This window comes from Lontra canadensis, unplaced genomic scaffold, assembly GCF_010015895.1.
Source record: "Lontra canadensis isolate GAN:19392208 unplaced genomic scaffold, GSC_riverotter_1.0 scaffold111, whole genome shotgun sequence".
NCBI lineage: Eukaryota > Metazoa > Chordata > Mammalia > Carnivora > Mustelidae > Lontra > Lontra canadensis.
In genome coordinates, this window is record NW_022631105.1 from 3,722,656 (window position 1) to 4,011,013 (window position 288,358).

Genomic DNA, 288,358 nt, shown 5'->3' on the forward strand with positions numbered 1-288,358 from the left:
GCCTGGGTGGCTCAGTGGGTTAAGCCCCCACCTTCGGCTCAGGTCAAGATCTCTGGGTCCTGGGATCGAGCCCTGCATTGGGCTCTGTGCTCAGCGGAGAGCCTGCTTCCCCCTCTCTCTCTGCCTGCCTCTCTGCCCGCTTGTGATCTCTCACTCCCTCTAATAAATAAATAAAAATCTTAAAAAAAAAAAAAAAGGATCCAGAAGAAGGAAAGAAGCCAAGAGTATAAGGGGAAAAATTTGGCTTAAAATAGGAAGCTTCTCCACTGTCATATTAGTTTCAGATAATAATTTTATGAGAAAATTAGATGAAGGCATATCTGAAGATGGCTTTGGTGATCAGAACTTCTCTCCCAACATTGGCTCATGGGTTCAGTCTCTGTCATTTATTTCCTGCTTCCTTTCCAGTCTGCAAGACAAGCATGTTTATCCCATTTTCCTCATCTATTTCTGTTAGGTTACGGCACACAGACCTGCCGCATTTCATAGTGCCCGCATCATTCAGCTTTGCTTACTGCTCATTCATGGACCTCTGTTTCATTCTGAAAGGCTCTTTCCAAACCTGCTATGTGTGGCCACAGGGTTACTCCATCTTTCTGGTTCATTCTTAATTTTCGTATTCTTTTCATTAGTGACTGCTTTGATCAAAGTAGCTTTAAGCTGAGACTTTTGCAAAATACACAGTTTCGCAATTGACATCAGGCAAAATTTACAAAAGAAGAATAGATTCACCCTATCATCATTTGGTCAGTGTTCCTTTCTTGTTACTTCTTACAAGAGGTTTGACTTTACCCAGGTGAATTCTACCATCAGGAAACCCAACATGTGAAACCCCAGTGTCTGAAAGTGGTGGCTTTATTAGTCTGGGTTCTCCAGAAAAAAAGAGAACCAATAGGATGTGTACATGCATGTATGTAAATTTAGCTTAAGAAACTGACTCACATGAATTGATCCATGCCAAGATCTGCAGTCAGCAAGCTGGAGATCCAGGAGAAGAAATGGTTTAAGTTCCAGTCCACAAGACAGCAGACTCAAGACTGAAGAAGAGCTTCTCCATTTGAGTCCAAAGACAGGAAAAAACTGATGTCCCAGCTCAAAGCAGTCAGGAAAAGGGACTGCCCACTTAATAAGCTTTTGTTGTTCTACTCAAGTCTTCAGCTGATTGGGGGAGGTCCACCCACATCAAGGAATGTAATCTGCTTTACTCAGTCTACGATTCCAATGGTATTCTTATCCAGAAACACCCAGAATCACGTTTGACCGATAAACCCGACACCCCATGGCCCAGTTGACTTAAAAAATTAACCAGCACAGTCCATGGGGAAAGAGAGTGATTACTCTTATCACAAGCTAATCTTTTTCTCACAGATTAAGTCATTGCTGACATTCATTAAAATATGAGCTTTCTTACTGCATTAAAAATATTATTCATTCTATATAACTTGATTTCCCCTTAAATATTTGGGAAGGCATATTATGGAAAGAAATGAGAGCTGTCAGTATTAATTTTACAAAATATACAGGTGTCACAATGAATTTGAGAAAGCATTTAGGAATTAAATTAACTGAAGACATGTAGCAACACTAATGATATACCAAGCACATTGATTTTATTATGGAAAAAAGTCCTTGTCCTCAATATCTTCACAGAATCTGGTGGGAGACACCAAAATTAACAATATTGACGACAACAACAGTAAGAATACATAGAGGATACAAGAATATAATGGCTTGTGGATGTTTGGGCAAATATCAGAGAAAACTAAAACAAGAGGGGACGGCTGAAATACATCCCAAAGTCATCATGTAAAGGTAGACAGCAGGGACCTGGAGGCAAGGAAGGGAGAGCCGGCAGAAGCACCCCACGAGTAGCTGGGAAAGCTAATGCAGGGGAGCAGGGGTGGATAATGGGGGGGGTGGTGGAGAGACACTTCAAGACCCAGCAGTGAGGGCCACGTGAGCCACCACTTATGGGAAAGGCAGTGCTGAGGTCCGGGCGCTCAGCTGGAGACTAACACAGTCGGAGCCACGATGAACCTCCTCGAATGTACCCTACAAAGGCAAGTGGCAAGGCAACACAGAAATCCTGCAGGAAGTTTGAGCAGGAACAGTAGGGATGTGGACGTTGTGGCAAGCGGTTTGGATGAGAGAAGTGTCATTTGTGGATCATCCGTATAAAACCACAAGTCCGAGGTCACCGCATCCTGCACCTGACACACTTCCCACCTGCTCCTTCACAGCGTGACCAAGACGTGGAAACCACATTTAGTATCAGCTCAGTGAAAACATAACATTAAATTGCTATGTTGGCCACTTAAACACTGACCTTGCTTACATCGAGAATAGCACCTAGAACTCATCACACATACTCATTTCTATGTCTGCCTGCCTGTACCACATTCAGGGTATCAAATGCCACGCTTCTCTTTGCCCCCTCGTGCTCTCAAACTGTGACTGATAGAGACGAGGTGTCCAAGGGGCACCTGGATGTCTCAGTTGAGCGTCTGACTCTCGGTCTCGGCTCAGGTCATCATCTCAGGGTCATGAGATGGACCCCTGCCTTGACCCACACGCAACAGCTCTCCACTCGGAGGGGAGTCTGCTTCCCCTCTCCCTCTCCCTCTGCCCCTCCCTGTCGCTTGTGAGTGCTCTCTCGTGCTCTCTCTCTCTCTCAAATAAATAAGTCTTATAAGAAAAAAAAGTAGGTGTTCAATACATGTTTCTGGAACAAATGGACCGAGTAATGAAGGGACATCTGTACCACGGTCTCTCTTCCACGGCGCTCTCAATGAAGAACTGACATCACACAATATTTAAATAAATCTCATTTTTAAATTTTATTTTATTTTATTTTATTTTTAAGATTTTATTTATTTATCTGACAGAGATCACAAGTAGGCAGAGAGGCAGGCAGAGAGAGAGGAGGAAGCAGGCTCCCTGCCTAGCAGAGAGCCCGACACGGGGCTCCATCCCAGGACCCTGAGATCATGACCTGAGCTGAAGGCAGAGGCTTTAACCCACTAAGCCCCCCAACTGCCCCAAATCTCTCTTTCTTTAAACCTGGTGACATTGCTCTATTGACAGAAAAGTTATCTGAGAAACCCCAAGTATGTATGTAAACAACCCTCCAGATTTAATTAGAAGACCTTTCTCTCTGGCAATGTTTCACTTTGCCAAAACAGACCAAGAGTCAAGGAAATTATCTGAGTTGATCTCTATCTCTGGCCTTAATCCAGCAGGGTTATTTACTGGATCCATGGAAATCACCAACGTCTCAGGGAAAAAAGAATAATTCTGACCCAATCCTTTCCATGAGATAGGCATGGTGGTCCACTATGTCGGATCATAGACTCGAATGGAGCAAAATACAGAGTTCAGAGTCTTTTTCTCCCCACACTTGTCTCTGAACAGTACTGCTTGTGTTCTACCGCATACCCCCCATGGGCCACTGGCGGTACAGAGGATGCAGAAGCTGGGCTCCATATCCGTGGTCATGCTACACTTCTCAACATTCTAGGTTCCCCCCACCCCGACCACTTCAACCACTCAGCTAATCCTGAGTCCTTACTCAATGTTCGTTAACACCTCTTGACCCGCGCGGTATCTTGCTGCTATGAAATACCTTATGAAGAAAGGGCAAGAAGCTTTAAACTATTGATAGCTCTTTTATACATTAAGAATAGCTGTATAAAGCAGCTTTGTAGATGAGCAAATTATTAGAAAATAAAAGCAGCTAAATGTAGGTGAATCCTATTATCCTTAAGCGATGTGAAATTCCTTTATATAACATCTATTTCATGGAACCAGTAGAGCAGAATATATATTTTAGGATTCCTGCGGAATCTCTTATAGAAGAGAAATGACCCAACACTTATAAACCAAAAGTAATGGACAGAAAGTATATTTAGGCAGAGGGGGATTTTAATTTACTTGTAAGATGTTGCAGCCAGTTATAGAGCTGGAAACACAGAGACCTCTTGACTTCTGCTGGGATTCTTTTCACTGAGCCCAAGATTATGTGTGCCCAAAAAGAAATGAAACCCCAGTAAACTGACACCTGTCTCAGTAATCAAGAAAAGCCCATCCTATGTGTTCTGGAGTTTCGAGTCCCATTGAGAATCTGTAGCTGCAGCATATACACAACGCCTATTATTTCCTCCCTGCTAAAACTGCCACAGGCATATCATCTAAAAACAAGGTTGACTGTTTCATTTTTCAACAAAAATAATTAATATTAACTCAAAGCCACAATGAACTGCCACTTCATACCCACTAAAGCTGCTATAATAAAAATGTCAGATAGTAAGTGTTGGTGAGGATGTAGAAAAATTTGAAACTCTGTGTGTTACTGGTGGAAGCGTGAAATGGTACTGTGCAGAACAATCTGGCCATTCCTCAAAGGGTCGGACATAAAGTTACCATTTGACCCTGCAGTTCCAACCTGGGTATATATACTCAAGAGAAGTAAAAACATATGCTCACCAAAACTTGTACCGAGACGTGCATGGGGCAAAACACAAATGTTCAGAGCAGCATTATTTACAATAGGCAAAAGGGGGAAAACCCCGAAAGTCCATCAACTAATGAATAATAAGTTAAAAGGCATATTTCTATACAGTGGTATTATTCAGACATAAAAGGAATTAAGTACTGATTCATGTTACAGCATAAAGGAATCTTATGAACATTTTATGTTACGTGAAAGAAGCCAGTCACAAAAGACCACAGAGTGTATGATTCCATTCGCATGAAATGTCCAGAATAGGAAAATCTACACAGAGAGAGAGGCAGTTACTGGACTAGATAGGAAGGGGCGGTTGTGTTTACCGTGGATCTGAAGTAACCACAAAAGGATACAAAGACATTCTTTTTGGGGTGATGAAACACTCTAAGATTGACAGCTGCACAATTCTGTACACATGCTAAAAAATACTGAGTTGTACACTTAAAAGGGGTGGGCTTCCTTGTGCAAAAGTCATCTCATTGAAACTATTTTTTAAAAGACTATGAGTGAAAAAAATGAATGAAAATAAGTAAAAAGACTATAAGTGAAGAAAAGGAAAAGCTTAAGAGGATTTTGCACTTAGGTTTTAAAATTTTAACTTAGAGACTTGAAATAAAAGGCTACTGCATATGGGAACAGCTATATAATAAAATATGAAATGCAAATTGTGTCAAAAGACTAACAAAGCCTTATTTTAAGTAGAAATAAAACATTTAAGGTAGAATATCTTATTTAACTATCATTATTTAAGATAAACCCATGTTCTTATACATGTATTTTTCTATAAATTGTTTACTCATAATATTTGCTCATCCCCCCCCCGTTGGTCTTTTCTCATATTAATTTGTATTTTTTAGCACAAGAAATCTGACTCTTGAGGTTATGTATTTTAAGGAGCATGTTACTCATTTGTTGTTTAGTTTTAAACTACTTTAATTGTATAAGTATTATGAATATGTCCAGATAGTTTTAATGCATTAAGATTCACTTTTGACTTGCTAAGATATTTGAAGAAATCTAAAATATAAAAAAAAATGTTGAGACCACCAAAGCTAGCTTGTTCCCCTTTGCAAGTGCAAACACAGCCTGAGTTTGTGTCCGTAATTTCACTTAGGAAAACAAAAATTCCAGGAGAAAATATTTTAGGCATTATGTAGGCGGATCTTCTAAATCCAAAACAAAAGACAAAACCCCAGACTCTAAGTTAAGAATTAGCTGGGTCTCTTTTGGGAGGTCAGCCCTGAGTGAAGTGAAGCCAACAATAAAAATGGCATCAGATGTTGTTAGATGACAGACATACAACCAGAAACGTAGAATTGAGATGTCAGAGTAGAGCCTGTATCAGATCTGACTTTGATGTTAATGGGCCAATGGCTGTGGGCAAATGACCACAGTTCTCCCAGCTTTGGTAGGTCAGCAAGAGTTATTAAAGGAAAGGCCCTTCCTACCAACCAACCTACCAACCTACCTTCCTTCCTTCTTTCCTTTTCTCCCTCCCTTCCTTCCTTCTTTCTTTTGTCTTTTAAAATCTTATTCCATATTTTCTAACTGCATCTATAATAACGCCCTCCTGTTTTTTTAAATAATTTTTCTTCCCCTCCTTTTCATCTTTCTCCTCCCCTTTATTTCTCAAGTCCAAAGGAAGACTCAACAAAGTAGTAATGGAGATGAGGTACCTCTACACAGTAAAGGCCACATATGACAGCCCAGAGCTGACATCATACTCAATGGTGAAAAACTGAAAGCTTTCCTATAAGATCAGAAATGAGACAAAGATGCCCACTCTTGCCACTTTTACTCAGCATAGTATTGAAAGTTGTAGCCACAGCAATTAGGCAGGAAAAAGAAATAAAAGTCATCCAAATTGAAAAGGAGGAGGTAAAACCATCACTATTTGCAGATGACATCATACTCTCTCTCTCTCTCTCTATATATATATATATAACCTAAAGATTCCACCAAAAAAACTGTTAACACTAAAAACTAAATCATTAAATTTGCACAATGCAAAATTAATATACAGAAATCTGTTGCATTTCTATACATCAATAATGAACTAACAGAAAGAGAAATTAAAAATATAATCCCATTTACAATCACATCAGAAAGAATAAAACAGGAATAAATCTAACCAAGGAGGTAAAAAAGTTATACACTGAAAATTATGACAATGATAGAAGAAATTGAAGAAGACACAAAGAAATGGAAAGCTATTCCATACTCATGGATTCCACTAATAGAATTAATATTCTTAAAATGTCTATAGTCCCCAAAGCAACATGCAATCCCTATCAAAACCCCAATGGCATTTTTCCACAGAATGATAACAAAGAATTTTTAAATTTCTGTGGAACTACAAAAGACCCAAATAGCCAAAGCAATCTTTTTTTTTTTAAACAATCTTATTTATTTATTTGAGAGAGAGCACAAGCAGGGGGAGGGGCAAAGGGAGAGGGAGAAGCCGACTCCCTGCTGAACAGGGAGCCTGACACGGGATCGATCCCAGGACCCTGGGATCATGACCTGAGCCAAAGGCAGATGCTTAACCAACTGAACTATCCAGAAGGCCCTAGCCTTGAGAAAAAACAGTCTTGAGAAAAAACAAAAGTGGAGGTATCACACACCCTGATTTCAAACTATACTACAAAACTACAGTACTTAGAACAGTTTGGTGCTGGCATAAAAACAGACACACAGACTAATGGAGAAGAATAGAAAACCCAGAAATAAACCCATGATTATATGGTCAATTAATTATGGCCAAGGAACCAAGAATATAAAATAAAGACAGTCTGTTCAATAACGATGCTGCGAAAACTGGACAGCAACGTGTGAAAAATGAAACTGGCCCACTTTCTTAAACCATACAAAACACTAAGTCAAAATGGATTAAAGACTTGTTTTAAGACCCGAAACCATAAGCTCTTAGAAGAAAATAGAGGTGATAAACTCCTTAACATCAGTCTTGGTGATCATTGGCTTTGGATGTGACACCAAAAGAAAAGATAGCAACAGGTGGGAGCACATCAAATTAAAAAGCTTTTTGCACAGCAAAGGAAACCATCGACAGAATGAAAAGGCAATTGACTAAATGTGAGACAGTATTGGCAAATCATATCTACTAAGGGGTAGATCCAAAATACTTAAAGAACTCATATAACTCAACAGCAAAAATAAACAATTTGATTTAAAAAATGGGTAGAGGATCTGAATTGACATTTTCCCAAGAAGATGTATAGATGGCCTGCAGCTACATGAAAAGATGTTCAACATGCCTAATGGCCAGGGAAATGCAAATCAAAACCACAAGGAGATATTATCTTACACCTGCTACAAAGACATTATCGAAAAGATAAGAAGTAGCGAGTGCTGCGAGGAGGTGGAGGAATGTTGGTGGGAATGTAAACTGGTGCCAGCTGCTATGGAGAATAGTATGACGGTTCCTCAAAGAACTAAAGACAGAACTACCATATGATCCAGCAATTCCACTTCCAGGTACTCATCCGAAGAAAGCGGAAACACTGACTTGGAATGATAACTGCATCCCCATGTTCACTGGGACATTATTCACAACAGCCAAGATAGAGACACAATCTCAATGTCCACTGACGGCTACACGGGTAAAGAATGACATTCTGGGAGGACGACGCTAACGGAAATAAACCAAACAGAGAAAGACAAATACCATATGATCGAATCTGTGGGAATGTAAAAAGATAAAAATATAAGATCAAGGATACAGAGAACAGACTGGAGAGTTGCCAAAGGCAGGGGTCAGAGATGCACAAAGTGGGTGAAGGCAGTCAAAAGGTGCAAACTTCCAGGTACGAGATAACTAAGTCCCGGAAAGGTAATGCAAAGCATGGCAGCTATAATTAATAATACTGAATCGCGTAATTGAAAGTTGCTAAGAGAATAAATCTTTAAAGTTCTCAACGTAAGAAAAAGATTATGTAACTGTATATGGAGCTGGATGTTAAGTGAACTTACTGTGGTGATCACTTCGCAATATCTACAAATATTTGTCATTATGTTGCATGTCTGAAACGTAACGCTGTATGTCAATTATGCCACAATTAAAAAATAATAATCATTATAATTAGACTCCATAAAAAACTCTAAGCAAACGGGTTTGGAGAGCCTCCAGGCTGATGAACACACGGAAGTCCAGGGAGAGCAGCAAGCCTGGGGGGAGCAGGGACACTGGGTGTCCTTTCCCCATCCCCTGCCCTACGTACCTCTTCATCTAACCCTCCATCTGTACCCTTTATAAGGAAGGAATAAATCTAAGTAAAATATTACACTGAGTTCTTTGAGGCATTATATTCAATCACTGAACCTGAGAAGGGGGTCATGGACCCTCAATTTGTAGTCAAGTGGGAGAGAAATAGTGCTAGCCTGGGGATTTGCAACTGGTATACTGCAGGGAGAGCAAGGTCTCATGGGACCGAGTCCTTCATGTGTGGGCTCTGGGCTAAGTCCAGCTAGTTAGTAGAGGGACTGATTTCAGGTGTAGGACACCTTGCTGGTATCCAGACATTTGAAGAATCGGTTGCTGTGGGTAGTACCCCCTCCTCTACATTTGGTGTTGAGAACTGTTCCGTGTGTAGAAAAAAAAATGGTTCCTTTTAGGGTTTCTTCTCTAAAGAATTGTTACCACCAAATTTTCCTTTGAGTTATGCCATCTATCTACATTGAAAAATCCAATAAAAAATGTAGTCCTATCACACGGCATCACGTGAAGCCCACTGCCTTTAATTTATATAAAGTCTTTTCTTCTAATAGAGAAAATTAATTAACCTAAAAGTTTCTAATTGTCTACATATGATTTTAAAAGAAGCATTTATCTGTGATAACCGACGAGGAACATTTAGCAAGTGGTGAAATTGCGGGAGAGACCATAATTTCCATGTCTGATACAGGGAAGGATAATAAAAATGTAATTCTGTAACACCTGCTACTTTACTAAGCATCTCAGTGATGTTTTTAAGCATTAACATATTCTCCATAATTAAACAGGGGTACGTAGGCAGAGAGCATTAATTTCTCTCCCCCTGCTTTGCCTGTTAGGGGTGTGTCTGAGTGTCCACATGCCAAAGGTTAAACCGTCAGCCATCTCAGGTGGTGAGGAAAGAAGACGAGTTGGAATATTCCTTTAATGGCTCTGAAGCCAGCGAAACAATGTCAGGAGGTGGTTTCAAGGACCACGGAAGCACCTACTGTGGGAGTAGCAGGGAAGGCTAATAAAGAGGGTTCTTAAAGGTGAAGGCAAGATTGGGGAAACCACCGAACACAGTGCAGTACCAGGGGCTCGTAACTGGGGAGCAGAGGCCACCGGATCCCGGAAAGGGAGGCTGGGAGACAAGGATGCCCAACAGAAGCCATGGTCTTCAGGAAACTGGGCGTTGGGGGGAAGGTCCAGGAAAAGTGCTCTGCCCTTGCTCCCCTGCCCTCCCCCTCCTGCCAGCGCCTCCCTTCAGCCCAACCCTGGGAGAAGCCACACGGCAAGGATGCCATTCATGCAAGTCAGCTTCCCAGGGCACTGAGAGGGCAGAGGAGAGCAAAGAGGCACCAGGAGAAGAAGGGGTCCTTGGAGAGCCCCACATCCCCCCATGTGGTGGACATTCCCCCCAATGCCAAAGGACTGGAAATTGGATTTTTTGCGAGTCAGCCCTTTAGACCAAGACCGAATATGCTGGGAAATGGTGCGATCTTCCTCAGTCATCGCGGGATCACAACGCTGATTCAGACGACGAAAAGGACAGTAGCATCGGCAAGCCCGTTTCGCGACAGCGATGTAACAGACAGGCCCCGCGCGCTCGCATGCCCAGCCAGCTTAGCCCTAGCAACAGCCCCATCAGCAGGTGCCTGTGTGTCCCCGGTGGGGACGGGAACTGGAAGGACACCACCTGTCCACGGCACAGCCAGAGCCCCAGTGGCATATGTGTGTCCTGGAATTTCTACCCCACGTGGCTTAGGATGCCAGTTTCGGCCCTCCCGTCTCCCGCTCTCCTGCCTGCTGTCCCCGAGAAGGCCACCTGTCCTGGAGCCCCTCGTGCTTCACCGTCTTCACTGACATCTGATCACTGGCCTCACCCAGATCCCACTGGGGACGCTAGCCGCCCTGACTTCTTGGAGTCAAGGCTGGAAGATGTGTCCCGAGTCTGAGCCGGATGAGGGGTCAGGTCACGTCTTGGTCCACTTGGGCTGCTTTGACAACGTCCCACAGGCGCAGTCACGCTGGAGGCTGAAGTCCAAGAAGAAGGATCGGCGGATTTGGCTTCCCAGCCGCAGACGTGGGGCTTGTCCACCTTGTTGTGTCTCCCAGGGCAGGCGGCGAGCTCTCCGGGGCTCCTGTTAGAAGGGCACCAGAGCCCCCGAACAGTCCCCACATTGGGGACCTCCTCTGACCCTACTCGCCTCCCAAAGGATGCACCCTTGGGGGCAGGGTTTCCACCTATGAATTCTGAGCGGACAGACATTTGGCGCATGAGAGCCGGAGCCGCCTTCCCGAACGTGCCTGCCCCCTCTCTTCCCACCCAGCCCGCGGCACGGGGAGACCACCCGCCGCCGCGCCGCTTTCCACCTTCTGACGCAGCCTATGGATTCATTCTCTCTCCGTGGGCCGCACTCCCGCTGTAAAGACGCAGCCTCCCCGGGAAACACTGACCACCTCCGCGCTGAACCCCGAATGCGCGTACACAGCCGTGACATTCTGAACCGCAGAGCGTAAGCATCGCTTCCCCGCAGCGGCGCGCCCCGCAGCAACCGTCACACGGCGGGATGCTGCCTGGATCGTCGCGGATCAGGATAATCACACACGCTCCCCGGCAACGCCACCGAATCGAGCCACGTTCTTTCCCACCCGTGTTCGGCGACTCCCGCGTCGGGAAGGGAGAGAGCGATCGCGTCTGCATTACACATCTCTGCTTAAAGCGGGAGGAAAGAGACCCAGGTCTCCAAGCAGCGTGTGGAGAATTATTGTGAATGGGAGCAGAGGGCTGGTGTCCTCAACACAGCAGGCTGGAAACGTCCTCAGGGACAGGGCTCTTGGGGCCCGCCCACGGTTCTTGGAAATACCCACGCATGACTCACCCTGTCATTTGGAGCCTTTTGTGCAAGCTGCAGGCAGTGGCGGGTGGGGCGGGGGGTAGCAATCATAGAAGAAAGGCGGGAAGGAGGAGACGGAGAGCACACGTCAGGCCTTGGGCACCCCCCACCCTGCCCTTCAGAAATCCTTGCTGTCACCAGCACCTCTGTGCTCCCCCTACACGCAGATTGTCCCCCACACCTGGCTGCGGCAGGGCCACCTCCCGGGCATGGCATCGCTGGATGGTCATCTGGGCCCTGTCTTCCTCCCAAACCCCCAGACCACACGTCTACAGGTAAAGAGTTCACCCCCATTCAGATGAGTCTCTCTCACAACTGATCACAGAGAAAAAGATCTTGTGCCTTTGAAGCAAGAAGGGGGAAGGGAAAAAGAAGAGGCAACAGGAGGGGGAAAACCTACAGCAGGAGCGAGGCTGGCGGAGCACCTCCCACGCTGTCCTTAGTAGACACATGTAAATGACTAATTAGAATGAGGAGGGACACACACATCAGTATGTAAATGGCACTTGAACAAAATTCACGTCACCACAATTTTAGAGCTGGAGAGAACCCTGGACTCAACTGGGAACCAATTCAGAATACTTTCATACAATTAATTTAGTTCATGAACCGGTTTGCCATTTGTACAAAGGACAATCTATCTGGACCACATCCAGATGATCCCAGGTTGCACATACGTGGTATTGTCCTCGGGAGGCTTTAGTCCCCTGCGGATCTGACGGGAATCAGAGCAGGCAAACCCAACATGGGCAAAATCTTCACAGCCACATCTTATAAGGAAGTATTCTAGAGATGTGCTTATGTGCTAAGCTCCAGAATTAGTCTAGATATAATATCTACTTTGCATTTGCTTTAGTCTAACTGATGTCTTCATACTGCACAAACAGTGGATGCTAGCATCCACTGAAAAAAAAACATCATCCCAAATGACTTAACATTCAAGGTCTATCCCCAAACATTTTCTGGTAGAAGAATCATGGCTTTGTTCCAAAGCCACAGCTAGAAAGCTGTGAGCAGGGGCTGGTCAGATAGGACATTTTTCAAGTGGTAGAAATAGCTCCTTTCTGATAGGATTTTAGATTTTGTGTTGAGCTTAGCACTTTAAATATTGACTATAGCAACTGGTGCCAACAATTTTAGACACACACACACACACAAGCAAAGAAATAGGGAGTTCCTAAGTTCTAAGGACACACATACTAATAGGCATAAATTGGAATTATGTACAATGTCTTCCAAAAAAACTACACATTAAGGATTTTGCTTAACCAGTTTGAAAAGAGAAACAGTTACAATTTTTAATGAAAGCTTCAGTGGAGTTTGTAACCTAAACATGTGGTCTTGTAAGGAGACAAATCATTTCCATTTTTGCCAATCTAACTTGCAATGGAAAAGGAGTTAATTTGGAGCGTGTGTTATAATTTTCACCACAATTTTCTATCCTTGCGAAGTAAATGGTGAGAGGCAATGATTTAGGTGATAGAAGGTCCAAAATAGGTTAGATGTTTTGAAGACAATTGTGCGTTGGCATTTTCGGCTAAAGAAGATCCAATGCTATGTATCAGGATGTGTCTGGGGCCAGTTACCTTGCTTACAACACCTTCTATGTGTGGCAGATCGATCCTCTCAAGAAGTCAATAAGCCTCGCATCACTCGCTCCCTTGGCTTAAGGCACAGAGGCCTCAGTCATTTTGAAAATGCGGTTAGGATGATTATATAGAATGCCATTATTAGTCATTAATACTTGAACCTCAATTAATTACTGCAATTGTTAGCAAACAGAAGTCCTTTGAGAATGGGACAGAGGGCAGGTAGATTTATATACGGACTCAGAAGTAAGTGATAAAAGATACAGTGTGTTGCTCCTAGGGTAGGATCAGATGTGGGTCCACAGAGAGTCATTCTTCTTCAATCAGAATTATGTTAAGCCTGGTGCATCTCTTGGTCATATTTAATACCCCAGATCTGCACTAATATTTTTTTCATATGTAATATTATGCATTAAATAACCTTGACTTCTTTGGGAAAATAATATATAATCTGATCAACTCTATAGATACTGTTGGGGAAGTATGGGTCTCAGTAGGAATGCATAATATAAATAATGCAAAGTATTAAAAAAAAAGTGACAAAGAAAATGATCTCAATCCAAAAAAGGGCCCAGGGAACATTGTGGACAGATGTTACAGTGGTCGCCATGATGGGTGGCTCCTGGTGTTCATACCCTTGCATGATTCCTTCTCCTTGAGTGCAGAGGACAGTGGGATTTTCTTCTAACACTCGGATGAGTTACAGGCAGTGGGATGCATGTGACTACATGTCTGTGAATACATCACGTGAGGTGGTGCCGCCAGACCTCCTCAGAGACCTGCTCCCCTCTGGCTTCGAAGAAGCAAGCTGCCGTGTTGTGGGCTGTCACATGGAGAGGCCCACCCAGCAAGGAAGGTGGTTTCCAGCTGACCACCAGCAAGAAACAACCCATCAGTCCAACACCCTACCAGGAACTCAGTGTTGCCAGTGACCACGTGAGCTTGGGGGTGGGTCCTGCTTCCGTGGAGCCTCAGATGAGACCGGCGGCCACACTGGACCACTGGATTGAGGGCTTGTGAGAGCCTGAGCACAGGAGCCAGTGAGCTGTGTGGACCCCTGAGCCACGAAAACTGGGAAGAAAAATGTGGGCTGTTTAAACCAACAAATATGGTGCTATGGTTATACAGCAAGAGATAATAATACAAAGAGGGAAAAAATAAGCAACTGGGAAGCATTAAAAGGAGGAAACACAAAACAATAGAAGGGGCATGTATCCAAAATATTAATAATCCCAGTAATTACTAATGGGTCTAAATTTACCCATCAAGTAACAGAGGAATTCCTATAAATAGAAAACAAATTAACTTTGATTTTTCACTCAATATAATTGGCAGTTTAACAGGTATAGGAGAGATGAAAATAAAGGTCTGTAAAGAAGACCCCAGCAGATGCAAACAAGGAGAGGAGGGGCGAGGCAATTTTGCCACGAGACAAAGCAGAAGACAAAGTGAGCAGCAGAGCAGGGCACAAGGAAGCATGTTTCATGCTGGTGATGAGAACAGCTCTCTAAGCACGTGGAAAAAGAAGTCAGAGCCCTTACATACCCCAAATCATAGTTGGAAATGCCTGAAATGAAAACTGATAGGAAAGCTCCCATGTCCAGCAAAACTGGGAACAGACCTCTGGAAGAATCTTTACTCTCATGGTATTCATTCCAAAAAAGGAAAAAATGTGAATCTCCACTAATTATTCCTATCAACTTCTGGGTTTAGAGCTTCCATTCGTATTAACTGTGTGTCCCACAAACATCAAGCCAGACCCAAACTTAAGGCAATCTAATTTTGGATATGCCCCCATATTTTGACAGATAACTACAAATTCCACATTTCAGGAAATGTACTTTGATGTCCATGCTCAAAGCATTCCTATAGATAAAAGTTCCAAAGGGAGGAAAAACTTACGATTAAAAACTCAAAAAAAAAACATAAAAAAATAAGCCACCATAAATTAAAATGAAAAGAAACAACCCTCCCCTTATATACCAGATCCCAAGATATGGAAGAGAATGGAATTAGCAAATGAAATGACTAGGCTTAATGTGTTTTAATAGATAATTGAAAGCATGACAAGAGTATAAGATGACTGTCAAAACTGAAAAGCCATGTTAGAAAAATATCCAAAGAGAAGGTATAGGAATAAAAACATAAGAAGCAAAAATAGAATTTTAAAGGATAGATATTACAACACTATGAAACACAGCTCAAGAGAGAGTTCATGAACCAAAATACTGAAGTGGGTAATTCTGATTCCAATAATGGTAAGGTAACATATCAGACTAACCTTGTTAACTCTGAGAAAAATTTAAAATACAATTTCATGGTTCTCAAGATTACTTAAAAGTAGGGATAAGCTGATAACCCTTGAAGGAAAGAACTTCACTAAGTTAGAGTCAAGGTTCATACAGCTTTCCCCTACTGATGCTCTCCCATACATGGGATGCAGCATGATTGATTAGGAAAACAAACCAACTAACCAACGAAAAACAGGCTTACTGGCTTTAGGTGTCAGAGTGGAGAGTTTGAGGCTGCCAGGGTAGCTGAAAATTGAGGTGGGAAAATGTCACAAATGAAAGAGCCACAGTGGGAAAAGGCAAAAGTCTACATATAAATCCCCACAAATATTAACTGAATTGTGAATTACAGATGTCTGCAAAAGATGTCATACAACCCTGTAGAAAGCAGCACTAGGAAGGCTGAAAAAACTGAATTTAGATTTCTATTATTGTCCACCAGAAGGAAAACAGAACATTTATATATTTATTTATTTATTTAGAGATTTTATTTATTCTTTTGACAGAGAGAGACACAGTGAGAGAGCGAACACAAGCAGGGGGAGTGGGAAAGGGAGAAGCAGGCTTCCCACTGAGCAGGGAGACCAATGCGGGGCTCAATCCCAGGACCCTGAGATCATGGCCTGAGCTGAAAGCAGACGGTTAACAACTGAGCCACCCAGGCGCCCTGAAAACAGAATTTAGATTTATACTCCTACCCCATTAGAGGCTTGGTAAACATTTCAAGATATCTACTGCAATCCCCAAAGGTCCACACCTACAGCCCTGCCCTAATAAAGTGCAAACCAAGCTCCTGTAAGTTCAAGGTAATCAACCTTGCATGCAACTGCCTGCTATAGCAAAATTCAATAATCATCAGGACCAGCTACAGTATCCAAATGCATCATGTCTGATGTCTAGTATACAATAAAGAATTACTAGACACACAACACAATAGTAAGATATCATGCATATTCAAAAGAATAGGAGTCAACAGAAACATGCCTTAAAGTCACTGACATCTTAGAATGTGGAATGAATCAAACCCAGCTGTCATAAACATGGTCAAGGGCTTAAAGGGAAAAACAGTTCTAAGGAGTGAAAAGATGAGTAATCTCAGGAGAGAAATATGCAGTATAAAAAAAAAATGAAAAGTCAAAAACTGAAAAATATCTGAGATTTTTAAAAATTGCTGAATGTTCTTTATACCAGAGTGGAGTTGGCTGGAAGGATATAGTCTATGGACTTAAAGACACATCAGTAGCAACTGTCCAATCTGAAGGAGAGAGAAAAAAATATATAGAAAGGAGACCAAAGTCTTGTTGAACTCTGGGACCACATCAAATGGTAAAATGCATATGTAACTGGAGTTCTGGAAGGAGAGAAGAGGTAGAATGAGGCAGATGAAATTCTGCTGAAGTAGGGTATATGGTACACCATAAAACAGATCTAAATATACTTCTCAGAAAAGACACATAAAGAAGCACAAAGAAGCACAAAAATATGACTATATTGAAATTCATCAATGTTAACCACTTTGGTTCATCAAAACATACCACAAAGAGAATGAAAGGCTGACTGAGAGAATACATTTGCATATACCTGGCAAAGGACTAGTATCCAGAATATATAAAGAATCCCCATAAATCAAGAGCAAAAATATATATATATAAATAAACCACTCCAATAAAATGGTAAAAGGACTTGAACAAACACTACAGAAAAGAACTACTCTGAGACATCAGTAAGCACAGGACAAAAAGAAGGTGTCCCATATCATAAGTTATCAGGGGGAAAAAATTAAAACCCAACAGAATGGCAAAAGTCAAAACTGACAATGCCAAGCATTGATGAAGATGCGAAGCATCTGAAACTCTCCTACATCCCTGAGTTGGAGGGGCTAAGACCCAAGGACAGGTCACCTGGGAAACTTTTAAGAAGACTATTATAAAGTTAAACATGCATCTGTTGTGAGAGCAAGGATTCTACTCTTATTTCTACAAGAGAAAGAAAAGAGTAAATAATTGGATAATAATGTAATTAGTTGAAATTATTAAAGTCGATTAAAATGGCCAAAATAGAATTAAAACCGGGGCAGTAACAGCAGTACAGTCACCAAAGGCAGGGTGCCAGTGATTAGAGTTAAAATAATCAAAAGTCCTTGTTTGTCTGGGATAAGAATCGAGAAATTGATCAAATTTTGACTTACTATGTTAAATGCACTTGTTACAATGTGATAACCGCCAACGAACAGAAATAGAATATTTTACTTTCAAACCAGTAGAGGAAAGAAAATAAATTAGTTTATCGAATTCAGAAGAAAGCAAGCCAAGAGAAGGAAAGCTTAGTCAACTATGACAAATAGATGGAAAGCAGGAAAACAGAGTAGAATTCCAATGTACTAGTCATTACAGCCATTGTTGAATCAAAAATTAAAAGCTACCAATTGTTAGAGTAAACGCAAAACTAAAATCTTGATTTATTCTGTTTAGGAGAGGCATATTTAAAATATAACCACATGGAAAGACTAAAAGTATAGAATAAAACATTATATAATACATTGGTCATAAGAAATCTGTAGGCACGTGAAGTATCTGAGAAAAGTTATTAAGACAATAAGCTTTTTTTTTTTTAAAGATTCCATCCATCCATTTGACAGACAGAGATCACAAGTAGGCAGAGAGGCAGGCAGAGAGAGAGAGGAGGAAGCAGGCTCCCTGCTGAGCAGAAAGCCCTAGGCGTGCTCCATCCCAGGACCCTGGGATCATGACCTGGGCTGAAGACAGAGGCTTCAACCCACTGAGCCACCCAGGCACCCCAAGACAATGAGCCTTTTTAACAATACAGAGAGTTACATATGGTAAAAGGAATTCACTTTTACTCTTAATAACATAACTTAAAATGTGTTCATCAAAAGAAGAATGGAAAAAATACTGTAATTATTTAAGTATGGATTTCAGCTAAAAAGAAGACTAATCTAAAAGATCTCCTAATATAAGACATCTAATATAGCATATTTTAAGGAAAAAAACAAGTTGTACAATAAACACATTCCTAATACACTATTACATTGATAAGCTTCCTCCCCCAGAAGAATCCATGTGTCAAAACTAAATTCTTATAATTTTCCTGGTACTAAACTTTCTTCTGATAAATTGCCTACTTAAATTAAAAAAAAAAAATGAGTTGAACACCTCATTCTATTGCTCTTTATACCCTGACCATGGAAAACTTCGGGCCAGAATGGAATGATATGTTACACATAAATACTCAAACGTCTTTGTTGAGTTCTACCATACTCATGAACTTCTATTTTTATTTATAGTTTAGTTGCTTATGTAACTGTATGGTAAGTCACCTCAACTAACTGATACCCCTGCCAATTCAAAACATTATATTTAAAAATGATATTGATTGTCAACTGGAAATGGTAGAGAGTCAGTTACAACTGTCCCCAAAGTTGTGTAGTGCCATCACACAGATCAAAGCTCAGGAGATGACGGCCCATGGACCGAAGCTGGTCCACCCCTTTTTTTAGTAGGACTCATGAGCTAAGAATGTTTTTTACACTTTTAAATTGTTGAAAAAAAATCAGAAGAAGCATATGTTCTCCTTTGTGAAAATTATTCACAATTCAGATTGCAGTGTCCATCAATAAAGGTTGTTATGCAGAATCGTGTCATTCATTCAGGCATAGTTGGTGGCAGCAGTGGTTAATAAGTCCTTGCCCCCGAGATCACGTGGCCCCAAAGCCTAAAATACTCACAAAAGAAGTTTGATGACCCCTGATTTAGAGAAGGAAGGATTGTGGGGGTTGGGACATCAATTTTGATTCAAGAAAAGGCACTTTCTATGAAAATCTTGAAAGTAGTTGAACTAATGGTTCAAAAATTCTGTCAGGCATTTTAGGAGAGGTTGGAATATGACAAGAATACCTTATGTGTCCTAAAATTTCTTCCAATATCTGGAACTAAATTTCTTTTTATGAGCCAAAATTCATCTCTGAATGATAGCTCTATAAACATAAATAATAATTTACTGTATGATTAACACGGATTTCCAATCAAAGAAGGAAAGTATTACTTCAAAAGCTTTTGTGACAACTGGTAATCATCTGGTACCCTCCCTCTGTACCGACAGGTACAATCCAGATGATTTAAATATCTAAGTGTGAAATATGAAGTCCTAAAAGGACTACAAGAAAATTAAGAGTAAGAATTTATAGATTTTTACAATAGGGAGATAGTTCTAAACATGATAAAAAACTATAGGCCACAAAGGAAAAGACTGAATGGAAAATACAATTTTTTTTCAACATACTTCTGTATTTCAATTAAAAAAGAGGCAAACAATAAGATTATCCACAAGAATACCAACTTATAAGAGCTGATATATTAATTATGATCAAATAGCTCAGTCAAAATGATTGGCAAAGAATAAGAATGGTAATTTAGAAGGAAGAAACACAAACCAGATACTGCACAATGAAAATAATGCAAATTAAACCACTAATAGAATATTCCCTGCAGCCATACTAACTTGTTTTGGTATGGGTCAAGATTAGTAGCATTTCCATATACTGCTTTTCGGAGTAACCTTTCTGGAGGGCAAATTTGCGGTAGTGACCAAAAGGCTTAGATGTGTGTATGACGTGCATTAGCAGGCACCCCTGCTTACGCTCTAAGCTCTTGTTTTCACCTGGCTGCATGTCACCGTTAACTGCCTCTGCCCGGCTCCTTTGTTGGGCACCTCCAATGGGCCATCAATGGGAAGCCAGCAAGAACACGGGCACAGAGGAAATCAGTGAATCATACAGGAGCAGATACAATTAAATCATACAGTGACAGCTACTTTGTACTTGGAAGTTTCTTTAGCAAGGTAAGTATTTTCCCTAGAAAAGAAAAAACATGGGCCAAGTGATTGCTAGTCCACTCCTTTCTCGAAGTGTGTTAAATCAGCTCATCAGCTACGGCAAGTCATTTCAGTTTCTCCCCCGTCTTCCTCAACCTACTTTCTCAAGAATCTTTGATTCACAGGAAATGCTTAGAACATTTCTTTTTTCAGCTGACTCTAGTTGCTTTAAGAGTTATGCATTTGGGTGGAATATATAAGCGAAATGTGAAAAGATTTTAAAATATGGGCAAAACCAATCTGGGTTGGGGAGCTCCGGCAAACTCGCTGGACTCAGACCATTACATTGTCTAACAAGACACAAATCTTCCTGGTAATACAGAGATACTCTTTAATTTGTATTTAGGAAATTTAATTCAGTGCCTCATTCGGCACAAGAAAAAAGAGTTTGAGCAGTGTGAACTTGGCGTTCGAATGGGGATGAGAAAGCGGAGTGGGCAGTCAACAAGACACGGAGTTCAAAGCTGGAAGAAGAGCCCCTCAATTATTCAAACCCTTTGTCACGTGTGAATCGAGGCTTTCACGGTGAAACTTTCTGGTTACTCGTGTAATTAAGTGGCAAATTAAGTGATATTCTGACTTTCAAAATAATAATGCATCTTCGTGTATACGCAATGTCACATAAAGTGTTTCACGACTGGGAATTCATCTCTCCGAAATCTCTTGCACCTTGTGTCAGTCATCTCAATCTCTAAGCCAACTCACTGGACTCAAACCAATGACAACGTTGGGTTTTATCAGTGATCTGATGGTTGGTGGGGCTGGTATTTTATTTCAGGATACTGCAGGCGTCTTCTACCTTCCTTGTGGCTCAAGCCACAGCCCACTGAGCAGGTGCTGGAGCAAGACTCGCCTGTCTTACAGAAAAAGGGCTTTTAACCTCCCCGGGCATCATTTCCCCAGTGGATCAGAGCACGCAGCGCGGACTGGCCCTCGCGCACACCTTTTGCCTCTGGTTTCACAGGCTGGGCTCAAAGGAGAAAAGCCCTTTCGAACATCTTGTTTTGGCGCCTGGCTGCTGTGATTGGGAGCTCTGATCTCGGAGGCTCGATTCAGCAGTCTAGTCTGTATCGTAGATGAACCCCACTGAGATGCCTGGTCCTTGTTCATCTGGGATTGGGATACCCCCAGTTCTGTTGTTCTTTTCCCAGTTTGCTTTGGTTGTTCTGGGTCTTTTGTGGGTCTACACACTGATCCTGTGTGTGTCACCCTGCAGGATTACCCTTGCCTTTCTCCTCCCACGTAGCTCCCTTTCAAAGCTGGCTTCTTTAATACCCACCAGGAATGCAGCTAGTGGAATCTGATGAGAATTTGAAAGAGCTATAAAGGTGCATGTTACTTGGAAACATTATCATTGGCTTTTTATACATTGAATAAGACAGCAGAAAACTGGTTCTGTATTGGTGTTGGAATTTATTTATTCTGGGTAGAAAAGGTCTTAATTAATCAATTTCCTGGAGGTATAGCAGGGCACAAATGTGAGCCTGGGTATTAGAAAAACGTGAGTCCAAATCCCACATCTTCTTCTTCTTTTTTTTTTTTTTTTTTGGCCAAGTAAATGTGGCCAAGCTGCTTAAGGAGTCCGAGCCTCCTTTTTCAAAAAATAAACCTTGAGGTAATAATCTACTTTGCATGTTTGTAGCAATACTAAATTAACCTTTGTAACGCACAGGCCACCGAGCTGACAGTCAACAACTGATAGTTACTGTGAACGTCTGGATTAAAAGAAATCTTTTTTGTAGTATAAAATTATGTACCATCTATTAATGATGGACAGCTTCCATATTTGGGGAAAGAAAATACCTCAAACATTCTCATTTTCTGTGAGGTAGAATCCTGTTTAATCTCCCAATGTTTAGAAGTGATTATGCTCTAAAAAGAAACCCTGTCTTCGACCCCACTGTGTATCAGCAGAGTCTTTCCTGGTGGTCTGGAATAATAACTACGAGGCCCACACGCCGGCTCTCCAACTGGCTGCATTGGCTTGTCCATGGCCATGACTGAGGCAGGGCAAGGCTAGACCTCTTGGTGGATCGGAGACTACCCACCAGCACCAAGACAGAGGAAAAGCCAGACGCTGTTTCTTCTCTCATCCTACTGGAACCCCGAGAATAACTCAAACTAGAATTTAGATGGACTCTAAGATGCATCCAGCCGGCAGAGCTCTGGCATTTCATGACCAGATAAAAAACACTGATTAACTTAGAACATCTAGATGGAGGCTTGCACTTGGCCTCACTGCGACTATGATACACGACATTCTGGTAGGGGTGAGTCCTGGCACGCGCCCAAGGAGGGGTGAGCACCAAAGTTTTAGGAAAAGAATTGAAAGAAAAACTGAAAAACTTATCGAATTTAATTCCCTGTGTTGCTAGAAACTGAGAAAGATGCCATTATTCTAATTTTTTGCAATAAAACACCTTGATGCAAAGATTAGGAGTCAATTTCTACTATGAAAGAAAACCAGAAAAGGCTCAGTTACATAATGCCCTTTATGGAGGAGCATGTACCTTCGAAACCCACTTTGCTCTGTTGCTTTAAAATCAGAGCAAACTACTATTTTAGATCCTGAAGTCTAAGCAGCAGGCTGCTGTACAGGTCTGGGATGTGCTATTCCTCACCCCCCACCCCCAAGCACACTCTAGCTCTGATAACCTTGCTCGTATTTTCTCTCTAAACCTTTGGCCAAATGCAATACATAGGGAATAGCCTTGAGCCAGGAGCATACATGCAAATTTTGATCTGTTGACTTGTATTAGCCGCCAGCATGGCAGACCTCTATTTTCCAGTTTCGGATATCTGTGTGCTGCTGAGGGTGGAGACATAAATGATCAGAGGGCAACAGAATGTAGTCGTCAGCTGGTGGCTGCCGGAGACTGTAGAGAAAGGGGAGGGTAGGACGGTGCTGAGCTGGAAGGAGAGGACATATAAGACGCATGCTTGCCCACACCCAAAGTCAATGGCCAGCACCTTGCCTTGAGCCCCTCCACACTGCTGACCTCTACCTCCCTGGGGTCTTCCAGCCGGCAGTCCTCACTGGCAGTGGCCCAGCCTCAGGTGCCGGGGAAATACCACCTTCCCAATGGCTGTATCAGGGATGCTCAGAATCAACAAACTGGGAGAGCAGCATCTCCCAAAGGCGAGTGGCCACCATCTTGCCCCCTCACAACTCCCCGCCCTTTCTGGGCTGTCAGTGCTACCCTCACAGCAACGGTTTGCTGCTGTTTGAGTTTTCTGGCATGATTGTATTCCTGAGGTTCTATTAAGCACCTCACACCAATCCAAAACTACTAGGACTCCTAATTGTGCGTTAGCTGATTACTCCTATTTTGCAAAACAAGTAAGGGGCAGAAGTCTCTGCGGTGGTGACTTCGCAGGCCACCTGATCTCGTACTATCCAGGGCTGCTTCCGTGGGAATTGAAATGCTACCTTGAAAGCGTCTGGCTCGTATATTTGGATCAATGTATAGAATATGTATTAAAGTGAATTAACCAAGCTGGTAAAAGGAGGCTTGCATTCAAAATGTGCAAGGCAAAAATATATAGGTCCTTTCCCCCACGCTCAAAAAACTGCCAGTGGTGTAATTCTGAATTCCAGCAGAGGGCAAGCTTAGTCTTGCAGTTTTCTAGGTATCTGCATTACACCAGGAAGACAGCTGTTATATTTAAAACAATGTTTCCTGTGCTGCCCACCACTCCTTAAAAGCCACATCACCATTAATCATACTCGCCACTAAATTACTCGTCAGGCATTGTGTTAAAAATTATATTAAAAAGGAAGGAAAATGACAAGGAACGGTATGTTAGAAATAAATTCGGTTTCCTTCCAAGAGTTCACCTCTGCATTCATTAACACCCTAACTGCTCGCAGTCTGTTTTCTGCAGACATAATAAGGAGGGGGGGAGGGGAACACCTTCACCTCACTTTAGCCAAGGGAAGGAAGTCCCCGTCCTTACCAAGTGCTCTTGATCCCCAAGTCGTTACCCAACAGGGACACTGCACTGCATGGGATTGCTAGGGAATTCTGTAGAGCATTTCTAACAGGTTTTGTAGGATGAACATACAGATGTTCCACCTTTCCTATCTGAATAATCAAAACTGAAATTCAGCAATAAAATGCTGCCACTTCGTTTCCTGATTTATTTGCCACATCTTCTCTCTGTATGAAAAGATGCACTTTTGTCCGTGCTCCGCATTGTTTAATTATCCAACAGTTATTCAAGGCAAAGGTACCAGCGTGTGGCTAAAATTCTGAAGTTCTAGTAAATACCGGTAGCTCACAAGTCACTCTAAAGATAGCCCTTAACATTGTTGACCTTCTGTTTACTCCACGGACAGAGCAGGCAGGACACACCTGTTCTGGCCACTTCGTGACAGTGTCTTCAGAATCCCACAGGATGAGGTTTGTGAAACACTACGTTAACCAAAAGGCGATGTAATTTCCTCTAAGGGACATGCTGCCACGCTCTTTATTTAATCACTTGATCTTCAGGATAACTGAGTAGAGCGGTGTTCTCACTGCCATTTAATGTACCAAGAGACGGTGACTCAGGAAACCCAGGCTCAGGACTGTGAACTCAGTTTCTGGAGAGCTGTTGACATTGCCCTCACAGAAGGAAATGAACCGACCATCGTCTTCTTCAATATCCTCCTCCTGTTTCTGAGATGGGAGATACATTGCTAACCAACAAACAGAGCTGAAAACACAAGGTGAGAGTACAGGAGGCATCTTAAGACAACTTGTGGCTTGGGAGTGTCTGGGGTCAAAGGAGGTCCCCTGGGTCTTGAAGGACACGGTCCAGGCGGTCGAAGACACGCGGGTCTGGACATCAGATGTGCTGCTGCAGGCATAGTCTGGTGATCAGGAATGTCAGTGAGCATTTCGGTCTTACAGCAGACTTACTAATCCGACAGATGAACAGCACAGAAAAAACTCCCAGACTGTTGTACGGATTCCAATGCCAGACTGGAGAGTGTGAATCCTCTCTTCCTCTTGGATGTATTCCAGGTTTAATGTTAAGCATACATAAATATTGTGCTCACGCCTCTACAAAAGGAATGCTAACTTTTAGGTAGTGTGGGACATGCGCAGGGTCAGGGATGAGGGATTGGAGGCAGGATCCAATCAGGAGATCACTGCCATGGACAGCTCTGGTGAACTCAGGTGAACCCCATTTTGCAATATGGATGCCCTCCACTAAAGCATTTGTGAGAGAGGAATACTTTAAAAAATCAATTTTTTAATATTTCTTTTAGAGAGGCCAAGCTTCAACCAGAAAACCCATATAGCTCATATCTTAGCCAAAGGTGGAAGAGGAATTCTAAGGTTTCCATACAAAGCAAGGAGATATTAAATGCTCCTAAGCTGTGACACGTTGATAATTAAGCCAACACATCCCTCTGATGCCATCCCATATCTACCATGGGGCTGCAGGGCATGTGGAGGAAGGGCTTTGGGACTGTGACCATTCTATGGTGACCACCTCCTTTGCTCCAATATATGTGTCTCCTGGAAACAGAAAATAAAAATTATTCAAAAAGACTGGAGAATGAAATGAAGTCATTTATGCTTATAAGTATATATTATCTTTGGAATAACGATGATGCATCTATTAGGAAAAAAATCACTGCTAAATACAGGACACTCCATCCTCCATCTTGTCCCACATATGCCATATTTCTGCCGCATCTTATTGGTCAAATTTAATCCTTCACTCTGGGTCACTCATTCACAGCTTATTTCTGCTCAATGTTATGTTTCTGTGGCCAGATCATTTCCAGGTTAAGTTAATGCATTCCATAAAAATTTTCCATTACTCGAATGGGGTTTGCAAAAATGCAGAAAAAATGTTAAATCTCCATCAGCTAAATTTATGGACACTAAGTGAATCAAATGAATGCAGAAGAGCTTACTTAAAAAATGCTAATCAATTCTTCATTTCATGGAAGTAAAACAGTCAGTATTTAATGAAATGACTTATATTTTCTCTTTTGCCTAAAGCTTGTTGGCCAAAACATGCAAAATGTATCCGAAGCTATTGCTCTAACCTCGTGCATAACAGTCTCTTAAGTCATAAGGACGCTAACTTAGGACTAAGATAAAATGTTACCTATGATGGACATGTTTAACACCACGCATTCCGGATCTCCGAAACCACCGTGCCCAAGCATACGCACAAGAACCACCAAGTGCCGCCCAACTTGGAAATCAGCACGAGGACGGCAGGTGCTCCTGCCAACCCCAGGCCCCGCACTTCTGTCCTCCTTCTGCACCTTTGCTGCCTTCTCCCTGAATTTGGTGGCAGACTTGCCGGGCAGAGAGCATACCAAAGGTTGGACTTTTATGAGTCAAACTGCTCTTGGAAATTCAAGAAAACTTGTAAACTTCTCAAGAACATTAATCAAAGCCCAGGATTAGCTCATGCCACTCACTGTTTTGTTACAAACAGAATGTTGCACACACACATTTGATTCCTAAGAGAGAAGAAGGATGCAGCATGAGACTCTGGTAGCAGATTGTGCTTAAGTAAAAAAACAAAAATCCAACGACGAAGCTTTGAAATCCTTCCAGGCTCACCTCAGAGAAGAGTCTGATATTTCTTTCTAAGTTGTTTACTTCACCGGGGGTTCTTGGCTAATAGCTAAAACTGAAAAAGTTCCTGACATCAATCCATCGCCATTGATGGCGAGCTAAATTAATATAATTGAAAAGGATTCATACAATTTAATAGACGATTAAAGCTGTAACCAGGAGACAAGCGCGCGATCACTGAGCCCCCAACCTGTTTCCCTGGTTCTATATCAGCTCACCATAAACGCATAATAAAATGGAGCACAAGTTCCAAACCAGTTCTGTGCTGAAATTACCCTCTTGGATGAAACCACGGCCTCCCCTCTAGGGGACTGTCGCACAGATAGAGCATTTGCTTATGCCCTTGGAATTCTAATTATGCGCTCTTGGAAGCTGTAGGAAGCGGTTCCACTCGATATTTTGGGTTGCCTGGAAGCAACGGCCCAAGCAAATGGTCAGCACGTTGGATCCGCCCAGTTCTGGCTCCCCCTCCATCCCAGGCTGGGATGAAGGCCCAGCTCACACACCGACATGACGCCCCCTTCCAACAGAGACCCTCTTCTCCCACGGCTATGATTTCCATGCCCAGAACACTACCGTCCCATGGGAGACACTCAGTAAATGCTCTGTGGAATGAACGTGTTGTAGCATGAACTGGGACAGAAACCTGGAGATAGCAAGTATCAAAAGGAGGAGAAGGGAAATCTGGGAAAGAAAATGAAACAGGAGGAGAAGTGCCTGCATCCATGGAAACACCAGAACACAGCCTGGGGAGAGGCTTGGGTTCTTACAGTGTTTTCTTTGAGGTTCTCCTGCCTCCCCAGGTGTGAAATACAGTTTACAGTCATGCCCACAGACCCGCATTTCTGTTGAACTAATCACTCGGTCATGGAAATAACAAAGATAAAGGTAAATACACACCGTAATGTAACTGCTTCAGTGCGCCGCGCTCTGGGCAGGATTTGAAAAAAAAAAATCCAAGGAACGGTAAATTTTGGAATAAATATATTTAAGTGTTCCATACCCCTGATGTTAGAATTATCCCCAACTGTAGATTTCTATGGTTTCAATTCAATTTAGTTTTAGTATTATTTCCAACCAGGTCTTTTAAATATTATACGTTTTCAAGATCATTTCTTCTTTTATAGCCTTTAGGTAATACATTTCAATTACGAAAGTAATCGATTCACACGGGAAAATTTCAACTTGTACAGAAAGGCAGAAATAAAGAGCAGATTCCCAGCCTCTCCCCAATGATCAGCCCCAATATTCAGAGTTTCTGTGCATCCTTCTAGAAATTTCCAGTGCATGCACATGTGCTCATATGTATATATATATATATATATCTATAATCCCATTTTTGTACAAGATATTCTCAAATTGGATATAATTCTTCTCCTAACTGGAAATTCTTACCCTAATCACATTAAGTGATATAGTAACAATGTGATCACAACAATGATATAATAACAACAATAATATGCCATCTCTGTTTTTTAAAATTTTCTGTTTATGTATATACAGCAAGTACTTTTTAAAAGCTTTTGTTTTAAAATAACTATAGGTTCACAGGAAATCGCAATGGTCGTCCAGAGCGGTCCTATGTACCCTTCGCTCACTTTCTCCCAGGGACTGGACATTGGGACGTGCGTGTGTGGTTGGCTCTGCGTCCCTTCCTCCCGCCTGCAGATCTCCGTAACCGCCACCGGGTCAAGATGGGGACGACTCCGTCTCTCCCTCTGCCTTGACGGTCATTCCCCTCCCCCGCCATCCCTCACCCCCGGGTGTGATGCTCCAAGACTCCGCATCTTACTCAACGCTGTGCCTTGGGGGGCAGAGGCTGTGGCTCTCTCCCGTCATGGCGGCCGCAGGGAGAGCGCAGGTCATGTGTGCGGCCCCGTGGCACCGTGTTACAGCTGCTGGAGAGACGTAGGAATCCTGCTGTCCACCACGCCTGCCCTGAAACACCCCGCCAGCTCCTCACATGGTCATCCCGACACTTTGGGTGCGGTCCTCCTGTCCCTGCATGGACGAGAGTCCTGCCCACCCCCACAAGGCCTCTCCTTTCCCCATGGGGAGCATGAGAGGCACCTTGTCTCACTAGGCAGAGGTGGCAGTGGTCTCCATGGCAGCAGGGAAGGTCCCGTCTCCCCAGCAGGCCTCCTCTGACACCCCTGCAGTGCGACTTGGGGTGCCTCACCGCAGTCTGGCCAAGCGCCCCACCTGGCCTTTACTCGTGGGGTTGAGAGTGGGATGCAGGTCTGTGTGGTGTTTGCTGGAGCACAGTAGCCCTCACACACCACGTGTATTCTGCCCAGCTGGGCTGCCCCTTGTCCCCTGGGGTCTCTAGGGCTGGCTCCACTAGAGACAACAGGCCAGCAGGCTTTTGCTGGGGACATTCTGAGTTGAACCACTGCTGTTTCCTGGTCGCCAACCTCTCCAGGCCCTCAGCTGGTCACCTTCTCCTCTGCTCCTTTCAGTCTCTCCACGTTTGCTTTACCCAAATGTCCAGGATTCCTGGCTGGACCTCATGGCAGAATCCAGAAAAGTATGCCCACACGTTTCCAGAAGCAGGAATCAAAAGGGGGACCCACAATTTTAGATGCTTTTTGTTGTGTGTGTTTCTTTCTGGGACTTTGGATATGTTCATACTGTTAGAGGTTCTTCTGAATTGTTAAAATTATAAATCCGCATGACCTTAACGTCTGTGTTTCTTCTCCGTCAGACAACAGAGACTTTCAGGGAAAGTCACCACACTTACATTCTGTCCCTTGCCTTGGGAGACTTCCTCATGGTGTTGTATCATTTGACGATGTTTTCCTTTGTTTCTGCTCAACACTCGGCCTTCAGCACTAGGTGGTCACAAATTGCCCAGTAAACATCATAAAAGTTGCTCATTTTAATTCTTTTTCAGTATTCTATTTATTTTCCCAAATACCTCTGATCTATACACTTGAAAAATGGATGAGCTGTCTTCTCCCTTTAACATACAAATAGATGTCAAAATTCCCATTTTGTACTAGTATTTGTGTACATATATTATAAGCACGTGCTTATACATGCTGAATCCAATTTTTTAAACAAAGCTCACCAGAAACCATCAATCATATGTCTGTAGTTAACATATTGGCTTTCTGAACCTATTTTCTCTATTTTATGTGGCAAATGGAAATTGTTTTTATATGCAGAACAGATACACAGGAGCTTTTAGATAAACTTTTAATGAAGGTGATAATACTTAGACCCTTTCTAGACAAACACAAGAAACAAATGAATCCCACAGCAGGTGACGTATATTAGCAGAAACGTTTTATATCTGATCTTTAATGGCAATGTAGTTTTCAGAATTTGTACACAAGCAACAAGAAATTAAAATTTCTTAAAAGTCTGAGACCAAACTGAGCAAGTAAAAGAAGCCCAAGGTCATAGGGAGACCATGTCTCAACAGACACAGGTTCAGCTGGAGTGAGGAGGTCAGGAGGAATCATAGAAAGGACAGCCTCATGTTCCATACCTAGAAAAATGTAGAGCCATTCGGGTAAGCTAAATTCCATCCCCAAATGCATGTCCACGTTGGGCGGGCAGTCTGCTTTACTCTCCCCCAGACTGCTGGGCTCGTTTGCAAATCTGATTCTTCTCTGTTGTTTTTTTTTCCCCCCCTTTAGCTTGAAATGGTTGAAATCCAGTTCCCTGTGCACCTGAGTCCCACACACGTTCTGAGCCTTTGTTCTTCCCTGAAGGTGCGCCACAGTTAATTTTCCCAGTGATGTTACCGTTTTCATCTGGGCAGTCAGATGCGTATACTACAGCACGTGACCTATGACGGTCTTCTGTTTGCTGCCTTTCAATGCACACATCTTCCTGGACAGACTCTAGAAGGCTAGTCTGTATTTCTTTGCAGTACTAACCATGCATGCTTAACAATTTACACCACTGTCAAAGTTGTATTTTTTTTAAAAAATGAAGACAATTTCATCCAGCAAACATTGACTATGTGCCTGATACAGTCCTGGCAGCAAATGAGTCACAGGGGATTAAAAAAAGAGGTGGGGAGGCTAATGTGGGAGTTCTTAAGGGCATCGTCGGACAGAATCGTAGGAGCCCACCTGTCACAAGCAGACGTGGTGCATCTGTGCACAGATTCCGTGCGAATTATCCTGTCAGCCTGCCTTACTGAGCGGCCCTGCAGAAGCCAGACGAGACCCCAGAGGATGCGGAGTCGGAAGGGAGGGGGAAGCAGTACTTCATCCAAAGAAGAGCTTTCTGACATCGCTCCTGAGCCGGACCCTAAAATGTGTGCTCCCTCTGATACGGGAAAGCAGCATCTTTTTTCTACTGCAAAACACTGTGAATTAACACAGGATGTAGATGAGTACAGGAAAGAGTTTGCAAATAAAATTAAGAGAAGGTAAGAGTATCAAGACATTTGAAACCATAAGGTTTGGAAAGGCCACCTGTATCTTGAACCCAGCAGGGACAGATGAGTTTCCAAAAGGCATCACACAACAAAGGCCTGATAAAGCCATCCGGTTGACTGACATGACTTGGCCCAAAGGTCTCATTCAAGGTACTAACGTTCGACACTGTCCTCAGCCAAATGCCACAGACTGAGGGAAAGCCAGGGCCACGTAAGGAAATAAGGCAGGCTGTGGAAGATAAAGACAGAACCTTGGGTATGGAAACAAGCGTACAGGACTGACGGGAAACAAAGACATCAGGCGTCTGTATTTTTGAGGAACTATATTGCCAAAGACATCGCAAGCCTTCAGCTAGTTGAGCCTCCGGACAGAGACTTCCTGGGTAGGAATGTGGTCCCGAGAGCCCTGCGGCTGGCATGCGTCCCAGCACCTGCTACAGACGCGAGCAAGGACGACACTCAGGAAGGAAAACCCACGCGGAGACTGGACAATGTCGTGGAACACACGGGTGTGAGAGTTCCTCCTTGATCACATTCCGTTCGCTATCTCCTTGCATAATCAAAATAACGGCATGAAGTTATTCCGCCTCTAAATGCTAATGACGGTCACAAACCTGCACAACAGAGCAGGGACGTGGTGGCAGCTCCTCAAAGTCATTCTGTCTGTGCCGGGGACTTACTACAGTGACAAAACACGTGGTTATTACTTAAGTCACTTCTCACCATTCCAGAGTTGGCCTCGTCAAAGCATCCCTTACATATGGAAAGATCTGCCCGAGCAAGGTTTCAGGAGTGTCAGCAATCGTGCGTGATCGTCAGCACGACCCCGCTCAAGATACCGCTCCCTGAGTTTCCCGCCTGCGCAGCCAACCCTCTTCCCCACCCCTCGATGGCTGTATTTCTCCAGATCCCATTCATATGACCTTCTAGGAAAGACAAGCTACAACAACAGGAAGTAGATCAGTGGTTGCCAGGGCCTGGGGGACCCTGTTGTATGCTTGTCCTCCGCCAGCTGCAGCAGAAGGCTGCCTCCCTCACCCCCATGTTCCCCGACCTGCCCACTCCCCACCTGTGGGACCCGACCTGACCCACTCCCACCCATGGGGCCCGACCTGCCCCACTCCCCACCTACAGGACCGCGCCTTTCTGTCCACCTTCCACTGGCTCAACTCAACCAGGAACCTGGAAGGAAACCACCCCATGGAGCATTAGGGGAGCTGGAATCTCAGAAAGTTGCAGAAGAGAAATAAAGCAAATCAGTCTTCAGGCAAGACTTCTTAAGGCCACTGTCTGGCTTCTTAGCTTCATCAAGAATTCCACAGAGCATAGCAAAGACCAGAGTCTCCAAATTAAATCTATCCCTGAAATCTGAGTTGTCACGTCTGCAAAGGTGCTCAGTAGGCTTTTGTCGTGAAGAAATCTCAGCTATGACACAGACGGGGGACAGGAGCCTGGCATCAGAGAGGATGGGCTCCAGTGCTACTGCTGAGAATTACTCAAAATTCAACAGCAATGCAGGAAGCCCTCTCAGAAGATTTCAGTTTCAAAAGCCTTTGAAAAAGCACTTGAATGAAGCTTTCCTAAAGATTAGAAAAAATATGGTGTTGAACATACATTTTAACTCAGTCCAGCTAAGATGGTGGGGAGCCCCTCAGAAAGCCTGGTATTAAAGATACACATAAAAGGTAATTTTTCTGAATGTTAAGAGGGCAAAAATATGTGAACCATAAAGGAACGCTATAATTTATGTTTTATTATTAGGCAATATTTCTGACAGGGATCTTACAAACCTATTTTCGTTACACTGGCTAAAGAGATACAAACAAGTGAATAATCTTCCTTTCTGTCCACCACGGTAGATGGCGGAACCCCCCTCATCACACTGTGGGTATTTGTATACCGGTTATATTTCTGGAATGCGTCCTAACTGTGAACTGTTTAAGAATCACACCAGCCCTATGGGTACAGGCAATGTGCCACCTGCTTCTCAGCAATACTGGGGAGAACTGCATGTAGTTCTACAGTTTGGAGAAGGTTCTGGGTGGCCCATTAAGGCTGGGAGGACAGAATACTGAAGACCGGGAGTAGCTTGTAACAATATAGGTTAAGGGGTACCCGGATGGCTCAGTCAGTTAAGTGTCTGCCTTGGGCTCAGGTCCAGATCCCAGGGTCCTGGAATCGAGCCCTGCATCCTGTTGCCTGTTCAGTGGGGCGTCAGCTTCTCCCTCTGCCTGCTGTTCCCCTTGCTTTTGATCTCTCTCTCTCTCTGACAAGTAAATAAAATCTAAAATCTTTAAAAACCAAAACAAAAAAAACCAACACAGGTTGATTTCCCAGCTCTAGAGAGCGGGAATATGAGATCAGGGCCCCAGCACTGGGGGGTCCCGGTGAGCGAGGACTCTCACTGTTCACTGTTTCCTGAAGTGGTGGAAAAAGGCTGAGTGAGCTCTCTGGGGTCCCTTTTATATGGGCAAAAATCCATTCATGGAGGCTCCAGCCTCATGAACTAAGCCCCTCCCGAAGGCTGTCCCCTTGGGGGTTAGGATTTCAACACATGGATCGTGGGGAGACACATTCAGTCCTCACGGAATACTACGTTATAGCTGAGATGTCTTCACCTCAAAAATGATCTTTCCCTACACAAATCACAGAACAGGGTCCGGGGACAAACGATAAGGGATAGAACGACTACATTCATGGGGCCGCAAACCAACCTGGGGGGAGTGGTGAGAAAGCGGGTGACATCTGACAAGGAGTTGGGGTGTTTAGCTGGAGACTACATGGACAGCAAAGCATCCCCCTACAGAGGTGACTTTCACAGGGACCTCCAGCTGTGGACCCGCGGCCGAGGGATCAAAGTCGTAGGAAGCCCACCGCTGCTGCATTAGAGCAGGACTTGTCTCCTCTTGTGGGCACCTTGTCATTGCCGGTGGAAACAGCTGCTTGCTTCCCCTCCCAGGGCTTCCTGGTCTTCAGACCAATTGACACTGACAAGCAGCACTGGTGTTATGGTTCCATGAATATGTGCAGGTTGTAGGCAGTGCAATCTGCCAAATGGGGAGCTGCGTTCCCGTTCAAGTGGCTCACGGGGTCACACAGTTAGCCTTGCATGGGGGCTCCTCGTTCTAATGACGGTTCTGTCTTTAGACCAAGCCAGCTAGAGTTCGAAGCAGCCTGCAGAGAGCTCCACATTTCCATTAGTGTAGTTTCTTTTAAGGTTCATCTATGTTTTGAGAATGAAATATACTCAACTTTAATTTTCTAGACACGAAAGTTTGTGTGATATACAGACAAAATACAGATAAGGGCCAAGACACTAATTTATCATAAATAAAAACACGAAAACAATGGCAGTTTCCTTCTAGTTTTTCCTATGCGTATTATTTATGTAAAAAAGATTATATCTACCCATAATTTTGTATCCTATATGTCCCTACCTTAATATTTTGAAGATTTCTTAAGGTAGTAATAAGAGTCATGAAAAAAAATTCTTTCTTAATCCTTGTCTGTAGTTGCTTATAATTCAGGTGGATTTCTGCCCTTGGTTTTAAGTTTCTAGATTGTATTTTTACCACTGTTGCTACGATTAATTATATAACTACAAAAGTGATCTGTGTCCCTGCAAATAAAAATTCAAAGAAGTACTGAAAATTAACGATAAAGGGCAAGCTATCTGTCATGACCAGAATCACCACCAAAGCCCACATCAACACTACCGTCCGTCCAAGCTCTCACAGAGACTTGTTGCTGATGACATCCCTGATGGTGTCCCTGGCGTCCTCGTCCTGAGCCTGGGGGACGAGCCTGTGCCTACTGGTGCCCCAGCACCCCTTCCCTGAGCCTGGGGACAGGCGCATACATCCGTTTCTAGATTTATCCATGTCACACGGAATCTCTCAACCACCAGCTAGAGACGGTGGAGAATTCCTCTTCTCCTCAGTGGTTCTCTTTCCCTCTTCTTACCAACTCTTCATATATTTTCCGATTATTTTTATCATCATTATCATTTTAATAATAAATTCAAATCATGGTTTTGTATCCATCTTGGAGGAAACTCACATTTGAGTCACCAAACTGATTTTCCTTTACCTGCTGGTCACAAGGCCACGTGGCCTTTCTCAGCCTCCCTTCCTGTGGGGCTCAGTTCGAGCTGGAAGAGGGCAGAAGTCGAAGCCACACTTGGGCCTAGCCCAGGAGAGCAGCCTGGGGCACAATTAAAATATTCTAAAACATTAGGAGATGGCAAATCCACAAGGCGGGAGGACCTAGGTCCTTCACTTGTCATCTCGAAGGCCTCGCGTTAAATAAATAATTTAACACTTAGTGGCTGGAAAAGCAACCGTACTTCATTAAATGATGAGGATTTTAGGGATTATTTGCTACAGCAGCTGGAATCACCTGACGTTGTGTGCCTGTCAATTCTAGACAGCATCTCTTGACTACCGGCCTGTAAGACAGGAGCAGAACCCTCTTCCATTTACTGTACGAAACCCACCGCCCCTCCCAGCATCTCCTCACACTGATGACATCCTGCTCTGAAATCACAAATAGACCTTTTCTGGTATACTCGTGAATTTCAAAATCAATTAAAAACATTTAAGGTATTAGGATGATGGGACTGATTCCCTGGTAACAAGCAGGACAATAAAACCACAAAGATGGAATTTTAAATCATCAAACTCCCAGCACTCGAACAACATTCCCAGCTTTAAGATCAAATGGATTCTCTTTTTATATAAACAATGGGGTGGGGGAGGAACAGGAAGAACAGAAGGGCCAAAAATAATAAGCAAAAGTGAACAAAAAGCTGACTATTCCCGAAGCCAACAGGAATCCAAGGACATTCATTTCAGTGATTTTTAAGATGCATTTTCTTCTTCTTCTTTTTTTTTTTTTTTACATTTTGACATCCCTGATATGAGGCCCTGGGCCAGTGGGGGGATTGGCCCTGCAACCCCAGCTCCCCAGAATTCAGCCAGGTCATAAGACAGCTGGCTCAGGAAGGAATAGGCTACCGGGCATTACTGGGAATATTTCTACGGACACTTTCTGGGTGACAAAGTGAGAATCCGGAAAACTCTCCAACATGCAGTCATGTAGCATCGTTCCTTAATACCGCACGGTCTCTCCTACTCCCAGCAGAGGACTATGCGCAGAAAGCCCCAGCGCGAACCCCTCTAGGATGACAAGTTACCCGAACGTGACAGGTCTCGGAGCACCCAGCCAGGGCACTCCACTCTCCTGTCGATGCTGAACTCTGGAGCTATGATTTTTTTTCTCTAATGCTAATCATTCCAAATCAGCCCGTTGAGTACATATAAAATTAAAATTAATTTAAGTGTACTTAGAATTGGCAACACTTTTTTTTTTTTTCTTCCCAGACACAGAATGTAAGGTGGGCCTTACAGCCAACCGCGTGTCAGAGTCTGGGAAAGAGTAAAGTGAGACACAAGGTTGCATGACTGACAAAGTGAACGCATCCTCTCATCTTTTGAAACCTAAGGAATAGGTGTTGGCATCAGCCCCCAAGATTGCACGTGTGGGTTCTTCATGTTAAGTTTTGTTAAAAGCTGTGATTTACTTCCCAGGTTGCCCATCTGTCTCTCTGGGTTATCATCCCGGGTGATTTTTTTTTTTTTTTTAACTATATTCCCCTGGTTTACTCTCTTTCCAAATATCTTTCTCTCTCTTCTCAGGCTCCCATGTTGTTTTGCTAGAGTAGGGTCATAGCCACTTTTTCTTGAATCCGTTCGTGTGAGATCAAAGCTGAAAATGTGTGCATGTCTCCTTCACAGGAATGGGAAGTTGGCTTAGGTTTTAACTCTGAACTTGTGAAGTCTGGATTTTCCCTCACAACCTTGAACACATCTATCCACTACCTTCCAGTTGGAGTCTTTTAATAAGCAAAACACCACGTTTTAGTTTCTGTAGAGATAACCTGGTTTCTCATGGAACGTTTCTCTCCCCTCAGTGTCCTCCCAGCCCCCCATTCTCTCCCCAACCTGGCCCTCTCCCCTTCCTCCTTACTTGGGCTTTTAAGACCACATCCTCATATTTTTCTATAATTTTACATTAAATATGAATATTATAGACAGTATGAATCTTATTTAATTCTTTGTGTTTTGTTGACCCTTCTAATGTCAAAACAGGTGTCATTTCTAGCTCTGGGAAATACTCTAATTTCTTTGACTATTCTTTTATCCTCTGTTCTAGTTTTCTTTTTGAAGTATGAACTATTTCAGAGAAGCAGAAAAGATCACATGACCCTTGAGCCCATCACCCACATTAAAAAATAAGGTATTACATACAAGGGCGCATGAGTATCCTGCTCGTACCCCAAGCAGAGCCAGCACAATTCCAAACTCCCTGCTTATTTCGCCCACACACTGGGGGAGAAAATGCTTTAACAGCCTTAATCTATATCTGGCTGGGTCAGTGCATACCACTGTTTCACATTTTACTCTACAAAGGGCCCCAGGCAGTGTGAGCCTTGCCACGTGACTTTCCCCAGTATTGTGCTGGTGAGCTCCCCCACATTGATCTATGAAGCTTTCCCTCTTGCTCAAGAATTCCTCTGGATTCTAACACAGTTCTGGTATCCATTCCTTTACTAACACATTTAGAAATTACTCCCCAATATTTGCTTTTACAAAACAACGCTACCATAGACATGTTCCGCAGATCTCCGTTTTGGCATCCCCCGGTCCTGGCACCACAGGACACCTGCTCTAGGGCTGTCCCATCACTGGCTTGGGCAGGGCTCGGCCCTCTGCACCTGTCGCCTGTGACTGCTGCCACACCACTCTCTCCAGCACGTCACATGCCAGAGCAGAAGCTATCACGTTGGCCATTTAGCTTTTATTTTCCTGACAGTGAATAAAATTTGAGGTCATTCAGATATATTTATTAGCCATTTAGCTTTTCTCTCTTTGAGCGCCTACCTTAGGCCATCTGTCCATTTTTATACTCAGCTGTTTATCTTTCACTGACTGGTCTGCAGAAGTATTTCAGATAGCCTGGGTTGGCAAACCTTGTCATTGGGGCTCTGAGTACCTTCTCCAGGGCGCAGCTTCCCCCACCAACATTTATTTTAATTTTTAACTTTATTTTTTCAGTGTTCCAAGATTCATTGTTTATGCACCCAGTGCCTCATGCAATCCATACCCTCCTGAATACCCACCACCAGGCTCACCCATCCCGCTACCCCCCTCCCCTCCCTCAGATTGTTTTTCAGAATCCACAGTCTCTCATGCTTCGTCTCCCCCTCCGATTTCCCCCAACTCCCTTCTCCTCTCCATCTCCCCATGTCCTCCGTGTTATTCCTTATGTTCCACAAGTAAGTGAAACCATATGATAATTGACTCTCTCTGCTTGACTTATTTCACTCAGCATAATCTCCTCCAGTCCCGTCCATGTTGCTACAAAAGTTGGGTGTTCATCCTTTCTGATGGAGACATCATACTCCATAGTGTATATGGACCACATCTTCCTTATCCATTCGTTTGCTGAAGGGCATCTTGGTTCTTTCCACAGTTTGTGCCCCACCCACATTAAAAAAAAAAAAAACATGATTTCTTAGGACACACTGATGTCTTTGGGTGCAATGCAGTGACGTCTACCTTCTGTGATGTGTGCGGTTTGTAATGCTGTGTCTTGCTTATGAAGCCCCCTCCTCCCCCATGGGGTCGTAAAGACGTTGTCTACGTATTTTCAGAACCTTTCACTTTTGTCTTGCGTGTTCGCCCCTTTAATTCGCCTGGACTCCACGGACGCAGGAGCACGGAGGGAAGATGCCGAGCCAACCTCGTCCTGGTGGGAGCCGCTGGTTCGCGTCACTTACGATCACTTGTTGAGGGGCTCTCCCCTCCCTGCCCCTCCCTTCTCCGAGGGACAATATCCTCAGCCCTGCAGGTGGGAGATGGGGGGTGCGGGGGAGGGAGGTTGACCGTCCAAGTCAGTCACTTAGCACGCACAAGGTTTCTCTCTGCAGAGGCTGTGCCATCAGGGTGTTAGGGAAAAGCGCCTGTTCTCCCAGCAGCGGGTCTGGCCTGCTGAAAGCCTTCCTTCCACTTGCTCTGGCCACGACTCCCTTCACTAAAGTACATTTGCTAATCCGATCCCACCTTCCTTCGTCTCATAGAAATCCGCGAAGATCTGTGTCTGCCGGCCCCCTCTTGTTTTCCCAGGGTCTTATAAACGTGGTCCCTTTTGTATTTCTTTACTATTGTTCCAAGCTTTGGGGGAAGAGAAGGGATTTCATTATGTAAGCTGTGTCCACCCTCTTGAAGCAGGACTGTAAATACTTCATGAATGCGCTGTAATTTCCATACTGTTGTCAATACTAATTCTTTGGAGAAAGGGTTATTTCCAATTCTTCAGTATTTCAAGTAACACACAGTAACTGATAATGATCTCCAACTTGTTTCTATTTTTGAACATCTTGACTCCTTTACTAATGAATGTAGCCGATCTCTTTGTATATTAAGTATATTAGCACATTGAATTTTTTGGATTTTACCAGATTTTTGTTTTCCTTTTACTTCTGCTAGGCATTTTAAATGTATGTTTATTAGATAAAATTCTAAGACTATTTATTCTTATGATCATTTTATTGCTTTTTATTCTGAGAATGTCGTTCTTTATTGAGAAAACAGGTCGTTATTTATCCCCATTTTTCTTAATTTCATGGTGTAATCTTATTTTCTATTTTTACATTGAGCCACTGAAATCTATCTAGAATTAAGGTTGGGGGTTGATATGTAATGAGAATTAATTCATATAATAAGTAACGTTGAAGAAATTAGATAGGTCCGTGAAAAAAAATGGGCCATTTCTTATTCTAAGAATCTGTGATGTTTTCTTAATATATATTAATTCCCCTCCACAAATGCCTTTGGGTAAAACACGTTCAACAACAAGTAATAATGTGGAATTCCCATTAGTGGTGACGAGCTCTATGGCAAGTGGGCCACAGAGCACGCGCGATACACACACGATCCTTCTGCTGATGTCGAAACGGGAGCTGGGACTCGCCTCTGGTCTCCTTTGCCTTGGGGATGTTCTGCAAGTGACCTCATGTTTCCCTTGTTCTGACTGAAGAGTCATGCCCTGTCACTTCTGCTGAGTGTCACAGGGGTGCTTTGGGATTTTTATGTCAAAAAGGCTTACTATGGTAGCAGGAGCAATGACAGTTTTGATTCAAAATAGACCTTTGTTAGGCTCTGGTCCAGGATCCTGGCGTCTTACAACCTCTGATGACTCATCTTCATTACCATTAGTGATTCACATGAGGACTTTTTTCCCTATTTTTAAAACATCTTTTTTTTGCAATATCCTATATATTTCTGCGTGTGTGAGGCTTTCTCGAAACTCACTGCAGGCTGGTAATATGAGGTGAGCGGTCGGTCTAGAAAGAGGGGACACAACCCGCATCCCCTTTGAGTGAGGCCGCGTGGATGCCAAGAACCCCAGTCCCATACCAGCCACTCTCTCGGTGGAGTCAGGCTTCCGGGTTTGGCGTCCAGCAAAGAATAACAGAGCCATGACTCACTCAATCCAAAAAACTAATTTTCAAGGGGCTCTTCTGGTTCTTTCCAGAGCTTGAGACTAGAAACCTCAGTTTCCCAAATCTCCACTGGAAAGACTCACCCTGGGGACCTCTCCCATGAGTCACGCAGCCCCACCTGGTGTCAGCTTACGGTCTGCTTGGGCTCCCACACACACTCACGACCTTGCTGAAAGTCAAGGGTATCCTGAGTTGGCTGGCCAGGGACGGGGACAGAGATCATCCTAACGGAATCTGCAGAAACCCATGTGAACTTCCTCAGACATGAAAACAGGGAGAGTATGCTCAAGATCCTCTCCCTTCCCTGGCCCAATTTTTAAGAGGCGAACACAGCCCTAGGAAGAATCGACCTGGCTGGAAAGGCAAATCGAATTAGGAGAGGAGATGGCAGAAACCAGTTTCCTTCTGGAAGACAAATAGAATCAATACCATGGCTGCTCTCTTATGAGCGTTATGCTGAGGACGAGAAGAGATGGGCAGAGAGGAGAGAAATCAGTGTCTTCGCAGAGCACGGAGGAAGATGAAGAGAGAGGGAGGAGCCCGGGCTGGGGCTGCGCACAGGAGGGGGCAGGGAAGCCCCAGGGAGCTGGAGGATGTCTGCGCGCCCCCGCTGCTCCTAGAGCCGGCCACGTCCACTGTCAGCGCGTGCCACAGACCACTGGCTGCAAGGGGCACAGGCTCCACAGTCATTGCGAAGTGCCTGGCCCTGGGGACCTGGGGCAGGAGTCCCCGAGGGGCTGGAGAACCAGCCAGCAAACAGGACAGTGACACAGGCACCGCCGTGGCCGTCACCCAGCTCAGCAGAAAGCCTGAAATGTGCAGTTTCTGGACCTCTAGTTTCTATGCCTGGGAAATGGGGGCTTGAACGGCTCATCTCCGTGTCTCTGGGCTCACTTCAGACATCCCAGGCCCCCGTGGCCCCACTTCCAAGGAGGAGGAACCCGCGCCCCCTCCTCACTCTGGGAGGGTGTCTTCGGGGTGTCTTCGGGGGCAAGGGGGGGCGCAGAGCGCCATGGTTCATAAGGAAATCTCACATGTTGGGAGGAAAACCGTGGACGCCCCCTCTCCCTCAGCCTTGCATGGGGTCACTGGGTCAGCTCGGGTCCCGGCAATCTGCCTTCTTCTCGGGGTAACTGTGTGCCATTCTAGACGAGTCGCAGCTGGGCATCCCCACTCCCCAGGAGGAACAACTCGCCCTGGGTTCTTTTTATTCGGGAGGCTATCCTTGCTGGAGGACAGAGAGTGGCCCTGAGTCCCAGCTGAGGGCAAGTTGAAGGAGACCCCGTCTGGAGCTATGTGTTGACGGCCCGTACCGGTAAGGCCCAGGCCCACCATGTTCCCACCACGTTCTGGGGGGCAGTTCATCCAAAAAGGGGCATCCTGGGTATGACAGGCACGTTCACATTGTGGGATCTGTCCTGAGACCACGAGCCCACCTTCCCACCGTTCTAGATTGTCACTAGTGATGTGACACATTAAATTAAAACCCTCAATAGAATAAAAACAAGGGTTGATCAGGACTGAGTTCTTCTCTGTCCCAGTCAGAGACACCAAGAATGCGCCCAGGACAGACGTCCTACTGCCTCCCGGAGAGACAGAGACGTCGGGATTACTCTGCAGAGAGGACAGGAGAAAGGCTGCTGGTGAGGAAAGTCAGACTGCTCCTTTAGCTTCCGCTGCTTCTGGAAGAGGCTCTGGTCGACTGGCTCATCCCCCCCCCCCCCGACCCCAGGGCCTGCACGAAGAACTTTCCACGCTTTCCTCCCTGTCACCCCTCACGCCAACAGCATCAGTCTCTCTGGCCCGGCTGGTCCCCTGCTCCTCTACCCTGTATCGGCCTCATTCTCAGGGGCTGAGATAGAAGTACGTGTAGGAAAATGGACTCATCCAGGTCTAGATGTGATTTATTAAACCTCGCGGGGCTCATGGAGGCATCGGTCCATTGTGTGCGCTGCTGCCTTGCCATCTCTGAGTGGTCCTGCGACGCCAGCACCCTGGAGTCACTGTCATGCGTGGCTGGTGGCCCCAATGTCGTACGCAATGATGGCACTTCAGTCATTCTCTGGTGGAAGCGTAGCAGGCAGGCCGGGTCTCACAGCCTAAAGGGGACAAGCGTGGCACCTATCTGGCTCCTGTCGTGCATCAAGTCAGGCACGAGGCGGCTGAAGGAGTGAGCCGGGGCCCTCAGGGGACAGCAATCCGGCTCCTGCTACTCCTCCTGGGATGCCCTCTAAGGCAGCTCCTCCTAGACCCTGGAGGTTTCCACTGAGACGCAGACATGTTCCCTGGGACAGAAGGGCCCGCACAGGATGAAACCCCAGCCTGGGAAGAGCACCTATATCCCAGATGCCTTATATGAAAGCGCTCACCTCACTGAACTCATTCCATCCCTACAAGAGCCCTGAGAACTAGGGGGAGGGGAGCGAGCCCACAACGGCAGGCCAGGGATGAGAAAGTGTGGCTCCCGGGGGCGACCCTGCTCAGCAAAGTTCATGGCCTCCAAGGAGGCCCCAGATCCCAACCTGGAACACAGGTCCGTGGTGCTGCTCCCACATCCAGCCCCCTCACTGTCTCACAGCCCTTCCTTACACGTAGGTTTATCACTTCAGGAGCCATGACTCCCCGAGCAGGAAAGCTAACCACCACCCGCACGTCTTCAGCAGGACTCAATAGCAGATGCACAGAAGTGGACACAGCTGAAGGAGCAGCACATTGCGCGTTCACAAGGTTGCACACTGCTCCAGGGCAGGCCCCAGTTGCTCACCATCCATTGGCAAACCTCCGCCCCATGCCAGGCGTTCATGAGGCTGGAGGGTGTCCAGACATCAGGGAGAGCTACATAAAGGCCAAAATGTGGTGGCGGTGGTGGGTGGGGTAGGCAAGGGGCACCGTGAGCCCCCAGAGAGCAGAGAACTGAAACTCAGAGGAGAGGAGAAGGTAGCAGATGGGGGGTTTAAAAACACGTTTTCTCTTTCGCAGGTGGTGGCTAGTCTCACCTCCATGTCAGGCCACCTCACTGCGGCCTGGTTACCTGATGTTTCCCTTGCCCTTCCCCTTCCCCCGCTGCTTCCAGGCAGAGGCTTCTTTCCAGCCCGAGATCGATCTGAGTCGGGGAAGGAATCAATAAGGGTATTTGGAAATGAAAAGTGGCCAGAAGCTGAAAATGGCGAGCTTGGGCACACGGCAGCGGGGCCCAGCTCCCCTCCCTCCTGCCGCCAAGCTGGAGACCTCCAGACGAGAAGCCGCCCCAACCTGGAGCGTTTACGGAGTCATTCACCGCAGACGGTCCCCCCGAATCAGCCAAAACCTCAAATAAGGAACATTTCCTCTCGTCCACACTTTGAGGAAAACGTGGCTCATCTCCAGAGAGCAAGCTGATTTAGGACTGAAGTTGGGCACTTTGTTTTTTATGGGATGACTTGTATCCGTGCATGTTCTAGACCTTGAAGCTGTACTTCTATTGTCTGCGAAGATAAGAAATATTGGTACATTCCAATCTCTAACAGAACTTTCAATTTCCTGAATGTTACACGTGACATCAATTCTAACTTACTGAGGCACAAGCAAGAAGATTGCACAATTGGACGAAGATTTTGGAGGAAAAAAAAAAGATGGAAATGAAAAGCCCATAGGAATTCTCAGCTAAATCACATTTAATCAGGACAAGTCTAATTCCCAGCACATTGGGATAAATCGTATTTCCATGGTGGTATTTATTCGTAATCAAAGGAAACTTGCTCTCATCTCTGTCCGTTTTTATCCATTTTTTAGTCTTGCTTTCCCCCACATCTGTCCCAAAACTAGAGCACTCGACACCCACATTACACCACTGTGATAAAGAAAAATACTCAATTTCATTCCTAAAAGGCCTTGAGAGCAAAACTCACAGCAGTTCAAAAATGACCAGAAGTAGAAAGCAGATTTTATGAGGAAAAGAGGATTAAGGCAGAAAAAAAAGAAGAAAGCTCACAAATGGAGAGCAGACCAGTGGTTGCCACATGTGGGCTGTGGGGGGCAGGGGAATGGGTACAGGGGTCTGAAGGTACAAGCTCCCAGCTGTAGGATAAAGGAGTCCTGCAGACGTCACGTCCAGCACAGGGACAGTGTATATTTGCAAATTGCTGAGAATAGATCTTAAAAGTCCTCATCATAAGAAAAAAAAATTGTATCGAGGTGTAGTTATGAGAATTAGCTAGATTTATAGTAGTTATCATTTTGTAATATGTACAGATATCGAATCATGACATTGTACACCTGAAACTAATACGATGTAATGTGTCAATTACATCTCAGTAATAAAAAAACGTGTGAGGGGCACGGCAGTGGCTCAATCAGTTAAGCGGCTGCCTTCGTCTCAGGTCATGATCTCAGGGTCATGGGATCAAGCCCCGAAATGGGCTCCCTGCTCAGGGGGTCCTTTCTCCCTGCTGGTGCCCTGCTTGTGCTCTCTCACTCACGCATGCTCTCTCTCTCTCTCTCAAGTAAAATAAATAAAATCTTTAAAAAAATGTGTGATAGTACAAGGGATTCTAAAAATAAGTAAAACAAAACCCCCTAAAAAGGAAAAGAACTTAGAGGCACTTTGATTTTTATGTTCGTTACAGTTGGGAAATGATGACAGAGGTAATGAAGAAACACCGGCCATCACCCTTTACAAGCTCTCCCTCGTATGGAGGGCATTAATGTAGGAATTAAAAAAAGCATATGTAAGGCTGCATCCCTAACTTGGAGAAACTCAGAACCCAGCTGGAACATGAGTCCTGCAAACACTCGGCCTCATTTGCCCTACCCTCCCACTGCCTGGACCAGTCCCTGGCCCAAACAGCGCACCCAACATATAACTTGCCAAAGAAGAAAACCACCAATGAATGAATGCACGATCTCCATTTTGTTACAGGGGTAAGAGCCTGGAATTCAGAGGACAGGGAAGGTAGGTCTCCCCAGGGCACTTCTAGGAGAGTCTGATGGTGGAAGTGGCACTGGAGATGAGGGGCACAGAGTCCACAGGCCTTCAAAGGGCAAACCAGGTGGGCATGGCACTGGGGCCAGCGCCCTATTCTAGTGGGATGGACTGGAATCAGGAAAGGCAAGGAGGGGCTATCTCCCCCATCCAGGAACGTTATTGTTCCCATCGTCAAAACGTCTGCAAGGAATCAAACACGGGCTCTCGCCTGAGCTAAAGGAAAGGTGGGGTGGGGACATTCCAAAAAACCCTACAGCTCTCACAAAACCCCAGGTAGGAATCCCCTTTCTCTGGAAGTCCGATGTGAACATCCACCCTCCGGGTTCCCACAGCAACAGCAGCCGGCCGCCCTTCTTGCCTGAGGCTTACTAGTACTCGAGGCTCTTGACTGACGATGATCGAGCCGATAGATTACAATCCCGAAAATCGGCAAAGTCTATCTTCTATGACATCTAAAACCTCACTGAGGCAGACCAGGACTTTATAAAACACTGAGAAAGGAACCACACTGTGACATCTAAGTCTGAGACACAAATTTCCACTTGTGTCTTCATTGTATTTAAAATAATACTTCAGGTCAAGATGGCGGAGAAGTAGCAGCTGAGACGACTTCAGGTAGCCGGAGATCAGCTCGATAGCTTATCTAAAGATCGCAAACACCTACGAATCCAACGGGAGATTGAAGAAGAACAACAATTCTAGAAACAGAAAATCAACCCCTTTCTGAAAGGTAGGACTGGCGGAGAAGTGAATCCAAAGCGATGGGAAGATAGACGGCAGGGGGAGGGGCCGGCTCCCGGCAAGCAGCGGAGCCACGGACACAAAATCGGGACTTTTAAAAGTCTGTTCCGCCGAGGGACATCGCTCCAGAGGCTAAACCGGGGTGAAGCCCGCGCGGGGTCAGTGTGGCCTCAGGTCCCGCAGGGTCACAGAAGGACCGGGGTGTCTGAGTGTCGCAGAGCTCGCAGGTATTAGAACGGGGAAGCCGGCTACAGAGACGGAGCCGAGGAGTGACTCTCAGCTCGGGCTTACCTTGAACCGGTCGCAGGGTCGGTGAGCTCGGAGCGCAGCCGGAGACCAGGGTGACGGGAGTAATTGGACGCTGTTCCCTGAGGGCGCACTGAGGAGTGGGGCCCCGGGCTCTGGGCTCCTCCAGGCCGGAGACTGGGCAGCCGCCATCTTCGTTCCCGTCCTCCGGACTCTACGGAAAGCGCTCAGGGAACAAAAGCTCCCGAAAGCGAACCCGAGCGGATTACTCAGCCCGGCCCCTGGTAAGGGCAGTGCGACTCCGCCTGGGGCAAAGACGCTTGAGAATCACTACAACAGGCCCCTCCCCCAGAAGATCAATAAGAAACCCAGCCAGGACCAAGTTCACCGACCAAGGTAAGTAGTTTCAACACCAAGGAGAGAGGCGGAATTCCGGAGGAGGAGAAAGCAAAGCACGGAGCTCATGGCTTTCTCCCCATGATTCTTTAGCCTTGCAGTTAATTTAATTTTTTTTTCTTTTTCAATTTTTTTTCACTTCTTCAGCCAAATTTTTTTTAACTTTTACCCTTTTCTTTTTTAATGTTTTTTTAACTAGTTTATCCAATATATATATATATTTTTTTCCTTTTATATTTTTTCTTTATGTGTTTTCTTTTTTTGTTTCTTTTTTTTTTCTTTCTGAACCTCTTTTTATCCTCTTTCTCCCCCCCTCACGATTTGGGATCTCTTCTGATTTGGCTAAAGCATATTTTCCTGGGGTTGTTGCCACCCTTTTAGTATTTTACTTGCTCCTTCATACACTCTTATCTGGACAAAATGACAAGGAGGAAAAATTCACCACAAAAAAAAAGAACAAGAGGCAGTACCAAAGCCTAGGGACCTAATCAATACAGATATTGGTAATATGTCAGATCTAGAGTTCAGAATGACGATTCTCAAGGTTCTAGCCGGGCTCGAAAAAGGCATGGAAGATATTAGAGAAACCCTCTCGGGAGATATAAAGGCCCTTTCTGGAGAAATAAAAGAACTAAAATCTAACCAAGTTGAAATCAAAAAAGCTATTAATGAGGTGCAATCAAAAATGGAGGCTCTCACGGCTAGGATAAATGAGGCAGAAGAAAGAATTAGTGACATAGAAGACCAAATGATGGAGAATAAAGAAGCTGAGCAAAAGAGGGACAAACAGCTACTGGACCATGAGGGGAGAATTCGAGAGATAAGTGACACCATAAGAAGAAACAACATTAGAATAATTGGGATTCCAGAAGAAGAAGAAAGAGAGAGGGGAGCAGAAGGTATATTGGAGAGAATTATTGGAGAGGATTTCCCCAATATAGCAAAGAGAACAAGCATCAAAACCTAGGAGGTGCAGAGAACCCCCCTCAAAATCAATAAGAATAGGTCCACACCCCGTCACCTAATAGTAAAATTTACAAGTCTTAGTGACAAAGAGAAAATCCTGAAAGCAGCCCGGGACAAGAAGTCTGTAACATACAATGCTAAAAATATTAGATTGGCAGCAGACTTATCCACAGAGACCTGGCAGGCCAGAAAGAGCTGGCATGATATATTCAGAGTACTAAACGAGAAAAACATGCAGCCAAGAATACTATACCCACCTAGGCTATCATTGAAAATAGAAGGAGAGATTAAAAGCTTCCAGGACAAACAAAAACTGAGAGAATTTGCAAACACCAAAGCAGCTCTACAGGAAATATTGAAAGGGGTCCTCTAAGCAAAGAGAGACCCTAAAAGTAGTAGATCAAAAAGGAACAGAGACAATATACAATAACAGTCACCTTACAGGCAATACAATGGCACTAAATTCATATCTCTCAATAGTTACCCTGAATGTTAATGGGCTAAATGCCCCAATCAAAAGACACAGGGTATCAGAATGGATAAAAAAACAAATCCATCTATATGTTGCCTACAAGAAACTCATTTGAAACCCGAAGACACCTCCAGATTTAAAGAGAGGGGGTGGGAAAAAATTTACCATGCTAATGGACATCAGAAGAAAGCAGGAGTGGCAATCCTAATATCAGATCAATTAGGTTTTAAGCCAAAGACTATAATAAGAGATGAGGAAGGACACTATATCATACTCAAAGGATCTGTCCAACAAGAAGATCTAACAATTGTAAATATCTATGCCCCTAACGTGGGAGCAGCCAACTACATAAACCAATTAATAACAAAATCAAAGAAACACAACAACAATAATACACTAATAGTAGGGGACTTTAACACTCCCCTCACTGAAATGGACAGATCATCCAAGCAAAAGATCAACAAGGAAATAATGGCCTTAAATGACACACTGGACCAGATGGACATCACAGATCTATTCAGAACATTTCATCCCAAAGCAACAGAATACACATTCTTCTCTAGTGCACATGGAACATTCTCCAGAATAGATCACATCCTTGGTCCTAAATCAGGTCTCAACTGGTATCAAAAGATTGGGATCATTCCCTGCATATTTTCAGACCACAATGCTCTGAAGCTAGAACTCAATCACAAGAGGAAATTTGGAAAGAACCCAAACACATGGAGACTAAACAACATCCTTCTAAAGAATGAATGGGTCAACCAGGAAATTAAAGAAAAATTGAAAAACTTCATGGAAACAAATGATAATGAAAACACAACGGTTCAAAATCTGTGGGACACAACAAAGGTAGTCCTGAGAGGAAAATATATAGCGGTACAAGCCTTTCTCAAGAAACAAGAAAGGTCTCAGGTACACAACCTAACCCTACACCTAAAGGAGCTGGAGAAAGAACAAGAAAGAAACCCTAAACCCAGCAGGAGAAGAGAAATCATAAAGATCAGAGCAGAAATCAATGAAATAGAAACCAAAAAAACAATAGAACAAATCAACGAAACTAGGAGCTGGTTCTTTGAAAGAATTAATAAGATTGATAAACCCCTGGCCAGACTTATCAAAAAGAAAAGAGAAAGGACCCAAATAAATAAAATCATGAATGAAAGAGGAGAGATCACAACGAACACCAAAGAAATACAGACAATTATAAGAACATACTATGAGCAACTCTATGCCAACAAATTTGACAATCTGGAAGAAACGGATGCATTCCTAGAGACATATAAACTACCACAACTGAACCAGGAAGAAATAGAAAGCCTGAACAGACCCATAACCAGTAAGGAGATTGAAACAGTCATCAAAAATCTCCAAACAAACAAAAGCCCAGGGCCAGACGGCTTCCTGGGGGAATTCTACCAAACATTTAAAGAAGAACTAATTCCTATTCTCCTGAAACTGTTCCAAAAAATAGAAATGGAAGGAAAACTTCCAAACTCATTTTATGAGGCCAGCATCACCTTGATCCCAAAACCAGACAAGGATCCCATCAAAAAAGAGAACTACAGATCAATATCCTTGATGAACACAGATGCAAAAATTCTCACCAAAATACTAGCCAATTGGATTCAACAGTACATTAAAAGGATTATTCACCATGACCAAGTGGGATTTATTCCAGGGCTGCAAGGTTGATTCAACATCCACAAATCAATCAATGTGATATAACACATTAATAAAAGAAAGAACAAGAACTATATGATACTCTCCATAGATGCTGAAAAAGCATTTGACAAAGTACAGCATCCCTTCCTGATCAAAACTCTTCAAAGTGTAGGGACAGAGGGCATATACCTCAATATTATCCAAGCCATCTATGAAAAACCCACCGCAGATATCATTCTCAATGGAGAAAAACTGAAAGCTTTTCCGCTAAGGTCAGGAACACGGCAGGGATGTCCATTATCACCACTGCTATTCAACACAGTACTAGAAGTCCTAGCCTCAGCAATCAGACAACCAAAGGAAATTAAAGACATCCAAATCGGCAAAGAAGAAGTCAAACTATCACTCTTTGCAGATGATATGATACTATATGTGGAAAACCCAAACTATCACTCTTTGCAGATGATCTGATACTATATGTGGAAAACCCAAAAATCCAAAACTGCTAGAACTTGTACAGGAATTCAGTAAAGTGTCAGGATATAAAATCAATACACAGAAATCAGTCGCATTTCTCTACACCAACAACAAGACAGAAGAAAGAGAAATTAAGGAGTCAATCCCATTTACAATTGCACCCAAAACTATAAGATACCTAGGAATAAACCTAACCAAAGAGGCTAAGAATCTATACACAGAAAACTATAAAGTACTCATGAAAGAAATTGAGGAAGACACAAAGAAATGGAAAAATGTTCCATGCTCCTGGATTGGAAGAATAAATATTGTGAAAATGTCTATGCTACCTAAAGCAATCTACACATTTAATGCAATTCCTATCTAAGTACCATCCATTTTTTTCAAAGAAATGGAACAAATAATCCTAAAATTTATATGGAACCAGAAAAGACCGCGAATAGCCAAAGGAATATTGAAAAAGAAAGCCCAAGTCGGTGGCATCACAATTCCGGACTTCAAGCTCTATTACAAAGCTGTCATCATCAAGACAGCATGGTACTGGCACAAAAACAGACACATAGATCAATGGAACAGAATAGAGAGCCCAGAAATAGAGCCTCAGCTCTATGGTCAACTAATCTTCGACAAAGCAGGAAAGAATGTCCAATGGAAAAAAGACAGCCTCTTCAATAAATGGTGTTGGGAAAATTGGACCGCCACATGCAGAAGAATGAAATTGGATCATTTCCTTATACCACACATGAAAATAGATTCAAAATGGATGAAGGACCTCAATGTGAGAAAAGAATCCATCAAAATCCTTGAGGAGAACACAGGCAGCAACGTCTTCGACCTCAGCTGCAGCAACATCTTCCTAGGAACATCGCCAAAGGCAAGGGAAGCAAGGGCAAAAATGAACTATCGGGATTTTATCAAGATCAAAAGCTTTTGCACAGCAAAGGAAACAGTTAACAAAACCAAAAGACAACTGACAGAATGGGAGAAGATATTTGCAAATGACATATCAGATAAAGGGCTAGTGTCCAAAATCTATAAAGAACTTAGCAAACTCAACACCCAAAGAACAAATAATCCAATCAAGAAATGGGCAGAAGACATGAACAGACATTTCTGCAAAGAAGACATCCAGATGGCCAACAGACACATGAAAAAGTGCTCCACGTCACTCGGCATCAGGGAAATACAAATCAAAACCGCAATGAGATATCACCTCACACCAGTCAGAATGGCTAAAATTAACAAGTCAGGAAATGACAAATGCTGGCGAGGATGCAGAGAAAGGGGAACCCTCCTACACTGTTGGTGGGAATGCAAGCTCTGGAAAACAGCATGGAGTTTCCTCAAAATGTTGAAAATAGAACTACCTTACGACCCAGCAATTGCACTACTGGGTATTTACCCTAAAGATACAAACATAGTGATCCGAAGGGGCACGTGCACCCGAATGTTTATAGCAGCAATGTCTACAATAGCCAAACTATGGAAAGAACCTAGATGTCCATCAACAGATGAACGGATAAAGAAGATGTAGTATATATATACACAATGGAATACTATGCAGCCATCAAAAGAAATGAAATCTTGCCATTTGCGACGACGTGGATGGAACTAGAGGGTATCATGCTTAGCCAAATAAGTCAATCGGAGAAAGACAACTATCATATGATCTCCCTGATATGAGGGAGAGGAGATGCAACATGGGGGTTAAGGGGTTAGGAGAAGAGTAAATGAAACAAGATGGGATTGGGAGGCAGACAAACCATAAGTGACTCTTAATCTCACAAAACAAACTGAGGGTTGATGGGGGGAGGGGGGTTGGGAGAAGGGGGATGGGGTTATGGACATTGGGGAGGGTTTGTGCTATGGTGAGTGCTATGAAGTGTGTAAACCTGGCGATTCACAGACCTGTACCGCTGGGGATAAAAATATATTATATGTTTATAAAAAATAAAATAAAATTTTAAAAAATAATAAATAAATAAATAAAATAAAATAATACTTCAGATTTATTTATACATTATCTTCTGTTCTTGCCAGTGATTCAAAAGGAAAATGCCAGTGAAATGAATGGGTCCAGGCATTCCTGAACCGTCTGCACATTCGACAGTGGTGCTTCTAAATTACTTTTCAATGCAAACCGCACTGATGTCCCTTGAATCCCCACCTAGTTACCATCCTTGGTGCCATCAGGAATGTTCCGTTATTGTCCGTGGGATGTTCTCAAAAGCTTCTGACGTCCTCACTGTAAGTTTTATTTTTAGTTAAGGCAGAGTCGGTGCATGATGTGGACACGGGCTTCAAGAGTATGACGTAGTGATTGGACAAGTCTCTACCTCCCATGATGCTCCCCACACGTGTAACTCCCGTCCGCCACCATGCAACGCTAGCATGTCACGGCTGACTGTGTTCCCTCTGCTGTGCCTTTCGCCCCGGAAGCCCAGCCAGCCCAGCCAGCCCAGCCCTGCAAGCCTGCGTCTCCCCTCACCCCGATTCTGCCTGTCCCCCCAGCTCTCGCTCCCTCCTTGCTATAAATTTTGTTGCCAATGGATAAGCAATGACAGCGCCGCCACCCGCTTTCCCTGACAGCAGAAGTGGTTCAGGTGGACTCCACTTTCTGAGACAGGCAGTTTGGGACAGAATCTCTGCATTAGAATTGGGAAGAAAATATGGTTTTATGAAAAAGACGACAAGAGGAGCTGGACAAGAGGGAACAGGAATGCCAGCAAACTCCGAGTGCGGTTTCCAGCCAAGGGGACAGAGAGAGACAGAAGGCCTCCTTGAGAAGGAGCCTCTGAGCAAAGACATGACACTGCGCAGACGTCTGGACCCAGAGCCTGCCTCTGGCGGGATCGAGCAGACGGATATCCTCGGCTGGGGCGTGCCAGCTTCGTAGAGCGAACATCATGGAGCCGAAGCGTCTGGGATGAAGAAGCCAGTGGGGCGAGGGGAGAGGCAAAGGCCAAGTGGTGGGAGGCTCATGGGCTGCTGCTGGGACTGGATTCCCCTGAGCGGGAGACCTGGTTCCCTGTCCTCGCAGGATCTGGAGCAGACAAGGGATCAGACCCAAACTCTGCTCCACCAGGACCGCTCTGCCTGCCGCGCTGAGCGTGATGGAGGGATGGGAGAAAGGCAGAGGACAGTCATGGCACCATCGCCGTGATCAAAGTGACAGGTGTTGGTGGCTCTAATCTGGACAAGAGCGATCCTCATGATGAGAGAGGTCAGACCCGCAGCGTCCCGGACGGAGAGCCAGTGGGGTCTCCTGCCGCGTAGAAATACCTCTTTCCAGATTACTTAGTCATTCAGTGATTAGCACAATTTTTGGACTTCAAAACCTGGTTTCATCTTCAGAAATAGGAGTGAGGATTTCTTCTCCCTGCGCGTGCTCTGAACGGGCAAGGAAACTGCAGGCCTCGCCATCAGAGCACATTTGAGCGCATTTTCCAGCATCAATAATTGAGTAAAGCACTGTAATAACTTGAGCTGAAAGAGAGATAATCAGATGTCATGCTCTAGGCCAGGATGTAAGCTGATTTCAGAGATCAGCCCGAAGCCAATGTTTCTGTTTGCTTGTCTTTCCTTTCTTCCTTTCTGTCAAATTTCTGGACTACAGCTAGAATTCTGACTTGGAAATATTACCTGTATCAGAGCCTCGATACCAGTTGGACATTTCAACAATGAAACTCATTCAATAAAGCCCGAGATGACCCATTGCACAAAGAATTCCCCACCAGGAGGCCCTGGGGAGCCCTGAACTTGGACCTGGGGCTTCCGACTGTTCCTTTTCGCCTCACTAACCCATCACTGTGACCTCTGTGTGGGGGATCCTGCTGCCTGTCACAGGCGAGGAAGGAGAGGTGCTGGTGGGTGAGCTGGCGTGCAGAGGTGGCATTTGGGTTTGGCAGGCCCCGCTCCAAAACCCGGCCTCCGGCGGCCCTAGCAAGCTGCCTGCGATGGCTCAAAGCCTTCCGAACCCCAGCTCCGGGCGAGCCAGCATCTCAGCATCGCCGCCACGAAACTACGTGACCTCAGCAGGTGGCTTCAGTCTTCCATGGCTTTCCCCTCTGTTTTAGAGACAGGGAGATCAATACCTGCCCTTCCTCCCCAACAGATTTTTTTTTCTTTTAAAGAAGGTGACATGCCAGATGTGTGAGAGCTTCAGAAAGTGAGGAAAAAGTACTGGAGAAAAGGAGTCAGGAGAACCTTCAATGAACCATGGCAGCCTGAGACCAGAAGCTGACCCAAGCGTCCTCTGAATTTCAATGCATGCTTTTTTGTTCATGTACCTGCCTTTTATAGAAACTTATGGAACAGGTAACGCTTTCTATCTCCTTTCATCCACTTGGTCTACGTTCTTCTGAGCGAACCCCTCATTGTTGCCTGTATATCCCATCTCCGCAAGACCACAGAGCTCCAGGCAGGCCTGGCACACATCAGTGCACACTCAGCAAACAGCAGGCATTAAGCATTTGTTGGTCTAAGGTTTTTTTTTTTTAAGGATTTATTTACGTATTTGAGAGAGAGAGAGTCCATGCACACACGAATCAGGGGAGGGGCAGAGTGTGAGAGGGAGAAAGAACCTGAAGCAGACTCCCCACTGAGAGGGGAACCAGACAAAGAGATTCAGCCCATTACCCTGAGATCATGACCTGAGCCAAAACTAAGAGTCGGACGCTTAACCAGGCGTTCCTTGTTGGCCTAAGGTTTACTGAGGTTCTCAAGGTGTTTGTGCAGAAACCCCCACCTAACACCATTCACTCTTCACCTTCTTGTGACCGTGAGACCACAGACTTAGACCACAGACCTCAAGTTCGGAAGATTCTATATTAAATTTACCATGACAGAATCCCACACGGTGCAAAAGTAAGAGAATATCTCCCATCATTGCAACAGCAAAGGTCATCTCCCAAAAGCTATGATGAATGAACACAGCATAATTTGATGGTCATCACGACTCTGGACTTTGAGGAGAGTTACAATGATAAAAAAAAACACAAAAATCAATTTCAAAACATTAACTAATAAAAGATCTCAAATAAAATCAGATCTGGGCACAAATACAGCAAATGACATCAAATGAAGTTCAGAAATAATCATAAATGTTTCAGAGGTTTTATGATTTTCTAATCACTAGGAAGACAGGTCCACATCTGTGTCTATTTCTATATCTGTACAGAGGGACGTAGGTTCTAGATCTGTACAGAGGGACGTAGGTACACGCACACAGAAGAAGGTCCTTATGACCATCCTCAGGGAGGCAGCAATTCCCAATGTCTTTGCAAAAGGTCGTCCGTGTATGTTGCTAATTCTGCCCCTGCATTCTCCAAGGGACACGGTCCCCCACCGGCTGAGTGCAGATGGTACTGTGTCTTTCACACCTCAAGAAGAACGAAAAGAGAGTTGGAGAAAATACTCCTTATAATTTTTGTCGTGTGTATAAATGGTACGTGCATTATATATCCCTCACAATAAATAATATTTCAAACTTTTGTTCACCTAATATACATTCACTTACAAACTTGTGTATTTTGTCATACATATGTATACAGGTAAATGCTGTATAGTATTTATAGTAAATATTATGCCTGTACATATACTCCTGTAGCCAGATAGATACTCAACGCCACCAGCACTGATTGTCCTCATTTCAGTAATTTTGGTCAAACTGGCATCAATTGAAACTTCATTTCTTTAGTCATCAGTTTGATGAAATTTCTGCTATATTTCTCTATGTATTTTTCATGCTCTGTTTTTGGTTCTGTTTTGTGGATTTAAAAAAAATTATGAATTGAAAGCTCTCAGTGCTCTTTGAGACATTTTTCTTTACTTTTCAAGCCTAGGATATATTTTTTATTCACTATTATAATGCTGTGTGACTTTTTTCCTCTTATCTGTGGAACCTAATATTCTGTGTATATGTTACACAGCTTTTAAATGGATTTTCCTCCAGAGAGCTAATTGTCCCAGCCTCACTTGCTGAATAATGCTTGCTTTCTCTGCTTAAAGCAAATGAAGCATTCCTAAACATGACAAAGCTAAATTAGGTAAGTTAAATGTGTACATCATTTTATAGTTTTTTGTACTAATAATTCTAGTGTTTCAAATTTATCTCAGTTTAAAAAAAAAAGGAGCTAACACAGTGCTTTTGCCTTAACATCGGTAATAAATCATTTTTGTGTTAGACCCAGTAAGACCAATAAAAAATGACTTAAAAACAAGGCTTCTAACTTAGGAAAATAGTGTGGAAGTTCCTCAAAGAATTAAAAATAGAGCTTCCCTATGACCCTGCAATTGCACTACTGGGTATTTACCCCAAAGATACAGATGGAGTGAAAAGAAGGGCCATCTGTACCCCAATGTTCATAGCAGCAATGGCCACAATAGCCAAACTGTGGAAAGAGCCGAGATGCCCTTCAGCAGATGAATGGATAAAGAAGATATGGTCCATATACACAATGGAATATTACTCAGCCACAGAAAGGATGATTACCCAACTTTTGTATCAACATGGACAGGACTGGAGGAGATTATGCTGAGTGAAATAAGTCAAGCAGAGAAAGTCAATTATATATGGTTTCACTTACTTGTGGAGCGTAAGGAATAACACAGAGGACGTGGGGAGATGGAGAGGAGAAGGGAGTTGGGGGAAATTGGAGGGGGAGATGAATCATGAGAGACTCAGGACTCTGAGAAACAAACAGGGTTTTAGTGGGGAGAGGGGTGGGGGAATGGGAGGCCTGGTGGTGGGTATTGTGGAGGGCATGGATTGCATGGAGCACTGGGTGTGGTGCATAAACAATGAATCATGGAACACTGCATCAAAAACATGACATGGGGCGCCTGGGTGGCTCAGTGGGTGAAGCCTCTGCCTTCGGCTCAGGTCATGATCTCAGTGTCATGGGATCGAGCCCCATATCGGGCTCTCTGCTCAGCGGGGAGCCTGCTACCCTCCTCTCCCTGCCTGCCTCTCTGCCTACTTGTGATCTCTGTCAAATAAATAAATAAAATCTTTAAAAAAAAAACTAATGACGTGCTGTATGGTGACTAACATAAAATAATAAAAATAATAACTTAAAAAAGCAAGCCCTCTACCATCTTTCTAACATATGTCTGTCTACCACATGTTTCTAATTGGACTTATATCCTTTCTGGGCAGATTAAAGTAGATCTTTATGGCACCCTGTGGGGGGAGTATGGGTGTGTGGGGGTGTTTCCACACACTTTCCACAATACTTTCCCCTTATATTATCTAAGGAGACACTGGCTATCCCTGGGATCATCCTGCTCATGATTTTCCATTAGAATTAGCAGATACTTGGCTGTGCTGCCATCCACAACAAATCATAAAAATCTTCCTGGGCAGTCCAGGTCAGATTAAAGTATTAGGTATGTAATGAGAATAATGAGATGTCACTTTCATCCTCTGGTCCCAAGGGACATTCCTCAGGGTATAGGGAGAAGGTTGTGGGATGGGTCCCTTAATATTTTTGTCCAAACTTTTTAAGAACAGCAGCTTGCCCTTTGGGGTTGTCTTGAGTATCCGACTAAGCCGCATGTCCTAACTTTTAGTGAGGGATGTCCTCGGTGAAAGTTTTGTTTCGTTTTCCAAACTGCTAAGCTTCATTACTTATTTAATTGGAAGGTACAATCTGGGTCACAATCCCCTCGCCCACTGAAATACGCTGAGGTCACAACCAGGAAAACCATGTTTCTCTAGCCAGTGCCCTGTGGGGAGGGGGGGTTGGGGTCTCAGGGAGTGTACTTCCTACTCTCCTACTCTGTGCTCCCCAGGACTAGCAACCGCACTGGCTCTCTGATCAGAGTGCTCTGAAAACCTGTGAGAATGCTTCCAATTAGGGATGCTACTAGCTTCCAATACCTGGGTGAGAATTATGCTAGCTAGCCTACAACTGGTGGGCTTACCCTACAAAATGAAATTGTCCCACACCCCATTTGAATTTCCAATGCCTCAGTAGGTAAGATCTACCTGTGGATAATATGTTGTCAATACTTCAGTATTTCTATGGACTGAATTGATCATGTACCCCCAGATTCACATATTGAAACCTAATCTCCAAGGTGATGGTAGGGAGGGGTAGGCTTTAGGAGGCAATGAGGTCATGAGGGTAGAGCCCCTGTGCATGGGATCAGTGCCACTATAAATGAGAGCCTACAGGGTTCCCTCTCCCTAACATGTGAGGACACAGTTACAACCTTCTGGGAACTAAGACGTGGTCCCTCACCAGACACCAGATCCACCGGTACCTTGACCTTCGACTTCCCAGCTTCCAGAATTGTGAGAAATAAATTTCTGTTGTTTACAAGTCACCCGGTCCATGGTACTTCTTGCTACAGCAGCCTGAATACGTTCAGAGAACTACACAATTACCTTGGAAATGTTACAAGGAGTTGCATCGAAGTACAAATATTTGACGGAACACTACTGCAGACAGAGGTCATTAAACAGATTAAAGCTACTGTCTTGAGCAGTGGAATGATTTATTCACCCCATACATGTAACTTCAGCATATTGCAAAATTTCCCATGTCATAATTAGTAGAAAAGTACCATAGGAAAGACTGGACAAAAGCCTACGGCCCCCACTGCAATGGTGTAATCGAGATCTGAGACTCCCTTTGGGGGACTTACAGCCAAGTAGGATTATATTGATGAAATCACATGAAAAGCAGGGATCTCATTAAATTTTGTTAATAATGCATTTTTTAAATATTTCATATTATTGCCAACTTACACGTCTTAAAATGATATGGCACAGTGATAGAAATTTATTTTTTGAAAATTAGCTACTGAAATTATTTGTTTTGGGGTTCACTGTTATTTTTCCCATCCCACTGAGATAAGAGCCACAGGGGTCTAGACACAAATTCTCCCTAGACTCCTCTAGTACCATTTTTTCCCAGCTAATCTTTAAAAACTGTTCTACACTGTCTCTGAGATCTGTTTAAGTTCTCGAGAACTAAGTACACACCTGTACTTCCAGAATATATTTTCAATGACAATTGTCACTAGCCCACCCCATGTCATAACAAAGGCAATTATGTTGACATTGTAATCGTAAAGACGTCCCAGCTCATCTGTGAAAATGCTTCTGCGTTATTTCCACTTCAACAGTTTATAATTTTCCAAAGTATGCTATCACCCACTCAATTAAGGTAATTTTTTTCTTTGTCTTGTTGATACAAATAATCCCCACTTGCTACTGTTTATCCTGGCATCACTGTTTACTCCAGCATCCCCCTGTACCTGTGCCTTTTATTTTCACGTGCTTCCTATGAAGAATAGTTTCTGATTATCTCATTTCTCCTAAGTCCAGTGTTATTCACCACAGGTAGACAAAACACACCTGACTACTTCATTATGTATTCAGGTAAGGTTGTGCCAAATCGTCTCCACTGAGAATACATATTAATATCCTTTTGTTTGTCTGTCATATTGGACATAGGTGCTTATATTGATTTTTTAAAAGATTTTATTTACTTATTTAAGAAATAGACAGAGATAGCAAGAGAAAGCATGAGTGGGGAGGAGAGGGAGAAGCAGGCTTCCCACCAAGCAGGGAGCCCGACACAGGACTCGATCCCAAGATGCTGACATCGTGACCTGAGATGAAGGCAGACACTTAACGACTGAGCCACCCAGGTGCCTATATTGATTTTTTTAAATTATGTATGTACATAGCTTTATTATGTGTGAATTTTATTTCAGGATAGTAAAAGGGTTGTTACAAAGTATGTTCCTTATTGGACTGAATCTAAGACAGCATTGACTCTAAGACACACCATCATTTTATGTTGACATCTACAAAAACACTAAACAAAACTATGGCAACTAAGGTATGACACAATACCTTCCTTGTGATTTTTGACAAAGCATCACCTTCTGTACCATCAGGACACTGGTGACACAGTATTCCTTAAAAGGCTGCCCCATGATGGACAACCAGATTTTATTCCAAGCACCAGGAATGACACGGACGCTTTCTTGGTCTTACCCGAGGTGTCCTTTGAAGATTATCATTCAACAAACATGAAGGCATTTTCCATCTGAACTGAATCCAACACAAACAGCTACAATGACCATAGCACTGAGTTATGACAGCACGAATCCCCGACAAGGGGCATGGAGGCACAGGCAATGACCCCTGTGTTGGGCCAGCGTTGATCATGAGAGGCCATCACTGTAAAGTGCATGTGATTTCAGACGTGTTAGCATGTGAAACGATGGAATGGGGTACACAGAGCAGTGGAGCTGATAAACCACTAAGCTAATGGAATTCTCACCTGGCTCTTTCTCTAGGAAAACTTTTGCTCTTAAAATAATTCGGTCCAGGAAGCCTACAGACCACCATGGAGGGTGAAAAGTCTCTATGTCCTATTTTGAACAGGTCATCCAATTGACAACTACAGAGTATAACTCACGCTAGAAAAAGGACGGTGGATCCATGCATCCATGCTTTAAGAATTGAAAAGAATTCTAAAGGGGATTTCAAAGAATTCGCTTGCAAGCTTTTCTGAGAAGTGGCTGGGTGTTCCAAACTATAAGAAAGAAGAGGGAAAAAATCCCTTAAGCCACACTCATTAACTGTAATGTGGCAATATACCTTTGGAGTTTTCAGATTTAATGTCTAGAAAATATGAAATTATTCTCCAAGTCTTGAAGCATTTAGAAAATCTTTTTCCTGCCACAGAAGAAACTCTGATGAGGGTAGAGAAGGGCTGGCCCCTTGAATCACCCCAGCCTGAGGAAGACCAGTGTTGAGCCCCTAATGTCAATAGTATATTTCTTCCTGCCCTGCTCCAGCTCCCAGGGTACATGAGAGGGTCCCCTAAGAACACATTTTGAATTCAGACCATCATCATACACAGAAAATGAGAACAAATAAACACACAAGAAAAGAAAAAGTATAAGTTATTCGTAAACTCAATAGGTAAATACAACCACGGTAAAACATCTTTCTCTGATAAAATATTTACATATTAATGTATGATTTTTACAATGAAAATGTAGGTTTTTCTCACTTGACCATGTAGAAGATATGAAGAACATTCTGGACTATGGCTAATTGGATATTGTTTGCTGTTTTGCCTATTATAATGAATATCTTTTTATAAACATATTTTTATATTGATCCAAATGTTTTTTCAAGACACATTCTAAAAGGCAAGATGTCTCCCCCCACCAGAGTTTTTTTGCAGATAGTACCAAACACCTATCTAGGCTGTTCCTGCGCCTTTTACTTCTCTAAGCAGTGGTGACATTTTGTTTCCTCTGCTGAGAAGAACATTGGTATGGATGAAAAGGACCATCTGTCCAGCTGTTGGGCCAAAAGAGTCGTCTCATTTGAATTCATATGTATTTTAAATACAAGGGATGTGAACATTTTTATAGTGTTTTTGTCATCAGAAATGTTATTTTGTGAATTAGTTCACACTGTTTACATCCTTTCCCTGCTCATATTGTATTGATGTGTAATTGCTCATATGCCTGGACTAATACTTTTAACTAGTATTTCTAGCCATATACCATTACTACTACTAAAGAATGGGTTCATGTAAAAAGACTGAAGTAGAAATTTTTGCAAAAGAGAAGTAAAAATGATTAAGTGTCCAGTAAGAACATTAAGCAAACCCACTGAAAATAGATTAGTCATGGTCTCAGTCAGTGCAGAATATGGCCATTTACAAAATAAATGTACAAAAGTCAATATTGTCTTAGCGTATATATTCAGTTAGAATAGGACACAGAGTCAAGTTTGTACTAGAAATAGCAACAAAGACTTCAATACCAATCCTATATATTGGTTTACTCCTATATGAAGAAAACAATTAAGTTCCAGTAAAGACAGAAGAAACATTTTTTTTTTTTCAGAAGAAACACTTTTAAAAATGAAGAGACACAGCCCCATTTCTCAATGAGAGAACTCAAAATTAGAATTGCATTAAAGTTACAGATTGGTTTGCTGGGCACTATCACTATGACACTAACTTTTCCAAAATTAAAAAATATAGAGCACAGTAATTTAAAAAAAAAATGAAAAAAACTGGGTGCCTGGGTGGCTCAGTGGGTTAAGCCTCTGCCTTCAGCTCAGGCCATGGTCTCAGGGTCCTGGGATTGAGCTCTGCATCAGGCTCTCTGCTCAGTGGGGAGGCTGCTTCCCCCCACCCCTGCCTGCCTCTCTGCCTACTTGTTATCTCTGTCAAATAAATGAATGAATAAAAAAATCTTTAAAAAAATGAAAAAACCTGAGAAGACACGTGCTAAACATTTGAATGAGATTAATGCATGGGAAAAGTACTAAAACTGTGTATGATTAAGTCAATCGACAAATACACATTGAATCCAGACCCTGTTCCAGGAAATAAGGATGGATCCATGAGCAGCGAGCCCAGCTCTCATGGGTCTTCGAGTCCAGGAAAAGAAGGACAGAATGCTGATTACGTTAGAATGGGTTCGTGGAGGGAGAAGGTACAGAGACAGACCCACGTGTAGAGAGATTTGGGTCTGTGATGACCCATGAGAACCAGCTCTCTCCTCTTTACCAAGATCCCTCCCATCCTGCTGAGGATCTAAGGTTACTCCAGTTCCCAGCTGGGCATTTCCCACAGAGTAAAGAGCAAAAGGCAAGAGCAACCGTGGTGAAAGGTCTATTTCTGATGATTGTGGATCTGTTATTTCGATTTCTAGATCATCTGTGGATTAGAGGAAGCTGTAACTTCATTCTCATCCCAGCACCCTGGTAACTGCGAATTAGTTACATGCTACCAAACACATTATCTTTCAATAACATCTTTCAATAATTAAAGATGGTTATTCAGTCTTCCATTTTGATCTGATATTTCTAGGATTGACTTGAAGTTATTTTATTAATATCTAGAGAATACAAATAAAATTTATTTCTACCCCCCCCCAATTCTCCACCTGCCTGTTCCCTATGAAATTGAGCATTTCTGGGAGAAAAAAAAAGCCCATGGACTTTTGGGTGGCCTATTAATAATGGGCCACTAGATCTTTCCAGACTCCTAAAGCATATCATTAGAACTCCAGTGTCCCATCAATTATAGACAGTGATTTTTATGAGCTTCACTGCAGTTTAACTCTGTGGGTGTTTAAGATTTAAACTGGAAGTCATAAGGTATATCTTCACCTGAAATTAAGTCATTTTTATCACAATATATCATCCAAAACTAATTCTCCTCAAAAACAAGAAGAACTAAAACACTCAGGTTTATCAAATATCTACCTTTCAAACAATTTGATTCTTCTCAATGATGTAAAAGATTATAGGCTGAACCCTCGCTAAATATTAATGAACAAGGTAGAGCCAACCCTGGGAATTAAAAAATACTATCTTTTGTCATTTTTACTATCATGTGATTCTACATTCAGAATTCCCCACTTCTATAATTAAATTTATACTAAATAAAGGGAATGCATATTTTTGTTTCCAGATTGAGATTGATGAATTAGGATTTGCAAACAGGCCGGATTACACAATGGCAATTTTCATTGCAAAATACCAATTATACATTTGTTAAGTTTGCTGCTCTGCTTTAATTACATATGCCACACTGGATATACAGACAAAACTAGGACAACCTGTTGAATTTACTTACTGAGCATCAATTACATCTTCTCATATTCTTTTCAATTTCAAGAGAAATGACAAAATAACATTTATAGAATAACTACTGTCTTCCAGGCCCTGTACCACGTGTATACACAAAAGTTATTTTGGGTTCTTTTCCTTAGAAACATACGATCATATGATCAGTGAAATGCATATATTTTGCTACATGTAGTTGTGGTTCTTTCTTTTACATTGTTTTATACTATTCTATTGCATGACAACAGCCACAATGTAGGACCAACTGGGTGGCTCAGTCGGTTAAGCATCTACCTTCGGCTCAGGTCATGATCCCAGGGTCCTGGGATCGAGCCCCACATTGGGCTCCTTGCTCAGTGGGGAGTCCGCTTCCCCTTCTGCCTCTGTTCCCCCCACTCATGTCTCTCTCTGTCAAATAAATAAAATCTTAAAAAACAAAACAAAACACCACAGTGTATCTAGCCAATCTATTCTGATGAGCATAAAAATTGTTTCTAATGTGCTCTTTGCACAACATTGTTAAGAATGTTCTTGTATGTGTCTTTCAGTGCACATGTGTGAAATTACCAGGTGGGAGCGGGGGAAGGGTCATGCTCAGCTTTCTAATATGATTGTTTCCCATAACAGCTCTTCTGGTTTACAGTCCTATCGTCAGAGTGTGTACAATGCTAATGCCATTTTAACTCTTTAATAGGCTTTGGGGAGCTAAAGGGGATAAGCCTACATTGTCACCTCCCACATCTTTACATCCAATACGGACTGGACGAAAAATAAGCACATCAGTCAGACACACCAGAATGTGTGCTTGGCACTCCGTGAGTCTGCGATGTGCGGCACGCCACCTGCGGAGAGCGCCACCCTCTGAAAGCCGGACAGTCCTTGGGTTCTGCAGTGAACAGAGCTTACAACAGCTGATCACTAAAGGTAGTCTGAGCTCACATAAGGAACCACTGAAATCTCAGCCTACCACAAAATGTCTTCATGTTTTGCTCAAAGCTGTGGTTTTATTTCCCTGTGGTGTCCTTAGTTCTGTCTGCCTTGACCCCTGGTGGACAGCTGCATTACCAAGGGGCCGCAGCTAGCTTCTTTGCGCTCACAAAGTGAACCCCTTACTCTAGGTTATCCTCAGGGTCCCAACCACCCTCCTCGGTGAACAAAAAGGAGGGAGCAGCTGGGCCTTCAATTCCTGCCATTCTGGATCTCGGGCCATGCCCACCATCGTCACACACTAAGGGCTGCACAGGAGCTGGTCACTTTGGGACAGTTAAGGGGTCATATTATTCTTATCAGTTTTAGATGAATCATGGAACACCTCTAAATGGGGGTTGGGACTACACTCCTCCGAACATTACAGTGCCCAAGAAGGAGAGAAGGTAGTAGAGACTTCAAGGAGGAAACCCATGTCCACAATAATCCTGATTGTTCCTTCTAGGTTGCAGAGTCGGTATTTGATGGGAAATGGGGGTGAGTCAGGAGACGGGTACACTCCCCTGGGAAGAGGGTGGCCCATGTCTTTCCTCAGATTATTACTGGTAGCTTGTGACTTTCAAGTAGTTAGTAATTACTGCTTTATCGCCTGATGGGGTATCTCGACATTCAAGAAAGGACATTGATAACACCTGGTAAATTAGGCTAAAATTCAAATATCCTCAAGATGGCGGAGTTTAAGGTATTGTCGACAAGCGTTGTCTATTTCTTTGCAGAGGAATGACCCAGCGGGACCCTGAAGCAGATCACGGGGAATGTCACCTGAATCCTCCCAAGACCCTCTCCTGTCGCCTCCAGCCACAGCCCGCCTCCACACATCTCACAGATGGACACAGGGTGACTTTTCCAGGAGGACCACAGACTGTGGGGAGAAATTTACCATCTCTGGTCCCTAAGAGACCTCCGAAAGCATAGAAAAGTCTTCATGGAGGCAAATAAGCTTCTGATGTCTGTTTTTTCTCGAATGGACTGACTTATTTAAAGGGGACAGAGTGTTTGTGAGCAATGTGCACTGACCTATGCCAGGTCCTAGGGCAGCTGCACTCCATGTCCTCCCTCTAGTCAGCCCAGCCCAAGAGCACGTGAGCCTCGTCCTCACAAGAACATTTTCCCTGCCCAACGGTTTACTGCCCACACCTGCCTCTGCGTTGCAGGAACTATGTCCCTTGAGGCCCCGGAATTTTGATCCCCAGTTAATGAGGGATCTAGGTAAGTCATTGGGCTATTTCTTATCTCGGATGGAAACTTCAGGAATCTAATGCTATGGGTAACCAATCCAGGGCCCGTGGAAGACTTTGGTCGGCACAGGCGGGATGAGAAATGGACCCAGATGTAATCATAATGCTTCATTATCCTGACTTGCACAGATAAATCATTTGTGTGCACTAAAAACTCTCTCATCTAAAACAATTCAGAGAATATGCCTAAGTATATAAAATGGTCCCAGCTTCATCAATGTCTCCCTCACAAATGTTTCAAGAAAGAATCGTAATAAATATGTCAGGGAAATTCATCACAGCAATCGCTTTTCATTTTCTTTTCCTTTTTATTCCTACTGAAGCAGTTAGAAATTATATTTATTTCTTTTCCTCCAAATCCGAGGTTATGAGGAGACCTCAGGTTATGATCCATCCCATGGGGGAAGCATCTTTCTTGAAAGTCGACATCTTTCCATCAAAATCCAAATGGAAACCCAGAGGCCCACTTGGTAGAATTAATCAACCCAAAAAATCATATTCTAGACACCACCATACACCTTTTTGGATTCACTCCCAATCTAGACTCTCTCTTCATCCATCCTATTAGAGTGTAGAGAGACTACCCCCATATGCTCAGGGTTATTCACTCTCACTGGCCCCAAAGTCAGTTCCCTCTTGTCATTATTGTGTCCATTCCAGCTTTGCCGAAGTGTCGTCCTCAGAACCCAAGATCTAAGGGGCAGTGACAGGTGTGTGATAAGGACTTAGGAACACATGGTATTATGTGCTGTGAATTTGTAAAGATGGCACCAAGTAGACCTTGCTCCTGCTTTTATGAAATAATGTCATGGGAGGATTCTGCAGAAATGTGTTTTGAAAATGCTGGGGTTTTGGTTTGCAAGACATGATTTCCTTTGGATTCACCGCTCCACTTCTCTAAACATTCATTCCCAGTTTCCGTGAATGTTCCTTCCTGCTTACACTCTTTTGAAATGATGACCAGTATCACCCTTTCTTTTGGACATCCTTCTAATTCTTTAGCTCCTGTTTTTTGGGGGGAGGGGTGGCTTCATTATTTATTTATTTATTTATTTATTTATTTATTTTTGCAAGGGAGAGAGAGAGAGCACACAAGCATGGGGGAGGGGAGAGGGAGAGGCAGATACCCTGCTGAACAGAGAACCCAATGAGGGACTTGATCCCAGGACCCCGGAATCCAGACCTGAGCCGAAGGCAGATGCTTAACCAACTGAACCACCCAGGCACCCAAGCTCCTGTTTTTAAAAGGCTTTATTCTGAAATAGCTTCAGACTTACAAAATAGCTACAAACATAGGGGAGAATCCCACACATGCTCCCTGCATCCTCCCTCATGTACAAGGATAGTACAAGTAGCAAAGCCACGAAATTACTGTTGCTCCAGGACTCTTAACTAAAGAACGTGTTTGGATTCCCCAGCTTTTCCACTACCATCCTTTTTCTGCTCCAGGATCCAAGCTCAAATCCCATACTGCATTGAGTTATTAGGGATACAAATGAGTCTCACTCATCAGAACGCGAACCTTCTCTCCCCTCCCATATAAGCAGCCTCCCGGGGCTTCATGCCCTCCCACCAGCCCACACTTGACCTCCACCAAATCACCAACTATTCCAGTTGAATTTTTCCTACTGTTGTCCAACAATGCCTGACTCAGGCAAGCAAGTGTTCACACTCCAACTTGCCTGTGGTCCCCTATCTCTCCCTACAGTTGGGTCAAGTTGGTGGTCCTGAAACTTCCTCTCTCTCATGGAGCAAAGAGTCATGAACTTGCATGTTGACTGACTGTTCTTGCAAGGATTGGTATGACACTCTTTCCTACCCTTGACATCCCTGAGCAGACAAAGTAAGAGACACAGCTGTTACTATTTGTGCACGCTATGATCAAACACACAGAATCAGCAAAACCTATTATTAGAACTAATGAGAGTTGTGCAATCGATGGACACAAGGTTAATTTCTGAAAGTAAATGATCTTTCAGCAAATCAACCAGAGCCACCATTTCTAGAAGGTGTCTGCTACATGACAGATACTCTTCCTGTAATATAGAAGAACTTTATTTAGTCAAAGGCCAACTCAACTAATGACCAAATTTCTAAATGACCATTTTGATTAATTCATTTCTCTTTCCACCATGTACTATCCATTGTGGTGTTGGAATGAAGCCGTGAGCTCAGAGTCCAGGTCTGAAGCCCAGATCTGCCTCTCAAAGGACGTTGGACCTTACTGTCTTATTTACTATCTCTGGTCCTCTTTGCAAAACCACCTCCTAGGACCACAGCTACAGTTAAGTAAAGCAAAATACTGTCCTGGCAGTCACAGCGCTCTACCCCTTAACCCACAGATAAACCTTCTCCCGGAATCACTTTCTTCCCCAATACCTTCCAAGGAATAAGTTTTCATTCTGCAGTTCCCAGCACTTCCCCAAGGAAGTTCAGAACTCTGTCCCACAGCAAATGTGCATTACTTATTTCTAACTCCATTGCCGCTGTTGTCTAGACATTGCCCTATCGAGCCTCTATCAACTTTCTCATTTATTCCTTGTGACACCACACCAGACCCACACAGTTTCTTTCCTCCTACAGCCCGAATCCCATGACCAAGTTTCCTAATTTGAAGTCTTCTGCTTCAGACAGTGAAATACATTTAGGGGATGATGAAGGAGTTCGCTTTGGCCTCTATTTTGACTCCTCCCCACGTTTTTTGCCATCTGGGTGCTGCCTTCACAAACCTCAGCAGCACATCTGTTCTGGGTATCTATTTCATAAAAACACAACAGAAATGAGGGCCTGTCGGGCCAGCGAGGCAACCAGGCTGCAAAGGGAACAGCCACGCAGAGTGATGGAAACCCAAGGTTGTGTAGTGGCTGACAGATTCGTCCAGAATAAGCCTTCAGAGTTTCCCATAATATCTAATACAGAGATAGAGAGCTTTCACACTGTTTTCAAAGTTGGGTAAGATGTAAGGTTTACACTTGAAAGTTCCGTCTGCAAAGATACATTTAGTGCAACAATGTACTCAATCTACCCCTTAAGGTAAGAGCTGTAATTTCCCAGGTGGAGGAAAATGAACATCTATCTGCCCTCCTCGAGAAATGGGAACACTCAGCTGACTGTGTCGCTCTGTTGTATCGAGTGGGAATTTCTGGACTTCCTAGAGGTCACCATCCCCAGCCCTCCCCTGTCTTCTTTCTAGCTAGTTAAATGTCACAGTGACATTTCCTTGTTTGTAATAACACGTCATTTGAAAACTACGACTGGGTCATTCTGCCTTTTCCGTCAAACTTTCTCTTGACTCTTGCAACTATGGCTCCACAACCCAGTAGAGTCTACAATGTGAGAACGCCTATGATTTTTCAAATTATTAAGTAGATTCCACTGTGGGAAGAATCCAATAGATACTTCATGACGTGAGAATATAGCACCTATCTAGAAAGATTAAGTGCAAGATACTATCTTAGTGAACTCTAACTTAAAGAGAACAGGAGGTTTTATTGAAAAACAATCAGTAAAGTGCATGGGCAAAGAAACAGAGGTTTCCCTGTTTCTTCAAAAACCTTTCTTGTATTTATAATGACAACGCTTTAAACTCCTTTACTCCATGGATCCCGTCGGACCTTGCAAGGCTTGGGTCTGCTAGCCCTCGTCAGTGTTAGGGTTGAGCCACTGAACAGGCACGACTACTATGAAGTTACTTATTCCCACTTTAGGAGGTCAGCACCATTCAGCATCAAAGATTTGCTTAAGAGGCTTTTAAAAAACTCATGGGTTCCTCACCCTGTGGATCTACTCTCATACCTCCACCATCAGAATTCTGTACCATCATCACTCATATTTACTGAGCATGGGCTAGAGGCAAGATTCCATCTTCTGTTCTGTGCACAAAAATATATGTAATAATATAGACTTAGATCCCAGGTTTTTAAAAATAATATAGCTAAATAGATTGGCTAAACATAAAACATGTTTAGAAATATAATTATAGTATTTGTTGGACCCTTGGAGACCACCTAACACAACCAAGTTTAACCAGAATGGCTAACTCTGGATATGTGGGCTGCTTGGTAATGGCCCGAAGCCAGTGTAGGTTGTAGCTGGCAACGGAAGCCCCATTGCCTTTTTTCCTATTTCAAGCCTCCCTTCTCAAGTAAATGGCACCGAAGTTTCCAATCACAATTCCAAGACATGTGAGACCATTCGGTGCAAACTACAACTTAGACCATTTTCCCAAAATGAAAGACTTGCAATGATGTGTGACAATTACATAATAATGCGGATTATGTTGTAAGGTAGGTATTACTCAGATGAAACAATGGAGCCTTCCATGTGAAGTGTGGTGTGAGAAGAAAAGTAGTAGCAGCATTTGGGGAGCTTTTCAGGATTTGCCAAATCTCGGGCTCCATGCCACAGCTACTCAATCACAGCCCACATGTTAACGAGAATTCTCAGGTGACCCGTGTGCCCGGGGAACATTGGAGAAGCACCCCAGGGGGAGAATCTTAGTGAGAAGGGGGACGCTTTACCCAGGAGTCCCCTCTTTGCTTGGATGCACATGAATCACAAAAGCAATGGCAACATACTTCAGGTGTAAAGGAAACAAAACCATTCCATTTTGGTGAGACCACACGTGTTCTCGAGGTAAAACGCAGTCTTGTGTAAAATGCTGTGACCCCCGCAGCCTCGCTAAAACCTCAACTCTGCCCTGGATCCTTTTCAAATCACATAAGTCAATGGAATACGACTCAGCCATCAGAAGCAATGAACACCCACCATTTACATCGACATGGACGGGACCAGAGGGGGTTATGCTGAGTGAAATGAGTCAAGTAGAGAGAGTCAATTATCATATGCTTTGACTCATATGTGAAACGTAAGAAACAGCGCTGAGGACCACGCTGAGGACCACTGAATGGGAAGCCATCAGAGAAGGAGAGGAACCATGAGAGACTCCTAACTGTAGGAAACAAACTGAACGTTGCTGGAGGGGTCGTGGGTGGGCAGATGGGGGAGATGAGCATGAAGGAGGGCACGTGACGTGATGAGCACTGGGTGTTACACGCAATCGATGAATCACGAAACACTACATCTGGAGCTAATGATATACCGTATGTCGGCTCACCGAATTTAAATAAAAACAAATCACATTAGCCAAAGTACATTCTTCTAGCCCAGACACTGAGCTCAGATGGCGCTCACTCTTTCCATGCCTCACCGACTGGCCAGTGTTCTCAGAGACACGGATAACTACAAGTAGATAGAACCAAGTCTAACAGTCTCTCCCTCCCATCAGTTCCGACCCAGGCACCCAACTTCGATGTGCCAAAATGGCGGCCAAGTGCCCCTACAGCGGAAAGCAGTGTCTAGACTATGAGTAAGGGAAACCACGGGAGGGTGTGAAATTACTCCTGCACAGTGGCCGTCGCTCACCAGAGAGGAGGCCTCCAGGACAGAAGCTGGTGGGATTCTCCAGCTCTTTCATCTTTTGGGTGAGGGAGGAAGGAAAATTCGAGCAGAGTCATGTTGTCTCTTAGCACATGTCAAATGAGAACTTCACAGAAGTTCACAGAACTCTTCAGGGGGCTCGACGTGGGTGTCTTGGAAGCAGAAGCAGTATCTACTCAGACCCCACCTGGACAAACTTTCCACAGAGAAGCTGAAACCAGAACTTTCTCTGGAGCAGCCAACGGTGAAGAGCGTTGTAGTCCCAGGAGCCCCCTGTGTCCCTGATGGTGCGGATGGAAAACGTGCGGGTTTCTCGTGATAGAAATGGACCACAGGAATGAAAAAGCCAAGAGCCAGTTAGAAAGGCAACCACCCGATAGAGCAAGGTTAGGAGCAGTAGGTGACCCAAGAAGCCTGAGGACGAGGGACAGCATCACAGCTGGAGAAAAAGCCACAGTCATCTTTCAAGATCCTGTGCGCTGGCATCTGAAGACTCTCTCAAAGCCCCCCATGAGCGCAGACCTGCCCTGGGTAAGGGTCACACCCGGAGACCTAGTATCACCAGATCCCAAGGGCACCCACCATGCTGTACTCTGCCTTTACCCTCATTTCTCCTCCTCCTGAACCCAACCTTGAATCAGAGAGAAATGGGAAACTGGGTGCAGAGGAGGACGGAGGGGGACCCCAGGCAGGGGCTGGAACCAAAGCACGCTCTGGCTGGCAGAGAGAGGAAGCCTGTCTGAGAGTCAGTTTTGGAGTCGATAATAGATTAGGCCTTTAACTTCTGAAATCACACTCTCTGTAACGGAATGGAGTGGGATGGGCTACAAGGTCCTCACAATCTGGGTACAAACCGACCCAGCTGAAGATTCCTTTCCAAGGCCCAGATGGAGGAGAAAAAACAAGGGTGTTTCACAATGGCCCTGTGAGTCTACCATATTTGGTCTAACACTGAGAAACTCATTGGGGAGAAGGTGGGGTTCACACCTAAGGCTCACCTCCAGGTGCTTCAATATTATACAGCACTTTTCTTAGAGCTCATTTGGTTGCAGGGGAAGAGTGGAAACCCATAGAATGTAGCTCAAATTAACAAAACAAAACAACCACAGACAAAAGCATTATGCATGTAAGCAGAATTCTTGGAGCTCCCCTCAAGTGGGGGAGTTTTGCCCTGCCCCTCTCTTAAACCTGTAGTTAATGTTTCATCCTGCTACCCAATTCCAGTGGCCACAAAACCCCAGATGCAGCCAAATAACACACTAGTGAACCCAAAATGTTTTTATTGACACTTCTCTGAAAGGCCAGATACAACCCAGCAACATTTCTATTCTGTTCCCCAAAGTATATCTCCTGGCCGCCAGCAACATCATCTTTTTTGTCTTGTTCCCTTTTATCTCTTGCCACAAAGCCTCACAGATACCCTCTATTTTTCTGATAAATTCAGCTCTGGCGAGCTCTGTCCAATAATAACCTGGAAAGGAGCCATCACTCCCACTCCTGCTCAGAAAGCAATTCAGGGACTTTTTTTTTTTTTTTTTTTTTTTAATTCTCACTTATTCCTTTTGAGATATGAAGTTCAAATGCAAAGAAGCTTACCAGAAAGTCTGTTCAACAAAAAAACAAAAAAGAGAAAAGAAAAAAGAAAGAAAAAGAAAAGGCTTTCTATGGTGGTAATGGGGAACGAGAATGAACATAGGAAACCCTGCTAGTCATTAAGGACGTTTCTTCATTTCCTGTCGATTATCCATAACGGTGCGTCTCAGAACACGGAGGAGCTGCAGGGAAGTAAAAGGAAGCAGAGATGGGCTTCGGGTGCAGTGACCCCAGAGTCTAGGTGGGAGTCAGCATGCTCAGGGCCCCTCATTTCTGACCCACGCTCGCTCCCAGCCCTCGCTTTCTCTCCGCGGTCACCCCTGGCTTCCCGCGACCATCCAGGGCAGCCAGCGTGCCCTCGGTCCTCTGACCACTATCTCTGCATCTCTCGGTTCAAATTTCCAAAGACACTGTTGGGCTGGCTCGGCTCAGCCTGTGGATTTCCTCCCACTGGGCCCGAGGTCAGCCCTGGTCTGATGGGCTGGATCCAGGGGAGGCAGAGTCCGGCGTCCAAGCAGGAGAGGCAAGGCTGTGGGCAGGGCCCTTATTGTAGAAGAGAAATGGCCTGTGAGGCAATGAACACCATCTCCATTCCAGCGACGTCCCACTGGCAGCCGAGGAATGAATTAAGGAAGAAATGTTGCAGAATCCAAAAGCCGGAGTGGAGTGGAAGAGGACAAGCATTGCTTTATTTCTGTTGCTTTCAGGCCGTGTCCCTCTTTGTGATTTCTCAGGCTTCTATTTACACAATGTTAAGCTGCAGGGGCCATATACTGGAAGACACTAGAATCTACTCTCAGTGGTCACAAATAGAAGTCACCGGGGGCGGGGGACACCTGGGTGGCTCCGTCCTTAAACATCTGCCTTCAGCTCAGGTCATGATCCCAGGGTCCTGGGATCAAGCCCTGCATCGGGCTCCCTGCTCAGCGGGGAGCCTGCTTCTCTCTCTCCCACTCCCCCTGCTTGTGTTCCCTCTCTTGCGCTGTCAAGTAAATGAATAAAATCTTAAAAAAAAAAAAATCACCAGAAGCAAATATAGCAAATGCTACATGGTAGGTAGATGGGTTGCTTGGTTAGCAAGGATCATGGTTATCTTTTGGGGGAGCAGAAAATTTCCGTTGCATGAAGCCTTTAGTTTGCAGGCTATTTCTAGACCTTAGGGACATAACGAGAACAGGAGGGAATGAGTCTATGGGAAGTAGTCCCCAGTGAACCTGAACTGACCACTCTTTTCTCTGACCACGATCCCTAATCTGGCTTTATTCCTGCTTTAACACCCTGGATGTTTCATTCTGTGGCTTCCTGTCCCATCTGTGATGACCCTGCCTATCTAAGTCTTCATAGGAAGAAGTCCAATGCTTACAAAATACATAATAATACTTAGCATTGAGGAAATGAATAGAAAGGTTGAAAGAAGCATGGGTTGCAGCTTACTGAATAAAAGATTCAATACTATTCATTATTTACACATTTTCAGTTCGAAAACCTTTTCTGTTTTACTAGTCTGGTGACTGGAAGTGACTTGCATATAATCACGTAGCCCAGTTTCTTCAGTTAAAAAATAAAAGGAGGACTAAAAACATACCTATCTACTTCAGCAGCTGTCATGAGATACGATAATATTCACGAAAAAGTTACGACAAGTGGGGGAGAATGGCATACAAATTGATGATTGTCCCCTGATTTCATATAGTACCTCCATCTTCAGGTTGAAAGTTTATGTCAGATAAGCACAGTATGTGTCTGTTTCATACTAAAGTGTGAAGGACTCCCCTGGCTTAGGGTTTACATTAAGCACATTTTATTATAGAATTGGTTGTGATATCTATGCCCTGGAATGCCTTCATAATGGCACTCACTCTGCCTATGGCTCATTCTCAGGTTGGAACATGAGCAGGGAAGAGCCTGACGGGGGCTTGAAGGCTTAGTTTTCAGAAAGGGATGGAGGGTGTTGGGGGCGGGGGGAGGAACAGAGAGCAGTAACCATTTACCCAAGACTCAACCCAAACAGAAGGCACAGTTCAGCTATTTCTCAGATCCTGTCTACTGAGACCTTACACTCTCACTACCTCGATAAACAATTCTCCACCGGATGGGCTTTCCCACATTTTAACTCACACATTTAAACTATTTTAACACAGGCCCAGCACATCTTCATCTTTTTTACTTTATAAAAGATGGGAACTTGTTCTGCTGTGTCCACATTATGCCAGATACAATTTGTAATTAGCAATGCCTAAACATCTTATGATCTCTTAATACTGCAATTGCAATGTTCCTAAAACCGACAGAGACACTGAAAGGACATGCACATTACATATGAAATGAAGCCAGTGCCGACCCTCTCACACCATATGGATGTGAGGACAGGACCACCACGGAGCTGGGGAGTTTCCGTCCATCTCTGCTAACCACACGCAGATAATCTGGGCACTTAAAAGTAAGATCAGGGTTGGGGTCTATGAAATTCCAATCAGTCTATTTCCTTCACGAGGTACAAGACATGAGATAATTAAAACACAGCATTTCAGGAACAGCTTTTGACTTCAAAAGAAGTAATCCACATGTTAAACCGGAAAAGCAATTACTCATTTACTGCCCTCTATTCCTGGAAATTTAACTGATGCGTGAGCTTATATTCGTTTTATGTATTTTACTGAGAAAAAAAACGAGGACAATTAATTTTTTTTAAATCAATAGAATGTAAAACCAAAATAACATAAATAGGTTTTCACTAATATCCTGGAAGTCATTAAAGCAATCTGTGTTCTACGCGTTACTTTAAATATTCTCCAGTTCTTTGGAATGATTTAGGTTCTGGGTAGTAAAAAGAATCTACTTTTTATTTCTTTCCGAAATGACGACCAAACAAGTAAGCCCCTGTTGAGCATGAAGGGCCCAGGTGAGTGAGACAAGCTGTGACCAGGATGTGCTCTTAGTGACGTTAAACATTAGTGAAGGGCCCCCTCGGCTGAGTCGCTGGCCTGCGTGATGTGCACGTGTACAGCAGACGGGACCCCCAACCTGTGGTCCGACGGAGTCGGAGCGTGAAAGAGCCCAGGGTGACCGGAGGCACCGAGGACCGGGAACCAGGGAAGGAGAGTCCGTGTCCTGGCCGTCTCGTTAACGAGCGTATTCCGCTGGAGCTGTTTTCAGGAAATGAAAGGAAAGAACAAAATGACGTCTGAAGCTAGATCCTGTTTTAAAATATTACGTATGAGGCCCAGAGGACCACGTGTCCCAGGACCCGGGCGCTGCCACCGGAGAGCACAGGTGTCAGTGGTCGGGATTAGGGAAGCCGGGGATTCGTTTAGGGCCAGAGGCTCAGAACAGGTAGGTACGGGGACGAGAGCAGGTGGAAAGGTCTGACGTTGATTCAACCCAAAAAGACAAACTAAGGAGTGAGTCGGACAACCATGAATCAAGATGGAAACCCACCGGTGCGGGATCTTAAGTTGGGATGGCCTGGCAGGCGGCGCGGGGCTGGGGGTCTGCGGGGTCTGCGCTAATGGGTGAGGGAGGACACATGGAAGGACACACCTGGCATGAGCTCCTTATGTCCTCAGCAGCCTGTGGGGCCGGGGCTGAACTCATCGTTCAGGGAAGGCTTCCCACAGAAGGGGAGCCGGTGACTAAGCTGCGTCCCCAAGTCCAGGAGGAGAATCCCTTAACCCGTGAAGATGAGGAGGCGGCTGCTTAATTCCAGAGAGGATCCGACGGAGGAAGAGTGTGAGAGGGGTGGAACCGCCTTGGCTGTCCCAGTAAGGAGGACAGGGCAGCGCGGGAAAGACGGGGGAGGCAGCCCGGAGCAGGGGTAAAGGTGGCCTCGGAAGAAAGAACCTGCTGAGCTCACAGGCCGCTTTATCAACTCGAGAAGTTTAGAGAATGTGACGCCCGGGGGAGGGGAGAACAGCTCACCAGGAGAGGGAAGGCTGGGGACCGTGGGAAAGAGAGGCACTCCGATGTCACAGAGTCCTGGTGAGAAGGAGGTTGAAGGTCAAAGCAAGGTCGGGAGGTCCCCCCTGGGTGGACCCTTGCTTCCTGGATGCAGTCAGTCTCGAAATGCAGAGGGACGTTACATTTTGAACTAAAGATTTAGAAAATAAAGTGAGGAGTACGTCTAGTGACTGTTGTGTTATCCTAGGAACTTGATGTCGTTCGTTCTAAGGCCAAAGGGAGTGAAACACCCAACCACCGACTCTGAAGCCCGCACCTTGAACTGACCGAGGAAGAGGATGGGTGGAGTCAAAGCAGCTACCGCACATCGATGTCTGTGCAAAATACAAAATGATCTGACAACCGGGGAACAGCCCACATGAGCAGATTCTGGAGAGGACGGAGTTTGAGGCAACTTCCCCAAACTCTAGAATTTGGAATGCAGGACATCAGTAAGAGAGCCTGACGTTCTGTGTTCAAACAGTGCCCACGTCTCTGGGGCCCTCCTGAGCTACCCAAGGTGTGGGGAGATTCCAGGAGGCCTAGATGAGGATAAGAGAACAAAACTCACATGCAAATTGCCCCTCTCCCTCACCGGCTCACAAGACATTAATAAACAATCTTGAGAGAAACACAGCAGAACCCTTGCATTCAACAGGCGCAATGCCCATGATAAAATTCAAGGTCAGTCGACATACAAAGAAAGATGAAAATGTGACCCATTCTCAGGAAAGAGGCATGATCAACCCAGACCAGCCCTGAGATGACCCAGACGCCAGAACGAAGAGGACACAGATTTCAAAGCAGCTACTGTCAGCGCGCCTGGGTGGCTCAGTCAGTGAAGCGAGTGCCTTCGGCTGGGATCCCGGATCTCGGGTCCCGGGATGGAGCTCCAGGTTGGGCGCCCTACTCAGCGGAGAGTCTGCTTCCCCCTCTGCCTCTGTGATTGTGTTCATTCTCTCTCAAATAAATAAATAAAATCTTTAAAAAAAATTAGTTATTGTCATGAGACCTGTTACCTACAGGGAAAAGGTATTTCTAATAAAGGGAAAGACCGTAATCCAAGTGGGGAAAACGGAAACTATTAAGAAAAAACAAAGTAAAGTTTCTAGCATTAAAAACACAACATCGGAAATAAACATCTGGCTGTGCCCAAAGTCGGATGGAGAAGCCAGGGGAAGGGATGCTGAACTCAAGGAGAGGGAGACAGCAATGAGCACACGCAGAAGACAGGGGAAGACAAGTGTGAAAGCAGCAGCGTCTCAGACCCGCAGGACCAACGCATCTGACTGCGCATCACTGTCACCCCAACAGCTTACGAGCAGGACAGAAGAGACACCTGATGTCACCAAACGCGGTGCATCTAATGATCCAAGACAGTCTACGAAGCCTCAGCAAGAGAGACACGGAGAACAGCACATCAAGGCAGCCAACCCCCAGACGCCGGAAACCAAAGATAAAGGGAAAATCTTGTGGCCCGGGTCATTCAAGGGCTGATGACTCAAATGACAGCTCACTTCTCGGGGGGGGGGGGGGGGGGGGGGAAGAAATCAACACCGGACTTGGGTGAGACCCCATCTTGAAGGTACTGAGAGAAACCAAAGTCCGATCAACTCGGGGTTCTAGAACCAGAAAAACTTACCTTTAAGCACAAAGGGAGAGTGAAAATGCCAGAGGGTCTGGCCAGGATGACTTCACCAAAAAATGCATTCTTATTGAACTAAAATGGTTCAGGTAATAATCTTTTTTTTTTTTTTTTTTAAACATCCTAAAGGAACAATGACAGAGACCCAAGCCAAACTGAGCCCACAGGCCAAATGTCTGCTATCCCCGTCCCCGCGGTGAGTGAAACACTAGCAGTAGGAGGCAGAAGTAAGTGGGGGTGGAAAATCAAATTCATCAAAATGTAAGATACTTAATTATTATTAGTTGGAAATCTTAGGAGCTTCCCGGGTGTCATCAGAAACCGCCCCCCCCAGCCCCCAGGCCCCACACTCAGAGGGCAGGGAACAGACTAGAGGGAAGAAAGGCCAGTCCAGAGGGTGGCCGGTGAGGGGAGCAGGGGAGGTGAGCAAGGGGGCTCACACCACAGACCACCGCTCACACCCTCCTGCCGGATCCCTACCTGTGGCAGCATCACCTACAAGGGTGAGGGTCTGAGGGTCTCAAGGACACCTTTCTCTCTCAAGGCCAAGACCTAGGAATCAGCAGGAACATTCCAGGCTTAGGGGGAGGGGGCTGCCTCTGGGTCAGCCCGGGGTCACGTCCTCCGCCCCCTCCCCCCCCAGCAATTGTACACCTGCCTCCAGTGAATCAATCAAAATGAAAGCCCCAAACGCACCAAGGGGAATAGTTTATCAGTAAATACATGTTTTAAATATGAAAGTATATTTTCCTCCAAATATGCATGACCTTAAAGCTATAATTTACCCTGTGGCAGTAGCAATGGCTTTTATGCACCTCACTTTTACATTTCAAAAGGTGATGAAGAAAAGTATTCCTGCTGGTGAAGCAGTAAGTTACCAGCTCCAGAAGAGATTTCATGAAAATGTGTTTTGAAAACAACAGATTCAAGAATAATTCTGGAATACGTGAACCACCACATATTGAAGTTTAAACGGTCTATTCTGCAGCCCTGAGTAACCAACACCTTTTCACCATGGAAGACTTTAGTATCTTTTAGAATATGAAAAGAGAAAGGCAAACATTTTGTGTAAATAATAAAATGGCCGCTCTTCTTTTTACAAAGTTTATATCGGATTTGGATAAATCGCTGTACAATGGTACATAACTTTTCAAAACCAGAATTTGAAACACACATATTGTTTAGTGATATTATCACAAAATATATCCATTAAGCACTCAAAAAAAACCAAAACCCACAAAACGCCATGACTATAGAAAACTTCAGTGGAAAATACAGTAAAAATGAGAGTCATTCTTTCTCCTTATTCCAAGTTAATCACATTTAATAGTTCGGTAGATTTCCTTGCTATCTTTTTCCTTCAGATACATACATATTTCTATATAATTAGTTTCATAAACTGTATGCCAGGAAGCATGTATCAAGAAGGAAGGGAGGGAGGGAAGGAGGGAGGAAGGAAGAAAGGGAGACAATTCATAAATTTCTAGAAAGTATCATACTCCGAACATCGGCAAAAGCCAGCGAGGCCCTCTGGACACAGAGCCTGCCACTGGGGAAATACTCCACGTGCGCTGTGCCATTGGCCTGCGGGTGAATTCCAACTGCAAGGTCTCAGGTATTTCCAGAACAGCCCGAGGCGTTGGCCAGAGCTTGACTAGCACTCGGGGAACACCAGTCACTGCGCCCAACGCCAGACCAACGTGGCAGACACGACTGCGTCATCCCACAGGGACGGTTTACTATCCCAAGCCCACATGACCATAACTTCTGGAATGACATTCTGGGAGCACCTGCTCCTGCCCATCTCGGGGGCCCACGGGTGCGTGGCTACCGCTGTGATCCTTGGCAGCCATAACAGTGGGCCCCTGACCACCCCCTCCACCAGCAGTGATGGCTAAACCCAACCACCCAGGAGCCACCGGAAATCACAAAGACAGTCGATGCTTCCCAAGAACGAAACATCATAATGTGTCAAATACCAATGGCAGTCACCGTGGTCACCCTGCAGGAGAGACACCATGCAGGTGGGGCCAGTGACCCTTCTCCTCAGAGGGGGAGGCCCTTCTTCCCTGAAAGTCTCCCACAAGGAACCCCCATGTAAAATGGAAACAGGCTTATTCCAAACTCCTGATAAAATAAACTGGTGTTACTGAGTTCTTTATTGCATCAGAAACCGCCGTAACCTAAGCCTCACGTGTTGTGTCGTACTTTCCGGTGTCGGCTGCCCACGCCCTCCTGTGCTGTGTGTGCCTCGTTCACCCCACACTCGCTTGCTCGCCTCCCAGGATTCCCTCTCCAGCAGCCCCACATCCCCCACCGACTCCTGCACACCACGAGGCACACACACATCTACGACTCCCAGGGCTTTCTACAGCACCGGTGGACTCTTCTTCAACGAAGGGGATTGGAACGTCTTCCTTCCAGCAGAAGGACGATAATTATCTCACTGTAGGCAACGGAGACCATCAAAAATGTTAAAGCATGAGGTGGGTATGAGCAGAGCTTGTTGTAGAGAATGAAGGCAATCTCTAAGTTTATATTTGGGTTCTCAGCCCTTGGAACTTAATCAGAATGTACAGTGTTTAAGGAGTGACTTCACCGAATCAGTGTAATTAAATGGACGAAGCATTTGTTGAACACCTGCTAGGTCCATCCTCATGACAAACAGGTTCCCTAGTACCTTCTGAACTGTTGCCCCCTTCCCAGTGTTGAACCCTTCCCAGAAAGCTTTACTGGTGTCAGTACCCTGCAGGCCAATCCTGCCAAGAAGCCACTTTAACCCTGGAACCCTTGGCACTTTCTAAAAGAAATTATTGAATGATCTTCTGAACTCCACAGATGTCTCTACCACATACTCATCGATGCGTGAAACTTTATTATTTTTAATTTAAAATCTTATAATATCAGCAACTACATATTAAAAAGACATTTCCTACGAATATTAAATAAAGTAAATGTGAAAAGTGTAAGTGCTCGAATCATAGTTAATGAGCACGGAGATCAGAGATACAGCCTGCTGACTGAAAAACTGAAAATATTTCACCCAGAGCTGACTGGAGTGGAGCACGCTACCCCTCAGCTGATACAAAGGCATTCAGTCCAAAACCGCATCTCACATAACTCAACAGACCAACGGTTCCTTCCACCAGATGAAGCCAGTATCATCCCTAAATCCAACTCCACCTACGCAAAACATTGGACAAACGCAACCATCTTCTACTAACATGCTGATAAACACGTGTGTCTGCAAAAGACCAGAGCACAGATGCCCATTATACATCATATCTAAGACCCAAAGTGCTTGCCTCCTTTCGGCTGTTTTTTGTTTTTTGTTTTTTTTTAATTCGAAATACTCGAAACTATTTTACAAGCGCTGTCCCCTGACACATGGACAGCTGCACGGCTTCCCTACGGAACCCAGGTAAGGAATCTCCTTGCAAACCGACTGCAACCTGAGGTGAGCCTCGGAGGAGAAGAAGAGTCCTATTGGCCATGGCCAAGCCGGCTGTGCCGCACACATGCCCCGTGTGGAACAGGGGCCCTCTGGGACGTTTCTCTGCCCGTGCGAGCACACGTTTCCAAAGTCTTGTCCCTACCCACTCTGGGCTAGCCTGGAGGTTCAGCAGCAGTCCCTCACCGCTGCCTGGGCTCCCTTCTCAGACCGTCAGTAATTTCCTGGAAATCGTTCCAGGCACGCGTGGCCCATTAAAGTTAATTAAGCACGTGCCCCTGACACCTAGGAGAGCGCGAGCCCTGCAGAGCCCAAAGCCCTGCCTGGAAAAGGCTCTTCAGCAAGCTCTAGCCCAAGGGTCCCCACTCTGATTCCCACGACCCTGCCTCCCGCCGCTGAGCTTTCCTACCCCCAAAACTCGGCAATCTGGGGGGAATCTCGAATGTGCCAGCGAGCCCAGGCAGGTGCACTGGCCCGCCGGACTGTGGGCTCCAGTCTAGGACGCACCACCTGTTCTCGCAGCCCTCGCCCGCCGCCTTGACTCAAGGGCCATTCCCCCCTCCCCCCAGCGGCCGGGATGCGGAGGGACCCCAGGCCCGGAATCCGCAAAACCCGCGAGGGTTCTGCTCGCCCGCGCTCCGCGCTCCCTGTCCCGCCGGAGCGCCTCCGTCGCGGTCCCTTACCTTGTGGCCCTTCCCCGGGGGGCACCTGACGTTATTGGAGGCTCCCGCTGTTTGATTCATGTCCGGGGGAAGTTGGGGTCCCGCAGCTCCACCTTCAAAACTTCCCTGGCGCGGAGGGCGGCGCGGGCGCGTCTTCGGGCGGCGCAGGGGTCCTGCCCTCCAGCCGCGTCGGGCGCAGGCGGCGAGTCCTCCCGCCGCAGGTGTCCGCGGGGCTGCGCGCGCGGGACGCCGACGCCCGCGGCCCCGAGCCGCACAGGAGAGGCCGCGGCGGGGACCCGGGAGGGAGCGGGGGGCTGCGGGGCGGTCCGCCCGGCGCAGCTTTCCCCGGGCAGCAGTCCAGGACTCCGGACCAGGAGGCCGAGCAGACCCACGGGCGCTCCGAGCAGGGGTGCGGAGGTACGTGTCCGGCGAGGGGAGGGTGGGGGGACCGCGGGAGCGTGGCTGTCGCGCGCCCTGACGCCCCCCGGGCGGAGCCTCGGCGACGGGCCACTCGGGTTGGTGTCCGCGCGGCCCTCGCGCTCCGGCCGCAGCCGCCCGCCCCGCGCGCCCGGCCCCTCGGAGGGCCGCCGCCCGCTCCCGCCCGCGCTCCTGCGCCCGCGCCGGTCGCCAAGTCTTCCCGGGCTGGTCGGGAGGTGGCACGCGAGGCTCTGCCAGGCGCCACCGCTCAGGCGGAGGCCAGGAGCGGAGGGGGCGGGCACCCGGCCGCCTGGCTCGGTTCCCGCCGGCTCCGGAGGCTCCCTGGGCGGGCGCTGCGGGCGCCGCCGGGGCGGCTGCACCTGGGCCGGGTCGGGGGAGGGCGCCCTGGGCGCGCACGCCTCTTCGCAGCCCGGGTCTTCGCAGCGCTCCAAGGCTGCTGCTCTGGGTCCTCTCTCCGTCTCGGTCTCCTGTCTCTCTCTCGCTCTCTCTGCCTTTGGCGCCTGGGAAGTCATGATCTAATTAGGCAGCATTGGGATAGAGGTGGAAAACTGACCCTTGGGAACCAAGAAAAACAAATCAGGGAAGAGCAATTGCTCCGTGAAGACCGCAATGCAACGTTCTAGACTCTCCAGTCTGAATAGTGGACCAGGAGCCCATTAGAACGCAACCGTCTTATTTAGCCAAATCTTGTTGGCTTTTTTCTGTTGTTGTTTTCTGGATGTGTCCAGAGAGAGCGGTTTCAGTTTGAACAGTCTGGATGGAAAATTGAGCTGCACAATTCAGTGTTTGTCCGCCCACAACCTCAGTTTCATCATCCACTAAGTGAGGGTAGGAGTTGGCGTCCTGTCCCTGGTGAGAGCCTCACTCCTCCCGCCCTGCTGGGCTCCTAACGGAAGCCCCCTTTGAGATGAAAAAGATTTCACTATCAGGCTGATGGTGCCCTATTTCTTCTGGACCCCCACATCCGACTAGGAATAACGTACATTTTGTAAAGTGCCTTATCCTCTTTCATGATTTTTGCCCCCGCCCCCTAAGAAGTTCAAGAGCGTCTGAGGATATTTCTGTCCCAGGAATGGGAAGGCCCATTTGGGGTCCCCTATGTGAGGCGGTGAGCGGAGCCTGGAGGTGAGGCAGATTTGACCTGGCACCCCCTGGCATGCTACTTTGGGAAGATTCTTTATGTCTTTTAAATCTCTGAGGCAGGCATAATAGGGCTTTGAGATCGCAAAGTCATCTTATTAACTCACATACGCTGTTGGTAACTCCATCTTTTCTGCAAGTAGAAAAAAGTGTGGCCATCCTGAGAGCATGGCCCGGGGAGTTTCTCGTCCGCATGCTACTCCACTCTCCGCCTCTAGCCGCTCATCAAAGCCACCACTGACATGTTCCTCCCCGCTTGTGACCTCAGGGCTTCTGCCCCAGGCCCGCGCGGCCATCCTTCTCTACAGATTCCCAGGGCGCTGTGCGCTGGGGCCTCAGCTGTTTTGTGTTTCCAAGAAACGTCACTGATTTTCAGTGTGTTCAGGTGTTTCTTGCTGAGAGGCTGGGAGGCAGGGAGGCTGGAATAGTGGCTTCTAAGCTCTTACTGCTGCTGAAACCCAAAGTCTGTTTCTCTTTCGTCTACGTTTTCCAGTTTCCCTCTTGTTTAATAATCACTCCCTCAATTTCTCTCTCTTCTCTCCTATTATACTGTGAGTAGCAAGAAAACCCTGGTGGTACCTTCCACACGGCTCAGAAATCCCTTTAGCTAAATAACCGAGCTTATTAGGTAACATTAGAAAACCTCTTCTGTTCGGGCTTAACTGCAGCCTGTGCTCTCGCAAGGGGTCCTGCCACTTTGTAATGCACATCACGCTTCCAGTGGGATCGTCGGGAGCGTTCCAGAAGCAGCCGGCTGTAACCCACAGCACGATTTTTGAACCATTAATATCAAGGCTAGAGATGCAAGGTAGCATGGCCAGCTTTACCAGTATGGCATCGTTTTTTGGCACTGGAATTCCGAGCTTACAGATCTGGCAATATTTCTGAGCGCTCTGTCTTTCAGTCCTGGACAAACGATCCTGTGCATTAGATCCCACAATGTCAGGCTCCAAGAAGCAAGTAAGAGGGAGATGAACAGAAGCTTCCTGATTCTTCCCTTCCTCCCCACCCCTACCTGCTGGCTGTGCACTTGCTGCTCTGCAGGTGGTAGCTGCCTTCCTCATGCCCTGAGTGTCTTCTCGTCTCCTAATGACCCTCAAGTCAGCAAACACTGACCACCCAGATTACTGTGATAGAGGAGTTCTCGAAAGCAAATGCTGAACAATTCGGCCATATTTCCCCACTCCCTTCCTACCAGGAATGAGGAAATCTGCAAGTCAAATATGATCTAGGTTTTGCCAAGCTAAACTCAGCGGCACATTATGGGCTCCATTCAGCTGTTTCTTGGCTTAGCAATTGTATATTTTGCTCTTTCTATAACTTCAATTATAAATATAAAAACTCACAAGTGCTGGGATGCCTGGGTGGCTCAGTGGGTTAAGCATCTGCCTTCAGCCCAGGTCATGATCTCAGGGTCCTGGGATCGAGCCCCGCATCAGGCTCCCTGCTCAGTGGGGAGTCCGCTTCCCCCGTCTCTCTGACTGTTGCTCTGCCTACTTGTGATCTCTCTCTCTCTCTCTGTCCAATAAATAAATTAAAAATCTCAAAAAAAATACAAGTGCTGATAGTTGGTATCTAAGGGAGGAAGGGATATCTGGGAGTCAGACTCCGATTTCTGCTAACTTGCTCCAAAGAAGAAGTTCTAATGTCACTGTTGGGTGACCAACACTGTGAGTTGGTCTATCAGGTGAGGATGACGATTCCTCATTTCTGATAGTAAGATGGAAAGTTCCCGGAGGGCCCAGTGTCTTTCAGCTGTCCCCTCTTCACACCCTACTAAGAAGGCTGCAGAATGACAACAACAAAGTTACATTTTGTGCCTTGTATTTCTATTGACTAAAATTCATATCTATAATAGTCTTTTTCAGAAAAAAAAAATCTTTTTGCGTTTAACCACATGTGATGCCAATTCAGACTTTATAGCAGAGGGAGGCAGGAACACAAGCCAGGGACAGTTTTAACGTGTGACTAAAATGCCGCGCGTCTCACCTTCAGCCCTGGGTCTGAGGGAAGAGTGACGTGAACTTCCTGTAGATCATTCTTTCTCTTCAGTCTGGAAGCAGGACTGAGGGAAATGCATTCAGGGTACTGAAGGTTTTCCTATGGTGAACAGCCCCCATTTCATGATTAATTTAGTTTTAACATTCATTAGTATTTACCTGCTGACCTTATCCGTGGGCATTCTGTGGAGCTGATGTTTCTGCAGAACTCTCCTACCAAGCACATTTGTCCCTCGCATCGAGGACAGTTCTGGAACACTCCTAAATTCCATAATATCGTGAGACCATTTTCAGCCCCTCTAGGTACATGGTTTGAAAGTTCTGTGCCCCTAGGAACTGTGTGTGCTGCTCAGACATTTGCATGTACACCGCATCCTCCCTGCAGGTCCATCCAGCCACACCTGTCGTTTGGTCACTTTGGTGCCATCAGCCATCTCTTAAAAACCAGCTGATTGTATAAACCTGGGCCAGCTGTGAAGCAGTCCACTATTGCTTTTGGCAAACAGCGCCTACCAGTTCAAAGCTGTTGTAAACACCCCGCTGTCCAGAATCCGTTCTTGAGGGGGAGACTCCTGCCATCGTCCTGTGACACATGCCTCAAGTGTGTCCCACGCTGGCTCTCGGGGCTCCCTGGGCTTCCCGTGATGCTGGCTCTGCTCCTCTTTGAGCCTTAGCTGTCCTGACCTTGTTTTCTCACTCCAGGTGTATTGGGTCTTCCCAACTGATAGCACTGTTATTTATTTTAAGTTTCTTTCCTTTAATTTTTATTGTGTTATGTTAGTCACCATAAAATACATCATTAGTTTTTGATGCAGTGTTCCAAGATTCATTGTGCACTACACCCAGTGCTCCATACAATCTGTGCCCTCCTTAATACCCACCACCAGGCTCACCCATCCCCCACCCCCCCAAAACCCTCAGTTTGTTTCTCAGAGTCCACAGTCTCTCATGGTTCATCCCACCGCTTCAAATTTCCCCTCAATTCACTTTTCCTTTCCTTCTCCTAATGTCCTCTGTGTTATTCCTTATGCTCCACAAGTAAGTGAAATCATATGATAATTGACTCTCTCTGCTTGACTTCTTTCACTCAGCATAATCTCCTCCAGTCCCGTCCACGTTGATGCAAACACATTGGGTGTTCCTCCTTTCTGATGGCTGCATAATATTCTATTGTATGTATGGACCACATCTTCTTTATCCATTCATCTGTTGAAGGGCATCTCGGCTCCTTCCAGTTTGGCTATTGTGGCCATTGCTGCTATGAATGTTGGGGTACAGATGGCCCTTCTTTATACTACATCTGTATCTTTGGGGTAAATACCCAGTAGTGCAATTGCAGGGTCATAGGGAAGCTCTATTTTTAATTTCTTGAGAAATCTCCACACTGTTCTCCAAAGTGGCTGCACCAACTTGCATTCCCACCAACAGTGGAAGAGGGTTCCCCTTTCTCCACATCCTTTCCAACACATGTTGTTTCTTGTCTTGTCAGTTTTGGCCCTTCTAAGTGCTGTAAGGTGGTATCTCAACGTGGTTTTGATTCGAATCTCCCTGATGGCTAGCCCTGATATTTTCACTTTTAAATAGTCTTCTCAGTCAATACATTTCATAAAGAAATGGGGAAAAGGGCTATTAAAATCTCGTGGTGGGCCCTGATCGGGATAAAGACATCTCCTCTGCTGCTAAGAGAGGGGGTTATCCCAAGGGGTCTGTATCTTGTTGAAAAAGTCAGCAACTAGGGGTGTGTGACGTGCACAGTATCTTCACTTTGTTAAAACTGCCGCACAGAGCAATCCTGACTGTGGTCTGTCTTTAGAAGGTCCTTCTAAGCGGCCTTGATGCTGCAGGGAGGGATCCAGAGTGAGGCCAGGTAGGTCTCCAGTGGCACGTCTATGCAGCGAGGGCAGCAGGCTCTGTTGGTGCCCTGTCCATATCCTGTTGGCCATTTCAAGCCCTACCATCCACCTGCAAGCCCCCGTGTGGACGGTGCTGGGACTGGGTGTGTGGCGGTGTGGATAGGCCATGGAATCCATGCCCCTGCTGGCCTTCTTAAACAGCTGACCAGTGGGACTGCAGATAAATAGCCCAGTCCTCAACAGAGGATTAGAGAACTTCGAGGATTAGAGAACATCGAGGGGCACGGGTTACCCTGTCTCAGAGTTCCCCACGCCCGCACTGGTGACCAGGCTGAGTGCATCCTTCTCTTCCATGTCTCATGCCGCAGCCATGAGAAAGCCCTGGTCAACCTCGGGCTGCAGGGAGCCGCACTATCTGACCCCTGAGCCGGGCTTTGGAATCTAACCCTGTACTTGGGTGGCGGTTCACGCCCCGCCTCCCAGCCAGTAAGGACTGCCAGGGGGATGGTGATGAAGGCCTGCTCTTAGAGACACAGGACCTCACTGAGGCCCCAAGCTTCTCTCCCTCACTCTGTCACCAGGGTCAGACTTGCCTGGTGGTCTGGTAGCTTCCAAAGCGTCTCCTGCATTTTTACCTCATGCGGTATTTTCCTCTCATGTGTATCACCAACGTGGGGGTCTGTTTCCTGCGGAAATGGGACTGACACGTCCTCATGGTGGTCCCAGCATCCTCTTCCAGCATGACTTGCTGTACACGATAAGCCTGGATTTAGAGTCTTTTTCTACGGGAAGCCTTGGACCAAGACTCATCAAGAGGTACGACCTAAGAACCATGGCCTTAGTTTACCTTTATCGTATTATAAAATCACACCACACCCCAGTAGGAGAGGCTCCAAGGGGGTGCAGCCCAGTGCACTCACGTCGTGCACGACGGATGAGAGCGGCCGGTTCACCTCTCAGTCGACACACAGCCAGGAGGGGAAGATGGTTTCGGGTGACTGTTGGTAGCCTAAGTAGGACGGGTTGATGCTGTGTGTGTGAAAGGGATCATTCCAAATCATTCCAAACAACTGCTTTAAAACAAAACAAAACAAAACCAATTTGAATCGGCTGCTGTCTTGCATCAGCAGGGACAGATCTTGGCAAAGCCAGAAGCGAATCCCAGGCAGGCAGGGCTGCAGGGGACAGTCCCCACGTTGCGGGTGCTGGGTCTGGAGTCTGTGTGGGGAATAAGAGTGTGCTCACCTGTGCACAGCCGTGTTCAGAAGCTGCTGCTAACGTGGGAGTCGTCCTCATGTTTGCACCGGGGCCATGATAGGAAATTTTGAAAAACGATGATCCATTCCATTTCCCTGCGTTACATAAGCCCTGCAGCAGTGATTAAGTGGGTACCTCCCTACTGCCTTATTCCGTGACTAATAAAATCCCCGGTCATAAGTCAGTCGTATTGGTCCGAGTATGTGGCACTCCTGAAAGTATGTGGGTGCCTTTTTAATTGATTGCCCATAGTTCATTCAGTCCACCAAATTACTATTTGTAAAATCCAATAAACTATTCACATGGCAAAGTCCGTTCACTAGGTTTTACTGTTTTCGTGAGCTCTCAAAACCGTGCCGGTTGAGTTCAGCTGAGTGACGTTGAGTAGTGTCGATTTTTTTGTACTGACTTTTCTTCCTCTGCCGTCTTTCTCTGCCTCTTACAGATGCCAACTCCGATGCTCTTCCCGACTGCCCCACACACCTTCCCTTTCCCTGACCCTGTGTCTCAGGCATCATCCTGGTTCTCACATCTGGCCCGGCTTCCTTCATCCATTCTCATAATTACCAATCACCCTCCGCCCCCTGTTTTTGAAAACCCAGATGCACACCCTGTTCCTCAGCACGACCTCAGGACAGATGGTTCTATTGCCTCCAATATGTTAATTCCCCAGAAATTTATACCAAAATAGGATATTGATGGTCAATATATGTAGGTCAAGTATGACTTCAGGTTTAAAGAATCTAAAGGTGATTGTCACCATACTCACTGGGAGAACTGAGATAGTTCAGGGCGGAGGCTTAAAATGCTGATCTACGTCACGTATACTTTCCAGAAAAATAAATGAATTATTTCATTTTTAAAAAGTCAGTGAGGTCCTTTCTTTTGAGATTGGTGGAATCTGGTTGCACTCCGAGTTCAGTTCTTGACTTTCAAATTATATCCTAAAGCTTCATTTGATGGAACCTTCCTAATTTGGCAAAATCTGGGTGGGTTTGCTTTGGGTTATTTGCAAGGAGAGGGTTGACCTAGAAAATCAATAGTACAAACAAAACTGAACTCCTCGAGAGAAAAAAATTTTTGTCTAGCAACTTAGTGTATCAGCCACCTCACATAGAATGCAAAATTTACCATTTTAAAACCTAGAAGTGTACTGTTCGGTGGCGTGTTTTGCATTCACGACATGGAGCAAACATTCCAGAAGGGATCGTACTGTTGGGAAATCGTATCCTTCTTATGGTAAAGACGGTTATTTCCAAGCCCAAAGGGATGCCCATGACAGCCTTGCTTGTAATGCCGGGGAGCTGGGAGCCATCTGTGTGGTCTTTCCTGGGAGGGGAGGGAAGGCATGTCTGTGGGGGCATGGGAAATACTGTGCAAGAAGGAAACAGTGATTTGCATCCATAGGGATTTGGGATTTCTCCATCCGAGGCTGGTCCAAGGTATCTTAGTTAACGGTTGATGTGGGACTAGAACCTGAGGCCATGGTTGCAAATTCTTGCTATGAAAGTAGTTTAGCTTAACAGACATTTTCAATCCCTTCTGAGTCTTCCGTGGGCCACACTTGGCTGCTCTGTCCTCTCAGGGGCTGAGAGAGGGGCTTTTCCACTCCGCTCGGAGTTCACTGACAATTAGTCCTGTGGCTCTCACGGATCGCAGAGGGTCAGGAACAGTAATTTCTGTGTGTGCAGGAAGGAAACAACCACATCTCGGTGATATGAGTGAGAGCGCCCAGGACAGGAGTCTGAAATGCGAGTCTGGGGCTCTTCCTGCTTTCATGCCCCTTTTGGGTACACATCAGCGTGTGTGTTTGTGGTCATGTTGCGGTGCAGACCCTCTGAGCCGTCCACGCAGGGGACCGGGAGCTGAGCACCTACTGTAGGGGGAAGGTCACTCAGAGGAGAGCTCTTGGGCTTTCCCTCGAGGATTGAGGAGAATTTTGAAAGTAATGAGAGCGGTTCTGGTTATTAAAGCCCTGGGCATCCCGTGAGTAAAGGTGGAGGGTGGGTGGAGACGTCTCTCAGCCTGTCTTGGTAAACCAGGCAGGTCAGTCTCATTCTAGAAAAATGATTACATGGAGAAAAGGCAGGGTGGATGGTGGACGGTGGACAGCTCGGCTACGGAACCGGGACTTTATCTCACAGTGAATAGGCGGGAATGGTTCCGTAGCCACTGGTTCGTGGCAGGAGGGACAGCGTGCCGCTCGGATTCTGGAGAACCAATTTCACTCTCCGTTTGTACGTGCAGAGTCAGCATCTATACCATCTTCTCACGTTCCGTAAGTCCAACAGCAGGCACTCGGAGACAGTTGGCTGTGCGTCTGTGCCTTGGGTTTTCTGAGACCAACAGCCTGGTGAATTCCTAGTACCCTGGGTGATGGTGCCCCTCACCGTGGAGGACACGGGAAAGCCAGCAGTGCAATGACGGTCCCTGTGAGTGATGTCAGGGCTGCAGCTCCTGATCGGGACAGAAAGCGTTATGGATGGAACAGGGGTGCCTGTCCTCTGAGCTACTCAGGCTCTTTCTCTGTGCCATGATGGTCTCAGAGCCGTCCCTCTGAGGGGCAGGGCTGGGCCGTTGTCTCCAGCAGCACCGCCCCTGACGATCTGCAAAATGATGTTGCAACTTCACCAAATACAGTGTATGTAAGGGAACTTCATCTTTCAGGACAACAGGCATGTATTTTTTTTTTTTAATTTCTTTTCAGCGTAACAGTATTGCTTGTTTTTGCACCACACCCAGTGCTCCATGCAATCCGTGCCCTCTCTAATACCCACCGCCTGGTTTCCCCAACCTCCCACCTTCCGCCCCTTCAAAACCCTCAGATTGTTTTTCAGAGTCCATAGTCTCTCATGGTTCACCTCCCCTTCCAATTTCCCTCAACTGGCATGTATCTTAATGCAAGTATGTGAATAGGATGGCAGTAATCACGGTTAAATTATCCCGTGCTTACTTCGGGTGGAAAAGAAGCTCCTAGAACTTATAAGTGTTAATGAGAGCACGCCTGTTGGATGGTGACATCATACAATATTTGCTGTTCGACGCTGGCATTGTTAGTAACCTGATAAGGTCATCATGAAGTCTTAAGAGAGCAAGCAATTATTTTCTTGCCACCCTGGCTAGTCCTAAAGAAAAGAAAAATATAATTATCATTTTGGGGACCTCGGTGTCCCTTTGTCCCTGTCTGCAGTCCGGTTGCATGGGTGGGAGCCACGGGGTATGGCAAACGCGTTCACCAGGTGCAGGAACCAGAGTCACTCCTTCTAGGAACATGTGTGGTCCCGCCTGTGCGTCCTGTCCCACCACGTGGTCCAAGAAGCAGTACCAGCCCCCAGCCCGCCAGGGAGAAGTTCTCTTACTGTCTCTGTCACAAGCAAGTATAGACAACTGAGAAAGCTTTAACATTTTTTTTTTTTTTTAGTTGAAGGAAAAGGGAGAGGAAGAGAACCTTGATGGCATTGAGAATCTGAAAGACATAAAACAGGAAAGGAATAGAAACAGATTCTATAAAATTTCGTGTCTTCACAATCTAAAGTACTCAGGTTTGGGGCATTAATTCTTCGTGTTTCTGCCTTTACTTTGCATGTGAACAAATTTATAAATAACATGCTATGGGGAGCACATTTCAATCAAAATTACTAGTAATGATGACTAAAGGGAATTATTGTGATGGATTTGTAAAGGCCCATTGTAGCCCACTCAGCATTTGTGCAACAAAAATGTTTTGAGTGCATATTGTGTGCCAGGCCCACGCGAGGCTCTAGCAAGCCACGCCCACTGCCACCGTGAAGCTCCTGGCATAGTGGATAGAGACCTTTGAGCAGCAACAAGTAAACAGATTAAATGATACCATGCATCACAGGGGATGTGAAAGAAACAAGGACCTCACACTGAACGTAACAGGGAGGTCCCTCATCTGACTGGTATTCAGAGAAGATCTCTGACTTAATATTGAGGCTGAGACCGGGGAACCGTATGGATAAGGACCCCAGGTATGCAAGTGTGGCACGGTCAGGAATTCACTGTTAGGCAGAGTTGTGAGCACGCCATGAGCAAAGGGAAGAATCACGTGCAAGAGGGATGGGGAAGGTGTTTGGGGGAAGGAGAGCTCCGTAACTTCAGGCTTTGAGTCTTCATCCCAAACCCATCCTCTCTTTCCTACACAGCAACAATAGATCAAACATAAATGGACAAAATATAAAAGACCTAGCTAGTTTCAGGCAGTATACACCTCTTTGTGGACCCCAAGCAAACAAAAGATACGAGCTTTAAATAAGGCCAAAGGTACGATCATGCTGGCTTCCAAGCAAAGGCAGCTGGGAGCTCAGTTTGTGTGAAGTGTGGTCACGAGTGGGGGCTTCACAGGCTCAGGGCTTTACAGTGAGGACTAGGGTGGCGGCGGTCCCTTCCGGTGACCGAGTGAGTTTTAAAAAGTTGCCATGGCGTCCTTACGTGTGCAGGGAGCCGGAGGGATTTGGCATTGCCTGCAAGTCAGAATCGGGACCAAGCATCCCCCTGGCCCAGTGGCTGGGTACAGTAAGATCCCTGACACCCCCACCCCCAGAACAGGAATTGGGGCATCACTATAAAACTTCCTTGGATTCGGGGCCACAGGGACCGAGTAGAGGCAGTCACAAGACCAGCGAGTAAAGAGATGGACAGAGAAAAAGGGGAAATGACAGATCAGTCATTCTTCTCCCTGGGCCACTCCCAGAAGGCCGTGGGTGGATTTAGGACACCTGTTCCTAGCATGTGCTTCTGTCACTGTTCATAAGAGGAAGTAACTGGGGGGATGGGAAGCAAACATCCTCCAGTAGGAAAAAGACCAAAAAACAAGCAAGCAAACAAACAAAAAAAACCCTGTGTCCGTAGAACAGACGATCACTGACTGTTGAACTAAAGAACTCCGGCTGCGCGTGTGACAGTGCGCACCCATCTCACCGAACGTCATTGACGGTTCCGTCAGGATGGAGCTGCCCCAGAGCTCCCAGTGCCAACACACAGGAAACAAGCACAGGGACTGAAAGGTGGGACGAAGAAAGTGGCCTGTCCGGGAACCAAGGAAGGATGGACAGGACCGTGCGATCCCTGGGTTCTTGTCCCCCTCCCCATAAGCCCCACACAGGGCACTGCGCCCCCTCCAGCCTGCAGTGGCCAAACTGCACAGACCGAGCACCCAGGAAATCCTGGCCACCTGGCCAAAGGTGCTGGAAGAAAGGTGGCCCAGCAATAAATCTTCTGTAGCAATGCCTGTGTGGTTCCAGTCGAAGAGACAACAGAGCCATCCCTTGCTATGGTTTCAGCTGGGCCACTCAGGAAGCTGCTATTCCATCCCACACCCCACCCCGAAGATGGGCATCAGACGTAGAGTCCCAGTCAGAGAGGCCCAGCTGAGTCCATCAGCCGGTCCCTGTGCCTGCACCTGCTTCAGTGAGAGGAAGGAAGTGGTGGGGACAGGTCATGGGCTCTCTGCTTGCCCCCCATCACCAGCCCAGAGGGAAAGTGAACACACTCACCCACTCGGCCCTTGTGCCGCACACACCCCAACTGAGGAACTGCTTTTGCTCACGAAACAAAACATGAAATAGGATTCAGTCTCTGGAGGCAACATCCAAAATGCTGATCCGAAGTCTCAGCGAAGAGACAGACATTAGAATCTTTTAAAATGGAAAATATATAACTGAAAAATATAATTACCACCCCCCCCCAAAAAAAACCCTGCACCCTCCCTGGATGGACTCAGTAACAGAGCAGAGATGGCAGAGGATAGACTCAGAGAACCTGATGAAACATCAGTAAACTTTACCCCATCTGGACAACAGACAGAAATGGAAACAGAAAGAACAGAGCTGGTTTTCCCCGTGGGAAAACAACAAAAGTGCTAACATTTACATCCCTGGAGCCCAAGACAAAAGAACACCTTGGAAATGAGCAGAGAGAAATGACACGTTGCTCACAGGTGGATACCACTGTCCACGTGAGCAGCTCTCTCCTCTCAAGTCACGGAAGCCAGAAGGAATTGGCAAATTTCCAAGCACCAAAGGACCACCACCCACTGCAGATTCTCTGCCCACAGAAACGTGCTCCAGGAAAGAAGAGGAAGTAAAGTCACAGTCAGACAAAGGAAAGCCAAACCCATCCTTGAAGAAGGGCTGGTGGAAGTTTTCTAAGCAGAAAGGGATGGGTAACAGAAGATGGACTTATAATTCCAAAAAGGAACAAAGTATATATGTGTGGCCAGACACAGGGGGAGAAGCATGAACCAGCTTCCTCTTCAGCAATTTTTAAAAATCCTATTCGATGATGAAAGCAAAAACCATAATAGCATGTGAGTGGAGATTAGTGCACATAGAGGAAATACTTAGGACATGTCAATTTAAAAGATGGGGGAGAGTGAGGGGCTTGAAGGGAAGTGAGGTCCCCTATGCTCCACTCCCAGTGAGAAGACGTGGGCGCTCTGACTACAAGTTTTGTGCATATGTTGTAATACCCAGAACCACCTCCACAGAAACTATGGGAGGTCATATACTCAAATATACTGTGAATAATCGAGGTGAAATCTTAAAAAGTATCATCGAACTCACAGGAAGGTGGGAAAAGAGAAATAGAAAAATGAGAAATAGGGGAAACAATTTAAATGGCAAATTCTTCACTAACATATCAATAATTATCTTTAAATGGTATCTATATGCTAATTAAAAGGCAGAGATTAGCAGAGTGGATTAAAACCGTTGCTAATTAAAAAATATACAGAAAGAAATGTAGAGAAGGATATCATGTATATAAGGACATCAATGCCAAAACGATGCTACAAGTTCTTGGTGATCTCAGGTAGAAGTAGTACAGGTATCGAACTAGGTCAGGGGTATATATACCAGCGTGAGGCTCCTGCCCCTGGGAAGGGGGAGCAGGGTAAATGGAGGATGAGAGTGGGCTCAGGTTTTACTGTACGATATTAACTCCTTAGAAGAATCTGAAGGGAATATGACAAAATGTGATTAACATTGGACCAATATCTGGTAGGATGCCTATTATCATCTGAACTCTTCCATTTGTTTGAAATAATTTCAGAGTTGTAAGGCAGTGATTAAATCTCAGGTCTTATAGCCCATTATTAGAAGCTTTGATTTATGTAAATATAGTTGAATGGGCAGGGTGATAATATGGCTTCAGGTATACAGTAGGTCCTAGTCTTAGCTAAGAAATTATATTTTGAAGCAACTGCACAGAAAACTATACGCTTAACATTATATTCAAAGTGGGATTTCTCAAATCTCCCACATCGGCCCTGTGGAGAGTCAGTCGTTCCTAAGTCTAGGGGCGGCTCCTCTTTTACTTTCTGTTCTTCGATGAGCTTGGTTGCTGAAGAAGATAATATTTTAGCTTAAAATGTAGCAGCTGGATAGGACATGCGATCAGAGAACTATGATCGTGCATCAACCCACTGAAAAGACATTGACTCTAACTTTACCTTATCTACCTACGCATCTAGGGGTTATTTCAAATGATTGGAAATATGGGAAAATGGTACAGAAATGTAAACATCGAGGCATTTCGATGTGTATCTTTTCCTGTCTCTGTGGCTTTGTTCCTCACCACCTGCTACTCATAGTCTTCTTCTTGGGGACATAAAGTGAAGCGAAGTCTTCTACAGTTGATTCTTACAACCCACAGTAGGATGGTCCATAACGTCTCTAGACCCTGAGTTAAGGGAGCATGGAACCACTGCTCCTGGAACAATTACAGGCTTAGTTTCCTATGAGACCCTGGTCACAAAATTTTCATTAACCGATCAAGAACCTTCTTTTATGTGCATTTCTGTGTAAAGACACCATATTGAATATGCATACTGTTGATTCACTGGCTTTGAGTTTATGGTCAACAACACCACAACTCAGCCTCAGCCAATCTTGCCTGACACGAGTTTCCAGAAGGCACATACATCCTGCTTGCACCTAAGCGCAAGAACGTTGGACGGTACCTACGTGCAACAATTGGGGGCTGTTTTCGGCAGTAAAATCCCCAACAAAAAGCAAAAAAGTTTGAAACACATGGCACTACATGGAGTGTGAAAAGGACTCTGGTTTGCAGCATGAGCTCAAACGAAGAGGCAGAGCGTGGTCTTGCTTGACCTCACCTGCTAACACGTGTGATGGCAGCTTAAAATTTTTCACTATTTTGGGCATGTCTCTACGCCCTCCCCATGGTTGGCTCCTTCCTCAACTTGAGTCCAAGCATCAAGGATGCTTCCTCAAGAAGGTCTTCTCTGACCAGCCTATATAGACTCGGTTCATGCCCACCCACCACACGCTGTGCAGCAGCCCATTTGTTCCCTTAACAAGAGTTAACCCGATGAGCTTGCAGAGGGAGGGGGTTATTTTATACCTGACACCCGTCAGAATGCTGGGTACACAGCAGGGTCGGGCGTACGTGTTGACAAAGTGGCCAAATGAACACCCGAAATGGCCAAGTCCGGCCCAAGGTCATTCAGACGGGTCACCTCTCAGTTCCCAGCACAGGGGGTGTCCCACAGGCGTAATCATCCATTACTCTATCCTAGTAATGCATTTCCAGATGACATAAGATGTCCCAGCCCCCCAGGAACAGGATTACGGAATGCTACAGATATGTTCAATTATCTCTCCTGTTTGATTGGTAATTGTTTCTATCATCTGAGTATCTGGAATTTTCTGGTACAAATCAAGTTCTCAAAATTCATGTTGACTGTGTAGTGTCTAGAATCTTGTGGAAGTCTAAGCTTTCCCGTGTGTCTCTTTTTCTGTCTCTCTTTTGTCAGACACACACATTATGTGAACGTAATATATAACTATACCAATCATTTTTTCAATGCACTTATTGTCCCCTAATTCAATAAATAATTATCATGAGTTTATGATGTGTCAGGCATTGGAGATGCAGCATTAAAAAAACCAGACCAAAATGTCTGTCGTCATATGGTTCATATGTTAGTAGGAAGAGAAAGAGCATCAAAATACGAGCAGTGTTGTGAATGTCTGATCTTGGTAAACGCTATGAAGCAAATAGCACGAGGAAAGGGCATGGGTATGAAGGGAGTTGGGTAGGACACCCCACTGAGAAAGTGCTAGTTGAGCATAGACCAAAAAGACAAGAGGAAGGGAGCCCATGGTGGTGACAGCAGGTGCAAAGGTCCTGAGGCAATATTGCCTGGCCTCTCCAAGAGGGCTGGGGGGCCCATGGAGCTGGCATGGAGTGAGTGAAGAGAGTGGTCAGGTAGAGAGGTGATGGGCTGGGGTAGGCAGGGCCATTAAGGCCTCTGGAAAGTTACTGGATTTTCTCTGGGCGAGATGCTAAGTCACTGGACTTACTGAGCAGTGAGGGACAAGACCTGGTGTTTTTAAAAAGTCAATTGGCTGCTGTGTTAAGATTTAGGTGTAGGGTTTTAAAAGCCATTGAGTGATAACCTATCAGGAGGCTGTTGCAGGAATCCAGGAAAAACCTTGAGGTGACAGTGGTGGAGGTGGGGAGAAATCTGTGGCTTCTGAGGGCATAGGATCTTTTTAAGATTGTATTTATTTATTTATTTATTTAAGAGAGAAAGAGTGCACACATGTGGAGGGAGGACCTCAGGGGGAGCAAGAATCTTGAGCAGACCCCACAGAACACGGAGCCCCACACAGGGCTCGAGCGCACAGCCCTGAGACCAGGACCTGAGCCAAAATCAAGAGTCAGAGGCCTGCCCGACTGAAGTGCCCCAAGGGCACAGCGTTTCTCACACTGAGCTGAAGGATGTCCTGTCAGAAACCCTGGAGCTGGGCTCCCAGGTGTTTGTGGGAGGAATAGGTTAGGGCTACAAGATCAGGCGTCTGGTTATGTCTGAGATGCCCATGAACCATCCAAGCAGTGGGATATATAGATCCAGATTCCAGGGAGGGCGACACACCTGGAGATGAGAGATGGGAAGTAGTTTGCGTGGGTTGCGCTTAGAAGTGTGAGACTGAAGATGACCAAGGGAGTGCATCCAAGCTGTACTTTAGAACGAGGGAGACGGGAATCTGGGACAAGGAGCGCTAAGGCAAGAGCTGTGGGCTCCCCTCACTGTTTGTCATGGATGAACCCTCTTCACACATTTCCCGGCATATAGCAGGCGCCCAGTAGTACTTACTGAAGAGCAGAGGTCTAGAAGACTTTCCGCTGTGATCTGGGCAATGTTAAACCAACGGCGAGAACTGAAACATCTAATTTCTGGTCATACTCTTCTATGGGTCCCAACCCTCCAGCACCAAGTTCAGTTCTCATTATTTCACGATAAACACGGATGCCCTTGACACTTCTTTTCTAACGCCTTTATTAAATTGCAGATTGACTGAGTTCTGTTTCATAATTTTTTCTTAAATTTACATTGCCTTTGAAACGAAAATCACTTGCATTTTTTTTCCGCTTTAAGAGAAAATGAAGACATGGAATAATTCTGGTGGTGAATCTGATTTTAAAAGCAAGACTAAATTTTTTTAATTTAATAAACATGCTTTTTACCTAATTCATTGAATTACAACGATAGTCAACCCTTTTTAATCAGGTTAGTATAGATCCTCTTTACATTATAAGAGATTACATGCTATATTAGATGTTTAAAAACCTGGCGAACAGAAAGATCTGTCATGATTTGTGTCAGATAAATTTTATAGTGAAAAGGAATAATAGCTATAGGGAATGCACTGATAATATAATACATGTTCTGCTAAATATAGGTTAAATTACATTCAGGATTAGATTCGTTCCAAATGAAGGTTTTTATCAGCATTGACCTAGAGGAATACTTTTCTCCCCTTTCAGGTGATTGTGTAGAATCAATATGGCGAACACATAAAAGCCATAAGTTTTGGCTTATTGTCCTCATTCTGGCTTTCCTCCAGGGGTGTGAGAATTGACTGCTTCACCTCCCTATCCCTCATCCTGTCCTAGTGACTCTGGAATCTCCACTACTTTCTCCCTTTTTTGAGAGAAGGATAGCCTACAAAGACGGGTGCTTCTTCCTCAAAACAGCCTTGCTATTGTACCAACACTAGCCTTGGTGAATGTAGACACGTATCGAGCATTACAGGTGCATAAATTTGCTCCCTCACTGACCTAAGATACCAGCACAGTGAGTTTTCATGTGACGGTCCAGGGAGCCCCAGAACTGGACATCAGTTGGAAGCAGGAAGTGCCCCATGGTCTGAATGAAGCAGAAAACAGGACTGTGAGTAGACATTGCCAGAAACTTCCAAGAAGGGAAGATGGGAGGTGAGGGGCTCTACCTGTGAGCCTCTCTCTCTCTCTCTGCCTGCAGTTTCCCCATTAGAGATGTCTTCCTTTGCAATCGGAAAGATGACAAAATCTAAAGCAACATTTTTTCTATTTTTCCAGGAAGCATATCCTATTATGATGATGCCTGCACCTCCAATGACATCACAGATTCCATTTCTCAAATAGAAAATATAGAAACAAATTAACAGGGGAAAAAAGTGTCACCCACTTTCCTGACAGTGGGCAGAAAAGGGGGGCTCACAGGGAGATGTGGAGCTGCTCAGGGGAAGAAACGAGTGCTAGAGACATCATCCGACACCCAGGTTTTGTTGTTGTTGTTTTATTTCTTTTCAGCATAACAGAATTCATTGTTTTTGCACCACACCCAGTGCTCCATGCAATCCGTGCCCTCCGTAATACCCACCACCTGACTCCCCCAACCTCCCACCCCCCGCCCCTTCAAAACCCTCAGATTGTTTTTCAGAGTCCATAGTCTCTCATGGTTCACCTCCCCTTCCAATTTCCCTCAGCTCCCTTCTCCTCTCCATCTCCCCTTGTCCTCCATGCTATTTGTTATGTTCCACAAATAAGTGAAACCATATGATAACTGACTCTCTCTGCTTGACTTATTTCACTCAGCATAATCTCTTCCAGTCCCGTCCATGTTGCTACAAAGTTGGGTATTCATCCTTGCTGATGGAGGCATAATACTCCATAGTGTATATGGACCACATCTTCCTTATCCATTCGTCCGTTGAAGGGCATCTTGGTTCCTTCCACAGTTTGGCAACTATGGCCATTGCTGCTGTAAACATTGGGGTACAGATGGCCCTTCTTTTCACCACATCTGTATCTTTGGGGTAAATATCCAGTAGTGCAATTGCAGGGTCATAGGGAAGCTCTTTTTTTAATTTCTTAAGGAATCTCCACACTGTTCTCCAAAGTGGCTGCACCAACTTGCATTCCCACCAACAGTGTAAGAGGGATCCCCTTTCTCCACATCCCCTCCAACACACATTGTTTCCTGTCTTGCTAATTTTGGCCATTCTAACGGGTGTAAGGTGGTATCTCAATGCGGTTTTAATTTTAATTTCCCTGATGGCTAGTGATGATGAACATTTTTTCATGTATCTGATAGCCATTTGTATGTCTTCATTGGAGAAGTGTCTGTTCATGTCTTCTGCCCATTTTTTGACGTAATTATCTGTTTTGTGTGTGTTGAGTTTGAGGAGTTCTTTATAGATCCTGGATATCAACCTTTTGTCTGTACTGTTATTTGCAAATATCTTCTCCCATTCCGTGGGTTGCCTCTTTGTTTTCTTGACTGTTTCCTTTGCTGTGCAGAAGCTATTGATCTTGATGAAGTCCCAAAAGTTCATTTTCGCTTTTGTTTCCTTTGCCTTTGGGGACATATCTTGAAAGAAGTTGCTGTGGCTGATACTGAAGAGGTTACTGCCTATGTTCTCCTCTAGGATTCTGATGGATTCCTGTCTCACATTGAGGTCTTTTATCCATTTCGAGTTTATCTTTGTGTACGGGGTAAGAGAATGGCCGAGTTTCATTCTTCTACATATAGCTGTCCAGTTTTCCCAGCACCATTCATTGAAGAGACTGTCTTTTTTCCACTGTATATTTTTTCCTGCTTTGTTGAAGATTATTTGACCATAGAGTTGAGGGTTCACATCTGGGCTCTCTACTCTGTTCCACTGGTCTATGCTGACACCCAGTTTTTACGGGGACAACAGTTTAGGTATTTCAGACCAGCTCCCCAAACCGAGAAGCGCACGTGTCACATATCGCATGACAACCTTAATGGAGAAGGGGCAGAGCATCACGCACATTCCTCACGGTCAGCAAATGATTGTTCGCCCAATTCATTACCTGCCTTGGAACGGACTGGGGAGGACTGGAGTCCTTAGTCCAGCCGAGGACATGTGGAGGGGCCATCCGGCAGCAGCCTCGAGAATCCCACTTTCCTGACCGCACAGAGCCCGACTCCCTGGACCACAGGCATCTGTTAGGGGGTCGGAAATCTGCAAGGGTGTGAAATGCCACCTGCTGTGAGCCCTCATCAGCCCCGTGAGCACCTTTCAATTTGCAGCACAAAACTTTGTCCAAGCGTTGCTCATTTAATTTTCACAACCCAGTATTTGGGTCTTCTGACCCCATGTGATGTTCCCATCGTGACTGGAAAGGCCAAGAATGTCTGTAAGTCGCTGGTTTTGTCCTCGTAGTTATGACATCATTGGTCTTAAGGAGCTTCAAATGATTGGTGATGCTTTTCCTGGGCCTCATAATAGGCAACTGTTTGAGTATAACATGTTTGAAGGTGGAAAGAAGCAGCCTGGATGACTGTACTTCACAATGATGGGGCAAATAGCTTTTCATTCAAAATATAGGTAATTAGGGGCATCTGGGTGGTTCCGTTGGCAAAGCATCTGCCTCCACCTCAGGTCACGATCTCAGGGTCCTGGGATCGAGCCTCATGTCCGGCTCTCTGCTCTGCTGGGAGTCTGCTTCTCCCTCTCCTGCGGCTCCTCCCCCTGCTTGTGCTCTCTCTTTCTCTCAAATAAATAGATAAAATCTTTAAAATAAATAAATATGTGCATACATACTTACAGAAATAAAAATAGGTCATTGACTAGTAGGCAAGGACCATTCAAACCATGTCAAAGAAAATAGAAAATAAAAGGAAAAAAGATCTCCGTACAAAGATCGATGTCCATCTCTTTGCTGGGCTGTTGTTGCCCAAGCTGCTCACGGCCGGATTCCAGCGGACAACATGACATCCTGGAAATACCACTGTACGTTACCGACTCACTCACACAGTCCTTCGAGTTTCCCTTCCTTTGTTTTTTTGTTCTTATTTTTCAAAACAACAACTCTCGGCTGGTGTTTATCATCATCCTCATCAACACCCTTTTTGCTTTGTTTTTCTGGAGTTGCCCCTCCCAGAGCCACCCTCCCTCCAGGCTCAACGTTTACTTCCTGGTTGTGATGCTGCAACTCCTGGCTGGGTGGGCTGGGGTCATTCTACCCCCCCTGCGGGTTTCCACACTTCTCCTGTGCAGATCCGGTCCCCCCAGGGGCTCTGCATTTGTAGGAAATTCACACTGTGTGAGGGATCGCACAAATCGACAAACGGGGGTGGGGGGGGACCACACTTTCTTAAGCCCGAATGAATGCGCATCACAAGCGTGTGTCTCATTTAAGACAAAAATGAAAGAAGTTGTCCTGTCCCTGTCCAGGTGTATTTTATAAGTGAAGACACTGAGATTCTCAGTAAACAGTTTATTATCAGTAGAGCTTGGGCTGAAACCGAAGCCTCATGACGGGGGTTCCCCTGCCTCTACCCTAGGATGCCCTTGAGCAGGTGTGGATGGGTTTTTCCTGCTGTACACTTTTCAGGCCCTGCACACCATCTCCAACGAGGAGATTTGCACAGAGCCGACCTCGGTCATTCACGGATTCCCTATTTGTGACATTGCCCACTCACGAGAATGGATCTGTAACCCCCCAGTCAGCATGCCCTGTGCCTTTGTGGACCTTTGCAGACATGCACAGAGCCACGAACACTGAGAGGCCGGCAGGGTGATTTCCCACCGAGGTCTACTTCAGCTTTCGGGCTGCAAACAAGGGGTTTTTTTCACCAGTCTGTTTAGTGACCTGTTTTCTGCATTTCTGTGCGTGTTGTTGCTGATTTCGTCATTTAAAATGGGCCCTAATTGTTGTGCTGAAGTGCTTTCTTGTGTTCCTAAATGCAAGAAGGCTCTAATGTGCCTTATGGGGAAAATACGTATGTGGACGGTCTTCGTTCAGGCTGATACAGGGCTGTTGGATGTTAACGAAGCCGTGATGGATATTAACTAAGGTTTCTAAACAGAAACTCACATAACACAAGGTTATATATTGATTTATTGGTGAAAAATGTGGTGACCAAAGGCTTTAGGAATCTAAGTCTGTATTTTCCTTGAAAAAACGGCCCAGTGTTCCCTAATTCAGTGTTTGTGGAGACTCTACAGAATGACAAGAATTGACCATGCCTCCCTTTGTGTACACTGAAGTGTGCATTTGGGGTTTGGCCTAAATACATCATTCCCTGCGTGTGTGTGTGCACATGCGCGCAGTTAAAACACCTGGCGGACCAGTGGGGCCAAACGGGCTGCTTGCAGGGTGTGGGAGCCGTGACGGCCAGGGTCTGCACAGGTGCTGGGGAAGACGGGTTACGGCAGGAGGATCGGCGACAACAGATGCGCTGTGAACACCTGGGGAGGAAGGAAGGCGAGAGGAGACTCACACTGTACAGAAGATTTTTGATTGATGGAATGCAGGCGAGACTGCTACGTTGTCGCCATTCCTGCTTCACTGGGGTTGTAAGGCTTTGCATAAAACAGTATCTGGGATCTTCAGAGCTAATAGTCAAGTTGAAATACCTTTATATTAAAACTACTGTTTGGGCATCTGGGTGGCTGATTCGGTTAAAGATCAGCTCATGTCACGATCTCGGGTTCCTGGGATCGAGTCCCGCATCAGCTTCCTGCTCAGCGGGGGCTGCTCCTCCCTCTTCCTCTGCTTCTTGCCCCCCTGCTCTTGTGCTCTCACTCAGTTCCCCTCTCTCCCTCGCAAATAAATAAAATAGTAAAACAAACAAACAAAAACCGCTATGGATGTGCAGTAGTATCATAAGAAAGCAAATTGTGGGAGCAAGCTGTGCTCTAGCCTTAAATTGTTTTAAACTGTGTTTTGGTAAAATGACGCCTGCGTGTTTATCGTTTACTGAAACGCCGTATCGTGTGAGAGCCGGGCCCGCAGCTGTCTCACCTGCGAGCAGTCGCCGGTCGTCATAGAAAGGAAAACACAAGACAGTTCTGTAGCTCCTGGGGGGCGGGGCGCCCCCTGACACCGCTGCGCCCGTCGTGGGTGGGCAAACCGGTTGGACGTGGCCTGTCACAGAGCTGGGTGGCGTGTGCTCATGGGACGTGGGGGCCGGCGAGCGTGTGAATGGGCCACACGCCATAGAGGTGACGGCAGAGGTGACAGCTCAGGGCCCCAAACTCTGCACACGAAGGTCAGGCGGTGCCTGCGATTGTTCTCAGACTCCCAACGCGTGGAAATATCGCATGACAGCGGGGATGGAACAGACTGTGTTGCAGCCTCTGAGCTCTACAGTTGACATCCTGGTGCCTTGCTAAGCGCGCCTAGCATTGTACATGCAGCGGCGAGGCTGGCATGCTGGTCCCCTGGTGCCTGCAGGAGCATTTTGTGTCCCTTGTTCCATAGTTACTCTCCGCAGTCTGGACCCAGGTCCGGCTTGTGCCCTCCTGCCCTGCACTGACACCTTTCACCTGACGGTTGTCCAGTCCTGTGCTAACCTGAGATCTCTTCTCTCTCCGCAGCAACTTTGCCTCATATATTTTTGGTCCTTTCTAGATGGATTTTATAGTCTAATTCTCAGGTGATATTCCTTATTCCAAGTGTAAAGCCAGCTAGGGTTGCTGTAACAAAACACCAGAGGTCAGCGGTGTCAACATCAAGAGTTCGCTTCTCACGGTTCTGGAGGCCGGAGGGTCCGAGATCAAGGTGCTGACCGAGTCAGTTCCCTGGCCACGACCGTCTTGCTGACTATCGCCCAGCACCTTCTCGCTGCCTCCTCATCTGGTGGAGGGAGGGAGCAGAAGTCAGCTCTTTGGTGTCTCTCCTTAGGAGGGCACTAATCCCATCGAATCTTGTCTAACCCGCATTCCCTCCCGAAGGCCCTGTCCACAAGTGCATGGCTGTCGGGGCGAGGGCTTCAACATAGGAAGCTGGGGGAGGGGGGACACAAGTCAGTCCATGGCAACAAGTAACCTGAAGGTTCCAAATATTAGTACGAGAATATTCTAAGCAGAAATTAGTAATTCGGGGCAATAATACATAGGATAAAGTTTTACTTCCAGTTTATGTTATTTTTCTAAATTACCTGTTGATGCTTTTTAGAGGCAAACCACCAGGTAGTATTAGCTGTTACTGATAATTGAGACAATATACTGCGCATTATCACTAAATGTCCAGCGTAATGACGCGTACAGCTGCCAGTCGGAGGGCAGGCTATGAGGTACCTTGCCGTTGCAGGGTCGCTGGCTAGTTCTTCTTTCTTGGCGTTTTCATGAGTATTTGTGGCTACAGATTCAGAGCCAGTAGGGTCCATCCAAGTCTGAGCTTGAAAACCTGCGAATTAATTTCCGTGCTCCTTTGACGACCCCCCACTTCACGTCCCCGCCGTACCATTTACACCAGAAATGTCACAGCTAAACTACAGGTGAGTTTAGGCTTTTCGCGGTGAAGTGCCAGCTGTCTCCTTCCCCAGACACGAGAACACCTGTTGAAAGTCAGGTGTCGGGGAGCAAGGAAGGGGTCCCCCCTCCCTGGGGATGCCCCATCATGACGAGAGTGACAGCCCTCAGGAATGGCTTCCATGACCAGTGGGTGTTGACGGCGACAGCTCTGGTTATACACTGCAACCCTGATCCACCGGCATAATCAGAAACACAAACACATGACAATCTTTAAGTGCTTAATGCAATGTTTGTAGTCCTTTGAGATAAAACTATCTCCCAGACGACGTAGGATTACTCCATTCCCTTTTCTACCTCTTTGTAACCAGGCGTCGCGCTGGAAAGTGGCCCTTCAACCTTCACGAGCTAGCTTATATGGCATTTAAATAAATGTGTGAGCTACAGAGCCCGCAGGATTCTCGAAAGAAAAATCCCATCATTAGAGAGTATGTGCTTAAGTCCCTGAGTTTCAGCTTATCATTTTTCAGGAACGTTTGAATAACTAGAAAAACAAGAGATGGAAATTCGAGAAAAGTCACAGTCCGAGAACACGGCCGAACTCCCTGTGGGTTGTGTTTCACGGAGGCAAGGATTTGTGCCGCCGTTAGAGGGGTAAAGAGGACGAGGAAAGGGGTCCTACCTGGTACCCTCTTCACTCAGCCGTGTGGGCCCCGCCAGATCCAGCCGGGCCTGGGAAAGACTGGGGGCGCACACATGCCTGTAAATAGCCAGCTTGGCAGGCAGACGTGGCATGATTGCTGAAGCAGGTGAGCGTGTCTTCACGTCCATGGTCCACAGCCATGGTCTGGAACTGCTCTCATTCCAGAGGGCAAAGGCATCAGAAAGAGCTCAGGGCCCCCTGGGATGGACAGTAATACTCATTCGTATTTGACCTCAGGGCTGTTCATTCCCCAACCCGAGCACTGTGGCCTGGCGCTTCCCCCCGCCCAGCCTTCCCCAGGCCCCACCCCTTGCCTGTCAAAGAGTTCCCTGGATAAATTTCTTGCATGTTCGATCGCACCTCGTTACCTGCTTTTCAGAATATCTTGACTAAAATAATGAGTGTTTTAGAAGATACCGGAATGTCTGATGCTTCTTACTGTCTTTCATGTAAAAATAGTTGTTTTTTTAGTCTGTTTTCTTGAAAAGAGATGTAGCGACGGAGAGGTCAGTCTGGCCTCATGCACACTGGCCATCATGACCGGGTGTTGCAATGAGCTAGAGAGTTGTGGCCAAGTAGCAAGGCCTCTGGGGGCTCCCAGGAATGCTGAGTCTGGGTCTGGATGGTCCTGGGCCTCTGAATTTGGTGAGTAAATTACCTTCTCCAAATAAGTCTCAAAGAGACACCATTGTATATGCTGCCTGGTGGTTGTAATGATCCAAGAAGCTGGAATCATCTTGCCTTCTCGAAGAGGCCTTTTCTGACCCCTGGGGACTGTTGCCATCTCCCTCTTGACACCCATGTCCTGTACCTGCTGGCCTCCCACAGTACGGCATATATATTATATATAATATATATATATCAGTGTGTGTGTGTGTGTGTGTGTGTGTATAAAAATTGACTCACTTGCCTATCGTATATTTCCCTCTGCCAGAGCAGGAGCCCATGAAAGAGGGACTGTGTATCTTCTGTTCACTGTTCTAATTTCTAGAACAGAATTCAGCCAACTACAGCCCATGGGCCAAATATAGCCCAACACCAATTTTTGTAAATATGGTTTCACTGGAACATGGTCCTCTGTTTCTGTATGGTCTGTGACCATGTTTTCGCCATACTCATTTGTGACAGAGACTAGGACGGCCTGCATGATCTAACCTGTTTTCTCTCTAGCCCTTTAGAGAAAAAGCTTGCATGCAGACCTTCGGGATAGAAAAGTTCCTGGCACAGAGTATACGCTCAATAAACATTCATTCACTTATTCAGCAGTGCGTCTGCCACAAAATGAGCACTCAGAAATGATAAATGTTATGTTCGGTTTGTTTACACGTGAGTTTGGCCCAATCGGAAAGAAATCCCTAGAAACTCATAACGTACAGCTTTCGTCCAGGTGCTACGTGTGATTCGCTACGATTGCTGGTAGGAAGGAGCAGATGGTGTCTTTCCCTTCTTTTGTTTGTTGGGGAGGAAAGAGGAAGGATTGTAAGGGGAGGTGTCGTTGTCTTCTTTTGTTGGCACTTGATTTTTGTGCTTTCGCATCCTCAATACCAGTCAAAATAATCATCCCTACTTAGGAAATGGGGCTCTTCTATCGCTTTTTGAGAAGTGATTTTCCCGGCACCAGGGTTCAGGACTCTGGCATCCGCTAAGGTGTAGGGTCTGGCTGCTCGTTGGCTGGCCACACAGAAGGGGCTCTGTTTGGAAGTAGTGCTCACCATCATTACCCTGAAATTGATTTTTAAATTGTACATTAGTGTATTCATAAGGGAACATCTGCTTTTTTTGCCAAGAGCAAAATTGTAAAGTTGGGAAACTTTATCAACAGAATCTCTGCCTTTTCCCTTCTTCTTTGACCTTAAAGGCAAGATCCTTACCATTTTGGGGGTTTTGTTGTTGTTGTTGTTGTTGTTTGTTTTTTGTTGTGTTTTTTTTTTTTTGAGATATGGACCTGCTGGCCATCTGCTGAAGTCTGTACACCATTCTAAGCAGGAAGTTTTTAAGTGCAAAAGACAAAGGATAAGAAAGAAAACCACGGGGTTGCAAAAGCAATGAATTTTATTGAAATTTCTGTTATCAAAACTTAAAAAAAATAAATTTCTCATAGTACCTTATGATTTTTTTATTAAAATGCTGTGGCTCGTAATGTCAAAGTCATGCTGAGATTGAACAACACCTGAAGATATTTGTAACTGCGACGTGATACGAAAAACCAGCAAGGGGTAAAGGAGCCAGAGGTGTTGCTGATGGGATGTTGACTGTTGCCTAAATTCACCACGAAAGGAGCAACTAAATTTCACATAGTGCTTATAGGCGGTCAAGATGTAACTTTTCATCCTTCTTCCTTCATGGACTCCCTGCCCTTTTTTTCTTTTCTTTTTTTTTTTTTTTGTAATTTTATTTTTTTTTCAGTGTTCCAAGGTTCATTGTTTATGCACCACACCCAATGCTCCATGCAATATGTGCCCTCCTTAATACCCACCACCAGGATCACCCAACCTCCCACCCCTCTTCCCTCCAAAACCCTAAGTTAGTTCCTCAGAGTCCATAGTCTTTCATGGTTCATCTCCCTGTCCAATTTCCCCAAACTCCCTTCTCCTATCTCCCCATGTCCTCCATGTTATTCCTTATGCTCCACAAATAAGTGAGACTCCCTGCCCTTTTAAACTTCAAGCGTGAAGTTTCCTTGAGCACACTCCATTCTGTTCCTTCTTTCTGAAAGTTGACTTCACCTTCCGTCACCTTAGCCTTACAGTAAATTTAAGCTCGTGACTTTTATCAAGAAGAGGTACCCTTTAAACCATAAACACTGACAAGAAGTAAAATAAAATGAAAAAAAAAAATTAAAATTAAACTCTGCCACTCAGTTGCAAGAGAGATCTTGTCTTCCTTTTCAAGAGATTTCCAGCCATCGTTAGTGCCATTGTACTAGGAATTCTACTTACACCCGTAATTGGTCTCATTCACATCGCTCCGTTGGGTCCTAGCTGGTGCACATTCTAAGGCCAGGGAGATAGATGTAGAACTGCCAGATTTGCAATGAATCTGTTAGGCAGCAGGAGGCTGCCGTTGGCCCTTTGCAAAATAATTCATGTAGCCTTATGGAAATTTACCTTCTGCGCTGCTTCACTATCTTGCTTTTAGGTGCATTTGTTACTAAGAGGTTGTTCTATGGAGTACTGTATTGTTATTGTTGATAAAATAATAATGATATTTTGCAGTCACTGTGCATCTTTCTTTGCTCCCTGGCTTTGTCTGCACAGGAAAATTAAAGGAACAAATGGCCGTTTAGTGCTTTTCCACCTCTGCAGTCAAAATCAGCAGGAAGAGACGGGCTTAGAATTATCAATGAGCCACAGCAACAGGTCAAGAGACTATGCAAAGCGCAGTGCACTTGAGTGAGGAAGCTGCAGTCACCGCTCTGTCAGCTTGGAGCTCGGGGAGCTCCAGGATGGAAGCTGTGGAAACCACAGAAAGAAAGAAGTGTCTGTCCAGTTATCCTTCTTCTTACTGAGCCATTTTGGGGACAGCAGAATGACAAACCTGCGTTTCACTTACTCAGTTGCTACTTCCCTCCCATTTCTTTCTTGCTGGCAGATACCTTTCTCTCTTTCCTCCGAAGAAATGAGTTTTTAGGCACTTAACCATGTCCCCATTCCATGGTACGAAAGGGACATGGGGCTTGAGTATTCTAGTTGGTATCATTCTTTAAAGCCAGAACAAAATGAACTCTAAACATCACTCATCGTAACAGTAACATAGTAACAGACAATAAACAGAAAACTGAAGGACTTTAACACTTAACAGACTCTTTCGGACACAGCTGCCAGAACTGTGCCACCCCGAGTGCGGGTGGGTCCGGGACTACACGAGGAGCCCAACAGCCAGCATTGTCCATCAAGAGTCTGGCCGGGGGGGATGAACGTGTTGGCTGCAGTAACCAGAGTTCTTAATGACACAGTGGATTGCATTCTGGATCAAGCCCCTTCTCAGCATGTGACCAGTAAGTGACCATTTGCAGACCAGTGCTAACATGCAGACCACACGCTGAATGGCAGTGTTCGAAAAGACGTGCTTCAGGGGCACCTGGGGAGGCTCAGGCATTAAGCATCTGCCTTCTGCTCAGGTCATGATTCCAGGGCCCTGGGATCAAGCCCCGCCTCGGGCTCCCTGCTTGGCAGGAGTCTGTTTCTCCCTCTCCCACTGCCCTTGTTCCGCTGCTCTCACTCTCTGTCAAATGAATAAAAAAAAAAAAAAAAAAGAATAAAAAAAAATGAATAAAAAAATCTTTAAAAGGAAAAGGATGTCCTTCAGAAAAGGTCTGGCAAGTAAAACTAATTGAGGAAAGAAAATGGCAGACAAAGACATCAATCTAAAAAGAACAATAAGTACATTTTGAAGCTGATTGTTGAAGTTATGGGCAAGCAGAGTTAAAGAATTTTAAGTGGGTTCATTTGCAAATATATTGGTTGCCCTTCAAACTTCTTCAAGGTAAATATGCGTATTAAAATTCTTTGGGCTTCCAAAAGATCTAGAAAGAATAACATCCAAACTGGTAGAGAAGAGATCGAATAAAGAAATACAAACAACAAAAACAGACTTTAGTCATTCCCAGGAGGAAAATCGGGAGAGAAAAGGAAAGATACAAAAAAAAAAAAAAAAAAAAAAGTAGCACAAAGGAAAAGACAAAACAACGTGGAGGAAATGAATTCACACGGACCAGTGATCACAGCATTGACCCAAACTCTCTAGTTAAAGAGACAAAACGTAAGAGCTCAGAAAACCTGAAACCAAAGGAGAGGAAGAGAGATGTCAGACAAACACTCATTTATTTTTATTTAGGAAAAGCTAATACAATAATAATACATACAATTGGGGAAGTTCTACTAACACAGAACATATACTTTAAGGGGGAAAGGGCATTTTAAAAGTAAAGATATTAATTACATGTTGTTGAACCTCTTCACTAAGAAGATACAGCTACTTAAAATGTGTATCCACCTAGTTGTATAACTTCAAAACACAGAAAATGTAACGATATACAGATATGGAATTTCAGCACAAGAAGAGATTGGTGACAGTCCACCATTCGCCCAAGCTCTCCCAGTGGCCGGGGATGGAGAGAACAAGGCCCGTCTCCACGCTTATAGGTTAGGCACGCATGCGCACCAAATGCATTCAAGGTCTTCACGGGGAAAAGAACACAAGGAAGAGGACGGCCACCATGAAGAAAGCGGGAGCAGCTGCTCGTCCCTGTTCAGAAACGGAGGCAGAATTTGAGGTGTGGAGACAGCAGTCTCAGTCCGTCTTCCTTGGGTGTCATCTCTGAGAATGGTTGTCACTTACCTATGCACAGTGGACATTGGGGAAGTAGCTTCCATGCCCCCAATCTCCTGACCTGCACCACTGTGTTCATAGCTGAATTTCCAGGATGCCAACCCATCTTTAATTTCAGCTACTACTGGGAATGGTGGAGGATCAAGAAATTATCAAGTATCAACAGACTGGCATCTGAGTAAACCTGGGGAGGGAGGTGCACATGGGGTAAGATAAAAGGAAAGGCCAGGAAAAAACCCAAGCACATGCAGCTTCTTGAAATCGGGAAGCCATTCATGGCCAGAGGGGTGTCCCTCATATTTCATTCATAATTCATTTAGACAAGGGCTTCTTCTTCCCTTAGATCCTGTCTTAAAGTAATCAATACTTTCGCCAATACTTGACAATTCAGATTACAATTTATTATGATCATGTGCCGGACAGCTACAGAGTGAACTCCCTCCCATAGGGGGCCACCATCGACGCCCCCCTGGCCATTGACTTTGCTTGTTGTTGCCTTGGTGACTCACTCCGGCAGGTCCCAGTGCCTCAGATCCTCACCAATTTCTTTCTGCCTTTCCAAATGTTGTGCAACTTCCAAAGCCCACGTCAGGTTCCATCTGTGCAGCTTCTAGGTCCAAAAACTTCTCCGTTCGCTGAATCCACATACGGTTCACCATCCTCAGCATGTACACGTGCTGTGTTATGCCTTCCTTCCTCCTGCGTTCCCAGTCTTTTGTCCTGGGGCAACGTTTCAGGGCAGGATTCATGTTTAATACTTTCATTATGGCATCCAGGGGGGAAGTTGCTTATTGACTGATCCACTGTTGGATTGATGGAGACACCAAAAGGAGTTAGAGCATATCTTGGATTCTTAACAGCCTGGAAATTTGATTATTTTATAATGAAGCATCTGAATTCCAAAAAGGTGAATTTTGAAATTTATTTTGAAACCATTTAATTCTCTAGCTACCTCTTAAACTCCAGTATACCTTTTGAGCTATGTAGAGTTTCAGTCTTCGTGAAAATAGTCTATTTGTTTTTTTACCAGGTAAGATCCGCTACTGACTTCACGAGAGTAGGTTTATTCCCAATTCTCCAAGCTTCTTACTTAGTTTTCTAGGTGATCATCACAATCAACTGTCCAATGATCCAGGCATGTTGACATGAGCACAGATTTGGAAAGACTTGCGGAACTGCCCCACCTCTCAGAAAAAGGGTCATTATCTTTGCCTTTGCTCCCAAGAAACGTCTTGGTATAACTAGATGAGAAATGGGGACATTTTACCATCAAGCTCCAAATCATAATACAGAACAAATGCAGTGTGCTGATGAGATGATCGCAGGGAACAAACAGTAAGAAAAATGTCTTTGAGCTGCAGACTAAGAGCTTCCCAGACGTCATTGTGGGGAAATGAGCTTGAACTTGTCAGGAGCCGTCCACAAGTGGAACAAGAATAACATCCCAGCTACCTTGAGATCTTGTTTAAAATGAAGTCTCCTGGGAGCACCTGGGTGGCTCTGCCACAGCATCCGGCTCAGGCTATGATCTCAGGGTCCTGGGATCGAGCCCCACGTCAGGCTTCTTGCTCAGCAGGGAGTCTATACTTCTCCCCCTTCCTCTACCCCTCCCCTCTGGTCATGTTCTCTCTCTCTCTCAAATAAATAAACGAACAATCTTTTTTAAAAAACTGAAGACTCCTGGAGGAAAAGAATCTAGGGATAATTCAGCCTCTTTAACTGCACAGAAGGAGCTCTGTATAAATATGGTAAACTCATTTCAATACCCACTTACCATCTCTTCAGTGTTCCTGGTGGCTGATGGCTGATGTAGCCCTTGTCCTCCCACATGCCCAGCCACCTGTTAGTCAATCATCCATACTTCTCCCTGGGACCTCTGGGTGAGCCACACACAACTGGGTCAGAACCCAGCCCACCACAGAACCAGAAAAATTGTCATCTACTCCTCTCTGTCTGTCTGTCTATCTGGCTATCTATCTAATCTATCTGATGATAGCATCTTGGCATATATATTTATGAACATGGGCTACCCTGTTATTGTGCCAGCTGTTCGGGGAAAGGATAAAGATAAAAGAGCATTTTATGGCTTCTGTCTTCTCCATTCTCAAATCTGGAGAGGAACAAGGGGCTAATGAGACACACAAGATGGGTTTGGCCCCTGTACCCAGTGGTCTTCTTCTGACTTGATACAATGTTTCTTAAATGATGGAGGTGTTACTGGGTGGGTGATGGAGTCATTCTTTTATCTCTGTCAAAGTATACCACGTAGATGACCGTTGGGTCTCTCTGGGCTGAAGCCTCATGCACACGTATGGAAGAGAACATTCATTGTGGGGGACATCGGAAAAAGCCCCAGGCAAGACGCTCGCACCTCTAGGCTCTTGTCTTCACTGTGAACCTCATCGAGTCAGTAAGTCACATTTACCTTTCCTAGTTCTAAATGTTTACATCTGTGAAATGGGCTAACAGTACCGTCTTTAACTGACAGGACTATCGTGTCAAATCAAATTCTCCATGAGACAAGGCCTTGCACCTGTGAAGTACGGGACACGTGCACACTGGGGGAAAGCCTTCGTAGCCAGGCAGGGTGGGTTGTAAGAAAGGAGCACACACTTCCAGGAACTGACCCTCTCCTCTCTGTCTTCAGTACACACACACACACACACACACACACACACTCACTCCTATATCCTGTTACCCAACACCATGACCCCAAACTCCATATTTCCCTCATGTATCTCATAGTGTATACCTCTCCAGATCCCAAGTATTTGCCTCCGGCCTCCCCTAGGGGCCCCCATCCCATCCTAGGTGGTTTGCTGTGGGACCCCTGCTCTTTGCACACTGAATACTAGCTATGCCTCGGGCAAGTTTCAGCACCGCCTTGACTGTGGGCAAGAATCAGTCACCATCATTTGGTGATACTGTGCATTTCACTCACCAGAAAGCATCTGAGTTACGCACTGACCATGAAGGGAAAATGTAGCATTCTCAAAGCCATCTGCCATCCATCATGAAGTTAGTTGGTGATTAAAATGCCGTCTGTTTTGTTGGTGTTTCTTTAGTAATGCAGGCAAAGAAATAGAAAGATTGTCACTACTGAGCTCATTTGATGAAAAAAGAAAATGAGTTTTTTAATTTGTTTTTATTCTAGATCATTTCTTAGGACTAAAAAGAATAACATTTGCTTACCGTAGCCACCCTTGTGATTAAAAAAAGGGTACTATTCAAATACTAATGAAATAGATGATCGTGTATTAGGAAAACAGCTTTCAGTGGGAGAGTTAAATACCAATTTGGTACAACTCTTATTAGAGGACTTTATTCCTGGATTTTGACGGTCTCTTCATTTACCGATAATCCAGAAATAATGAATTTAGAGCTTAGATACACTTTAAGAACATTCCCAGGACCACTCTACAAAGCTCTTTAATGCTAATTACACATAATTTATTTGTAAGTTTACTTACTGGAGGATTTGTGGTTCAGTATTATGTTGGTTTTTAGTATAATGAAGATTTGCTACACAGTATGTGTCCCAGATTATTGGACACCTGACTTCTTTTTCTTTCCCACCTTCTCCCCTTCCTCCTTTCTTTTCTTGCTACAATTTGCTCATTTACTTGGTTAAATGTTGCTGAGCACTACTGCACACCAGCTGTAAGGATGCTGGTCTTTAGAGATGTCCCGGAGGATGGGAAAGCTCTGTGAGGAGCCGGGTGGGAGGGGAGGCATGTGACCATCCCCTGAAGATCAGGGACAGCCTCCCCAAGTATGAACAGGAATCGATCAAAGAAAATTAAAGCAGAAGGAAGGTGACTACTGGGCACACCAGCCTCAGGAACAACCCCGTCTGGAGGAGAATCTTGCGGTCCAAGCGTACTTGGAGGTTGCAAGGAGACCGCTGCAGAGGGTTGGAATCACAGCCCTACAGACAGACCTCATCAGTGGGCAGGATTTCATCCTCAGGGCAAAGGGGTTGATGGGACCTGTCTGCACTGTGGGGAACAAGAGGGGGAAAGAAGACCACACACCAGGGGTCCCCCAGGAGGAAGCTGAAGTAAACCCAGCAAAGACCAGAGAGACAAGACTGGATGGAGCCTTCGAGTCTCTTCGAAGAGAAGTGGACATTTCAAGAAAAACAGAAGGTCAACAGAATAAAAAAATCTTCCCAGAAGTCCAGGAGTGTGAGGACCTGAGACGATGGTGGCCGTGACCATGGCTGCTCACGGACGTGTGCACGGCTGCTCTTCCTCCCAGGCTCGCCAAACTGCATTTCCCAGCTCACTGCTAGACGGGAGCCCTGTGACCATCCGGCTGATGTCCCGTGAGCGGGGACGATGCTTTCCACTTAGACCCCTGACCCCCTGTCATTGTCCCAGGTGTCATGCCTACTCTCGGTGCCCCAATCTGCAGTGACCTTGGAGGGTGAGCCTGGTGGCTTCATGAGATAGAAGGTGCCTGGTCCCTGACTGTGCAGCGGAACCCCCACCCCACGTTGGGCCGACAGACCTTCAGCTGCCTGAAGCCACGGAAGGGCGAGGACTTTCTGTATGGAAGTGGGCACATCCTGACCCCTGCAGTGCCCGCTGGCTTTAGCAGCAAGCAATCTGTTGGTGACATGTGGCGGTAGCCATTTCAGAGTAACGTCAAGGACATAACTGCATGCCAATAAATCAGAAAAGCTAACTCAGGAAGCTCAGCTGTGAAGGCAAGGAAGGATCACGCCCCAGCTGTGCGGCGGGAATAATATTTCTTGAAATACTTAGCATGCTTTCTCCTTGGTGTTCCCTTATTTGTGACCTCCCCTGCTGGGCCAGAGGAACCCATTTGCCTCATGGAGATTTAGGATTGTTACAGCCAAAATGCAAAGAGAAAGAAAAATATAGTGTGTGGCTTTTGACATCCAGGATGGGACTTTGGAGTCTCAAAGCCGATTTGTTTCATCCACGGCGAGAAAATTGTTTTGAAAGCCAGATTTTGCAGACAGAGAAAATAATTCACATCACAAAACTCTGTTCTTCATGTTCAAGGGGCAGCCTGACAACCTGACCGCTGAGCTCGCTACACACCAAAGCCAGTCTCAGCCCCTGGGAGGAACACAGTCCCAGACAGGTGATCCCAAATGAACACGTGTCAGGTGCCCAGTAACCCCTTCTGGGTGTAGACTGGGGCTAACTTGTGCCCATTCGTATTCATGCTTATATGGAAGGATCTTAAAACAAATTATTAACAACCCAGAAATGTAAAACCTCACCTGATTTTCCTGGGATGGTATCACACACACAACTATACAATATCACGCAGGAGAAAGGGGCACTGGGTTTAGAGACCCAGCTTTCTCTCCTGGGAGGAGGGGCGCAGTGGGAGAAGGAACAGTCTGACGCCAGGGGTCAATCCCCGTATCTTCTCTTGATCTGTTTGGCATCTCTTACGGTGGCTGTCCTTCCTTGTTCAAACAACTTGTGCTTTACTCAGGGAGGTTCTTGACCCAGCAGCATCCTTCTGGGACTCTGATGTGGACAGTTTCCAAGTCCTTTGCTGTTCTTTGGGAGATGAGTGGGCAACGTCACGAGGTGCCAACCAGCCTCACGTGAAGTATCTGCTCATGAGATTACAGAACGCGATGCTCTCTGCACAGGTCACAGAGGGTCGGAAATGTTCAGATTCTTTATTTTGAGTTAAATATTGCCTTCTTCAGGCATTCTTCATGGTTCTGGAGTGGGTGTGCGTGGAGGAGGGGGTCACAGCAGTCACTGGCCTGGGCAATGTGGGAATGCCAGGGACAGTGCTATGGGCCACCGTCCGGAGGGTGGGGGTCTCCTTGGATGATACGCTGGTCCCACATTCTCTCTCGCCTCTGGGGAGTTCTTTCTTTTCCTTTCCCTGAAGAGTTGCAGAAGCAGCTGTTTGAGTTGCATCTAATACAGAAAGAGAGAATGCTACATGGGTAGCATTTGTATTTCTGTGTATTTCTTCCTCTCAGGGTCTCCCAGATGAGTTCAATATCTTTCGATAATAAGTGTCTTTTAACCAAATAATAACAAGCTCAGTCTTTGTTGACTGACAGTCTTTTGGAATACAGGTGGTTACTGGGAGAGGTAACCTGTAAGTTAACCAGGTAGTCTAGAAGTTAACTAGCATTTTTAATCGTGAAGGGGAAAGATGGGACCAAAGGATGCTGGGAGACTCATGTGGGTGTTGAGGAGGATGGAAAAGAATTTAAGTGGTTCAAAAAAAGAATGGACTTTGAAGTCAAGACAAATGTGACTCGCTTCAATTTTTTTTGGCAGAGCAGTAATGACTGTGGAAGTATAAAGGAATATGGAAAGGAGTTGACATGAACAGTACTGGAAAAACAAATTCTTTGAGAATTCACTGTTAGCATTAAATTGCTGCTAACTTTACTATTAATGAAAAACTGTAGGTGCATGCATGGAAATACAGCGTAAATATAGACATGCTTAAATGTGACATAAATGGATATGATAACTATATATTTAATAGAGGAAATTTACAACGTTAGCTGAACTCATTAAAAATCAGTTTAGATTTTCTCCAATAACTAAACTGAGAATAGCACATCTACTCAATAAAACACCGGGCTGTCATTGTAATAATGGTCATGTAAACTGCACCATAAGCATTTCCCAATGATACTGGCTGTAATTACAGAGTGCATACAATTTAATATCCTCCCTGTTTTTCTATTTTATGTGAAAATCACGTTTTCACCTAGATGAGGGAGAAGTGCATCTAAACGTAATGAGGACATGTGAGGCCCCCTTGGCTGTAGGGTCATAATTAGCTGCTGGGAAAATTTTCCCAGCGGAAATAGCGAAACTAAGTAGGTGAGAAGTGGGGTTCGCTCCTCGAGGTCATTCATTTCTTGCATGACATAGGTAGGACATTTCCCCCCTTTGCTGCCATGGTTGTTATAAAACTCCAGAGTAGTTCGCATTTCGCTGTGACCGTGACGTTGTGACGTGCTCATGTCCGTGCTGACTGGCTCGGCTGGTGCACTGATGCTTTCTTGAGGATGGGAAAGTTGGGCTCAGTGATCATACTTCTCTCAGATGTGACATGATCTCCAGGGCACATCTCACAGATCTAGCTGGTTGGTGGATCTCTTCTAAAGAATTGGCTTCAACATCACCCTAGAATGTCCCAGGTTAGATGTATCCATATAATTGGGACTTCACTTAAGACTGAGAGTGTATCCACTGTCCCCACGAAAGAATGAGCAAAATGCTGATGAAGACTACATTGGAACTGATACCCAGCCCTATGTCATGTCTATCCTTACAGCGCTCCTCCATCGCTGTCTCATCCCTGCCATGACACGCACATGCGTGTGCGCACACACACACGCACATGCACAACGTTGTTACACATCATATGACAGTTTGGCCTTCAGCAGTCCCTGAGAATGAGTATCTCTCCAGAGGGTTCAGAGATAAAAGAGGGATCGACTACTCTAGAAGACATGGCTCTTACCTTTCGGTAAGATTGTCAGGATCTGAGTATTTGAATATCTTCTCCAGGTTTTATGTTTTCATTTCCAACGCTCATCAGAAGTTTTATCAAAATAATATTTTAGATCATTTCACGGCCTTTATAAATGTTCCAGAAAGCATGGACAAGTGAATGAATGCAGCAGGGAACCCACTGTATAATTGCTTACCAAACTGAAGTCTGTCATGTTCTCGGTGAATATTTACTTACTTCTTACAGAAACCCAATATACTTTCTGACGAATTCATTTAATTACCCGAGCGGCACAATTTCCTTATATTGATCCAATAATTACAAGGAAAAATCACAGCCAGAGATCTATCAAAACACATCCTTCCCACTCTTCAGTGATAATAAGCTCCATCTCATTTCGTCTGTACATCTCAACGGCACCCACGCCCATACACGAATAAGAATGTGTTCATCTCCTTTTCGTATCTCAGGATCGTAAATCTAACCAGCAAGAAAATGCAGAATAAAGCCCAGCAGTACAAAATCTCTCTTTTGGTTTGCCCTGTGATCTCTTTTCACAGCTAGGAATTCCATATCTACAAACATCATTTGAAAGTTATTTTTTTCTTTTTCTTTTAGCATTTAAAAAACATCTCCCCAACCAAGATAGTCTCTGTGGAGCCGCAACATGGTCACTCTTTTCTAGTCCTACTGAAATGTCCTCTATTTCTTTTTTTTTTTTTAAGATTTTATTAATTTATTTGACAGAGAGATCACAAGTAGGCAGAGAGGCAGGGGGTGGGGGGGAAGCAGGCTCCCCGCTGAGCAGAGAGCCCGACTCAGGACTCGATCCCAGGACCCTGAGATCATGACCCGAGCCAAAGGCAGAGGCTTAACCCTCTGGCCACCCAGGTGCCCCACGTCCTCTATTTCTATGTAAGGAATTCCTCTAAATGCACATTTCCTGGGGGTGCTTGGCTGGCTCAGTTGGTAGAACGTGTGACTCTTCGTCTCAGAGTTGGGAGTTCAAGGCCCACATTGAGTGTAGAGATTACTTTTAAAACGTAAAATTGAGGGGCACCTGGGCAGCTCAGTCGGTTGAGCGTCTGACTCTCGGTTCCAGCTCAGGGCATGATCTCAAGGTCACGGAATCCAGCCCCATGTTGGGCTCCATGCTCAGCGGGGAGTCTGCCCCAGATTCTCTCCCTCCCTCTCCCTTGGCTCCTCCCCCTTCTCTAAAATAAACAAATTTTTTTAAAAAATAAAAAGTAAAATCTTAAAAAAAAATAAGAATAGAAGAAGCCTCATGCTGACAGGTGGTGCAGGATTTTTGTGAGGTGAATGAGCAAAGGCCTCTGTTAGGAATGTGTGTGTATTGAGAAGGTGCGTGGATACAACTGTATCCTTGGGAGTTAACTGTATTGAGGTGGAGGTGAGACAGTCCTGAAAACATCCTTTCCTGCTGTGTGGGCACAGTGGAGTGATGGCACAGGTTGTTGCCCCAGTAAACCCTCCCCACAGAAGCTCTAACACCGTGATTCCCGCAGGCCACTCCCAGACAATTACTGGGCAACATAGGTAAGAAGGGTAAAAAGACAGGTGCATTTTGCAAAAGATGGGATTCTTCCACCACGTGTCTTTGGCTTGAGGGGGCCTCTTCAGCCTAGCCAGACTTTCCTCAGAGCTACACCATGTTAGAGACCCAGAGCTCAAACGTCCTGCCTCGCTGTTGCCTTACCCAGGCATCAGACCTGTTCTCACCTCCTACTGCGCCCTTCCACCCAGAAGCTTCTTGCACGTCTAACATCATCTTTGTATCTGCTCCTCAGCTCGCTTGAACTAATACAGAAGGTAACAGCCTCCTTTTAAAGCCATTAAATTAACATACCAGCATGATAGCGAATGTCGACTTGACTGGACGTGGTGCTTGGTTGTTTGGTCAAACCTTGGTCTAGATGTTGCTGTGAAGGCATTTTTTTTTTTTAGATGTGATTAATGCTGTATAAATTTGAATAAAGATTAACATTTAAATCAACAGATTTTGATGAAAGGCAATTACCTCCATATGCAAGGTGGGCCACGTCCAATCAGAAGATGACTTTAAGAGCAAGGATTGAGGTTTTCCTTAAGAAGGAATTATCTTCAGGACTTCATCAAAGAAGCTTTGCCCAAGTTTCCAGCCTGCTGCCCTGGGGATCTCAGACTCAAGAGTGCAACATCAACTCTTGCTGGGATCTCCAGCTTGCCCCACAGATTGGCAAAGTGCCAGCTCCCATAATTGTGTGAGAAAATTCCTTGAAGCAAAGAGGGTGAGATTGACTGGACACCAAGGAGAGTAAAGAATGGAGCACAGAAAACTGAGGCCCCCTGCCAAGATAGGAGTGGGAAGCATCCCTCCTGTCTCTTCAGGCCTGAGAGGAAAAGGAAGGCAAGTTCTGAAAGTTTGCAAGATTTCACTGATCAGGCCAAAGATTTGGAAGTTTATACTGCGCTCAAGTGGTTGAAAAATATTTGAAAGCACAAGAGCCTTTGCTCCATTCCCCATTTGAGAACCTGAGAGAAGACAGACTTGTGGGATTTAGGTGTAGGGAGGGGACAAAGCAAAACAAAATATGACTCTGCCTGATGTGGATTTTGGTGACCTTCAGGAGGGGCTTGGTTGATGACTTGACTCCACCTGGGGTTGAATGGAAAACAGCCTGACTCAGAGAAAGGGCCAGGCTGTGTGAGCAGCGGGAAGACCACCACGGGCCGGGCTCATTAACACAACTAGAGACCGTGACCTACAGCAACCACAGCCTCAGCCGAGGTATCAGCACAGCCGTCAGTCTGTCCCAGGGCTCCCCAGACAGTGCTTGCACTTGAGACCACAGGAGGCTGGAGACACACCTTCCCCTTTGTGTCATGAGGACATACAGGCTCCTTGTGTGTCTAGGAGGAAATCCAGGAGGAAACAGAAGCTACAGGAAGCTCGGGATTTGAAGAGAATTTAAAGATGGGACGGGTTTAAGGCATCCAACAAAAGACGTTGAATCACTTCCCTGGCAGCAAGAGCGGGAAATGGTTGCCAAGCCTAGACCAGCGGGATGAGGGGAGGAAACTGCTGTTGGAATCCAACCGATGGGGATGGAGCCATGGAAGAGGGGCTGCCCAACAAAGGAAGAGGTAGGGCTCCATGGCTACCGCCAGAGGAACCATGTTGCCCAAGCAAGGAAGAGACAGGAGAAAAATATTCAGACACATCATCCTCCTGTTAATTAAGCCCTGCCAGTCTCCTTCCACTGGCCAGACCCAACCAGAAGCCAGAGTGCAAGGAGGCCCAAGTATGGGGTTTGTGGGGTCCTCCTCCCTGAGACACTGACCTGGGGAAGAAATGAAGACTGGATCTGGGTGGGGAACGCAAGAGAACAGCCCACACCCACCATCTATCTAGATGCCAATTCAAGGAAGATCAGGGGCAGTGGGGGGAGCCATCCAAAAGACTGACTCATCTAGAGAGGGAGTATTTTCCATGAGGAGTCACTTAAAAGTAGTGGGTCCAACTGAGTACTAGAGTTGAAGAGATTAACTTAGGTCTAATCTAGCAGGATCTTCCTCTCCCGTTCCCCCTGCAATACCTTGAAGGAAGTTAAATCATCTTAACAATCAACACTCAACAAAATATTTATTGAGGGTTTTTTGTGTGTGCCAGACCCTTTCCAGGTGCTGGAATTATAGATGGGGATCGGCAAAGAATCTAGATTTTCCTTCTAGTAGAGGAGCCAGAGAGCAGGCCGTTACATACACGCTGGGAGACGGAGGACTGTGAAAGCAGGGGTGAAAAGTGCTTTGAAGAATCAGGTCACGCATGGACTAAGGAGCCGCGGGGAATTCCCATTTTTGAAAGGATTGTCACCAAGATCCCCCCAGGAGGAAGTTCTCACGATTCTTCGGGAAGTCTTCACAGTGTAAATACTTAGTGCAGTAGAAGCTCGTGTTTAATTTTTCCTTTTGTCCCCAGGTTTGGCAAATTCAAAATGAATCACTTCCTTGGTAATTATCCTGGGCTACATTGTATTGAAAAAGAAGCAGTTTTTTAGTACATTCGTGCGTATTTTTGCTTATGTAGAGAGTAATAAACCGAGAGCACAGGCCCTTCTAGAAAGTCGTTGAGTGTCTGATACTGTGTTTCTATGAGGAGGTCATGGTGCTACTGAGCGAGAAAGGTCTCCACCTTCAGAACTGGGGAAACATACCTTTTTCTCTCTGAACAAATCCTAACACTTGCAATACGTTAAACGTATGACTTCATATCCTGTTTTTTTGGGTAATGCGACCTCACCTTTGCATAAGATAAGAACCAGAAGGAAATAAATGTATTATTAATCATAATCGTCTTTTAAATATATTATTAATCGTAATTGCCTCTCAGGGATGGAATCAGCATTTGCTTTTATTCTTCACTCTGTCTTTCCAGACTTCCTAGCTTGTCCACAGTGAGCATATATTGATTTTACCACGGAAAATAAACTTTACAGAAGATACTGAGGTGTGTGTCTGATCTCCTGGTAGGATCCCAAGCTCCCCTAGCTCCTGGTCCTCCCACTCTTTCCATTTGCTCATTAGCCCCATTTTCTGAATCATCTCTGCAAGGTGGAAATTCCCAGCTCAAAGCTGGGAGCTGAAACCCTGGCAGTTTGCAGAAGGGCTGGATTCTCTGTAACTGGGCCATCATGTCAGAGAACAGGGGACAACTTGGGACCAGAGATCCCTGAAATTGCCACAGCTTGGGGGGGGGGCTGCATCTCAGGGAGCTGGGTGTCCACAAGGAACCTCTCAGGTGGGACCATAGGCTCATCTGGGGGGTCACAGCCCCTTGTGAATGCTCTGGGGACAACAGACCTTGGGTGCTAGGATCAAGAAGGCAGCGGGGGTGTGCACGTGTGTGTGTGTGTGTGTGTGTGTGTGGTATATGGGTGTATGGTGTGTGTGTGTGTGTGTGTGTGTGTGTGGTGGGGCGGGGCAAATGGCATCCCTGGAGAGGTTAGAGGCAAGCCCTTTACTTTGTGCACATACACACAACAGAGAGAGAGACAGAGTCAGGCGAAGGCTGTTGAAAGGAGGATGCTAACATAATCACTCAGGGAAAAGCCAGAAATGCCAGAAAGGTCTTAAGTCCTGAAAACCAACCCCCCCCCACCTCCCACGAAGAAATCATTTTTTTTGTTCTCTAGGGTTGAAGATGTATTAATTCATTCCTAACAGCTTTGTCATCGGGAAACCACAAGTTGTCTTGTACATGGGGAGGGTGTTGATTCCCATTCTCACTAATGTTCGTGACGGATGTCGGTGTTAGTGGCGGCCCTGGAGTCCAGATAGACCACAGCTTCTTCCCCGTGTGGGGGGATGGGCATTCATCTCTGTTCAGCAGAGGATGAGAGCTGGATGAGAGCCCAGTGCCGGGCCTGGCTCCACACCTGGGGAGTCCTGCACTGACTCAGAGCTCCGTCTCCTGGTACCCCTGGGACCCCATCCCACCGGAGCCCCATCTTGCGCAGAGCCCAGCTCTCCCTCCCCCACTCACCAGCTTCTGTCTTTCCCGCCCCATCACGTTAGGAACTCTGAACTGGGTTTTTGCTCTTCTTTTATTGCCAAGAACAGTGGGATATTCTAGAGAGTTCTTCTTGTCACATCAACCGTGCAACCTTTGTCCGATAAAATACTACCCAGAAGTTTTCCAACAGTGCTTGAAAATCAGTGGCACCGTGAAATTGATGACAAACAGTATAAACCTTTTAAAATACAGATCTAGCTGGTTTGTGATTAACGGTAGACCTACATGTTGTAATAAGCATCTTGGGCGCAAAATCCCGGTGCTTGTCGTTCTCGGACCCATGAGGACAAGACGTAAGGAAGGAGTCGTGAGGTGGATGATCGTGGGACTGGGTTTTGGCTGGAACACACATGAGGTCTGGGTGAAGTTGCCTCTTTCTGAAATGACAATGAGGACTCACCAATATTGGTGAAGGTCACTTGCTTTCAAGGTTAAGAAACTGTCACATTCACTTGTTTTCTAGAAAAAAAAAAAAAGAAAATCTTAGTTTTGGAAACTGGCTTGGGTTGGGCATTATATCACTTTCCATGGAAATTCCACAGTCATGACTGGACTGAGCATTTGGGCTCTCATTAGCATCCCCCTGCATTCTACAGAGGGCAGACTGGGGTGCAGGACAGGGCTGCACATGACAGGGTTTCCAAGGGAAGCCCCTGTATTCTTTCTCCTCCGTTCCATCGGGCTCCCACTGCCTCCCAAGCAGAGAAGGAAGGCACTTCCCATGATTCAGTTTTCTGCTTCTGGTTCCTTCTTTCTTCCAGGAATGGCTATAGGCTCCAGTTGGGTCCTCCCACTCGAAGGAAACTGTTAGGATCATCTCATTAGGTTTGCCAGAAGCATACGTTTTGTATCAAGCATAAGTTTTCTTCCAGAGAAATCCCATCCTGTCTCATGAGATGGAGAATTGGGATTTCAGCAAATCTCGGGGGCCATTAGCCTTGCAATATGGCACCGAGGAAGGGTTTGACACATGTGTGTCGCCCTTTCTGCATGTCTGCGCACCCCCACATAAACTGGTGTTGGATCTCTGTAAGCCATTTGAGGATTCCTTCTCACCCCCATTTCTCTCGATAGAGATGAGGAAGTGGTTGGGCTGGAGAGAGAGGATCTTGGTTCATCCCAGGGCGTAAGCACCTAATTGACAGGAAAGATGATGGCCGGAGGGGAGCACAACCAGACAGCAACCCTCGCTACGGGATGCACAGGTGAGGTTTGCTTCTGGTTCAGAGGCAGCTGATTTGGGGAACAGGTGCTTGACTCTGGGCGGAATCCTTGATTTCTCTTTGCCTGAAATCCCATTCGTCATTCTTGCTCTCTTCGGTGGAGTTCTCTGTGTCTACCTGGTCATGGCTCAAAATAAACTTCTTTCACTGGAGAGGCATTTGAGCGCCAGACATATAGTATCATCTAAGAGGCCAGGAGGGATCCTCTGACCCAGATGCATACATGGCCACCAGCCTGTGAACAGGTGTGAGCGCACACCTGCACACACCCGCACACACACACGGTATCATGACAGCACGAGCACATCGGATATCCGGGGATAGTCACTGGACCAAGCACGGCTCACACGAGGCCAAATGCCTCCTAATAAAAGCAGTTGTGTTATTCTGTAAGTGCGTCGGGTCAGGTGCTCTGAAGCAGACTGGTGTGGGATGCGGCGTGCCAGAGGGTACCTGGGGAGTAATGCTGTGAGAACTCGGAGTGAGGGAGCAGGACTGGACGACGGGGCACGCGGACATAGTAAAGGTCTGGAAAGTCTCAGAGAACCTGGATGGGGAGACTCGGAGCATAGATAAGGCATGAAGGAGAAGGCAGGAACAGCCCAGCCCTGGAGCCCCTGCCCGGCCCCAGGCGTGCGTGCTGCTGGTTTACCTGCGTGGGAGGTGCTTTTGGAGACGCTGCCACAACCTGGGGGCCAAAAGGCAGGTTCTTCTGGGAGGAGGTCTGATCCCTGCACCGGCTGCCTCACTGGCACACTACCGCACAGATGATGACTCGGCGATAGAAGGCAGCAAACCCCGGGGAGCTTAGAATTTGTAGACTGACTAGATTCACGGGCTGGGGTTGTGATGCATGTTGGGGACACATTTCCTCCTTCCTTCCCTTGTAGGGACTTGCAAAGAGCCTTGCAACATATGAGCTGAAACTCATCAACAATTAGTTTTCCTTAATCAACCACATAACCAAATCGGTGTCGTTACTTTTTAAACTCAGACTTCCTGAGTTAAAATAGATATAAAATACAATTTGGCAATGTTAAGGGTTCAGTTGGATGAGTTTTGATAAATGCATGGAGACCTGTGACCATCACTACAATCCTGATCAAGAACATTCCCATCACCCCAGAAAAGTCTTCCCTTAACACTTGGTAATCGGTGATCGGCCATTTTCCCTAGAGTTCTGCCTTTTCTGTTACTTCATAGAAATGACATCATGCAGTTCATATGTATGGATGTTTCTGGCTTCTTCTTATGAAGCTTTAGGTATCCAACCACACTGTTGCACGTCGCAATAGTGGGCTGAATTGTATGGACAAGGAGGATCCTCCTTTAGGATTATACCATCTTATCTACTCTACTGCTTAATGTCTTTGGGGTTGCATTCAGTCTGGGGCTAAGACAAATAAAAGTGTTATGAACATTTGAGTATGAATATTTGTGTGGACGTATTTTCATTTCTTTGGGGAAAGTGCCTAAGATTGGGATTGCTGAGGTGTAAGATAAGTATATGTTTAAGTTTCTGAGGAACCATCAAAAGGTTTGCACCATTTTGTATTCCCATCCGTGTTCCTCGGGAACAGAAACAGCTGTGTTTGAGAGTTCTCATTACCCCACATCTTCATCAAAATTTGTTATTTTTCTAAATTTTAGCCTTTCTAATAATTATATGATAGTATGTCTTTGGAGTTCAAAACTTTCCTTCACCACTAAAGATATCGAGCACCCTGTGGTTTTGGCAGTCTTACCATTTTTGATAAAGTGTCTATTAAAGTTTTTTGCCTATTTTAAAAATTAAATTGTTTATTTTCTTGTTATCGAGTTGCAAGTGTGTATATGCATTGTGGATGCAAGTCCTTTATCGGTTACATGTTTGGCAAATATTTTCCAAGTCTGTGGCTCACCCCTCCACCTTCGTTACATCGTCTCTTGAAAAATAATAGTGTGAAATTTTGAGGAAATCTGGTCTTTCTTCTTCATCAGGTCTACTATTTTTTTGTGTTTTCCAAATTTCTTGTGATACTGTCCTAAAACCACTCCAAAACAGAAATTAGAAATTGTCATTGATGCAGAATTTTACAGAAATAATAAAAATGGCTAGGTAACTTTCTATACCCTCGGTTAACCATATCGAAGGATATCTAGGAACGGATTTTAGTTTATGCACTATGTCTCAGATCGAAGCCTTTTAATTTGTATATTATATCTAATAGAAAGGCACCAGACTTCAGATGGTGAGAGAACCTGAAAACTCAAACACACTGTTATGTATCCTCTCCTAATAAGGCATTTTAAATTATTGTTGTTACTTTAAATCTCTGGGCTCTCTTTTTTGGTATTCAAATTATCTTCATATTTTAAACAAATTAAGTTGTATCTTTTATTACAATTGTTTTTTGAAGATCTCTAGAAGAGGGCTGCCTGGGTGGTTCAGTGGTTAAGGGTCTGCCTTTGGCTCAGGTCATGATCCCGGGGTCCTGGGATCGAGCCCCACATCGGGCTCTCTGCTCAGCAGGGAGCCTGCTTCTCCCTCTCCCACTCTGCCTGCTTGTGTTCCCTCCGTCACTATCTATCTTTCTCTCTCTCTGTCAAATAAAAAATAAAATCATAAAGAAAGAAAGAAAGGAAGAAAGGAAATCTCTAGAGGAGATCTGACTTGCCCCTTTCTCCCCAGATGCTTGATTTAGACAGAACACAATCGTGTGTTCTGGACCAGATTTTGTCCACTGCTCAGAATTGATTCCAGTTTATTTTATTTCATGATCAGTTTTAAAACTATTTCTAGAAATTGCATATTATCCAAAAGCATGTCTTCACATTATGTCCCTATAAAGTACCCCTCTCCCCTCGGTGATTAGCTACAATTACCGGTGACAACTTACATGGCCTGATTTTAGGGGATTCCCAATCCCTTCTCCACCCCAGTCTCCTTCTGGATGAGTACTTGTCATATCGTTTTATTATCACATTTAAGTTACTAAACAATGACGTTTCCAGACAGACATCCTACAGAACAACCGTTTGTTCCATAAAAATGTGACACTACATTCAACTTCCTCATTGGTCAGCCGTGAGTTGGGATTCTGTTTTTAAGGCATCTCCTAATATTCAGGGAGAACATTTGAAAAGAGATATTGCATCTGGTTGATGATAATTATCTTTGAACCTTTTCTATATAATTAAAAACCACTCAAAAGACAGTGCACATATGCAAACGAGAGACAACAAAAGCAGTTTCTAAGTGTGTGATGCTTAATGCAGGATATTAATCCACACAACGAAAAATATTGCTGACCTTCTGGGCATTAAATGCAACATCACCAATTTTGTTCTATATGTGTTCCTTCTTCTCAAATATTCAAAGAATGGAAGAGACATAATCATCTTAATTTTCAAGTTTTTCATGAAAATATACTACCATTTTTTTTCACAAATGAGAAGACAAGGATCTACCATGACCTTTGCACATTTTCAGTAAGAGAGCCAAAATAAGAACAATTCTGGCTAATCTCACCTGAGATCTTAATTAGCACTACAAGTTTAATTTTGTGAATTAAAAATAACATCACTCCTGAGAAACAATGCCAAAATTATTATATGCGGATGCAGTGTGTTGCGGGTCTAATGAAGAAATGCTTGAGGCACGGTGAGCTACCATCTTGGTTGGAGGCACGAGGAACATCTGTAGGGGCTCTTTGGGGTGTCGACACAATTCCTGCTGTGGGTGTTGTGGGAACCTCTGTGGCAAGAGTGATGGGACGGTCCCACTGCCGCCATGGGGCCCAGAGCCTGACCATGGTGGTCAGCGTGGGAAGAGGTGGAGGCCAAAGGGAAGGCTGGTGTCGGACTGACACCTCCTCGCCAGCCAGGTCTGCAAAGGCTTTTCAGGTGATACCAAAGGGATCAAAACCCAAGTCGGTTGTTTAGGAGAAGTAAAGCCACACACAGCTTGCCAGTGTGGAGGATGGCACTGAGATTGCTTCTGGTCACCTGGACAGTACGGAGCTGGGGAGAGGAGGGAGCCCACTTGGGAAGGGCTGGGACAGCGGGAAGTCATCAGAATGATGACTGTGACCCAGTCGGGGCCCTTGCAGAAGGAGCCCACGCCCTAATGAGCCACAAGGGATGGCTGCATGGGATTTGGACAAACCAGGCGGTGGGGGAGGTGCATGACAGCCGACCTCGCCAGAAACTCCCAGCTTTCCCGATCCTGGGAGAACCTGAGCTTCGCTGGAGTGGGGATTGTACCTCTGCAGCAGAGTCACTCGTTCTCACTCTTATCCACGGATCCCAGGTGTAGACGAAGATGACTGAGGTTTAAGTTATTTAATTCAGAAGTAGCTTCGTTCATAGCCTCGGTGCTCACCCACCTGCATTTCCTCTTCTGTGAAGTCAGCTGCCTCATCCCCAGTTCATGTGGACACTTGGGGTCAGGCTTCGGAGGCTGCATCCTCTCTCGGGGGTTAATGCAGGAGTTACTGGCACCGGAGATATTGGTGGGGTCCTGCCAGCCACTGCCTCCTCGCTGACACGTTGTGTGGCTCTCCGAGTGCCTTCTGACTAGATGCGGGGTTCATGACCTTGGACCTTGCGAGTCTGCATCCGAAGGGCTGGGATTGATGACATCTTCACATGCTTTACCAATCTTCCCAAATTACTCTCATCATTTTAAAACCTGTGAGGCTGGTAATCCTGCGACAGACAGGGGAGAAAGAGGGGAGGAGTGTGGTTTTCTTGTATAGCGCACACACTAGCCAAATGTTTGCAGTTTTCTGGTGTTTTCTGTTTTCTATCATTGCGTTCCTTTTTTTTTCCTCCCAAGTTTTTATTTAAATTCCAGTCAGGTGTAGGATTTAATGATTCGTCTCTTCCTACAATACCCAGTGCTCATCCCCAGCGCCCTCCTTAAGTCCCAGCACCTCTTTAATCCATCCCCCGACCTGTCCCCTCTGGTCGCCGTCAGAGTGTTCTCTAGAGGGAAGAGTCTGTTTCCTGGTTTGTCTCTCTTTTTTCCCCACATTTATCTGTTTCGTTTCTTATCTAGTTGTCTCTGCACCATCTTTTAGCGACTCTTCTTTCCACATCGAAGTATCTTTGCCTCCGTGTTGCACATCAGTCAATGGGGGTTTTGTGTGTGGACGGACTTCCAATGCTTACTCTCTCTCCTCTGCAGTTCTCCTGGCACAGCCACTTAAAAACTGCTGGGCCTTCAGACACTCCCCGTGAGGGACAAGCCCATTTTCACCAGTGTGAAGTCGATGACAAAGGTCCATGAACCTGACAGCCACAGGCTCACAGCAAGGACTTGGTACTGTCCTTGCTGTGAGCCTGTGGAGGACGTTCCACAGGGTGTCCCCTGTGTCGGGACAGTGAGCAGCTTCCCCGTACTCCACAGCAGCAAAGATTTGCAATGACTCAAGGGGCACGGAAGTCCAGAGCAGAGAACTAACTTGTGGGACTTTACAGACCTGCCTGCCTGGACCTGACTTGCCCTTATACTCTGCTCCTCATGCTGCTTTGTGCTCTCTGGATACCACCAAACGAGTGTTCTGGAAGCTTCAGAATGACTCCCCAGCTTCAGGAAGCCCCATCACTGTGACTGAGACGGGTGCTGGGCTCTCAGTGGGCTCCATGGCTGGGTGGACCAGTATCCGGCATTCAGGTAAGACCTCCTTTCCCTTTCCTTGGTGTATGGCGAGGATTTTTTCTATCTTATTTGAAGAGTCGCTGTCTAATCCAAGTTCAATAAGACATCTGTTTTGATTTCTCTTTGAAGTTTTGTGTTTTAGTTCCTACATTTAGGTCTATGATCCATTTGTGAACGGTGTCGAGTAAATACGGACGGTCATTTTCGTTCATCTGTGTATCCGTTGTTTGGCAGTGGAATCTTTTGAAAAGACAGTCCGTTCCCCTTTGAATGACTTGAGATTTCTGCCCCAAAATCCATTGATTATATGGGAATAAGACATTTTGGAATGTTGATTCTGTTCCGTGACATACGTGGCTGTTGTTATGGAAATATTACCTCATCGGGTTTACTGTGACTACACAGTAAGTCTTAAAATCAACAAACAGAAGTCCTCCAGCCCTGTCTCCCTCTTTTTCAAAATTGTTCAGACCATTCTGGTTCCTTTGAATTCTCATTTCCACTCTGTAATCAGTTCGACTGTTTCCATTTCTCAGCGAAGCCCGAGGAGGTTTTGATTGGGATTATAAATATACCTGCTTGCGGAGAAAGAACGTCTTAAACAATATTGAGTTTTTCATTTCATGGATGTGGTAAGTCTAATTTACTTAGGCTGTCTATGATTTCAGCAACATTCTGTAGCTTTTAGTGTACAGGAAATGCACATATGTTGGTAATTTTATCAAAATAATATTTGAGCGGTGTTATCTTTACATTTCAATTTCCAGTTGCTTGTCGGTGATGGGCTGAAGTACCCTGTGTCCTTAAGCTGTGTTGGAGTCACCGATTATCGATAGCTGATAATTTATGGATTCCTTGGGATTCTCTGAGTAGATTGTCTCTCTCTCTCCTTCTCTCTCTCTCCCTCTCCTCTTCTGTCTCTTTCTCTCTCTCAGTCACATGGGGACGGGGGACATCCTTGTCTGTTTCCAACCTTGAAAGCACTCAGCCTTTCACATTAGGAACGATGCTCGTGGGGAAAGATCTCTTCTCTCATAAACGTCACAGCAGAGGTTTTCCGAGTGGGCCTGGGACGGACAGTGTCAGTGGCACCTCGGAACTTGTCATAAATCCCAATTCTTGAAGGCATTTCAGACTGAATCAAAAACTCTGGGGGTAGGACCCGGCAGTGTTTATTTTAACAAGCCTTCCAGGAAATTTTGTCCTGTATTAGATTCTGTCCGTGTATTAGACACGATGTTTGGATGTTTGTTTAGACGCCATGGGATTCTCGGAACGCCTGACAGAAGTCCAACATGACCTCCCTCCTCTTCATGACAGAAAGGGGTCCTGCCTGGCAGAATCCCGCAGAGAATGCCCAGCCGCTCTGAGTGAACAGCGGGCAGGTGGTCTAACGTGAATTTGCCCCAGGACCTTCCTCTCATCAACCTTTAAATAAAGGTCCCTCCTTCCACGGTGACTGCTTGATCTCACACTTTCAGGAAACAACACTGTCGTATGAATTTGCTAATCCTTTCCTATTTGACCCACAAAACTTCACCATCTCGGAAAAACAGGGCAACTGGAATTACAAACTTACAAAGAGAAACTTTCCAGCTGCTTGAGATGTGTGATGCCGACTGGATTCCCTTACACAGCCCCGGGGGTGGGGGGCTGAGAAACAGTAACACGCAAGGGCAAGGACGTGTCTAGATGTAACACGATCCCTGCGCATTTCCACATTTCTCTCCTTCTACCTTGAATTAGCCTGACTCTGCACTAAAGACAAGTAGAACAGATGAAAGGAAACCTCTTCTGCCTTGACATATAAAAAACAAAAATACAACACGTACCCACACGTCGAGCTCTTCAAAGGAGAATTCAGAGGGAGGACGCTAAAAGACAAATCATTTATCCAAGTTTATTCTCAGAGCCGGAGTTCAGAAACTGTGGGAGTTTCTGAACTCCAGCCATGCTTTTGGGAAGGGAAATGATCTCAGCGGGGTGCTGCTTTCCTTGTTTTCGTGGTAGCGCAGTGCGGGTGCAGCCCACAGATGGGTCAGACTTAGGGCTCAGCTCAATGTGTGGGAACCATTTCTGTTTCCATCAAAGTGTGGCTCAGATGCATTTGCACAAGCCAGGTGCCTTGCGAGTTTCGACCAGTGTTGTCCCAGCCTTCCTCCCTGGTTTCATCCCCCTGTAAACAAATATAGAAGTATTTTATCATGATGTCACCCGCCGTATGTCACAGACTAGAAACTCAAAGACCTAAAGGAAGACGCTCTTTTGACAGAAGGGTATCTGGGGTCATCGACCATTGAGGACAACACAGGCAATCGCCTACTTGGTGTACTCGTAAGACTGGCCCCAGGAAAGATCCGTCCCTTTGTATACATTGGCCGAATCAGAGCTAATGGCGTTCTCCAAAGCAACTCTTCTCAATCACACACACAATAGAATAATTTGTAGAAGCTGGACAAGTATGGATGAATAGAGGAGTTGCATGAATAAAATAAATATCAAAGCTTTTGCCTGTTATTCCAATATACAAGCCCCACAAATTTGTCCACATTGAGAAAGGAGAGTGGTCTGGATTACTGTGAGTCCTTTCGCCTCTGTTAAAAATAAGAAACCACATAAATATTTAAGCAGGTTTCTTAATGATGCTGCTAATGTTCTGAGGTATGGACTTCTCTTGGCAGAGTGCTTGGTGGGCCAGCTAGCGACTTTCGTCCCCATTAGTATCGAAATCCTTTCCAAGTAACTGCAAGAGAATAGAGTTCTCTTTTTTTTGATGCAAGGCCAAGTTTATCTACTTGTTGTCAAGTTTCGGCTAAAAATAATACAAACGCAGCACGCGTTGTACCATTCTCCAGAAAACAGGAGCCACCCACTTTCTACCAGTTTTCAGCAATCCAATTTCCACGTTTGTGCAAAACCGCACGGGTCAGTTTGGATTCAGTAGGCACAGCCTGCTGCCCCAGGACGTGGTACAACAATCATCTAAAAATTGAGGTCTCTTATCTGTGCGTCTCCCGAGAGCAAGAATGTTAACATTTATTTATTCAGCACATCTTTCTCGAATTCGTAACACATGCGAGGGGCTGAAGATAGGACAGGCAGCAGCCTAGTAGCATTCCTATAGCCAGAGATGGGCGCCTGCGGGAGAGAGACAGCGGGCAAAGTCCGAGTGACGGAACAAGGTGATTCCAGACCCAACACAGGCAGCAAGCAGGGTGGGGGGCGGGGCAGTGAGGGGGCAGGGGACAGGACCCTCAGAGGACACACCCCAGGGAGAGGTGACATAAAGCCTGCGAAGGAGACATCCACGCAGACCTGGAGAGGAAGAGGTTAGAGGGACAGTCCCTCAATGTAACAGCGTTCCTGAGGCACGGAGTGAGCAGGAAATCTACAGTACTTGGTTCTTACTCAGAAAAAGGGAAGCCTTGACGCCTAACGGACGGTCATCTGGCTTGACTTCAGTTTGCAGAGTCAGAAATGCCGAGTGAACGGTGACACAGACCACAGCCTTCCTCACCCCTCCCCTGGGTCCCCTGCCTGCCAGCCTCCCAGAGCCATGCTTTCTGCCGCGTGTCCTCCCGACCCCAGGCCACATAGCACTGGGGGTCTTGTGCTCCACACTCAGCCACATCACAGTTGGGGAAGGACTGAGTCTTTCCCTACCCCCTTGTTCTCTGGCCTCAAATGGGCTCCTGCCTGTATGTGGGCGAGGTTCTGTCTGTGATAAGGCTCTTAGTGACAGACTTCTCCTCCTCGAAGTCCAGCTGAAGCAGGTTTCCCCTGTGCTTCTCTTCCTCCCTCCCCCCTGCCCTCACATCTTTCCTGCAGCCCTCTCCCCATTCAGATGGGCTTAAGGAAAAGCAACGGAGAGGGTGCTGTTTGATCCAAAGGAATGAATCTATAAGAGTAAAATTCCAGTGAGATAGGGCATATCCCCAGCCTGCTACCTCCCAAATGACATAATCCCAGTAGTCTCCTACTTTACCTTTTACAATGTTTTTAATTGTTTGTGCTGGATGTCTTCAGTGCTTTCTCTCAGAGTTTCCCCAGAGACATTGAGACCCAAGAGACTGTTCTTGGGAGAAGACAGAATCGACAAGTTCTCTCCTGAGCAGTGAGGTTCTTAGTTTTATGGCCCTAGAAAGACACTCCCATTACCCGGGAGACAAGCAGCATGGGTTGTAATGACAAAATCAGCACAACGGGGAAACCCTATAACTGGAAAAATCTAGGTGTCCATCAATCATCAAATGAATATTCGATAGTGTATTAATATTCACATAGAAGGATAATATGAAACAGTAAAAATTAGTAAGTTTGAGCAACATGTATCCACATGAGTGATTGATTCCTTTACATATAAATTCTTCTTGGGGAAAAAAAACACAGATGTGTTACCTCTCTGCTTAGGTTTATTCCCAGGTATATTATGGCTTTTGGTGCAATTGTAAATGGGATTGGCTTCTTGATTTCTCTTTCTGCTGCTTCATCGTTAGTGTATAAAAATGCAACTGACCTCTGTGCATTGATTTTGTATATTCCCATATCAGTTCTAGCGGGTTTTTGGTGGAGTTTTTTGGGCTTTCTACATAGAATATCATGTCATCTGCTTCTTTGCCGATTTGGATGCCTTTTACCTTTTCCTGTTGTCTGATTGCTGAGGCGAGGACTTCCAGTGCTATGTTGAACAGCAGTGGTGAGAGTAGGCTTCCCCGTCGTGTTCCTGACCTTAGGGGAAAAGCTCAGTTTTTCCCCTATTGAGGATGATATTCTCTGTGGGTCTTTCGTATATGGCTTTTATGATGCTGAGGTAAATCCCCTCTGTTCCTCCAGGGTGGAAGGGATATTGTATTTCGTCAAATGCTTTCTCTGCATCTTTGGAAAGGATCATATGGTTCTTGTCCTTTTATTAGTGTGATGTATCGTGTTGACTGATTTCTGGGTCTTGAACCCCTGCAGCCCAGGGAAAAAACCCACTTGGTTGTGGTGAATAATTCGAGGAGGCAGGTGGGGGGTGGGGTGACTGGGTGACGGGCGTGAAGGACGGCACGTGATGCAGTGAACACTGGGTGTTACATGCAACCGACGAGTCCCTAAATCCTACGTCTGAAACACTGTAGGTTAACTAAGTGGAATTGAGATAAAACATTTTTTTTACAAAAGCAAGGGGGGAGCCTGCCTGGCTCAGTCAGTAGAGCCTGCTATCTTTGATCTCAGGGTCGACGGTCCAAGCCTTACGTTGGGCATGAAGCCTACTTAGAAAAATGAAACCTAAGAGACATTTTTAAAAAGCAAGTGATATGATTTCATCATATAGCATGAAATCATTTTAAAAGTTCCAAAGCAAACAAAGCTGATGTGTTTTGAGAACAAATGTACATATTTAGTAAAATTGCAAAGAAAAATAAGGAAATTGTAAAAATTCACAGTAATGCTGAATTTTAAAGGAGAAAGAGTGGCAACGGGAGAGAGACTCGGGAGTGTTGTTATTCAAATCTTTTTCTTGGGTTCAGTGGTTTATGCATGGGCTTTTTATGTTTCATATCTCATATTCTTTTATATTTTAAAAACCTCCAACACTAATTCAATTCAAAACCGTATGGCTCTAAGCCTTATTAACAGTTTGTTCATTCCAATTAATTAAACATGCTGCAACCAAACCTGTAGTGGAATTTGGAGTCCACGGGAAAAAGTAATTTCCAGGGCATGATTCCAGTGAAAAATGGAAAATCCAGCTGTTTCCTTGGGAGAGAGCTTTTTCTGATGGTGCCTAGCCCCGGGAGGGGAGACCGGACCCCCAAGCTCAGACCCCTCCCCAGCAGCCCTGCTGAATTTCTGCTGAGTTCAGAGCTGAGCCACGATGTGCCTGCTCACTTCACAGGGAATCACTTTCTTCCCAAATGAGCCAGTCGTTCCTGAAGATGCTGAGTGTCACCCTGACCACAGGCTGTGATGGGCCCAGGCAGGAAGCAGGAATGGTACAAAGTGGTGCTTGAGGGAGCAGCCTTGGCTGCTGCCCCAGCTCTTCTAGACTGTTCCTTCTGGCTTTCAGAACTTTACAGTACCACCCTGCTCTCCCGACCTGATCTTACCACCACCACCCTCCATCATCCACATCTGGCCACCTACACTGTCTACTGACCTACCCCGTGAACAGTGGGGCTGCCCTGAAAAGCAGGTAGGCCTAACTAAATAAGATTTTTTACAGTTACTTTTCAGCCTTCAAAAATAAGCATGGCCCCTTGCACAATTTTCTACCAGGGAAGCTCCCTGACTTCTCAAGACAGTGGTTTGGGTCTGAAAAAATCATCCTCAAAGACACACAGACTTTTATTTCCCTGAAAATTGGTCATCCTTCTGCACGACATTTCTGTGGACTTGACCTCACTCCTGGGTCCTGCGGGAGGCCAGCTTTCTTAGACCAGCGATGGCTCAGAACCTTCGTGAAATGTTCCTGGGATCTCGTGCCAGGCAGAGGACATCTAGGAGTGACATCCTTGGTTGTTACGTAGAAAAAGACTGGAAGCGAACTGGAAAAGCGGGTTAGGACCAAAGGCTACAGTCTGTTACATAATAACATCAGAGGGAATTTAAGATGAATCCCTTTATGGAAACCGCATGCAGGCTCTGGGACTCTATGAGACAACTGTAAACACCTTCTGTGCAGCTGGGAACCACTCCTGGGAGCTAATCTAGAAAATCAATTTACAATCAATTATGAAAATGCAGTGTTACCTTAAGAAGCTTCCAGGCCGAGATCAGAACTGGAGTCAGCTTGATATGGGGTGAGTGTGGGCTCGCCTCTGGCCACCCACTGTGTGGGGATCAGCCCCAGCTCTGGTGCAGACTGGGGAAACCATGCTTCTCTGTGCCTCCGTCTCCCCACGAGGTTGTTAGGAGAATTACATTGTTAGGAGAATTACAAGTTAATATATGTAGAGCACTTAGAACAGTATCGATGTGATAAATGTTCAAGAAATACAGTCTCTCTCGGTTATCACAGTTACTGTTTTAACTGACACCTTTTTCTTAAGTTAGTAACTGGATTCATGTGGGAATCAGTCATGCAAGTCTTGAAAAGGTCGTGTCCCAAGGCAGCCAATCAGGGGTCCGTCCACACGCCGCCTGGGGCAGAGAGTGCCTGGCTCACACACGAAGGGCCCGACAGCCTCACCCTCCTCTGTAACCTTCAGAACGTTGATCTGGGCCAGTGCCATTCCCCTTGACTCTCCCAGAAGGCGGTACCTGCTGGTCCCACACGTAGACTGGCCGACCAAGCACATAAACCTGATCCGTGCTTGACACGTGGTGACCTCCTAAGTTGTTACTGACTTTTCTCCATCCACCTTTCTGATTTGTTTAATGTTGGTCCGTCTCCTGCCGGTCTATGATCTCTTAGTATTTCATCCAATTTAATGCAGGACCACGATCTCGCTGTTGTGTCCCCTTTACTTCTCTCTCCCACGATGGGATCTGTTCCTGTCCGCTGCTGGACTATGTGTGTCCGCCCGTCAGGAAGCCTGAAAATAAGTCACTGGAGAATTATCATCTCTTGTTTCAGTTCCATTGCTGTGTCTCTCCAGCGTGCGCAAACTTGTGGGAACTGAACAATCAGGAGGTGACCACAGGCTCATTGACGGGGGGACTAGAGGACAGATGGGCCCCTTCACATTACACAGCAGCCCCTCGGGGATCTGAGGTGGCCTCCTTCTGCACTCTGTCCCTGTCTTCATGCTCTGGCCTCCACCTGTGGTGGCAAGACATGTGCTGTTCTCTGGGAAGTATCTGTGGAATGATCCGGGGCCTCTGTGGTGTGGAAAGACGGAGTCCCTTTGTCTAGAAAGGGGACGGAGCGGGCACAGAGGAAGCATTTTCCAACAGTTGCCAGGAGATAAATGCTTAATGTTGGCTCCTTCCACAAGTTATTTAGTAAGTAACGTGCAAGGGAATAATGTGATGATAAGAATTTCATTTTACATTTTTAATGTCTGGGCAGGAAGTACGAAGAGAGCCAGAACAAACATTTGTGTTCTTTCCTTGTTTTCTCTCCGAGACAAGTCTCTAATGGAACATGGAACATCTCAATGTCTAGACCCAGCGAAACCCATGAGGTGATGGCAAGAAGTCCACTGTCTGAGGGCACTTAAGAATTCTAACACTCTAGAACGATCAGATGTGGAATGAAGCAGGTAGAGCCTTGACCCTTATGGATAATTATTAGGGTTGTTTACAAAAATGCCTTTAACGAAAATTATAAAATGATAATTGGTGATTCCCTTTTTATAATCTAGGAAGTCCAAACCAATCTAGAATGGCAGAAGGCCATTCAGTGATTGCCTGTGGATGGCGAGGGGACAGCGGGGAGCTGGGATGACCAATGGCCATTGGGAATTTTGAGAGGTTGGATGTGTTCATGGTTTTGATTGTGGTGGGGGTGGTTTTCTTTGCCAAAATGATCTAATTATATACCTTAAATACTGAATTTTACTATACCAATTATTTCTAGATAAATCAGTTAAAGACGTGTCCTCAAATACCACTTGTAGAAGAACGCCCAGAGCAGTTTTTGTCAAAAGAGCCCCAAATCAGAAACAACTCAATTGTCCATTAACAGGAAAATTGAATCTTTTTAACATCGAATCTTTATGTAATAAAATATATCATGGCCACTAAGAGGAATAAACCACTGACATAGGCAACAGTGGGGTCAATCTCAGAAACATTGTACCGAGCCAGGGAAGCCAGACGCAAAATCGCGGGATCCTATTTACATCGACGCCTAAGACCCAGCTGAAACTATTCAAGGTGATGGCAATCAGACAGTGGTCATTACGAGGAGCTGAGAGGGACTGACCAGAAACAGTGACAAAGGAGCCCCCGGAGTGATGGAAATGCATAGCTAGATACAAAGAACATGGAAATCTTGGATTTAATTAGTACCCGTTGTATTTTAATTACACCACAGGAAAAACAATAAAAAGTGACTAATCTCAGCGATGATGAAGGATATATATACACACACACGCATAGAAAGAGAGACAGGGACAGAGAGAGACAGAGACTCAGAGGAACTGAGACGGGGAAGCCGACTTCCCTCTCACAGCAGCCTGGTGGAGAATCCTTTCTCCTGCTGTGTTCAGACGCGCTCCAGATACCAAAAGCCAATGTATTTGTCCCTGTCTGTCAGGTACAATTAAACCTGAAGAAAATTTATTTCTGTAGCTGGATGAGCGGAGAGTGTGCGGCGAGAACCATCTGGCCTTCCCGGGCCCGGTCACCACAGCACACCCGCCTCGGCTCCCATCATTCTGGAAAGATTCAGGTCCTGCTCCACTGTTGAGAAAATGCCCAGGATACAACCTGCAGCCTCTGGTTGTGCATGGTGTGGGGGAGGCACGTGGCATCGTGATGGGGCCGACGCTTCTCTCCGCTCATTTCCCGTCCTGCCTCCCCCATTGAGGCTTCATGCTGACGTTCAGACAGTGCACGAGCCCAAGACGCCCAAATGCGCAGGGCATTTCAGCCACCCACTTGGTTCTCGACCTTGGTAAGTTAGTTAACCCTTTGGCAACTGTAACGTGTAAATAATAATTTTTAAATATACGTAGGATTTGAGTTGTTAGGATAATTACTGAAAGACCAGATTTTAAAGCAACTCACAGAAGGCTACTTGATATACACTATAAACGACACATCTGGTTGTCACTGTCCCAGAAAACATTCTGTCCTTTGATTGAAAGGATAAGAATCACTACGGCATAGCTGACAATACATATTACACACCAGATTATCTTTTATGAGGTGGGGGAAAGCAGGGACTAATGGGGAAATCATAAATTGTATGGCCAACTCATTGAACAAGGGGAAAGAGGCTTCCTTCCCAAAACAAAGTCAGGATTTTCAAACGTAGGTGGGTACGGATGTTGTAAGTGGGTAGCTGAAGAGGTCACGTGCACTGAATCCTCACAGAGTCTCCAACGTGTGAATAGGGCTCCTGGGGCAGCCTGGAGAACCCCTATTCTGGGACATTAAAAAGGAATCGGACAGAGGGGAGCCTGGATGGCTCAGTCGCTGAAGTGGCGGACTCTTGATCTCGGCTCAGGTCATGATCTCAGGGTCCTGAGATCAAGCCCCACACCAGGCTCTGTGATGGGTGTGGATCCTGCTTAAGATTCTCCCTCTCTCTTTAAAAAAAAAAAAAAATGGGGGAATTGGAGAGATGAAAAGAAACCAAGTAATAGACTCTATTCCGTGAAACAAAACGCTGTCAGCTATAATTTCACCTTAGCTGAACGGATGTGCATGGGGGGCACGACTGTGTCCTTGGGGGCGGGCGAGTAGGTTTTGTGCACACATTGAGCTCTAGCCCACACTGGCCTCCAGGAGGCCCTTCCGACCCACCAGCCACATATCCCCATCTCAGGGCTTTAAACCTACTTCCCTCTTCTTGGAGCCCCATTTCCTTAAACGTGCCCCTTCCTCTGCGCTTTCAGATCTCCCTTCCAACGCTGTCTTTTACTTCAGAGACTCTGCGGATGAACATTGTCAACGGAGCCCCCTGCCCTTCTGTCTCCTTAACCAGTTTCCGTTTTCTTCACAGTGTTTATCCCTACGTCGTGATTAGTGATATTTATTAACTCATTTGTGACACCCACACACACACAGGAGTCTAAGTCCCATGAAGTCAAGGACATGTTTGTCCTGCTCACCTCTGTAGCCCCGGCACCTAGGACAACGCCCACACGCAGCAAAGGCTCAATAAACATTTGTTAAAGGAAACGTGACATCATCAAAGGATGCGTTTTCTTCCGCTGCATTCAGTTTTTACCCAAATCTCTGGTGCTCTTGGAGGTAAGTTGTTCAATACATGAATGAACCAATGGGTAGTGAAGATTTTGACTCTAAAGATCCCCAGGGAGATTTCGGTTTACACCAGGGAATGCCTACTAAGTGTGGCAACCCAACGCCTATGAAAGTCTTTAACTTTCTTCCTGCGGATGCGCACATTCCATCTTTAGAGTTTACAACCTTCGGGACCAACCTGGCGGAGTGGGGAGTGAGAGGCAGCCCTGGGGATCCTGAATGGAGAGAGGACCCTGAAGGTAGTAGAGGGTCGGTCCTCTGAGGGCATCAGGGGTAGAGGTGCTGCACAGGCTTGCCCCTACTGCGGCCCAGTCTATGTGGCCAAAAAGAGGAGGAGGACTTCATCATCTGGCACCTGTCCCATCTCAGAGAAGTCAGGGCAGGCACCATGGTTTAGGGGCGATAAACACACACACAGTCTCCCTTTTAGTAGAAGACACCACCGGCTCATTGATGCAACGGAAGGAGGGGCGTACTCCTTGGACAGATTTCTTCTCTTTGTTTCTTTTCCTGCATTTCAAGTCCCATGGCATGTTCCTGGAAATACAGCATCTGGGCTGCGGGCTGAAGCCTCTGCATTCTCCCGATGGCCTCGCGGCCTATAACTTGGATGAAAGGGTTTGTTTTAGCCTAAGAATGGAGAGGGAGCCTGCGCTAGGATGGAAAATTGGCACGATTTCTGAGGACTTCCGCTGAGCCAATAAAATCTCCCCCCAAAGAAGCCTTTTTAGAGATTTATTTCCAGGATCGCCCTTTCCAGCTTTACGACGGCGCTGAGGAACCCGATTTTGTCAGGGGGCTAAGCTTCAGAGGGACTCGCGTCATCGTAACAGCTGAGATCTTCTGTCCTTTCAAGAGCTGCTTTCCCTCCCAGGGGGACACAGCACCTCCTTTGGGAACTCAGGCCTTTCACTCAATGCACACCGCAGCTTCGTGACGGAGGTCTCACATGACTTCAGTCTCATGATGAGGACAAGACACAAAATGACTCGCCAGAGGTCCCGAGTTAGTGACAGGAGCCCCTGAGCTGGGATCTGAACTTCAGCCCACACGGCTCCAAACAAAACACAGAACCACAAGAGCAACAACAAAACCTTTGCTCGTGAACTCTAGACAATGTGGCTCCCCCTCGGGCACCAGAAGCAAGTCACAACTGACAAGTCCCAGCGCACGCGAGCAAAGCAAACCCTTAGCGAGTGTTTCCTGTTATTCAGGGAAAATCTATCTGGGGGACTCGGTGTTTCATCTGGTCTGCAAGTCGTCGCAAAGATTTCATATGTTTCATAAGAGTTTATTGAGATACAGTTAACATAACGTAAATCTCACTCTTGTAACGGGTACGACTCAGTGTCGTTTAGTGTGTTTGCTGAGTTATGCAAACATCACCACTATCTAATCTCAGAACATTTCATCAGCGCAGAGAGAAACCCCATGCTTGTCGGCTGTCACTCCGCAGCGCCGCCTTTCCCCAGGTCACCTGTCAGTCCCGACCACACTCTCTCCTCCAGAGGACTTGTCTGTTCCGAGCAGCTTGTGTTAAGTGAATTATACAGTATGCGGCCTTTTGTGATTGGCTCCCTTAATTAGGTAATATTCCCAATTATGTCCATGCTACTGCACCTTCCTTTCCAGGGATAGAAGTTCCTGTTCCGTTTATCCATTTTTTTAAGGATTTTATTTATTTGACAGCAAGAGAGGGAACACAAGCAAGGGAGCAGGAGAGGGAGAAGCAGGCTTCCCGCTGAGCAGGGAGCCCGATGCGGGGCTCGATCCCATGACCCTGGGATCATGACCTGAGCCGAAGGCATGTTTATCCATTTATTAGTTGATGGACATTTGGGTTGTTTCCAACTTTGGGGCCATAATGAATAATTCTGCTATGAGCATTCTTGTACAGATTTTTGTGTGAATATACGTTTTCTATCATCTTGTTGTGGTGGGTAGAATCATGCCTCCCACCCAAGCCATGAACGTTCTAATCCCTGGGACCTAGGACTGTGTTTTGCTACGTGGCAAAGGGCTCTGAACGTTGCCGTCAGCTGGTTATAAAACGGAGCAATGGCCCTGGGCTGCCCACGCAGGGGCACTGTAACCACAGAGGTCCTGTCCCGTGGAAGAGGGAGGGACAACAGGAGGTCAGAGGGAGAGGCAGTGAGAAGGACACCACCTGCTGTGTCCAGCCCTGAAGGGGAAGGAGAGGCACCCAGAGTCGGGGAACGTGGAAGGAACAGGCAAGGATGCAGACTGTCACCTGGAGCCTCCGGAAAAAGCACAGCCCTGATGACAGCCTGATTGGACGGGAGCCTGCGGGGCCCTGTGCTGGGCTTCCAGCTTCCGGCCCCGACAGAGAGCAGGTCTGTATTTCTTGGCGTGACTGAGCGTGTGCCCATTCTTTACAGCGGCCAAGACAGGTGCGTCCCTGGTAATGGTGACTCTGACTTTGACACTGGGAGGCGCTGCCACATAGATTTCTAAAGCAGCTGCATGGCCACCAACAGGGCAGACTGTGGAGCCCCTCCATGACCCCTTCTTGCCCTGTGTGCGCGCCATACCTTCTCGTGCCTCCCCCACCGCCGCTCTCCTGATTTCTTATTCAATGCCGGCCAATTTACATACTGTGACCTACTAGCTCTGGAAATCACATGTCCCTCATCCTAGGGTTTGTCATCATTGTTTGGGGACTTTTTGAACCAATTCAGTGACATCAGAATTCTTTGTCCTGTGCGGGCCTGAAAGTCTCTGCGGCTGATGAGGTGGTGGCCTGACAACTGGACAGAGATTTCCTTCGATGCCAGGATGTCCTTGAATGCCCTGAACCAACCTTTGTCTCCACCTTTGCCTCCAACGCCTTCCGCACTCAGCACCTACAGCCCTGCCTTAGCTCTCGCCTCCTCCTGGCTCAGACCCTGCAAGTCAGAGTCTCTCAGACCTTTCTTGGTCATGTGGGGGGGCCTTCCCAATCCCCAGGAACAAGTCAGACCTTTTCAAAGCCTGTCTGTCCTGCCCCCCAGCTCTTCCTTTAGTTCTTCAGCCAGCCGTGTGTGTGTGTCCTACTCGTGATCGTGGCCACAAGCAGCGGGAACGTCAATGTTGCTGGAATGATTTCAATAGAGGTCGCCACTGTCAGTGAGTGGGTTCTGAGCCAGGTCTGATAAGACTGGTGCTCCTGGGGGGCACACTCAGGGTGCCGCCCATCAGGTCATGGGACGGCACTTCTCTGAGAAGGACTCCTTGCCGGACTCCTGGTTTTCCACACTTGGTGCTGTTTCTCGCTGTTGGCTGAGGGTATGGGAGCGTGCACATTAAACCCACGGGCTCACTGTTCTTACAGAGTGACGGCCCATCGTTGCTCTTGGAGGATCACAGCTTGGATGGTCCAGAGCTTCACAAATGTTTCTTTGGACAATTTATGACGCTGCTCTTGCTTCTTCTATGGACCCGTGGGTTCTCAGAGATCCTTTTTCCAGCATTCTGGATGCGCTTTCTGTTCCAGGGCCTCAGTTCTGATGACGTGTTCCCTCTCTTTACGGTAGCGGCTTGCTTTCCCAGTGCGCGCGGTTGCGTGTTGATGGGTTCGGGGCCATCATCCAAAGGCACTTATGGAAGCCATTTAATCTCTTTCTCCGCTGAATCACAGCTGCTCCCAGACATTTAACCCAGGCTGCACACTGCCGTACCCCGAGCCGGCTCCTCTCCTCAGCTAGATCCTCCACATTGCAAAATGCAAAAGACATGAAGTGTACAAGGTAAAGAGCATGGCTGGTGTGACTGTGGGCTATAGCCACTGAGCACAGCCTGCCACATGCCACTGCCACCGTGCAGGGGCCACCACTCCCCTGATCCACATACTCCCACAGTGTGGGCACGCGTCTCATACACATGGCCAAATAGCTCCCTGTCTCTGATGTTTAGGGAGTGTCCACTTCATGAGTCTTGGTGGAGGAAACAGGGAGCTAGAAAGGTTTTATTCTTGCCTTCCTGTCCTGTCTTACAAGCACAGGCTTATTCCCTGGGCTCCAGCAATCACTGTAACAACGAGGCAGCAAACATCAGGATAAAAGACAACAGTTAGTAACAGCAGAGAAGAAAGTTGCAAAGACCCCGAGACCCTAACAGCATTATTGATCCACTTCATTCAAAACCCTGCACTATTGAATGGTAGATGGTTTGAATGTGAGAGAAAACACCACACCTGAAGATTTTGAACGATGGTGTAGCTGGTTTCCTGTTGGGTGATACATTCATCCCGGGCCCCAGTGCCGCTCAGCCTGTTTCCTACTCAGCTTTGTTGTTGGCGAGCAAGATTTCCTTTGATGTTTTTTTCTTTTTTCTTAGGTCACCATCAAATCATGGTCCCTGAGAGGCAAAAATATTTTAATTTGCCGTCTGATTATTGGAGAGATTCAGAGACCATACTGGGGAGGCTTTACCATCTGAATAAAAACCCAGGCACATAGTCATCTGGACGAGAGAGGCAGCAATAAAATATTGCACACAAGACTCATGGACCAGGCTCTCTGGTGCAGCCACCATGTACGTACAGAGCCCAGTGCACACACGATGGCATCCAGTGCACACGGTACAACATCAAGTACACACAATACAACATTTAATACACATATTACAGAAACCAGGACACACAATACAACAGCTGTGCACATGATACAATATCGAGTACACACGATACAGAAACCGGGACACACAATACAGCAGCCAGTGCACACGGCATCCCATATACACAACATTCATATTATATCTTCCAATCCACAATGAATGGTTGGTATAATGCATATAAGTCAGGGGCAGAATAACATTTGTCCACCCTGTAGTATGTGCTACAAACTGTGCTAAAGGTTTTCATTCATTATCTCCTCTGTTCCCACAGCTGGAAGGATTGCACATTATTTGTGTTTTCAGACCACAGAAGTGGTGCTTTGTGCAGCTGTGAATGTCTGGAAGGTCACACAGGAAAACAGTGGCACCTCCAGGAATGACACACAATTCTGTCTGACCCTAAAGTCCACACTCTGTCACCCTGGAATGACATCTTTCCAGAAGTTTCAGGGAACAGAGTTTGGATGGGAGCCCTCTCTACTACCTCCTTTCATGAGAATTGATCAGAATAAACTGAACAGAATAAAACAGTCTAAGTCCTCAGCCTCTGGCAAGGGAGCAGTTCTCTACAATGCCCGATTAAGGTGGGGAGCCCCGACCCCTGAAGCACATCGACAGGAGGAGGGACATCCTTCTGCCCCGTCATCCTTACCACCCTGTGCAAAGGGGACTCATCGCCTCTGCAGCCGAATGCAAATGAACACCCGGGCCATTTAAAGCCAGGCCTGCTTCCTTCTTCACCACCACTTAAGGGAGCCCCTGAGCCCAATTATGTGGCAGGCGGCGAAGTAAGGTACTCCAGGGTTCAGATGTTAACACTGCAGGGACCCCTGTGAGCCAATTTGGAGCTTTACATTTTTAATAATATCCTTTTAATGAATACTGTGTTTCACTGAAATGTTTCAGACTAGTTGTGCTCTTACGTGAGGAAGGAAAGCCAGCTCTAGAGAAATACAGTTGAACCAATTTTCAGGGTTGAGCTGGGATGAAATAATTTTGCATTTATCATTTAAGTTAATTGTAATGAGCCTGAGTCTAATGAGCCCTACCTCTAAACTCCATTTAAGACAATACTTAATTGCTTCATTTTAATAAATGTTGTCAGGATAGTGAAGATAACAATGACTGAGCACTCCATTACTACCAGCACTAGAAATGAAGATATACAAAGCTTAATGAGATACGTAATCTGAAAAGGCAATTAGTACCCAGAGGTGGAACAGGACATCCTTCTGAAAGCTACATAAAGCAAAGCAATTTGTTTGAAATAAACGCAGGGATTCAGATTAGGTTGACGTTGCTAAGTACCTACTATGTGCTGGTAGGTGTTTTCACATGCTCGTTTCATCCAATCCTTATTGAATCTGATGAGGAAATTGAGGCTCAGAAAGCTCCAGTATGGTGCCCACCCAGTAATCCAGCCACTCCTTGGCGGTTTCATGACCAAAAGCCTTTCTTCTGGAGTCAGTCGTTAAGATATTGTCCTCCCACTTTTTTTGCTACCTTTTCAATGAATGGAAGTAGAAATGCAGAAAGCCAATGGATCAGAAAAAATAAGTAAGAGAAGCAAATTCCACTCCCTCACACATGCCAGGTTTGGATTTTCATATGCGTTGTAATTCTAAACCTTAAACGTATAGATGTCTGTAGATGGAATGTTTTCCTTACCGCCCTAGAGACAGGGGGAGCTCTGGCCACCTGAATGGGTTGGAACAATTCTTGGCAGGTAACTGCATCTCTCTTGTGCTAGATGTTTGCCGCAACCTCAGAAGGAGCACGATATGTTTTTTTACTCCCTTCCCTCCCCACCATGAATTGAAGATGCAAGATTCAGGTTGTCTTAACCGAGCTTCTCTGGAAACCAGAGCTAAAGGGAACAATTAGCTGGAAAATCTTTGTTTTGGAGAAGTGATCCCAGAGAGAGAAAAGGAGTGTGAGGAAGAAAGGGTGCAAGAGATTTAAGTAAGGCATGGACGCGCTCACCACTGCTCCCCGCCGCCAGGTGCCCTCAGAGCCACTGCCGGGAACTTCACAGGTGTCTTCACACCACAGTCCAGCACGTCTGTCAAAGGCTTCACAGAAAACCACGTTTTGGAAGAGTCCTTGGATGGAGCAAGAGGTTGTGTATCTACTTGTTCCCCGTCACTGCCAAGTACTTCAAGGTTGCATAACTCCCTACTTGAGCACTACCGAGGAAGTCCATACCCACCCTCTGCATCTTGGGACATGCTGGGGCCGGCCTCATGTGCCAGAACCATCTGGCCCACGGGGAGCAGACCAGAGGTGATGGGAGAAAGCGGTCTTGCTGGTCACTAACCTGCCCTAGGAGCAGTCGCTAGAAGATGAGCAGGTTGGGAAGGATTTTGACACAGCGGTGGCCCACAGTTAACTGGTAAAGCAAGCAGCAGAGGGCCCAGATGTGGAACTGAGAAAATCTGATGTCTTCTAGTCTTGTTTTCAACCAATCTGCTCATCATATGTATGAGGACAGAGGGATAAAATTTCTGGAAATACAATTTTAGCTCATCTTCCATATATGATCCTTGTATCTACTGGGGGACAGTTGAAGGCAAATTTGGGGATCTAGGTGAGGACTGCATCTAGCGAGGATATAGACACTCAGCAAAGGTCACAGGTCTTGCGGTAACATTGAAGAAACATAGGTTAAATTTTCAAATTTCAGATAAAAAAGCATCAGATATAAAGAGACAGAATAAACTATCTTCCAAATGGGAACAAACCCTTCCCAGGTTAAGTAGTCACTTTATCCTTGTGAGCTATTTGCCAAGGTTGGAAACACAGCCAAGGGGGAGCATAACTAGGCAGTGGGGTGATACAGGCTCAGGAGAAAATAGCTGAATTCCTAATGACCCTGCAGGAGAAGGATCCACAATACAGAGCCAGCACGATGACCCGAAAACTCTGCACCTCAGAATTTTTACTGAATGAAATGTAATATAGGAAGCAGGAAGCTAGATTGGAACTTTGAGAAAGAGCTCCTGGCCACATGATGTGGTGATAGAGAAGTGCTTATGGAGGGAGTGTGATGTCTGAGCCCCCTCTCAAGACATTGGAGATGAGCAAAAATCATTAGAGACCACCTTGCTCCAACCCAGATCATCTCCTCATTGGCTTGAAGAAAACAGAGCCTCGCCCCTGTTGCCTGACAGAGCAAACAGTGAGCTTTACTAGGGGAGAATGTTCTCTACCTCAATTTCTACTGTTCTTTTTGCACAATATCCAGCACTCAGAGAAAAAAATAATTGTGTGGCATGAAGAAGTAGAAAAATGTGACCCATAATCAAAAGAAAAATTTGACAATAGAAGGAGGGTCAGAAACCACTCAGATTTTGGAATTAATAGGCAAGGACTGGTAATAGCTATTTAAAATATGTTGAAGAACTTAATGGAAGAATGGAAGAATGGTCAAATTAGGCAAAAAAGATGGAACATTTCAAGAAGAAAAGAAAAGAAGGGAAGGAAGGAAGAAAGGAGAACAGGGAGGGAGAACAAAAGAAAAGAAAATGGAAACACTACCACATTTAAAAACCTAAAATCAAATTTCAAAATACTGGAAATAAAAACTTACTGGATGGGCTTAATAATGGAAGAAAAGATTAACAAATTAATAAAAACTATGCAAGCTATCAAATCTTGATCTATTTCTAGAAACTCATATCTTTATCATGAGTTACTTTTTCTGACGTATCGTAACATCAAGTTAGTTTTTTTGCAGTCAACTGGAGATTGTGGGTTATATATTGTAGCGTATCTGTATATTATCTTCCTCTGAACAGTGTAAGTTTTATGCTGGAAGGCAGCTAAATTCCTTAAAAGTGGATCACTTTTCTCTTGTTAAGTCTTGGTTTTAGACTGAGTTTAAGTGTTCAGTTCTGGTTTTTTTCTCTTTTTACAACAGATTGGCTTTTTTAGGGTCACCACTGATAACTCACCAACATCACTACTCTTGTGCTAGGCACCAATTCCAACTTCTCCTCACTCGTGTGGCCTTTAATTTCTGTCCAGCCCTTAAGTTCCATGTACCTGTCCTTGCTATTCTTTCTGTAGACCTGTGCCTAGCTTGGGACTCACCAAAGACCCCGGGGGATATGTCCGCAGACATCTAGCGTTCCCTCATCCCTTCTCCCTCTCCAGCGCCCTGCCCCACAACCAGCCACCATATCCTCTCGACGTGGATTTTCCTCCACCCAGTGACGCTGCAGTTTCCTTCCCAGGCCCTCTTCCTCCACACTGGGAAGCTGGAGTGAATGTGGGGCTCCCTTCCCGTGCTTCCTTTCTCATCAGGATTGGTGCCCATATGGCAGATGCCCCACATCCTGAAAGAGCTGTCTGACCTACTTTGTCTGGTCACATACTGGCTTGCCCATCATGGCCAAAAAGGGCATTGCTCTGCTATTTCCTGCTGCCTCTGAGCATTTCCCTAGTTTTCTTTCTTATTCTGAACGCAGAATTAATCCTTCAGTGTTCTGGGCCCCATAGTACTTTATTTATAGAAGCTATAGGCATGCACGTGTCAATGTATCCCATCCCAGACCCTTATGTGAGTTCTCTTCTAGACTGAGGGCTCCCTGGCGGCAACGGTGGAGTCAGACCACTGCTCAGTGCCTGCCCCAGCACAGCCCCGGCCCACGTGGCCCGCCAGTGCGAGCTGTGGTGCCTGCAGCCAGCGGGAGAGGAGCTCGGGGCGGGTGCCCTGCTCGGAGGGCACAGACGATGGGCAGGGAGAACGGTGGCTCCGGAGAAGCTTCTGCCCCGCGGCCTGTGTCACGCGACTGCCACGGACCGGAGCACGGTCCTCAGAAGAGCAGCCCCCAGAGAAGCTGCGGGTTTGCACACTTTGGGTTCCCAAACCGGGCGGCCCTTCTCTGCGCTGCCCTCGTGAGGTGGCACTTCCCGCATGGAGGGACTTCTCAAGGCCAAAGGGCGGTCAAGAGTGAGGGGAAGGGCCGGCCGAGCCAGTATGCAGGGCGCCCTCTGAACACACAGGGTGCCCGGGGATGGAGCTTTGTGGCCGAGCTGCACCCCGCCGCACCCCCTCAGACACGGCCGAGTCCTCGCCTCCGGAGCCCCAGAACGTGGCCTGATTTGGAAAGACCAGGGTGCTCAGGAGGGGAGACAGACAGCGAGTGCCCATGGCAGAGGCAGCGGCCGGCGAGGGGCCGAGGCCCAGGGACTGCTGGCAAACACCAGACGTGAGCAAGGCGAGGGCGGACCCTCCCCTCCGGGCTTCAGGGGAGCAGGAGGCTGGTGGCACCTTAATCGCCAACTCCCGGCCTCCAGAACTGGGAGGGAAGCAGTAAGGTCCTGCTTTCTCAGTCCCCCCCACCCCCGCCGTGTGTGGGCGCTGGTCGCGGCAGCCCTGGGAAATCAGTGCCGCCAGCTGGGGGTTTTGGGTACAAGAGAGCTCATCGGGGTAGGAAGGGCCCTGCGCTGGGTCTCAGAAGAGATGTCCTGCGCCTCCTAGAGGGTCTTGGTTTGGCACGGTGACTGTTAGCCCTGGGCGTTTCAGTGCCCGGGGACGGTCGTGGGGGGATTAAAGGCTGGACAGAGGGGTCCGCTGCTGGTGTAACTGGGATTCTCCACCAGATGCCAGCCTGGGACTTATCTCAGCAGGTCTCAGAAGCCCAGCCCTTGACAAACAGGTGGTTCTCAGAGAAGTCTACCCCTGTCTGTTTACCCATGTTGTCACATGTAAATGTGTCACCTGCTCAGCCACCCCGGGACACCTTGCGCGAGTCACAGCCAGCTGAGGCCTTTGTGGTCAGCCATGAGGTCAAGGGTTTTGATCACAGAGTCTTTACTTCAATATGATTGAAAACTGAAGGCAGAAAAGGTTTGAAATGACCTCTCAGTGGTGGTGTTGCTAACAGGGAACCCTCAGTGAAGAAAACATTCATTGCTTCGCTGGAAACAAAAACTCGTATGTATAATATCTATTTTATATATGTATATGTACATGGATGTGTATGAAATGGATGTGTATATATATTACATATATACATATAAAATATATATGTAAAATTGGCCTCCAGAATTCCCAGAACTGCTCCGTGCTATGGTAGGAACAAACTAGGTGGGTGATAGCGCTCGGTACAAGTATTTTTCCTGGGTATGCTGCAACTTAGTTTCTTTTTTCTGTGTTTTATTTTTGTTCTTTGTTCAGTAGCAAAGAGTTCCAAACATAATTTTACTAAATCGCATCTACTACCCTGAAGTTACTCCTTCTGGGGTCCCTTCCATTCTTGTTATCATTCTTTGCTGTGGTTACACGACTTACTGTAATCGACCAACCAAAGAAGAACGTTTTCAGTGTCATTATTCACCTCATTAATACAAACAACAGGGTGTCGTCGGGGCCCGAGACTTCTAGAGAACCTGGGGAAACGGGCTCTTGTTTAGAAGCCGGAAGACACATCCGGGAGTGGCAGGAAAAGTCCTTGGAGTCAGTGTTTCATTTCTAGTCCTGGCTGTGTGTCCTAAGGCTGTGAATGAACCTTTCTGGAATTTTCGACTATAAGCCATGAAGCCCAGAGACCCAGTCTTGAAGAGTGTTTCCAGATTTGGGAAGTTTAGTTTCTAAGTCTTGTAATTCCATGCCGTTTGTGGCATTATCCAAAATTTCTTGCAGTTGGCTAATATCGCAAGCTTCTGTCCTTTGAATGAAGTTTAATTTGACACAGAAACTTGTTAGAAAGCAGTATGGTCGCCCCAATACTGTATCGTATGTGAGTTCATTACAGTTGCTTTGATTAAGTGACAATGAAATTCAAACAATTCTTAACAAGCTAGTGTAGCATAACCCTTTCTTTGTGAAATCACACCAGTTGCTAAGATGAGGCTTCTAGAATTCATGGTCTTTTTCTCCAAAGACTGATTTAATAACTGGTCCCCAGATCCCTCCATTTTAATGTAAAGACTGAGAAAATATGGAGGCTGACACCTCCCCCCTCATCTCTTTATCATGTCCAACTCAAAGAAAGGGTTTAAAAAAAAAAAAGTCCTGAATAAAGAGCAAATTAGTCTTCTCTCAAGGTCTTCCTGCTAATTGCCCTGATGTCACTTGGAAGATATACTTACAAACTGAGCTTTACTCACATGTTGGGGTCATTATGGCAGGAGCAACAGGGAGGACAGGAATTAAGTGTTTTATTACTGATAGGACATTTTCCCTCCCTTTCCAGTTAGGGTGAGATTGTGCCAGATGGCACAACTGAAGTTTGAGGAGTGTTTTCATCTAGTTGCCCCTAAATTTGTCCATGTGGCATATTTGCTGTTACCGGATGCTGATGGCTCTGCGCACATGGGTTCTAACTATGTTAATGAGGGTATGCTAATGGCATGGTCAATTGTAAATTGTGATTGGAAGGCTTCTCTGACAAAGAGTTCATCTTCACAGATTGGCCACACTGACGTTTCTACCATGGAGCAGAGTAAACACTAGAGTTCCTGGAATGGAGAACAAAGGAGCTGGCCAAAGGTTTTTCTGGAAAGCACATCCAAGCTGCGGTATTACTATATTTTAATTCTGTCTTAGCAGAGGGAGAGGGTTGGGAAAAGGGGTGTGAAAGGCAACATATCTGTTTGCAGAGGCAGAAGTGGGGTCTGTGGGCTGCTAAAAATATGTTAGGGTTTCCAAAAGTAGAAAGAAGGATGGACACCAACTACAAACAACACGCATGTCACCATCTTGCCAAAGGAAATACAGACTATGTTATTTAGCATAAACTCTGCTAGACTGAAATTCAGGATGTCAGTGTTGGCGTTAAGCTTCCTAAAATTTAGTTTTATCCATCTGGACAAGTCATCCCATTTTTCTCAGCTATAAAAACAGGGAACTTGATAAAACCATCTAAACTTTCTCCCAGCGTTGACAATTCGTTAACTCTCCGTTCTTTGTTCCTGGTTTGTTTCCCTGGCCGGGCAGCCTGTGGCAGCAAATAGACACCATGGGCCACAACCACTACCAAAACATAGTCAATAATGAGTGATCTCTAAACAATGAAACAAAATAAACCTACAAGTCAAAAATGTGTTTGATCTGGGATCCTGAGTTCCGATGTTGGAAAAGGTCATCGAAGTTTGGCTCAGCCCTGGGGAAGCAGAAGAGCACAGCTAATAGGTCTGTAACTTCCTGGGATGCCCCATGAGGCTGCCCTGGGAGTGCAGACCTGGATGGAACCAGCCACTCCCGAAATGGGAGCAGTGACGGAAGAGACTGGAGGACAAATGAAGGACCATGTTATGTCGATGGTAAATGGTGAGATGCTAATTAAGTAAACTGAGTGGTGGGGAGAGTCAGCCCCCTGCATTAATGCTCCCATAGTGGTATGGCAGAAGAAACGGGCAAACAAGTCAAAGAAGACAGAGGTCAAAGGCAGAAGAGCAGAGACAACAAGGACAAGTCAGCAAAGCAGCTCTATACTCCCGACATCTTGCGTGGCACCACATACTGGATGAGGGGTGTGAGCAGGAAGCCTCTTGTGGTGGCTCGTGTTGGGCACCAACAGATGTCAGCATGACTCCAGTCCACCCCACAGTGGGTTTCACTCTCCTGCCCCCAAGATATACAAATTTTCCAACAGGGCAATCATGCACTGAGGTTGGGGGCTATGCAGACGTGGACTTCAGACGAGGCTGACAGCACAGAAATGGAAGGAATTGGCAAAACAGAACAAGGGAGAAAAAGGCATTTAAAATAATTCAATATTTGATGTTTCAAGAAAATGAAAGTCAAATCAGAACTTTATCGGGCTCTCTGTATTTTAGCAGTGTTTGAATCTGAGTTAGCATGGATGTAGGACGACATGTCGTAATCTTCTTAGGTTTAAGGTCTGTAAACTCAGATAAAATCCTTTAAAGAACTGTTACAAATGAAGCAAGTTGAAACCCACTGTCTGGATTATAGATGCAGTTTCTAACCCCAACTCTGTAATTTACAAGGATGGTGAGTTTGAAACAGTTGCCTAATCTCTTTAGAAACCCATTTCCTTAATGGTAAAACTGGGACTGAAATTGTCAGACTTACATTACATAGTAGATCCTAATACCGTCATTTGCTTACCATGGTAAGGGATCACGTTCAACTCTTGACATAAAGGATTAGGTGAAGAAGGGAGGGAGGAAAGAGACTTTCTCACATCCCAGCACAATGCCTTTACTCCTATGTCACAGATGATGGCTTTCCTCTGCCTGCCTGCCTGCCTTCTCTTTCTTCCTTCTCTCTGGATTGAAGATTTTATGCTACAGCTTTAGGCATAAAAGTAAAAATCACCGCTCTGCCCTTTATCGGCCATGTCACCTTGGAGAAATCACTTCATCTCCTAAACCTCCACTTCCTCATCAGTAAATCAGGGACTGAAACACATTTTTTTTAAAAAAATATTATGGGGCAGACAAAAAATAATGTCTGGCCATCACTGGACAATTAATCAATGGCCAATAATGTTTTCCATGGGAGGTGAAAGGAAATTGGGGTGGTTAATATTTATCAAAGGACATCGTGTTGTCTTCTTACTTTGCCTCTGTAATACAAAGGTTATCATCAGAAGGGAAGCGTTCACCTACATAAGGTGCATAACACAGACATCACCTAGAAACTACAAGGTAATTAAACACAGTATTTCTCAATAGTTGTATTTGTGGCGGAGGTTGGGGTAGAGGAGACCTGTGGAGCCTGAAAGGAACGCAGCATCGACGGTTGAGAAAATGCTGTCACGAAGAGCATTGAGATAGCTTCAGATGTCTTCAGCCCACTCGGACTGACTCCTAGACCTTCAGACACAGAGAAAGGACAGATCTCTTCACGAGGATATGGGGTGTGAATCTCCCAGTCTCATCAGCACAGTCACATCCTTTGAGATAAACACCAGTTCCGACCGAAGGGTGGAATGCTCAGGGAAAAGGGAAAAGCAAGAGAACCAAAGTTGACACAAGGGACAGAGTCTCCAGGCTTGTTTTGAGGACACAGAAAGAGGAAGAGGCTTGCTTTTGAAGCCCCGAAAAACATAATGGTTTTTTTTTTTTCCTAATAAGAAAGGCAAAAATCTGAGGCTTCATAGAGTATGTGAATATCTGCTCATCTCAGATGGCCACTGAGGAAGACAGAGAAGCAAGTGCCAACTAAAGAGTCACCATTGTTGACGTCCTTTCCTGCACAGAAGCATTCTCCTGTGAGGTAGACCCGCCTGTTTATTTCTGCTTTTGTTGCCTGAGCTTTTGGTGTCTTCTCAAAAATATCATTGCCACAGCCAAAATCAAGAAGTTTTCGCTATTTTTTTTTTCTAGGAGTCTTACAGTGTCAGGTCTTACATTTAAGTCTTTAATCTTTGAGTTGATTTTTGTGCGTTGTGCAGATAAGGTCCAACTTTATTCTTTGACACGTGGATATCCAGTTTTCCCAGCACCATTTATTGAAAAAAAATATCTTTTTACCCTTTGTGTATTCTTGGGGCCCTTGCCGAAAATCATTGACTCTAAATGCTTGGAATCTATGAAAAGGCAACCATTACTTAGAATAAAAATAATTAGTCTCAGGTTTCGAAGGGCCTGTAAATGTCTCTGTGTCTAGCTTTGCCCGTATAACTCAGAATCCCTACAAAATGACCCATGGGAGATACTCCTCCAGCCTCTACTTAAATAATTTCAGGACTGGGAAGTTCATTAACCAGAGAGCTGACACTGCTGGCTTATTCTTGCTCACAATGAGCTGAAACGTGATTCCCTGTGATCTTCTACATTTGTCCTAGTTCTTTCCTCTTGAGTAGGGATGGGAAAACGATGGCCCTTGGGCCAAACCTGGCTCGACACCTGCGTGTGGGAAGTTCTACTGGAACATGCCTGTATTATTATATATATAAATATAGAGTTATAATTATATAATGCAGTTACTATAATTGCTAAAACTCTATGCCATTCATTTTCTGCCAGGCACTGCTCAAGGAGATGTCTGTGTATTAGTGCCATTATTATTGTCATTCTCATCTCATAGGTGCCACAGGGTAGGCAATGATGGGATTAATGAACTACTACAGTCAACGGCAAATAGGTGGCAGAACTGGTACCAAAACCCAGACATGGATCCTTCTTCTGGGATCTATGTTATAAACCCTCATAAAGGGGGCGACTCTCTTTCCGTAAGTGCACACACATGAATGGGGGTTGAAGACTCAAACATTTCTAACTGAGGGGCTGTGCCATCAGTGATGTTTCTAGACTGTTGCTGCAGAGGGAAAGCAAAGTTGTTCTCTCTGGTCCCTGATACAGATTTGCAGATAGCTATTAAATTCCCGCTGACTCTTTGATCCCTCTCCTGGCAACTGCCAAACCCCACTGGCATTTGTTATTTTTTTGTCATTTGACTTCATCATACCTAAGGTAGGCAAATGATGCGATTAATATTATTTGTGGAAGCTTCCTACTTCTCGGACCACCCTCGTCCAGGGCCCGGCTCTCCCGCGACCTTCTTAAAGTCATCGTGTTATTCCGAAGCCTGTATTATACCTCCGTATCAGAAGAGCTGACCTCCCTTTGCAAATTGGCTTTCCCTTTTTCAATTCTAATGAAAGGGGAGAGAAATATTGTTCCAGCAGAGATTTCGGAAAAGCTCCCTTCGGTTTGCTGAGTGGGCGGGTGAGCAGCGGAGCAGGACCGTGTTTCAGGTTTTATAGGAAAACTCTGTTGTGCTTTTTCTTCCCACTGAGCTCTCTCCTCGTCAGGGCTGTTGCTGCGTGGGAAGAGGTCCAGGGTAGAATCCAAACGCATATTAAGAACAAAGTCCGTCCAAGCTCTAGAATCCACACCAATAGCTAAATACTGAACTACTGATTTGTCGACTCTGTATCCATTCTTCCGGGATACTAGTTGCACGTGAATTTTGAACTGTTCAGTCTCTGAGCTCATTGCTCCCACAGTGCGTTTTCTAGCAGGCAAGTCCTGAGTGGGACAAGGACGTTGCGTTAATGTATTCATTTGCTTCATTTAGCTCTTGACGGTAAGTCTCTGTCATGAGGAGATATTGCCCTGGTGAAGCATGTTTGAAGCGCGTGATTGAGAACTTGCATTTCCGTGTCGGGTTATGTCTCAGGCGCCTCCATGAAACAGAGAAAAATGGTACCTACCTTGAGCCGGCTTTCATGAGTGCTACATAATGGGAAGGATGAAAAGTGGCCAGCACGGTGCTGGCTTGGAGAAGAACCTCGTAATGATCCATTACTGTCATCACAGTCCGGTTACCACTGTACCGTCACGTGTTAATGACTGGTGACTCCACTTCCTGCTGTCCAGTGCCTTCCTGCTGGCATCTCGACAAGGGTGGTCTCAGGGCTTCTCAGAGATTTAATGTGGGAGGGGCATGGGGTGAGAGAAACCGAGTCCCCCCCATAGTGAAGCTCCTGGACATCTAGGTAAGAATGCACAAACTCCAGGAGCCCAAGAAGTACAGCAGTAAAGCAAAGAAGCCAGGAATCTCCCTAAGTCCAAAGACAATGTCATTAACGGTTCCCTTCATAAATGAGAAGGAAGTTAATACCTAGGTTTCTGTGGGGCACCTGGGTAGCTCAGTTGGCTAAGCGTCTGCTTCGGCTCAGGTCATGATCACGGGGTGCTGGGACCCAGTCCCCCATCGGGATCCCTGCTCAGCCGGGAGTCCGCTTCTCCCTCTCCCTCTCCCTCTGCCCCTCCCCCCTGCTTAGGCTCTTTCTCTAGCTTGCGCTCTCTCTCAAGTACATAAATAAAGTATTTTTAAAAATACCCAAGTTTCTAGACACAAGCAAGATGATTGCCTGTCTTCCTATCACTCTCCATACTCTCGTCGAAGAGGATATTAGAGGTCTGGTCTCGTGGGGCTGGCTTTATAGTCTTCTGTGATATGCATTAATTCATGGAAACCTTCTTGACCCTCTGCGACCTGTGTGGACTGGAAAGTAAGTGACCCAACCACAAGCAGTCACTGGGGTCTAATTTTGGGACTCGTCCAAGGCTGTCATTACCACTCAGGAGATGCAGACCATGGTGCAGTTTGCAAAGAAGTTCCTCTTTGTCCTGTTTCTGCTCCTCCTGCCTTCTTCCTCCACTTCTCCAGCCTAACCTTCTCCCCACTTATTTCCAGACCACAGAACCCAAACCGCTGTATTCAGGTTTCGGCCACGGGCTAATGAAAATGATTCTGATTTTCTTTCCAGAGGATTCTCACCCGAAAACCATCAGTGCATGTTAACTTCTCTTGACTTCTATGGACTGTCCGGTTAACTGTTTCTGATGGAGGTTAAATGAAGTAGACCAGACCAGCCAGTAAGACCGGAGCCGGGAACCAGTTCCCTGCTGGGAGATTCCGTACCTGCACGGGGCCCATCAAACCTTCCTACGGAGAAGCATTCTGGCTGCAGTCACATTCCGGAGAGTCTCAGCTCCTTCCGGAGAGAACAGGCTCCTTTTTAGGACCCCCTTGCTACAGCCTAGATCCTTGGGAACTCCTAAAGCACTTGCGTTATTGACTTATTAGCTGGAGTGTTCTAGAAATAGATTATCATACAAAATAGGATGTACGGGTGTCTCTGTGTCTGTGGGTCTGGGTGTGTTTCTGCGTGTCTGTATTTTATGTGTGTCTGTGTCTATTTGTGTGTGTGTGTTCCCAAATCAGATCTAAAATTTTCATAACCACAGGAATTTTGTACCTGTGTATGGCAACTGCGGGGGCGTTGCAGAAAGTACCGAAGAGAGTCCAAGTACACAGCTGTCCATAGTCAAGGGCAGCCTCCCTCCCTACAGCTGTGGTTCCTCGAACACGCTCATCTCTCAGTTTACATATACATGTGACAAATGTTACCATATGCCTGAAACCCACTCTTAATTGCTTGAAGATACATGGGAAAAAATTAATTCTCACAATACTGAACACCCATCTTACACATCTACAGTAACGTTCTCTTGTGATCTAAAGAAGCTCAACATTTTAACCTGGTTTATTCTGCCAGACTCAGAAGTACCTGAATTTTGCAGATTCCCTGGGTTTATACCTCGTCAGAAGCTCAGCTAATACTGAATGACATGGGAGGCAATGTGGACCCAGCATTTTGTAGAAATCCCTTTATAATGACCCCGGAGAGCTGGTTTTTTATTTGTTTGGTTTTTTTGTTGTTGTTTAATTGGATTTGCCCTTGAGAAAAAATGGCTACAATTTCAAGCTTCAATTGTCCTCATTGGAGGCTGGAACGACTTCTGACCTGTTTGCCTTTGAAACCCTCCTAGCCGTGTTTTAGCTTTTCCCGATCACCCACCCTCGTGATGAGGAACAGTCCTGGCCAGCGGGTGCTGGCCACCCCTGCACATAGCTGGAGTGCTCTCAGAGACCTGAGCCAACTTCCCAGCTATCCTTGAAAAGTCTGCTTTGATGACACCAGGACCTGCCTTCCCTCCCTTGGTGACACGATCTGCTACTTACGGTCCAAGGATGGAATAATTCTCCGGAGAATTTAGCCAAACACCAAGCAGGGAAAAATGGAGGAGATGCTCAGCTGGGGGCCTGCCTTCTGGAAAAACTGGCCCATGTTGCTCAAGACATGTAATTGCTTGGTTTGTTTTTGTGATTTAGTAACTCAACTAACGCTATCAAAGTTTTCATAGGCACGAGGGTAGGCACGAGGGAAGATGTCCGTCATTTTGACATTGAAGACGATGGCCCAGGAACGGAGGGGTGTGTGGAGGAAGAGTCCAGCCCCTTTGGGGGATGTGATGGGAGGGGTCTGTCCGGTCCCTTGTCCTCCTCGTAAGTGGCCTTTCTCAAGGAGCTGCTCCTTTGTGTGAGATTCAGCAGGAAACGCCGCCCTCCGAGCGCGTTCTGCAGTCAGTCTTGGCTGCGGACAAAATCTGGCCTTCCGTGTCCTCCTCTCTTCTTCTAGGCTCAAATGAATCACAAACCCTTGCAGGGCACCAACGTGGGAGATACTGAGTGTCTTCTGTCTTGACATAATGACATAGATCGTAAAGTTTTTAAAAATTACATTTTTGTTATATACTTAAACATGAAATCAAACGAAGTCTACTAGTTTGTTCTAAAGCCCAGTGGCAAACAAGTTCTAATCATGTTATGGGCTGAACTGTGTTCACCCCTACTTCCTATGTTAAAGTCTTAACCCCCTGATTTTTCAAAATGTGATTATGCTTGGAGACAGGGCCTTTTAAAGCATTTTTTTAAAAGATTTTATTTATTTATTTGACAGAGAGAGAGATCACAAGTAGGCAGAGAGGCAGACAGAGAGAGGGGGAAGCAGGCTGAGTAGAGAGCCCAATATAGGGCTCGATCCCAGGACCCTGGAATCATGACTTGAGCTGAAGGCAGAGGTCTCACCCACTGAGCCACCCAGGTGCCCCTTAAAGCATTTTTTTAAAAGATTTTATTTATTTATTTAGTTAGTTATTTGGCAGAGCAAGGTTTTGTCTCTGGATTCCGGCTTTTCCCCTTGAGGGCCAGGCCTGCCTTGGCTGTGGTCCCAGCCCATCTCTTCGAGCCCCTTCCGATCCCAGCTGGGTGAGTCACCACCGGGGCCCTCTGGCTTTGCACGGGGACATTACCTGCTTGGTAGCAGCTCCCGGTCTCCCATGAACCCCTCTACCATGGGTCAACACAAGGACCGGAAACCAGCCAACTCCTCTGTCTTTGTAAACACCGTCTCCCACCCAGGGTTTTCAGATGCCGCACAGTTGTGTCTATTGTAGCCTTTGCCTTTTCCTGAGTCACCATCAACCGCACAGTTAGGACGCAGTCTGCAGCCCGGGCTTGAGGCTCTCTGTGTCACAGCCACACACCAGGACGGCCTTTGGCTCGCCTGCCTTGAGGAGGGGTGCCCATCCCGGATCTGGTCTCACCTCCTTGGACCAGAAGCGGTTCCACTGGTCTGGGTCCTCTCAAGGCAAGCATGTGAATAAACGTGCTGATATTTTATCCAAGGAGACCCCCGTGATAGAAACACAGGGAGGGAGCCAGAGAGGCTGGGAGAGGCGAGGACCTCCATGCAGAGCCAACAGACCCCAAGGGCAGAAGGAGGACGGAAGCCTGGGTCAGAAGCCTGCCGGTCGTGCGGGTGGTGGCCCCAACGCCCCAGGGCTCCCGTGGCAGCGGAATTCTGAAGCACCCATCTGGAGGCCCGGTTCCTGCCTGCTCTCCTTCCATCCTGTCCCGAATTTGTCACCATCTGTCTGCCATCCCTGCAGCATGGCCCTGGTCAAGGACGCCAGGTCTCCCATTGCCAAGTCCAGTGGCTAATTCGGTTCTTCTACTGAGCCGGACATCAGCTGGTGACGTAACAGTTGTGTGCTTGTTCACTCTTCCTTGAAACACTTTCTGGGCTTGGTTCTCAGACAGCCTTTCTTCTGGTGTCCTTCCTCCTCCTGTAGCCGCCTCTCCTCATTCTCTCCAACCTCATACTCCTTTGCATTCCTGACTTGTATCTCCCACCTGGGCCCACCGTCTCCAACATCTCTGATTCGTTATGCATAAACCTGCACCCGGGACCCCCTCCACTTCCAGACCAAGCAGCCGCCTCCTCTTGGCTTCCCCATCTCGGGAAAAGCAGCTCTACCCTTTCAGATACGGACCCCAAAACCCCAGATTCCCATTGGATGCTCCCTTTCTCCCACACCCAACTCCACATTCCAGGCGCCATCCACAGTCGGGTACCGGCCCTCCATCCCCTGCTTCCTCCCAGACCACACTTCCTCATCTCCTGGGTGGTTTCCTGTTGAAACCATCTTGTCTGGCCTCCCTGCCCCGGTTCTCAGGGCCACAGCACGCTCCCCACCTAGCCGCAGAGCGGTCGCTCAGCAGCATAAGTCAGAACCACTCAGTTTCCTGTCTGGCTCACAGCAAATGTTCAAGTCCTTATTCTGGTCTAAGAGACACCACTAATTCTGCCAACACCACATTCTTCCTTCTCTGTCGACTCACAGCATTTCCTACCATCCTCCTCCTTACTCACTGCGTCCCAGCCACCCTGGCCTCCTGGCCCTTTCTCAAGCCCACGGACCGTTTTCCGGTGTGAGGGCCCTCGCACCTGCTGTTCCCTCCCCCTGCAGGGCTGCTTCCCAGTTACCATATCTTGAGTTACCAACTCTGTGCACGCCCCTGCCTCGCCAAGGACCGAAGCCAACTTGACGTTTCTCGGCAGTATTTACACCACCTGACCTGTGAGATTTCTGCAGTCTGTCTCCCCGCGCCGGGACATACGTCCGCTCGGAGAGCGTTTTATACGTTAGTTGGACGCCGACATCTCCAGCCCTCAGCTGAGTGCCGGGCGCTGACTTGACACTGTCCCAGGCCTGTTGAATCAATTTGAATGAATGCATGCGTCATAAAATACGTGCTCTGTATTCACGTAATTGAAACCAAAGGGATGTGGAAACTTCGCAAAAAATAAAAGCGAGAGAAGGGTGAGCAAGAATGCGAACCATATATTTAAAGGCAGAACAACTAAAATATGGGACGTATCACCTGACAAGAAATCGTACTAGGATAAATAAAAAGATTCCAGAAACTTCCTCCATGACATGCTTATCAAAGCATTGTTTTTCACAGTCTCTTAAAATTAAGCTGTTTTCTCTATTTTCTTACAAGGCATGAAGGGCTCAACGGAAGCGGTACTTTGGAAAACAATGAAGCAAACATTGCTTGTTGAGTCGTGAAATGTCTATTCTCAGGCAGCTAGGGTTTCAGGATTAGCAAGTAGAAATACAGGACACCCAGTTGAAATGGCGTTTCAGAAAAACGACAAACCACGCTTCCGTGTAAGTATGGCCCACGCAATGTTTAAAGAGACAACAAGTAGAGTGTTTGGTGTTTGTGAGATTCAGATCTAACCGGGCATCCGGTACTTGGCCGTGAGACAGGAGGGCTCTCGGGACCCCGCCCGCCCTCCATGGTGGTGGAGACACCACCGCATCCTCTCTTTGTCTTGCCAGAAAGAGGGCCTCATGGGTAGTGTGCGTTTGAGGCTGGGGGTCCATACACTTATATGTCCTGCGGTGAAGCAAAAATGAGAGGGCTGAGGAAGATACTCCCCGACCTTGCGTGATTGTGAATTCCAGCAGAAGTCGTTCTCACCTCTGTGAGATGAGCAGATGATCAAGGGATAAAGAGATTCCGCTCACGGCCATATGATACATGAGAACTTACATTAGAGGAACGCCTGGGTGGTCAGTCGGTGGAACATCCAACATCGGATTTCGGCTCAGGTCGCGATCTCAGGGTCATGAGATCGAGCCCGGAGTCCAGCTCCCTGCTCAGCAGGACAGATTCTCGCCCTCTGCCCCTCCTCCACCTCAGAAAAAAAAAATAAGTAAAAATAATAATGATAAAAATAAAGCCATTCCATGTCAATAGAAACAAATCATTTTACGGAAAATAATTCTATTTCCCGGAACAAAATAGTGAGAGGGGCCGTATTGTTTTACATTTTTACAAATATTTTCGAGCAGCCGGCTTCGTAGCAATAGCCAGATTCCCATTCCGCTTCGGCGTTCAGTCTTCTGCAGCCGCTGCTTCGGGTGAGGAATCTGCAGAAAGCCCCGGCATGCACAGATGTGAAATGAGGAAAGGAGGGGACTGAGCCGCTAAGAAAACGGTTAATATTTTCCCCTTGATGTTACCCCAAAAAGGGACAGGTGCTAACTCCTTAAAGGTTAGCCACAGTGTGCAACGTGAAGTCCTGTGAACGGACTCTCATCAGTATCCTCTCCAGATGGGCAGGACAGGACGCCTGATGTCACAGTGTTTTTATGAAATAGTGTAGGTCTCGCAGACCTCCTGAGGAACCCAGGGGCTCTCCACCTCTCCAAGAACCGCTGCCCCATGCCAAGATCAACAAAGTCAGCTTTTAAAAAGATGAAGATGTGGGCAGGAGCATGACTCTCCTCTTTCAAACGTATCAACCAAGAACACGGGAAATGCAGTCAGAGCCCGGAGGCCCCTGGCGGGAGGTCCGTGGCCTGCCCAGGCCCGTGGATCCTCTGCGCTCTGGTAACACCACCCCCCGCCCTCTTCAGCCCGTCTCCCCCAAGTTCAGGGTCTTGGCCGGTGCTGTTCTGCCCTCCCACATCACACCTCACAAGTACACCAGGACTGCGCCAGCACACACTCCCGTGCATATGGCCCCCGTGTGCAAACACACATGCGCATGAACATATCCACACACACTCATGTACACACTCTAAGACCTCCTCCCCGGAAGAGGAAGACCTCATCGGTCTACACTGCTCTAGTCTTTATCTTAGATCTTTAATGCATGGGTGACAATATGGTGACGGCCCCTTTGGCCTTGCCCTTTGTCTTGCTGCCTTACCGCCCATTCTACACGTCTCACACACGTCATCGGGGTTGCTCTGGGGGTATAGGCCCCACGGGAGAGCGCGGGTCCCCGAGGCTCCCGGCTGGCTTTGAGCTGTAGCTTCCCTGCCCTCTCAAGGGGAGGACAGGGAGCGAGAGAGTGTAATGCTGAGTGAAATGAGTCGGAGAAAGACAAGCACCGTATAATCTCATTCTATGTGGAATTTAAGAAACAGAACAGATGAGCAAAGGAAAAAAGAGAGGAAGCAAGAAACAGACTCTTCACTATTCACTGTCCTCAGAGGGGGACAGGTGGGGTCCGGGTGAGGTGGCTGGTGGGGCTCAAGGGGGGCACCTGTCCTAATGAGCACAGGGTGACGTAGGGAAGTGAAGGGCCACTACCACACACCTGAAACCAACAGTGCGCCGTATGTTAACTAATGGGAATTTAAATGGAAACTTTAAAAAAATTAACATGAAGGGGAGAGTAAGCGTAGGTTTGTGGCTGTGGGGCCCTTCCTGGGCGTAGGTGCTGACGTGGGACCTGGGGGTGGAGGGGAGGAGGCGGAGAGCTGGAGGGCATGGCCCCCGGTGTGCCGTGTTCTCAGCCCGAGAAACAGCGCAGGAGCCAGGGTCCCTCACTTCCCACCTGGATGTTTTTATGGGAGAGCCGTGTGTGTGTTGGTTTTGGTCAGCTGCCCAGCACTTAGCATGAAAATTGACAGTAAGTGCCCAGTAATTAGTGTTGTGTTGTTTTACGAAGGGATCGCACCCAATCCTCACGTTTGCTTATTTCCCCTTAAAAAATAATCACGTGCTGCGTTCTTCCGCGGCCTGTAGATCTCACGCGACTTAAAGAAAATGTTGAAGGGAGTTGGGGGAAATTGGAGGGGGAGGTGAACCATGAGAGACTATGGACTCTGAAAAACAATCTGAGGGGTTTGAAGCGGCGGGGGATGGGAGGTTGGGGGAACCAGGTGGTGGGTATTAGAGAGGGCACGGATTGCATGGAGCACTGGGTGTGGTACAAAAACAAGGAATACTGTTATGCTGAAAATAAATTTAAAAAAATGTTTAAAAAAAAATGTTGTATTTTAAAAAGTGTGGCGCCTGGCCAGACAGCCCCAGCATCCCCTGAAAACGTGCCGGAATGCAAATTTTTGGACCCGTCCCAGGACCAGAAACTCTGGGGGTGGCATGGAGACATGCGTGTTAAGCGAGCCTTGCAAGAGATCTTGGAGCAAGCTGAGTTTGAGAGCCCTGACCTCAATCACTGAAACCACTGGATTAAAACACAAATAAATACAACATTTAAAAAAAAGAAAAAGAAACAGTGATAGCACAAAGGATAAACACATCAAGCCACGATCACTCTAACATTTCAGGGACAGGATTAATTTGTCATCTTAGGTCTGGAATAGAGCAGATTCCTGATGGAAGATGGGGCCTATGAGTTCGGCTGGGGTGGGGGATATGGAAGGAAGTTTCTGGGTAAGAATTTGATCAAGTTCCTCATTCCCCCGGTTTGGATCAGGGCCTAGAGGTAGATCTTGTACACAGTTTTCAGATTCCCCTTCTCTTTCTTCTGGGGCTCTTTAAACAGGGCAAACATGTCAGACATGTATGTCTCTCTTGACCTCCCCGCTTGCTTTCTGACAACCTCCAGCCCTGGGCTCAAGTGGGGACATAGGGTGGTTTGAGGAACACTAAAATGCCTCCCAGCCAGTGCCTAGAAACCTGTGTTTCTAGGAGGAGCTATAGTGGGGGCGTTGTCTCTCCAGGGCAGTGACTGCCAGCAGTCAGGGAGGGGTCCCCGAGCTCCACGATTCCAAGTGATATGGAACTAAATCCTTTCTGTTTCTGTTTCTCTGTTCATCTGTCAAAATTCCAGACTTGATCTCAACCGTGTTCTGAGACTCTTCCTAGAAACACCGACCGCTTGCCTTTTAAATGCATGGCTTGTCGAGACACTGTCACAAGTACGAAAATGTCACCAACGCATAAAGCCCAGTCTGCCGTACAAATAATTGATGAGGTTTGATTTAATGAAACCCAACCGGAAATCCTCGCTCTCCCTGGCTTGGACCAGAGGCAGCCTTTAAGATCTCTTGACACCAGAGTTCCTTTCTCAAATGCCTGGGGAGTGGAAAATTAAAGGTCAGGCTGTGTGTCAGCCGATAAAATGGACAGCAGTCCCTTCTTGGATGTAAGACATGAAAGTCACAGGTGAAGGTAGCAGTTTTCCAGAAAGGGTAATGCATCAATTAACCAGCCACTAGCACCTCCGTTTGAACGAATTACATCTTAGTTACCAATTAACTCCCGCCCAGGAAAACAGCTGTGGGAAGAAGCGGAGAGAAGGAACAGTCTTGAACCTCTGCTGCCCAAGACAATACGAGACAGAAAACAGTGAATGGTGACTATCCACACCTTCTCACCCTTTCTTTTTTTTCTATAATCATTTTTTTTTATTTTCAACATAACAGTATTCCTTGTTTTTGCACCACACCCAGTGCTCCATGCAATCCATGCCCTCTCTAATACCCACCACCTGGTTCCCCCAACCTCCCACCCCCCGCCCCTTCAAACCCCTCAGATTGTTTTTCCGAATCCATAGTCTCTCATTGTTCACCTCCCTTCCAATTTCCCTCAACTCCCTTCTCCTAACTCCCCATGTCCTCCATGTTATTTGTTATGCTCCACAAATAAGTGAAACCATATGATAATTGACTCTCTCTGCTTGACTTATTTCACTCAGCATAATCTCCTCTAGTCCCGTCCATGTTGCTACAAAAGTTGGTTATTCATCCTTTCTGATGGAGGCATCATACTCCATAGTGTATATGGACCACATCTCCTCCAGTTCCTTTTGATTCCTGAGAGTACTAGGAAATTTTTTAAAAGATGTATTTATTTATTTGAGAGAAAGAGTGTGTGCGTGCGTGCACGGAGAGCAGGGGAGGGCAGAGGGAGAGAGAGAACCTCAAGCATATTCGGGGTTCCGTCTTACAAACCTAAGATCATGACCTGAGCTGAAATCAAGAGAGTAAAAGCTCAGGAAAGCAAAGTAGATGTCCAGGCGTGTGCATCAAGGATGGTGAGAGTGTGGGCATGCCCAGGGCTCAGCAAAGCCGCTGTGAATCAGAAGCTTTCAAAAGCAACAATGCTAACTTGATATTTCATTTTCTGATGGGATTTCAGCTCCTTTTCTTGGTCACTGAGGCTCTCATAGAATTCAGGCTGAGCTGGACCTTCAAACCTTCAAACGACTGCATTTCAGGTATCATATTTCAGCTAGGCTGGGAAAAGGCAGGCTTTGCATATAGAGGAGAGAACCAGAGATCCCGCTGGGACATTCTGGGAAGCCCATGTCTCAGTCTCTGCTGGGGTCCAGAAGTAGGTCACTTGTCAGTTGTGAGTAGGTGAACCTTCTAGATACTCACCTGCATGAAATGGTATGCATGAGGCTTTGTGCGTGTTTGCGTATTGGTGCAGTTTGGGTAGGGGGAAGAGTCTTTGGAAGACGCTCCATAAAGGTAAAGAGGGAGGACAGGGCAGACTTGACAGGCCAGAGACAGGAGCCCTGGAAACAGTGTACCAAAGGGAAATCAGCAGCAGGTCCTTCCAACTTTCCAGCCTTCCATGGGAGAAAGGAACATAACCAGCACCTGAGACCCGGGTCTCCAGCGAGCACTGCTCAGGAGAGCTGTGGGACAGGTTGGGAAGGAGGACCCTTCTACTTTGACCAGGAACCAGGCTGAACTCTGCCCGCTCAGACACAAGGACTCTGGGGCCTCCTGAAATGTCTTTCGGGCGTAGAAACCTCCAGCTGCCTGGCTGGGCCATCCGCAGGACCAGCTGAGTCATGGCGCTGGTGACAGAGATGCTGGGAGATGAACGCACAGCAGGTGTGTGCTGGGAGGACTCAGGAGCCCCCCGGCCAGATAAACGTGAGAGATGCTCTTTGGGATGCCAAGAAATATCACAAGGGGGATTTTCAGAGTGTTGGGGCTCAGGGGGACCTTAAAACTAGGGAAGTGGGGATTTCACAGTCTATTTGACATTGCATGTAACCATGTATGGATGCTGGTTCTGGGGGATTTGGACTTTGTATATGTGAAGCAAAATATTAAGGTTTTGGGTTTTGTTTTTTTGTTTTTGGTTTTGGTTTTTTGTTTTCGTCGTTGTTGTTTGTTGGGTTTTTGGTTTTTTTTTTTTTTCTTTTTGCATCAACAGTCTCTTTTTCTCAAGTTTTCTTGCCCATGAAATCACAAAGCTGCAAGACGGAGCCCTGTGAGCTAGTCAAGGGCCACAGGCGTCTGTCATAAGAGAAAGCAGCCACGCCCAGCCCTGAGCCCTTTTTGCCCTCACCCACCTCGTTCCAACCCTCAGCCTGCATTGAGTGAGATTTGTGAAGACAGAAAAGCAACAGAGCTGGAAATTAAGTAACACCCTCTCATGATAAAACACTCAACAAAATATGTGTAGAAGGAATATACCCCACGTAACACACTGAGAAGACCGTAAGTGATAGCCTGCTCTCTGAGGACAAGCCAAAAGCTTTTCCTGTGAGACCGGATCAAGACAAGGACGCTCCCTCTGGCCACGTCTATTCTACATAACACTGAAAGTCCCAGCTGGGATAATTAAGCAAGAAAAGAAGTACTGGGCATCCAAATCAGAGAGAAAGAAGTCGCATTGTCTCTGTTTGCAGGTGACATGATTTTATACAACACTTTCATAGATGAACGGAATAGAGGTGCTAGAGCTTCAGTTGAGCTGGACACTGGTGTCTGGGGCTTGCATCCTGGGTGCTCCTCTCCCTGATGGTGGACAGAAGGCCCTCTAGAGATACCTGTGGAGAGCCTCTGATGCACATTGGACACAATTTTGAGTACACTGGTTTAGGTTGCATATAATTTTGTTACTTGCAAACTCATGGACAGTCTTCTACGAAAAGTGACACGTGTATTTCATGATGCATATAGACTCAAGACCTCAGTTGGTTCCTGTGGGAGCCGTCTTCCAAGATGGCCCCAATGGTCCTTGCTTCCTTTCATTCCCACTGTGGTGCAGGCTCTTCTCACAGGGCGGATCTGTGGGACAGATAGAGTGTGGCAAAGATAACAGTGAGGGACTCCCAAGGCTAGGCAGCTTTTCTTTCATTCCCTTAGAAAGTTTTCTCTGGAGCAATCTAGTTTCCATATCATGCAGACACTCAAGTACCACAGGGGAGATGAGGTGACACCTCCTACCAGGAGACCACCCCAGCTGGCCAGACGTGGGAGGGCACCACCTTGGACGCCGACCCTCTAGTCCCAGCTGTAAGGGCCTGGTTGGCCAGAGGGAGTCATTTTGTGTTTATGTAGTGAACTTAGATTGACCCTATGCAGTAAACTTAGATGGACCCTGCCCCTCCCAGAGGAACTTACTTGCAAAGCCTAGATGCAGGGGCGGGTCAGGCCAGGTGAAGACGTCCAATCAGTGGGGCGCGCATATATCTACTGGGGTAAATTGAAATTCAATTGGCCACCCGTGTGTTACCTAGCAGTTTTTTTTCTGTGTGTGGCCGACTTAGCATGACTGTGTAATTTTCTCCGTGTATTGCAATCTCATTGACCACCTGTGTACAGCCCGGCTAAACTACCTCTATAAAAGTTAGTCTGTGAGGCTGGGAGGGGTCGCCTCTTTGCAAGAGACGGCCCTGACCGGTCAGTTTAATTCTCGATGCTTGGCGCGAAATAAAGCTTTGCTTGACCTCCGCTTTGTATCAGTCTCGCTCCTTTGATCACGGACCCAACACCAGCCACACTTCAGATCCCTCAGCCCCCGTCAACGTCTTAACCACGACTTCATGAAAGATGCTAAGCTGTAACTAACTAGCTGAGTCACTTCCAAATTTCTTTTTAAGATTTTTTTTATTATTATTTATTTGACAGACAAGATCACAAGCAGGCAGAGAGGCAGGCAGAGAGAGAGGAGGAAGCAGGCTCCCCGCTGAGCAGAGAGCCAGTTTCAGGGCTCGACCCCAGAACCTGGAATCATGACCAGAGCTGAAGGCAGAGGTTTTAACCCACTGAGCCACCCAGGTGCTCCCACTTCCAAATTTCTGTGTCACAGAAGCTATAATAATAAGTGTTTATTATTGTTTTAAGCCGCCAGGATTGTGGACAATTTGTCACACAGCCATAGAGAACTGATCCAACTGAATCCAGTTTGTAGGGACAGATTTTAACTCATAGGTTCAAGTGCATGAGTCAAGAAGGGGGAGGAAGACTTGATTCCTATGAAAAAGTTCATGGAGAGAAGGTTGATTGCAAGCCCGACCTGACCCAGTAGTGGGACAGGATTACTGGTGATACTGACAGGAACTGGACCGTCTTAGGGAGCAGAGAGCTGCCCTTGGGAGAATGTTGACAGAAGTGACTGCTCCTTAGCCACCCTACACTTTGATCTTTTTGTTTCTCCTCTGTGAGAACTTGGATCCCACATCACAGCCCCTTCAAGATACCTGGTCTGTAGTACGATGTTTTCATCATTGGGGGTTTACTCTTTCTTACACAATCAGGAGTGCAATTCCTCCCGGGGCAGTGTTGTGTCTTAGCGCTGTCCTGGACACAAATATAGGACCTTATTCAGGGGACATCCTAGGTGGCCCATCAGGTATCAGACCAACACAGCTATGAAGTGGATCCTCATTCTATCATGCTTCTCTCACAATATCATAATTCTGTACCAAATGACACAACATGTGTGGAAACACTGTCAATCACGGCATGCTTCATGAACACAATGGCAGACAAGGTAAGCGTCCGTCTTGCCTTCTCCAACCAACCACAAAAGTACCAAGTTTTAAAATCTGGATGTGATGTTTATAATATAATATGCATATAATATTGTCATATATGCATATAATAATATAGCACACTATATCATGATGAATAATACACATGTATGTGTAATATTTATGAGACAAAAATCCAGTGGTGTAAGTTGAAGTTTCCATAATTTTATGTGTTCGAAGTAACAATACAGTGGATGAGAAATTCAGAACTTAAAAGGAGATGCCTTGGTTAAAAGAGCAGACCCAACCCATCAGTGATTTTAAAAATAAGGACTAATTAAAAATTTAGCACTTAAAAAAATCAGTTGACAAGTATGAATCAGGAGGCTTCCTCATGTGACAAACACCGAGCTGATGTGACCAGGCTGTCTCCTCTCAAAAGCAAAGGACAAGGGTTGTCCCTTCCAGGCGATTACCTTGATGGATTGATCAGTTTCCTTTTAAATATGCAGAAAACCATAACTGCTCATATATTTTTCAGAATGTTTTCTGTTCTTGCATTAAGGAAGAAAAATGGGAGGGGAGGAATGTATCTAAAATTACTTCATTCTTTCTCAGAAGCATTAAAAAGATATTTAAATTCTACAACATAAAACTTACTTGTAGTGATTTTATTCATATTTTCCAAATAGAGTAAACTTTAGTTTATGGAGCAATCTATCAAAGGGAAGCCTATTTACTGTGGTTTAGTGCTTCGTAATACCAACAACAAAAACAAAACAAAAATAAAACATGATTTCACAGCTTGCCTGGTTATGAAACTTGATGTTCATAACTAGAATGTGTGAAGGAAAAAAGTTTCCCTATAGTCTCAGTAGTAAATGTTTTCCCTTCATCTCTGATGCATCTAAAATGGATCATGCATTCTTAGAATGTTTATTCAAATAAAACATTGAATTGCTCGACTCGGCAGATCTCTTTTTTTTAATTAACATATAATGTATTTTGTTTCGGGGGTACAGGTCTGTTAACCATCAGTTGTACACAATTCACAACACTCACCATAGCACACACCATCCCCAGTGTCCACCATCCAGCCACCCCATCCCTCCCAGCCCCCACCTCTCCAGCAGCCCTCAGTTTGTTTCCTGAGATGAAGTCTCTTATGGTTTGTCTCCCTCTCTGTTTTCATCTTGTTTCATTTTTCCCTCCCTTCCCCTACGATCTTCTGTCTTGTTTCTCAAATTCCTCATATCAGAGAGATCATATGATCATTGTCTTTCTCTGATTGACTTATCCCACTTATCTTAATACCCTCCAGTTCCATCCACATCGTTGCAAATGACAAAATTTCATTTCTTTTGATGGCTGCATAGTATTCCACTGTGTGTGTGTGTGTGTGTGTGTGTGTGTGTGTGTGTGTATACATATATATATATAACATCTTCTTTATCCATTCATCTGTTGATGGACATCTAGGTTCTTTCCGTAGTTTGGCTATTGTGGACATTGCTGCTATAAACATTCGGGTGCACGTGCCCCTTCAGATCACTACGTCTGTATCTTTAGGGTAAATACCCAGTAGTGCAATTTCTGGGTCATAGGGCAACTCTATTTTCAACTTCCTGAGGAACCTCCATGCTGTTCTCCAGAGTGGCTGCACCAGCTTGCATTCCCACCAACAGTGTAGGAGGCTCCCCTTTCTCCACATCCTCGCCAACACCGGTCGTTTCCTGACTTGTTAAATCTTAGCCATTCTGACTGGTGTGAGGTAGGATCTCACTATGGTTTTGATTTGGTTTGTATTTCCCTCATGCCATCATGCACATCTTGATTGGAGAGGTAACACAACACATATGTCTCCTTCCAACGGGAGTTTTGGATCGTGAGACTTCACACATACAACTTCCCTTTGCTCATATTTTGCAGGCTGATGTTTCTTTTCTTTGGAACAAGATTTATACTTACTCCTGTGGTACAATGAACCCATTTCTTTGAAATTCGTGAAAATAAAGTTCATGTTTGGGAAGGATTCACACGCTTTTTTAAAACGTTTCTCTCCCCATTGAGAAGGTTTTTCTTTACCTGTGTGTCAAAGAAAGAGGTCAGCCACCTTACCATGCTGAATATTGGCAAGCTTCAAGCTACGGGTGGTTTCCATGAGACCTTTCCCGACATTTACCAAACAATGTCTTCCTGAAACACAAATGTCTTTGTCTTTCTGTGAGGCGTTTAACCACCGGGTCATTCCCTACCCTTCACATCCCATTCTCAGCACTCGTCCCAAGTCTTCTTATGTTCCAGCACATTCCTCTGTTTCACGTTTACATGATACATGCTTCCTGACATGCTATTCCTCTGGAGTGAATCTTTTTTCCTAATCATCTCCTGTCTGCTTCCCTATCCAGTTGAATTCTTTCTTTCTTTTTCACACCTCAGCCCAAAAGTAAAACTCATGAGTTTGGCCCAAGTGCCATGCTCTGTTACCATAGTACCCTGTCACCCCTCTGTCCGAGATGCAATGGCACAGAATGGTCCTGACCGACAACTAGACTGTAACCTCTTCATCCCATAATTGTACACACTGTGCACCTGGCAGAAACCCAGTACCTCGAGGGCATTCAGTGGGTGCTGGGTATTGTGATCCCACCGGATTATTAAAGAATGGTACTGGGACATTTTACCCAGAGAAAGTCTTACAAAGCTGTGCATCAGGGCACCTCAACCATTGGTGTTCTCCATCCTTGCCTCCAGTATTTTTTTTTGCCTCCAACATTTTATTATAAAAACATCAAACACAATAAAATTAAAGGAATTCCACATTGAATATCCATCCACCGTTGTACCAACTTCATGTATTATTATACTCATCTTACCACACATTTATCCAACCATTTCTGTGTCCGTTATAATCTTCTATGAATGTGTTTAAAAAAGCCTGCAGACCCCAGGACCACAACATGCTCGTCAACTAATTAGAATGGCACATTTTTCCCATGGAGGCAAAGCGTACATATAAAAACGTGTATAAATATTAATGGTGTGTTCTCCATTCTCAAAAATGCATACGCTTGTGAGACAGAACACTGCTATCAAGAGGGCAACATTATCGCCACCTGCCAAGTTCCCACGTCCCTCCCACCCAGTCTCTAACCCCTCCAGGTGGGGCAACCTCTATCTGGGTTGGGTTTTCACCACGGATTAGTTTTATCTCTTCAGGAACTCCACACACATGACAAGACAGAGTCAGTTCTCTTCTGTGCGAGGCTTTTTCCCTCGGAGACTTGTTTCGGGGATTCACGCCCTGAGTTACAACCAGACTTTCTCAGAGTGATGGTGCCGTTCACTCATCTCTCAACTCTCTGAATTTTATGTCATGTGTTGTATATTCCACACCAACTCACCATCCATGCTGCATTCTTTCATGTTGTGTCTGGGAGGTTTTCCGTGAGACAAGTATCCCTTTAAGGATCATGAGCGTGTTAGGAGGACTGTGCCTTCTGCTTCCTTAGCAATGGCCCCATCCTCCCCCACCACCCCCAAGCAACCAACGCTGCACTAGTTCCATCTCATTCTCCATGAGTAAAATAAAAGACCTTTTTGCTCAGAGAGGATAACTCCTTAACAGATTCTTGTTTCATTTCTGGTGTCTACTCGAAGCTGAACCTTTCCAGTTTGGCCAAACACCCAACTCCTTCCCTGATCTTGCCTCCAACGCTCTGGTGACATTCAAGTCTGAAATTCAGGGCTTTACTTTTCCTGAAGTTCCAACTGCCATTAAACCTCTCTTTTTCCAACAAGGAGCTGACAGCCTATAGTGTATTTACATTGAGTTAAAGAAGAGGAAAAACGGTTATAGGAATAGTGTTCGAGCTTCTCCCCCAAGTACCTTTTCTGTCTTTTTTATGGGAAACGGTATGAAGGAAGGTAATGGGACTAATGAATTTCTACCTGCGTGCTCGTAAAGGTTTATGCACAGGCTGAGTGGTGTGATTGACCAATCAAGTGGTCCAGCTACTTTTACCCATTTTATAAAAGTTAATAATACCCTCATTGGCACAAAACTGGAAACTGATTTATGAATAAGGTTGGGTTTTTGAGACCCGTCATTCAGCTCTATCTTCCTGGTAGGTAGCAGTAGAAGTGGGGGGAAGGGTGCATTGCAACCCAAATAGTGTCTCAGCGCCCTCATATGTTTGCAATGAGGTCATGACATAGTTTACTGCTACTCTCTGTTACTGGGGTTTGCAGTACCCAAGTTTAATGTGACCTTATGTAAGGCCTGGGCAGGGACATGGTCAACCAGTAGCTTAACTTTGGAGACTTTCACCTAATCGTTTTAAGCGTAAGCTTTGAAAAGTTTCACTAAGTTCTTTGTTAGAGAGCTAAAGAAACAGAGATCACACAGGCCACAAAGTAAAATGTCACACAAAATAAAAAATACTCAGGGATCTATAAAATATTGGGACTGAAAGAACCTTGATGAGCCAGACTAATTTTGGAGAATGGAAAGAAGGTTGGGGAATGCTCTGACCCGTGAGCTCACTTGGGAGCTGTGTGATCAGTACTGCACGGGACTGGTGTTAAGGACAGATGTCTAGGTCGATGAAAGTGAACAGAGAGACCTCATTTTCCACTGATGTTCAAGGTGCCCAAGTCATCGGTGTGGAAAAGATAGAGGAAGGAGGGAGTTAACTCCACGGGGAAGCTTCAGCCCACAAGAAGTCATGGTCACAAGGAACATGGCGGCTTCGAAGAAAGGTGGGCATGACTGCAGGTGTAAATGAATCCCAAGCTGGATTTGAAGAGTGACTCACCCAACAGACGGGTTAAATTCCTGTGGATGGTTTGCATCCCAGGCACTAGGCCAGCATGGGCATCACTCATAAATGCCTTCGTGCAATAGCTCTGTGGCAGCCTGAGTGTGAGTTGTCCCGTCTTCTCTCGTGTGCGCAGCTCCTAATAAAACCCTTGCTTCTCCCAGGCCACAGGCCACTTCAGCTCCAAGAGGTTTCTACAGGGGAATAGTTTATAAAGGAAAGAAGCAAGAGAGCGATTAAAAGAGAGAGGCCCCATCCTCGGTTTTATCTTCCTGTTCCTGAGCCACGGGTGTGAAGGGGTCTTGGCTATGCCTGCTCTCAGGCTGCTCCGTTAAAGTCAAGTTGGTCTCACTCCGGGGCTAACAGGAAGCTGTCCCGGGTTTATGCTTGGGGACGAAGTAAAAGTACTTTGTAAATAAAAACATGCAGTGTCGAGGGATGGAGAGGGAAATGCATCCTTCAGTATTCCAGAGCTGTTCCTGGGGAACGTCAGCTGAGCGAAGACACAACTGGCTTTGGTGTCCTTTGCCAAGGGCAAGGGCAGGGAGGGTGGAAGGTGGGGGGAGAGCCCCATGCTGGCGCAAGCAGAAAACGAAGACGGGCGGGGCTTGCTGAGCTTCCTGTGACCGAGTAACATGTCCCTGAAGAACGAGGTGGAGAGAAGGCTGAAGGATGCTATTCCAGGTGTTTTGGAAACTGGTCTCTGGAGTCCCCAGAAAGCAAGGACAAGAAACTGTATTAGGGTTTTCCAGAGAAGCAGAGCCAGAGCCTACAAATACACAGAAAGAGATTTATTGTAAGGAATTCGTTTACAGGTTTATGGAGGCTGGTAAGTCTCAGGATCTACAGGCTGGGTCCGCGGGCTGGGGACTAATGAGAGCCGATGGTGTCATTCCAACAGGAAGGGAAACAGGCTGAGACCGAGGAGGAACCCAACTTTTAGTTCATACCTGAGGGCAGGAAAAAGACCGACATCCCTGCTCAGAGGAAGTCAGGCAGGAGGAATTCTTTGTTGGGTGTGTGTGTGTTTCAGCCTTTTTGTCCTGTTTGGGCCTTCAACTGATTGGATGAGGCCCACCCACATGCGGGAAGACCGTCTGCCTTGCTCTGTCCAATTCAAATGTTACTCTCATGCAAAAACACCCTTGCAAATACATTCAGAATAATGTTTGGTCAAATATCTGGGCACCCTGTAACCCAGCGAAGTGGACACATGAACTGTTACAGATGTTTTGGGGTCATGGGCACTGACTCTATATTCTGAAATTGTTAGGGGAGTATTAATATCTTCCAGCCCTATATGTAGATTTTACATAAGGGAAAAAAGGAAATGCTTAACTGAGAGGCGCTATCAGTCTCTGGAAGGGTCTTTGAAATCCCCACGCCAAACCCCAGGGAGCAGGAGGCGAGCAGACCTAGTTAGCTGGGACTCCTGGCGCCCGGCCGAGGTCTGGCACTCTCATGCGCCCCTGGTGAGTGAACGTAGGTAGAGCTCATCCGTGAAGGGGGAAGACGAAGTGGTTATTTTATGACTTTTTAAACACTTAGCGCTTCATTAAACTTCTTGTTCACCTGCCTCTGAAATTTAATTGCCCTTCATGGGTGAGAAATTATGTTTATTTTAATGGGAATTTCTTTTGTCTGTACTGATTTCCTGGGACGGGCTGATGGCAGTGGTCCTAAAAAATACCAAATTCTGCTTTACTCTCCTGAGATTGTGTAAATACCTCTCTCCGTCCAGACCGAGCTTGCGCGTGCCTTCTTCCCGGAAACCTCCTCTAGTCAGAGGCCAGGCTGCCCACCAGGGAAGGCCAGTGTTTCTAGAACTCGGGGTTGGCGCCCCTTACTTTGACACATGACGGTAAAGATCTTTGGTGTCTCCAGTTTTTCTCACGTTTTAGTAATCCCAGACAGGAACGTTCTGGAAATAGTTTCATTCTTGTAAGCCCACTCCTGGCCCCTGGGCTACTCCCGGCTCCACATGCAAGAGCCGGGGCATCTGTTGAGCTGAATTCCCAATCGTGAGGAGGAAGAAGAGGTGGGGTCACCCTGGCAATGGGCCAAAACATGCCCTCCTCCTTTTTCTCCATGGCGGCCACTCTGGTCCAGGTGCATGGAATCCTGCACAGGTGTCCCGAACAGTGCCGCCCACACTGATCCAGTCTCCGGTTAGTCTGTTACCATTCCAGCCAAACTGGTTTAACCCCCCAACCAGAACTTTGCAGAAGCCTGTCCCGTTGCTCTGAGGACAAAGTCCTAGCACTCTGGTCGGTCACCAGGATCCTGGTTCTAGTGGCCTCTCCCGTCAGCTCCCTTCTTCTTCCCCTCCAGCCACGCAGTCCCAGTTCCTCAGAGATGCCAACTGTCCGACTCTTCCATTTCCTCCGCCCAGAATGTTTCTTTCCTAATCCCCCCCTTTCGCTTACTTCCCAAGGGTCCCATTTCAGCTTTGCCTCCCAGGGAAAGCTTTGTGACCGCTCAGATGAGGTCAGATCTCTGCTCCTGTGTCACTTCTGGCAAGTCGTAGTCATGCTCAAGTTGTAACTCCTGAGTAATAATCAGTAATCAATAATCTATTCCTAGGAAGAATCAGTTACTCAGGGGAGGAGCTGCCACATTCCCAAGCAGGGGGTTGCAGCCAGAAGGGAGCTGGGGTGTGGTGGGGGCGGTGCTGGGTCGCCCTATGGAAACTGAGGCTCAGGAGCCCTTTCTGCAGGAACAAATCTAGTACGGTGAGGGGGTGGTGGAAGCGAGCTGGGAAAAGGGGCTCAGCCTGAGGACCGCCACCCTCCTGTCCGCTCCCCTGATGCCTAGTTGCAAGGTACCCGGGCCACCTGGCTGGCACCATGCTGAAGAGCTGGAAGAGGCAGAGACGGCTGCTGCTGGAGAAAGCCACGCCTGAGTCCCCTGGGGAGGAAGCATGGAGAAAGGGAGGACAGAGCTGAAGAGGAGGGCAGTGTCTTTGCCCAGCGAGCACGAGCAGATGAGACTGTTGGAGCAAAGGCCAGAGGGGTTCAGCACAAAGGAAAGTACTCCCTGAAAGGAGACGAAACCTCACCCATCCGGCTCTCAGCTTGGAGGCCACCCTGGGAAGAGCATAAAATGAACAACTGAGAGATGAGGAGACCCAGGGCTGCAGGGAAGGAAGCTCTTCCGGCCTGAGCTCCCGGCCTGCAGGAGAGCTGGAGCTCACCGGGCCTGAATGCCATGTTGCTGGCTCATCCTAAACCCTTTCCCGCCTGGCTTCTCCCCTGCCTCGTTTCCTGCAGACACTCCCACTACATGCGCACTGGGCAGCACCAGCTGGTCCCACAACAAGCTGATGCTTTGTTGAATTTCTTCTCTTGAGTCTTTCCCTAAGGTTTGCTGTGGTTTCTGCAGCTGTGTCTTCAATGTCTCTCATCTTTTCCGCAATGCCCAATCAACCATTAATCCCATTCTGTGTATTTTTCACTTTGGTATTGGAGTTTTCATCTCTAGAAATTTAACCTTGTTTTTTTAATTTCCATGCCTCTTTTTGGATACATAGTATGCAGGTATAAAAATGATTTTTATGTCTCTTTCTGCTAATTCAAACATCATGTCTTTTCTGGGTTAGTTTCCATTGACTGATTATTATCTGTATTATGATGTGATATTCTGCTTTCAATGCTAAATAATCTTTGAATGCCAAACTGTGAATTTTAGCTTGTAAGAAGCTGATGGTTTTTATTTATAATACAAGTATTTAAAAATCTTTATTATCTTTATATTAATTAACTTAAAAATCTGTTAAAATTATCTAGAAATATTTTTTAGCTCCCCCCAGGATGTGTTAAGTTTCTTGGAAGCCGTTGGATCTTTTCAGGTCTTGTTTTGAAAATGAGTTAGACACGTGCGTGTGGGGTTAGTGATCCCATGCTAGCGAAGGGCATCCTTCTGAGAAGTTCTCCCAACAGCTGACATATTATTAGAAGCTTTCCAGTCTGACTGGGGGCCGTGGGCACTAGTGCGGTCCTGTGTGAGTGCTGGGCACCCTGACTCAGTCTCGAGGCTTGGCTTCCATCCCCGCCTTTGGGACTTCCTTGTATATGGATTAGCTCTTGGTGAATATTTGAGGGGCATCCTCTGTAGACCTCTGGGTTGCTCTCCGTCTGCAGCTCTGCTGTTTCTGCTAATCAACTGTAAGCATCTTGGTCTCCCCAGGCTCCTGTACTGTCTTTTCACCTCTGGGAGAGTCTGGTCTGGACCTGCTGGACCCCTTCCTGTGCTGCTGCCAGAGAGCTCAAGGGCGAGAACCTACCGCACTTGTGAGACGACTCAGAGGTCCCGCTTCTCGGCGACCGATGCCCCAGGGATTTGTTTTCTGTTTCTCAGTTTCCCAGTCTGGATGCTAAATCCTGTCTTTATTAAACCGCCTCAGCCAGATGCAGCTGTCTCATTGACCAAGTCCAGAGGACCCCATATAAGCTTTTTCAAATGGAGATATGATTTGCAGACCAGAAAATTCACCCTGAAGGAGCATCCAGCCCAGTGCTTTTTGCTGTATTCACAAGCAGATGTATGTAGTCACTATCGTCATCATTTAATTCCAGAACGTCTTCATCACCATGAAGAGAAATGCCTCACCCTTTAGTGATCCTCCCCGTTCCCTCCTCCACACAGCCCTGGACAACCACTAATCTGTCGCGTCCGGCGCAACAAATCGACCAGGAACGTGAGGGTAAGAGGATGGTGAAAAGAAATTAAGAGACAAAGAGATGGGGGCAGGAGGAGCACCAAGGTGGATGTCCAATAGTGCCAATTTTATTCAAGGCAGCAAGGCATTATATAGCTAACAGAAACAATCATAAGAAAGTATCTATTTTTAGCTGATTACTAAAGAGTTTGCAACATGCACAGAAAATCCTTCAAGCTTTCCCATTATCTATTTCCCAAGCACCAATAGCAGACATTCTAGCGCCATATGTACTGACTTCAAGGCCACTCAAGACATAGTTTATGTAAGCACAGCACAGTCTTACAGTGGTGTAGTCTATAGCCCGTGCAAGGACAGCAAGGACCAGCCAAGAATTTCTGACCCCGGCCAAATCATCTCTATCTGACTAGCGAGCGTGTGGGAAGTCACGTGGGCGAGCGCACAACACACAGCACAGACCCTTTCTCAGGGCTGCTCGACTTTATCGACCTAAGCCTTTTGGTGGGCTATACAGCCTTTAAAGGAGGCCCAAGTCAGGGCCTGGTTTGGTTCTCGTCTCAAGCCTTACCGTGGCCTCCCACACTAATCCACTTCCGTCTCTCTAGATTTGCCGAGTATGGACCCTTCATGCCAACGGATCCCACAGCATGGGACCTCTGGGTGGGAATCGTTCAGGCTGGGAAACGCAGACCGGGGCAGAGTTCCTGACTGGCTGGCTCGGGGTCGGGGGGTGAAGGGGCCCCAGCATATGCGTGTGCGCACACACACACACACACACATGTCCCAGAGCCCGGCAGACTTGCCATTTCCAAACTTCCATCCAAATCTCTGTACAGCCGCAAGATGACCCATGAGCTGCCTGAACCCGGACTCTGGGAGCTTTTCCTGGAAAAGTCTCTAAGCGAGCGCAGAACAGAATGGCTACCAACAGCAGGGATGGTCTGCTTCGCAGGTTGCCATGTCCTGTTATTCGAAAAGCCCCATTTTCAACAGAAATCACAAGTTCTGTGAAGAAACAAGAAAGTATGGTGGGGCCTCAAGGTCGGCCCATACCTAAGAGCTTGAGGCCTTCCCAGGCTTTCCAGAATGCGCTCATGGCCCTTGGCTGTGCATCCGAGCCTGTGGTTCTCAATTCCCAAGAATCTGCTAGGGCTTTCTACAGCCTCTGTGGACACCCCTTTCTGCAGATTTTCCTTCTGAGTTCTGATCAGCCTGCTGTTTGCCCGGCCTCTGTCGGCTGCGTAGAACGATGAACGACGGCCTCTCAGAGTTGTTGACAAATGCCTCTGAGGAAAGCCTTGTGCACCACACGGGCTCTCCATCAGGTAAAAATAGTGTGGTGGCTTTCAGAAAACCACACTGTGGTCCAACAGTAACGATTCTTGATTCTTGGAGGGAGTCTGGGACGGGCTTTGCCCCCATGGTGGTCACTCCGGCGCCGCTGGTTCTCACCAGGGGAGAGCCGGTGGTGTTCTAGCCCGCTGCAGAGCTGCGCACAGGGGCAGTGGAACGGAGTAAGCGAAAATGCCAGGCAGCTTGCTGATTTTACAGAGACTTGGCCGTTCTTGGGGAAATGCTCCCAGGATTGCCGCAAGCCTTTGATGAATTTCTAGAGTTCTAGAAAAGTTCATTCCAACACTTTCTGCCAATTTGCTCATTGCTTTTCTGGCGGAGAGAACTCAGAACCTCTCAAGGACAAGATTAATTATGCAATTTGCTGCTTCCGATCTTCCTCCCCACGCTGGAGTGTAGTCTCCGTGAAACAGGAAATCTCTTCTCTCCGTTGAAGACTGCAGTCCCTGTGCAAATAAGTGTGACCCACACGGAACGGGTGATGGGGAGACATTGATCCTGCGGATGAGCCCGAGGGCAGCGTCTCCATGACGACACCTGTGGAATGGAGCTCTGCACCTTACTGCCTGCTGCCCCCCTCTTCCTCCCCGTGTCCTTTTTCTCCGCAGCCGGTGGCGTGGCACCCCCCTAATGTTCACACCCTCATGCCGGGGCCTTTCTTGCACCCCCATGTGTAAGTACCCCCCCCACAACCACCACCAGCTCGGCCACAGCCAACACCGCCCCGAGCCAGCGTGCAGCCCGGAGCCCTCCCGAACTGTACTTCACAGAACTAGGACTTGGAAAGACAGAGTTCTGGTGTCAGTCCCTCTCAGTGGTGTCCCCAAGCTTCCTGAGTCTCAGCAACATGTCTTTAGAAGTTAGGGTTTCAGGTGAAGGTACATTTTCATCTGGAGGCCTTTGAGCTCTGCTGAGATGACACAATGCGTTTGTTCAGGAACCACTTGTGTCCAAAGCTGACTGGCAGTGGAAGCTCTTCACAGAAAGGCCGAGAAATGGGCAGGGTGTTCCTGCTCAGGCTGGGACGGTGGCTCTTGTGGTAACATCAGACGTTACAGCTCCTGAAGGGACACCTCCCTCCTCTCCCCCCAGACGCTTCCATTGACTTGGGAGATCATTTATTTGACACAAAAGACGTCCCTGTCTCTCTCTCTCAGTCCTCGTTGCAGTGATGTCCTTGACCTCGTTTCCCCAGCCCTTTTCATTCCCCACCGTGAAAAAATCGATTCTCACTCTTTTGTTAAGTAGAAACCAGAAATATGCAGGAGAGGGTAACAAAGGATTTTGAAGTTGAAATCACTCGAGTTGTATGGAGCCCGATTCTCCAGGGGACATGAGTCCTGTCCATGCACGAACACACATAAATGTGCCCAGGTTGGTTTAAATTTGTTTTACGTGACCTGCTGCAGCCCTTGAGAGAAACGAGTGCCTTATTTCCATCCCCATATGGGATTTCAGTGCCTGAAAAATGCAGACCGCTCCTTCCAGCCCTGCCCTCTGCTGAGGAACATTTTCCCATGAGAGCTGCCTGTGAGGCTTTGAGTTCAGTTTGACTGACTTAATTCTACTGGGAGCACTGTCGGGGGGAAAGCAAGCCAGTTCCGACGCTGTGGGAGCCTGGGGCCCGCGGCTGGTCATTCAGTGGGGCATTGAATTGCCTGATTTATTTCCAGAAGCGTGGGTGTATCTATGTGCATTTATTTCAACATGGAGTGAGAAGCTCTCATCAAATTCTCCAAGGGGCCCCATATTCCAAAGAGGTTAAGAATCAGTTTTCAATGATTTAAAATGGTCCATTATTTTGCTTTTTAAGCCTGCTTTCTGGAATTGAAATAGCTCATCACACTTCTCCATGCTCCTGAGGCATCTAAATTGAGCTCAAGGAAAAGGGTCTGTTGTTTCCTCTCCACCTCCCCCAAAAGGCCACATGGGCCTCAGTTGTAGAAAACAGTTCCTTCCCATTTTTAACTTTTTGAGGAACCTCCATATTGTTAAAAATAGAGCTACCCTACGACCCAGCAATTGCACTAATGGGTGTTTACCCCAAAGATACAGATGTAGTGAAAAGAAGGGCCATCTGTACCCCAATGTTCATAGCAGCCATGGCCACAGTCGCCAAACTATAGAAGGAGCCGAGATGCTCTTCAACAGATGAGTGGATCAAGAAGATGTGGTCCCATGTAGACAATGGAATATTACTCAGGCATCAGAAAGGATGAATGCCCAACTTTTGCATCGACAAGGATGGCACTGGAGGAGATTATGCTGAGTGAAATAAGTCAAGCAGAGAAAGTCAATTATCATATGGTTTCAGTCGTACGTGGAACATAAGGAACAGCATGGAGGACTACAGGGGAAGGAAGGGAAAACTGAAGTGGGGGAGTTCAGGGGGAGACAAACCATGAGAGACTGTGGCTCCCGGAAACAATCAGAGGGTTTCAGAGGGGAGGATGGCGGGAGGATGGGTGAGCCTGGGCACTGGTATTAAGGAGGACACGTGTTGTAATGAGCACTGGGTGTTATGCGCAAACCATGAGTCATTGAACACTACATCAAAAACTAATGATGTACTGTATGGTGACTAACAAAACATAATAAAAGAAAAGAAAAGAGAACAGTTCCTTCCACTACACATTCTTTCTGCAGCACAGACCTAAAGGGTGTCCATTTCTCCACTAAGTAACTCCTGATAGCCAGCGGAGAATGAAATCTCAAATCGGCCACCTTCTGAGACTTGAAGAGGGGGCAGGGAGCACATCTCCTCACACTAGTGCAGCGTGACCCTCAGCAGTGCTGTGGAACCCAGCCGGCAGCCCAGCGCTAAGCTCAGCGACACCGTGCCTGTGAACAGTGTGGACCAGAGAGCTCTCTGCCCTTAAGGAGGTTACAGTCTAGTTGATGAGACCAACAACTAGTTGAACACTTGATAATTCTTACGTCGTGTCTTCTGGGAGAGTCACTGTATACATTTCAAAGATGCTGCAGGGAGATGACATTCCGTGAAGCTTGGAGGAATTAGAAAGCGTGCTTGTGGGGAAGGGAGACGTAAATCAGGCCTGAAATAGCAGGTGTCTGAATAGTGAGGGCTACCTTTGGCTTATAGATGTTTTCCCAATGCGACAGGAAGGAGGTAAAACAGGATGGCCCTAGTACCTTTCCTGCAGGGTCAGAAATAGCACAAAACAGGCAAGAGCAGGGAGCCGTCATCCTCATAGCTCATAGCTACTAGGAAGCCCTTACTCCCACCCCTCTTCTACCCATATCAAGAGTGGAAAGGTGAGATGAAATCATCTCCGTGGCCTAAATGCCCCAACAGACATTGACTCTGAACTCATGTTGCCAGGTTTGCTCTATGACCAGTACTGGTAATAAGCAGAGAAAGTGTACAGGGTCATGTATCAGGTTGAGTATCGAGAAGCAAAGAGGTAACCCATCCCCACTCACACTGAGAAACACCTACCCAACCTGCTTAAAATCTCACAGTGGGTCATTCCCCTGTGGCGCTGGAGGGCCCTCCCAAAATAAAAACGAGGTTTCTGAGGAAAGTAGATGAAGCCACCTGTCAGTAACGTCTGAGGGAGAATTTGTTTCATTTTGTGCAGAATTTCCACCTCCCCGCTCCTCTCTCTATGATTGCACACAACACACAGAGATCACGCAATGGAAGAGTTAGGGCTTGGGTGTATAGCTTTGAAAGTTTAAAGAAAAAACCCACATTCGTGTGGTGTTTTTTTCAGGTAAATTGAAAACTTGCTTCTCACTCTCGGGGGATGTGCCCAGACTGGCTTATGAATGTCAGAGGAATCTTGGTGTTTGTCTTGTCCCCAGTGGTCGTCCACGTCTGAGAAGAAACTTGTGTGGCTCACGAGCCTCTCGGCATTTCAGAATGCCCATCATTTTCCTCCTCTTGGCTGCAATGCCAAAAGAGAAAGAAAACCATTTACCTGAAGAAAGCCGGGGATTCTGGTACCTTTTTAGTGTAACTGTTGGTTTCTTTCCCCCCAGCCATCTTCCAAGAAACCCTCAGAGCATCATAACCTGTAGGAAATGAAAACTCTGAAATATTAATAATTTAAGAACAAAGGGATGGCATTTCATCTCTCTGCTGCATCTGGGAGAGGTGGAAATTATCCAAGAGCGAACGTCACTGATTTAGATAAACCAGGCGTTGTGGTCTGAATTCCGTAATACTTCCGAAGGCACAAAGCCTTTTTCTTCCAACTCCCTTCCGACACTGAATGGAGGCCTACTGACAAAATTTTGCCAATGAACAAAATTTAATGAGCTGGGTGAGAATGATTTCTAATTAGTACATTAGTTAATTTTTATGTAAAGAGATTCTCTGTTGTAGTTGAGAACAGTTTGTTCTGAGCAGAGATAAATTTGCCTTATTTACAGTGTTGATTTACTTGGGGAATACTTTTTCTTTTTTCCAAAAAAAGTCATTTGTTTTACAATTGAAGTGATCTTTGGCCCAGACGCTAAGTTACTACACAATTTCACTAGTAGAACCTAATTGAATGTGGTTTTATTATGCTAAGAATTAAATTTTTTCAGAAAGATAAATTAGAAAAAAAGACCCACATACACTTGAAAATAACACCTAGCAAAAAAATTCATTAAAGGAAAAGATTTCTTCTCCTGTTTATTTCAGTAATGTGATTCATCTTAAAACTTGGACCTTTGGGGGCGTTAATGAAAGTCTGAAGAGTTAATATTCTGAGGCTTCGGAGTAGATAGGGTACCTGGGACCCAAATAGAACCATGAGATAATAGATGAGCAGTGCTCGTGAAATCACATAATCATAATGCCGGCTTCCTCTTCCCACCCTCCACAGAGCCCATTTCACAGACATGAAAACTGAGGCACAGGAATGAGAATTCACTCGATCCAGATCACACAGCTGATGAGTTAGGGTTTGGGTGTATAGAAAGCAAAACCCCAATTAACAGTGCCTTGAACATATTAGGACATATTTTGTCCCACATAAAATAAATCCAAGGTGGTCAGTCCAGGTATGATAGTCCCGTGTGCCTTGAAAATCTAGGCCATGTGCACCTTCCTGGTCTCCCACGGTGAGCCCTGGGCAGGGGCTGCAGCCTTTCCTCCACCTGCCAGGCAGCACAAAGCCTGAAGATGAAAGCGTGGAAAGGGAGCACCCAAACCCTCTGTCCCTTCCCAAAGGAGCCTTTCTCCACCTCCCAGCCAAGAACATCTATGTCCCGGGTCACAGCAGCCCCCTGACCGTTCACAGTTTAGTTTGGTCTAACAAAAGGCATCTTCAGCTGAACACGCTTGGTGTCCTAACCCCACCTGCACATACGCACCTATCCACACCCACACATACACACACAGCAAGACAAGCAAAACAGAGGAACTGAAAAGGAGCGTTTTGTAAATAAGAAAGGGGGGAAATTGGTATTAGGCACATAATGAGGGTTTGGGTTTTGTTTTTGTTTTTGATTTTGCCACAGAACTACTTAACGTCAGAACTAAAACTCAGGGCTCCCCTGTGGCCATTCTGTCTGTGAAAACAGAAACACGGAGAATCCTTCAATGTAAAAGTCCTCACTGGTTATATTTTGGGTAAATAAGCAAGACTTTACCAGTGCTGCCTTGTCTCTTCCTGCTCTCGCAGTGGCTACCAGGGGCATTCGGCTGAGACTTCCTGGAAGCCATCCTGAATCTAACACCAGGTCTGCCATAAATCCCAGGCCACAGCCCAGCAGTGTGATCTCGGTCATGTGTCTCTTCTCTATGACTGTAAAAGTCTGTGCGCTAAACGGGAGTTGCCCTGGCGTGGACTCAAGGACCCTCAGCCTCTCCACCAGCCTTCCCGAGGCCAGTGCAAGAAAACGTGCCGTTTAAATAATGCACTTCCTAATGATGAGTGATGTTGAACATCTTTTCCTGTGTCTGTTGGCCATCTGGATGTCTTCTTTAGAAAAATGTCCATTCCCGTCTTCTGCCCATTTTTCAATTGGATTATTCATTTTTTAGGTGTTGAGTTTTTTAAGTTCTTGATATATTTTGGACACTAACCCTTTATCAGACATGCCACTTGCAAACATCCTCTCCCATTCTGTAGGTTGACTTTTACTTTTGTCGACTGTTCCCTGTGCTGTGCAGAAGCCTTTAATTTTGACGAAGTCCCATCCATTTATTTTTGATTTTGTTTCCCTTGCCTTGGGGATCTATCTAGAAAGAAGTCGCTACAGCTGATGTCAAGGAAGTTACTGCCTGTGTTCGCCTCTAGTTTTTTTTTATGGTTTCAGGTCTCATATTTAGGTCTTTTATCCATTTTGAATTTATTTTTGTGCATGGGGTAAGAAAGTGACCCAGTCTCATTCCTCTGCATGTGGCTGCCCAGTTTTCCCAACACCAATTTTTTTAAAGACTCTGTGTTTTTCCCATTGGATATTCTTTCTTGCTTTGTTGAAAACTAATTGACCGTACAGTTGCGGATTTCCTTCCGGGCTTTCTCTTCTGCTCTGTTCATCTATGTGTCTATTTTGTGCCAGTACCACACTGTCTTGATCACTGCAGTTTCATAATAGAGCTTGAAGTCTGGAATTGTGATGCCTCCGGCTTTGCTTTTCTTTTTCAAGATTGCTTTAGCTCTTCGGGGTCCTTTGCAGTTCCATACAGATTTTAGGATTGTTTGTTCTAGTTCTGTAAAGAAAAAAAAGTGCTGTTGGTATTTGATAGGGATTGCATTAAATGTATCGATTGCTCTAGATAGACTAGACATTTTCACGGTATGTTTTCTTTCAATCCGTGAGCATGGAATAGCTTTCCATTTCTTCGTGTCTTCCTCCACTTCTTTCATGAGTGTTTTCTAGTTTTTGGAGTACAGGTCTTTGACCTCTTTGGGTTGGTTTATTCCCAGGCATCTTACTGGTTTTGGTGCAGTTGTAAATGGGATCCATTCCTTGATTTCTCTTCCTGCTGCTTTGTTGTTGGTGTGGAGAAATGCAACAGATTTTGTATGTATTTTGTATCCTGTGATTTTACTGAATTCTTCTATCAGTTCTAGCAATTTTTTGGTGATTTTTTTGAAAATTTTTTGGAGATTTTTTGAAATTTTTTGAAAATCTTTTGGATTTTCTGTATATGGTATCATGTAATCTCTAGTGAAAGTTTTATTTCCTCCTTGCCAACTTGGATGCCTTTTGCTTCTTTTTGTTTTCTGCTGTGGCTGGGGCTTATAGTACTATGTTGAATAACAGTGGTGAGAGTGGACATCTCTTTTTTGTTCCTGACCCTAGGAGAAAGGCTCTCGGTTTTCCCCTTTGAGGATGATATCGGCTGTAGGCTATTCATATATGGCCTTTATTATGTTGAGGTATGTTCCCTCTAAACCTACTTTGTTGAGGGGTTTTATTACGAATGGATGTTATACTTTGTCAAATGTTTTTTCTGCACCTGTTGAAATGATTATATGGTTCTTATCCTTTCTTTTATTAATGTGATATATCATGCTCATTGATTTGCAAATATTGAACCACCCTTGCATCTGGGAATAAATCCCACTTGATTGTGGTGAATGATTTTTTTAAAGTATTGTTAGGTTTGGTTTCCTAGTGTTTTATTGAGAATTCTTGCATCTGTGTTCAACAGGATGATACAGTTCTCCTTTTTGGTAGAGTCTCTCTGGTTTTGGTATCAGGGTGATGCTGGCTTCATAGAACAAATTTGGGAGTTTTCCTTCCTTTTCTATTTTTTGGAATAGTTTGAGAAGAATGGGTATTAACTCTTCTTTAAACGTCTGGTAGAATTTGCCTGTGAAGTCCTAGATGACAATGATTTTTGTTTTCATCCATTTATTCACTCATTATTTCATACATTTAGCAAGTATTTTTGTAAGTATTTCTGAAGAAGTTAATAACCTTACAATAACCTTTTGTCCTTGAGGACATTATAACATAGTGGGGATGTGATGAGGATGAGGATATTGCTGATGGTGGTGATGAGGACATGATGATGAAGATGATGGTGATGCTGATGTTACGATGATGATGGTGAAGATGATGATGAAGATGGCGATGGTGACAGTATGTTGATGGTGGTGATGATATGATGGTGATGATGGTGGAGATGGTGATGATGATGATGATGATGATGAAGATAACTACAACTACTGATGTGTTACTTGCTAATTGCCAGAGATTATTCTAAGCATTTTTAAATTATTTAATTTCATATTTTAATAACTCCATGGATTAATATTTTCATCTCAATTTTGCAGATTAGGAAGAAGAGACAAAGAGGTATGAGGTACCAGTTAAAGGTCAATTATGTGTGTGTGTGTGTGTGTGTATATATATATATATATATATATATATATATATATATATATATCTCCAAGATATATATCATCAGGAAGAGTAGTGCATTGTGCTGGGTATCTTCTAGATGGTCCCTGATCTTCTCTACCTCTGTTATTCCTGAACTTAGGCAATCTCTTCCCCAATATTGGAGAGATATTGCTTTTGTGATTAGATTATAAAACTAATTTCCATCTTGCTAGTAACCTGTCTCGCTTAGTGACTTTGATGAAGCAGGTTGCCATCTTGAGATGGCCCATGTGATAAAGCATTGAGGAAGCCCTCTGGCTGACAGCCAGCTAGAAACAGAGGCCCTTAGCTCAACAGCCTGAAAGGAACCAGATCCTGTCAAAAACCACATGAGTAAATTGGATCTGATCCTTTCCCAGCTGAGCCATCAAATGAGACCTCAGCCCTGGCTTACCTTGACAAAGGTCCCAGCTCAGTCATGTTAGATTCCTGGCCCACGGAAACTACAAGACAATGAATGTGTGTTGTTTTAAGCCACTAAGTTAATGGTAACTTGTTGCACAGAAATAGGTAAAGAACATGTATATAATATTCTTTAGGAAGACTCCCTCAAAATAATCTAAAACCAAAGGAAATACAGATTAGAAGTAAAATTAATATTATTGTTAATAAAAAATAGAAATTAAACTAAAATTAAGATACAGGAATATTTTACAGTTTTCCAAGAAAAGCATAGTAAATCACATAATTGGCTTTGGAGATGATTTGAGGAAATGGCACTGTTAGTTTGGGTGTAAATCAGAACAATTTCTTCAAAAGAAGTTTTGTAATATGTATTAAAAGATTTAAAATGTATTTTCTCTTTAACATAACGATTCTACTTATAAGAATTTCATCTGAAGAAATAATCGGGTTTTTGTGTACTAATATACAGGGTGCCACTCAGTGAGTAGTTACTTATAATTATGTAATTACAAACAATCGAACATTGAAAACAATCTGAATATTTAACAGTATGTCATTAATTAAATGTTAGAAGAGCTCCAAAGATAGAATTCTGTGTATTCCTTTAGATGTTCAAGATAGAAAAAACATTGAATGACATAGAAAAATAGTTACATTGTATCAAATCACAAAGTGTGTTATAAAAGAGAATGCACAACAGGTCTTTGTGTGAATTATGTATACAGGTGTGCATATATGTAGCCTGCCTAGGGAAAAAGATTGAAACAATTTATATTAGGATGGTTAAAGACTGGTGCCTTAGTTGCTAAAATTATAACATTATAGATGATTTTTTATGTTCATATTGTTCTTAGTTGTATTCTCCATTTTAAAAATGATGATAGGTTGTTCTTATAATTAGGAAAAAAATAATCTGCTATTGCTAATGACATAACTCATTTCATGATGCCAGACAGATGATATGTTACTGTATATTCATTTTTAAAAAAATTTTGTAGACAGAAGAACCAGACAAACATATTAAATCAAGAAAATGCTGATGATATATTGTCTCTGGGAAGCAATAAAGTTAATCTTTCATTTTGCTCTTGATAGTTAATTTATGTCGGCTCATACATCACCTAGGCAATCCATCAGTGCAACACCGTAGCGATTGGAAGCAAAATGATACCTTAACAATGTTGGCTGTGGATGAGAACTGCTGAACTATTAAGAATAAAGGGTATAAAGTAATCAAAAGACATTCTACTCTAAAACATTGAGCATACAGAATGTTCCTGCAAACTTCTAAGAGAAGAAAAAAATCTGCAAAGTATGGAACCAATTTCCTGCTCGGTGAGAGTTTCCCAGAGTAAATCGTGTATTGGTCACTGAAGTTTAAATATAATCCCTGATTGAAACTAGCAACTGCAAATACTAATCAACCATGTATGCATATCCTGTGCTATCATGGGATCCTATGTTACTGAACTACAGCCTCATTCATAGTATTTATTCTTCGATAAGAAACTCTTTGTTTCCACCTAGCAAGACCGTAGCTGAGCATAAACATGATTAGTTAATTATTGTCTGTCCATGTCAATGCATCATGAATAACTACTGATTTTCTCAAGCTATCTACACTTATGTAGTTAGTAGATCATGATAGGAAGTCAAATTTGTGCCAGTGAAAATAACGATGAAAATGACAGATGGCAGGTGAGGAGTTGGAGAAAGCCTGGAACTCTGTTCCACACAAAAACAGCCAGTTGGATAAGCTGTGTAGAAAGAGAACGACCCAGACGTGTCCATGTTGAGGAAGAGCACCTTATGTAGTAAGGATCAATGTAATCATACGCTCACCTATAAAATACAGAGATAAGAGAGAAAATATTAAAGAAAGGCAGGAACAGGCACTTGAGGATTTTTCAAGTCTATAGCCAAATCCAAGGTCCAGTTAACATCGTTTCTGCCCTACAATGGGCCTTCCGTTCTGCATTATTATTTTTTATTTGTGTTTATATTGGTTTATCGCACATTTTTGTGAGAGCAATCTAAAATCCATTGTGTGACCAAGATAAGGAGGAGACATTTCTCTGAGGTATACCTTGTGTATGTTGAACACATGTGCACTCTGCTAGCATTTAGGGACTCAGGGCTAGCAAACAGAGTCAGCCCCACTGATAAACACTGATGAAACTGGAACGCCAGCATTTTCCCTTTGAATGACAGCATATCCAAGAGTAACTGAGCTGTCCCCTGGGACACAGGATAATGGGGCAGACAGAACTGAAGTGTCGCAGACAAAGTGTCCAGACAGAGCCGGGGTGGTGTAAGGTGAAGTTCGTCATTCCACCTGTCATCCGCCAAGAAAATCCAGAGCATTACCTGATGGTGTGATCGTAAGCAGCCGGGCCCTAAAAGAAGTGAGCAGAATGGGGATGATGGTCTCTGTCCCGTCCCTGCCACTGAAGAGCCCTTCATGCAGACCACAGTGATTAAAGATGATGCTGGAGCCAAATTCACCTGCACAACTTAACAGCTTAGTAACCTTGAACTTACTACTTGGTCTCTCTGAGCTGACGCAACTCAACATTAAGTGTGGTACCATGCACACATTGAAAAAGCCCTCAGATGGTATGTGAAATGTGGTCATTGTCATGAACGTAAATTCTCTACCATTCTGGAACCGTCACTGGGCCTTCTGCGTATTCTATAGGACATTCAAATAAAGACTGATCTGCTGCTGGGTTATGGATGGTACAAAAGGCACAGCCCGAGAACAGAATCTGGGCATCTGCGGTGGCTGTGTCACGGGCATTATGGATGGAGTTTTGCCTGAAGTTAGTCCGTGGGATCCTGCCACACTGAGTTTAGTAGATGCGCCACGAGTTTGGTGGAAGTATTTCCCCGGTCATTTATTTGATATACCCGATGTGTCTTCTGGTTTAGAGGGTATTGTCCAAGGTCATGAAATTGACCTTCACCCATTCTCTGCCCACCCCCAACAGTCTCAGGGTTGAGCTGGCCACGGTGCCAGGAGTTGAGTGAAGAAGAAAAGTAAGCCATTCGGATGTGTTCTTCCTCTGTGTAAAGTCCATTATTAGGTGAAGTCCAGGCTTATCACATTTCAACAAATCCCGGAGTCAGAAAAGAGTTGGTAGAACGAAGTGTCCTGAAATGAGGTGACTGTGAATCGCTGAAAACCATATTGTGAGGCATCTGGGTGGCCACCAGTTGTCAGTTAGGAGAGCACCGTGTCCCAGGGGCACTGCAGGCCACCAAACCGGCCCACCGCTCTCCACCTGCAGGGAGCGGCCTGCTCCCAGGTTTGCCTCCCAGTCTGCCCCTCCCAGCCTTTCCTGCCTCTGCTAAGGCAGGCGGCCGCCATGGAATTTCCACGCATTTGATGTTAGACTGTGACTTTCTGACTACTGCCCTGTCATGACCATGGCCTGGTGTGGTGACCCTATGTCACAGCGCAGTGTTACCCTGGCACCAGAGCGTGGGCTCCAGCATGGTCCTGCTCTAGCCTGTAGCTGGCAGGCACCCGGCTGCATGGCGACCGGTCCCTTCTCCGGCGGCGACGAGGCATCAATCCTGATGTGGGCAGGGAAGAGTGTGAGGAGGAGAGAAGGTCAGCGTGCCCTTGCATGCTCTGCCCTGCAGCATCTGGCCTCCCAGTGAATGTCTGGCTCCCCAGCACCCAGAAGTCTCGGTAGGGAAGTGTGACACAGCACCGGAGGGGGCTCAGGCACCAGGAGAAAGCTGGCTTAGTGCCATGCCCCCACTGCCGCGAGGCTAGCTCAGACACGCACCCCACTTCTCAGATCAGCCCCCTGGCCAATCACGGAGGGGTGCCTTGTGCCCCTGCACCTGTGGGCCCTGAGGGACTGGGTCCTCCACTGGCTCAGTGCGGTCACCCTGGCCCTTGATCTTGGGCCCAGGGTGCAGCCTTGCCGGGAGCGAATGGCTTTCTCTGCTGATCCCCATTTGCTCTGTCGGATCTCTAAAAAGAGCTCCCAGCACAAGCAAGTCTAAACATTGTCAAAGCGGTTTCATTGCCCTTTTGAGGTAACTTAAAAAAAAAAAAAATCATTTGGGCTTACAGAATTTTTCAAGATTTTCCTACTCTCGTGCAACCAAATTATATGGATAAGAGTCGACACCATGCTTTGAATTCACCTCAAAAGGTGAAAAACCTTTTTTTAAAAAACCAAGTTTTTAAAAACCAAGTCTATTGAGGTATATTTACATACCAATAAAGCACACTCACGTTGAGTGTGCGGTTCAACAAGCTTTGGCAAATGCACGCATTTGATATACCCTCGCCCCTTCCACCACGTGGAATATTTTTTCTCATCCCCAAACTTCCCTCCTTTCTTTCCAGGAGTCCGCGAATGCCGAAATGTCTCCTGCCACTCTAGGTTCAAGAAACAGCCACACGCCACGTAGCTCTCTTTCATTCAGCATAACGCCTTTGAGAATATCAATTCGAGCGCACTGGTATGCATTTCTTCCCGCTGATGAGCAGGAATTCCATATCCCATCACATGGATGTAACACGATCTGTTCATCCTTCTACCTGCCGACGGGTCTCGCTAGTTCTCCGCGATTGCGAACAAAGGAACAGCACATTATTTATGTTTTTCTCTTGGATGAGTACCCAGGGGTGGGATTCCTGGGTGATATGTAAATATACTCTTAAATTTATGAGAAACTGTCAAAAACACAGTTGAAATGTTTCCCAACATAGATGTGCTATTTTACATCTCCACCAGCTGCTATACATCTTTCTTTTCATTTGCTTTGCATCTTTTCATTACTTAGTGCTGTCAATCTTTTACATTTCGGTTACTCTAGTCGATTTAATTTTCATTTTTCTATGACTAATAATGTTGAACATCTCCTAATGCACGCATGGACCACAGATATAGAACATATAATACAGAATATATAATATCATGTATGCATCTCCTTTTGTGAAGTGTCTGTATGAATCTTTTGACTTTAAAAAATCTCTCTTTTGAGGAGGTGCCTGGGTGGCTCAGTCATTAAACGTCTGCCTTTGGCTCTGGTTGTGGTCCCAGGGTCCTGGGATCGAGCCCCGCATCAGGCTCCCTGCTCAGTGGGAAGCCTGTTTCTCCCTCTCCCACTCCCCCTGGTTGTGTTCCCTCTCTCGACATGTCTCTCTCTGTCAAATAAATAAATAAAATATTTAAGAAAAATTTGAAAAAATCACTTTATTGAGGTATGACTAACATACAAAAAACTATGCATATTTAATACACACAGTTTGATGACTTTGGAGATAAGTATCTACCCGTGAAACCATCATCACAGCCAACGCCATTAACAGATCCATCATCTCCAAAAGTTTCCTCCTGCATTCTTTACTCTTTTCTTTTTGTGATAAGAACACGTCACATAAGAAAACTCGTATTACTATAAGCAAAGAAGCGATATTAATTAAAATTAAAAATAGAACTAGCATATGATCCAGCAACCTCCCTTCTGGGTATATAGCCAAAGGAATTCAATCAAGAGCTTAAAAAGCTAGCCTCTCTGCCATGTTCATTCCAACATTACCCACAACAACCAAGACATGGACGCAACTTGTATGTCTGTCGACGGAGGAACATATCAAGAAAATACATAATTACATACAGTGGACTATTATTCAGCCATTAGAAAGAAGGAAATTCCGCCATTTGCTGCAACACAATGAACACAAGTTGTGTGACATGAAAGAAATCAGTCACTGAACAAATTCCTTGTAATTCCACTTATATGAGAGAACTAAGCAAGTCAAACTCATAGAAAGAGTAAAATGGGGATGTCTGGGGGGCTCAGTCAGTTAAGCGGCTGCCTTTACCTCAGGTCATGATCCCAGGGTCCTGGGATTGAGCCCCACAATGGGCTCCTTGCTTGGCAGGGAGCCCGCTTCTCTCTGCCTCTGCCTGCTACTCTGCCTGCTGGTGCTATCTCTCTCTCTCTCTCTCTGACAGATAAATAAAAATAAATAAAATCTTAAAAAGAAAAGAAAGAGGGGCGCCTGGGTGGCTCAGTGGGTTAAGCCTCTGCCTTCGGCTCGGGTCATGGTCTCAGAGTCCTGGGATCGAGCCCCGCATCGGGCTCTCTGCTCAGCAGGGAGCCTGCTTCCCTTCCTCTCTCTCTGCCTGCCTCTCTGCCTACTTGTGATCTCTGTCTGTCAAATAAATAAATAAAATCTTAAAAAAAAAAAAAGAAAAGAAAGAAACAGTAAAATGTCAGTTGTGGAGGGGGGATGAAATGAGGGTGTTGGTCAAAGTGTACAAAGTTTTAGTTATGCAAGAGGAATAAATCCTGGAGGTCTGCCAACTGTTTTTAATTGTGTTGCTTTGCTTTTTATTACTGAGTTGTAAGAGTTCTTTGTATATTCTGGATACCAGCCCTCAAATATACATATATATATATATATATTTCATATATATATATATTTCATATATTTATATATATTTCAATACATATTTAAATATACACATTAAATATATAATATACATATATACATTATACAATATATATATACACTATATATAGTGTATATATATAATACAATGTATATATACAATATATATACATAATATATATTAATATTATATATAATGTGTATGTGTGTATAAATATATAATATATGTGTATATATGTGTATTTCTATATATTAGCCACAATAAGTATCTAATTTCAATGAAATCAGTTTATCAATTTTCTTTTCTATAAACTTTGTACTTATTGTCTGCCAGCGTCAGCCTATCACTAACCAGTGTCAGGGCTGGACTGGCCCTTGTGGTTCTCATTCTGAATGCAGGACTCCCTCAGCAATAACCACCAGGAAACTTCGAAAGGCAAGGTTTCTTGCTGACAATATCTGGAAATTACACAACACACCTGGGGCCACAAGCAAGGTTTCAGAGGAGTGAGCAAAGGCCCCGGATTGTGCTCTTTATTGGGGTCCAGGAGGGTGGGGGCCTAGGACTTCATGGGCTTACTCTGTCTTGGTGAATTTAAAACATAAGAGCAGGAATTTAAAGCAAAGGAAGAAAAAAACAAAACAAGAGACCCAAAAAGTCGGTTACCAAAAACAACCAAGGTTGCTAAGATGAAGAGCCTGGAGCTGGTGTGGGGCGGCCCTGCTCTCCATCTAGCTGAAGGCTTGTATGGGGGCTTACTGGAGAGAGCCCCCTTCCATGAGCAGACACCCACCATTGAAGCTTAACTCAGGCACCTGCCTTACAGGAAGAAAAGCCAGCGGTCAGAGCTTTCACGATAGTCCTTTTGTGTCCTACACAAGAAAACCTTACTGCCACGAACATCACAAGAACTTCTCCTGTATTTTCTTCTAGATATTTTATAAGTTTAGTTTTCTCCTTGGGGTTTATTCTTTTCTCTTTGGATACCCAATTTGTCTCAACATCACGTGTTGAAGGTCTCCTTTTTTTTTTTTCTTTTTAAAAAATTTTTATTATTTTTTTATTTTTTTTTTATTTTTAGATTTTATTTATTTATTTGACAGACAGAGATCACAAGCAGTCAGAGAGGCAGGCAGAGAGAGAGAGAGGAGGAAGCAGGCTCCCCGCTGAGCAGAGAGCCCGATGCGGGGCTCGATCCCAGGACCCTGAGATCACGACCCAAGCCGAAGGCAGAGGCTTAACCCACTGAGCCACCCAGGCGCCCCTATTTTTTTTTAATTTCTTTTCAGTGTTCCAGAATTCATTGTTTACGCACCACACCTAGTGCTCCATGCAATCCGTGCCCTCCATAATACCCACCACCAGGCTCACCCAACCTCCCACCCCCCACCCCTTCAAAACCCTCAGTTTGTTTCTCAGAGTCCACAGTCTCTCATGCTTCGTCTCCCCCTCCGATTCCCCCCAACTCCCTTCTCTCCATCTCCCCTTGTCCTCCGTGTTATTCCTTATGCTCCACAAGTAAGTGAAACCATATGATAATTGACTCTCTCTGCTTGACTTATTTCACTCAGCATAATCTCTTCCAGTCCCGTCCATGTTGATACAAAAGTTGGGTGTTCATCCTTTCTGATGGAGGCATCATACTGCATAGTGTATATGGACCACATCTTCTTTATCCATTTGTCTGTTGAGGGGCAACTTGGCTCTTTCCACAGTTTGGCGATTGTGGCCATTGCTGCTATGAACGTTGGGGTACAAATGGCCCGGGTTTTTTTTGCTACATCTGTATCTTTGGGGTAAATACCCAGCAGTGCAATTGCAGGATCATAGGGAAGCTCTATTTTTAATTTCTTAAGGAATCTACACAATGTTTTCCAAAGTGGCTGCATGAACTTGCATTCCCACCAACAGTGTAAGAGGGTTCCCCTTTCTCTGCATCCTCTCTAACACATGTTGTTTACTGTCCTGTTAATTTTGGCCATTCTGACTGGTGTAAGAATGTGGTTTTGATTTGAATCTCCCTGATGGCTAATGATGATGAACAATTTTTCATGTGTCTGTTAGCCATTTGTATGTCTTCATTGGAGAAGTGTCTGTTCATGTCTTCTGCCCATTTTTTGACGTGATTATCTGTTTTGTGTGTGTTGAGTTTGAGGAGTTCTTTATAGATCTTGGATATCAGCCCTTTGTCTGTAGTGTCATTTGCAAATATCTTCTCCCATTCCGTGGGTTGCCTCTTTGTTTTGTTGACTGTTTCCTTTGCTGTGCAGAAGCTTTTGATCTTGATGAAGTCCCAAAAATTCATTTTTGCTTTTGTTTCCTTTGCCTCTGGAGGCATATCATTTTTTAATCATTTTTTTAAATTTATTTTCAGCATAACAGTATTCATTGTTTTTGTACCAAACCCAGTGCTCCATGCAATCCGTGCCCTCCATAATATCCACCACCTGGTTCCCCCAACCTCTTCAAACCCTTCAGATTGTTTTTCAGAGTCCATAGTCTCTCATTGTTCACCTCCCCTTCCAATTTCCCCCAACTGCCTTCTCCTAACTCCCCATGTCCTCCATGCTATTTGTTATGCTCCACAAATAAGTGAAACTATATGATAATTGACTCTCTCTGCTTGACTTATTTCACTCAGCATAATCTCTTCCAGTTCCATCCATGTTGCTACAAAAGTTGGGTATTCATCCTTTCTGATGGAGGCATCATTCTCCATTGTGTATACAGACCACATCTTCTTTATCCATTCTTCTGTTGAAGGGCAACTTGGCTCTTTCCACAGTTTGATGACTGTGGCCATTGCTGCTCTGAACATTGGGGTGCATATGCCCCTTCTTTTCACTACATCTTTGGGGTAAAAACCCAGTAGTGCAATTGCAGGGTCTCCAAATACAAAGGAAACAAAAGCAAAAATGAATTTTTGGGACTTCATCAAGATCAAAAGCTTCTGCACAGCAAAAGAAACAATCAACAAAACAAAGAGGCAACCCATGAAATGGGAGAAGATATTCGCAAATGACACTACAGACAAAGGGCTGATATCCAAGATCTATAAAGAACTCCTCAAACTCAACACTCAAAAAACAATAATCGTGTCAAAAAATGGGGTCTCATTAAATTTTCATTTGAGTCTGCCTCTTGTAATGTATTACTAAAATCTGAGATAACTCTGTCTTTCCTTTCATTTCTTTCCTGAGTTTAAAGAACTCTGTTTTATTTTTCTCTGGGTGTTTTCGTTTGTTTGTTCATTTGTGTTGGTTGTGTTCAGGGTTCTTTCTCACGTCATCAAATGCTTGTCTGGGTCCATGTAACTCCCCAGGAGTTTCTTCTGCTCCGTGATGATTTGTCAGGTGGAGAATTGACCTTAGTGGGTGTGTGTTGAATTGAGCATTTTGGGGAGGGGGGCGGTTGCAACAACTTGTGGGGACATGTTAAACTTTTGCTATTCGTTTTTGTGAGACTAAAGTCATTTACCAAATTCCAAGTGGAACAATGACCCCCACTTTTAGTGAAGCAAAGTTCAGGGACTTCAGGGGACTTGGTTTTAGTGTGAGTATGTGTGGTGAGGGGAGGGGCTCTGCTTCTTCTGTTTTTGCAGTAAGACCTTAGAAAGCCCCCTTCGCTCTCTCCCCTTCACCACCCAGCTGCCACCGTCCCGTCTCCCTTTCTTCGCCCTGTTTTTTCCTATCAGGAAAGTCATTCATTTTGAAGACTACCCCTTCAGTGTGTGCATACTTTCAAGTCCCTTCTGGCGCTCCAGATGCTTTCTAACAGTTTCAGATTGAGGGCTGACTCAGACTTTCTGGCCATGGTTTTGGGTCAGCCTGGGTGTGGGGCTAGCCCTTTTCTTTTATCTCCCTGCCCTTGGGATTGGTCTGCAAGGTGTGCATGGGGAAGGAGCATGAGAGGCTGAACTCCCAAATTTAGCACTCCCTGCTTTTTAACATAGTGATTTTGAAATATGAGCATTTTCTGTTATTCTGAGGGCGTGGTTTTGTGTTCTTTTATCCCTCCTTCCTTGCTGTTCTCCATCCCTTCTGAACAAAACCTGGGCAGTTAAGGATGAAGGCTATTGCCATTGTCTTCAGCTAGGCAGGCCTCACTTAATATGTTCTTCTTTATACTTATTCTTGCTCAATTTTCCCTCATCTCTCTCTTTACCTTTCCAAGTTGGAATATTCAATTATTTATTTTTAGATCGTTTGTTTACAAGGTATAAATTTTTCATAAACCCTGCTTTCCCTGCATGTGCCAAGGTTTCTTATGTAGTTTTTTCATCTTCACTTAATCCAAACTATTTTCTTGCGTTTTCCTCTTTTTTTTTTAAACCTGTGGATTATTTGAAAGTATCTTGTTTAGTGTCCAAACATCAGTGGGATTTGCCAAATGTATCCTTGTTATTCTATTTCAATTCCATGTGATTCAGAGATTGTATTTTTGCATGGTTTAATTCATTTGAGGATTATTGAGAAATGTTTGGTGTCCTGGGAGACAGTCTATCTTAGTGAATTTTTAATAATTCAACATACGATTGAAATTATATGTATTTTGCCACGAGTAGGCTGCATAAATATCAATTAGATCGGCTGATTGACAACGCTGTTCATGTGTTCTATATTCTTACTGATCTTCTGTATATTTACTCTTATCAGTTTCTGAGAGAAAAGTTGTCATTTCCAGCTGCTACAGGAGATTTGCTTTTTTCCGTGTTCCATTTTTTTAGTTTCTGCTCTGTGGATGTTGAAGCTCAGTTATGTGCACACACATTTTGGAGTATTTTTTTTTTAAGATTTTGTTTATTTATTTGACAGACAGAGATCACAAGTAGGCAGAGAGGCAGGCGGGGCGGGGGGGTGAAGCAGGCTCCCTGCTGAGCAGAGAGCCCGATGTGGGGCTCAATCCCAGGACCCTGAGATCATGACCGGAGCCGAAGGCAGAGGCTTAACCCACTGAACCACCCAGGCGCCCCCACATTTTGGAGTATTAAGTCTTCTTAATGGACGTGCACATATGTATCCTTACACAGTGTCTTTCCTGACCCGACTCAGTGTCCCCTGCTGGGAAGTCTACTTTGTGTGATACAATTACTCGTGCTCTGGCTCTCTCATAATTGGTGCTGGCACCATGTAATTTCCATCTTCGTTTTCTTCTAACATATCTGTATTTGTATGAAGCGTGTCTTGTAGGGACTATCATTGCTGTGCTTCTTTATTGAACTTCCACCTTCTACTTTGTAAATGGAGGATGTAAACCACATACATGCCATCTGTTTGTTCATTGTCCATATTTTCCTTTTTCTTGTCTAATCTTGGATTCCAAATATTTTACAAGTCTGTTTTTTTGCCAATATAGTCTTAATAGCTATACTTCTTTTTTTTAGACAGTTTATAATTAAAAGGCATTTTTTACTTCTCAGAGTTTACCTTCAAATAATAATAATACAATTTCAGTTTTAATGTAAATACCTCTTAACAGTGTTTCTTAATTTACTCCTTCCCATCTTTTGTGCTATCATTTTTATACATTTTATTTCTGCATAAAATGCCCAAAACATTATCATCTTTCTTTAAATATTCAGTTATTTTTAAAGAATTTTCTTAAAAATACAAAAATTTTATTTTTGTATTTACTCCTACATCTCCAATATCTGATGCCCTTCATTTCTTTATGTAGATTCACCTTCTCATCTGGCATCAGTTTTCTTCCATCTGAAGGATTTCCTTTAACATTTTTTAGTCTGCAGGGAGCTGAGACATTGCCTAATCTCATACTTGCTCCAATGTCATATTTACAATGTTCAAGCTAGAGCCTAGAATTCTCCCCAAATTTGGAATTAAACACCCCTTAGAATCTCTGCCCCTTTTTTTTCTTCCACTTGTTAAAATAATTTTAAAACTCATTGAGCTGCTGGATTCAGGGGTGCAGTTCTCAGATCCTACCTCTGCCCTCTAGTACTGAATAATTAATTTAACCAGATTCTGGAAATGTTGGCTATAGACAGCTATTACCAGACTCTCTCTCTCTAGCAATTGTTCTCAGATGAAGATAGTCTTCTCAACTAAGGTCACGGGTCTTTCCAGGGACAGCCCAGATCCGATGACACTTGACTTCCTATCCTTCCTTTAGGGCAACCTTGAGGAGCAATCTCATCTCCCCACAGAACCTGCAGAGGCCCTTTTGTAGGTAGATCACTGTTCAGCTTCTGCTTCCACCTTTCCTCCATCCATCACTCCCATGTGGGTGTTGATCTCAAGGGCATAACCCAATAGATTTCTTTCATAAATATCTCTCATGGTCTGTTCCATGGATTACCTGATCGATGGTATCTAACACCAGGAGTGGTGTGAAGAAATAGACTCTAAAATGGAATTTGGGGTCATCTGCCATTGGGCTGACTCAAAGCACTATAGTGATGGTAGGTAGAGCATAGCAAGACCCTGGTCTGTGGTAGTGACACAGCTGCAAGAACCTTCATTAATGGTGAAAGAGGACAGGATTCCAGAGGAAGGAAATGTACTGGCTGGCACAACAGGCAATTTCTCAGTTATTAGAGAAATATGGGGGAAGAGCAATTGCAAAGATCATGGAATTAGATGATGGATGAGTGGGAGAAAAACTAAAGTGGCTGAGGGTCATTAATCATCAATTAGAGGCTCACTGTGAAACCAGAGGACTTCTTTAGCAGTATATAAAAAGGCTTTCATCTTCTGATGAGCCAAAGGGCAGAAAACAAATCTGTGTATCATTTCCAGAACCAACTTATAAGATAAATAGAGCTCCAGAGAAGGTTAATTTTCAACTCTAGAAGGAATGTTTTGCCAAGGTCAAGGCCATTATTGAGAAGGGTCGGACCCTGAGGCTCAGGATAGGGAGAACTGGGAGCACACAATGGAAAAACCTGGAACTGTAGACCCTGTGGGTCTATAGAAGGAGCCAAATCCTCCCAGTTAGGTGTAGTGTTCTGTATTTGCTGAAAGATGATGTGGAAGATTTTGCCTTACAAAATGACACATATGTTCCCTGACTCCTCTATTCCTTCCCATTCCCAGGATTGACACACACTTTCCCTCCTGGTCACTAGAGCAATAATAAGGGATCAATCCAAACATAACCTGGCTGAAAAAGTTCTGGTTCTGCCAAAGGATCGAGGGGCTATATCCTGAGTAAGCTGTTGTAATGAGTCAGCAGGTGCTGGCACCTGCTGGCAGAGCGTGTAGAGGTCAGGATCCTGAGGATGCTGAGTCAAGGCTCAGAATGTAGGTCTGGATGATGAAAGTTTATTTGTGAATGGAGGGTGTAGAGAATGCTACCATGACACAGACTTTAGCTTCCTGGCAGTACCTCAAAGAGTGGGTGCGGACATGCTAGTAAGACAGCTTTCAGAAGCCTGATAAAGCAATGACCCACACCAGGTTAAGCTTCAAGGCTAGAACTTCCTTGGCACATGGTGGAAGAAAGGATTGAAGACTCAGAGAAGTCTGTATTTTAACGTGGATATAAGACCATAAGGGCCAAAACAATAAGCTGTGTTTATGATGATGTTTATGATGAGAAGGACACCAGCACTATGGAGAAACTCAATGGTGGTCGTCTTCTGTCAGAGCTGATGGTAGAAGGTGTTTTCACAGAACCAGATTCACTATTATTCATGGGGATGAGAGAATTCCTAAGTAATAGAAACAAGGTGACAATGCATAGCCATCAGGGGCAGGGTGGGCCATTATTGAGCGGGCAGCATGATCAGAGTGACCGTCAGAATTTCTGATACCAAAAGAGCTAGGGATATAGTTACTAGAACACAGTGTATGTCAGATCAAGATCGATCGGCGGCCAACACGGGTTTATCAGCCCAGAAATCAAGGATAAATGACCAAAAGGCTGAAAGAAGCCACCCTAATAAAAAACATGATCCATGGCCCAGTTTCTAGATTTTGCTCGTTTTTCAGACCCAGAGCCCATTGACTGATGGGGAGGCCTGCTGCCTAGGTAAAAAGATCTTGAACACTGCAACGACTGTATAGAATAATGATTTCCCCAGGCTTTGTCCAGCGGGGGATTATGGTCGTTTACATAGGTAACACACCCTGAGGGAAAGAGAATACCACATATTTTGAGAACTGTCAGACAGAGGATGCCAAGGATGTATATGTCATCATAACCTTGCTGCCAGTGCCTGGGTGGTGTGCGCAGGGGGGCAGACAACAAATGGCCTTCTGAGGCCAGAATGGTATATGGAGCCACCATCAGGTCCAGGGCCATACTGGAGGGTATTGCCTGGTCGCTGAATGTGTAACTGAAATAAATACACATTGTCGTTGGCAGAACCCTTTTGTTAGTTCTTGGCCTGTGAAATGAGAACTATTGTAGTGGAGATGGCCAAGCAGAAGCCTTTGAAATTGTGTCTCACCTCCCTGCCAGCTTAGTAAATCACGAAAAATACTGCATCTCGGTGGGAATGTGAAGATTAGTTCTGCCCTCAAAATGGAAGGACCTCAGCGGTGGTACTCCCTGACATTCCCGTTTAACTCGCCAGCCTGGCCCCCACGCCCAGCTCACCCGAGCAGCAGCTGTGCTTGTAGCTTCTGTGCAGTTGTGGCATCTCTATTAGAGCAGATGAACATGACCTCAGGTGCCATGTACATGACTTCTCATGTGGGATAGGCATTCTGTTCCATCTCTATTGAAAAAGGAAATCTCAGCCACTTGGAACAGACCACAGCATACATTTATGGTCTGCCTTCACGGAGCCAGGGACCTTGCTGCTCAAAGACAACCACGCTATCTGGATATTCTGCAGAACATCACATGCACCCATAGGCTGAAGACATCATGTCACGTGGGACAGAAGCAGCAAGTTCACTCGAGGCCTTGATAATACATGTACAGTCCAGAGTTCAGAGGGGAAGATTAAAGGGCTGACCATATTGCTGGAATGCTTAGGGATCTCAGACTTGCCCTCCCAATTAAGAGTAAATAGATACATATCTTCTCACCATGAAGATGGCAGCACCGTGAGGCGGGTCCTGCAGACGGCATGCTCCACAGTTGGGGCTACTGTTCAGACCCACACACCAGACGATACTAAGGCTGTCAGGAGGTCCAGGATGTGGTACAAGTCTCCTTGACACAGGCCATACAACCCAGGAGACTCTGTGTTATTAGAGATAACTATAGTGGGAAAAGACTCTGGGTAGAGTTTATGGAAACCCCAGCAAGAGAATCATGACCTCAATTCCTATGCTCAGGAGCAAAACCTTGACATCTATAAAAGAGAGCCATGCATCTTACAAAACAACTCATGGAACACTGCCATGCCTGGGTGGGCATAGAGTATTTGGACAAGGGACATCAAGTGACCGTGTAGCTGAAACTATCAAAGCCAGGACTTGGCACTGTTATGTTACTGCTGACTAAATAACCAGTTTGGGGGTGCACTCGTTTGATTTTCCCTTGGTATTTAGTTCTATGACTTTTTTCTATTTTATTTTTTCAGTGTTCCAAGATTCATTGTTTATGCACCACACCCAGTTCTCCATGCAATACATGCCCTCCTTAATACCCACCATGGGGCTCACCCAACCCCCACCCTCTTCCCCTCCAAAACCCTCAGTTTGTTTCTTTTTTTTTTTAAATTTTTATTTATTTATTTGACAGAGAGAGAGATCACAACTAGGCAGAGAGAGAGGAGGAAGCAGGCTCCCTGCCGAGCAGAGAGCCCGACGTGGGGCTTGATCCCAGGACTCTGGGATCATGACCTGAGCCAAAGGCAGAGGCTTAACCCACTGAGCAACCTAGGCGCCCCATCCTTCAGTTTGTTTCTCAGAGTCCACAGTCTCTCATGGTTTGTCTCCCCCTCCAATTTCCCCCAACTCACTTTACCTTTCCATCTCCCCATGTCTTCCGTGTTATTCCTTATGCTCCACAAGTAAATGAAACCAGATAATCATGTCAAAAAATGGGCGGAAGACATGAACAGACACTTCTCCAAAGAAGACATACAAATGACTAGCAGACACATGAAAAAATGTTCACCATCATTAGCCATCAGGGAGATTCAAATCAAAACCACACTGAGACACCACCTTATAGCAGTTAGAATGGCAAAGATTAACAAGGCAGGAAACAAATAGTGTTGGTGAGGATGTGGAGAAAGGGGAACCCTCTTACACTGTTGGTGGGAATGCAAGTTGGTGCAGCCCTTTGGAAAACATTATGGAGATTCCTCAAAAAATTAAAAATAGAGCTACCCTATGACCCTGCAATTGCACTGCTGGGTATTTACCTCAAAGATCCAGATGTAGCGAAAAGAAGGGGCACATGCACCCCAATGTTCATAGCAGCCATGTCCACAACTGCCAAACTGTGGAAAGAGCTGAGATGCCCTTCAACAGATGAATGGATAAGGAAGATATGGTGCATATATACAATGGAGTATAACACCTCATCAGAAAGGATGAATACCCAACTTTTCTATCAACATGGACGGGACTGGAGGAGATTATGCTGAGTGAAATAAGTCAAGCAGAGAAGTCAATGGAAACCATTTTATAGCAAACAATTGAGAGACATTTAGTACATCGACAATGTTGTAAACGCACCACCTTTTTATACCCCAAAAGACTTTCCCCTTCCTTGTCTCCCCAGCTCTTGGCAGCGAGTCAACTACTTTCTGTCTCTATGGATTTATCTACCCTGGATCTTTCATATAAATGGACTCATACAATATGCGATCTCTTGTGTCCAGCTTCTTTAGCTTAGAATAAGGTTTTGAGATTCATCCACATGGTAGCATATATCAGAGCTTCGTTTCTTTTTATGGATTAATAATGTTCTGTTGCATGTACACACCACAATTTGTTGATCGCTTTCCCATTGACGAACGCTTCAGCTACTTCTGCCTTTTGGGCACTTGCTGCTGTGAACATGCATGTGCATTATTTCGGCACTTGTTTTCAATTCTTTTGGGTCTATAACTAGAGTGGAATTGCTGGGTTCTATGATAATCTATGTTTAACTTTATGAGGAACAGCTAACTTGTTTTCCATGGTGGCAGGATGATGTTAGAGTCCCAACATCAACATCCAAGGGTTCCAATTTCTCCACACCCTTGCCAACATTTGATATTTCATATTTTTTATTATAATAATTCAACTGGGTGTGAAGTAGTAACTCACTGGGGCTTTATTTGCATTTCCCTAATGTCTAATGCTGTTGAGCATTTTTTCATGTGTTTATTGGTCATTTGTCGTTCTTCTTTGGAGAAATGTCTCGTGAAGTCCTTTGCCTAATTTTAAATTGGATTGTCTTTTTGTTATTGAGTTGTAAGAGTTCTTTATATATTTGGGATACAAAACTCTTATCAGAGATGTGATTAGGCTGTCTTTTCATTTTCTTGATTACATTGTTTGATGCACAAAGGTCTTCGACTTTGATAAAGCCCAAGCTATCTGTTTCTTTCATTGCTGGTGCTTTGGGAAGGGCAGTCCAGCTTTTTTGTGGTGGTCCAGTTATCCCAACAGCATTTTGTTGAACAGACCATTCTTTCTCCATTTCACGACCTTGGCACCTCTGTCGTACATCATTTGGCCATAGGCAGATGCATTTATTTCTGGAATCTCTACTCTATTCCATCAGTCTATGCATCTGTCCTTATGCCAGGACAACTCTGTTTTAATTGCTGTAGCTTTATAGCAAGTTTTGAAATCAGGAAGTTTGTGTTCTGCAACTTCGTTCTTTTTCAAGATCAGTTTGGCTATTCTGGGCTTCTTGTGATTTTAATATGAATTGGAGGATTTTTTGTCAGCTTATGGGTATTTCAATAGCGCTACCAATTTTTTGAGTGCCCTACTTTGTCATTTTCCGTGATGTCACCTGACATATGATTTTTTTGTTGTTGGAAAAAAAAAATTCTTAAAGCTGGAAACATTGGATGAAAGGAAGAACACTTTTTCAAAAAAACTTATATGAAAAATTATTGTTAAGCTCTCTATATCCTTAATTACAATTAGGCTTTTAAATGGTACATAGGGAAAGTATAGATTATAAGAAAAAGAGCCACATATTGAATGGCTATCACTAGGAGAAAGAATCGTAGGTGATATTTATTTTTTATTTTCTCTGTGTATTTTGTGTATTTAAAGAATTCTTCATAATAAGTGTGTATTGCTTTTAGAATAAGCAAATGTACACTGTCTCATTTATTTGTATTATGTTCATTACTTTCTTTTTTAACTCAAAACGAATGGGGATTAAATCAGATAAGTTAGATCTATTTTAATATTTGAATCTTTTAGTTTAAATTTTTAAAATCTGTATTTTGAAGATTCCCTTTTAAAACTCTTAAAATGAAGTACATTTTTTTCTTTCTTCTATTTCTTTTGATAGGAATGGCATTTGTCCTGTGGCATATAACCAGGTATTTCAGACAAGACTAAAGGATAAATACACATTCATGAATTTGAGATCCAATCTGTTTTTTGAGGTTATATTGCAGCCCATTATTCAAATCCCATTAGAGGTTTAACATCAGGGGGGAGGTAGTACTTTGATAGAACCAGAAAATTCGAGTTAGGTTAACTACATTAAAGAAGGGAAATAGAAATCTATTTAACCATAACCCAAACTGAGGCAATGCCTAATGCATCCGGAAGAAATAATGGGAAAAATAGCAAATGAGTCTAAGGCAAGCATCACTATAATTTGAAATGTAGACCTCCTTGGCCAACCTTTTGAATTTTAATCAGTTTTTGCCAAATGCCTTATTCAAAGGAAGAGCAGGTTGCAGAAAATACACTGGTGCCTTTGCACTAGGTAAAAATAGTTTTGCTCCTATTTCCAATTAATCTATGAATAATCAAAGATTTACCATTTGATAATTGTGATAGTTCATACATTTTTAAAGTGTTTGCAAATTGAGTCCTGGATCTTTATATCCTAGACTCTAATGGGGAAGCAAGCTTAAAGGGCAAGTGATCATTCTAAGAGGAAGGGATGGTAGGAACCAATAATACTTCTGTTGAAAGTCCCACCCATGGAACCCATCCCTGCCCACCTCAAATGCTCCATCCCACAGGGCATCCACTCATCATCTTCTTGTTTGATCCCATGAGGAACCTACTCATTAGTATTCCTGTATTACTGACCTATTCGTTCTTTAGGGTAGAGCCCAACTTTCATTGTCCTGTAAGTTCCCTAGAAGCTGAAGACAAGGATTCATCTCCATGAGATGTATTTGTTTTAAAGATTTATTTATTCGTTTGAGAGAGAAAGAGAGAGAGCATGAGCAGGAGGGGTAGAGGGAGAGGAAGACAGAATCTCAAGCAGACTCTGTGCTGAGCATGGAGCCTGACGTGGAGCTCGATCTCGTGACCTTGAGATCACAATCCGAGCTGAACCCAAGAGTCGGATGCCTACCCAGTTGAGTCACACAGGCAGCCCTGTCCATGTGAGGTGCTGAGGGAGTCCTCTCAGGAAAAGGGAGTGGGCAAAGCACAGTCGGGCAGGGTAAAACGGTAAGAAAGCTCACATGGTCTTAACTGGAAACCAGATGGAGGGAGCTGCTGAGGGAGATGGAGTGATGCCCCCCTGGATCTTAGTCCTTTGTAGTGCTGCTCAAGGATCCCTAAGCCCTAGGATCCCTGTCCTGGGAGTGGGAATGAGCAAGTGGCTCATTCAGTTATTGTGGGTCATTTATTTGTACCCAATCCAAGGGCCAAAAGGGATGTAAAATTATTGGGAATGTGAGCAATTCAGAGTCAGGGCTGGTAATATGCAGAGAGTGATGAAAAGTGAGAGTGAGTGGGAAGCCCTGCTCCAGGAAGGGACACCCTGGTCAATATTGTTGGAAATGGCCTGGGCAGAGCTAGAGGGATGAGAGAGAGACTGTCACACAGGGTCACGTGTGCCTGGTTGGGGAGCTTGGACGTCACTCTGCCCTCACTGGGGAGCCACTGAAGGGTTTTAGTCAGGGAATGACAGGGTTGCTCTTGTATTTGAAAAATGTTGTTCACCCAGCAGGGCAGTGGGGAAAGAATTGATAAGTAGCACAGACGGGTGGCCCAGTGGGAGGCTCCTACACTGGTCTGGGCAGGAGATGGAGAGGAGCTGAAGCACCACGTGATAGTAGAGGAGACAGTGGGACGGGTTCAAGAATCATGGAGCTGAAATCTGCAGGATGTTCTAACTCTGGGGTGGTGAACGACTCCCAGGTTTTGAGCTTGTTGAGTTGCCAGAACGAAAGACAACGAACAGTGACTAAGAATCAGGAAGGCGGCTAGGATGTGGGGACGAAGCAATGGCTCAAGGACAGGTTGAGTTGGAAGCTGTGGTCTAAGATCCTTGGTTAGGCCAAGCCAGTGGGTGTAGAGTGTCAAGGCCATAGGCCTTTCAATACTCAATATGGAAGCCTCTGGACTCCTGATGAGGCTTTGAGAGGCCCAGGCCACATGGATGGGCCTCGAGGAAGGTATGTGCACTCTAATGGGCACCACCAGCAGAATGACAGGCATTCCATTCACCTTCAAGCACAGCACCCACACGGCCGTGGCAAGTGGCTGTCTCCCACTCTCCTTTCCAGCCCCGGCAGGATCCATCCATGATCCCATTAGTCATCTCATTTTCGCTCCTACCTACAATGTTACTTCTGGATGCAGTTTCTTAGCCTGAAAACTCGTACCTTTGGCTTAGGGAGCTGCAAGGCAGAGACACAATGGAATGTGGCATTTGTTAAAATGTTTAAAACGACCCAAAAACTGCCCCAACACTGCAGCTTTTGAAAAACCACCCCGAAAAAAACACAGGGCATTGTGTCAAAAGCCACAAAATCCTGGGGCCTCCTTGGTTGTCTGGAAACATATGGAGTACTGAGACCCAGAAAAAGCTTAAAGACATTCGAATCCAGGGGACCCTGGGAGAGCCATGGTCATTGTCATCCAACCTTCTTTCCTTGACTCTCATCCGTTCCCTGACACCCTTTCCTTTACCTTTAGACCTTCGTTCCTTCTAGATTTTTTTTTTCTGTCCCCATTATTGTCTAAGCAAAAATTGCCCCGGATGAAATTAAACAGAAAAAGAAAACTTTACTCCAGGCTGTCGCAATAGCAGGGAGAAAAAACAACACAGTGAACTCACTTCTGCTGAAACAAAGGCTGAGGATATTTGTTTTGTTTTGTTTTGTTTTAGGGGCTAGGATAGGGGAAAGGAGCACAGAACACCTCTTTGTACTAATTAGCCTTCCCCAAAGGAAAAGCAAGTTCCCTGTCTCTTCCCAGCAGGAGGTAGCTTTATGACTGGGAGCAAGGTGTCCACCAGAGTCAGGCTCTCACCTCCACAGAGCAGGAGACTGGGCACCATCTCCCCAGATGGGTACGTTTCAAGGGATGGCGCCCATATCCTTGAGAATGACAGTTCAGGATTGTAAAACTGGCAGGAGGCTTTTAAAAGGATTTACATCTCCAAGGGGCAGAGAAAGAATTTACACTTACATCTTCTAAGGAAAATGCCCTAAAAAAGAGAGACCAGGGGCCAGAGCCAGGAAGAAGCTGTCCAACGCTTCCTCGGGCTGAGGGACCTGTAAAGCCATCCTGGTTGCCGTAATTAATGAGTCAGTCTTATCAGGAATGAGGTTATTCTCAGTAACAGCCAGGATAGGATGGAAAAGATCACGGACAAAAAAATAAAAAAGAATCCTCTTTGAATTCTGGTATAAAATCCAGAGTAAATAACCTTGTTGTCAGATGGATAAGAGGGTAATTCATGTAGGTCATTTATTTTAATCTTGAAAATATACGAGAACTGGTTTTTTTCTCTAAGCCAGCAATGAGTTGTCCCACAAAGTTGGGTTCAGTTGGGAGCACGGGCTACCTGGAGCTTCCCAGAATTCAGTTCTTCCGAGGCTCCCCAGAATGTGCGGGGTAGCCCTGCTCATTGGGCAGCAGTGCCCCAATCCCTGGAGGTCTGGGATGGCCGGCTCTGTTCACTGGCAACACGAATCTGACACAAACCTGGAACCTAACGGAACTCTCAGAGGCACACACCTGGGCGCGTCCGTGGGGTGACAACCTTTCATGAAGGCACAGAGGTCGCATGTCCACCACACCACGTCTGTGGGGGGGTCGGCTTGGGAAGATCAGAGAACTGGGAGAACAAAGGATCTTCAGGAGTGACTCGGGCCAGGAAAAGTAGCAGGGCTCGTGCCGCGCTCTGGGGCCTCTCCAGCCCAGCTCCTGAAAGTGGGGGCGGCCTGCAGGAGAGACAGCCCCCAGGAAGCTTCTTCCTCCTTGACAGCTTTCCCCTCCATCACTGTCTACCACAGTCCTGAGGACCTGAAGCAGAATTGGGGGACAGGCTCAGCCTTCTGTAGGTCCGAGTCCGGGACAGAGATCTGAAGCCCGGTTCGCAGCTGTGGACAGAGCCTCCCTGTCGGGAGGCTCAGTTGGGCCAACCAGTGAGAATTTCAGCCTTTTCTGCTTCTTTGTCCATGATGGGAAATAAATGTACTCCTTTTGCTGAAGACACAGCACCTCTCACAGCCGGGAGGCCTCCGAGCCCTCCAGGTCTATGCTGAGTCTCCCTGGGCTAGCTCTGCTCTCCTGCGTAGGACGAGGGTCCACATCTGCTGAAACTCTTCCACTTCAGTGTGATCTCTGGAGACTCCGCCGGCAGCTGGAGGGAGCTTCCCCAGCCCGATAAGGCCCCAGAAACCAACTTTAGTCCCCACCGGCCCACGGAGGCCTTGGGAACATCCTACAACCTCTCCCAGGAGGAGGAAATCACTGCTCTCCACTGGAGAAAGACACGCAGAGCTCTTCAGGGTGGACCAAATATTTTTTATTCATGACCCACATTAAACACACATTAAGTGTCTATGCTATATGACATTAATATATATTAATTTCATCGAATACTTAGGGTTTGGGAAATAAAGGAAGGATGGAGAGGACATTCAATTCTGATCGCTACCAACGCGAAGGAAGGCAAAGCACATTCTGTCTCTAATGCTATGGAGCTGAAGATCTAAAATATGGTACATTTCCACCAAAATGCTCTGCTGTAGGAGCTGTCTGTGATTTAGTTTTCATATCTAAGTGGTAGGGTGGATTGACTCAACACGTATTTGTAGAACACCCATGACCCAGTATGTCTATACATGAAGGACAACACTTGAGGAATGTTCAGGAAAAAGCAGAGTGTCTTCGAGGTGACAGCCAATCTCCTTTCTCACGTGGGGGTGCCGGGAAGGATGGGGAGGGCGTGTTGGCACAGCGTCGAGTCCCCAGTTTACCTGTCCTTTCTCATGAATCCTGGTGGCGGCCAGTGGGGGGGTGGCTCACAGGAAAACCATGTGACGTCTATCTCTGAGAGCTTCTCCCTTCCGCTTGGCAGTGGGAAGAAGTAGCATCTAACTGATGGGATTGTCTCTCTTCTCGGGACTCCTGGAGGACAGAAATCTGCAAGGTAAAAGCAGGATGCAGGAGGGAGAGACCAGGACCCCGTCCTCCCCGCCTCCTGGTTCCTCTTTCTGGATTTCCCTCCCTCCTTCCCTAGCCTCCTTCTATCTCCTTCCCCGGCGCAGGGCCGATTTCTTCCCTTTCCACCAATCTCCTTTGCCTGTCCCTCCGTGTTTCTGCTGAAATCTCTCCTTCGTCCTGGTGTTTCCCTGATCCCTGTCAACACAGAACGGGCAGTCCTCCATGCTCCTCGGAGACACAGTGTAGCCGAGGCTTCCATAGTGTTCCATGTGGGTTTTCTGTGGGACTGAAGGGACAGGATCAGCACGCCGGTAAGAAATGTCAACCCTCTGGGACGCCTGGGTGGCTCAGTTGGTTAAGCAGCTGCCTTCGGCTCAGGTCATGATCCCAGCGTCCTGGGATCAAGTCCCACATCGGGCTCCTTGCTTGGCAGGGAGCCTGCTTCTCCCTCTGCCTCTGCCTGCCATTCTGTCTGCCTGTGCTTGCTCTCTCTCCCTCTCTCTCTGACAAATAAATAAATAAAATCTTAAAAAAAAAAAAAAAAAAGCAATGTCAACCCTCAAGGGCTTTAAAGTCTTCACGGTCCATGCACCTGGCTGGGCACAGGGGAGGGGATCCTAGACACGTCCATGGTGGGACATGGCTCGTTGCCTGCTTGCTGGCCTGCCCTCCCCCCACAAGTGTCCATGGAGCCCCTGGCCGCTGGGAAAGGTGAGATACACTTGGCCTTGCTGGGGTTGTCCTCACTGCCAGGGGAAAGTACCTTCATTTCGCCTCTTTGCCAGCTTCTGGCTTCTTACCCCACCTTAGCGGCCCTGGGTGTCCCACGCGCAGCGCTCTGAAACTGAGAAGAAACCCGCTCAGCCTGACAAGCCAAATTCGGCCCAGAAGGAACTTGGTGAGATGCATGAAGAAGTACCTGGGCCGGGATTTCTGACAGCCGCGTGACGAGCCAGTGATTGCCTATGCGGCCTGCGCCCAGAGAACTATAACGGGGGGAGGAGGGAAGGAAATGGAAGGTTCCGATGGCGGAATAACGCGTGGGTGCTGCGCGCTCCAGCCGGGGTGCCCCGCCTCGCGCAGCGCCAGGCCAGCTCGGCGCGGAGGGTCCCGGACCCTGCGGGGACGCATGGGAGCAGGAGGAAGCTCCATGGAGGCCACCGTGCGGGCGCAGCGGGACGCCTGCAGGTACCTGCTCTGTTCCAAGGGAGAGGGAAGGAGAAACGAGGCGGAGATCGGCGGGAGACGCCGGGGGAACACGCGGGGACCTCATTTGCGGGCCGGCCAAGCGGGGCGCACCAGAGCGCGCACCTGCTGGGGCTGTGGCTTGTCCTTGCTCGCGGCCCCTGGAAGGCCGAGCAGGTGCAGCAGCCTTGGGGACACGCTGCAATTTTCCCTCATTCTTTTAAAATCCAGCTAGCGTTTCGACAGTATCAGTAAAAGTGATCCAAGGGAAAAACGCACCACTGTCTCGAGCTCTCTGCTAAATCCTTGTCCCCCCAGCACACACTCATTTTGAAAAAGGAAAGAACAACCTTAAGAGAGGATACCAGTTCTCTGAGACATTCCACAGCAGGCGTCCTTCTGGCCGGTACCTACCTGTGGCCCAGCCTCTTCCTGTCCTCTCACTCCTGAGGCTCGAGAGACACAAGGGGGCCCTTGAGAGAAAAAGAGAACAGAGTCTTCAGCTCGGTTTGGCTCGCCTGGGGCTGTAAGGTCTGGGAGAGGAGGGCGGCCGTTCTCACTGCGGGCAGGCAGGGGACATCGGCCTTGCGCACAGTTATTAAACAGGAGTGTTTCCGTCCTGGAGAGAGCCCCCCACATCGGCAGGTGGTTTTCTTAACACACAGGAAGGTTGGAGTCTGGCCGGAGCACTCCACCCCCACCCCAGACGCGAGGGGAGCAAGGTGGGATGGGGGAGGTTCTGAGGAACCCCAGGAAATGCCAAACGCGGATTTTCTCAAATCCACATACATAAAAGCACAAAACCCTCTTCTTACGTGTCTCTTCAGGTAAAGGCAAAACACTGACAGTAAAGGTAATTAAACCTGTTTTACAAATCTACTTGCCAGCCACTGCGTCAGGCTTCTCCTGCCCCCTCGCACCTGCGGCACCAGAAAAGGAAGCACGTCTCAGCGGTAGAAGTTTCTGGGCTGCTGATGGAGACACTAAGCCTGTAGACGCCTCGTCACGATCTGTTGCCAGCTATGACTCTGCGTCTCCCCCTTGGCTTAGCGCTGTCTTAAGCTGAAGAAAAGTGAAGACTTGGGTTGGCTTAATGGGACGTGATTTGCTATTATATTTGAATTTTCCCAGTGTACAAAATCAGACTGGTTTGCTTTAACACTGAAGACTGCAGTAGACAGGAAAAATTAGATCTGCCCGTGGGAAAAGCAGAATGAAAACCTAACACCTTGTTTGGGCAACATTATATCTCAGGGAAATATCAGTGTCCCCCCGTGGATCCAGGTCTTGCCAAGTTGCCTCCAGGGATAGTTGCTGCTCCTTTGGCTGATTATCTGGGGAAGCTTCCAGGAGGCAACATCATGGCATGATTTCCAATTAAGTCTGAACCCCTCCTGAGACTGAACGTCCACAACTCCTACTTTGGGGAAAGGCCCGGTTTCCATGGCAAAGAAAAGAGAAGATCATCACATTGGAGCACTTGTAATTTGCTTCAAAGTGTTTTCTGTATCTATTATCTCATTCTGTCCTCGGAACAACTCTGTGCGGTGGCAAGGGCAGGCTTTGTCCCCAGCGGTGAGAAAGGAAACAGTGAGTTTGCCTTTTGCCAGTTAGAGCCGGGAACACGATTTGCTCCTGGCTCTGAAATCCAGCATCAGAATCAAGTCTTGACTCCTGATGACATTTAAATTCAAGACAGCAGACGAGGCCGTCAGCCTGTGCACTTCTAATTCTTCCTACACCTCCGATGACGCCACATGGTGCGTCTGGCCACGGACTCTTAACTGCCACCATCCCCTCCAGGGAGCAAGTGAGTACCCACCCCTGGCCCTTCGCTCGCACTGCTCCCATCACCCTGAACATTTGGCTGTTTTTCTCCATATCTCTAAAGACGAGCTCAAGTCTGACTTCCTCTGCAAGTCTTTGTACCCCTGCCTCGCTGCCCAGAGCGATGTCCACTGTTGGAAGCTGAAGGCAGCCCTGGCCCAGGTTCTACCCTTGTTATTTTGGTGTTTTTTCAGAGATCAGGCAACCATGTACACACTGCAGCATGCCCCGATTTCCTTAAAGCACCATGATTCCAAGAGGGTGGGCCAGGGACCTTCTCCATAACCTACACACACAGAACAATTAAAATAGTTTCAAAAAGTATTTAATTAAGTGCTTAATGGTGTGGAACAAAAATTATGTCCTGTAGAAGTCCATAACAGAGGAGAAGAAGTGAGCCATGGTCCTCCGGGAAGATTGTGGGGAAGATGACGCTGGCCACACGTCCCTCTCTGCCTGGCACACGGAACACACCACCCTCTCCACTGAGAGTGAGAGTGAAATGCCAGTCGTTTATTATACACCTGGCCTTCTCAGATGCTGTAGTCGACACTCATAGAATAATTTGATTGTTCCAGTAATGACACGAGACGGATAATTACAAATCTATCTCAGAAATAAGGAAACAGAGGCACAGAGAGGCGAGCAAATAGATCAAGTTTGCAGAACTGGTCTGCTGATTTGAAAATCTAACATCAGGATTATGATCCAGTGTGAGGATTTTTTTTTTTTTCAGAGAAGGAGAGAGGGAGCATGTAAATGGGGGGCAGAGGGAGAGAGAGAATCCCAAGCAGGCACAACACCCACCACCAAGCCCGATGCGGGGCTCGATCTCATGACCCTGAGATCATGACCTGAGCCAAAACCAAAAGTCAGACACTCAATCAACTGAGCCCCCAAGGCCCTCCTGTGAGGATCTGAAATAAGAAAAGACACTCTTGGGGCACCAGGGTGGCTCAGTGGGTTAAGCCTCTGCCTTCCACTCGGGTCATGATCTCAGGCTCTTGGGATCGAGCCCGGCATTGGGCTCTCTGCTCAGCAGGGAGCCTGCTTCCCCCCACCCTGCCTGCCTCTCTGCCTGTTTGTGATCTCTGTCTGTCAAATAAATAAATAAAATCTTTAAAAAGGAAAGGAAAGGAAAGAAAAGAAAAAAGAAAAGAAAAGAAAAGACACTCGTATTTGTTAGTAAGAAAGGCACAGGAGAGAATCCATCTTGAAGAACCATCACGTTGCCCATCCCTGCCTCACATCTCCCTGCAGCAGCCCCAGGCTCCTCCCCACATGTGCATCTGTGCCCTGAGTCCTCTGAGATAGCGCTGGGAAGTGACCCCCAGTACATGGCCTTCTGTCCCCGGGGCGTCGGGTGCTGGTCCTGCTGCGGGAGCTCTAGTACTGGTAAGTCTTCTCTCACTGCATTGATCATGGGCCTGTTGGGAAGAAGGACCTTTTGCTGGAAGTATAATGGCAACACCAAAACTCTCTGCTTAGATCACCCAACGTTAGAAATCATCTGGCCCCAAATTCTCAGCTGAAAGATGTGGAAGCTAAAGCCCAGAGAGGTTAAGGGACTCACCCAACCTCACACAGCAACAACTCAGGCCCTGAGGGTTGAATGCGCGTGTACTAGCTCATCAGACTGACAGCCTAGTGGCCAGATGAAGGACGCATATGGGCTATTCCATATCCCAAAGTCCGAAAACACTGACACCTGAATGACAAGTCATGCAAAGCAGGGGACTGTCCCAAGACTCGGGCTCTCGGTGGCCGTTGGGGCGATACCATTACAAAGCCACCGAGAGAAGAGGGGTCACAGAGGGCTCTGAGCTGCGCGTATCGGCAGCCATCACCAGTCTGCTAACCCGTGGCTCTCAGGCAACAAGGCCAGATCCACACCTTGGGTCCAAAAGCCCCTCCTCTGGCCAGAGGGCCAAACCCAGCTCCACTCCGGACTTGCTCTCTGCATAACTGTTCACCTGCACATCCGGCCACTTCTCACTCGTACGAGATCAACACAAACCTGTATCTCCAGGCCTGATTTCTCCTCTGATTTCCGCACACAGGAAGGAGACAAGACTTTAAGAGTCAAACAAATACTGGTTTGAATCCCAAATCTTCACTTACTAATCCTGTAATCTGAGCGACAGGTTGGAGTTCTGTGAGCCCCAGGGTCCTCATCTGTAAGACGGGAGTGCTGCTTACAGGGTCTTCCTGAAGGTTAATGACACAAGAGTTCCGTTCCCGGTAGCGGCTACTGTGGGTACGTCCTCTTAATTACTCTCGCTAAATGCGGGTAGATATTTTGGTGTGACTGTTCCATTAGAAACTTAACCTCAGAATATGGAAAAGCAAAATGATTATACCTCTAATAAAACCATAGGTGGGGCGCCTGGGGGGCTCAGTCGGTGAAGCGTCCGACTCCTGGTTTCCGCTCCGGTCCTGATCTCAGAGCTGTGGGATCGAGCCCCGCGTTGGGCTCTGGGCACTCATCGTGGCGTCTGCTTGAAGATTCTCTCCCTCTGCCCCTCCCCACACTCTCGTGCAAGCTCTCTCTCTCTCTCTCTCCAAAATAAATAAATAAAATTTTTAAACCAACAAACAAAAAGACTACAAGACATAGAGCAAAATGGTGTTTTTATATCCCACGGGATACACTGAGAGATGAGCCATCTGACCCTGCTCTTGGTGACACAGGACCAAGCCTGAAGATTCTCAGCCATCTCGGAATCTCCAAGGAAGCCTGGAAAACCACCTGTGCTGGGTGCCATCCCCAGGGGGTCTTTCTCATTATTCTGAGATGCAGCCCGGGCACCAGGACCCCACAATTCCCAGATGCCAATTGTCATCCCACAGGCAGAACTGACCCCACTGAACGAAACCAATAATTTTTACCAGGAAAAAGTGCTAGCTGAGCTGCCTAAACACCCGTGAATGGTCTTTACATATGAGTCTGAAAGAAAAGAGGAAAATACGCCACATTCTAAAAGACTGAAATCTCACTAAGAAAAGCAGACATTCCTTGAGCAGGAGAATCAGGTCTTTTGTATGGTTTTCGCTGCTCTCCCAGCCTGCCCGCTGGGGGTCCTGGGATGACCACGGTCACCAAGCCTAGACACAGCTCGCTCCGTCCACAGGGGAGTGCGTAGACTACATGGGCTTAGATGGTTCTGAGCATTTTATTTTCATAAGCTCATCACGGTTTTTCCTGAAGATGTTCAAATAAATTACCTTTTAAAAATGACTTCAGCTTTTTCGGATCCAATTTAGGGGACATCTTTGGTGTGGTTATTTTGTAAACCAAGATTTAGGGGGGAAACCCATGCTTTAGTAGAAGGTGCGTATTTCGTGAGGAGCCAGGAGTAGGGTTTATGCAGTTACGTCATCACCTATATAATTGCCCTTCTACGTGCAAGGAAAATGTTTTTGTTGGTTTTTGTTTGGTTTGCTTTGGTTTCGTTTTACACAGGGGGCAGACCAGGACAGACACTGACAGATCTCTGAAGGAAACCCTTCACTTGCCAACAGTTCTTCCTGATCTAAACAGAAACCGCAAAGCCTGGGGGTTTGGGAGAGGTTCTTGGAACTTTTGCTCAAGCCTCTTTAAATGTTGCACATGAAACAGCGTCAAAGCTTCTGCAGGCAAGTCAGGAGTCCAGACAGGACCGTTCTCTTTCTTTCCCCAGACTACACCCTGTCTAGCTGGGCGCCTCCAGGTAAGCCCTAAATTATGCGCGCTGTTTGTGTTTTTAAAGGGAATTCATAATAAGCCTCTGTAACTTACTTAGACATGCGTGTGGGGTTTGTTTAAGAGAGGAAATTTGCTATGAATAATGTTCAGTCTTTTTCATGGAACTGCTGGAGAGGAGGCCCCAGTTTAGATCCAGCCAAATCCGAGAGCGAGTCCCATAAAATGGGGAAAGGAGGGATATTGCCTCGTTTCCGAGCTTGGCGCGGCACGGATTAGCGCAACGCCTTGCCCCTGGTGGGCGCATCCCTTTTCTTGGCCACGTTTCGTCCAGCATCAGGCAAGGTCGTGCTCACGTGCTTCGGTAACGGAAACTGATTCAGGGGCGTGGGGAGGGCTCCGCTGCAGCGGATGCAGGAAGGCGCGCATCGCCCTTGGCTTCTGTGGTCCATGCGGTGGGGGTGGGGCTCGCGGCGCGTGCGCCCCAGGCGCAGCGATGCTCTCCTCCCGCGGTGGACGCCGGCGTGGGAGCCTGGGCTTGCAGACCTCCCCCGCCCGGGCCGCCGTGCCTCTCACCCCCTTGGGAGCAGCTGCACTTGGACGTGCATGTGACGCACGTGGGCAAAGAGACGCTCAGCCCTGATTCGTCCGTAGCGGTCCCCCAGGCCACTACCTACTAAGACTGCATTTTCTCCTTCAGTACGTTGTGGGGTTTCCTTTCAAACTGCAGAAGCGATACAGGCTACTGGTTGCACCCCGTGAACTCGGCAGTTCCCCTCGCGGAGTCGCAGAGTCAAAGTCCACCCTTTCTCCGGCTCGCCTCCCCTCCCCCACCGCTTCCCCAAGGTCATCAGCGCCAAAACTTCAGTGGACGCCTGCCCTGCGGCTGTCTGTCCTTACACAGATGCACGCAGCCACACACACAGAGCACGGAACACACACACGCCCCAAATGCAAAGACTTCCTTTTAATTCGTACGTATTTCTCAGCAAATTGCCTTTTTCCCAATCGTATATCCTTAATAGCTGTGTGGTACTCCACACAGGGTCGCACCAAGGTTATTCACGCGATGTCGTCGCTGTCAGTCATCCCTCGGGAACATCTTTGGTCACATATTCTTATGAACTAACGCTCATGTTTCGGGAGGAGTGCGTCGCTAGAGGTCTTTCCAGCGTCAAAATGCAAGTGTGATTTTATCTTAATATATGGCTCCGTCAAGTTATTTTCCAAACCACTACAGCCGTTTACAGCCCTACCGACAGCATAAACACGTTAGCCCTCCCCTGCCCTAACAGCTCCCCGCTCACTGTCCTCAAGGTTTTAGAAGGATTCAGTAAACGGTTTTGGAAGGAGCTGCTGGTAGCCACAAAGAGAGACAGAACTGCAAGGCGCACCATCCCTCCTACTTGTCCCGGCCCAGGCTCCTCGGAGGAGCAGCTCTGGTGGGCACGAGGCTAGAGCTTGGCTCAGCCAGGAACCAAGGCCTGGCCTCACTGCCTGGCAGCGGGGTGTCCAGACCCCACAGAACCCCCATCTCTTCCCTCCCACCAGCCGTGACATTGACTGTGGCCCCGTGTGCAGTCAGTCCGTGTGCAGCACACTGGACAGAGTATCTCCGTCCTCTCTGTGTGCCCAGGGCAGCGCCCAAAACACAGGGCAGATGATGTGGTGCCCACACACCGAGCTGGTTGTACTACGGGTTTCCATCACAGCAATGAGTCCCTCGGAGCTGATCCACGTGACAGCACGCACAAAAGAATTCTCACAGGACCTACTGAAGAGGACAGAGTGCCAGGCCACACCACCGCCCTCATGAGTGCGGATGGATAAGTAGAATGAACAAGAGAAACAATAAATAGGTTCAATGGGGCTCAGTGTAGCCCCACGTCTTGCCCCTATCCTCGCCTCGGGAGCAGAAATGAGGAAAGGTCAATCAGAAATCTTAAAAATTCTCCTGAATTGCTTACGATTTGGAACAAACCTTTAAAAAGTTCAAGGGGAAGATTAGAACCACAGCTTATGGCCGGGACAGCTGGAGACAAGAGAAGGGACCCAGGGCATGCCACTTTGCAGACCCTGGTTTGAGTGGGAGGAGCAAGGTTGTTTATCATCATTATTTTTGATATTGAGCACTTACTGAATACTAACATTAAGCACCATTTAAAGGTATCGGGATCCTCTCGCTATCTCTCAGCTTGGAAGGAGTCAGACATACCACAGTTTCAGGAAAACAGAGTAACTTATGCAACTTACTCATACATTCATTCTGCAAGTGTTACCTGAGCTTGTCTCGGGCATGGCTGCCGGGCCCAGCGGGCTGGGGGACCCTGAACCCACCTCCTCCATGGAGCGGACCGTCTCCCAGCAGTTGTGGACACACACTAATAAACACTCAAATAAATGATGTCTCTTGTTAAAGACGATGCTCTTCTGACACTTCCTAAATGTAAGGAGGACTGCTCCAGAGACATCGGGTTCAACTCCGAACAGGCGTGGGGTGAACAGCCAAGGAGCAGGCCGCGGTGGGAGATGGAAAATTGTTAAGGGAGACATCGAAGGTAGGGGGATTCCTGCCAAACTGACCTAACAGGAAACTTGCTGAAGGCAGTGAAGGATGGAGACAGCGAAGGTGGGGACAGCAAACCTTGACCAGCTGTCAAGGATGGGGAATTCCCGCTAAACGGACTTAGCAGGATTCTCACTCCTTCAGCCCGTGCAGGCGGCTGGGAGGGCCCAAGGACAAGTCCTCCTTGAAAAGAGGGTCAGGGAAGTCTGTGGGCAGTTTGCTCAAGGAGGTCTTTGTCGGTCTGAGAGAGGCTTGAGAGAGAGAATCAACAAATTCTCCTAGGCTGCAGAAGAGTAGCGGGGAGTCATACTCAGCCTTTAACTATAGTTTGTTGGAAGAGGCAGAGGATCTGGAACAATTTTTTTCTTTTTCGACTTTAATTCCAGTAAAACTAACACACAGTGTTATATGAGTGTGTACAAGAGAGTGATTGGATACGTCCATACATCACCCTGCGCTCATCAGAACACGTGCTATCCTTCCTCCCCGTCACCTGTCCCCCTGTCCCCCCACCCCCGACTCTGGTAACCAGCAGCTTGTTCTCTAGGGTTAAGAGTCTGTGTCACTCTCTTTTTATTCCTGTTTGTTCATCTGTTTTGTTTCTTTTTTTTTAAAGATTTTATTTATTTATTTATGAGAGAGAGAGAGAGAGAGAGAGAGAGCCTGCCTGATATGGGACTCGATCCTAGGACCCTGGGACCACAACCCAAGCCAAAGGCAGCCACTTAACCAACTGTGCCACCCAGGCACCTGTTTTGTATCTTAAATTCCACATATGAGTGAGATCTTATGGTGTTTGTCTTTCTCTAACTGACTTACTGCATTTAGCATTATGCCCTGGAACCCATCCACATCATTGCAAATGGCAAGATTTCATTCTTTTTCATGGCTGAGTAGTATCCCATTGTGTATGTGCATGTATGTGTGTGTATATATATATATATATATGTATATGTGTGTATATGTATATATATGTATATGTGTATGTACGTGTATCTCTGTCTGTATCTCACATCTTCTTCATCCATTCATCAGTCAAGGAACACTTGAGCTGCTTCCATGATTCGGCTATGGTAGATAATGCTGCAATGAACATGGGGGTGCATCTATTCTTTTGAATCAGTGTTTTCATATTCTTTGGATAAATACCTAGTAGTGCAATTCCCAGATCATAGGGTACTTCTATTTTTAACTTTTTGAGGAACCTCCATATTGTTTTCCACAATGGTGGCACCCATTCCCAGCTTGCATTCTCACCAACAGTGCAGGAGGGTTCCCCTTTCTCTGTGTCTTCGCCAACACTTGTTTCCTGTGTTGTCGATTTTAGCCAGTCTGACAGCTGTGAGGGGATAACTTATTGTGGCTGATCTGCATTTCCCCGATGATGAGTGATATCGAGCATCATTTCATGTGTCTGTTGGCCATCTGGGTGTCTTCTGTGGAGATGTGTCTGTCCGTGTCTTCTGCCTGTTTTTTAAATTGGATTATTTGTTTTTTGGGTGTCGAGTTGCATCAGTTCTTTATACATTTGGGATACCAGCCCTTTATCAGAGCGGTCATTTGCAAATATCTCCTCCCATTCTGTAGGTTGTCTTTTAGTTTTGTTGATTGTTTCCTTCACTGTGCAGGAGCTTTTTATTTTAATATCGTCCCAGTAATTTATATTGGCTTTTGTTTCTCTTGCCTCGGGAGACATAGCTAGAAAAATGTTGCTATGGCCAATGTCAAAAATTATTGCCTGTGGTCTTTTCTAGGATTTTTATGATTTCAGGTCACACATTTAGGTCCTTAATCTATTTTGAGTTTATTTTTGTGTGTGGTGTAAGAAAGTGGTCCAGTTCTAGTCTTCTGCATGTAGCTGTCCAGTTTTCCAGTCTCTTCTCTTGAGGAAACTGTCTTTTTCCCCGTGGATATTCTTTCCTGCCCTGGTGAAGATAAATTGACCATATAATTGTGGGTTTATTTCTGGGCTTTCTATTCTGTTCTGTTGACCTGTGTGTCTATTTTTGCACCACTACCATACTGTCTTGATCACTACAGCTTTGTAGTAGAACTTGAAGTCTGGAATTGTGATGCTTCTAGCTTTGTTTTTCTTTTTCAGTATGGCTTTGGCTATTTGGGGTCTTTTGTGGTTCCATAAAATTTTAGGACTGTTCGTTCTAGTTCTATGAAAAAATGTTGTTGGTGTTTTGATAGGGATTGCGTTAAATCTGTAGATTGCTTTGAGTACTATGGACATTTTAACATAATTTATTCTTCCAATCTATGAGCATAAAATACCTTTCCCATTTCTTTGTGTCATCTTCACTTTCTTCCCTCAGTGTTTTATAATTTTTGGAGTACAGGTCTTTCAGCTCTCTGGTTAAGTTTATTCCTAGGTGTTTTATTATTTTGGGTACATTGTAAAGAGGATTGTTTTCTTAGTATCTCCTTCTGCTGCTTCATTTTTAGTGTATAATATAAACTATTTCTGTATGTTGATTCTGTGTATATATAAACTTATTTCTGTATATTGATTTTGTATCCTACAACCTTACTGAATTCATTTATCAGTTCTAGTAATTTTTGGTGGAGTCTTTAGGGTTTTCAATGTATAGTATCATGTCATCTGCAAATAGAAAAGTTTTACTTCTTCCTTGCTGATTTGAATGTGTTTTATTTCTCTTTGTTGTCTGATAGCTGTGGCTAGGACTAGAGCTATGTTAAATAGAAATGCTGAGAGTGGATATCCTTGTCTTATTCCTGACCTCATGGGGAAAAGCTCTCAGTTTTTCCCCATTGAGTATGATGTTAGCTGTGGGATTTTTCATACATGGCCTATATGATGTTGAGGCATGTTCCTTGTAAACCTACTTTGTTGAGAGCTTTTATCATGAATGGATGTTGTAGTTTGTCAAATTCTTTTTCTGCATCTACTGAAATGATCATATGGTTTTTAATCTTCTCTCTTAACAATATGGTGTATCATGTTGATTGATTTGCAAATATAGAGCCACCCTTGTGTCCCAGGAATAAATCCCACTTGATCATGGTGAATAATTTTTTAATGTATTGTTGGATTTTACTTGCTACTATCTTGATGAAGAATTTTGCATCTATGTTCATTAAGGATATTGGCCTGTAGTTCTGTTTTTCTGTTGTCTTTCCCTGGTTTTCATATCAGAGTAATAGTGACCTCACAGAATGAATTTGGAAGTTTTCCTTCCTTTTCTGTTTTTTGGAATAGTTTGAGAATAGATATTATCTCTTCTTTAAATGTTTGGTAAAATTTTCCTATGAAGCCATCTGGTCCTGCACTTTTGTTTGTCAGAAGTAGATCTGGTCCAATTTAAGGTAAAAATTGTCAGGGTCTGTTCATGCACACCAGTCAGACTCTTAGAAAGTTTTAGACAAAGTGACTCATATTAAGTTTGCATAAAATGAGAACAAATGTTCTCATCTTGAATTCAGCAAAAAAAACTATGGCCAAAACAAAGGAGAGAGACTGAGAGAAGGAGCAAGGGGAGGAGGAAGAGGAAGGAATCATGGCAAATAAAGAATCATGGTCCATAAAAAAGGAATTAATTCCTTCTTTTTTTATGACCAATATTCTCATATATATATATACACCACATCTTCTTTATTCATTCATCTTGTCGTTTGCCAGAATGTGGATGGAGCAAGACAGTATTATGCTAAGCAAAATAAGGCAGTCAGGGAAAGACAAACACAATGCAATTTCACTCATACGTGGAATTTAAGAAAGAATTCAGATGATCACAGGTGAGAAAAAGGAAAGGAGCAAAGCATAAAATAGATTTCTAACAAAAGAGAGCAAGCTGGGGGTTGCTGGAAGGTAGGTGGGGGGGATGGGCTAAGTGGGGGATGGGCATTAAGGAGGGTACTTGTGATGAGCACTGGGTGTCACATGTAAGTGATGAATCACTAATTCCATCCTTGAAACTAATATCACATGGTATGTTAACTAACTGGAGCTTAAATAAAAAGTGGAGTGCTGGGTGTGGTGCATGAACAGTAAATCTTGGAACACTGAAAAAATAAAATAAAAAAAAAAGTTGAAAAAATAGAATAAAAATAATAGATTCCGGGGTGGGGGGGGAAGGAATTAATGGTGGAAAAAAGTATAGTCAGGAGCAGATATTGCAAGAATAATGGTAGCCATAAGGGTAGCGTAAAACATAGAAAAAAGGAAGATGTAATAAAATTGAAAAATTTGACTTAATAGAATCTCAATAAAATTTAAAAATCACAGACTAAGTGATCAAATGTATAGATTAAGTAATTAAATGATAGATTAAATCTTAAGAATATGATGAAAAGGGAGATTTAGAGCTAAGGAAGTAAAATGAGAACACAAAATATGTCATTACACATCTAGTCAATAAACTAGTAGATTCAAGTTCTCTGCTTTTGGGAAAACAGCAACGTAAGAGACAGGTATCCTTCCCATTACATCACATTAAGAACCACACCGTGTGCAGTCTTGGCTTGTTCCATTATTAGAGATGTTAACTTTGCACACTTGGCAAAGGTGGTGTCTGCCAGGTCTTTCCCATATAATGTGACTGACTTTTCCTTTTGTAATTAATATGTAATTTGTAAATAAATGTTTGAAGATGATACAGGTATTTCTAACTTATCAAACTCTCACAAACTAATTTTAGTATCAACCGATAATTCTTAACTAATTCAATATATACTACGATGTCCACAAAATGATTATTCCCTAATTCCATCACTCCCACACTAATCAGTTGACATTTCACTGTAAGGAATAGATATCACTCCCTCCCTCACACTCCCTCTCTTCCTTCTTATTATCATGGATTCTTGTTTCATTCAGTGGATTATGATTATACACCAATATTCTTTCAGTGAACAAATGTCCCCAGGTTTGGCCAGTGATGGCTCCTGTGTTGTCAGGACGTGGCCCCATTTTCCTCTGAGCCCCTCCTTCTTGCTGGCACAAAAAGTTGTTTCAGGCTTGTCTTGTAGTTTCTTGATCCAGACCTGGAATAAGTGATTTCTCCAGGAAGCCCTAGATAATTTAAATGGTAAATAGTATTAGCAATGATCTGGGTGTTAGATGTGTGGACAGAGTTGTTAACACTTTACCATTCTGTAAGTTTGGATGTTTCTAGTTGGGAAGTACATGGTAAGATCAGTGGACCCCATTGGCTTATGCTCGTCACGGCACTTTATTTGCTATGAACACTTCCTGGGACTATGGTAAGGTTGCGTGGCATATCAGAAAGTCTATAATACAGCAGTGCTGGTGGCAGAGAAGGAGAAAAACACCCATATCCAGAGTAATCATAAAAGCATCTTCTTGGCCACCTCCAGAATGGAAGAGTTCTGATTCAATTTACCTGCCACCAAATGGCTCATGGAGAGAAGGTACCATATCAAGGGGTCAGCATTGGTTTCAGCGACTGACAGTTTGGGCATTCAGGTGTGACAGTAGCTTGACTTGCCTTAGTGAGATGGAGCCAATGGCCTTCTTTCATATGAAATCTCTGCCACCATGGCTGCTGTATTTATGGGCCCATTTTGCAAGCTCTGCAGTAGTCAAAGAAGGAGTCTGATGGACATCCCTTGGTCGGACCATCACGTTCAGTAAGTTGTGTTAGTAGCTTCTCTGCAGCAAGTCCTCTCTTGGTGGGTACTAATGTGAGACACGAAACTCTACACACTTTTGGTTCATTTCATGGGCCCACACACATACTCCAGAATTACTTTTCCCTAACTTCCAGTCATATTCCTTCTAGGCCCCATCATGGTTTAAGGCGTAAAATTAAGATCTAATACTATGTACTGTCTTGACATTTGAATCTATTAACCATCCTAAGAGATCTTAGAAGGTCAAGGCACTCTTCTTACCCATTATGGAAACTATATCCACTTGGCCTCTGACCATACATGCTTCCCGTAGGTCTGAGCCATTCTGGAGTTCTCCTCATTCATTCTATGGAGTCCACTTTCACGACAGCACTTTCCACTCTTGCTTAATGAGAACAACCATGCCGAAGAGCTTCTGAAAAATCCAAGTGCCTTCCTGTAAATGCTTCCTTATTACCTCAGTGAAGAAAAAATGTCCTCTGGGTCCTGTTGGGAAACATTTTTAGTGCCAGGCTCCCAGATCGTACATAATAAACCCATCCTACTCTTCCCTTCCCCTTTTATATCCTAACTCTTCTTCCATGCTAAGTCAAAATCTCCATCGCATTTACTGTAGGATATTACCACTTTCAAGCTTCAAGGAGCCATCTCAACCGATGACTACATGACCTACAGATGTCCTTGCCGAAGCATTGTCTCCTGTAGGTTACAAGCGTCCCCAAGTCAACAGTTTTTTCCCTAGCCAGATTTATCCTACCCACAGTGGTGCAACATCCTCAAGATCCACTCCCACACACATTTCCCTGGTTTCTGCTGGGAAAACTAGCCAGCTCCCATATTCCCTTTTAGTATATAATCCATTCACCTCCCCCAGGCTTATTAGTCCTTGGCACAATGCAATCTAGGAAGCACAAACACTGCTCTGAAATGTAGGAAGAGAGGCGTTGCCTGTTTTAATAAAACTTCAGGGGGAGTCGTGCTGTATCCTTCCGGTAAGGAGAAGCTTCTTTTCTCTGACAGTTGAGAAGATGCTGCTCTTGCATCCTGAACATTGGGTAGAATTTAGGATTTAGATGTCCTCAGGCTCATCTATCCAGATGTCCTCATCCTGGATCTCACGTTGCCCCTATTTTCCCTTCATCGACTTGTCAAGACTGTGCGTTTCGTCTCTTTTGCACCCGGCCACTTCACAGTGAGATTGTGGACCTCGTTTTCACCCATGTCAACCGTTCTGTCCTAAGACCACACTAGGTGACACTTACCTGGTGGAATGCTATAGACATGGTTTAACTTTCACCTCTGTGACACTCTCACATCTTAAGTTAACATTTTGCTGTTCTGGGCCTATTATCTACTTTTTGAAATTTTTCCAATGTGGTTAATAAAGCTGGACCACTTCACAATTCTTAGAAACGTTATTTCCCCAATACTATGTGCTACAATCCCCACATGTGCCTATGCCTCCCCTTCCCCCTATGCCTTATCCCAGTTAACCTCAGTGGGGCCAACGCATGCCTGGGATTCTGAGCACTATTCCACTGAGATCCTTCCTGCCACCAAGAAGCTCAAAAACACCAAAACACCATTTTGAGGATCAGCTTTCCTCATGACCAAGGGCCACTTCTGGCACCCATATCGTAGAACGAATCCAACATTAAAAAACAAACAAAAAAACAAAAAACACCTGAGGCCAGAGCTTATATGCTGTTACTGTCTGAAGAAGTACACTTCCAGAGAGCTCAAGCAGGAACATGATCGGGTAGGCAGGGTAGGGGAAGACAATGTACAAATGTGTTATCCAGCAGCCTATTTCTAAGTGCGAATTCTTGCCTGATTCATAGGAATGTGACCCCAAGAAATATAGTAACTGCATCTCAAGATCACCCCTGTTTGGAGGTTGGTGGGAAAATAAGGAACCATCTAATATTGGCTCTTTTTCCATTGGTCAAAAATGGAACTCTTCAGAGGGTTCACTTCCTTGCACTTTTGGGTCACGTATGTGCCAAGTAGGATCGTTGGTGACATCTGCAGAGGATCTGAGACTGGGAGCTGAGATGCACAACATGACAAGTAGTGACACGGTCAGGTTATTTCTTCCCAAGACGGATCCCAGCCAACGCAAAACTGCAACAGGGCATAAGTGAGGCCAGACAGATCTGTGGGCCATAAGAGGCCGCTGATTCCCTGATCTTCCTTGGGCTTTGAATAAACACAGAGAAACTAGTTCCTAAGGAATGAATGAATAATTATCTGAATTTGAACTCTTCCTTAACTTTTTTTCCTCTTAATAAAATCAAGGATTAGAAGCAAGACAGAGGATCACAGGGGAAGGGAGGGGAAAATGAAACAAGATGAAACCAGAGAGGGAGACAAACTGTAAGAGACTCTCAGGAAACAAACTGAGCATTGCTGGAGGGGAGGGTGGGGGAGGGTGGCGGGGTGATGGACATCAGGGAGGGTATGTGCTATGGGGAGTGCTGTGAATTGTGTAAGACTGATGAATCACAGACCTGTACCCCTGAAACAAATAATACATTATATGTTAAGAAAAAATAAAATTTTTAAAAATGTAACCCTTTGGGGGCACCTGAGTGGCTCAGTGGGTTAAGCCTCTGCCTTCGGCTCAGGTCATGATCTCAGGGTCCTGGGATCGAGCCCCGCATCGGGCTCTCTGCTCAGCAGGGAGCCTGCTTCCCTCCCCCACCATCTCTGCCTGCCTCTCTGCCTACTTGTGATCTCTGTCTGTCAAATAAATAAATAAAATCTTAAAAAAATGTAACCCTTTTAAAATTAAAAATTATATATATGGTCCAACCTAAATTTAGAAATCCCTAACTTCCTCCTCATCCTTCTATTTGCATATCTGAATAGGGAAATATGTGAAATGATATTCACAAAATGACAACACTTTTTTGTTTTTGAGGACTTGAGGTGTTTTGTGACTTTCTTAATACTTTTCTGAATTGCTCAAGTGTTTTATAGTGAATATGTATCATTTTTATAAATGCAATAAAGTCATCATTCAAATAATAATGTTGGGACCATGATCTTTGACGTCACCATAGGTAAGTGAATCTTTGCTTAGTTCCTATCCAATCATGAAATTCACCCAAATTCATTCAGAGCAGGAGAAATTCACCTAATACATACAGTAACAGGTGGTGTTGCAAGCAATTTTCCAAAATTTGCCCCAAATGCCTAGAAACTTTCTGTGATGTTGGGGCAAACAGCCGGACTAAAAGGTCAGAATGTGTGACTTACAAGTCAAATACCCATTATTCCAATTCCTTAAAATGCTCAAACTTAGGATGGGAACTACCTAGTAGCTTATTAGAAGAACAAAGATGTATGTAGCTTTCCATTTGATGGATGGCTTTAAAACATATGCCAAATCTGAAAGGATAGGCATCAATTTCAGAGTAAGGGAATTCCTCTTTGAAACCAAAATGTGTCCTAACTACACACCAACTAATCTCAGAAATGCTCCTAATCTGTATCAGCTGGGTATGGTGGCACCATCAACCCTAAACTTAGTGACTTAACTACTCATTTGTTATCTCTTAGAGTCAATAGCCACCTGGGGGTGCTGGTCCACAGGGTCTCTCATGCACCTGTGTTTGGCAAGGGCATTGAATGGATCAGCTGCTTGCTTTAGGGTGGCCTGGCTGGGCTGATAGGGCTCTCCTCCACGAGGTCTTTCATGCTCCAGCAGGCCAGCCTGGTGTTCTGACATGAAGGGGAGAAAATAAAAGCATGCAGATTCTCTTGGGGTCCAGGTTTGGACCAAGCATGCCATCACTTTCTCCATTATGTTGGTCAAAACAAGCCCTAAGTCTGGCTCAGAAGCAAGGGGGGAGAATTAGACTCAGCATATTAGTGGGAAGAACTATAAAGATGCAGTGTACCATAAAGGGAAGAATTGAAGCCACATTTACATCCACTCTACCGTAAAATGTGAAAATTGGAACGCTCCGAAAGTGTGCCATGGAAAGGCCATTGCATTACAGATGGGCAAACTAAGCACCAAGTAGCTCTGTCGCTTCTCAGCATTACAGAGCTAATGAGGGAGAAGCGGAACAGCAGTCAGTTGCCCTACTTATGTAGCAACTCCAGAAGGCCGAACTATCTTATGTTACTTAAAACACGGATGCAGTGTCCAAAACACCCAAGTCCAAGTAGACGTCATAATAATATCTAATGAAGAGAAGTCCTTGATGGCCCCCACTCTTCCAATGGCTCATTATTTTGTTGCCTGGCCTTCTGCAGGCCTTCACCTTACTCACAACTGCACGGAATTCTTACCCCCTTGGCACGCGTGGTGACCACTTAGCATTGACCTATGCTCTTGACTTTCCTCCCCCATCAGTGTTTGTCTCTCTGTCTCTCTGTGTCTTCAGGACCCTGTTTTATGTGTGAAACAGCAGTAGTGCCGTGAAATCAGGGCATTCCTTCAGGCCCTGTGGTGGTCGAGGACACGAGGCTGTGGGCCAATGTAAGGTGGTGGATGACTTGTTCTTGCTGGAGAGCAAGTCCTCCTCCCTTGAAGCAGCAGGATTGGCAGAACCATTCTGGAAGATGTTCAGGAAGACAGCATTTCACAGCAGGAAGGTGGAACAGTGGGAAAGGGGACAAGGAGTGTGGGAGGGGCACGGGATAGGTTCAGAGGAAACCTGTTCTCTCCCTGGGAGGGACCCCAGGGAATACTTCCCGGCATTGCTATCACACTTTTCCATTCTGGTAGTAAACAAACCCAGAATTCCATGATTGTGGTCTATTTACCCATTCGAATAGCAGATTCAAGACTGGTTTGTTTGTTATTTTGAATTCCATTCTCTTTAATGGTAGGTTTGATAAATGGAGACTTCCATAGATACTATAAAAAAGGATAATTGATTTTGTGATGGTTTTTAAAAGTAGTTCATTCACATGCAAATTAAAATGTGTTACAGCTGCTGTCTCACAAAGAAAACTAGGTTCAGAGAATTCAAACATTAATTTCCTATTCTGCCAGTGTCTGGCAGAGGCTTTGACCTCTGCCCCGACCCCAGATGCCTCCCACAAGCCATCAGGACAGAGGAAAGCTTCCCATCCTGCCCTGGGCCATTAGGGAATCAAGAGCTCCTTTCCACTGAGGAAATCGCCCTGTGTCTTCTCTCCTTCCCCAGCCCCTAGGTTGTCCTCTGCTCATCCCAGGCCACTTGTTCTGATTTCGGTGAAAACAAACAGAGGAGAGGATCTCTTTACTCAGTGTAGGAGAGGCTCACAAGCAGGCTTTGAATGAAAAAAAAATGAGTGAAATGTGCAAGAAAGAGCCATCGTGCGTGTTAATGCACAACACAGTCTAGGCTTAAGCAAACACAACAAGCCCCTAATCTCCTGGGGTTTATATTCTATTTGGGAAGACTCTGAAACTATGAATAAAGGTTGCAATGTTAGATAGTGACATTATACTAAGAAAACAGAGCAGAGAAAGGGGACAGAGAATGGTAAAGATGGTAGGAGTACCCTGGGGCTGGAGGCCTCTGGTTCTCGCATGGGGGGTGGGGGGGTCCACCCGGAGACGAGGACATAAACCCGTCTGTCACCCAGCCCTCCCCGTGGGGCTTCACCGAGGGGCCATGTTTCCTCACAAATGAGGTGCTGGGGAAAAACCAAACGTGCAGGCCATTTAGAAAGTTCCCCCAGATGGACGTGCCTGCAGTGAGAATGGGGTCAGGGTGTCAACAAGATGACCACGTCCCAGGAGGTGGCTCGTGACCGAAGAGGGCCTGGGGTCCAGTGAGGGTCTTCCCTGAACGCCTCCATGTCCTGGTACCTGCTGGTCATTACGGGTCACGGTGAGCTGTCCGCGGGTTTTTGTAGGACAGAAACACGACAGAAAACAACACCCCCTGTCGCAGCACCAGCTGTTTGCACGAGAGTCCTGGAGCGCGAGCGGGCTGCTCCGGGCCTTCCCCAGACGAGTCCGTGACTCTGGCCACAGACACCTGTGATTTGCGAGCACCCCTCAGAGAGAGAGCACGCATCCAACCGGAGGGGCTCGAGCCTCAGTTTCCCGCAGGCTCTTCGGAAATCTCGGAGCTGCCGCCCGTCTCAGCGCACAGACAGGCCCCATTAGAAGGGGTGGGAAAGCATCCCGTGAAATCTCTCGGTTCCCCGTGAAGCATACATGACATTTCTAAAAATACATTAATTTAAAGGTAACGTGTTACTAGTGTGTCATCCTTTCTAATTTTAAATAACTTCGGATCTACAGATTCCAAGCTTAGATGTTTGCAGAGAGACTGTCTGTCAGATTGTACTTTCCACTGCATCTCGGGGAGGGTCTTGAGCCGGGGACCCACGGCGCTGGGGACTTTCGTTATCCCGGAAAAGCCAACCACGCTGACCTCGGCTGAGTGATAAGTGAGGGCAGGGGCATCTGTGCCGTGTGACGTGTCACTCTAGCCCTTTGCACGAGCATCTCACAGAGGCTTATGATTAATTTTATTTGTGAAGAGGACCTGGAAGGGATTATGCAGAGTGAAATGAGTCAAGCCGAGGACCACAATTATCACATGGTTCCTCTCATGTGTGGAGCTTATAAGGAAGAGCAGGGAGGACCACAGGGGAAGGGAGGAAAATCCAAAGGGGCAGAAATCAGAGAGGGAGATGAACCATGAGAGACTATGGACCCCGGAAAACAATCTGGGGCTTTCAGAGGGGAGGGGGCAACAGCGTGATGGGCCTTGAGGAGGGCACGTGATGCGCACTGGGTGTTACATGTAACTAATGAATCCTCGAACACTGCATCAAAACTAATGACATACTGTACAGTGGCTGACTGAACATAATTAAAACAAACAACAAAAGGACACGGTGGGGGGGTACAGAATTTGAATGAAGTCCTACAGCTAATCAATGGTGGGGCCAGATATGAACTCAAGCAGCCTTGTATCAAGGATTTGTGCCTCCTCCCCAAGCTAGACCAGTGGACTAAATTACACCTCAGGGTGAGAGCCTGAAACCCCTAGACAGCACTGGGACAGCGACGGGGTTGTGGCTGCGGACAATAGGACAGTCGTGACAGCAGAGACACAGAGAAAACAGCAATTTCTTTTGTTTGTTTTAGCAATGAAGTTTCACACAAAATTTAATTTTTTAATTTATTTATTTACTTGAGAGAGAAAAGAGAGAGCAGGAGCAGGGAGGGGGCAGAGGGAGAGGGAGAAGCAGGCTCCCCGCCAAGCAGGGAGCCTGATGGGGGACTCGATCCCAGGACCCCAGGATCCTGACCTGAGCCGAAGGCAGACTCTTAACTGACTGAGCCACCCAGGCACCCCCACACGATATTTAATTTGAATAACAGTTCTAGGACTTAAAAAGTTTGAGAAAAGTTGGAAAGAGCTAAAGAGTTGCATTTTCTCTGACAATCCTTGCTTATGCTACTGTCTATAGTGACTACATATAATTTTAAGTTGTGTTAAATTTAGTCAGTTGAATTGTTACAATTTATGTCCTTGAAAAGAAACCACAATAATTATGTCAACATAAAATGCCATTTTTTCCTTTATTGCACTGTCCCGGGAGACACGTTAATTTCCAGTTAGCAGCAAGTCTTGCCTGGAGATGTTATACTCCCATTGTTCAAACCCCGAGGCATCTGCCTTATGAAAAACCAGGGGGCTTGAGTAGGTGGACCTTCTGGTTGAGTGAACATTTTGCTTGATGCAGTCCTGGGAGAAAGGCTTTTGTCTAGAGCTTTTGAATTTGCTAGTCCGCCCTTGCTACATCAGAGCCCAAACCCAGGAACCCTCGGGACATTGGACTTGCTGCCCTCAGCATGTCCCCTCTTTGCCAGAATCCCAGGGGCAGCTGTCGAAGGCAGAGATCTTGCCAAAGGAAGCCTAAGCCCCGGCACGTGGCCTAGAATGTAATGATGCTGGTTTATTTCATTTGCTTTAAACATGTGCCCGCTATTTGCTGCTTTAGGAAGTGCCACCATCACAAAAACAGAGTTCGGTTTTAGGGAGAAAAAGCCTTTGGCTACACGACAAGGTCAGCCACGCGTCCACTTCCTTCCTGGATTGCTAACCTCTGGTCTGTTCGCTGTTCCTGGCCTTGAGGGGCTCCAGGCTTAAGGATCAAGGGAGGGGAGCTCCCTGGGGAAGCTGGAGCCTGACCCCTCAGCAGCCCCACCTACAAGAGGTCCCCGTCCCTGCTGCACACTGGAGCACAGCTGGTGTCAGCTGTAGACTTGGGCCCTCAGTAGACAAGGTCAGGAAGCAAGGACAGCGGGAGGACACCAGGGGCATGCTGGGAAGATCCCTGGAACATCCCAGACAGCGCCGTCCTCCTCATAAGAGTGTGTGCGTGTGTGTGTGTGGCTGAGGGCCATGGGCTGGGTGGTGGAACTTCTGTAACAGAAGCTAGAGAGCCACGTTCACAGTGGCTGATGCCCTCTCCGTAGGAGCTCGTCTATCTCGTCTATCGCGAGAGAGGTTGGTTCCCAACCAAAACAAGCAGAGAGCTCCTGCTGGCCACACGACAAACAGACATGTCGCATTTGCCACAAAAGCTCACTCTGAGAAAACTTCCCTCTTTCCGCACCTTTCTCATTGGCACGTACACCCAGGAGTCCCCCCCCACCCCACCCCCGTTCTGGGGCCTGAAGTCACACTCAGCTTTTTCCAGGATCGTCTTCTCTGATCATCTTATTCTTTTAAGAATAAGCCCCGAAAGAAATGCCTAATACTGTTGCTCATAACAATAGACTCATTAGCAAACGAAATGCTGTTCATTAAAAACAGAAGAGGACCACATTATGAAGGAAATCATTTCACTTGCTAAGTTTTGCAGGAATCTTATTATTTATAATACAATTCAAGAGAAACAAGAAAACAAAAGCCGAGTGCTTCTGGGGGATGCTGTGATCACATAGGGTCTTTCAGAGAATCCCAGCCCATGATAAATGCAGTAACAGGTGCGGGGGTGGGGCTGGCGACAGGCTTTCTGGTTCTGAGTTTTGTGCATTGAGGTGGCCTGACGGCACCAGGCCGCTTCCCGGTGTGGGGGTGGACCCAGAAATGAAATGTGGGGATACTTCTTGACAGTGGCTCTGGAAGACTTGGAGCCACCTGGTTCTTGTCTTTCCCTGGTGGTTGATTTCTTGACCTATTTGGAAGCACGGCCCATGGTCACATTAGGCTTGCTGGACGGTAGTCGTTCTTCGTGATTAGGGACCAGGGCCCATGGGAGCCACGACTTGGTGTGATGGCCTCCAAGGTGTGAACTGGCCGTCTTAGACTGAAGCAATCTCGTCCCTTTCCTCCATGCTTCCCACAGGCTGATGGCAGCCTTGGTGTCTCGACGGGTCAAGGGAACAAGTAACACAGAGAAAACATTTCCAACCGGGACACGGGAGGCCTGTGACTCAGACTTGCTGTTCTCAGTTTCTGTCCATGTCACAGTGATGGTCACCCCTGAGTTCACACCCATCAGCGGCACAGGGAGGTTCAGACAAGATAAAAGGGGTCAGACTGCCACGTAGTTGGTAGATGACGCTCACAAAGAAACCATGTTCCCCTGGGAGGGTAACGCAAGGCAAAGCTCAGGCCTCACGCAGAAGGGATTGCGTGGGACACACCCCTGTCCCGTAGATTGATCAGAGAACCGGAAGGGCGGGGTGTCTGGGGTGAGGAGCCCAGGGGTGCAGGACCCACGATGGTAAGGGCTTAGGTGACAGCAGAGGGTTGCTGGGCCCCTCGTGGGCAGGAGGCCCGCCCCTGACTGCGTTTCCATCGCTCATCACTGTCGAGGCTCGGATGCACATCTAGCCGAGGAATTCCTTCCCTGAGTGGACGTGCCAACGGGTGTGCTTGCTTCTCCCCGCAGTGTGGTCCCCGCAGTCCAACAGATACTATGGGGTTGTAAGTATTTTGTCTTGGTGCAGTACAAGCCTGATTTGTTTTGTTTTGTTAGACTTAAGATATTTCCCTGCAACATCAAGCTTTCACCAGGAATTCACCTTATATAAAGAAGCACCTAGCGAAATAGCTACTTCACATTTCCATAAATGATGTTTAAATATCTGGTGGATGTGGGACACAGTTCTACCAGCTACAGAGCCGGACTCCTGCAGAGATGGGACCAGGAGAGCTCGTGCCATCGGCCACAGTGGAGTTCCCTCCTGTCCCGGTGCCCTGCTCTTGCCTTCTTAGAGCCATTGACCGTGGGTCAGGGGGTCCCAGGGACATCTCTGACCCCCTCCCTGGAGCACCAAGAGCGCCTTGAGAGCAGGGGGCCTGCCTTCACCTGCATTTCTGTTCCTAACTCCTAGCGCAGCACTTGGAACCCAGTGGAGACCAAAGAAATGTGTTTTAACTTGAAACGAATAGAATAGTGGCTGTTAAGAGAATATTTCAAAAACATATGAAAGTATATGCTAAAGAACGATACTCAACATAAATTATATAAAATATAAATAAATGATCTAAAATACCAAATGTCATAATGATATGTAATTTACCCGACTTGTAAGGGGATCTCATGTGGCTTGAGATTTTCCTTCCTTTGATATTTCATGAATGCATGCATTTGAGGTGCAAAGGCATGAACTGAGAGAAATCTCCCAAATACATCATAAAAAATCACTTGGAAATTTCCAGAATGGATCTGACATCTTCAAAATGTAAAGGGAAGTAATAAGTCCTGGGGAAGCATTTTTCTTTCTGAAGGCAAGCACAGCGAGGACCCCATTCGCTGCCTCTACAGCCGCCTCAATAGAACTGTGAGAGGGAAGCTCGTGCCTCAGACCAGGTCTGGTAAGTGCTTCCTGTCAATCAACGGGCCAGCCTCGCCACGCATGCTGATTCAATGCCTCATGCGGGTAAAGCATCGAGTGGAGGGATGGGGGCATTTAAGTGAAGTCGCCGCATACGTACGTGTTAGGTTGTGTAGCACAGACGAGGGAGGCGTGGAGGCTGTGGAGAGGGGGATGGTCAAGGGAGGGCTTCCCAGTGTGCGTGCAGCTGGAGCCCAGTCCCGAAGAATGAGTGGACCTGACGGGGGAGGGAGGAGGCAAGTGAAAGCCCTCTGCAGGGGTGAGGGAGCGTGCGGGGAGGGGCAGGGAAGAAGCGGCAGCCGTGGAGGGGGACGTTGAAGTCAAGAAGAACGTATTGGAAAGTGTAAAACCATAAAAACCAGGACCCTGGAGAGGGTGGTATGGAGGGAGGTTCCCGAGGGAAGGTGGTGTCGGGGAGGCATCTGGCTGAAGCCAGAATTCAAGCCGCAGAACATTGATCCCATCACGTCTGTTGTTAGTGATGACAACAGTTCGAATGGCAGCAAACCACCCTCATCCTTCCCGGAGAGCTTCCCAACCCACGAGGGAGGACCCTCCATTCTTCTGTAGGCGTCAGCCCTAAGAGGTCCACTCAGAGCCTCCGCTCGGAAGGAAGTGGGTTCATCATTCCAGGAGTGTTTGGTATCCGTCTGCTCTAGGAGGATCTCACGCCACGAAGAGGAAGGAATGATACCACCACACCTTCCACTGGCGAAGCCCGTGTCGGGAGAGCTATGCTCAGAGAAGAAGGTGGTCTGGAAATAATCCAAAAGAGGATAAATTGGATACCTGAATGCACCGCGTTCTTCAGCATCCCTGGGAGCCAAAGATGAAAGAAATGAAAAAAGGTTGTGACGTGGCCTCTTGTCATTAAAGGCTACGTGCTTATACGCACAACGTGTGCATTTGTAGTAACCAGAATCGTGTGTGACATCTTCACGCGTCCCTGGAGGCATCACTGCGTTAGGGCTGTGCCCCGGCCCCTTCCAGTCACGCACACGTTGACTCCCGGGTAGCCTGGGTGTGAAGAACGCGTGTGCACTAGCACAGGCACGAGCCCAGCTCCCTCCCGGCCGCTGGACCGGCTCCCATGACTAGTGTTTGGAACCTTCCCGTTAACATTACACTTCTCTGGTGCCCCCTGGATCCCATAAGCAGGCGCTGAGCAAACAGACCGTGCGTGGGTCTGACGGGTGCGTCTCTCTGTGTGGGCACTCGTGAGAGTTTCTTTAACTCCTTTAAAGCTCAGCCTGTTCTTCAATAACTTCTGCCAGGGAGAGAAATAACGGAGCAGGTGTCAACCGTAGCTCAAATGTCCCACCCCTCATTTACCTGCAAACGGCGTTGTGTCTCCCCTTTCTCTGCTGGAAGATTTGGGGGGACGCCACTCCCAAGACCAACGTCCACCCCACCGTGGGCACGCTGGTCTTGCCCAGGTGAATATGATCTGCTAACGGGTAAGCTTTCCTAATGCCCTAAAGACTCAGCACAGTAAAAATTGTGGACACCCCTAAGATACAAGCACCGTGCAAAGGTAATTTGTGGTCATGATTACGTTCACACGCCAGAGGGATTTCAGTCCGTTATCTCAGCTCGATATGCCTTGTCCTGTGCATGCCTCAGAGACACCTGAAAGGGGGTGGAATGGGAAGATCTGTTTGTACCTGAGGATGTAGAGGACTCCCCAGCCAATCATTAGCCCATTTGTACTTCGGTGAAAAATCCCTTAACTAAAAGATGTAGGTAATTAATTTATCCTATGGACGTAATTGGAGCAGCTGCTTTGAAGGAGGCACTGAACTGCACCAAGCAGGGGCTAAGGGTACAACCGTAAATAAAATTCAGAACCTGCGCTCACAGGACAGACCGTGTGGTTGGGGAGGCTGGTCCAGAAAGGATGCATTCAACACACTGTGCCAGACGCTGCCTCTGCCGCCCACAGGCTGCTGCGTGACCTTGGGGCTGAAGGGAGAAGCTGGAGGACATGTGGGCTCATGACAGGGGGTGGGCAGGGAGAATGCAGAGGCGGGGCTGCGTGCTCCCGAGCGGGGGGCTGTGTGGCCGGTGTGCTTTCTGCTGCAAGGAGGGCCCCCTACTGTGTTCCTGCCTCGTGTGACTGGCCATGGGGGGAGGATCGGGACAAGGTGGAGTTTTTCAGGAACTGTTTAAACCATAACGTGAAGGCAACCTTTCCTCTGCTTGTGCTTACGCCTAACGCTGAAGAAAGTAAAACGATGAGACCTTAGCAATAACAACAGAAACAAGAGAGCCCAAGTAGGGAAAGAGAAGAGAGGGAATGAACATTTATTGGCTGCCTACCATGCGCCAAAGGCTGTATTCATGCTGCATATTTAATCTTTGAAACAACCCCCGAGTTATCTCCACGTTTCATATTTAAGAAAACTGAAGCTCTGAGATATTAATTAGCCAGACCAGGATCATAAGGCTGTTCGAAGATTCAGATCTCTTTCTGTCTGTTTGAGCTCCCCTGAAATTTCCCCCACAGTATCTCTAACTTCTAAGAATAAATGCATCAAATGAAGTTTGCAGGCCTGGCAATCCTTGAGCAAGGCCTGTCCGCCCAGGGGAGGCCATCAGCGCTCTTCTTTCTACACACCGTTGGCTGCACCAGGCTTACCAGATCAGTAAGAAGGGAGGACTGCCCAGGCCCCAGCCCTCCTAGTCCCGGAAAATAATTTCCCTAAGTAAGATTGGAATTGTTCTTGAAACTTCTTCACTGGAAAATGTAGAAAGAGGCAGGGGGAGGGCATGCCATTATCAGATGCATTCCTAAGATCCTTATATTGCTTCTACTTTGGATAGCAACATGTCCGATACCGAAGTCAGTCACTGGGATTGTTTTTAGATTAATACCTCTATGTGTAATGCATATGCCGTAATTTGTGAACAGAAATATATTTGCACCATGTGGTAGATTATACAGGGGAAGAAATACTCTGTAGCCACCCCCATTGCTGTATGACTTTCTGATCATCCGGTTAGGAAGTGGCTGCCGTTGTCCCTCCCTTTGAGTCTGAGATGGGCCTGGGACTCATTTTTCCTAATAGAATGTGATGAAAGAGACGGTTTGCCCCTTCTGAGAGGAGAGCTCAGGAGCCTTGCGTGGTACTTCACCAATGCTTAGTGGGATGAAACTGATCACAAAATCATGGACGAGGCCAGTGGCCACCGGAAGAGCTGTCCAGCTGAGCTCCGCCTAGTGTGCCAGCCCATTGGATCGTGGACTCAATACACTGCTGGGTTTTGAAGTGAGTTTTCCCATGCAGTAAGAGCTGACAGATACATTCTTCAAACTAATGATGGAGTATCTTCTGTCCCTCCAGAGCTGAGTTTTGGGATATTTGGACAAAGGTAAAAGGAAACAAAAAGCAAGATTGAGTCCTCCCTAAAGCAGCATTAAAATCTAGTTAAAGAGAAAACACAGACACACACGCGCACACACACACACACACACACACACTCCCAATACCTAATGAACCAAGCAAGACAGTAGAAAATTATGTGATAATCTGTATGGACGAGGAGCGCAGAGAAGGCAGAGAGATAAGTAAATGGAATAAATCAGCTAATTTTCTTACCTAGAAGTTATTCCATTTCTGCCAACATGGATTATTCCAGGAGCCCAACTGTTTTCCTTTGGGGAAAACTTGGCCAGTAATGACATTATTAGTAACGACTACCTCAGTGATATCCAGCAGACGACATTATCCATCCAGTGTCATTTGCCTAGGTCTGGCAAGAAGAGATAGACTCAAAGTACCTAGGTTAATAAATATTAATGTAGAGGAATTTTAATCCATTATTTATTCCTCACCATCTGCATAATGCCCTCTCAGGTAAAACTAATAAAATCTTCATAGGATTTGCAGTTCGACAAAATCTCCAAACAGAAATCCAGTGAAAACAGGATAGAAGCTACCCAGAGGGAGAACACTGACTCTTTTTTCCAATAAACCTCAAAAGAATTTTCAGAAAATGTGACTGAGGCAACCATCCCACGTCCATAATGGGTCCTGAAGGGATAAATACTCCATTTTTTTCCGCGAGAAAAGCATCTTTCTTTCTTATTCCTCCCAAGGCCGTGCTGTGGTAAAGATGTGTTGCCAATCCCATCCAAACCCCCAATGAATGGGATATTCCAGGAACAGCTCCTCATCGATTTCAACAGGACACTAATATAACCCAAAAAACTAGGAGCCATTGAGCCAGTATTCAAGGCCATCCATTTATCATGATGGACTCAAGGATTTCAATATACGATAAACTTTACAGAAAAAGCAAGCTTCGCAGGGTCAGAGATGTTGTGTGTTTGGGACACTCATGTGTCCAAAATTCCAAAAATAGGGTCAAGCCCATGAGAGGCACACAGAACACTCAATCCAGTAACTGAAGACCACAAAAGCCACCGTACTCCTGCATTCAGTGAAGCTACACTATATATTTCCCTCTGTGAGTTGCTAGAGGCTACGGTTATTTGGAACTTGTATCTCAAATGCCTAACCAGGTGGAGTATTATTTTTTAAATCATTCCTTTCAAAATTCATTCCTTAAAAATCACTTTCACACATGTGTATTTGCCCCTAGTGTGTAAGGGTGCTCAGTATGTGGTGGAGAAGAAATGGGTTAATAATAAATAGCCTTAAAAACAGGCTAGCCATCATCAAAGGAGAATAAGGCTCTATCTCTACCTCATTTCTCACATAGAAGCAAAGCACTGCAGGATCGAAGATTAAAATTAATGCCACCCAAGAGAACAAAATCGATATGTTGATAATCTTGATTATGTTGTTGAATCTGAATTATATAATCCAACATCTTCTCATATCAAAGTCAGAAAACACTAAAAAAAGAATTAATGGATTTGAGCATAACAAAGTCTTAGACTTCTATACAGAAAAACTGCAATGAAAAGGTAAACACAAATGCCAACCTGCAAAGAAATTTGTATTTTATGGTTTCTAACTCACTGTCTGTTGTACTGTGCTTCATACAGATCAATTAAGAAATAAAAGATGAGGTTACAAAGTTGAAAAATGGGCAAAGGACGTGAATGGGCAATTCATCATGAAATTGCAATTGGTGGATAAACATATCGTATTTCTTTTATCATTGGTAAGGTAGAAAGTTGCAATGATGTTATTTTACCTATCAGATTTGCAAATATTTTTAAAAGTACAAAATCCAATATTGACAAAGATATAGGCAAAAATACATACCTGGACTGTCTTGGGAGCACAAACAGAATCTTTCTAAATTACACACCCTTTAATAACATTTTAAATGGTCACACAGTGGCTCATACAGACACACAGACACACTCCCTCAAACCTCCCAAGGAAAACATTAATTACAGGAGCTCCACGAGGAAGGAGAAGTATATTTCCAAGTGCCTCCCAATGTGCAGAGAGCCCATTACTCAAGGCAGTACAGTCAGTTCATGTCTTCCTAACTAATGGCGTTGGTTTCTTTCCTCCATCCGTGACTTAGAAGTTGTGACAAGGGGAGATGGAGAGGAGAAGGGAGTTGAGGGAAATTGGAAGGAGAGGTGAACCATAAGAGACTATGGACTCTGAAAAACAATCTGAGGGTTTTGAAGGGATGGGGGTTGGGAGGTTGGGGGAACCAGGTGGTGGGTATTAGAGAGGGCACGGATTGCATGGAGCAATGGGTGTGGTGCAAAAACAATGAATACTGTTACGCTGAAAAGAAATTTAAAAAAAAAAGTTGTGCCCTTGGTTCTCAGAAGATTAAGCAAGTAACCCATTGCGGTTCAGTTCATGCATCTTTCTCTCCTTAGCCACACAAAACCCCAGGTTAGTTTTTTTGTTTGTTTGTTTTTAACTTTTTATTGGAGTATAATATACGTATAAGAAAGTGTAAATATGTCTTAAGTGTAGAGCTTAATAAACTTTCTATAGACTTTTAGGGCTTCTAACAGAGTTTATTGAGCTTGCTCAGTAAAGTAGCAGATAAACAACCACTTACCTTTACAGCAATGTGGCGGGAATAAAGATTTGAGTTCTGTGCGGTGGTGGTGGTGCTGGGAGGCAGGTGCCTCCCCAGAAGCTATGTATCCCAATCCTTTGTCACATGTCACCATCACGGGTAATGAAATGTGAGCAGAAGCATGTGTTTGGTTTCAAGACCAGTGCGGTTAAGAAGCAGGAGTGCCTTCTCTGCTCTCCCTTTCCCTTCTGTGGAGATCTCAGGGATCACATGGAGTTGCCAGGATCATGGAGATGGAGGTGTGTGTCAGACGTTGACTGGAGTGGGGGGTGTCCACAGGAGCAACTCCTGGGCAGGAAACAGGAGACAGGAAGCAGGAAGCAGGACCACCCAGAGCTGAACTGAGAGAAGTCATTATGGAGCCCACGGCTCATCCCTTGGCGATCTTGGGGGCTGGAGGGCACCCCAGAATTTTCCTGAATTGAGTTCTTGCTCTCCTGCTGTAACAAGTGTTTGTAGACAGCGATGAGCTTCTCCCAGTTTTACAACCAATTTTGTATATAACGAATTTCCATGTCCAAATATTAGTTTTTGTCAAACCACCTTGCGAAATGTACAATCCACAATGTAAGTTATTTATTAATGCTTAAGAAACTCTCCCCCCATTGTCATGCCCTTTAAGTTCTGAAATATTCTCTTTGTTGAGAGCAACCCACTAATGTAGTGCCCCCCTTTCCTTTGCCTAAATTAGCACAGGGCAGGCAGGTGGAGCTCAGATGGACGGCATGCATCACCCAGATGTGGCAGAAACAGCTACCAGAGTAGCTCCTGATTCTTACAATAACAATGACATGAGCTTGGAATTCTTTAAATGTCAGTTTCTCATTAAAAGGCAGATCGCATTTTAAAAACTGCACAGTTTGATGGACTTGTCAAATCAGAAGAACTAATTTAAATATCTATGGAGAGAGACTGTGAAAAACCTCTATTTTTTTGGTGGCATGGATAATTCATGCCATCTGTCTATTGGATCATAGATAATAAATACCTACAGAGTAACTTCTATGTACCAGAATAATGTTTTTTTTAAATTTTATTTTTTATAAACATATAATATATATTTTTTCCCCAAGGGTACAGGTCTGTGAATCGCCAGGTTTACACACTTCACAGCACTCACCATAGCACATACCCTCCCCAATGTCCATAGCCCCACCCCCCTTCTCCCATCCCCCCTCCCCCCATCAACCCTCAGTTTGTTTTGTGAGATTAAGAGTCACTTATGGTTTGTCTGCCTCCCAATCCCATCTTGTTTCATTTACTCTTCTCCTAACCCCTTAACCCCCATGTTGCATCTCCTCTCCCTCATATCAGGGAAATCATATGATAGTTGTCTTTCTCCGATTGACTTATTTGGCTAAGCATGATACCCTCTAGTTCCATCCACGTCGTCGCAAATGGCAAGATTTCATTTCTTTTGATGGCTGCATAGTATTCCATTGTGTATATATATACTACATCTTCTTTATCCGTTCATCTGTTGATGGACATCTAGGTTCTTTCCATAGTTTGGCTATTGTACACATTGCTGCTATAAACATTCAGGTGCACGTGCCCCTTCGGATCACTACGTTTGTATCTTTAGGGTAAATACCCAGCAGTACAATTGCTGGGTCATAGGGTAGCTCTATTTTCAACATTTTGAGGAAACTCCATGCTGTTTTCCAGAGTGGTTGCACCAGCTTGCATTCCCACCAACAGTGTAGGAGGGTTCCCCTTTCTCCGCATCCTCGCCAGCATCTGTCATTTCCTGACTTGTTAATTTTAGCCATTCTGACTGGTGTGAGGTGGTATCTCATTGTGGTTTTGATTTGTATTTCCCTGATGCCGAGTGATATGGAGCACTTTTTCATGTGTCTGTTGGCCATCTGGATGTCTTCTTTGCAGAAATGTCTCTTCATGTCTTCTGCCCATTTCTTGATTGGATTATTTGTTCTTTGGGTGTTGAGTTTGCTAAGTTCTTTATAGATTCTGGACACTAGCCCTTTATCTGATATGTCGTTTGCAAATATCTTCTCCCATTCTGTCAGTTGTCTTTTGGTTTCGTTAACTGTTTCCTTTGCTGTGCAAAAGCTTTTGATCTTGATAAAATCCCAATAGTTCATTTTTGCCCTTGCTTCCCTTGCCTTTGGCGATGTTCCTAGGAAGATGTTGCTGCGGCTGAGGTCGAAGACGTTGCTGCCTGTGTTCTCCTCAAGGATTTTGATGGATTCCTTTCTCACATTGAGGTCTTTCATCCATTTTGAGTCTATTTTCGTGTGTGGTGTAAGGAAATGATCCAATTTCATTTTTCTGCATGTGGCTGTCCAATTTTCCCAACACCATTTATTGAAGAGGCTGTCTTTTTTCCATTGGACATTCTTTCCTGCTTTGTCGAAGATTAGTTGACCATAGAGTTGAGGGTCTATTTCTGGGCTCTCTATTCTGTTCCATTGATTTATGTGTCTGTTTTTATGCCAGTACCATGCTGTCTTGATGAAGACAGCTTTGTAATAGAGCTTGAAGTCCGGAATTGTGATGCCACCAACTTTGGCTTTCTTTTTCAATATTCCTTTGGCTATTCGCGGTCTTTTCTGGTTCCATATAAATTTTAGGATTATTTGTTCCATTTCTTTGAAAAAAATGGATGGTATTTTGATAGGAATTGCACTAAATGTGTAGATTGCTTTAGGTAGCATAGACATTTTCACAATATTTATTCTTCCAATCCAGGAGCATGGAACATTTTTCCATTTCTTTGTGTCTTCCTCAATTTCTTTCATGAGTACTTTATAGTTTTCTGTGTATAGATTCTTAGCCTCTTTGGTTAGGTTTATTCCTAGGTATCTTATAGTTTTGGGTGCAATTGTAAATGGGATTGACTCCTTAATTTCTCTTTCTTCTGTCTTGTTGTTGGTGTAGAGAAATGCGACTGATTTCTGTGAATTGATTTTATATCCTGACACTTTACTGAATTCCTGTACAAGTTCTAGCAGTTTTGGAGTGGAATCTTTTGGGTTTTCCACATATAGTATCATATCATCTGCGAAGAGTGATAGTTCGACTTCTTCTTTGCCGATTTGGAAGCCTTTAATTTCTTTTTGTTGTCTGATTGCTGAGGCTAGGACTTCTAGTACTATGTTGAATAGCAGTGGTGATAACGGACATCCCTGCCGTGTTCCTGACCTTAGAGGAAAAGCTTTCAGTTTTTCTCCATTGAGAATGATATTTGCGATGGGTTTTTCATAGATGGCTTTGATAATATTGAGGTATGTGCCCTCTATCCCTACACTTTGAAGAGTTTTGATCAGGAAGGGATGCTGTACTTTGTCAAATGCTTTTTCAGCATCTATGGAGAGTATCATATGGTTTTTGTTCTTTCTTTTATTAATGTGTTGTATCACATTGATTGATTTGCGGATGTTGAACCAACCTTGCAGCCCTGGAATAAATCCCACTTGGTCGTGGTGAATAATCCTTTTAATGTACTGTTGAATCCTATTGGCTAGTATTTTGGTGAGAATTTTTGCATCTGTGTTCATCAAGGATATTGGTCTGTAGTTCTCTTTTTTTGATGGGATCCTTGTCTGGTTTTGGGATCAAGGTGATGCTGGCCTCATAAAATGAGTTTGGAAGTTTTCCTTCCATTTCTATTCTTTGGAACAGTTTCAGGAGAATAGGAATTAGTTCTTCTTTAAATGTTTGGTAGAATTCCCCCGGGAAGCCGTCTGGCCCTGGGCTTTTGTTTGTTTGGAGATTTTTGATGACTGTTTCAATCTCCTTACTGGTTATGGGACTGTTCAGGCTTTCTATTTCTTCCTGGTTCAGTTGTGGTAGTTTATATGTCTCTAGGAATGCATCCATTTCTTCCAGATTGTCAAATTTGTTGGCATAGAGTTGCTCATAATATGTTCTTATGATTGTCTGTATTTCTTTGGTGTTCGTTGTGATCTCTCCTCTTTCATTCATGATTTTATTTATTTGGGTCCTTTCTCTTTTCTTTTTGATAAGTCTGGCCAGGGGTTTATCAATCTTATTAATTCTTTCAAAGAACCAGCTCCTAGTTTCGTTGATTTGTTCTATTGTTTTTTTGGTTTCTATTTCATTGATTTCTGCTCTGATCTTTATGATTTCTCTTCTCCTGCTGGGTTTAGGGTTTCTTTCTTGTTCTTTCTCCAGCTCCTTTAGGTGTAGGGTTAGGTTGTGTACCTGAGACCTTTCTTGTTTCTTGAGAAAGGCTTGTACCGCTATATATTTTCCTCTCAGGACTGCCTTTGTTGTGTCCCACAGATTTTGAACTGTTGTATTTTCATTATCATTTGTTTCCATGACTTTTTTCAATTCTTCTTTAATTTCCTGGTTGATCCATTCATTCTTTAGAAGGATGTTGTTTAGTCTCCATGTATTTGGGTTCTTTCCAAATTTCCTCTTGTGATTGAGTTCTAGCTTCAGAGCATTGTGGTCTGAAAATATGCAGGGAATGATCCCAATCTTTTGATACCAGTTGAGACCTGATTTAGGACCAAGGATGTGATCTATTCTGGAGAATGTTCCATGTGCACTAGAGAAGAATGTGTATTCTGTTGCTTTGGGATGAAATGTTCTGAATAGATCTGTGATGTCCATCTGGTCCAGTGTGTCATTTAAGGCCTTTATTTCCTTGTTGATCTTTTGCTTGGATGATCTGTCCATTTCAGTGAGGGGAGTGTTAAAGTCCCCTACTATTATTGTATTATTGTTGATGTGTTTCTTTGATTTTGTTATTAATTGGTTTATATAGTTGGCTGCTCCCACGTTAGGGGCATAGATATTTACAATTGTTAGATCTTCTTGTTGGACAGATCCTTTGAGTATGATATAGTGTCCTTCCTCATCTCTTATTATAGTCTTTGGCTTAAAACCTAATTGATCTGATATAAGGATTGCCACTCCTGCTTTCTTCTGATGTCCATTAGCATGGTAAATTCTTTTCCACCCCCTCACTTTAAATCTGAAGGTGTCTTCGGGTTTCAAATGAGTTTCTTGTAGGCAACATATAGATGGGTTTTGGTTTTTTATCCATTCTGATACCCTGTGTCTTTTGATTGGGGCATTTAGCCCATTAACATTCAGGGTAACTATTGAGAGATATGAATTTAGTGCCATTGTATTGCCTGTAAGGTGACTGTTATTGTATATTGTTTCTGTTCCTTTCTGTTCTACTACTTTTAGGGTCTCTCTTTGCTTAGAGGACCCCTTTCAATATTTCCTGTAGAGCTGGCTTGGTGTTTGAAAATTATTTCAGTTTTTGTTTGTCCTGGAAGCTTTTAATCTCTCCTTCTATTTTCAATGATAGCCTAGCTGTATATAGTATTCTTGGCTGCATGTTTTTCTCGTTTAGTACTCTGAATATATCATGCCAGCTCTTTCTGGCCTGCCAGGTCTCTGTGGATAAGCCTGCTGCCAATCTAATATTTTTACCATTGAATGTTACAGACTTCTTTTCCCGGGCTGCTTTCAGGATTTTCTCTTTGTCACTAAGACTTGTAAATTTTACTATTAGGTGACTGCGTGTGTACCTATTCTTATTGATTTTGAGGGGGGTTCTCTGAACCTCCTGGATTTTGATGCTTGTTCCCTTTGCCATATTGGGGAAATTCTCTCCAATAATTCTCTCCAATATACCTTCTGCTCCCCTCTCTCTTTCTTCTTCTTCTGGAATCCCAATTATTCTAATGTTGTTTCGTCTTATGGTGTCACTTATCTCTCGAATTCTGCCCTCGTGGTCCAGTAGCTGTTTGTCCCTCTTTTGCTCAGCTTCTTTATTCTCTGTCATTTGGTCTTCTATATCGCTAATTCTTTCTTCTGCCTCATTTATCCTAGCAGTGGGAGCCTCCATTTTTGAGTGCACCTCATTAATAGCTTTTTTGATTTCAACTTGATTAGATTTTAGTTCTTTTATTTCTCCAGAAAGGGCTTTTATATTTCCCGAGAGGGTTTCTCTAATATCTTCCATGCCTTTTTCAAGCCCGGCTAGAACCTTGAGAATCGTCATTCTGAACTCTAGATCTGACATATTACCAATGTCTGTATTGATTAGGTCCCTAGCCTTTGGTACTGCCTCTTGTTCTTTTTTTTTTTTTTTTGTGGTGAATTTTTCTGCCTTGCCATTTTGTCCAGATAAGAGTCTATGAAGGAACAAGTAAAATACTAAAAGGGTGGCAACAACCCCAGGAAAATATGCTTTAGCCAAATCAGAAGAGATCCCAAATCGTGAGGGGTGGGGAAGGGAATAAAAAGAGGTTCAGAAAGAAAAAAAAAAAAGAAAAGTAAAAAGAAACAAATTAAAAAAGAAAACCAATAATGAAAAAATATAAAAAGGAAAAAAATATATATATATTAGATAAACTAGTTAAAAAACGTTAAAAAAGAAAAGGGTAAAAGTTAAAAAAAATTAGCAGAAGAAGAGAACAAAATTGAAAAAGAAAAAAAAATTAAATTAACTGCAAGGCTAAAGAATCATGGGGAGAAAGCCATGAGTTCCGTGCTTTGCTTTCTCCTCCTCTGGAATTCCGCTGCTCTCCTTGGTATTGAAACTGCACTCCTTGGTGGGTGAACTTGGTCCTGGCTGGGTTTCTTGTTGATCTTCTGGGGGAGGGGCCTGTTGTAGTGATTCTCTAGTGTCTGTGCCCCAGGTGGAGTCGCACCGCCCTTACCAGGGGCCGGGCTGAGTAATCCGCTCGGGTTTGCTTTCGGGAGCTTTTGTTCCCTGAGCGCTTTCCGTAGAGTCCGGAGGACGGGAATGAAGATGGCGGCCTCCCAGTCTCCGGCCGGAGGAGCCGAGAGCTCGGGGCCCCACTCCTCAGTGCGCCCTCAGAGAACAGTGCCCAATTACTCCCGTCTGCCTGGCCTCCGGCCGCGCTCCGAGCTCACCGAGCCTGCGACCGGTTCAAGGTAACCCCGAGCTGAGAGTCACTCCTCGGCTCCGTCTCTGTAGCCGGCTTCCCCGTTCTAATACCTGCGAGCTCTGCGACACTCAGACACCCCCGATCCTTCTGTGACCCTGCGGGACCTGAGGCCACGCTGACCCCGCGTGGGCTTCACCCCGGTTAAGCCTCTGGAGCGATGTCCCTCAGCGGAACAGACTTTTAAAAGTCCTGATGTTGTGCTCCGTGGCTCCGCTGCTTGCCGGGAGCCGGCCCCTCCCCCCCGGGGTCTATCTTCCCGTCGCTTTGGATTCACTTCTCCGCCAGTCCTACCTTTCAGAAAGTGGTTGATTTTCTGTTTCCAGAATTGCTGTTCTTCTTCTCTTCGATCTCCCGTTGGATTTGTAGGTGTTTGCGATCTTTAGACAAGCTATCGAGCTCATCTCCCGCTGCCTGAAGTAGTCTCAGCTGCTACTTCTCCGCCATCTTGACTCCTCCCCCAGAATAATGGTTTTTTGAAAATTTATTTATTTATTTGAAAGAGAGAGGGTGGAGAGGGAAAAGGAAATAGAGAATCTAAGCAGACTTCGTGCTGAGCGTGGAACCCGATGCAGGACTGGATCTCACGACCCTGAGATCATAAGTCAGACAACTGAGCCACCCAGGCGCCGCTAGAATAACATTTTTTGAGAATCTTCAGAGAGTTATTCTCTTTTTTTATTTTTAACATATGACCTCTTGTGACATTCTCTTCCTCTCCTCCAAGATCTTATTTAACCTCTGTATCTTTTGGGAATTACTAATCTGAAGGCATATATACTTGGTAATTTTTCGAAGATGGTTTGGGATCCACTAAGTAAAAGAACCCTTTGGCCATCTTGGCACCGTGGACTACTTAAGCTTACAAAAAATCGCATTTGGACATTCAGTGTTGAGGAAATCATAATCTTATTATGTAAAGTCTGGCATTTGGGACTCCGAATTGATATGTGAGTGCTTTCCATTGACTTTATTATTCAATCCTCAAAACAGCCCTGCCAGCTAATTATTAGGATCCCCATGTTTGCAGGTGAGGAAGTAGAGACTAATAGGCAAGATGGTAATTTGTTCAAGGTAATATATTAGGCTAGCCATTATCTTTTATGCCAAGTGGGACCGGTGGTGAAACTTCCTATACCTAAGAGTGGGGAGCGGCACCTGTAAAAAGAATTTCCAGGACAAAATCAGAATGTCTAGGGAAACAGATTTTGCTGGTTTAACCCTGAATTACAGCCCATATGACCTCTGCTTCCTACCCCATCCCAGTCATTAGGGATGGTCGACAGTCTCATCTACACATATGCTAATTGGATAATCTATATAATATTTGTGATTATTAAATCCCCAAACCCTACCCTATGTTCCCCTTAACTGCCTTGGGAAAAAAAAGTGAAGTAGCCCTTGGAATTAGGAAATAGAAAACCCTTCGAATTCTAAAAGCCACACAGAGCCAATCAGAAATAGGCTCTGCTACATAGACTTCAGGAGACAGAATGATTCTCCAACTGGCAAGGCAATAAAATAATCTAAAAAAAAAATCTAATCTAAATAAATAATCATGCATAAACAATGAATCTTGGAACACTGAAAAAATAAAATAAAATTTAAAATAAATAAATAATCTGTGAGATAGAAGAAGGTTATCTAGCAAAAGGTCAGGTCTCCCACAAGGGCCGTGGGCAAGGAGAGATTTATATCACAGATGATACATTTCATATAAGATGAAATAGGCAAGTGTGTATGTATCTGTATACAGACAATATATTATTGTTGGTTTCCCACTAACAAGGTTGCCCATGTGGCTGAGATGTCTCAAGTTTCTTTAGTTGAGGAGCAGATTTTAATAAATGATTTTTATTAAAGTAATGCTTGAATGTGTACTAAAAGCCATGTAATAAGAGTATGAAAAGTCCTAAGATGCATTCCTATGCCCCATTCCAGGGGCTAACCATGTATCGCCTCGTGCAATTTTGATTCTTTAATTATTTCCATATTGTTCAATAGTATGTTGAATCACTATTGCTTGGTTTCTCATTGACTGTTGGTTGTTAAGAATTAAGGGTTCAACACACCCAGACTGATTTCCATCTTCTGCTCTGGTTGTTCTAATTAGGTCACTATTTTTCTTTCCTCTAATTGGCCTCATTTTAAGCTTAAATCTTTTATTTTCAGTCTATTTCCCCCCTTCTCTCTCTCTCTCTCGGCCAGTCTTCATCAGTCTCTTTTTGAACCCACTCAATATATTAGTAAATTTGCAACTCTGTATCCTCAAATTCCATACAACGTACCTTCATGTTTCATGAAGATCGATCATATTTACTTTCTCTTTGGTATCTACACTTGAGCCTTCCAGGCTTTGTCTATAACTTAATCCTAAATTTTGAAAAAGCAATGTGTGCATGCTATTACAAATAGGAAATAGTATTCCCTGCTTCTCTAGAATTCCAGTGTCACAGTTGCTGTCATGGAACACCAGAACCCAAAGGATCAAAGTGAGATGCTGGTCTTCATTCTTCACAGGACAGGAAGAGATTAAGGTCCTCGTGCTGTGTTTTCCTTTAGCCTAATCGTCATGTATGTTTTCCCTAGAGCTTCATATGGACTATGGTGGGGGGGGGGGCATGTCACTGTGTCCCGTCCTCCTCTTCTACACACTGTGGAGCCCATTTCTCTTAAAGACCCTCTCTGAAGTTCATTTGGATCCCCGCTCTCGTTCGCACACATTTCTCTCGAGGACAGTAACCAAGCCATCATCCTCGGATTTCTTTCCAGTGAACAAGTTGCTTTCTCTTCCTGATGACTCACACCCTCCCTCTCCTTCATTTTCAGATCCCTTTTGCTGGCGTATGAATTCAAGAAACTTCCCCCGAAGGTTTTGGAAGGCCATCTTTTTCTCTTTCAGTGGAAGGTGACTTCATTCTTTTCTTAGACATGATTGAGGGGTTTCCTGGTAGGAACAAGATTCAGAGTAATGTTCCTGAAAAGTTCTGAGGGTGGATTGAGATGTGAGGATTAATTCGTGTTCATGGGTCCGTGGTGAGGAGACGTCTGGGGCCAGCTGGAACCTCTGTTCTCTGTGGGTAACCCGTGAAAGTTGTTCTCTCTAAGCTTTCATGGCTTCTCCTTACCTGATAATCTAAGAGGCCCTAAATGCCCACCTAGATTTGGGCACCTTTGCATTAACCTCACTTGATACTTGACGGCCTGTCAGGGTGAAACCTTGCTCTCACTTGGCTCTGGGTAATTATCTGTATCATTTATTTGATTATGTGTTCTTTCTGCTTCCTTTGGTCTCTCTCTAACATCTACTAATTCAATATTAGACCTTCTGGATTAGAATTCTGGCCCTCATCTTTATTCATATAATTCTCGATTTCTGTGCCTTAAATTCTCAAAGATTTCTTCAGATTTTCCTTTGAACCCTTATATTGAATAATTAGCAACACCTCTCATAACACACATGGTTCTGTGTTAACTCCCAAGAGCTAATTCTTTTTTTCTGGTTGAACCTTTCTTATACCATGTTTCTTTATTTTTGCAAATGTATCAGGTTTTGCCTTCATTTTCTGACAGAAAATGTTAAATATTTCTTTTATTTCCCTAATTCCCTGTTTCTGTTGGTGGTTCTGCTTACCTCAATTTTTCTTTTTTATGCCACAGGATTTCCACAAATGTCTAGTTGGTTTTTGTTGTGTTTTTCCTTTGTAGGATGAGGCAGATAGAGGTTCAAACTAAGGTATTTGGAGCTCACGAGGAAATGTTGCTAAATGAGAAGCAGGAAGGGGAGGTGAGAATTTGGAGGATCATCTCACATGTGGATCTTCCATTAACCGTCCTCTACCAGTTTTAGCCACACTTTCTATGCGAAAGCCAGAAAGACCCTCTTAGCACAGAACCCATGGATCTCCCGTGGCTGGAGTGACATCAGCTGGGCAGTTAAGTAAGTCCAGATGCCATCATGCCCTTTCCTGAGCCTCCTCGTCTAGATATGGTTCTTCCTTTCTGGCACCTTCCAGAGACCCACATTTTCTTCAGGAAGATGGGGTCTTGTTTTAGAGATTCCATAGCCAGTCTAGTGTTTTGCACAGAGTAGGTCCTTTGTAGAATGTCACGGAATGGATTAATTAATTAACAACAAGAACTAAGAAGGATTCCGTGTTTACTTGTCATTTTTCTGAAATGAAGAATTCTTTGTGCATTATTGCTTTTCACTTAATCATAGATTGAATTAGTGCAAAATCACAAATTTTACTTAAGGAGAAAGCAGAGAAATTGATGGACAAAACTGTTATGTTTAACAGCAGAGAGTCTTCTAAAATAGAAGGCGGGCATTACAATAGGTACCACAAACGTTCTTTTCTCTTTTAAACCAGAGACTGAACTCTCTTTAGGTTCCCCAACTCAATAATTAAGTTTAGTAAAAACAGAACAATATAAAGAGATATGCATGAACGACTACCGTTTACTATGCTTAAAACAGTACAAACTTTGGAGACAAAACTTTTATAATTTGACATCGTACTGAGCTTTAATTATCAAGGGCTCCCTAGGCCTGGACAATATGGATAATAAATCTGGGAGACAGAGTACATTTAAAATATTAAACCCTCGTGCTAGCCAGTCTTGAGAACACATTCTAGCAGATCGTTCTACCGGCTGGGGGAAAGTAAAGGACAGAATTGGACATGGAGAGAGGGACGTCTTAGTTCAATTGTCTGCTCTCAGAGCTCTCAGGGTGTTGGTGGCAGGCCAAGGAACTGAGCCATTGTGACCGAGCGAGTCTGAGCTGCACACTGTGATTTGGAAGGAGACTCTCCATTGCGGACGCTGTCCTGGGTGCCTGGCCCATCCCAGCTCCGGCTGCTGTCCTCCCCCGACGTGTGGGTCAGAGCTGTGACTTCCATCGGCAGCGGCAAGCTCCAGGGCAGCCTTTCAAGAAGGAGCCCTCGCGAAGCCATTCCTGCCTTTCGTCTTATTTTTAAACAGTAGGTCTGGGGCAGAAACGAGCCTCTCCATGTTCCCCTAAAGTTTTGCCCAGCAGAATCACAGACCTCTCTAAATAACACTTGAAAAAGCCTCACCAGGAGACGAGTTTTGTCTGCTCAATTCAAAACAGAAAGCAGCATCCGGAGCGTCGGAAGCCTCCAGGGAAGAAATTCAATTATCAGCGGAAGCACAGGCACCCGGGCCGGGAAGGAGCCAAGGGGGCAGAGAGGCCAGAAGGCGGCCACGGATGAGCGGATGGCCAGGGAGGTGACTGCACTCTCGGGTTCTCTCTGGCTCATTTCCCCACTGGCTCCAACTGTGGACCCCACAGCCGGGACCGCAGAGAGCGGAATGCCCGCGCGGCCGCTCTCTGGGAGCTGAGTCCCACGGTGGTGAGGGGCCCCTCAAATCCCACAGGTGCTCCCAGCGACCATGGTTCCCAGCCCCGGCCTGTGCTCTGAGCCCCCAGGGCAGTCCTGGTCTTGGAAGCATAGATGATGCCGCTTCTATCATTGAAGCTTTTTTGTTTTGTTTTGTTTTGCACACATTCAGCTGAGATGGGCGACTCCTGAATTCATAACCACCTCAGGACGGTCAAGTTTCTCAGTTAGTTATGCACTCAGAAAGGGAACTGTGATAAATGACCCGCTCTTAGAAGTCACAGGTGGGTAATAACGGAAGTGCTGCGGTTAGAGAGGTATGAAGCACTGAATTAATAGGAGAGAAGCCAGCCCGGGTCAGGCGGGGCAGTGAGAGCTGGGGGAGCGCAGGGGGAGGGTGAACGAGCAGTCCCTGACTTAGCAGGTTGGCCACCACTCTAGCCCCCATCGTCCCTAACGCGCTTGCCCTGGGGCTGAGGAGACGGCCGCGAGCTCCTGTGGGCTGAAGGCACCAGAAAAGGCAAGGACCTCGGACAGATCCCCTGCCCCCGCCAGAGCGCCACAGGACAGCATTGGGGACACATACCTTCCCGCTCCGTGACCACCGCCGGGTGTCACGGATCTCCCCGCCCACCATGCTGGTGTCTCCTGTGCTCCGCTCACGTGGTGGCCGTGGGAGTCACGCCGTGTGCAGGACAACACGGATCAACCAGGGGACCACACGGGGCGGTACACCCTTGTCACGAGGAGCTTCACCTGTGGCTTCGGGCCTGCACGCCGTCTCCCCAGGGCGGAGCTCCGACCTGACTTTGTGAGGACACGGTCACGTGGCCCACCTGCTTCTTGAGGGCGGAGTCTGGGACGGCGTCTTGTCCCGATCCACAGCGGTAGGCCCACGGGGTGAACCAGACAGAGCCAAACGGGACCCGCCCGTTCACTGAAGTGAAGAAAAGCTGCGAGAGGGAAGGTCGTGATGGTTAATTTCATAGGTCAGCTCGACAGGCCGCAGGGCGCGCGGGCATGGGTGTTTCTGGATGAGGAAAGCAGGGGTGCTCCCCAGTGGGAGTGGGCCTCACCCCTGCCGTGAGGGCCAGCTGAAGAAAGGGCTGACTTCCCCACAGACAAGCGGGGCACCGCTGCCTGGCTGCTGGGAGCGGACACGTGGCCTCTTTCCTGCTTCGCACTCAGTGGAAACACGAGATCGTCTTGGGTCTAGAGCCTGCCCTGCTGGACCAGAACCACACCATTGGCTTCCTGGGTCTGCAGCTTGCAAATCTTGGGATTTAACCTCCTTAATCCCGTAATCACCATGTGCGTCCACATGTGTGCGCGTACACAGACACACACACACACACACACACACACACACATTCTATTGGTTCTGTGTCTCTGGAAAACCCTAATCCATGGGACTCTCATCCTTTTGCGTTATGGGCTGTGAAAGTGTAGGTTTGGGGCTCACGTTGGCCATCTTTCCTGCCCTAGGAAGACAGGCTCACATTCATTAGTAAGGAAATAGGAGCCCGAGCACACACAGATACTACCTTCACGTTTTTATCCACGTACCTTGGTATCGATCCAGGTGTCACCATGCCCGAGGAGACACCGGTCACCACTGCCAGTCAGGATCCCAGCAGATGCACACGGCACCACCCCAGTGACCTCGCCGTCAGGCTCTGGGGCACTCCACTCTCCGTGAGGGGGCCTGGAGAACGTGGTCATGAGCGGCTTGGGCTGGTGACACGCACACACCAGTATTAGCCGGACTCTGCTTCCCAGGATGCAAGTTTGGGAGGGAGGCGAGCACGCGGGCCTCCCTGCCACCTGCAGGAATCGTCCTCCCGAGAACCCAACAGCCCTCACTGGCGATCCGGGAGCTTTCTGATGGGGAAGTGTGCCAAGAACCCCGAGCCAGTGCAGACACGGTGTTGCAGAAAGGTCATGGGCAAGATGGGGATGGACAAGAGGACCACCACTGTGGCTGAACATGTGGCTTCCAGGCTGCGGCCCCGAGGGGAAAGGCAATCCGCTGCCTTTGCTCCTCCCCTCAGAGCCCACCCGCCAAGGGCTCCTCACCGGCCCAGCTCCAGGAGGCTCCACATTGGGAGCGGAACCTGCCTTGTGGGCGGGGTCACCCCGGGTGGGGGTGGGGAGCAGGCAGGGCAGGCCCCCCTCCCCGACCTGTGCGGGTGTGCTCCTGCCTGGGAAGATGCTGGCCCAGATGTCCATCCACGGAGCTCATTCTCCCACCTCTTCAAGGGCTGTGAAAAAGATAGCTTCTAGAGACATCTACTCTGAGCCCCAGTTCCCGGTTCCAGCTGGAGCCACCTCTCCCATACAGGCCTTCCTCACCTGCGGCCGCCTGCCCTAAGTTTTCCCGTGGCCTTGACCCTCCTCACACGCTATGTCCATGTATGTATACGCACACACACATGCTCGTATATACACACTGTTGCTAGGAATACCCCATGTGTACTGCACACGAAATATTCCGTGTGTAACACACGTATGTCTATATCATGTGTCCACGCACACTATAAAGTCTTTATCATGATTTTGTATGTAAGATCTTTCTTTTGTTTTTCACTGGTTGCCTGTCTCCTGGTGGATTGAGGGCAGGGATGTCAGGCAAGGTTACTGCTGAATCCCAGTCCTTCCTGTGGTGCTCGACACAGAGGAAGCCTTCAAGGCCCATTCGCGGAATGAGGGACCCAAGGCAGGGTCTAAGTCTGAACGGGACACCTCTCCACGTGCATTTCTTTCTTATCAACGTGTTATGACCATTGAGTAGTTCCAAACTCTCTGATGAGGAATTCGGAGGAAACAAAGGAAACAGTAACACGGGGACAGATTCTGGCCATCATGACTGTTGGGGCACCAGGAAGCAGTGGGAATATCTGTCCTCCTGCCCGCCAGCCAGCCGGCCACTTATGTCCGCGTCCTTGTCATGTGCCCGGGCCGCACACCCAGTGCCCCATGCACAAGCGCCCACAAGTTGGTATCGAACTGGTAAAACCCTCAAACTTTATATTTTTAAAAAATTCATTAGGAAAATAAAGGAATGATGATCATTTAGTATAATTGTTTTCTTTGTTCATCTTTACAATGATCTTCTGGAAACAGCATGATGTTCGTCTCGGGGAGGCTCTGGGTCTCCCTCCTGTGCCGAGCCCGTGGTCCAGGAGCACCCAGGGTCCCGGTCCTGCTGGACAGGCCAGCTCACATGCCTCCAGACGACCCTATGGAAATGCAAACGGATTGCATGTGAATAGTTCACGGGACTTAATTTACTGAATTACCTTCAACCAACTGGCCAAAGTTCTGAAGGTGTTTGCTAAGCCTGGAAGCGGAGGGAAATAAATTGTGCCCATAAAACCACACGAAGGGCAATGTGTGTGCATGTGTCTGTGTCACGCATGTGGTGTGTGCGGCATGCGTGTGGTATGTAGTCGTCATGTGAGTTTAGAGCATGTCATGTCCTAGGTGCCGTGTGTGTAGCGTCGTAGAGTGTGTGTCATATGCGTGTAGAGTGCGTGGTGTGTGGATGTGTGTTTGGTATGTGTGCAGCATGCATGTGACCGCACACGGCTGGGAGGGTGAGCAAAAGGGGACAGTGGAGGCCAGGCGCCATCTGGCCCCCGTGCAGCCAGCTCACAGGTGGAGATGTTCCCTGCTCGAGCCCTTGGCATTGGGCCGCAGCCGGCCCACCTGTGCATGGGGGCGAGCAAGTGCCAGAGGGCGACAGGCCTTTGTCACACACAGACGGCCTCACAGGTGGTCAGCAGCACAACACTTTGCAAAACAAGCTTACAGGGAGGCATCAAGCTGAGACGTGGGCAGGCAGAACAAACCCAGGATAGAAACATGGGATGCCTCCAACCTGGGGCCCGTGTTCTCCCAGCTGGTCCGCAACCCCAAGTCCACACACTCTGCCTACCTCCCCCAACCCTTGGGACAGGCCCCATAAGTCTGTCCACCCTTGTGTCTCCCTGTCCCTACCAAACATCCTGCACTCCCAGGGTCTGAATTTCCACTTCATCTGGACTTTTCCGGTGACCTCCCCAATCCCACCTGTGTTCAAGGCCAAGGCTGGTGTCCCCCCTGCCACCAAAAGCTGGGCAGTGGGAGGACTTTTCTGTGCTTCCACTGGTAGACTCTCCCTGCTGCCCTTAGGTGCATACCAGGGTGCACGACTGGTGTCTGCCCTCTGACCCACCTGTCTCGCCTCCCCGGTTACAGAAGGAACGTCGGGGAAGGGAGTTAAGCCTCTAAGTGTTTCTATGGCCCCACAACACCTCCGAGCTGAGTGCTGAGCCTGTAGCTGCAGTGGAAAGTGCGGGAAGACGTCCATTCATCCTCAAAGCCCACAGCAGCTCGAGCAGTAGGCCAGTCCTCTCCCAGGGTCGCTGGGGGTCGCCAGGCCAGGGAGTCCCCCGGGCGGCATATCGCCCCACCTGGGCCTGGAGAACCTTGCACCCCAGGCTTGTTTGCCCCACAAGCCACACAAGCGAGCAACAGTCTGGGAGGCTCATTGTCCTGGAAAGTTGCGTCCACAGAAGGGAAATCATGCTGATGAAGGGTGATCGGAGGTCCCAGGTGACTGTGGGACAGGAGGCTTGGCGGGATGTCAGGGGGAGTCAGACTGAGGTTCCACCAGCTTCGAGAACCATCACAGAGAGAGGGTCCCAGGCCGGGGGCTCGGTGGGGGAGGGAGTCTTACGCTGCATCATGCCAGCAGCCAAGAGCAGGGGTGTGGACGGAACCTCGAGGGGAAGTTGGTACGGGAATAAGGGGGAGCTGCCGTGCAGAGGACGAGCCCTGAGGGAGGTGCTCACTGAGACCGGAGTGGACGACCCCTCAGGGAGATGAGGAAGGACCCCTGGTCTGGAGGGAGACATGAGGGCTAAGATGCTGGAGATCCCTGACTCTGCCCCTCCCCCGCCGCCGATGCCAGGGCACAGGAGCCAAAGTGACCGCTGCAGAGCCAAGCCTGAAGGTGGCACTGGCACTTCCCCATGCCGGCACTGCTCTGGGTTCCCGACCCTGAGGTCCCGAGCTGTGTGCCACGGTGGCCGGCCCCGCAGTGAGCTCACACGGAGCCTCGGATGTTTTCGGGGTTCACTGCACACCCAGCCCACGTTGCCCTCGCAGAGCTGGGTGTTGGAGGTCACGGTGATCAGAATCAGGTTCTGTGTGGAAAATCAGTGTAGGAGAAGGGAGAGACCCACCTCACTCTGTGGGGAAAGGCCCAAAGTGCCAACACCCCAAATTGAGTAATTATGGCTGAGGATAATAGCAACAGTGTTATTTCTCTGTGTGTGTGTGTGTGTGTGTGTGTGTGTGTGAGAGAGAGACTTGGTCAAATAGATTCTAAGTAATTAAGACATAAATCCTTAATAAATTATTTATTAATAAATGGAACTGTTGGTTATTTCTTTTGGCCTAAGGGGTCCATGAAATGTACTGAGACTCAAGGGGGTGCCCTCCAGGGCTTGGGAAATGCTGCCACATTTCGGGAGGAGGTCGCTGTGGCTAATCCTTCCCTTGGCCAAATTATAGATTTCTTCCAACTGCACTTTTTCTCCAGAAAGGCCCTCTCCGGAGAAATCGGGACAGGAAAGGGGAGGTGGGGTCATCTCATCGTGAGAGAAGCAAATGTGTTCGGCACCGGCTCCCCAGCATTTCCCCGCAGCCTTCCTTCTCCATGAAGGGGCAGACCCCTCACTGCTTTGGGACATTCATGCGTCAATTCCCCACCTGCACCTGCTTTCCTCCCCACCCGGGCTGACGTGCCGCACTGAGTGAGCACTGCTACGGGCTGAACTGGGAGGCGGTGGGGTCTTTGAAGGTGATGAGGTCACAAGGATGGAGCCCTTGTGCTACGATCGGTGCCCTTCCAGAGGAGACCACAGAGGGCTCCCTCCCCCTTCTATCATGTGCGGGCGTGTGAGAAGACCGCCGTCTATGAGCCAGGAAGCGGGCCTTGCCAGACTGCCCAGCACCTGCACGCCAGGACCACGAGAAATAAGGGCTTGTTGTTCACACCGCCCAGTCGCAGCTCGAACAAGTGCCTCCAATGCACAGGGCATCGAGTGAGATTCTGGGGGTACGAAGAACAACTCCCCAAGTTCGAGACAAAACAATGCTATAAGAAGGGGCATCAAGGCATTCTAGAACGTGAGATCGGCCATGATTTTGGCTCTCATCCCTACTCTGGGTCATGCTTTGTGCAAAACGGGCTTATTTGCCTCCTGACGTCCGTCACCTGCAAGCAAGGCCACAGAACCCAGAGGCCATGAGTCCTCGAGCCCAGGCCTCCATCCGGGGTGTCCTCAGGCAGGCCAGCTTCCTCCCAGGCTTTGCCCTGTTCCCTCCCGCACAAAGCCTCCACTGTCCTCACCCTGGTCTCTTCTGCCTCCCTGCCCATTCTGTTCCTGTGCTTCTGCTTCTAACACCCTTGGCACTATCCTGGCCAGGGGCTCTCTTCCCATGCAGACAGCATCCTGGACGACCCTATGCAAGCTTAGATACGCCTCTGGGTCCAGAGCCTTCTCCCTGCTTCTCAGTACCGAGCTGATGACAGTCGGGTGAGGAGTTACTTCGTGGTTTAAGTCCCACAGTGAAAGGCGGATTTTGCAGGTGTCTTTGGGATCATGAAAAATACCTGAATTTAACAGGAAGCAGAAAAATCAACATTACCCCAGCTCACCCTTAGAACAGCAACTGAGACCTAGAGGCAGCCTGAATGTGTGCTACGCACGTATAAAGAAGCAGGCAGACGGCTCGTGTGGGAACGTGGTAGGGCTGGGGTTCAGACTCCGGCGGGCTGGCTCCGAGGCCCCCAGGATTCACCTGTGTTCTCCTCCCCTCTTGATTATGCTATCCAGAGGCAGCCCGAATTCACATTCGTGAGCTAGATGTTGGCTGCTATCAAGTGTTAGAACTAAGTACCATTTACAAACACAGGCACTTCCTCCCATTAGACTCTCTCGATGTAACGTTCCCTTTTTTCTTTATTCCATGTTAATACTATTTTTGGAAGTAGGTGGTCTAAAATGTCTATGCAATTTTATTTCCGAATAGGATGTTTATTTACTCGTCCATTCTCCAAGTATTTATTGAACTTTGACTAGGAGCATTCACTCTGCCGGACCCAGCAGGAGGCATAAAGCCCATTTTTCGCCTCAAGGATGCCCGAGCTGGACGTCAGCGGAGCGAGGAGCTGCCACTCACCACCACTCCCTTCCTGTTGCATGTTTCTCGTGCATCACCTCATTTAATCCCCACAACGGTCCTGGGACGGGCACCATGATTACATTTTCCTAACAAGCAAGGAAACTAGGGGAGAGTGATGAGAGCCGCTGGCGGGTGTCGCAGACGTAACAGTGGCATGGCGGGGGCTTGACACCAGGGAGAGAGGCTCCGGGAGGAAACAACCCTGCTCACACCTAGATCTCCGACTCCCAGACTCCAGAATTCTGGCCTCTCCCCACAAGCACTTGGGGCTGGGGCACCCCGATATGGGCGTGGGTCTCCGCCTTCTCTGTCTGGCGCTTGTGCTCATGTGGCCACAGGCTTCTGTTCTCCAGGCCTCCCACGGCCTCCCCCACTGCTGTTCAGAAACTGCTCTTGCTGGAGGCAGGGCTGCCGCTCTGCACTGCCTCCCCATGTTCAAGGCCGTGAGCAGCCTGGAGCGTGGACGGGGCCATCCCGCTGGGCGCCAGTTCCTCTCGCAGGCATCCCGTTGGTGAAACAGCCGTGATTATGGGGACATTCGAAGCGTGTTCCTGCAGGGCGTCGGTTTCCACGTGCACCTGCCTCTTCCAGTTCCGTCCTCCCATCCACAAGTCCAAACCTGGAGGCATACAGTGGACAGAGGCAACTGGTATAAAGAAAAGTACGTTTGCAAACTGAAAAACCAGAGCCTGAGCTCCGTGTGGCTTTTTGTCCCACACGGCAACTAGCCCATTCTCAAAACAACACATTAGGAAGTGATGTCCTGGGCCGCTTGTTACATGCTGTCCTCAGGGACCTCCTCTGAACCAGCAGGGCCTCGTGGACTGGGACCGAGGCCTCATGTTCTGCACGATCTGCCTCAGTGAGCCCAGGAGGCAGACGTATGTGCAGCCCACCGTCTACACCAGCAGGCCCAGCTGGGGCAGTGAGTGGATCCACTGTTGGAGACGCTCCAGTTGGGAGACACCCCTAGAGTGGGAACCCTGAACTAGGGGCTGGAGAGTCCCCCAAACCACGGCCCCTGAGGGAAGATGCCACACCTGTCACTGGCTGGGAGCTGAAAGCTGACGGGGATTTTACATCTCTAGGTCACTTTGTCTATTTCCTGATTTTGCTTGTAACTTGCATGCCCTGTCCAGTGGGCTCTGAACGCATGTGGACCCAGCACTGTCACAGGCCGTGGCGCTGATGGCAGTGACCGACAGCCCCCGGCAAGGTGATCCCCTCCGCCTGCTTCCGGGAGAGGCTCCCTCAGCTTGCTCCCGGTGAGCACACCGCACGGCAGGCTGTTCTGTGACTTCGGCGGCTGTGCCAATAGCATCTCCCCAACAGGGGCTGGTTCCTGTCCCTGCTCCTCTCGGACACTGGCCCCAACCCCCCCCCACACACACTGCAGTGACCCCGGGTCTCCTGGTGCAAAGTGCACTTGCAGGGATAGAGACAGAGCCAGGTCTGAAGGCACAGACCCTCAACACTTCGCAGGACTCAGAAGCTGGCCACCTGCTCCCTCCTCCCTCACTGTGTGTGACCACAGAGGCCACCAGCCACAAGGGCACTGAGTCCTCTGAGCTCACACTGGGGAAGGAACAAAGTGGCGGGGACAAGGGGGACGGCAAAGCCAGGGGAGCTTGGGGTTCTGACTGCAGGGTACTGTGTCTTCAGTCGTGGGCGTGAGTGGTGTTATGCGCTGACCTGTATCCCTGAAAAGTCGTATGTTGAACCCTAACCCCAGGACCTCAGAATCAACTGTATTTGGAGACAGGTGTTTAAAGAGTTGATGGAGTTAAAATGAGGTCAGGAGGGTGGCCCCGATCCAATCTGACAGGTGTCCTTGTAAGAGGAGGAGGTCAGGACACAGACACACAGAGAGATGACTGTGTGAGGACACAGAGAGAAGACAATGTCCCCACGCCAGGGAGAGAGGCCCCGAGAGGAACAAGGCCTGCCCACACCTGGATCTCCGACTCCCAGCCTCCAGAAGTCTGGCCTCCCCTCGCAAGCACCTGGGGCTGGGGTACCTCAATATGGGTGCTGGTCTCCACCTTCTCTTTCTAGCACCTGTGCTCATGGGGCCACAGGCTTCTGCTCTCCAGGCCTCCCACTGCACCCAGGCCAGCTTGCTTGCGAAGCAAATTAAGCTCTGGAACAGCTGGAAATTCTCAGCGTGATAAAGGAGATTCCAGGCAGGGCCACAAGTCTTTCAGGAATGTTCCTGAGGTCTGAGGTAACTAAGTGACCTTGTTTTCCCAAGATAGGTGTGTCTTGTTCCTACGGCTCTGGCAAGGTGATTAAGAATGTCTCCTTTCACGCTCCCATCCTGGTTTGGATAATAAATTATTTGACAATGTTACTCTACATACTTTTGCCTGCAGGTGCTTCTAAGGACCCATTCCTAAGTTAATAATGAATATGAACATCACTCTCTGCGCTCACTGAGTGCCAACACTCGGTCTCCTCTCAGCGGGCAAGGGAAGGTGGTATGGGACGTCGACCACGACATTTAGAAACTGCTTTCCAACATGCCGTTAGGTCTGCTATTGCAACTGAGGTTCATGCAAGTCCTCTATGACCAAGAAGACAAATCCCTCTTTCCTAGAAGAAGATTCTAGAACGAGAACATAGGGTCCTTCTAAAGTCTTTGGGGTCTTCAGTCACACAGTAGCAGGGTCCACGTGGAATTTTTTTGCCTCTTCCACACTTTCAGAATAGTTAGCATTAATTCGTCTTTCTTTGCAGGGTGAGTGGGAGGCAGAGGGAATCAGTGTTTTCTTGTTTTGTTGGTTGGTATTACATATTTGAAAATAAATGATGGGAAACCCAAGATAGCAGATCTCACCCTGATAGACTCTGAGGTGGGAGATGACTTCTCCTCTTCTTCTCCTAGAAAACAAGGAAGAAGAAAATTCACATTTCTCTGAAGCATAAGACCAGACACAGAATTTGCCAATTTTTCCCTTTGCCTCCTTTCTCACCCCTGGTTTTACATCTTGATGCCCTATGGACCATTCACCTGTACCTTAATCCGTTTGGGTCTCTTAACAAAATAACATAGACTGGGTGGCATAGAAACAACAGAAATTGACTTCTCACAGTTCTGAAAGCCACAAGGTCCATGATCAACAGATTTGATGTCTGAGGAGGACCCGCTTCCTGGCTCACAGACACCTTCCTTCTGTGTGCCCACGTGAGACAGGAGCAAGGGAACTTTCCTGGGCCTCAATAATACGGCCTCTGATTCCATTTATGAGGGCTCTGTCCTCACAACCTAATCACGTCCCAAAGGGCTCACCTCGAAACCCCATCACTGGGTCTTAGCTTCTCAGCACAGAAATTCGGGGGGGGATGAACATATTCAGTTCACAGCAGACTCTGCAGCATCCTGTTGGAGAGCTGAAAGCCCTTAACGGCACCATCCTGCCATTGGCCCTCTGCCATGTCAATTTTCAGAGGGATGAGTAAGGTCAGTTTACATTAACCCCAAGTTAAAGAAGTGGCCCTGAATGAAGGGTTAGAGATGGGGTGGTAGGCACGGGTCGATGACGTGCTCTACCTGACGAGGCTGTGAAGCCAGGAGAGAGCAACAGCTGTGTCACCTTGGTGATGAATGGCCCACGAGCACTCAGACATGGAAGCCAGCTGGCATGAGACACGGCCTTTGACAATAGTGATTAATAATTACCGGAAGGAAAGCAGTCTCCAGAATGAGGAACATAATGTTGTAATGAAGTATCAGGTACCTATGAACTTAACTAGGCACTGAACAACAAGGCTCTCCAGAAACGGGTGGAAAATCTTCAAGAGCAACAAACAGAAGTGAGAAGATAATAGGATGGTGTCAATGGAAGAAACTGAGTTCAAGTTACAGCAACAAGGTGTGTTATGTAAAAATTATAACAGCTTTATGACAGTGTGATTTAAACCCATCTTAACCACTGCAAGTGTAGAAGCCAACAATTTTATTACATTTGTAGTTGAGACATTAGTACTATAATGCAGCTTGAAAATGTTTCCATCATCCCTAAAAATTTCCTGTGTGTGTATTTCAGTTGATCAGCCCTCCCATCCCCTTAACCACCAATCTGCCCTCTGGCTCTGTAAATTTACACTTAATAAGGAGCCTTCGTGCCGGGCTTCCTTCAATTAGGAAGGACATTTTTGAGGTCCTCCATGTTGTAGTATGTTCCCATAATGTATTCCTGTTTATTAACAAATAGTACTCCATTATATGATTATACCAGTTGATAGACATTTGGGTTGTTTCCATTTTGGGGATATCATGAATAATGCTGCAAAGAACATTCATGTACACAAGTCTTTGTGAAGACATACATTTTTATTTCTCTCAAGTAAATTCCTAGAAATCTAATGGGAATGTTAATGGGTGTGAAGAGGTTTTAATTTCATTTCCCTCATGAATGATGGTGCTCAGCCCCTTCCATGTGCTTATGAGTCATTTATGTGTCTTCTTTGGAGAAATGACTACCAGAGTTTTTGCACCATTTTTAAATTGGGTTGTTTTTTGTTATAATTGAGTTGTAAGTGTTCTTTATATATTGTGTATACCAATCCTTTATCAGAGAGATGATTTGCAAATATTTTCTCATGACTTATATTTTAACTTTCTTAATGGTGTGTTTTAAAGTACAAAGTACAAAAATCTTGTAAAAATTGTAAGTTTTTAAATTTAAGAACAGCTGCCAGCTGTTGCTAATCTCTATGTTGTCTTGCTGTCCTAAGTTTGGTTCCTTAGCTTTTTCTTTACCAAAGTAAACAATTTCCTCTATTAAATTCCTTTTGGTTAAGACAGGTGGGGACACCTGGGGGGGTCAGTCAGTTAAGCATCTGTCTTTGGTTCAAGTCATGATCCTAGGGTCTTGGGAGCAAGCCCTACTTTGAGCTCCCTGATCGGTGGGGAGTCTGATTCGCCCTCTCCCTTTGCCCCTCCCCCTGCTTGTACTCTCTCTATCTCTCAAATATATAATTAAAATCTTTAAAAATAAATAAAATAGATAAATAAAATTAATTAATTTAAAAAAGTGACAGGTGGTTTCTGTTTTTCCAGCTGGACCTTGACTAACACAACTTTAAAGTTCTGATATTTTATTTGCTAATGATAATATATCTCTCTCTGTCAGGAATGATCTCTCCAATCGCTTATGCCTTCCACTCACCTCATCCCAGGCCCCCCACACCCTTTGCCAAGCAAACTTATTCATTATTCAGATTTCAAATCAAAGGGCACTTTCCTCCCATGTCTTTTCTGACACCCAGTCTAAGTCTGATTTCTTACTTTTCCATAAATGTTAGCTCCACGAGAGGACTCATTACATTCCCCATCACTCAGCACAATACCTGGCACGCAGAAGCTCGATAAATCAGTTTGAATGCATGAATATGGCAGTAGTTCACTGGGCCACTGAACCCATTACTTCATAAGATTTAAGAAAATCAGAATGATGGAAGGAGGTATTGAAACAAGAAGAGCTGATAATTCTCTTTAATGAAGTAAAAGGAACGCTCTCGGGGCCAGACTGTTCTCATGTTAGTTGATTAATAATAGCCTCTGGAAAGCCTGGATGACAGAAATGCTGAAGGACCTGGGACTCGGGGAATCAGAGGAGAGGAGCTCCTCAAAAGCATGGCCGCGAGCCTTGCTCCCACTGTGGATAGAATAAGACGGGGAAGAGAGTGTCTATTGGCAGACATGTTGAGTGGTTCCCCTGGTATCTAGAATATGCCTCGGTTATGGCCTGAATGTATGTCTCCCCCAAATGCATGTGTGGAAACCCTACCCCACGTGTGGCTGCATTTGAAGGAAGGAAGTCATTAGGAGTAAATGAGGTCATGAGGATGGGGGCTCTGATTTGAAAAGATTAGTAAGAAGAGGCAGCAGAGAGTGAGCTGATGCCCTCCCCACTCCTGTGTGCACACACTCCACAAAGACCATGTGAGGAGAGAAAGAATGTGGCTGAATATGAGCCAAAAGAGGGCTCTTACCAGAAACCGAATCAGCCAGAACTTTGATCTTGGACTTCTAGCCTCCAGAACTTGGAGAATCCATTTCTGTTGTTCCAGCTGCCCAGCTTATGGTCTTTTATGGTGGTCAAAGCTGACCAAGGCTGCCTCCCTTTCCCCCAACCTTCAGGAAATTGCATTATAGACAATGCTTGGATTCAGGAAGGGAGGGAGTCTGTGTCTCTGCTTGAGTGACAAAGTGAGGAGAAGACAGCACCCCGCAGAATACTGCCAAAGGCGGTGAACACTCACAGAGCCCTGGGTAAGCTCCAGGTCCTGGGCTCAGGGCTCTACATGCTTCAGCTGGCTTAACTTGCACAGCAGCAAGGGATAGGATCAGGAACCAAGGCCCAGAGGGATTTCTTGTTTACCCAAAGTCGTACAGTTCATCAGAAATAGGGCTGAGGTCCGAACTTGGGCAGCCGGGTTCCAGGATCCTTGTCTGGCAAGGTTGCAGTGACTCTCAGAAGCACGAACCAGAAGGGGGCAGGTGCCAGGGGCTGGAGGACTCCAGAGCTGGAGGGGACGAGGGACTTAGTTCATTGAACTGTGATCCTCCTGTTTGCTGAGACAGGTTTGGCATGAGTGGAAGAGAAAAGGTCAGCTTCAGAGTGTTATCAAAGTCTGTCCTGTGTGTCCCTGTGTCTATCCTGCAACCACCTCAGCTCCAGCAGCTGTGGAAACAGATGTAGACCAACCAAGTGAGTACGAGCAAAGGCTATTCGTTCAGAGGTTGCCTCAGCGAGGGAGTCAGTTATTTCTCTGGGGCTTGGCAGACGCTCAAAGGCAGGCAGAGGGGTGGGACAGGCTTGTCGTGGGAAAACAGAAGGCTCAGGTATCCCCTGCGATTAGTGAGGGGTGCGTATGTGGTTTTCTACCTTTGGTATTAAGTTGGAAGTGGGAGCAAAAATTGGCCAGTTGTTACAGGGGTTGTCGTCTGGGGTCCCGAGCGGGTCGCTAGAGATAGTGCTCTGACTTCCCTCGAGTGTGACTCATGGGTGGTAGGCTGGATTCCTGGGCGGGCCACTGTGGATTATGAGCTGGTTTCCTGAATGGCTGCTGGAGAGTGGGTCAGGGTTCTAATTTTGTATGTGGCATGGCAGTTGTTCACAGGTATTCAATCTCTCAATGCCAAAAGAAAGAGCTATTGTTGGAGACTTTGCTTTGGTCCAGCTTCTTTGGCCTTGGGTGAGCAAGGGCTCCTTAAATCAGTCGTTTTTTCATTTTGGTTTTTTCAATGTTTTTTATTATGTTTTGTTAGTCACCATACAGTACGTCATTAATTTTTGATATAGTGTTCCATGATTCATTGTTTATGCACCACACCCAGTGCTCCATGCAATCCATGCCCTCCTTAATACCCATCACCAGGCCAACCCATCCCCTCACTCTCCTCCCCTCTAAAACCCTCAGTTTGTTTCCCAGAGTCCACAGTCTCTCATGGTTCATCTCCCCCTCCAATTTCCCCCAATTCATTTTTCCCTTCCTTCTCCTAATGACATCCATGTTATTCCTTATGCTCCACAAATAAATGAAGCCATATGATAATTGACTTTCTCTGCTTGACTTATTTCACTCAGCATAATCTCTTCCAGTCCCATCCATGTCAATGCAAATGGGTATTCATCCATTCTGATGGCTGAGTAATACTCCATAGTATATATGGACCACATCTTCTTTATCCGTTCTTCTGTTGAAGGGCATCTTGACTCTTTCCACTGTTTGGCTACTGTGGCTATTGCTGCTATGAACATTGGGGTGCATATGGCCCTTCTTTTCACTACATCTGTATCTTTGGGGTAAATACCCAGTAGTGCAATGGCAGGGTCATAGGGAAGCTCTATTTTTAATTTCTTAAGGAATCTCCACACTGTTTTCCAAAGTGGCTGCACCAACTTGCATTCCCACCAACAGTGTAAGAGGGTTCCCCTTTCTCCACATCCCCTCCAACACATGTTGTTTCCTGGCTTGTTAATTTTGGCCATTCTAACCAGTGTAAAGTGGTATCTCAATGTGGTTTTGATTTGAATCTCCCTGATGGCTAATGATGATGAACATTTTTTCATGTGTCTGTTAGCCATTTGTATGTCTTCATTGGAGAAGTGTCTGTTCATGTTTTCTGACCATTTTTTTACTTGATTATCTGTTTTTTGAGTGTTGAGTTTTGGGTTTTTTTTTTTAAGATTTTTATTTATTTATTTGACAGAGATCACAAGTAGGCAGAGAGGCAGGCAGAGAGAGAGAGAGGAGGAAGCAGGCTCCCTGCTGAGCAGAGAGCCAGATGTGGGGCTCGATCCTATGACTCTGGGATCATGACCCGAGCCAAAGGCAGAGGCTTTAAGCCACTGAGCCACCCAGGTGCCCCGAGTTTGAGTTTTTGATAGATCTTGGCTATCGGCCCTTTGTTTGTGGTATTATTTGCAAAGATCTTCTCCCATTCCATGGGCTGCTTCTTTGTTAGTAGCTTTCAGCCAACACTGCATATTAGGCTCACCTGGGAGATGAAAGAAAACACCAATTCCCAGGGCCTACCCTGGGCTGATTAAATTAAAATCCCTGGATTTTAATCCAGAAGTACGGCTCCGACTTCAGGAGGTTCTAAAACCTCTCAAGTGATCCTAATTTACAGGCAGGAGTGAGAACCACTGCTCTGAAGGCCAAAAACAGACGGTGAGTTAGAGAAGAGTTTCTCAAACGTTAATGTGCAAACAAACCACTTGGGGATTTTTTTCTAACAGGCTGATTCTAATGAAGGACGGGACATTGATTCTGCATTTCTAACAACCTCCCTGGTGACGCTGACTCTGTTGGTCACTCTACATAGCAAGGAAGCAGCATTAGGCTCAAAGAAGAAATCATTAAAAGAAAACTACGGATGGATCTTCATCCCCTCCAGAACAGTCTACTGAGAGCTGCTGTTACCAGTGAGACACTGTAGGGAAGTCAACAGCGGTGCATCAGCAGATCTGAGTTCCATCTTTGGAGACATAATAAACTCTGTATCATCTTGGGTAACTTGTATAAGCATTTCAAGCTTTAGCTTTCTGATAAAGTACATAAGTGGCTTATAACAGATAATCCGAGAATAAAAAGAATGGCAATTAATACTTTAATGCTTGCTACGTGCATCCAGTATGCCAGGATTTTACTATAAGAAGTATTTAGGGTAATGAATGCAACATCAGTAGTGTTCCCAGATTAAATACAGGACACCTTGTTACACTTTAATTTCAGAACAACAAGTTAATGTTGAAATTAACTATGCCCCATGCAATAATTGGGACATACCTGTACTAAAAATGGATTCATAACTTAATAGGTCATCTTATACTTTTATCTATTAATTCAAGCAACCCAAAGAGGTCTTATACCCATTTTAGAGATGAGGAGGCTTATTCCAAGATCACCCAGCCAATTAGCAGAGGAGTTGGTATTGGAAGGCACAGAGTTTCCCTTAAAGCCCAGACTCTGCTGCTAGGCTCACCCCCTTCGATTGCTAACACTGGCTGAGGCTTAGACACATGCCCATGGGACAGGGGACAGTGGTCAATGGCAGGTCAACCTCTGATCCTGTTTCCTCAACAATGACTAGGTTTGGCCTCTTTTCTGTTGAAATCAGGGGCTGGGTATCACTCAGTCTCTCTCTAGTCCTCTGCCTGCAGGATCTGATGTGGGACCCTCTCTTCTCCAGATTTTCGTTGTAGGCCAAGTACAATGTGATCCTCGTAGTGGGGTAATTTTTACTTCAAGTCTGGAATGCAGTTTTTCTTGAGTTCATTTCCTTTAAGAGACGTGTGTCTTCTGTTGCACAGAAGAAACACAGGAGGCTGACCTTGCTTTGTGAAGCGTATCCAGCATCAGTTCCTCCTCGCTTTCAGCGCCCCAACCTCACACCACCCAAAAGAATCCCAAGCTCCCAACATAAATGCCTCGAGGACCTTCTTCCTCATTCCCCCCCACTAGGCTTCACTCCTCCCCTGATTCCAGCATAGACATCTACCTGACCCGCAGGTCCCGTTTCTTCCTGCTAAAATAATAGGTATGAGACCCATGTTCTGGAGGCAAGAAATATCCAACCCCCTTTGGGAAATTTCTCCCTTCTAAGACCTTCTATGATTGGCTGGTCCCTTATAACAACCCCAGCTAGGATGCTTTCTCTGCATCTTCCCTTGATAGAGGAGGATCTCAGGGCAATACAGGTTGCTTTAGGAGGGGTCTTTCTTTCCAGTAATCTCAAACAATTCTGCAACCATCCCCGAGTCTGGAAGAAAAAGGCCAATCAGCTTTGGACTCAGTGTCTAGGGTCTTCCTAGCATGGCTTCCTGACCTGACTTTGCCTAATGATTTTAATAAATGTACTTTTGGCCTTTTCCCATTCTGGGGGTGGGCTGCGGCCCCTTGTTTATGAAAATGTTTTGTAAACTCTGAACCACTCTTGTATCTAAACGTTGCTGGCTGGATCTCTGTCCAGCTGCACTGAGACAGCCAGTCTCAGCTCTCTCCCACTGGAACAAAAACGTGAACACCTGGATAAAGAGAGCAGAAAGTTTGGACGCAGAAAGCAGAAACACAAGTCTATACCTTTCTCCTTTTGCCTTGGTAATGAGGAACCAAGAACCAAGGAGGATACAATCAGTTAACAGAAGTCAAGAAGTTTTCACAAGGCCATAAGAGGATTGCTGTAATTTAAGAAGTTTTTTGTATTCTACATTGTGCTTCATTTTTAAGATGTCTCAGAACTGTATCAGTCCCAGAGGAAGTATAAATTCTAGTGAGGATACAAGAAATAAACTAGGATGATGGGCAAAATAAAAGTTTTACAAGCTTGGTATCTCAGTGTTAGGGGATGATAAGAAATGTTTGCCTCCTCAAATCTTTTCTGTTTCCAAATCTTCTCCAGTGGATGTATTTATCAATGTGTCTATCTGAAATAAAGATCAAGGCTTCTAGAACTGGATATTAATTTTTCAAGATCCAGTTCAAGTTTTATGCCCTCCACAAACATGTCCAATCAAATTCAACCCACAGTGATTCTTCAGGCTTGGGACATTATGCAGTAACTGCGTCTGCATCTCAAGTTATCTCGCTCAACGTGAGTCTATATTTTATTTGCCATAAGCTATTTGAGAGTAGAAATTGTACCTTATTTTTCCTTTTTATCGTATATATTTAAGGTGTACCATGTGATGACGGCACATACATGTACATCATGAAATAATCAGCACAGTCAAGGCAATGAACCCTCCCACCACCCCACAGAGCTACTTTTTGTGGGTGTGAGAACAGGTGCACAGTGCGGAGTGTTACCTACAGTCTCCCTGCCGCACATTAGGTCTCCAGAACGTATTCACCACACACAACTGAAATTCTATACCCCCGACCAACATGTCCCGAGTCTTCCTCCCCCCACAGCCCCTGACAAACACCATATTCCTCTCGGCTTCTCTAAGTTTGGCCACATTAGATCCCGTAGATGAGATCACTGTGTCTGTCTGTATGTGTCTGGCCTCTTTCACTTAGAATATCGTCCTTAGCATGTTACACAAATGCTGGGACTTCTGTTTAAAGGCCGGGTCCACAGTATGTATACACCGATTTTCTTTTTCTTTTTTAAAAGATTTTATTTATTTATTTGACAAGCAGAGATCACAAGCAGGTAGAGCTGCAGGCAGGGGGTGGGGGGAAGCAGGCTCCCCGCTGAGCAGAGAGCCCGATGCGGGACTCGATCCCAGGACCCTGAGATCATGACCTGAGCCGAAGGCAGAGGCTTAACCCACGGAGCCCCCCAGGCGCCCCCCGCATTTTCTTTATTCCGTCACTGAGGGACGTTTAGGTTGCTTCCATAGCTCGGTCTTTGGGAAGAATGTCGTGAACACAGGAGTACAGGTAACATCTGGGACCCTGATTTCATTTCCTTTGGATAAATAGCCAGAAGCAGGATTGCTGGACTGTACAGTATTTCTATTTTTAATGTTTTTGAGGAAAGTCCATCCTATTGTACTCTTTTTAATAATAAGACACTTAGCGGTTTTTTTTCCCCCAAAATAAGCACCCGCGCTGGTGCAGTTTATTTGCATCTCCCTGGTGACGGACATCGCATTTTTCAGTGATGGCGTCGTTCCAAGGACCGTCGAGTGGGTAGAGCAGTCACAGGTGCTTCGGGAGCTTTGCTGGTGTGAGCTAATGGTGTGCGGGGTCCCCTTTAGTCAGCAGCTGTCTGCTCGCCTGGGCCCAGGACAGAGTCAGTGGTCCCGGCTCCCCCGGTCACACCATGTGGTGTTCTGGATGGACACTGGACTGACCGGTCCAGGTGGGCAGACCTCGCTGTGAAGCGTTGGACTGAGTGTATGACCCGGCATATGGAGCTGGCTCCTTCCAGCGCCCACTTACTGAGGCTGACTTTGGTGCTGGGATCCCAGGAAACAGGAAAGTACAGGTAGGAGCATGTGACCCCCAAAGCCCAGATTCTCTCTGCGCCCTCTCATCAGAAGCCAAATTTGGAAGGACAAGCAGATGGAGCCCGGCAGCCGGGAAGGGCAGCAGAGAAGCAGCTTTGTCACCATTGCAAAGCCATCTGTCTTCCACCCGCCGCGGGCGCCCCACAGGGAGCCACGCAGGTTCAGATCCTCGGCAACAGGATCCCAGGCAAAAACCAGCTCAGGTAGAGGACAGCATTCATGTGGTCACACCATCTGCACTGGTTTCTAGATGGGGACAAAAGAGCAGCAGGAAGGGCGGGCGCTGTATGCGGTTCCCCTGCTGCGGGCGCCCGAGAGCTCAGGGGTGCCTGCGATATTAATAAGCAATTGCCGATGCTTCAGATGACTAATTGGATTAATCTGATGGAAAACCAGGTGTTTCCTCTTCTTTAACAAAATTGTCATTTGAAAGGGACACCTGTGTGGGGACCTCGGTCCCACCTCTGGGGACTGGTGTGGCACCTAGGGGACTCACATCAGAGAGCACAAGCTACCACTTACTTCTCTTAGCCTTAGCTCCCCCTCTGCAAAAAGGAAAAAAAAAATGTCCCTGGGCTACTCTTCTGTTGTTGCATAATGACCACACACAACACCTGTCACTTAGCTTGCTCCCAGCTCTCCGGGCCAGAGGCCGGGCGTGCATGGTCAGAGTCTCTGTTCAGAGAGTCCGCCGGTCTGCATCCCCAGCCGGAGCCTCAGTGGAGGTGACAGCCTTCAGTTCCTGGTGGTTGCAGGACTGAGGTCCCAGCTGTCAGCAGGGGCCGCTCCAGCCCCAAAAGGCTACCTGTATTGCTTGTCACATGGTTCCTGCCATCTTCAACGCCCTAGAGGAGAACTTCTCACACATCAAATGCCCTTCATGCTTTGAATCTCTCTCTCCAGCAACAGAAAGGTCTTGTTTTTATTTTATTTTTTTTTAAGGACTCACCTGGTTAGGTCACCTTGATAATCTTCCAGCGTTAAAGCCAACTGTTCTGGGCTCTTCTGGAAACCCCTTCAGAGCAGCACTTGGATTAGTGTTTCAGTAGCGGGAGAAGCTGTGTGTTTACCAGGGGGTAAGGACTTCGTGGGCCGTCTCGGAATTCTGTCTGCCGCAGTCCCTCATGGACCCACGTCTGTTGTCCCAGAAAAAAAACAGACAGGATTTTCATTCATCAAAAACCAGAGGTGAAAGAGCTTTCCACGGAAGGTTTAAAACTCGATGTCAGGCCTGCAGGAAGGGAAAGCAAGAAGGAGAGGGGGTGGGACCCTGGAGGTCTGTTATGAGCCATGGGCTTCTCATATGTTGACCTAATACTCCTCAGTATATGCTATGGAAACATTCCCATTGGCCGTTAATAGCTGTGGCATAAAACAGTAGCCATAGTCAGATAAGTTTAAAAAATGAGAAATAAAGAAAAAAAAAAACAAAATGGGATTAGGACTAAGTAAACATGTTAAGTGATCTGAGAATTCCGGCAAGGGTGTGGGTTGTATATTCAGTCTTCAAAACAGGGAATAATGATGGCGATAAAGATACAATTCTAAAACATACCACTGTTTACATATTAATATTTCGGAGGCTGTGTCTTATTAAAGTTGATAGATGCATAATAGACTGTGACATCCCCCCAGGTGGCTGGTTAGTTGAGGTCGCCGCTGGCAGCAAAGCTGGCCCTGCAGGCAGCCAGGGGGGAGCAGCTCTTGAGCGGCGGGGCCCCGGGCTACTGAGCACAGAGGAGAGGTGGTCATGACGCCCCTGCCCCGGTGCACATCCCACAGACCTCAGCAGGAGGCCGGGGTGGGGGGGGGGGAGGCTGCTCTTCCTTGCCCCTGAGCCAAGGGTGCGGCTCTCCTCTTAGAAGGGGTGGCTGGGTAAGCCCCTGCCAATGCACAGTGATGTCTAAGGGGCAATGGCAAAGGGAGTTTTGAGCTCAAAGCCACAAATAGAGCCCCATTTGGGGGGTAGATTGGGAGTGCTGCAGGGTGGGGGTGGGGGAGTCAGGACACATGATGTAGGGACCAGGAATAGCTTGACTTAGAATATGAAAGCCGGCAGCCGCTTTCTTGCAAACAGGGTTCACTGTACCAATCAGGAAGCAACCTAGCAGCAGAAAGCTGGGGGCTTCCCACGGGGGATCTGGCCAGCCACTCAGGAGGAGGCATGGTGGCCCATAGGCAGCGACACCAGGGCCTGTCAATTTTGGATCAATTGTCTAGAGTTCAGCTTCCAGGAACTGCACCGAAAACCAACGAGTCAGGTATAAAGAGGATGGAGGCGGGGCCGTGAAGAACTGAGACCCCAGCGGCACTGAATCTAGCAGGAGCAGCAAGACCACCCCGTCAACTCCCAAACTACAGGCTCCAAGTGCTGCTCCAAGTGCAGCAAGAATCTGAGGTCAAGGTCTGGGAACTGGAGTCAGAGCTGGGACCCAGGGTGAGACCCAGCAGAAGACCCGGCGGGACCAGGGGTCTGACTCACTGCTCAGCTGAAGGTCAGGGAGGAAAGCTCCCTGCTCTGCTCTGCTCCAGGCTGTGGCCAGGGTGACCTCCAGAAGCCAAGTTTCAAGGGGACCCACGCGGAGAGGGTCCATTACATACTGCTGCCAGGTAGAAGGCGCAGCGGCGAGGGGCGAGGAAACCTGCACGAGGCTCTGTGACCTGCGCAAGAGACAGTGCATCCTGGTCTCGTGCGTGGAATGCAGGTGCTGGAGGTGACAAGCTGTTGACCAAGCTTGTCCCCCAGTGCAGCATGGGGACGTGCACATAGCGCTGGGTAGCAACGACTCTGGAATCCGGTGAGTTATCTGTGGCCGGTACTGTGTTTCTGGAGCCAGAGTTGTCCAAGCCCACCGAACTTCTCAAACCTTCTTCTGTTTTCCCAGTTCAGGCTTCAGATGGCCCCTTGTGCCGAGCGAAGCCGGCCTCCGCCCTCCCGCGCCTCCTGCACCTCCTCTGCCCACCATCTGCATGGAGAGCATCTCCTAAATGTAAATAAGGAAATAAGCACCAGGTACTCCCTATACATAATTCATCTGCACAATAATTGAATGAAAAGCACACAATATTTAGCTATTAAATTTTCATGGGACGCGGTAAATATGCATTTCTGATTTTTAAAAATACATTCTCATCATTTAAATCGCATTTTTATGGTAACTTGGAGGGATGCCTGATAGATAATATTCAAATTGTCTTTTATTTTTTAATAAACTCCGTAATTCAACTGAAAAACTAATAAGAAAAAAATTCTGGACTGTGTAACTGAGTTTAATTCAGAGGCTATTTCTCGGTTCTGCTGCACAGGGATCAAGTTGCGGGGGGTTCCTGTCATCCCAGATCACCCCCCGCAGGGTTGAGGATGAGCACATTTAAGTTTTGTATAACAATTTCCTGGGAAACCCTGTTGTCAGAGAAGACGACGCAATGACCCCGACTTTGATTAGACGGGTTCACCTGCGTTGGAAGGGCCTGACCTGTCCTTGGGTTCCCCTAAGGCCCGTCTGTCATCAGTGAGAAATCTTCGTTGTCAGCCCACCTGCGGCCCACCTCACCCAGAGCACCTCCGTCTTCATAAATGCAGACTCCGATCCCTCCGAAGGTCTGTTTGATGCCCCCTTCCAGCTCCTGTTACAGGTCAAAGAGCTGGTTCTGAGCTCACCATGTTACGCCTCCTCTGGCCCCTTTACAGGCCAGCGCCTGCCCGATCTAACCCACGTGTCCAAACCATCCTCAGGGTCGCCAGCTTGTCCGTAGACAAGGCACTCGGTGGGCCGCACTCAGGGTCACACATGCCAACCTAGGAACACCCCCAGCAGATGGCCACCCTTCCCCACAGCTGGGGCTGAAAGCCCAGAAGGATCCACAGCCAACACTTTCTGACCCCAAATAATTGTCACTGCGCCTGGCATCTGAATCAAGAAAATCCAGCATGATTGGACTTGGGCCAAGGTCATTTCCGTGGGGTCCTTTCCCCATCATAGGTTTCCTGGAAGTGCTCTGGAGGCCTGGGGATGCCCAGGGGGTGCCCTCCAGCCGTTCCTCTGCCCAAACTTGCTACTAAAGTGGTCCGGGTACCCCGGAAATGTCAACCCCCCTCTGATTGCCAGGGAAGTGAGGGCAGTGATTTTCAGAAAACAGGATTTTTATCACCCTTTGATATTCATTACCAAAAATTGTCTGAAATCACCTAGAAGCCCATGATTAGCCAAGGACAAGGTGCATCGGATGGACAAACAAAGCGTAAGCCATAACATCTTAGTGGTTCTCACCGTGAGGGGCTCTGCCCCAGAAATTCGCTTTCCTCCGCTGCCCAGCATGTCAGCGTCACTTGTAGGCAGTTGGTAACATCTCACCCAAAACGTGGTGAAGGGAGCTGGACCCAGCTTTCTCTCTCTTTTTTTTTTTTTTAAATTTTATTCATTTATTTGACAGACAAGATCACAAGTAAGCAGAGAGGCGGGCAGAGAGAGAGAGGGAAGCAGGCTCCCTGCTGAGCAGAGAGCCCAATGACCCTCGATCCCAGGACCCTGAGATCATGACCTGAGCTGAAGGCAGAGGCTTTAACCCGCTGAGCTACCCAGGCGCCCCTGGACCCAGCTTTCTACACGTTTCTATGTGTGTTCATGCTGCTGGTGAAGCTGCTTCCAATTAAGCAATGCTCGGTTTAGCTGTAGAAATACAGAGACGAGGCAGAGGAGCAGCCGCAGAAATGAGACGTGAGGAAGGAAGCCTACAGAACGCTGGCCTTGGAGACATGGGCAGACCCTTGTAGCAACGGCCTCTCTGTGCGCTTCATCGTGCGTGGATGGATACCAGTTATGTCGTGAGGATTATGAACAGTCTCAAGCACACCGAGAGTAAGAGAAGAAGCCCCCGTCGTGTGCCCACCCCGGGGTGGCACTCCCCATGCCTCGGAGATGCTCACGCAAACTTCACAGCGGTGCCCAGAGAAGACAAAGTGAGACCCGAGACAACACGGTCACCGATTCGCTCAGGTGTGGCCTGTTGGGTGGGCTGGAATGCGCAACCATGCCCTGATTAAAAGTTTCCAAAACACAGATAATTAAAACTAAGATACAGAATTTAAAATAAAAGCACACGGAAAGATGGAGCAGGCACTGATTAAAAATGAGCGAGTGCTTAGAAAGATCTGGTTGTCTGGGCTCCATCAACATGAAAGCCTTCTCTTCAAAATGTGTCACGACAAAAACAAAACAGGCAAGTATTAGAGTGGGACAAAATATTTTCAAATTGTATATCTTATAAAATATCCAACAATTTCACTGCTAATTATATGGCCAAGAGAAAAATCTGCAACCACACCAAACCTTGGATGCGAATGTTAATAGAAGCATCATTTCATTTGTAACAGCCTAAGCCTGGGGACAACCCAAATGTCCATCAGTAGGTGAACAGGTAAACGAAATGTAGTGTGTAGCTCTACCTGTGCCGATGCTATGTGTCTACCGGCGGTCAGTCTGTCACAGAGCACTATCAACGAACTGTTGATACACTGCAGCCTAGATGAATCTTCAAATAATCATGTTTGTTTGTTTATTATTTTAAAAAATAGCCATGCTGGGGTGCCTGGGTGGCTCAGTGGGTTAGGCCTGTGCCTTCGGCTCGGGGCATGATGTCAGGGTCCTGGGATCGAGCCCCGCATCGGGCTCTCTGCTCAGCGGGGAGCCTGCTTCCCTCTCTCTCTCTGCCTGCCTCTCTGCCTACTTGTGATCTCTCTCTCTCTCTGTCAAATAAATAAAATCTTTAAAAAAAACAGTCATGCTGAGTGACATCAGATGAAATAAACATATTGCTGGTTTCCATTTATATACAATTCTAGGTTATATGAATGAAAACATGTTGGCAGTAATAATGCCAGTGGTTTTGTGTGG